The following is a 245,276-nucleotide window of genomic DNA, read 5'->3' as shown; positions in this document are numbered from 1 at the left end:
AATTATGAGGGATGGCAAGGTTGGGGGCGGACATGCCCGAGCTGGAGGGGGGGTTCACACCGTTCCTCAGCTGGTCCTCCCAGTCTGGAGGACCAGTTGCTTCTCTTGGCCGGCTCGGGACGCGTCTTTCTCCCGGCCGTCCCTTGCAGAGAACGTGAACGCGGGCCTTGCCTCGGCTTGTTCTTCCGCCATTCTCATTATCACACCTTTTTCGGTCTATTCCAGCTCCGGGGATGTTCTCTCCCCACTGGCGAGCAGAGGACAGATGAGATGAGTTATCGGGCAGAGAAGCCAAGATACAATTCTTCTCCCGGAAAAGAGGGGCAGCGGGAGTTGTCGCAAAAACAATCCATTCGAACACCTTGGTAGGCCAGTTCCAGTGATCTGGAAGGTGGGAGGAAAAGGGAGCACACCCGCCCACCCCTTAGAAGGACTTTTTAAATTACTGTATTTATTTGTTCTGCAGAAGAAGGAGCACACATGGGTTAAGGCCCGAACAAGGTCTCTTGGAGTTTAAAGACGTGTGTTCACATTTATATATACCCTGCTAGTCACATATCACTGACCTTATCGGCGGGATTTCCATAGGGAAGGGGTGACGCATTGCTTCCCCCATTAGGATTTCAGCCCTCGGAAGAGGGATTCAGTCAGAAAGTGCGGAAAAGAGAAAGGATGCACTTCCTGATGAAAGTGGCATGCTTTCCTTTTTAAATGCAGGGATTTTTCAAGGGCTCCCCCCCGCCCCATGCTTCGTTGAGGCCAGTGCCTCGGCAGGACACCAAGATTTAGACAGCATTAAAAACTAGAACTGAGTCTGTTGGTGAATGTTAGGAAAATGAATGTCAACCTTTCTTAGCTCAACTTCCTTCCTTCCTTCATTCCATTTTCCATCTTCCTTCCTCCTTCCTTCCATCCATCACCAGCTCCTTCCTTCCTTCCTTCCTTCCTTCCTTCCTTCCTTCCTTCCTTCCTTCCTTCCTTCCTTCCTTCCTTCCTTCCTTCCTTCCTTCCCTGCTTGCTTGCTTGCTTGCTTGCTTGCTTGCTTGCTTGCTTGCTTGCTTGCTTGCTTGCTTGCTTGCTTGCTTGCAAAGATAAACTTTCTTTCTTTGGGAAGTTGGGAGGGGAACACCCCATTCACCTCCTTCGTTTCCTTGTCAGGGGGTGTTCATGCACATGGTTCACGGTGGAGTTGAATTGGGGGGGGGGCAGTGCTGCTTGTCCTGGGTACCAAAATGGCCAGTTTTGGTATCGAGTGCCATTCTGGGTTTCTTTAGAGAGATGGAAGACAGGCAGACAGAGCAAATTCACCCAAGAATTCGTGCAACAGCAGTGAGATAATGAAATAAACAAGGGCGCTTCTGAGCATGTCTAAATGGCCTGTCCTGAAGCCATGAGAATCAGACCCAGAAACCAAGCTTGCATCATCCTATCTCTTGAGAGGCCCAATCCTCTGAACCAGTTACCTTGCCCAGTCTCCATCGTACCTGTTTGTAAGCTTGGAAATGCAGGGTGATAGTTACCCTGGAATACTTAGACCAGTGTAAGGCCTTGGAGGTTCTCAAGCAGATTCGGCACAGGGATAAGAGACCCCAATTTTTTATGGAGAGACTGTGTGGAGTCAACTTAATCTCGTGAGGTTGCAAAACGTTTTTATGACATTTGCTCCTTCCAAAAACTGAGCTTTCCTTCATCCAAGGGAGCAAGAGAAGTAAATATCCTACCACGCTTTGAGGGGATGATGATGGATTACATGTATTGGTTGCTACGAGAGAAAAAAACCCACTATAGACTTCTTTTGAATAAGATACACTGAACAAAAATAATATAAATCCCTTAGCAAACAGCTAGTTTCAGTAGGAAAAACAATATACAATATAAAGCAACATAGTATTTTCTTCTGAGAACAAATTATATGGTCAGTCACTTAGCCTGGGGCCAGTATTAAAAACGCTGTACTAAAAATACAGTTTGAAATGTGTGGGCTCAGGAAAAACTTACTCGTAACCACCAGAGCGAGTTCGGGATTCATCACCTGGGAGGTGATGCAAACGGGCAGTTTTCCAGATGTTCCTGGACTGCATTTCCCAGCATGCCTGGCTCTTTGCACTCTGGCCACATCTGGAGGCCCTCTGCTTAAAACCCTCCCTTCCAGAAAGAATATGGTCGGGGGGTCAGCAACAAAGCATGGATGTGTAAATTCTCTTTTGGAAGTGTGTTTAAAGATATTTAAAATATTTTCACCCCGCCTTTCTCCTGAAAAAGGATCCAAGGCAGCTTACACGATTCAAAACAAGACTATTAAAAGCAAATCAACGATTAACGAAGAACGGATCACATTATATTAAAAATGCTCGGTCAAAGACAGATGCAGAAGCCGCAAAATATAAGCCATCTTGTTTATGGTCTCCTAGGCAGTCGGTCACTCAGCCTGCCTGAAGAGGAAGGACTTGGTTTGCTTGCAGAAGGACAGGAAAGATATCCAGTGGCAGGGAGTTCCAAAGTCTGGGAGCAGCAAAGTTGGGTGCAGGGTTAACGATGGGTTATTTCCCACCCTGCCAGCCCTGGCATATGTTAGGAGAGCTGCCCCAACCATCCCCAGAGAGGCACAGAGGTGGTGATTCGGACATAGAGCGGTTTCTGCGGCACCTCTCCCTGTTACTTCGGTCCTTTGTGTGGGACGCTATCTTGAACCAGGAACGGCCCTTTGACCCTCTTCAGCCAGACCGGTCGCCTTCCGACTGGCATCTCCCTCTCCCTCTCCCTCCGTCCGGAACGTCTTTTCGCCAGCTGAACCTGCATCTCTGCATGCAAAGTGCATGCCCAAGCCCGGTGCGCATCCTGCTCTTGATTTTCGGCTCCCCCTCTGTGCTCTTTTCTGCTTACGCTTCACTAGGTGCCACGATGGGTGGGTTGCTATTTGTTGCCAGCGTGTCTGGTGGGAGCCCAGTGGCGGCTAATCTTTTATTTTGATGGCTGCTCAAGTAAGCTCAGCTGGGCCCACCTCATTTGTAAGCAGGGGAGAATACTGGTTTGGAATGAAGAAGGGCAAGTGGGATTGGAGACGGCCGTTGTCGTGCTTTGAGTAGACCCATTGCAACCCAAAGGGCCTCAGCCAGCGGTGGTTAACTAATTGTACTGATTCAGTAGGCCTTCTCTAAGCAGAGTCTTGATTCACCGGTGAATGGGGCAGGTTTAAAATGTGGCAAGCCCGCATCTGGTCCTCAATTGCGGTTGTAGATATGAGGACTGTCCGACTGAATCTATGTTGTTTATGTAAACGACACAAAAGTGCATAAATGATCACTTTTCTTTTTAAAAGTGCATCTTGTAAGAATACGCGTACAAGTCTTGTACGGAGATGCAAACGCTGATAGGTGCAAGCCCATGCTTATATGGACGGAGAGAAGGCAGGAAGAAAGGAGGAGGTCCATAGGCAAGATGGACAGACTCCCTAAGGAAACCACAACTTTTGAGTTTGCAAGAGCTGAGCACAGCTGTCGAGGACGGGACCTTTTGGAGGTTGGTTGTCCGTAGGGTCGCCATACGTCAGAGGTGATAGGAAGGCTCGCAAGAGCAGCAACACATCTTGTGATATAAATCGCTGGAAGGATTTGTGTGGGTTAACAACTGGGAGAGCAGGAAAACGGGGGGGAATCATTTAACAGAGGAAGGTGGGGAGAATCTGCTTAGATCCATCTACTTCCCAGCCTCCCCGTGTACAAAAAGCGTAAGGGTGGTGGTGGTCTTCTCCAATGGCCTACCTCGCTGGGTTGTTGTTGATGTTGTTTGGGGGGTAATCTGGTGTTCCTCGGTGCAGCAAAAATGGGTCTGTGTACAGCTGTTGTCGGAAAGCAAAACCAGGAGCGATGGTATGTGAAGGGGGGGCGTGTATTTTAAAGGTCTTCCCCTTTAACTATCCCCCCCCCAGTCCCCAAATTTTAAGTTGTTTCAAGGTGGAGAATTCTTTGGCGATGAAGGGAACTCACTTCTGGTGGTTGTCAGTTCTGTGGAACACACGGCTGTCGCTCCCCAGTCCTGCTGCTTGGCATAATCAGACATGCATTAAACATGGACGACCCCCCTCCTTTTTTTCCTCCTTCCTCCTCCACTGTCAGCAAAGAAGGGGGGGGGGAGAGAGAGAAAGAGGGCCTGGAGGGGGCCTTGTCTCTCCCAGTGGGGGTCACAGGTTTTATGCTGCCACGGCAGGGGGAGGACCAGCGGGGAGCCTGTGCCAGGCAGCCTCTTCCGAGCATATTCATCGCCCATTTGCATCCAAATGGCCAGGCTTCCTAAGGTGAGCTCGGAGAGAACAAGAGAACGGACAGAGCCAGGATGGGAGGAGGCAGCCAGCGGTTCCTGGCCCTCTTGGCTTAAAGGAAGCAGCGTTCAATGGTTAGAACCCGCCCGGCCTGAGCTGAGAGTTGAAATTCCTGTTTCTGAATGTAACTGGGGTGGGTGGGTGTTGTAGTAGTTATGGGCGACCCTATGGATGAGTGACCTTCAAAATGTCTCGTCCTCAACAGCCCTGCTCAACGCTTGCAAACTGAAGTCTGTGGCTTCCTTTAGAGAGACCGTCCATCTCTTATCGGGTCTTTCCTCTCTTCCTGCTGCCTTCCCCAGCATGATGGTCTTTTGCAGGGAAATCTGCCTTCTCAGGATGTGCCCAAAGCAGGACAGCCTCAATTTCAAACCTTTTTTTTTTTTTGCTTCCAGAGAGAGTTTGGGCTTGATTTGATCCAGGATCCACTTGTCTGTCTCCCAGGCCGTCCCGGATTATCTGCAAAGCTCTATTCCGAACCCATTCCCCCCCCCCGCTGCCAACTTTCTTAATTGTCTAGTTTTTTAAGCAGCAGGGGTAGGGGAGAATTCCTGGGTTTGCAGGCTTGCAGACGCCACTCCGAGGACCATGAACCTTTTAGAGGTAGGCGGGACGCTCCCGGTGGCCTCTTCCACGGTGATCAAACTGTCTATGGGGGGAGGCACTGATGACTTACTCACAGTTCCCAGAGGGTGAACCCCGGTGAAAAAAAAACCACAAGGCAGTTTCCCCTGCCAGATGTGTTTGACTACAACCCCCATGGTAGCTGGGGCAGATGGGTGTTGGAGTCTAACACATTGGGAGGAGGCCGTTTGAGGACAGATGCTAAAGTCTCTCTGTCTGTCTTTTTTTTTAATGGGTTTACTTTCTCCATGCCCAAAATTTCACTTGGTATCTCACCCACCACCAATAGGCTAATAGTTTGCGCCCCCTTTTCACCTCCCCCCATTTAATGGGCTGATAAACCAGAGGGGTCTCCCTGCTTCGCCTTCAGACAGACCCTTTCTCGCTGGGTTACGCTTTCCTGCTTCTTCCCACCCCGTGCATTTTTCTTTCTTTCTCTCTTTTTTTAAATAATTTTTTATTTTTTAACAAGAGGGGTGACAAAAAGGAAAAGGGGAATTGAGGTTCATGGGGAAAAGGAGAAACAATCACATACTAACATCCATTCTGTACCTATTGCCATATCAAAATTCCACGTTACTCTATTTACTCTTTTCTGCCTTCCAGGTTTAAGTACTCATTTCAATATATGCTATTCATAACGTTGCCTGTTGATTCAGTCCACTTGTAGAATAAGTCCCATCTTTCTGTTGCCTTTTGTAAAAGACAGCCCTTCATTACTTCTGATAAAATGGCCATTTCCGCTGTTTCCCGTATCTTCTCAATAAGATCTTCTTGTTTCGGTATCGTCAGACTTTTCCAATTTTTGGCATAGACAATTCTTGCTGCAGTGACCATATATATAACTATATATTCCTTTGATTTACAGTATCTATATTATCAGGTATCATACTCAGTAAGAACAGTTCTGGGGCTTTTTTTTCAGGGGGCAAAAAGGTGCATTTTGCAAGGGGAACCCAATCTTTTTCTCCTGCCCATCATCATATATATGTGATTGTGGTGTGTGTTTTTCACCCCCTACAAAGAGGGGTGCTGGGTTTTGAATTGCCTTGTACTCTGCCCAAGGCTGAATAAATAGGAAGGGCCGTTTATAAATGTCTCAGAATAAGAAAATAGGTCTTCAACACTGCTTTTCTCCCGGCCAGTGTAAAGGATTATCATCCCTACCATCGGCGTCCTAAAGTGGCGTGGGGCTACGAATCTATCGGTGCAGGCTCTGAGGGGCACACGGTGCCAAATTGTACACAGAGTCCTCTCTCATTTATTTCCACCTCGCAAGGCCGATTGGTGTCTTCCAAACTCAGTTTAGGAGCTCAGCTTTTGCTTTTGGGGGGGAAAAAAAGGATGATTCCAATTCTCTGGATTCCATTTCATACCTTTGCTTTGGCTGGGTGTCTTTCCCACCCTTGGCCTCTAGATGGTGCTCTTTTCCCTTCTCAACCTGCCTCACCTTGATTTTTCACCCAAATATTAAAAACTTTGCTATGAGTGTCTGGTGGGGGGCCGTATCCCCCCCTCCCGCTCCAGCTAATACATCTCTTAAAAAACGTCTCCCATTTCATTAGGCCTTCCTAAAACAGCCAAGAAAAGATACCCCAAACCATAATCCTAAAAGACACCCTATTCTTTTCCGTTAATTACGGGGAACTTTAAAAATAAAAAAGCTTAACCATCTCATCCTTGACAAAGAACTTGAGATGGGTTTACTCTGATCCGCCCTCACTTCCTTGCTCCTCTTTTCTCCTTTGATATGCCCCAGTGTCTCAAAAACCATGAGGTCCAGAAACTTACTTGAAACCAAAACTGTGGGAACGTAACGTACACAAACTATCATTCCGCGATTATTTGTAGGCCTCAGTCCTTCTGGAATCGAAATAAACTGTGGGAAAAGACACTCACCCATTTTACAGACAACAGACAGTGCCTTTTGCAAGCGATAAACTAGGTATTCTTGGACTCACTGACCTAGCCCGGTGTCTGAGCTTTTTCTTTAAAAGGTTAACTTTTTGGAAATCAACAGTACGGGCAATTGGTCTGTGGAAGATCCTCCCTTGCAATGGAAAGGGTCTCTTGGCACTTTTTAAGGTACCTGCCCAGGTCACAGGACATAAAATCCAGGCTCACCTTTGTGAAAAGAACGTGGGTGAACCGCAGAACAAACAAGAGCAGAAAAAAAACATTTTAGAACTCTTAACTTCCAGCCACCATAGGAGGATTCCAGGAATTTTGACAACCCCCCATCTCTCCCCCCTCAAAACCTTGGAATAAAAGTTCTTTTTCCAGCTGCTGAATCTGGTGGAACCATCTGCAGACCAGCAGTCTTTAAGGGGAAATGATCTTCTGTGACTGGGTTTCATATTGAGATAAACCCTACATAGCAGGCTGGATAACACAGAGGTTGATGTCTCTGGCTGCAGAGCCGAAGTTCGATTCCCCCACGGGGCCTCCTCGAGAGAAAAGCCAGCCTAGGTAGCCTTGGGCAAGCTGCAACAATCCCAGGGCACCCCGGAAGAAGAGAACAGGAAACCATTTCTGAATGCTCTCTATTTCAAACTCTCCCCCAAACGGTTGCCATTAGTCAGAATTGACTTGACCGCACATGGTTATTATTCAAATAACTTCCTCCAAACTTGAGCTCCTCGAAATAACAAGGTGCCTGAGCTTTGATACCTGCAAGATTCAGCATCCTGAAAACACCTCACCCCATCAAACCTGCTACTAGTCCTCATGGTGGTGAAGACAAGGGTTGAAAATGTGCTCAACTGGGTTAGGCTAAGGTGGAGAAGGTAACGTGGAAGCACATGGAGTTCAGCTGGTCTGTAAGTGCCCCCTTCCAGATGATTTCCAGAAAGGCGATAGTGATTGTTGAGAATTTATGTACTCGAACCTGTCCTTGATTTAGTTGTTCTGATAATGGAGACGGACTTTATAGAACTTTGCTTTTGAGAGCCACCACGTCCATCAGGGGAGAAAGGCAAGACAGAGGCGACTGGAATATTATGAGTTATGAATGGACTTTGATTTGTAAAACTGAAAAGAAAAGAAAAAGTATTTGCGAAGGCTTTCATGGCCGGGATCTAATGGTTGTTGTGGGTTTTTCAGGCTCTTTGGCCATGTTCTGAAGGTTGTTCTTCCTAATGTTTCCTAACGTGAAAAAAAAAGTAGTTGATTGAAACCTCTTACAATTTTTAAGAAAACTGTTTTAAATTTTAAAAAAAAGAAAGAAAGATCTGACAGCTGCCAGGTGAAGACTCAAAGGTTCATATATTGCCCTCCCCGCCATCTTCCTCCTGATGACCTCAAGCTAATCAAATGGTGCAGAAGGAGGGAATAATTTATGCAGATGCTAGATTTCAATAATTTGTTGCTTAGTATATCGGTCCAGGGTCTTGGCACCAAAGACATCAAATATCTGTTTTTACCCACCAAAAAGCTTTTCATTCATTGCTTTCGGCCCGCTAGAACTCCCAGGATGAGTTGCAGTCGAATAATAGGAAATAAGGATTAAAGAATGGATTGAAAAATATTCAGAACAGATTTTAAAAACATGGAAAACCAGATCCAGAACAAGTCAGCTTTAAATATATATATCAGTTATCAGCTTTAAATTATATATATCAATTATTTTAAAGGGTTTTTTTTTAAAAAAAATGTTATGCTGAAAATGTAAGAAAGGAGGAAAAAATAAAAATAGCTGGCAAAGGTCACACCATAGAAATAGAGGCACCATAAGATGATCTATATATAAGCTTCTAAAAAGGCTTTTTAATGGCCAAGAATATATACATACAAACTGGTTCTCTGGATACTTCATGTTCCAATCTTGACGGAGCTGCAAACTCCTCGGTGCACCGAATGACCCATGTTGTTGGGGAAGTCTTTCGGCCATAGGAAGGGCACGGAGAATCCGTTTTCATTGGCCAGTTGCTATCCTTCAAGAACTGGGCAAATAATGTGAAGGCACACGGACCATCGCTTCCGGGGATGCTAATAATACAGATTATAGCAAATGCGCCTTTCAGTAGTGAATGCTATCCATTGCATGGTCTCTGGCTCCCTCTACTGGCCAGTTTGGGTAACCTCACCTTTAGAAATATATATGTATATTTCTAGAGTTTTTCTTTTAATATTTTAAGTCTGCAGATAACTGAATCAGCGGATACCAATCCCGCAGGTAAGGGGGTCCTACTGTATCTACAGAAGTCAGAAAATGATGCAGAACGAAGGTCATGCAAGTAATAACCTCCCCCCCCCCGTTCCCTCCCAAAAAAAGATCTTTATGCCTGAACCTGTCCACAGCTTCGGTTTAAAGGACCCATTAGAGGAGCTGATGGACCAGACGTACGACGGTTTATTCAGACCTTTACTAAAAAAAAGGCGTTGTATGCTAAACATGGTGTTCACCCCCCCAAGTAAGTCACCGCTTAAGATCTTCAGACACAGCAGGTATGAAGGCGAAGCAAATCCTTATTTCACAAATGCCTGAAACCTCGCATCTCATATCTATTCACCGGCACCAAAGATGTGGAAACGAATCGTGCGGGTTCCCTTCCCTCTCCTGATCTCGTGCGCATTTCCAAGAACGAAGGAGAGCCTGAGGCGCTCAGCTCTGCAGGGCGGGATTTCGATCCTGGCACCCACAGGCCACTTGCCATACGGGTGCCTTCACGTTTTTGGAGAGGCCCGTCTGTCTTGGTTACACGGCACCCTAATGAGGTCAAACCAATCCAGGTTTACCTTGCCCGCAGAAGCCGAGCAGCGACGGAGCCCAGGTGATTTCTCTTGGGAGAGAATGCCCTACATGAGGACCACCAAAGAAATTCAGAAAAAGCACATGCACTCTCCTATATATTCTCTTTTTTCCAGACAGGCTTGAATATCCAGCAGTCTATGCATGTTCAAAGGCACATGAGCTGTGCATCATATATTCTAGGGTTGGACTGCCCTGTATTCAAAAGGTCTTCCGGGGCTTATATCGTTTCCAAAGGTAAAGGTTCCCCTTGACATTTAGTCCAGTTGTGTCCGACTCTAGGGGGCAGTGCTCATCCCCGTTTCCAAGCCGTAGAGCCAGGATTTGTCCGAAGACAATCTTCCGTGGTCACGTGGCCAGCGCGACTAGACACGGAATGCCATGACCTTCCCACCAAGGTGGTACCTATTTATCAACTCGCATTTTTACACGCTTTCAAACAGTTAGGTTGGCAGGAGCTGGGACGAGCGACGGGGGCTCACTCCGTCGCATGGATTCGATCTTACGACTGCAGGTATTCTGACCTTGCAGCACGGAGGCTTCTGCGGCTTAACCTGCAGCGCCACACACGTCCCTATATCGTTTCCTTAATTCCCCACTCATTGTATGTCGGAGGCAGCTTGGCAGCCAGTAACCACAATAGTTCTCTTTGCCGTGTAGGGACAACACAGAGAAATAGAGAATAGCACAATACATTTCTTCCCGAAAAAAACAAGAAATTAAAGGAAATTTAAATCTAGATTAGGAAAGTTGAATAACCAATAGGAAAGCGCATCATCTGAGAAATAGAAGGTGGAAAGAGGACCTATACAGAAGCCATAAAAGGATGAGAGACTCCTTTGAAGATGAATCCTGTGTGATTCACTTTCTCTTTCTAGAACCTACAGTTCTAGAAAGTGAAAGGAAAGCTGCTCTCAAAGCACTAGGAAGAAATAAATCACCAGGGGTAGAAAGAATAGCAACAGAACTACTTTAAGTCACAGAGACTGAATCTATTAATTTCCTAACAAGAATATGGCAACAAATAAGAAACATACATTACTTAACATATGCCATTTTACTAGCAGAAGGCAGCAATGATGTGAAATGACTTTCAGTGAAAGAAGAAAGTGCCCAAAGCAGGACTGCAGCTGAACATGAGGAAGATCAAATTCATGATGAATTAAAGAAGAACTATGTAACTTTGACATTGGCAATGAAGAAATGGAAATATTTTTTTTAATCCAGGTACAATCGTCAATCCAATCTTCAGCCAAGAAAATCAGAAGAAGACGGAGGCTCAGAAGGGTAGCAATGAAGGAATTAGAAAAGATCATCAAGTGTAAGGTTGTGTCACTGGAAGTGAAGGCAAAGATCATTCACACTGTATTCTCGAAGACTTTCATGGCCAGGAGGCGAGATCCAATGGTTGTAGTAGGTTTTTCGGGATGTTTGGCCGTGTTCTGGAGGTTTTTCTTCCTAACGATGCCGGCCACAGAAGCTGGCGAAACGTTAGGAAGAAAAACCTTAAGAACACGGCCAATCAGCCCGAAAAACCTAAAACAACCATCGTTCACACTCTTATGTTCCCAGTCACCACGTATAGGTACGAAAGCTGGACAGTTAAGAAAGCCGAAAGGAAGAAAAATGATTAATCTGAAAGGTGGTGCTGGAGGAGAGCTTTGCAGAGGACCTGGGACGGCCAGGAAGACAAACAAGTGGATCCTGCGTCAGATCAAGCCTGAACTCTCTCTGGAGCCAAAAAGGTTGAACCGGAGGCTCTCCTACTTTGGGCACATCCTGAGAAAGCAGGTTTCTCTTGAATAGAGAGTAAAGCTGGGAAAGGTAGCAGGAAAAGAGGAAGACCCAATACGAGATGGACTGACACTCTAAAAGAAGCCACAACTTTTGAGTTTGCAAGAGCTGACCGGCGCTGTCAAGGCCCAGACCTTTCAGAGATGCCTCATCCCTACGGTCACCCTAAGTGAGTAAGAAGAACAGCAACCACAATTTCTGGCCAAGATCTTTGGGAGCCACCCCTCTCTCCGTGAAACGATGCCCGCGCTTCTGGGCTCCAGAGCTGCTCTCCTCCAAAGCCGCACACGCCAGGCCCGGATTCCCAAACCGTGGGCCCATCTCTGCCCCTTTCCTCCTCTCTCTCCCCTTCACCCCCTGCCATGCCTGCTATATATAATTATGCTGACTCCATGAAAAGGAGCGTGCCCATTAATCTACCTGCGTTACCTCCACCTGGGGGGAGGCGGCGGCGTGGTGCGTGCCTTTGTGTGTGTGTCCATAACCTTAAAAAGAAAAAAGCAAGCCAAGAAACGGGTCCTCTCTTTCCATGCCCATAGCAGAACGGCCCAGCTGTGCCCAGAGGTTTGGCCCACAGTCCAGCCAGAGAGAGCTGGTACAGAGTATAAGCACTGGGTCCATCATTCCCTTTTATTTTCATTTATTTTCCCCTTTTTTCCCTTTTTTTCCCTTTTTTGCAGGCAAGCCCTGGTGGCATGCAGCTAGCATCCTTCTTCTCCCTCTTTCCCCTCTTCTCTTCCCCAGAAAGCTGCCTTTTCCTTGGCTTGCTTCCTCCTCCTCCTCTTCCTCCTCCTGCTCTTTCTCTTTTTGGATTTCGTGCGCGTCTGCCGGTCCTGAGTCCGTATCTTCTTTCAACTCGCGTGACTCCGGCTCCCGGAGAAAAAAAAAAAAGCTTTTTGAATGTTTCTTCATTCCGGCTTTTCACAGTCACCAGTTCTTTTCTCCTCCCTTCTCTCTCTCTCTCTCTCCTAAAAAAAAAAAAAGGAAAGAAAGAGGGGGGTGAAAAAGGGGAGGGGAAAAAATCCACCCTCTCTCTCTCTCTCTCTCTCCCCTTATTGCCATTATTTCAGCTTCATCGCTGGAGTTATTCATTGCTGCGCTTTTAGCAAAAAAAGAAAGAAAGAAAAAGGAGGGGAGGAGTGGGAAGGAAGGGCAGCAAAGCACAAAATCTAGACCGAGGGGAGGACGGAGAAGAAAGGGGGGGGCGGCGAGTGGTTGCAAATGCCTGTTTCCTTGGGCCCCCCCTTTCCTTCTCTCTGGCACACTTTTTTCCCCACCTCCTTTCTGCACACCCACCCGCCCCAAGGAGCCGCGAACAGAAGGATCTGGACCCCGAGGAGCCCCCGTGGAAGCAGCACCACCAGCTCCGCCGGCTCGCCCTGATTCTCGGCGGCTGCCTCGCTGTTGTTGTCGCTGCGCGCGCGCGCGCGCCTGTGTGTGTGTGTGAGTCTGTGTGTGTGTCTTTTTTTCTCTCCAAAAAAAAAAACCTTTTCCTCTCTCTTCTCCCCTCGTCTTTCTTCCTTTGTGAGCTCAAAACCCCAAGCGTGCCTTTCCCCCCCCCAAACCCAAGGAAAAAAAAACCCAGAAAGAAAAGCAAGCAAGGAAAAAAAAGATGCGGGTCTTGCGCTCCAGATTTTGGTCTCCATCTTCGGCGGATTTTCGCGAGCCCTCCAAACTTTCCGGATCTGGGCGACCGCTTGGGCAAAGCCGAGGATTCGTCAAACTTTACTGACCTGGGGGGGGAGGAGGAGGAAAGCCAGCGATCTAGGAAAGACTCTTTAGAGATATTTTTTTTTAAAAAAAGTCTTTTCTTTCCTTTTTCTTTTTTTCTTCTTTTTTTGGCATGTCGGTGCGTCTCTCCTCCTGTTGCCCTCGGTTTGCAAAGGAGTGACTATAGTTTCTCCGCCTTGGAATTCGTGTGTGTGTGTGTGTGCGTGTGTGTGTGATTGTCAAAGAAGGAAAACAAAGAGGGAAAGAAGAAAGGAAGAGAGGAGAGAGAAGAGAAGAGAGAGAGAAAAAAGACTTGAAGGGGGAGAGATGGTGGAACCCCCCCAGTCCTCTTTCAAGGAGTAATTCTCCCCCCCTCCTGCATGCAGTCATGGCCCCAGGATGCTCGCTGGCTGGATTTTACCGAGGTCTCCTCTTTTCTCTACTGGAACTGTGGTTCATACAAGGTCTGAGCTTGGAGCCGATCTACTGGAACACCTCGAACAAAAAGTAAGTCTTTGGGAAGTCGGAAAAGGCGGCGGCGGCGGCGGCGGCGGCGGCCGGGGGGGGGGGCTGTCTTTCCAGGCACACACACACACAAAAACCCACACACGGAGAGAGACACCCACACGCACACCCACTGGGTCCGGCGTCTGCTGCCTGGAAGCAGGGCGCACAAGTTCTCCCAGCTGTTTTGCCTTTCTTTTTTGGGGGGGGGGGAATTGTTTGAAAGAAAAAAAGATGGGGGGGGTTGGAGGTGATGGGTTGAGATTTGGTCAGCCGGAATGTCAATGTCGGCCTGGGGATGGTGGTCATTTTTTTAAAAAATAAATGTTTAGCCATAATAACCAAGAACTCCTTTGGCGTCCCTTCTTGCAAATCCTGGAAGCCCACAGACCTTGGGGGGGGGGGAGAGGGTTTTGTTGGGACTGCCAGCTTTTTTGTGTGTTAGTGTGTGTGTGTGTCTATGGGGGGGTGGCTATGCTCACAACAGACCAAGAAGAAAGCTGGTTCCAAACCAGCTGCTGAAATTTTTAATTCATTTCCCCTTTTGGAAACTTTTTTCTTTGGGGGGGGTGTCTCGCTTTTCCTGCTGACGCTCTTCTCCAGGGGCGAAAGGAAAACTTGGAAGGAGCCGATGTGGCTACAGGGACGTGTTGCGTTTTCAGGGACGGTTTTGCCCGTGTGTAAATTGGGACTTCTTTTTAATTCTTCAAAGGCATTAACTCTTCCTCCCTTTAAAGAAAAAAGGGAGGCGTTGTGGTGACTTGACTGCAGCGAGTTAGAGAGTCTACTCCTGGCCTTCCAGGAAGAAAAGGTTACCCATTTGAAGTGTGTTCATACGTGTATGTGTGTGTGTGTGTGTGAACACCTAACTTGGACAATATCTTAAAGTTAGTGAGTTGTCAAGTCTGTCTCTCTCTGTGTCTATTCCCAGCCCTGGCATGAGAGCCATTCGCCTGGAAGATGATTGGGTGGGGGGGAGACTCTTAATTAAAGATGGGATACGGTCTGTCCCAAGGGGAATCTGCTTTCTCCTGGGGGGGGGGTTGTAGGCGCCTGGTAGATAATTAAAAAATAACCATAGACCCAAAGTACAAGCTTAATCGGTTCTTTTCCAGAGTAGCACACTGCCACCCGTGCATATATTGTGTTTTAATGTGTGCTCCTGAAAAGGCAAACGGGGGGGGGGGGGGCTGCGTGGAGTCCAGCCAGATGCCTTCAATTTCCACTTTGTAATTTGGGGTGGGTCCCCTTAGATGGCAATTCCTGCCATTATCTGTACATCTTGTACATTTCTCTAATGTGCCACTCCCCCGCCCCAGCCCTGGCTCCGGCTCTTTTCTCCTGTAAATGTGGATCACGTTTTGGGGGGGGTTAGTTTGGGTCTCTCTCTCTCTCTCTCTTTTTGGTTTTAAAGGACATGGATCCTTTTGGGGCACAAGCCCAGGATAAGTTCTCTGGCCGGGGGCTCCAGAAGAATGAATGAGAGATGCCTTAGAAGCAGGATATGTATAGAAACTTCTTGGCGGCTTCTTCCTCTTCTGCGTGCACACACACACACACACACACACACGCACAGAGATTTTTTTCCAGATCAGAGCTTTAATAGGTCAAACTAAGAGCAATTTTTTTTTGCTTCTTCTTTTCTTCCATGGGAATTCCCATCATGGACAGTTCCCCTTGAGCTGGTAGCAAAGATGTTTTGCAGATGGCATAAACACACACACACACACACACACACACACACAAAAACACACTTTTCCTCTCTCAGTTCCTTTTCTGTCTGTCTGTCTGTCTCTCTCAGACACGCCAGCCTCCCTTTGCTTCTAGAACTGATTCCCATCTGTTCGCAATTGTGGCTTAAGCTCCCAGTAACTTCTGAAACCTGAAGTCTGTCTTTGCACACGATATTTTAATTTATTTATTTTTTTAAAGAAAAGGGGGGGGGATCCGAGGAGGGCTTGGAGGTTCTTTTGCCAATCATTTTATAGAGAAGCTGGGGATTGGGGTCGATACCAGTTTTTCAAAAAAACCTGGCAGTGTCAAGAGGTTGGTGGTGGGGGTGGGGGGTGCTTTTTGGGGGGTGAGGTGGGGGGGCAGAAAGAGGAGAGCGTGGTGGGGGGGCTTTGTCAGAAAATGCCTCTTTGCACACATTAAGGGGAAAATTCCTGTGATTCATAAGTGCTACAATTTGTCCTCTGTCGCCATGTGAGGAAACGCTTCCTAGCAACAGAAATATATATTAGAGCTTAATAGGGGGCCTATTTGCTTAAATCAGTGTGTGTGTGTGTGTGTGTGTGTTCCTTGTCCCCCCCCATCTCCAGACCTTGATTTTCTTTCTCTCCCGTTGACAAGAGTTGGGGATCATCTTTTCCGACCTCACGTCCCCTTCTCTCTCTCTCTCTCTCTCTCTCTCTCTCTCTCTCTCGGACGGATACAGACACCTTAAGCTTTAGAGACAGAAACAGCCCTACGACGGGAAGCAATCTAAGAGAGAAAGATTATTCCTCTTAAATCATAAAGCCCCCAGATGAGAACCAGGGTTTGGTCCCTTAGTCCCTTGGCACGGCCGGGAAGACCTCCCGGGAGACTCTGCCTCTTCCACGCTTTGCCATGCCTATAAACGTTGCTTTCCTTCCTGGGCTTCAAGGTCCACCTCCTGAGCTTCTGGCCAAGGCTGCCTTCTTTCTGTAGGGTATTTCCAGAGGTGCGAGTGTTGGAGCTTCCCACCTTCCTTCGGAGGGGATTCTCAAATCAAGGGACAGATCTGGGAGGGAGGCAAGCATGAAGAACATCAACTAGAGAAGGCGGCACGCAACCCGTCCTCTTGCTCACCCCAATCCCAGCCAGGCTCTTGAAAATTGAGGCGTTTCACCCCGTCCTGAGAAGGACCCCCTGTCCAAGAACCCAGGATGGATGGAAACCCAAGCAGGGAAAGTTTGTCCCCGAAAAGTTACTTTGAGACATTTATTTTAACAAAGACTGCCTTTAAACCATTGTGCTACCCAACTCAAGCCAATGATGGTTGGTTGACCTGAGGTTCTGGGGAGAAAGGATGATCTTTTTTTTTCCCCTCTCTAACCATGTGGTTGCACTTCCCTCTCTTCCTACCTTCTCTGCTCATCAGCACGTCCATTGGGAAGAGAGAGAGAGGTGGTGGGTTGGAAAGAGGGGACTTGCTGACCCATGTCATCCTCAGGCTGGATGTGTGGGTCGTTGGGGGTGAAAGAGGAAGCACCGATCTGAATTGGCCTCAGTGAGTGAGAGAGAGAGAGAATTTGTGCCTCTTCCTTTTCCATCCTCGAAGAAGGATTTCTTCATCAACTTTGAATGACTTTTCCCTGAGCAGTTGGTAGCCTCGAATTTTTAAAGCACACGTTAATTTTAAAGGCTGTAATGATTTCACCATGTTATTGTAACAGGGAGGGGAGCTTGACGAAACACTGCGTTCCCTTCCAAAAGTAGCTTTTTAATATTAAATTGCAAGTTACCTCATACTTTCTTTGGCATCTAAATGGGCTGAGGGGTTGGGATGTGCATCCGTGCCTTGCTTCGTGTTGTTTTCCTTTGCCCTATGCACGTGCGTTAAAATGCAAAAAAAAACCCGTTAACGAGTCCATTAATTGGTGGACCACCCTACGCAAACAGATAAAGCGTTCTTCGGAAGTTTGTTCCCCTTTTTACGTTCTGTCATATCCAAGATGGTGGAGGGCGAAGGAAAGAGAAAAGGAGGAACGGAACGGTTATGATGTGGCACCCTTTATGTGTGGAAGGATGGGCGAGTTTGCTGGTGTGAGGCTTTCCGATGGCCAGCCTCTTCCTCGTCCATTTCACTTTCACAAAAAGAGTGTTTCTTACGCTTTATGTGCACGACTTTTTACGCACATCTACGTCTTCCTGATGTACTTCCTCTTGTGTAGGGGATTTTTTCCCCCCCTCAGGCCCAGCCAAAGAGAAATATCGTTAATCTCGTGCATGACAAAGCATGACTATTTTTGCACAGAGAATTCTTTCTGTCGCCGCTGCTCGAAAAGTTCGTTAACAGCGCCGTCCCCAACCCAAGCCTTCACCTTTCAAAGCTGGATTGATTCTTTATAAAATAACTTCCGTCCTCTAGTTCTGAGCTCACGTGTGAACGTTCACCCTCTATTCTGAAAGATTAATTATTTGAGCATCAATGGGAAAGCTATAATTCTACGCCTGCCCCTGTTTATATATTTATATGCCACTTTTGCCGCAAGGAGTTCAAGACGGCACTTTATCCTCACAGGATTCCTGTCAGCCAGGTCAGACGAAAGAGAGTGTCACTGGTCGCTTAATGAGTTTAGTGGCTGAATGGAGACTTGAACTCGGACCTCCAGAGTCCTGATCCAACCCTTTAAACCAGTACACCAGACTGGGTGATGTGAATCGCCAGCTGTGGCAAAATATGTAAAGTGGCAAAGCTGAGGCACCGGTGAGCAGGATGCGGCCACGGATTTGGCCGACATAAAACGATGAGGTAGCCCTGTCGGGGTGATGTCTTAATCACCTTGCCAGAAGCACCAGCGGGCAACACCGTCTGTGTTTAACCCACTCCATCTGAGGACGGCCAGGGTGTGGCAACCTCTCGGTTGATGTTTGGTTAGAAGGAAGATTCTAGCCCTCATTGCTGCAGAGACCGCTTTGAAAGAGGGAGGGGAACTCTGTGACCGAGTCACACTTTGGATACAAAAGGCAGTCAGGTTCCTGATAACTCCAGGTAAATGGCCAGGTAACAGGTGATGTGAATGATATCTCTATGCCAGAGAACCTGCCCCCTGGAAAGTAGACAATCCTGGGTCAGATTGAACAAATAATAACGGTGTATCTGGGAGTTCTCTCCTGTCTTAAAGGGACCACATGTAGTCCAGGGCATATAGCCCTCAAAATTGCCGAATGTGTATTAAGTTACATTTTGTGTTTACATTCAGGCCATCCCACTTCCTGGCACTTGTATTAGAAAAGCTTCTTAGATGATTTTGCAAAAGTCCCTCTGGCAAGAAATCCCAACGTAAGTAAAAAAAGGCCCATTGACTCAGTTGGGAATCCACTCCTCGGTAAGTTCCCTTGATTCAATGGGCCTGCTTGGATCGTGACTTCTGACTGGTTTTCTGAGATTGTGGTTTTAAGTACTGGGTATTTCACCCTCTAACTTGTGATGAAAAGCTTTCCCTGAATATTCCCAGAGTTTTCGCTCTGCTGCTCCGTGGGAGTTATCTGAAGGATCGCTCAGCTAAAAATCCACTTTTGGCCCACACTCCAGAAGCACATATATGGCCCTGTGCCAAGAAATCAGCCCGCCAGCTCAGCTCGGTTGGGTGCGGGCCACCCCACTCTTCTGAAATGGAAAAACGATGGCCTTTTGCCTTGCAGCCAACTTCCCTCTTTGCTACTCTCACTTTTGGGGAGCACCTTCAGATGATCCGTCCGAGCTTCAAATGTGTGTCTGGTTTACAACTGGCCCGGTTCCCACCACCAAACAATCTTGGGAAGTGTCAAGACGTTGAAAATCTGCCTCTTCCCTACCCATGGTTGCCTGGAAAAAGTGAATGGCTGAAATCTGTGGTTCGGATCTCTGGGGTACAAACGCCAGACGGTTCAGTTTGCTGTCTAAGTGTGTTGATGGTTCGTCTGATGCTTAGCAGGTATAAGAGGTGGTTGGAAAAATTCGGGAGCACCAGGGTGGCTTGAGACACCTTTATCCATCCATATTACCACGAAACACTTTCCAGAAGGTCCAACGTGTTAAGGCCGCTGCAGTAAACCCATAAGGAAGCCCCTGTGGGCTTTTGAGGACCTCAACGCCCGCAAAAACTTTTGTCTCCATGGAAAAGCCATTGGTTTTTATTTCGAAATCTTGCAGAGGCAATTGACTCCCAAAGTTTGCCACGGAGGGCTGGGTAAACAGAAAACAGATGCTCTTTTGAACCGGCGTGGCCCCACGGAGAGATACGGGGCTCCTGTCTTCGAGCCCTACCACCTGCTGTGGACTTCATACGTGGGGCCTTGAGGTGTGTTGTTCTTTCGTGAACGATAGGAGAACATAGCTGCTTTTTAAGCCGACAGCTGTTAAAATCCCGAAATTCTTTTGGGGATAACTACTGCCTGCATCTCAAAAGTGCTGGGCGAGGGTGAAGCAGCTGTAGATCCTTGGTCCTCAGAAGCAGTGCTTGCTATCATAGAACAACCTCTTAAAAGCTGGGGGGGGGAAGCAGGTTGGCAATTTCCGTGGGGGCTCTGTCTCTGAAATAGGGCCTTTTTGGGTCCCACACTTCACGTCGAGTTCTGAGCAGCGAGCAAGCTCTCTCGCTCGCTCGCTCTCCCCTGGTCCCACCTTTGCTGAAGCTGGTCCAGGAAAAGCAGCCTTTTGACACATTTTGGGGTTGGCAGTTGGCAGAGCTGCAAGCCAGAAGCCAAGCAGGGTAGAAAGCCGTGGTTTGGCTGCTTGTAAAATATTTTTCTTCCTCTTGACACCTGGAGGGTCACCGTGGCAGACGGATACCAACGTGTTTACGGTGTCTGCCTTTATCGCTGGCAGGTTCGTTTGAGCTTTCATTCCCCACTGAAAACATTCATTCAACAGGTGAGTCGAGTGGCTTGGCGCCAACCTAAAGGGCACAGTTCCATAAAGACTGTGTTCCCCCTCCCAAAAAAATTTGCAGAATCGTACTTCTCAGGGATGGGACATTTCAAGAAAGGCGGCTCAAGCCACTGAACTCACTTGACTTTCTACCTTACAGCAACCACAGTCCGCGGCAAACCTTTATTTTTCTTTGCTGCTGCTTGTGGGGAAGAATAATTTAATGGTTTTATCCTTATAGTAGCCTCATATTCCTCTTTTCCGCCCACTAGTGTCATAGAGATGATCTGGGTGTGATCCACTCTGCCCCAGCATCGGTAAGGGGTCAGGTTAGATTACCTTTATGGTCGTTCGTAGACCTATAATTGCTGAATCCTGTAATCTTTCTTCAAATGCCACTTAAAATCAGTAGCTCTGAGGTGGCTTTAAATGCCAGCTATTCTCTGTTGTTTCGTGTTGTAAAATCTTCATGATAAAAGAAGGAGAGAGAGTCTTCCTCAGATTTCTTAAATAACACCCTTCTATTGAGTTCTAGATGCTAACGATACTCCATCATGCTTTCTTCTTATTTCCTCCACTCTTAAGAATGACAGATTCTGGTTTGGTTGATCTGCTCCACCTCCTCCATTAGCAGTTTTTAATTAGGGTGGCCATATGAAATGAAGCCTCTTGTACAAAGCAAATTAATCAATTAATTAATTCTTCCATCTATCCATCCATTCATTCCATTTTTATACTGGACCCATCTGGCTACCAAGGCCACATTGGGCGGTTGACAGCAAAACAGGTAGCAATAACCCGTTGAATAATAATAACCACAAAAACATAGTAACAATAGAGAAATTAAGTAAACATATCAGTCCATTCAATTAAAGAAAGGAGGAGAAGCCCAGTCCTTTGGTTCACCATTGACACAACCCTTACTTTGCATGCAAAAAACTTCGATTCCTAGCCATCTCTTGCTAAACAAGATGATACAGGTGGACAACAGCCTGATGCAGAATAAAATAATGTTCATCATCGTTTCCTTCGATAAAGCTTTGGGTGTAGGAACATCAGCACATGGTGCCTCTTTAGCTCATCCTTTTTAAGGCCAGGCTCTGAAAACTGATTTCTTGAATGCAAGAAGCAATTAGAAAGAGTTCCTCAGAGCATATATAAAGGGTTTCCCCCTTGCCCGTTAGCAGTGGCCACTTGCGAATTCTTGCACTGGGGGTTGCAGGGTTAAGGGACGCCAGACGGGAAGACCTGGCTTTCCTCCCTCAGAAATGCACACGACTACTCAAATAAGCGAAGCGGTGGGACTGGCCACAATTCCCTTTTTTAATCGCGTTTTTAGAAGCCTCTCGAGGCACGATTTGGCAAAAACTGGGTTGGAGGGCGTTCTCAAGTGGTTCTGGGTTTCGTCATTGGTTCCCGTCTTCTCCTAATTTAAGTCCAGATTGGTATCTTCCACGAAGAAAGCATTTTAGTTTTTATGAACACCTACATGTTCCACTCCCCCCTCCTCCCCTATACACACCCCTTCATTTCCCGAGGCTGCTGGGATAAATGAGATATCTGGTAATTACAGTGGTATCTAATTTTGTTGTGTTTCTCCCTCCTCCTCTCTCCGTCTCTCTCTCTCTCTCTTTCTCCTTGTGGAGCCATTGAGCCAAACTGGTATTTTTTGTGCCTCCCAGTTTTAAGTAAATAAATAAACCCATCTTCCAACTTTCAACATCCACAACATTGACTCTCTCTCTCTCTCTTCAGCCCAACCCACAGAGGCTGAGGCAAGCAATAAGTTTATCACGGGCCTTAAAAGTAGTTTTCCACGCAGGCTACATCCCTCCTGGGCGTTGGGAAATGTCGTCTTTAAAAATTCATACTTCCACATTAGTTATGGCGGTTGCAACATTTAGGGACCGACGAGCCTCTCATCTCCATATACGATTGCAAAATGTGAACAGGAAGCTGAATGTCAGATGCTGAATGCAGGCTGACCTGGAGGGGAGGGAAAAAAACACTCTGTCCCTTCCCGGACGCCGTACAAAACCGGACAGCGTGTGAGGCCACGCTGCCACACAAGCCGTAAGGAACCCGTGGGATTAATCAACCGACGTTTTTAATCACCGGTTAAAATTTGCAGCCTGTTCGTCTACTAGCTGATGGATGGAAGGCTCGATGATCAAGAGATTTGAAAACAAAGCATACTTGGCTTTGGTGTGTCTTGAGATGTGAACGATTCACAAGACTTGACTAGGGAGAGAGAGAGAGAGAGGACCACCAAAGGACGAGAGCCTGCCTAAGCAAGGCCTCTGATCATTTTTGGGGTCTCTGTTGATGGACACCCCACCAAAATGTTGACCTACAGGGTCGCTCCAGGTGGCATGCTTCTACCCAGTCCTCCTGATTATATCCACTCTTGTCAACTGGACCCTCAAGGACACCAGCAGAATTGGAGTCTGGAGTAGGAAGATCTCCCTGCAGTAGCATGCTCTGAGCAGGATCAGGTCCGTTTGCGTGTGTCTGTGTCTCCCAGGGCAAGATGTTTGGCTGCTCGAATTGGAACAGCAAATCGCCATTAACACCAAGTCAAGCATCTTGACATGGAGGCATCTCTCCCCTCCATTCCGTATGTGGGTTTCGGTTGGGTGCTCTCCAGTTTCCATCATCTGCATACCACCTCAAGTGATTTTGGCACCTGAGGCCAAAAACTTCCACACGCACCTCTTCCTTCTCTTCTGCCTGGGTGGTTCAAAATAAAAGCAAAAAACGAGAGCCGTGAAGGGGACAAACTCTTGGCTTCCTTTTGAGGGACGATGACTCCAAAAATCTGCTGCCTCCCATGGATGCTTCGGTCTGCCCAATGGTGGGGCCGGCCCTCACCGCTATGGAGATTCAGCCCTAACGAGATGACATCATCTGTTGTTCTGCCCGTAGAGAAGCAAACGGGCAACCCATCAGCTAGGAAATTCTTGGGGCGTTGATCTGACGTCTGAGATTTAATTTTCTCTCTCTTTTTCGGAGGCTGACGTTTGATGTCCTGGTAGATTTGGAGACCACCCCATTTCCATCTTTGGCAAGGCCGCCCTTTGCGTTTTCTAGGAATTGCTACCCAGTTTCCTCTTCACCTTCTTTTCCCTCAGCCATACACACACATACACACGCTCCGCTCCTTCTGTTTTTTCCCCCCTTGTAGGTTCTCTCTCTTCTCCCGTCTTCTGAGTCTTTTAGTTGCGTCTGGTGCTCTTTTTGAATTCTTCCCTGGTGTTATTTCCCAGGGGGAAATGGTAAACAAGCTCCTTATCTGGATGTTTGTGGGTTGAGGCAACTCCTTCTGGCAGATGTTTTCACCAGGGCTAGAAGCATGACATCCTTTTCTTCTCCCGTGGAAAAAGAGGAAGGACTGTTCCAAATCAGCAAGGTTTTGTCTTCAGGCGAATGTTCGCTTTCGGTCATCGTCACCCCTCTGACGGGTCTGAATTAATTTCGGTCCCAAGTGCGTCTTTCTCCTGCTGTAAAAGGTTGCTCCACATCTTTCCCCTTGCATGGGAAAGGACGCTGTGAACGGGATCTTCCCTGATTTCTAAGGGCACTTGCAAACTCAGAAAATTGGGCCTGATCCGTCCAGGTCAGAGAGAAGCAGCCAGAAAAGGGAATCTTTCCAAACACTTATGAATAAATCATTCCAGGTTCTCCCCCCCCCTTTAATTGCGCTTCCCCCTAAGCGAAAGCTTTTAAAAGCTCGTGAGACAATGAGCTCTAAGGTAGCCGTGGCGTCTTGAGAACCTCTAATGCGCTTCAGGTGGAGCACATCTGCGCACAGGTGTCGCAGAACGCACATGTGAAGGTTCGACATGTGACCGTAAATCCACCTTCCTGTTCAGCCCACAACAGCTTTTAAAAACTGGTTTCCTGCCCATTGAAAAACCACATTACATTAATTCTCTCCCATGCGCACAAGTGTTGCGAAGGGTAGGTGGGGGAAAAAAGGGAGAAAAGGTAGCGTCTCTTCCAAAAATCTCTTTTAAAGGCTCTTTTTTGGGCAGGTTTGGGTTCTCTTTGGGATTTTTGGCCTGAGATCTTGTGGAAATTATAACAACTGTGACTGGTGATTTTCGGCAAAATGTTCCTTCCTTCGTTCCTTCGTTCCTTCGTTCCTTCGTACCTACCTACCTACCTACCTACCTACCTACCTACCTACCTACCTTCCTTCCTTCCTACCTACCTACCTACCTACCTTCCTACCTACCTTCCTTCCTTCCTTCCTTCCTTCCTTCCTTCTTTCTTTCTTTCTTTCTTTCTTTTTCTTTCTTTCTTTCTTTCTTTCTTTCTTTCTTTCTTTCTTTCTTTCTTTCTTTCTTTCTTTCTGCCTTCCTTCCTTCCTTCCTTCCTTCCTTCCTTCCTTCCTTCCTTCCTTCCTTCCTTCTTTCTTTCTTTCTTTCTTTCTTTCTTTCTTTCTTTCTTTCTTTCTTTCTTTCTTTCTTTCTTTCTTTCTTTCTCCCTCCCTCCCTCCCTCCCTCCCTCCCTCCCTCCCTCCCTCCCTCCCTCCCTTCCTTCCTTCCTTCCTTCCTTCCTTCCTTCCTTTTGTGTTCTTCTCTTTTTCTTCCCCTTGTTTGGGATTAAATATAACTGCTGATGTGCCTGGTAAATCTCAGCTTTCTCCTTTTATTAAAATCGACAGTTCCGTGTCCTGGAGCCAGAAAAAGGCTCAGCTGTCTTTGCCGAGCCGTCTCTGAAGAATTCTCTGCTTACGACGTTGAAATTCCCGATAAAAATTATAGTAGCAAATAATGGAACGCTCCTAATCAGACTTGGCAAAGATGTTGCCGGTGTGACCTTCGCCGGCCCATCCGTGGGAACGCTCACACTCTGCTCGTCCTTTCTCCCGTTGGGGGGGGGGGCTGCCGGTGGCAGTTGAGTGCCCGAGGGGCACCCTGTCCTGTGGGCACCTCCCCCTCCTCATAATTAACATGTGGCAATGCTTGATTGCACCGCCGTTGCTCATTTCGGCGGGACTTCGGCAGGAAAAACTTGTTGCTTGTTATGGGCCAGCATAGATGGTGCCCTCTTTGTTAATTGGCGCCTCGGTGTGTGGCATTTTTGGATTTATGTCTTTGGCTGGTGTAGAAAGGAGAGGCCGAAAAGACGAGAGATGTGCTCGCAGGTTGGTCGGTCAGGTGAGCGTGCTCAGCCGTGCGCCGGAGGGGAGAAGGCGGCCCAACGGCTGAACGACCACCGTTGGCGTCCAAGGATCCTCTTCCTTCTTAAGAGTTGACTGGTGGCGGTCCTTGGTCTAAGGCGGCCAGTTAAATGGCGGCTGAACCGCATGGGCAGGCAGTAAAGAATGGAACCTATGCCTCTCCAGGTTTGTTATTCTCTCTGATCTCCAGATGCTGTTGGAGCCAATGGGTCAGCTGTTTCTACCGTGCCCTCTCCGTCACATCCAGATATCCTTGAAACATCTGGCCAGCAGTGGCAGGACCAGAAGCCAGATTGTACAGCCCTTCCCTTTTAACCCAACCAAGAGACGTTTCTCTCTTTTTTCATGGTCCAATTCGGTTTTCAACAGAGGCATTTCTGCTCACCTGAGGAATCTGTGAGCCCCTTTTGGTCCTGCTGATTTATTTCCAGTTCTCCCCCCCCCCCCATGAAGGTACGAATCCAGAAACCTCATGCAGCCCATGTCACGTTGAGGGAAAGCACCATTTTGGAGCAAAGTCGGGCGGATTTCAACATACGCTTTCCCTTTTCTTCAGTGCAAAACGGTGGCGGCTTCAGCCTCCATGTTATTTTATTTATTCGCAAACTGCCTACCAACTATTCCGGAGTAGATGTCGTACCCGGAATAAAAATTTAAAAAAAAAGAGCGCCATTTACATAAAATTATTTTTAAAAGAACGTTGCGATACAATCGTATCAATTTAAGCCAGCAGCCAGGCCTTTGCTGGAAAGCTGAAATATATTTTATCTAAAAGCATGTTGAGAAAGGATTAGCTAAACTCATCCGCCAATCCCTCCAGAGGGAAATTTAATTGGGTGCAACTCCACCCCACCCAGTGCCCTAGTTGTGTGCCCAGGGAATGGAGGCCCAAGAATGCACAAAAAAAAAAATATCTCCATTTTCATGCACACCCGTCAATCGTGCGGGCTCCGTTGAAACCCCATTTTAACTGCCCAGTCCACTGGGCATTCTTTCACCCCACACTGAGCAAGAATGGCAGTTTTGCCTTTCCTGTTTTTTTTTTTTTTAATGTTTTTTCATTTCTTTGGAGGGCGAGGCAAATCATCTCAGCATTTCTCCCGAATTGGTCAATCATCACCTATTGTGTGGAAAGCACGGTGGAAAGGAAAAAAGGACCTTTATTTGTGCTCTACATTTTCCTCCCAGCGTTTCTTCGGCTCTTGGTGTGGTTTCCCCCCCCCCCGCGCATGTGTGCGTGTGTGCACGCGCCCTCTCCCTGCTCTCTCTCTCTCTCTTTGCAACCTTTGTGTGATTCAAGAGCCCCCTTGGAAACCAGAGCAGGAAGGGGGCTTGGTGAAGTGCCATCTTGTCACCTGTGCGAGGCACGCATCTCGCCAAAGAGCGAGAAGGCCCAGCCGCCCGATCGATGTTTCCCGAGCCACTCAAAAAATCAGTCCCCTCTTGTTAAATCAACAGGCAACTGTTCGTGGGGAAACGAGTGCTTTGCCACATAAATCTGTACGGGTTTGTGTGAGGTTCGGCAACAGACGTACAGAGGGCTGTGTGCAACCGGAGGGGAGGAAGCTGGAAGGGCCGAGGTTTGGAGAGAGGCGCTGGGAGATGCTGGACCCTTTTCCCGAATGAAGGGAAGCCGCTACCCCTGACCAGTGCTTCTCTGGGTACCCTTGATGTGGCCCAGAAAACCGAAGACAGGGACTCTGCAATCTGAGCGATGCTTTTTTTTGCCCATGTGAGCTCTGACATTCAAGCGGTATATATACACGGTGAAATTCACATCCCTCCCTCCCCAAAAAGCAAATGTCACTAGTGAAAATTATCTTCCGCTGAACGGTCAACCAACAGGCTTCGGTCGTCCCAGTCTGGACTCTCCAAATCTTCTCGTTCGAGAAACATTTGCTTTCTGCCTGCTAGTACAGTATATACAGTATATTGCAATTTGATGCATTCTGATTATAATTCGTGATTTCCGGTTTTTGGTAGAAGCCCTTGCAATATAGTAAGCAAAGTGAGAGTCTACCGCTCAGGCAACCTGGGTTCAAATCCCTGCTCAGCCATGGAAACTCACTTGCGGGAGGACAAGCAACACTTCCTTCACTGGCTGTAGAGCCAGGGGTTGAGCGTTCGATTCCCTCGTGGTGCTTCCTGGACAGGGGCTGGACTGGATGACCTGCGGGGTCCCTTCCAGCTCCGCCGTTCCGAGATTATTATTATATTACATACCTTGAAAACTCTGTTAAGGCCACTATCCGTTCTTGCAAGTTGATGGTACACAACAACACCACGAGTTCTGATTGTGCATTTTCAGGGGCATATTATTTTGGAGCGCCCTGTGCATAAATGCATCTTTGTTAGGCAGGGAAAACTGATTGATTTGGGATGCCACTGAAAAGGGGGGGGGGGGAAATGGTCCATTATTTCATGTGTGGTTCTGGCGTCACACAGCCAGGGCGGAAAATGCGACATTTGGGTTTTCTGCGCGGAAGGAACGCGGTGTTGCTAGAGAGAAGGCCGGAGAGCTCAGCCCTTACATGGTAGGCCAGAGACGAAGGTAATTTTGCTGACGAGCAGACAAGAGAGAGCTGGTCATGCACTTGTTAATTAGGTCGTGAACAATTTGGAACCGTGCAACGTTCAGAATGTGAGGGAGTGTTGGGCTGGAATTTCAAGGCTAAATGAGGAGGACCGTTTATGAAAAATTGGATACAGTACAAGTCTTCTCTGTGTCTCCTCCCCAACCCGTACGGGCGCAGCGAGACAAATGCCCAAATATCCCTTTGTTTTAGATGCCGCTTTGGACACAAATCTTACGTCGTCTTCTCACATCCTCGGCGGCCTGCCTTGCACACAGAAGTTAAACCCTTGATCGGAGGGAAATTAATCTGAGATATTTTATAGCACAGGGTGCGAATTCCCCGCAACGCCCTCCCTTTAAGGTTGACGGGTCTCTAGACTTGACCCAGGATTTTGAGCTGGGCTGGTTCGATGCTTTCTCGGGGGCTCTGGGGAAGGAATAACGTTTCGGAGGCCGCGGCTAAGTGTTTTTTAATTCCATTTTAGGCTTTGTATTGCCTTTTTGGCTCAGGGAGATCTTTTGCTCTCAGCTCCTCCAGGTTATAACGGGCTGCTCTCCCTGCTAGGCCTCGCTGCTTATCTTTCAGTCTCGAAGGCTTCAAGGAACAGGTCACGCTGTTCCCTTCAGTTTATCAATATGGCCACAAGGTTCTCGAAAGTTCTTTTGTGCACATCTCGGCAAAGAAATGAGTTTTTGACTTAAAAACGAAATGTACCCGAGGCAGCTTTACTTGTGTTGCAGAGCCCACGTTGTACAAAAAAACCTTGTGTTCTCATGTTTTCGTGCCGTTCCCATGTGTTTATTCAGCTTTTCTTCCACCCGAGGAGTCCAGCTGGCTAGCAGAATTAAAACAAGCAGGACCATATCAAAATAATGAAAAGAAAATAACAACAGCAACAAGCAATCAGAAGATGCCATAGGAGTCGAAAAAAATCCAGTAGTAGTAATCAATGCTGAGTGTCTGTTTAAATCAACCAATTTGTCGGTTCTTCCTTTAAGGTCTCCTTGGAGGAACTTACTTTATCTGGCAGTGGAAGAGCCATTCCAGGCCTTCCTAACAATGATTTTCCACAAACATCAGTGCCACTACCGAAAAGGCCCTGTTCCTTGTATCCACCCACCCAGTTTCAGCCAGGGAAGGAATCTGAAGCAACTTCTGAACAGAAAGTGTACAGATATGAAAACAAGAGAGCACGAAGGTAGGGTTGAGCAAAACGTGGATTGGAATATAATATGTGATCTCACAACTGCGGAACTAGAAGGGACCCAATAGATCATCAAGTCTAAAAGGTAAAGGTAAAGGTTCCCCTTGACATTTTTTGTCTAGTCGTGTCTGACTCTAGGGCACAGTGCTCATCCCCGTTTCCAAGCCATAGAGCCAGCGTTTGTCCGAAGACAATCTTCCGTGGTCACATGGCCAGTGCGACTTAGACATGGAATGCCCTTACCTTCCCACTGAGGTGGTCCCTATTTATCTACTTGCATTTGCATGCTTTCGAACTGCTAGGTTGGCGGGAGCTGGGACAAGCGATGGGCACTCACTCCGCCGCGTGGATTCAATCTTACGACTGCGGGTCTTCTTACCCTGCAGCACAGGCTTCTGCAGTTTAGCCCGCAGCGCCACCACGTCCCTTTCATCAAGTCTAGCCCCTGCCAAGAAGGTACCGCAAGGGAATTGAACTCCCAACTTCTGGCTGACTTGCTGAGCTATCAAGCAGTTCTTCTACATGCTGTGGATCAGCAATGCTTGCTCTACAACAATGGCAAGAACATAGTCCCCTGCTTCTAGATCATTTTGTTAGAACCCTCCATATATTTTTATATATCTAGGCGAGCCATTCCAGTAGATGTATAATGGGATGACTCCACCATCCCCTTTAGCTAACATCACTGCATGCACCTCCATCTGCGTTTACCATTTTGCACCATCTGGCTTTCACTGATAGATCTCACCGCTCCAAAAGTAGGTTTCAGAAGCCTGGAAATATACTGTACCTGCTTTACCTAGGGCTGAAGGCATGCAGACTTTATGTAAGTAACAACCTTGTGCTGAGTCTGGAAATAAAACAGGTAACGAATGTAAATCAGCTGGGACCTAGCTCATTGTCTAATATCATCCCAGAGGCTGCAGGCACGACACACTGTCGTTTCCGGCCAACTAAAGATTCCTTGAACCTATCCAGGGCAGCCCCACAGAGAATGCCGCGCAGTAGTCTAGTCCTGAGGCTGCTACAGTTATGATTGGCCGTGGCTCGGTCTTCGTTTGCCAAGAAAGCATAGCTGGCATATCAGTTAGGGCTCATTAAAAAAAACACTTTAATTCTTGTTGCCAGTGGGTCATCGAAAAGAGGAGTGTAGCCCACAGGGGATACATACCTCCAAGCCCGCCCCCCCCCCTTTGAAAACACTACCACTACTTTGGTGGCCCCAAAGTCTGGCAAATGACTCTCGGATGCCCTTGGCAGGCAATTAGACATTTTTATGTAGGGGAGGAGCAGAGCCTGCTTTAGGGTAGAAAAGGCCTGTGCCTTACTTGTTCGCCAGATGCAGCCGATGGGTGTCGGTCCTCCCACGGAACAGCTGGATCTTCCTGTTACCGTTTATTAGGGGCCTGTTGGGTGGCCCACAATTAACACCGAAGGGGTGAACGCTGGGCATGGGGTGGCAGAGTAGCAAGCCAGAGGGTGCTGTACTGACCGTGGTCCCAACATAACCAGCTCATGTCTGTTCACGATGGAAATCGGGGAAGAGAAGAAGGGGATCGGGGTGCCCATTGGAAAGAAATCCTCTACCCATTGACTTAAACAGAGCCCTGAATTCGGATTACTGGCTTGAAAATGGCCCATTTATTTCCACTCTGCAACGGTAGCCGTTCCCCTCCTATCTTAAAACGGGCAGGTGGTGGCCAGGCAAACCAATAATTTGCTTCCAGAATCGATACGGATCTGTGTGCTCGGGTACTTTCAGATCTCGGGACATGGCAGTAAATGTCTTCGCAGAAAGGGTGGTGTAGAGAGTGAAATTACTTTTCCGAGGGGCCAGAAGGGAGGCAGAGCAGAGATGTGGGTCCCCCCCCCTTTTGGGCCAGACTCTTAGCCGGCTTTCCTTCACCCGAGAACTTGGCAGGGTCGGAGCAGTTCACAAAAAGTGACCCTCGTGTTTCTGGGAGCGTGGGCGCCGTAGTCCCAAGGCATCGGAAAGAGCACCAGGTGAAGGAAGGACAACGGTTCAGTGGCTCTCAGGGGGAAGAAAAATGAATAGCATTTGGATCAAGAACTCATGAGGAAAGAGCGCCCCTGTTTTGCCCTACATATATTTTGCAGACATTCAAGGCTTCCAATGAATTAGTAATTCAGGAAAACCATAGAAAACACCATAAACTTCACCAAGAATGCAGTTTTAAAAGGCATGGAAGACCTTTCCAGCAAGCAGGAAGGAAACACAACATTTAAACTTCCTTGGCCGTCTTCATTTTGTGCAACAAAAATAAAAGTTGCCGGGTTCCGAGTTCCGAGAAGATTAGTCTTTGCAGTTCTGGTGACTAGCCCCCCTCTCTCACCAGTCCTGAAGAAGGGCTGCCTAGAACTACATGTGTTCCTGTTGTGCTAGTAGGTGATGAAGATGATGATGGTTTGCATGGTATCCAGGACTCGCTGGGTGTGCCCGTATCCCATGCTCCCCTGACTTTAATAATTATGTAATATGCGAGCTTTTGCAAAGGACAGAGAACTTGGAGTTTGACTCAGATAATGTATCCCCCACCCCACCCGCCACCTCTACTCCCACTTTCTTTTTAAAAGGAAGTCTCACCTTTTTTTAAAAACTGTGGAGATAAGCTTTAGGACATGCAAATTTATGCAAAAAAGTAATTAACTTACACCGTGAAACACAGGTTATGGAGTCTGCTGCTTCTTTGCACAGAAGCTGGCTGTCATAATAAGAGAATTTACACCTCCCTGGTGTCATGTCTGGGGGCAAAACCTGCCTGCTGAGTCTTGTGCGGAAGAGGGTCAGCAGCTGGTGTTTTTTCTAACAAATCCGGCCTTCCGAAGAAGGGGGAGGGGCAGTTGGCCCAATGGCCCAGGGATGCCCCTTGCTTGAATGGAAAGTGCTTGCTTGACCGAGGGCAGTTGGCACTTCACTAAGACAGAGGGGAGGGGAAGGAAGGAAGGAACAGAAAGAAGGAAGGAAGGAAGGAATAGAAGAGAAGGAATAGAAAGAAGGAAGGAATAGAAAAGAAGGAAGGAATAGAAAAAAACAAGGAAGGAAGGAATAGAAAGAAATAAGGACATAAGGAAGTAATTGAAGGAAGGAAAAGAAGTAAAGAAGGAAGGAAGGAATAGAAGAGAAGGAATAGAAAGAAATAAGGAAGGAATAGAAGGAAGGAAAGAAGTAATAGAAAGAAATAAGGAAGGAAGAAATAGAAAGAAAGAAAGAAAGAAAGAAAGAAAGAAAGAAAGAAAGAAAGAAAGAAAGAAAGAAAACATCCCCTATTTTGTGCTTTGTGTTTCTCAGAGGAGTGTTTGGGTCTAGTCCATGTGTTCACTTTCTGATCAGCCAAGGGAGTTTGCCCCTCCGACGTGCTACCTCTTTGCACCTCTTCTATAATGGCAAAGGAAAAAAGGAGACTTCTTTTCTTTTCTTTCCTCCCCACCTCTCCCCAACGGCATGCATTTTCGTTTTGCAAAGTGCTATCATCCCATCCACACCCCTGAGATCATCCTCGCCTCTCAAGATCTGACATGTCCCCCCCCTTCCCACCCCCAGTCCTGCTCCCTGGAGGGCCTTCATCATCAATTTAACCTCTTAAGGACTTAAAACTGCACGGGAAAGGAAAGGAGGGCGCGTCTGAGCCTCGCCACCCAGGCGGCTGACTCCGGCCTTCCCTGAAGACCAGAAAGAAAGGGGCTGTGGAGCTTTGCGGGGCTTGGAATCGCCAAAGGAGAGTCTCCCGGCAATTGGTCCAGTTCACAGTGTTCCTCTTTGGTTACTTCTCTTGGCTTTTTCTCATCTACATCCTTCTCCCCCTTGTGCTGGTCCTTGTTGGGATGACTGTTAGGCTTGTTTGGCATTTAGCCTTGCGTCGAGGGCAGTGGCATAGCTCGGCCTTCTGTCTATTGAGAGGTGAGAAGGAGAAAGCCAACTTGTGGCTCAACGTGGTTCAGTCTATTTAAGGATAGTGCAGGAGGATAACGGACCCTAAACTCAGATAGGAATACCTCTACTGCTTACTTTTTGTGCGTGCCGGTCTGTTGCAGCCATTATGGGACAGAAAGAAGAAGAAGAAGAAGAAGAAGAAGCAGGAAATAGTGGGGAAAAGAGTAACAGGAGGGAAACTGAACCATCTGCCCCGCTATGATCTCTGCTGGTTCAGATCACACACTGTGTACATCACCGCTGGTCCAAACACCGATGAGGGTTCAGGATGCAACTCCTGGTCATTTCAGTGGGGCTTTGTGGATTGCACCCAAAAAAATAAGATCGATTTCACGTTCTCGTTGCTAAATCTGCTCTTGATCTTAAGCGCTCTGGGGTAGGGACTATAATGTCTGGGCTTGGGCATAACTCTCTCTGGCCTCTGGTGGCTTTAAATCCATTTTAACCTGCGTGGAAAAATACAGGCGCTCTAGATTAGGGAAGGAGCGAGGTGAAGCTGGAGGTGCCGAGCGTTTTTGTACGGATCCAGACACATTCCGACACATATCATGACTGCTGGGAAGAGAGAAGATGTTGAGCCGAAGGAGGTGGTAGGGTTAAGGTTGTTTTTTTTTTTTTAGCTTTGGGCTGCCGTGCATGCGTCGGGGGCCCAGCCCTCCCGAAGCCCCACCTTGGCCCATCTGTGTTTTCCATCTGAAGGCTCCGTGGAGTAAGGAAGCGCAACGCAGAGAAATGTTGGGAATGTGGCCGCTGGGAGCTGGGAAGGGAGGCGGGGGAGGTGGTGGTGAGGAGGCAAGTTCGGGCTAGGAAAATCCCCGGAATTTTTGCTCAGGTGTGCGAGAAAAAGGGAGTAGAGAGGGAGGGAGAGAGAAACAGCAAAATAAAGCAAATTTTCGGCTCTTCCCCATTCCTGGCGAAGTGCTGAAACGGTGTTGTGGTCTTGAAATGGTGGGTCAAATTATCCCGGAAGGAGCCAAAACTGACCTTGGGGAGGGGGAAGAGAGGCAGCCTCGTGCAGCCCTCCAGATGTGCTGGACTTTTAACTCCCATCATCCTTAGTCATGTGTCTGGGGAATGATGGGACATGGGGCTGAGCACATCTCGAAAAATAGCCTCGTGTGGTCGTTCCAGACCTTGGGTCTCCAGATGTTCGTGGACGGCAACTCCCAGAAACCTTGGCCAGCACATCTGGTGGTAAAGGCTTCTGGGAGCTGTAGTTCAAGAACATCTGGGTGTCCAAGGCTCTGCTAACCGCTGCTCTGGTGGGTTAGCTGTGTTAGAGTCAGAGTTGCGGGGGCAGGAAACAGATGCTACGGTCCATCGTGAGCACCTCACAGGTGTGTGTGTGTGTGGAGAAACTAGGGTTACTCTGAATCAGGAGATTTGGTTCAGTGAAACAGATTTGTTTTTTGTAGTGGTTCCTTCCCGTATTTTGTATCCTCTGAGGAACTCCATAGTTGTTGTTTTTCCTGCCACTCTACGCACTTATATTCTCATGGTGCCTCCTTGAAGTAGGTTGTACGAAGAGGTGTTTGCAGGCCTCGCCATCACTGGAGTATTGGATTTGAACTCAGGCCTCCCTACTCTAGACTGGACACTATAAACACCGCACCGCATAGAATTTGGGAAGGAGATCGCCAGAAGAGCATTTGGAAAGGATGAGGAGCAGGGCTCGCTTGCTTATGGATTAAATGTATTTATCCCATTTTTACCCCACCTTTCCTCCCATTAGCTCAAAGGCATGCACGCCTGGCTCTCCTCTTCCCTGCTTGGTTGTCGCAACCGTCTTGCGAGGTCGGACGGGCTGGCTAGGACTGGCGCGGAGTCTGAGGCGTGGGGTTGGGGAGCTGGGCGAAGGACTGCACCGCCCTGCTTTTGTGCAGACAGAAAAACAGACCCCCCCCCCAAAAAAAAGCTGCCTTTTGGAAGCAGCTTGTAATGTAGGGTTTGTTTGAGACTCCGGCTTTGGCCCTGTTGGGTGGGTGGGGGCTATAAATGCTTCCCTTGCCCCAGCCAGCGAAAGAGACAACCCTTTCCCCCCCTTCACCTTCCCCCCCCCTCCCAATCGAGACCCTTCTGGGTGCCAGATCCAGGAAAAGCAGGCCAGTGACCTCGTCCCACCCCCTTCCCCCTCTGGTGTTAATCATTGCCAGGAGATGTAAACCTCATGGAGACCCCAAGGCAGGAGCTCAAGAAAAAGAAAAAAAACAACAACTTTAAAAGCTACTCCAGAGCAGCTGAGAGAAAACTGCACTTCTGAGAACCCAGGAGTCCTAGTCCGCCCGCCTCCCCCGCCCCGTACGAGCTTTCTTATTTTCAAACACTTAACGTGCTCCTCTCCAGACTGAGCCCCAGGCGAGCCATCTGAACATCCACAGTAGCCTGGATGTGAGAGGAAGGACTCCACTTACGTGTGTTTGTGCACCCCGGCCCCACAGAATAAATAATAATGGTCTTGGAACCGCCGAGCTGGAAGGGACCCTGTGGGGTCATCCAGTCCAGCCCCTGTCCAGGAAGCACAGTGGGGGAATCAAACTCCCAACTGCTAAGCCAGAACCACCTAAACCACAGAGCTGCCTTGTCGTTCTTAATGATAATCCTAGAATGGCGGAGCTGGGAGGGACCCTGTGGGATCATCTAGTCCAGCCCCTGTCAAGAAAGCACTGTAGGGGAAATCAAACTCCCAACTTCTGGCTGGTCAGCAGCCGGAGACCTAAACCACTAAGCTATTTCCTACTTTAGATGGCAAGCAGCTTGAGGGCAGGGACCGGCTTGTTTCAGCGCATAACACTCTTGATGACAGGGCTGCAGAAATTAAAAGAAATGTCAGCACGGTGTCATGGATGGTTGGCCTTGGACTCGGAAGCAGGAATCTGGTTCTAGTTCTCACTCAACCCCGAAACTCCCTGGGTGGCCCTGGGCTACTCAATACGTTCAACCTGACCTACCTTGCAGGGGGCTTGTGGTGAAGATAATGGAGAGGAACTCCCATAAGTGCTACCTTGAACGCAGAAGATAAATGTTACAGATGACTGGCCTATGCATGTATGAAAGCCACGTCGTCCCCGGTTTTGGTGCTTGAGTTTATTTTAGATGCCAGTGCTTAGTCCATGAAGCATTAACGGCGTCTCTGAGGATGCACAGAATATATATATTTTCTTCCCCAGGAAGTCATTGCAAATAGCTGCACATACCTTCGATCAATGTGCAGGTAAGAGAGAGTATTCCTGGAGAGAAGCCACAGATGTACTGTAGTACTTTTTAAATTATTATTAAGGACAAGAATCATCTCTCTCCACCACAGAAGCTGGCATCTTTGGCAGATTGGAGCCTGTTGCTGCACCCCAAATGCATCTGGATCCCTTCGGGGCCAACCTGGTATGAAAAGCACTGGTCCCTCCCGCCAATGGCAGCTGCATCGCTGCTTGAAATGAGGAAACACCATAGGAAGGAGTCCTCCCCCTTCATCTGTCCTGGGGGGGGGAGGAGTTAATTATTTAATTAAGAGGAGGGTGCTGAGGCAATCACGTTTGTTCTCCCCTGCCTCCCTAGGTGATAGTAATCAGAAAGTGTCTCAGTCCAGCGAGCTGGAACGGGACACAGAGCAAGGCACGGGGTCAACGCAGGTGGAGAGGGGTTTGGGAATCTGTAATCTTTAACTGGCAGAAGAACAATTAAATGTCTGCTCGACCCAGGAACAAGCAAGGGGAAGCGAGAAAGGGACAGGGCGGGTTAATGAATGGGTCATCTGAACAAACAAATGAAATTCTGGAGTTCCCACGCACACAGATGCAGGCGTCCTAGTGCTTTGTTGCTGTTATTTTGCTACGTGCTGTCAAGTCACCTCCGACGGATGGTGGCCCTATGAATGAGGGACCTCCAAAATGTCCCGTTCTCAACGGCCTTGCTCAGCTCTTGCAAACTCAAAAGTTATGGCTTCTTTTAGGGACTCAGTCCATCTCGTATTGGGCCTTCCTCTTTTCCTGCTACCTTTCCCAGCTTTACTCTCTATTCCAGAGAAACCTGCCTTCTCAGGATGTGCCCAAAGTAGGAGAGCCTCAGCTTCAACCTTTTTGCCTCCAGAGAGAGTTCAGGCTTGATCTGACGCAGGATCCACTTGTTCGTCTTCCTGGCCGTCCTGGGTTATCTGCAAAGCTCTCCTCCAGCACCACCTTTCAGATTAATCATTTTTCTTCCTTTCAGCTTTCTTAACTGTCCAGCTTTCACACCCATACGTGGTGACTGGAAACACAAGAGTGTGAATGATCTTCCAGCGACACAACCTTACACTTGATGATCTTTTCTAATTCCTTCGTAGCTGCCCTTCCAAGTCTCCGTCTTCTTCCGATTTCCTTGGGTCTAGTCTCAGTTTGGCTTGATGAATGGAACTTCTACAAAATCTCTTAACTCTTTCAACTGATTCATTCTCAACTCCGAAAGTTGTGTAGTTCTTCTGTAGTCGTTAATATTTTCGTCTTCTCAACATTAATGGTGGTTAGGAGCTAGGCTTCCGGGGTTCTCCAAAGAATACGATCTAGTAAGTAAAGGATTAGAGCATGACGGAGGAGAGGAAGAGCAGCCGGACTGCAACACGTAGATCTGGGGGGGGGGGGGGAAATGGGGTAGGGAATTTGGCATTAAAGCCGAAACGCCAGCCCTTTGCTCTGAGATGGGAGGTGAATGGGCAGAGCTTGGGGGAAAAGGGAGACAGCACTTCCCAGAATCCCCCGGGAACTTGTGGGCATGCTAGCAAAGGGATTATGGGAGCTGCCCCCCCCAAGGAACTTTCTTGAGCTCTGCTCCTGGGCCCCCATGAAGGAGGGGGTGGAGAAGGGTCTCCTGCTTTCTCTCTCTCCCCCCACCTTCCCCGCTTTAGCTCGTTAGCTCCTTTCCTGAGCTGTCACTTTCTATTCCATCTTTTCTCCCCTCTTTCCCCAATTCCAGCTGAGCCCATGACCCCGTTACAAGGCGAGGTGGGGGGGGGAGAGAGTGTGCTATGGAAGAGGAGAGGCAGAAACGGAGGGGCAGGGGGGGTCCTGGGATGGACAAGAAAGAAGAGGAGGGGGGGTCCTTTCTGCTGCAGGGCGAGAAGCCACAGGTCTCGTTTCTAAATGCAAGGGCCCGTTTTCATGGGGGGGGGAGAGAGAAAGGCTCTCCCTCAAGATGCAATTGCATCTGGTTTGAAAGAACGACACCCCCCCCAAGAAACGAGCCCACCATCCCAGGTCCCCCCCCCGCCTGTGCTCATTCAGACTAGAAGGGCCTAGGTGGCCTCCTCCATCACCAGGTGGCGTGCGTTTCCATAGCAACGGTAGGCCTTCTGCCCTGCCTGCCGGAGAGACTTTCTAGGCCTAGTTTGGTTCCAGGCCTAGTTCACTCAAAGTCTCTAGGGCGAGTCCTACTGTCTGAGTACACACACCTTCCATGGGGCCGGGCATGCACATTTGGCTCTTCGTTGGGGTTTTGGGGCTGAATTTGTTTCTATGTGCATCTCTTCTCTCTCTCTCTCTCTCTCTCTCTCTCTCTCTCCTCCCCCCCCCCCAATATTATGATGATTGCCAGCTGCCTGGCGTATTTACTCTGTAGGGGAGGAAATGCAATAAAGGAACCAAATGCATGAAGCTAATGCCAAGGGGGTTGCGTTGGGTAGAAAATAGGGAGTTCGTGCCTAAACGTGCATGTGGTTGTATTTTCTGGGCAAGGAGTTTGTGATCATCAGATTTGTTTTCTACATCATAATATTGCTGTAACTTTATATACGCTTCTCACTCCCTGCTTCTTAAACAAACGTAAATGGGGGTTGGAGGTGGGCGGTTTCTGTGATTGTTTGGCTGATCCAGGTGGCCAGCTCTCTTAAGATAAGGAAGTAAGAAAATATGGGTAAACAGGAAAAAACGCTTAACGAATATAAGCTGGCTCCCAAAGACATTTAGTTAAACTCCAAAGACCTCTCCAGCCTCCTCTAATCTTATTTAATGATTTGTTGGCTACATGTCTTTCTGGACGGATTTCTAACTTGGATGTTAACTATGCTCTGGAGAAAGCTTTTTCCCAATGTGATGGCTGGAAGACGGGCGTGCTTGTGGGATATGAAGGATCAATGGAGAATGAGCTCACATGCATTTTAGTTTTTGCTTTTTTCTTTGCTTTTTTAAACCCTCTGTACCACCTTGTTCATGTGCTAACTTTTCTGTCTTGCCAGGTTTGAACACGTGCATAGACACCCTTGCATTTGGCAACCGTCTTTCCGATTCCCACTGTTGGGCCACGGGCTAAGGTGGTTGTGAGAATCCACCACAGAGATATGGGAAGCAGCTCGTCACTTGGATGTTATTTATTTTTAACGGCGGAAGGAAAGTAAGATTTAGGATAGTTTACTTTTGGGCTGTGTTCCACAGAATCCTCCAGCCGGCTTGGCCAGGGGCTGGTGGATTCTGGGAGGCGTAGTCCAAAAAAAAAAAGGCAAGTTTTCTTACCTTTGTTTGCAATAGAGTAGGAAAGATGTAGCTGCAGGATTTTCTGTTTGGGATGGGGGTGGGGGTCTCCTGATTGCCAGGACACCATGAGAAGGAAAGGCTGTGTCCTGTTTTCTTGGCAAGGGAAGCCGGATTCCTGTATTATCTCAGTTGGCCTGTTTGGGAAAGCAGCAGAGATCCTCAGAAAGGGGGAGACAAGCCTTTAAGATCCAGAACAGAAAGGGCTCCATGTTGCCCCCCCCCCCCGATGGATATAGTACAGGGGTGGGCAATTAATTTCTATAGGGGGGGCCACATTAAAAATCTGAACTGTGTTTGGGGGCTGAAACAACTTTACTTAAAAATACAGTAAAATGAAACAGTGATGTTATAATTGTTTTTATTTTAAACTTGTTAATCTTCACAAATACTAAAGAGGTTTTTTTGCGGTAAAGATAAGCAACTTTAGACAAAAAGCTATAAATGGTTTTGATGTTCAAAACTGTCCACGGGCCGGACAGGAGTGGCTCGCGGGCCGTATGTGGCCCTCAGGCCGCACTTTGCCCAGGTCTGATATAGTACATAGATGGTTAATCATATGTATACTGTACGTGGTTCTAGATTCTCAGGAAGGCAAACCAGAGTATAATGGCCTTTAGCCAGAACAAGGAAAAGCTATATTCTTTTTTTTCCTTCCCCCCCCCCCAATCAGGTTTGAAAAACAGGATTTTTTTGTTACTTCTCGGGATGTTAAAAAGTTTCTTTTGTCATTTCTTTTGGTGGAAGCACTTTGATCATCCTGGTGGGCAGAAAAGCAATACACAAGGCTATAAGTAAATAAGCAAACAAAAGGACATAACCCCTATGAAAATGCTTTTAAAATGCTCTTTAAAAGTAACTTTTAAAAAGTAACCAGAGGGTTATGTGTTGCTTTGAAAAAGGAACTTTATCTCCCAAGCTGCAGCAATAGAATTTTGTATACTGTATATGTGTGTGTGTGTGTGTGTGTGTGTGTGAGAGAGAGAGAGAGAGAGAGAAAGGGGGGGGGGTCTCTGGTATGCAAGCCTTGCTCAATCAACTGTTTTAGGAGTCCTTCTGCTGCTTAAGCTGCTGCAGGAGCTGTGTATTTAGAGCCAGGGCTGGTCAAAGGTCCTGTTTTGGGGTGGGGGCAGAGAGGGGAAGATAATTCCCATGTTTGCATCATGGGAGGAGGGGAGAGGGAGGGAGGAGGTATCCATGTCTTTGTGATATTGCTCTGTGCAACCTGGTCAGTGTGTGTGTTGTGTGTGCCTTATGAGTGTGTGGCTTTGCCAAGTCTCCAGTCTTTGTGGCTGGGAAAAAGTTGTCAAGTTAGACAAGTTTGGGTTCGGCGGGTAAGGCAGGGGCTTCTTATTTTGTCCAGAGCCAATATTTCTTAAGGCTTTGGACGGGGATATTCTGGACGAGAAAATGAAATGGATTTTATTTTTAGCTCTTTACCCAGAACCAACCAGATCCAGGCCAGTGATGTAGGAAGTAAGGAATATTGATGAGCTGATTTTGAAAAAAAGTTTGTCTTTTTCTTTTTCTAGAAAAGTAGGTGGATTGCTGATGAACGAGGAAGGGTAGAATCATTGAACTGGAGAGCTGGAAGGGGACCCCCGAGGTCATTTAGTCCAACCCTGTTTTGCTGAGGCAGCAAATCCACAGCTATAGCACCTCCAAAGGATGGGCGTGCAACCTCTGTTTGGAAATGTCTAACGATGAAGAGGCCACCAGCTTCCAAACTGTCTGTTTCACTGTCAAAGGGTGTTCCCCCTAATGTAAGGGGGGGGCGGATCTACTATTAAACTAATTAAACGTAAGCTTCAAGGGCCCTAATTGTGGATGGGCCCTAGAAGTGATTCTGCTCCACATTGCTTAAAAATGTCAGGTCTGCTGTATAAAGTTTTAAAAATAATATTAATATACTGTAATTCAATGCAAAATAGCATGATGTGCTATTGTCAGATCTTTGGCATGTCATGGCCAACATCCAGTAGATCGGATCTGTACAAATGACCACACGAGTTATTAGCCTAAGTTTCAAGGAAACCGCACAACTGTGTTTTGAAATCTGGTCTAATTAGGTTTTTAATTGGGATGGGAGCTAGCTTGGAAAGTACAGAGTTGCGTTCCTGGGGGTAGAAAAATAAGTCAGCTTCCTGTTTTCTGTGGTTTCAGGTGTCAGCCTGGACCATTGTGGACAAACACACACACACCAGCCAGCTGGGTGTACATGAGGATGGGTTCCCTGGCTTTGCAAACAAAAAACAAAAAAACCAAGTTTCTCCTCCTGCTTGGAGCAGAGTAAACCTTTGAGGCAAGAACTCGCATTCCGGAACCTGGTGACCTATAACAGCAAGGACTTTTTTCCAGATGTTCAGCCGAAATCTGGCTTCCTGTAACTTTCACACTGAAACAGGCTGAAAGGCACCCTCTGCTATTACTCTTCCCAGTCCTTCCTTGCCCGTTTCCCTGAGAGTACAGCAAAAAAAGAGATAATATTTGGATTTTGCAGGCAGTGGAAGGGACAGTGGATTTTGCAGGCAGTGGATGAATTTCTCTCTAAGATTAAGGTGCAATTTGACCCAAGTCATCCTCCGGTAATACAGAGAGATTACCACTCTGGATGGAGCTTGGAAGTTCCCAGTTACTACGGTAATAACTAGTTACTTTGCAGAACTTGAAAAACTTGTCTAGTTGGGCTGTGGCTCTCAGAATCCACCCGTCAGCGTGGACACTTTTCCTGCAGATTAGGGAGGATTCAGAGAATTGTACCCTGTTTCCCTGAAAATAAGACCTAACCTGAAAATGAGCCCTAGTATGATTTTTCAAGATGCTCGTAATGTAAGCCCTATCCCCAAAATAAGCCTGATTTAAGTGAAACCCCGCCCTCCACCATAGCAACCAGAAGATGACATGACTGTATTTGAATAAATGTAGATTGTCGTATATGGAAAAAAATAAAACATCCCCTGAAAATAAGCCCCACTGCGTTTTTGGGAGCAAAAATTAATATAAGACCCTGTCTTATTTTTGGGGAAACACGGTAGGTAGTGTGGGGGGGGAGAGAAACTTTCCAGGCTCTAAGTTATTTGCAATTGGTGTCTCCACCACCAATAACTAAGGTATAAGCACATTTCATTAAAGCCATCATATTTTGGGACCCCAATACCTGTAGGAACATCTCTCGCTAAGGTTGTCTACTTGTGCCAGCCGTTTCCCCGGGCTTTGATGCTGCAGGTAACCACCCTGAGCGAGGCCCAGAAAACTGTAACTGGGAATGGGGCCTTCTCGGTGGTGGCTACAACCCTTTGGAACGTTTTGCCTGTGGATGTACGCCAGGCCTTCTCTTTATAATCTTTCAAAAGCTTGTGAAAACTGGAGCATTTTAAAGAGGGCTTTGAGAACACATTCCCCTCACAGTAGATTTTTAAAATGTTATCATGTTTTGTTGTTGCTGCTGTTGTTTAGTTGTTAAGTTGTGTGTGACTCTTCGTGTCCCCCATGGACCAGAGCACGCCAGGCTCTCCTGTCCCACTGCCTCCCGGTGTTGCATCAAAGTCATCTTGGTCGCTTTGATGACCCTGTCCAGCCATCTCCTCCTCTGTCATCCCCTTCTCTCCTCTTGCCTTCGCACTTTCCCAACATCAGGGTCTTTTCCAGGGAGTCTTCTCTTCTCATCAGATGGCCACAGGATTGGAGCCTCCGCTTCAGGATCTGTCCTTCCAGTGAGCACTCAGGGTTGATTTCCTTCAGAACTGATAGGTTTGTTCTCCTTGCAGTCCAGGGAACTCTCAAGAGTCTCCTCCAGCACCACAATTCAAAAGCATCAATTCTTTGGTGGTCAGCCTTCTTTATGGTCCAGCTCTCACGTCCCTACATCACTACAGGAAAAACCATAGCTTTGACTATGGTTTCATGTTTAATACTGTTATCATGTTTAATTCTTTCATTGACTTGGTAAATAAAGGGAAAATGTCCCTCCCTTTGAGACATAATTTTCAGTTAAGAGTTAGAGATGTGCAGCCTCACCAAACAGTGGAGAAGAAATAGCACACGGTTCAAGTGCAAACATGTGCAGGCTGCTTTGAGCTGCGGGGTGCCATTCTGTGCATGTCGGGGCCATGGAACAGTGGCTGAGAGAAGGAGGTGTTTTGCACCACAAGCCAATAGTCTCAGTGGGGTTTTTGTTGTTGTTGTTGTTCTTAACGATGTCACCAGAAGTAATTGTTTTAGTTAATTTTCAGATATGGAAAATGGAGGGGATGGAATTCGGTTTTCAAAGTTCCATTGAAATAAAGGGGATCCGTGTGGTCATTAGAAAATACAAATGCCAGAGTAGGCAGTACCTTTATAGACTACTAAAAAAAGAAAATCATCTTACAGTACAATATGCAAGCTTTCGTAGATCAGAAAGAACCACTTCGTCAGGCTTGTACCAGTGTGAAGAGCTTAAAAGTCTGAAAGTTTATGGTATGATGGCTTTTGCCAGGAATGTTCCTCTTAGAGGTAGAGTCCAAAAGTTCACGACAGGATGGATGGGGCCAAACGCCCCGTAATTTCTGAGATGTAAGTCAAGAAAGAGGCAGGCTGCTGTTGTATTCAAGCTGTGGCAGCTGTGGGTTGGATCTCACACTCTTCAAACAAAGAGGCACAGGCTGTGTGTACGTTAGAATGGTAGCTAATGATTTGGGATGGAATCATAACCCTGCTAACTTGCTAAAAGAGCAAACCAACCACTTTCCAAAGCTCTGGTGCCACTTATTTAGGACAGGAGATAGCAATGCACGAAATCCTGCTCCATCTTTTTTCTCCTTGATTCCGAAAATGGCGCAGTCTCAGCTAGTCCTTGTTCAAAGCTAAGAGTGGAACCCAGGCGGTATCCTGGCTGCTATCCACGGCTCTGCTGACCCCCAGGCCTCAACCATGCCCCTTCTTCTCCCTGCTATTATCTCATTTGGCAGCCTGATCGGGTCCCAGCTCCTCCCCCCCCCCGCAGCTTTGGGGTTAAATGTCAACAGGTTTGAATATAGGGCTGGACTCTTTTGTGGGTCGGTCCTCTAGCGCTAGCCGGCTCTGGGAGGGCGGTGCGCCGAGGCTGCAACAACGGCATGTGCAAACCAATGGACGGAGGCCCTTCTGCTTTTCTGGAGAAGAGAAGGGAGAGGGGAGGAATTAAATTGAAGACAGATGCCAAAAATTAGTCTCCAGAGGGGAGCATTCTCAGGCTGCGTAGGCACTGGGATTTCTTGGCTTTGTTGTTTCGTTCCGTTTGAATCTGTTACTCTTCGATAGAATCTCATTTTATCTGAGTTGTGTGTGTGTTGAAAAATGGGCTAAACACCGCAATACACACAGCAGGACGGTTAAACTGGGGTTTTCTCCCAATTGAAGAAATCCTAGTGGTTTGTCCAGCAGTTAAGCCCATCACTCCTCTATCCATTATACCACACTGCGTACCTCGTAATTCGTTTACTTGGGCCTCCATCAAGTTGCAACTCAACCAGAGTTGACCCATTGACTCATCTGCGAAATAGTAAATGAGCGCATGTGTAAATCTAATTGTGATGACATGGGTCTACTCCGGTTGGGTCTAGCCATTGGATCCAGGCTTCGTATTACGACTTTTCAGTTGTTTTAAGTATTTGGCCGGGGAGCCGGAAGTTGGGAGTTCAATTCCCCGCTGTGCCTCCTTGTGAGTAGAGCCAGCCTCCGTAGCCTTGGGCAAGTTGCACCGTCCCAGGGTGACCCAAGAAGAAGGGAGCAGGAAACCACTCCTGAGTCTTCTCTACCTGGAAAACCCCTGAAAGGGTCACCAGAATTGACTTGATGGCACATAATTAGGGATTATAATCATTTTTAAAAAACACTGTCGTTCAGCTTTCTCCCCATGTGGTAGCTCTCCAGGATGGAGATAAAACTCAAGCGCCCAGGTCCTAAGCCCAGATAAGCACTCCCATAGGGCTGTGAGAACGTGTTTGCACGAGGGGCTCCGAGCCCCGAGGAGATGGTGCTCACCTGGCGGCTGCCTCGGCCGAACAGGTTGGGCAGGTTTGCTTGTGTTTCAGACACACCGCAACACCTTCTCTCTGGAGCGGAGGCGAGGGGAGCACAAAGGAACCATGTCTGCACGTACTGTGGGAAGTAAACCTCTCCCAATACATGGCCAAGTCTCTCTCTCTCTCTCTCTCTCTCTCTCCCTTTTTTGAAAAGAAGATATTTCGCATTCCCCAGTCTAAACAGAAAAGGGGTTGGCAGGAATTTGGTCCGACTCTGCACCGCCAAAGAAGGGCATACCCAGTGATTGTTGTCGTGGGTCTTGTTCCGTGTCGTCAAGTTGCTTCCAACTTATGCCAGCTCTGTGAGTTAAGTACGCCACGCTCCCACCCCAAAGGTCTGGTCATTCGTTGCTCATCCTTCGATCCTGCAAACACAAGGCTGTAGTGGCTTCTCTCACTGGCCAGGATTCCTTTTGGTGAATTATGTGTGCATAAGCAAAATTGCATAACTCGCTGTGACAAACGGATAGATACCTCCTATCAGAACTGGGGCTTTGTTAGTGAGTTAATCCATCTCATGTCCAGTCTTCCTCTTTTCCTACTGCCTTCAACTTTGCTAGCGCTATTGTCTTATCCGGTTACCTCTTTATCATCTCACGATATGCCCCGAACGTGATGACCATTCTTGGCTGCCGGTTATAACTCTGGAATGACTGGAGAAGTTTTATTCCCCGGCTTCTGGAGTTCTCATTTCTAATATTTGCTTTTGAAAACAAAGTAGGGGTGTTTCTGAATAAAAAATACATTTCTGCAGCCTTCCTCAGGTTAAAGCAACCCTAAGCCTTCCTAATTTTTCCATGCTCTGCATAAGCACTAGAACTTCTTTCAATGACTGAGCTAAATTTGGTGCATTAATATTAGCAATTCCCCCCCCAAAAAAACACCAGTGTTTCTGGGCATGTGCAGAGAATATGACCCCACAGACCAGGCCAAGCAAGAGCAGGCTTGGAGCTTGGCATAGCTTGTTTTGTTGTCCTAATTAAGCATTGCATTAATTAATTGAGCAATTGAGCAATTAAGCATGGCATGCTCTCCTCCTCTCCAGGAACCAAGGGGTTCTGGTTCCCACTATTCTGTCTGGCTCCCTTCCTAGAGAATCCTAGCATCCGAGGGGCTGATTTCTGGCCCCTTGACCTTGAACCCAAAATGTCCTGGAAGTGGACAAAAGAGAGAAGGGGGGGGGACTTTTGCTGCTCCTCTGACCCGCCCACTTGCTTCCTTTGGCTGACCCTCCCATTCCACCCCTACAGGTTCCAGAACGAGGGCGGCTACGTCTTGTACCCCCAAATCGGCGACCGCTTGGACCTCATCTGCCCACGCTCGGTGCCCTTGGGGCCGTTCTCCACCGAGGACTATGAATATTACAAACTCTACCTGGTTCAGACAGAGCAGGCCGAGCGCTGCGAGATCCTACGGACCCCCAACCTGCTGCTGACCTGCGACCGGCCCGAGCACGACATGCGCTTCACCATCAAGTTCCAGGAGTACAGCCCAAACCTCTGGGGCCATGAGTTCAAGACCAACCAGGATTATTACATCATCAGTAAGTTGTGTGTGTGTGAGTTGATGTTGTTGTTGTTTTCCCTCCCCCTCACCTCTTTTTCTTTCTGAACGCTGAGATCTAAAAGGGTGCACCCTGTACCCAATCCCGCACAGGACTGGAAGAGAGAGAGGGGGATTAACACACCCAGCCCTGGGGATCTCTGTAGGCGTTCGGCTCTTATTTTTATAGGCATCACAACAGCCGTCTCCCGGGTGCAAGACCTGATGGAAGGCAGATTCAGAAGAACAGGAAGACGGGGTAAAAGTGTTGGAAAAGACAGAATGAAAGGAAAGTTGAAAACAGGAGGAGGAGAGAGATTGAGCTTGATTTGGGTCATGCGCTCGGGCCCTGTGGGTGCTTTGATTTTCATTTATTACTAATTCACCTTTAGTCCACCAAGCTAAATTGCAAGGTGGCTGGCCAAACTAGAAAACCAGGGCAAAGAAAATGATGAAACCCAAATACAAATAGAGCCCCAAAAAAAAACAAACTTAAAAAAAAAAAACCACACAAGTGTCTATAACTGAATATGCAACCAGAACTAAAAGCAAAGCATGGAAATGTTATTTTTCTGGACTTAGCAATGTAAAGGTGTTCTTACCTGGTTCTTTTTTTCCCCCTGACCTGGTCACAGGTCAAAGGGCTTTACATGATTGTTTGTGGATTGTTTGCAAAGAGCATTTTAGAATACCAACTCGGCCCTGGTGTTCAGCTACATCCAAAGCAACGGGACGCCCAGAATTGGACTTAAGAGCATGTCTCTGTGGTTGTCAGGATCACAAAAAAAGGGGGGGTTCTTCAGATGTCTTCTCTCTGGACATTTTAGGGCTAATTTTAGATGAGAACGGGCTGAAGTTGGTTGTTCCGGAGGCAGAGGAACACCCTTTGTTTGCCTCCCCAATTATTCAAACCTTGGTGGGTGCTTTTAGCTTTCGTGCCCGATCCAGGTGAGCGTGTGTGGAATACAGGTGAGCACAAATGTCAGCCCCTGCCTAACTTGAGGCCTTCCCACTTCTCTTGCCTTCCCCCCCCCCAGTGTCCCTCAACATATGTAGGGCAGGAGAAAGCAAAGAGGCCAGCAAAGATGGGACCCCCAGTTCCTTGGTAGAACCCTCTTCCCTTTCGGGGGGGGGGGGCAGGGGCACGCCTTGCATGGGACGAAGGATGAAGACACAGCTCCCTTCGCGAAAATGCGCTGTCTCTTACCATAATCCGTTTAGTAATCCACACTCGGTTAGCCAGTCATGAAGGGAAAGCCTGCCTGAAGAGAAAGGTATTTTGCCCGCTTGTGGAAGGAGAGCCAAGACGGGGCCAGGCTGGCCTCCAGTGGGAGGGAGTTCCAGAGTCTAAAGGAGCAGCCACAGAGAAGGCTCTCTTTCCTGTGTCCCCACCAGACGCACCTGTGAAGGTGGCAGGACCAAGAGAAAGGCCTCTCTTGATGATCTTAACAACCAAGCCAGCTCATAATGGGAGACATCATCTTAGAGATATTCTTCCTTCTCCTTATCCAAGGTAAATGTGTGGGTCTAGGAGCAGGAAGGCGGGAGAAAGCAGGTGTGAACAAAGCAGAGCCTTGCTCAGCCAAATCTCAACTATTTACATACATATATATATATATTCCTGGAACGTCTTGCTGAATTCTCCCACCTCAAGCCCAAAACAGGAGAAGCACCATGTATATTATACCAGAATAGGTTATGAATAACAGGAGGTCAGGCCTCTGCCCCATGCCAGTCTACAGTCTAGCTAAGCAAGGCAGGTGGAAGGGTAAACAAAGAGTAAACAGGACAACCTCTCTGTTTGCAAGGGTAAATAGATATCCTATTCCTGCTGTTCTACATGCTTGTCCCTCCAGACGCTTTGGACTACATCTCCCAGCAGCCCCACCGGCCAAGGCCAATAGAATAATGACGTTCACAGGGGCCCATAAGGCTAGGCCAATATAGCCTAGGTCGTTGCCCCATTTCCTCTTGAATGCCTCAAGTTTTGGAGGGCTCATCCCCTTCCGAGGTCGTGGGTTCCCTTGTCGTACTGCTCTAACAGTTGAGATGTTTTTCACAGAACAACTGAGTTGGAAGGGGCCTCAAAGGCCATCTAGTCCAACCCTCTTCCTGCTCAAGGCAGGAACACAAAGCCAAGGAGATCTGCCAGGGGGTTGTCTAAGTTTCTCTTGCGTGCCTCCAGGGCTGGAGTCATGGGATCCCTTGTCGTACTGCTCTAACAGTTGAGAAGTTTTTTCCCCCTGATGTTCATCCTAAATCTGGCTTCCTGTCGCTTGATCCCATTATGATGCATCCTGCACCCTTGGAGGACGGGGGAACCGATCCTGCCCCTCCTCGGTAGGACAGTCTTCCAAGTCTTTGAAATGGGTTCTCCGGTCAACCCTTTTTTGCTCTAGGCTAAACCAGCCCAGTTCTTTTTCCATCTTTCCCTGATCCTCCTCGTTGTCCTCCCCCCCATGAACGTGCTCCAATCGGTCAGCCTCCTTCTTGAGGCGTGGGGTCCGCAACCATGAGAGGTCTCGTCACCCTGGAGGTAGGACGCGTGGCTGGAAACAGTGGCTTTCCTGGGACAGGGTTGGTTTCAAAGATGTCCAAGCCTGATAAAGTTTGGTGGCCCCCCCAGGGCCGCGCCCTGGGCTACCATGTTCTGATCCGGCTGTGTTTTTGCAAACCCCCCATGATACGGGCTGCAGCCAGCCAGATCTTCGGAAGAAGACGGGGTTGGCCTTCAAGGAGAGCCCAAGGAGAGCCAACCGGCTATTCTTATGAAGCCCTTTTGACCTGCAAGGCACGAGGAGAGGAGGGGGCGTCCGAGGCAGGGCTAGTCACCCCCTTTTCGAAGGGGTGGAGAAAGGGAGTCCATTAGGGACCCCCCCTCCTCTCCTCTCCCCTTTCCTCTCCCCACCCCACAGCATCCCCGTCGTCGCTGCATCAGCTCCGGCTGCCTAGGGTGGCCCTTCAGCCATCGCCATGGCAACTGTCTCCCAGCAAACCTGTACGAGCCAGAGACTTGGCAACCAGGGGCTGGTTTGCCGCCAGCCCCACCCACCCGTCCCCCCCCCCGGCTCCCTTCCCGCCATGGGGGGGCCCATCAAATCCAGACCCCCTTCTTGGCTCCAGGGCTCTTTGGAAAAAGGGCCCCTCGTGGCCCATGGACCACGATGGAGATGCCACTATTTCTGGGCCTGGAAAGAGGGGGGGGGGCGCCACTCTCTTTTTCCCCACATTGGAGGGGGGGGGAAAGCTTCTTCAATAGGTGGGGGGCTGGAGGTTAAGGCTGTCAAGGCCTGGATTTATGAATGTCACAGCCCCACGGGTTTGGAGGGGGGGGGAGAGTGCTCCCTTTCCCTCACTCACAATCTCTCTTTTTTTTTTTGCCTCTCTCACACACACATGGTTGTGAGCATGCGTGCAACGTCTCCCCCCCCACACACACACACACACAATTTCTATATAAATAATCTCTCTCTTTCTGCCCTTCTTCCATCTTCAGTTCTCGCTGCTTTGTAGCCTGGTATAAGCCCCTGGGCAAGGAGAGACGGTTGAAAGAAAACCCACTCTTTGCCTTCGTCCCCGTCTGCCGTGTCTCCGGTGGGGCTGGCAAACGGGAAGCGGGGGGGGACTCCTGTTATTGCCATTTATATATTTATATATTCCAAGTGGATGCAATTCAAGGTCATGGGCTCTGCTCCCCGGGCAAGGCAACGGCTGGCTTTTCTGCGCGAGGTGTCCCTCTGTAACCCTCCCTTCAAAGATGACACTTCCTCCCTCGGAGCTGGCTGATGATGGAAGCAGCCCCTTGAGGAGGATCGAGATGGACGTGGTGGTGGGTTTTTTGTTTTTTTTTTAGGGTGGCAAGGCGTCGTTGACCCAGATTTTTTCCCCCCCGTCAGATGATTTTATGCCCAGCCAAGCATGAGGGAAGAGCACAAGACAGCTGAGAGGAAGGAAGGAACTGGGGATGGATAGAAGGAAGGAAGGAAGGAAGGAAGGAAGGAAGGAAGGAAGGAAGGAAGGAAGGAAGGAAGGAAGGAAGGAAGGAAGGAAGGAAGGAAGGAAGGAAGGAAGGAAGGAAGGAAGGAAGGAAGGAAGGAAGGAAGGAAGGAAGGAAGGAAGGAAAAGAAAGGGAGGGAGGGAGAGAAGGAAGGAAGGAAGGAAGGAAGGAAGGAAGGAAGGAAGGAAGGAAGGAAGGAAGGAAGGAAGGAAGGAAGGAAGGAAGGAAGGAAGGAAGGAAGGAAGGAAGGAACTGGCCATGGATCAATAGAAAGAAGGAGGGAGGGAAGGGTGGGTAAGTAGGTAGGTAGGTAGAGGGGAAGGGGAAAATATTCAAAAAAGGTCCATGCATTTTTCTCAAGGGGAGAAAAGATGGAGGGCCAGGCAGGTAGGCGGCAGCGCCTGCTCTTTTGTCCAATAAACTCATTCCTCCCTCGCTCATTTCCTGATGGCTTTGCTAGAAAAAGCATATTTTAGTGTCTTCCTGTCTGGAGCCCAGAAAATTTCCCCTTTTCGGACTGTAGCTCCCAGAATCCAGCAACCATCATTGACAGAGGTATCCTGGGAGTTGTAGTACCAAAAAAAAAAAAATTGGGTGCTTTCTAAGGTCTTGCCCTTGGCTAAATATCGGGAAAAACGTCTCAACTGTTAGAGCGGTACGACAGTGGAGCCCGTGGCCTCGGGAGGCGGTGAGCGCTCCAACCCCAGGGAAACCTAGGCAAACCCCCTGGCAGATCTGCTTTTTCTATTCCTGCCTTGTGCAGCGGGGGTTGGACTGGATGGCCTTTTAGAGGCCCCCTTCCCATTCCATGATTTTGTGATTCTGTGTTCCTTTATCCTTAAAGGGACTGTGATATCCAGGAAGGCCTTAAGTTCCAGCCTGTCTTTAAAAAACAAGGGAGGAGGGTGGGAAAAAAAAGAAAAGAATAGAAAGCAGATTAAATTAGATAGTAGGTGCCCACCACCATGCATGGTGTGTTGAGTAGTGTGGTGCACACAACATCTTTCTGGGTAGCAGCTCAGCGGCACGCACTCCACTCATTTTGGGATCCACTGAGCAGTGGCTTCCTCCCTCTCTGTCTGTCTCTCTCTCTCAGGCCTGTCCTGTCTACCATCTCTTTTAATCGTGCGCCCACCACCCACCCCACCCTCGGCCAGGCGTGTTCTTTGTGAGGGCTCAGCCGAGCGCATCTAAACTGAACCGACGGGCCCGGCTTCCCAGCGCCCCCGGCAGCTGCCGGCAAGAGAGTCCCGGCGCTCCATGCACGCGACCCCCCTCTTTTTTTCTTTTTCAAACCATTAGGGCCAATGTTTCTCTGCAAAGCAAACGGGGATCCCCGGGACCCCCCGTTTCTGATGGAGGCTGTAGCACACAGGCTGGCGTGTCATCCTCTTCGTCTTCCATTGAAAGGCAGCCTGGAGCAGCTGCCTTCTTCCCTCCTCGTCGCCTCAAACGGAACTCGAGTCCCTGTTTCTCCTGGTCCGGGTGCTGTGAAAACGTGTGTGTGTGTGGGGGGAACAACCCTCCCTCCCAGCCTGGGAGAGCCTTCGGTGGATGCTTGGGAGCCACCCGTTTGCAAGAAGGAGCTAGGGGCTGTGGTGCGGAAGGGTGGCTGGCCCCTTCCTTCTCACCGAAAAGTGGTTGAAAGTGGACGCTGGCTTGCATCAGGTTGGCATAGACAAGGCAGATGCAAAATCAGAAATGATTGGTGTCGTTTAAACAGGTCTACGTATAGGGGCCATCTCGCTCTAGTGAAGGAGCGAGCAAGCAAGCCACGGGGGGGTTTGCATTGACTCTGTTGCCCAAATACGGCACCTGGTGAAGGATGAACTGCTTAAAAGCGACGGGATCTCTCTCCTTATGACTCTTGGTCTTTCGATATCAACCGGACAGCCTGTCAGATGAAGGATGCTTTGAGAAAGGGGGACTTGTTCTCCAGCACACTGTAGGGCAGAGGACTGTCCTACCCAAAAGAGGCCACACGGAAATAGGCGTTGGGGTGGACATTTTTGCCTTCTCGGATCATGGCCTGCATTGCTTGGGGTCCCGATGGTGTTCACCCATCCTTGCTGGGAATGTCCGGTCGGCACTGGGTCGCCAGATATGGGATTATCCAGAACCTGGCCTCCGTTTTAATTTCCCACAAAGCCCTGGGGAATGCTACAAGGAGGGGCATTGTGGGATATTAAACGTGCAACTTCCCTTCCTCTAGAGGGCGCCCCGGGACGACAGTGCAGCTTTTGCCCAAGGCCACCCAGGCTGGCTCTTCTCCTTGAAGGCACCGTGGGGGGGGGAATCGAACTCCCAACCTCTACCTAAACCAGGGAGCAATCCAACCAGTTGCAAAGCCCATCATCTGGCTCGGCCCGCTGACGTGAGCGGCCCACGGTTCCTGCTTTATCTCCGAAGTGGACAAGGTGCCATGTCACGGTTCGATGGGAGCCTTCTGAGAACATTTCCCTGGATTTCTGCTCTCCCCCCCCCCCATTTAACAAATCTGCAAAAAAAATATTATTTCCTCTTTGTAAAAGTCTTCAGAAGTATGCCCCCCCCTCCGCTGCCGCCTCTGTGATTCTGTAGGCTCTGTTTCTCGAATTCTGGAAGGCTGTGAAAATCGGCCCCGAAAGGAGCTCCGTGATGGCAACAGGATTTAACCTCCTAAAAGAATCATCACGCGAAGGGGTCAGCTTCTGCATCGTGGTGATCACACTCCTGAGGATGGCTGCCCCTCCCTTGGGGAGGGGAGATGGCAGCGGAGGGAGAGGGGTCCTCCTTCCGTGGCTGGGCTAAGATCCAACGGAGGCCTTCATAGCTAATTCTGCTCAACGCCGCGCGACGCGAGTCTGCATGCGGACAGATCTGGGTCAATGGTGACTTTGCCGAAAGAGTGCCTCTTGTCTTTTTTTCCCTCTCTCTCTCCTGGTTTGGCTTTAGCCCAGACTCTCCCCCAGATCTCAGCTGTTTACGGGAGTATCCCCATAATCGGGGGTTCTCCTTCTGGGCAAGAATGGGCCTGCGGGGTTGGACTGCTCCCCATGTGCCTGGTGGTGAGAAGCGGGCGCTGGCAGACCAGGGAGGCTGTCGGCTTGCCAGGACACCTGGGTTCTCTCCGCAGCCCTCTTTGGCTGGGGCAGGACCGGTTGCCTTCCGACCGTCTCCTTGCTCATCTCTGCGGTGGCTGGCTGATGAACAGATCAGGAGAGGGACTTTGTCTATGCAAATATTTCAACATCTTGTTTAAATATTCAGTGGCCCTGCAGAGCATCCTGCGGCGGCCGGAGGTGGGGTGGGTGGGCAGTGCAGGGAGCATGGAGGGGCTTCGGAGGGGACCCCATGTTGCCCGGCAGGTTGGGATCAGGGACAGACACCTTTGCACCGCCTCTACCCCAAGGCCTAATCTCCCTCAATCCTCTTAATAACAAGGTCTGCCTTCTCCTATCTGGAGCGATTAAGGAAATCTCCTCTGGCCTTCTGCGATGGCCTGAGAGCCTGGCCTTCTTCTTCCTAGTTCACAGCGCCCACCTTTGCAGGACGACCGAGCGCCACCTGCTTCCCGGACTCTTTCATTGCCTCGCCTTAATCTTCCCTTCATATCTTCAGAGCTCTCCGATAGTCGGTCGACCCCCACCTATTTATTTTTGGGTCGTTGTGTTATTTTTAAAAATTAAATAAATATATATATATTCTCAGGGCGACTGACACAATAGATTCATGTCGGATGAACTTGTCCACAAAAGCCCACATTAAACAGAGATAAAAATTAATCTTGAAGGTGCCACCACCTTTTTGTCTTCTTTTTTTACTTTTGGCTTTTTATTTTGTTTTTACCTATAATGCGTACACAATAAAAGTAAAGTTATAATTACATTTATAATACCCATATGATTGTTGTTGTCATTTAGTCTTTAAGTCTTGTCCGACTCTTCGTGACCCCCATGGACCAGAGCACGCCAGGCCCCCTGTCTCCCACTGCCTCCCACTGGAGTTGAGTCAGATTCCTGTTGGTCGCTTTGATGACCCTGTCCATCCATCTCCTCCTCTGTCGTCCCCTTTCTCCTCTTGCCTTCACACTTTCCTAACATCAGGATCTTTTCCAGGGAGCCTTCACTTCTCATGAGATGGCCAAAGTATTGGAGCCCCAGTTTCAGGATCTGTCCTTCCAGGGAGCATTCAGGGTTGATTTCCTTTAGAATGGATAGGTTTGTTCTCCTTGCAGTCCAGGGGACTCTCAAGAGTCTCCTCCAGAACCACAGTTAGAGAGCATCCATTCTTCGGCGGTCAGCCTTCTTTATGGTCCAGCTCTCACTTCTATACAACTATATGATAGCACTGAGCAAACAAGTTTAAAAGAGCAGATGAACACACGAGCCATTGAACATATTATTGGTTGGGTGTCTTTATCTAACGTGAAAATATTAGCAAATTAAGAAGGACTTCACATGAAAGATTGGACGCTTGCACTGAAAAGCAGGTTTCTGCCCACTTTTCCTGCTTTCGATGTCAGGGACGCTCAGAGGAAAGCATTAAATAATAATTTCTGTACAGAGATAGGCTTCCTTTCAGGGCCCCTGATCCCAAACCCATCCAGGTTGGTGTTCAGAAATGGACTGGTAGCTGTAAGAATGGCTGGACATTGTTTTGGGTTTCTGGTGCTGGCCAAAGCTCTTCCGAACTCATTTTTGAAGTAGTTGGAGTCTCCCGCCTTCGAGAGCATCCCCAGGTACAACGTGTTGTAGTCCTCTAGCTGCAGGGGTGCTCACTCTTTTGTGTTTTATGCTCTACCCATCACTGTATTGAGAACCTGGATTCCCCCCCCCCAGGAGAGAATCATTTTATCTAAGAAAGATGTTTTTGTACTTACGAGCGTGCTGTGGTTATATTTATGACTCGTAACAAATTCAAAGAACATTAAAAATTGCAGTAGTAATGCTGGGAGGGAGCACGGACAAAGAGAATTCACACTTGCATTAGGAGTTGAAATGTGTAAATAGCGCTGGGGGTTCTTTTATTCCTGTGGAAAGTGATAAAGAGCAAAAGATAATCATTTTTAAGTACAGTGGTGCCTCGCTTAACGAGCGCACCGTATAACGACGAAATCGCATAGCGATCCGTTTTTTTTGATTGCTAATGCGATCGCTCAACGTCGTTTAGATAGGGCGAAAATCGCTTTACGAAGATCGGTAAGCGTTTCGCTTACCGATCTTCGCAAAACGAAGCCCGACGATCAGCTGTTCGGCGGACAAAATGGCCAGCGGAAGCTCCGTAATGGCCGCACGCAGCATTTTCGTGCCCTCCCCTCGCTTAACGAGGGCGCGAAAATGGCTGCCGGCCATAGGAAACCTCGCTGAACGGTGAGTAAAGGAGCCTTTTGGAACGCATTAAACAATGTTTAATGCGTTCCAATGGCTTTCCCTGTCCCGTTCAGCGATGTTTCGCTATAGCGAAGGTTAATCTGGAACGGATTAACCTCGCTATGCGAGGCACCACTGTACTTGTTATGAGAACCTTGCGTCCCACCTCGGTGACTTCTGTGTCCTACAAGTCCGTAGGTCTTCCACGGGTTGAGCGCTGGTCTTGGACCATGACAAAAGCTAATCCCTCTTTTTCTCTCTCTCTCTCTCTCTCATTTCTGCCCCACAGCAACCTCCGATGGCACCAAGGAAGGGCTCGAGAACATGAAGGGGGGTGCCTGCCTGTCCCGGGGCATGAAAGTCGTCTTGAAAGTCGGACAGCGTAAGTCCCCAGGGGTGGAGAGGGCGGTCAAGATGAACCCACAGATCAGAGCTCTGAAACCTAGGGAAAGGGGGGGGTCATCCTTTGGGTGGCGTTTTTGGGGAGCCAGAACATCCTAGGGAAAGAGCGGAGTTGTGTGGTTAGAAGAAAAGGGGGTCCCTTGGGAGGGGGAAGGTGGGGAGCATGGACATGGGGGAGGGCCTCGGGGTCGGGCTTGAGCCTGGCCATAGGACAAGCAGCCAGAATTCTGGGTCCTTTGTGCTTTCCCTCTGCAGCCCCCCCTCCGCCCCCCCAGAACTGGAAAGCCCACACCCGCCAGGCCCTACACACGTGTTAGGAGATGGAGCTAAGGTAGTGGGTGGGTCCCCTGGAATGAAGACGATGCCTTGAGAAAGCAGACTGCTATGATGGTCAAGCATGGGACAAAGGGGTGGGTGGGTAATATTCTAGAGAGCCGTTGACTTCCCCAGATGGCCGTTGACCCCCCCTTTCTTCCCTGCCTGCCCCCCTGCTTTGCTTCCAACATCATTATTCCTCCTCATCCTCACCCATTGCCACCCTTTTCCAGGGGTGCTCCAGCTGCCTCTCATGGATCTTGCACCCCCCCCATTCCTAAACAACATCCGGCCTCCAAGCACCACTCAGACCAACCATTCCCCCCCCCAAAAAAAACTTTTATCTCAAAAGAGACTTTTCCAGGCCCTTCTCAAGCTAGAATAAACCGAAAGGGAAATTTGGAGGCAAAATACCTCTCTGTGAACTTTCCTGCCTAGAACTTATTTCCTGACCTTGGGAGATTTTTATTTAAAAGATATATATATTTAAAAGTTGCCCAAGACTTTGGCTCAAGTAAGGGGAAAGAATGCTTCCGGGGGGGGGGGCGTCCTCAGCTCAGCGGTCAGTGCGAACCGGAAAATAATTTTATTCGGTTTTAAAAGAAATTAATTGTCGGGAGTGGAATGCTGCCCGTTAGCAGAACGCGCCGCCCTTCTCCTGAGAAGGGGACTCAAGGCAGTTCACAATATTAAAACGAGTAGAATTAAAAATAAGTTAAAATGAAAAAGCCATCAAATGATAGGCTCATTAAACTATGCAATCGAATAATTAAAACGACTGCACATTAAAAACGGTCTTAAGTTTTAAGAAGGCATCCTGGGAGTGATTCGACCAAACCTTGGTGGTAATTTTTTAAAGAATGGCATTGCCTTTAAGGTCACGGACGGGCGTGCAAGGCCGGAGGCGTGGGGCAGGGCTGGGCGTCTCCCTGTGTCCGTGGCCCTTTGGGGGTCCCTCCCCCCTCCCTGCCCGTATGCCACCCCCCCCTTCCCGTTTGCCCACTGCTTTCTTTTTGACCTTGCCCCCCAGATCCCAACACGGGCACCAAATCCCAGATGTTCATCCCAGACACACCTGCCGAGAAGGAGCGAGGTGCCTCTGGCGCGGTGGAGCCCAACAAGGAGATCAACCCAGGTATGGCCTTCCTGCCGTTCTCCACCCACCCTCCCACGCACCCACCCTCCCTGTTCTCGTGGCCGGTGCCCGGCTCGGTTTATCTCGATGGCCTTTTCCCCGGCTCAGGACCTCCACTCGAGCCCCACGCTTTCCACGCCATGTTCCCTACATCCACGCTGCTTTTCCTTTTTCATCCGCTCCACGCTCCTGCACTGTGCTTCCGGAAGAACCGGCCACGAAACCATCCCGCGCCCAGAAAGGATTCCCTCTTTCAGTCTTAAGTGGAGCACCCTGAGGCTTAAAGAAGGGGCCGTAGGCAGTCTGGGGTCCCTGCCAATATTGGGGGCAGACGATAGGGAGATAGACGCCAGTCACCATGCAGAGAATCAAGGTGGGAGCGTTCACACCTTTCCTGGGGAGTCCCCTTGTTCTGCCCGGCTGAGAAAACCCAGGCGCCCAGGGCTGTCCTCTCCCTCCTTCTTCCGCTGACCTCCCTCTTTCCAGAGAACCCAGGCGTCCCGACTCCCTGCTTTGCCTGGGCCCGTAGCCCATTCCTCTCTGCTCCCGAGACAGAAGGTTTGAAAGCCCTCTCCGCTGGAAGACGGGCACCGACGACGGCTACTGAGTCAGCACGGCTGGGACTCTCGGTCTCTGGCCACCCGCCCAGCCAGGAGCCCTCCAGCTGGGCTCAGGCCTGGCAAGATGGTCAGGCCTGGCAGGACGGTCAGGTTCTCTTCTCCAGCTTCTCTTCCGCCGCTCGGGGAAGGCGAGGGAGCCGAGAGGAGGGACCCCAATGCGGTTGAGCTTTATTGAGAGTGATGCTCGAGATGAACCTTGCCAAGCTGGGCCAGGGGAGGTGTCGGGAAGGCAATTAGCTCCATTAACCAGAGTCGACAGCCACTAACACGCACCTTGCCCATCTCAGTGGGGGCCGCTCTGCTCCTTGGATGTGTCTTCACCCACCGGTTGTCACTCACCCCTTCTTTTTAAATTCACTCTATACAGATCAGAGACTGGGGGGGGGGGAATAGAAGGAGCCACTTAGACCAGGCCTGCCTCTTCCTCCCTGGGAATGGCAATGACAAGCCCCCCCCTCCCTGCCCAGCAACCGGAGCAAGCAGGGTGTCATGGGGGGGGGTTGTGGTTGGGCCGTCCTGTGTGCAAGACCACGAGAGCCACCAAGAGATGGAGGACCCACATCTTTCGGGGGAACGATGGCTCCCAAAATATCCGAGCCGGCGAGGAACGCTTGGTGTCGTCCAAAAAAACCAAAAAACGAAACCAAAACAAAAGGAAATTCTCACGTCTCTGGTTTTGCCCCAGAGGGAAGGGCTGATCTTTCAAAGCTGCCCTGCTTGCCCTCAAATCTGTGGAAGAAAGCAGCAAAGGGAGCTTCCCGAAGCAGGACACCGGAAAGGTCCCTGTGATTTCTAGTAAAACGGATGGCAGGAAAAGCAAACAGCTCGATTGCAGGGAGTGAATGAGAGGAGACCTTGCAGGTCAAGGTGAGGGCCAGGGGACAGGACAGAAGCCAGGTCTCAACTGAGGTTGCCTGTCTGGCTGCTCTCTCAAGGTGAACAGGGCCCTCCTCACAAGGAGAACTGGACGTGCGAGGAAAAGCATGCCGCTGAGACCTCTCCTTGCCTTGAAAAACGGAGAGGGCTTTTTGTGAGAGACCCATCAATGTGTAAACTTGACCTGAAGCCTGAAGTGATCTCAAGACAGACAGAGAGTGTGACTAGATGGGGGGGGAGCTGTCTCTGTTTGATTCGGGAGGGGCTGTCCCTGTTTGATTCGGGGGGGCTTTCCCTGTTTAATTCAGGGAGAGCTGTCCCTGTTTGATTCAAAGTTATGGCAGTTGAATCGCTGTTGTCGTCAATGCAGAATGTTTAATTATCCTGAGCAATAGGGAGGGGCATTAATCCCCCCCACCAAGATCACAGGTCACCTCTCCTCTTATCACCCCCTCTTTCTTCCCTGCCTCTTTTTTAAAAAATGTAACAATTGACATGATGCCGAATTGATAGAACAGCTTTTGAAACCGTAGTGCTGATCTGATCTAGTGCTGAAGTGGAGAAGCATAATTTAAAAATATTGTATGGAGGAAAGGCAAGAAGTGCTCACTTTGAGGATGATGTTCCTGCTGGACTGGCACGCCCTTCAGTACAGCATCGCGTGCTGGTGCATCCTCCTCAAGTGACCACCTCTTCTCTTTCCTCTGGACAGTTTTTAACCATGCCTTTGCAATTTAGCGCTATGTCACATAAGCACTCTAGTTTAACAAGTTATAGCAATGCAGTGCTATGTCACTTCCAAGTTTTCTTTTTTCAAAAAGAGGTTCAGTCATCAAACATCACCCTAGAACACCACCTGCCCCTGGTGGATGCACTCACACATATGCCAGAAACAAACACAACACAAAAGGCATGTGAGTGAAACCGCTACTCCATGCAGACTCCATCACAAACTATGGGGTGAATTGCCATGTAGTTACACCCTTCCCTTTTCCCCCCAACATTTTATCTGCCTTGAAGACCTTGTTTGTCTAACGGGGGAAGCAGGGAGATGGCATGCCTGGGGTGTGTGTGGTCTCTCCTAAACTCTCTTTTCCTCTCCCCTGAAAACCAGGACCTCCGACTGGGAACACCACTGGGAAGGTGGGAGGCGAGAACGGACCCCTCCCGCAGTCCAATGTGCCAATCATCGCGGGGGCCGCTGGGGGGGCCGCCTTTGTCCTGCTGGCGGCCGCAGCCGTGACGGGGGCCTTGTGTTACCGCCACCGCCGGGCCAAGCACAGCGAGTCTCACCACCCGCCTTTATCGCTCAGCACCCTCACCAGCCCCAAGCGGGGCGGAGGCAGCGGGGGCGGCAACAACAATGGCTCCGAGCCCAGCGACATCATCATTCCACTCAGGACTTCGGACAGCGCTTTCTGTCCCCACTACGAGAAAGTGAGCGGGGACTACGGCCACCCCGTCTACATTGTCCAGGAGATGCCCCCGCAGAGCCCCGCCAACATCTACTACAAAGTATGAGGAGGGGGCGAGGTGCCCGCTGGTTGCATCTTTGACCTCCATGGCCGGGAGGGGAGACACTCGGCCCAGGCGGGGTGGACGGGACGACGCCACCCTGCACACCCCTCTCGTTCACCCCCGAGGCTGCACAAAGGGGAAGGGGGTCAACGCACAGCTACTGGTGCCACCCTCTGGCAATCAGTGGGGGGGGTGTCAGTGAAACTTGGACCTTCTCCCACCCGCAGTGAAGGCACAGACTCTTGATGGCCTTCCCCTTCCAGAGGATTCCAGCTCGGCAAGGATTAACTGAGGGAGGGCCGTGACCCCCCCCCTTCCCGTCCGATGTGAGCGATGCAAACCGTCTTTCCCCTCCTTCACATCCCGTACTCTGCTGGAAAAAAGGGCGGAGACTTACACTACCACCTCACAACAGAACACACAGGTGTACACACTTTTCCCCCCCTTCATCCTAAGCCGGTGGTCTTTTCTGGATGTCCGCCCGGCTGCAACCCTCCTGTTATCTCCTTGTGACTTTGGCGCTCGAGAGTGTTGCAGCGCAGATTCCCGTAGCTCTGATCCAACACGCAAAGGTGGCTTGTTAATGTGCACTGTTGGCCGAAATGAATTTCGGAAAAGAGAGAAAGAAAAGAAATTGAAAAGTGGCTGAAAGAAGAAAAAAATGGAAAAAAGAAAAAGGAAAATCCGAGCACATTCTTCATATACACATTTCCTGGCAATAAGTCAAATGTATTTTTTTTTGTTGGTTGGTTTTTGTTTTTTCATACCATACCGAAGATCCATGCTATAGCGGCTAGACTTGCTTTTGTGAGGACAAAGCACCACCTCCTGAATCTGTAGAGGTTGGAACTTAATGTGACTGTCTTAAAAAGAAATCTACTGAGACTTAAGATTTGCCTTTCCTTCTCACACCGATGTGCCCCTCAAATTTCGAAACGTTCGTGATTTCAGCATTCTGCTAAGTTTGATTTCAGCTCTGCAATATTGCTTTTCCTTATTCCCGTTGACTCCTTTGGATTCCTGATGGGAGAGGGTGACACAGACCAGCTCTCTTTTGCCCTGCACTCACCCACCAGACATCTTTCCAGTCAACAGAGGACACACCTCCAGGGCCGGTGTTGACCAATTGGCGTGCAGAGCTTCGAACCTTTTTTTTTTTGGTGGGTGGGGCTCCAGCTCCCCCCCAAAAAAAACCCTTCAGGTTCTGGGAACTGGTGCCTTCCCCCCCCCCCCCGGAAAATATAATGCTCCGATCTTTCAGCTTGGTTTCTGTGCCTGCCCTGGTACCTTTGCCCCCCACTTTTTATATATTTTTTTAAATTTTCACTAGGGAAGGGATGAAGGAGGCAGACGTGTCCCCCCCCCTCTACCCCCCACTGTTGACATACTGCTGTTTGAACAGCGTTTGCATCCGGGAAACGTTTTGGGTGACGGGAGCCTCCGCTGCCCAAGACTGGACTCCGCGACCCATTTCTTTCGTCCAGGGGCAACCATTTTGGAAGGCCTTTCCCTTGTTTCCGTTGCTTAGGGAGTTTGATTCCCCCGCAGTGCCTCCTTGACTTGATGATCCATAAGGGTCCCTTCCAGCTCTGCAGTTCTAAGATGATAATGATGATGATGAAGAAGAAGAAAAGGAGAGAAAGAAAAGCCAAACAAAATAGGGGGTGGGGTGTCTTCCCCTTCTGACCATGCTGGAGAAGATGGGGCGAGGGGGTGTGTTTCCCCCCGATGTTGGGTCGTTTTGGGGTTGTTCGTTTGTTTGTTCGGTCATCCTGGCGTGGGGGGGGAGAAGCTTGTGGCTGTGCGTTGCCCAGTGGCCTCAGTCTGGTGGATATTAAGAAGCCGTGTGTCGTGTGTGAGCCGTAGTGGAACGCGCAAAGAGGCCGGACGTTTGTGTGTTTAGGCGGGTGGAAATGTGGTCAGACTTCCCTGTTTTGATAAAGGGAAACAGAAACGGGGAGGGGGTTGGAAATTTGGTCTTTTTTCAGCTTTAACAGAAGTTTCTTGGGGGGGGGTTGTTTTGTTTTGCTTTGTGTTTTTTTTTTAAATCTGAGAGTTTCTTAGCTTTGTCGGTGGAATTTTACTGTTGGACATTGTTGATTATAGAAGTTCTTGTGAAGCTTGGTTTCGACTCTTTCTTTCTTTCTCCCCTGCCTCGGCTTTGAAGGTCAAAAGGGTCTTGCCAGGGCCAGACCCACAAGGGGTTTTCCCCCCTGTGCTCCTTCATCTCTATGGCCGTTTGGTGTAGGTGTTAGCTACCAGCCGGCAAGCAGAAAACCACTCTGCCCATGCTCAGGAGCAGCAGATGGGCTGTGAGAAATCAGAGTTCAAGTTCAGAAATGCTTGAGGGTGGCGGGGGGGAATAAATTAGCGAGAAATTCTCTCCCTCCCTTACCCCAAACACCAGTCCTGCGGAAACGGGTGCCAGCCATGCCAGGGCTGTGCCCGGGGGGGGGGGAGCCAAGGGTCTGGGATTCCTTTCCTGCGCGGTCTCCTCCCTCTGCCCCAAGATGGCCATCCGCGCCTGCTCCTCTACGCCCTTCCTGACCTTGCATGGCCGCCCCCCCTCCTCCTCCACCGTCTCCTCTCCCAGCCCTCGGATCAGCAAACCTCCTTTTTCTACGTGATGGAGTCTGACAGCGTGTGGCGCTGCGGCCCCCCCCCAGGGCCGTGTCTGTCCCATGTACAGAGATCTAATTGAAGACTCATTCCCCCCCCATGTGCCTCCATGCACACATGTGCCCAGAGGGAACTGGTGGGGTGTCAGCCTTTGGGGGGGCAAGAGGGTCTGTCCTGCCAGCCGACTTGGGGGGGCTCATTTCCAAGCGGGACCCTCTCTTGACACTCCCCTTCGTTCAGATCTTGGCAGGCGTGCCCACCCACACACACACACACCGATGACGAGTACTCCCTCCCGCACTCTGGTAGTGCCAGGCATCTGCCACAATCTCTCTGCCCGACACACACACACCCCATCCAGCTCCCCAACCTAGGCGTTCCGGGCCCGACTCCTGCCATATCCAGATACCTTGTCAGGGCTACAGACGAGGAAAGGACTTGAGAAGTTATTTTAGGAACAGGAGCCAGAGAGCACAAATCAGCAAAGCAAGAAGGGGGGGGAGAGGGAAGGCGGGAGAAAGAGCGAGCAAAGAGCGAGCATGCCAAGCGCCTTACATGCCCCAACGGAGATGGGGGGGGCAGAGCCTGGCAGCTGGGGTGGGGCTGGGGGGGTGGCAAGGGCGGGGAAGGGATGGATTGGCGCATGGAGTCCATCTCAAAGCAGAACAGCCTGGTAACGAATTTGGATGATCAAGGTGTGCCCAGAACACAAGCTGAACTTCGGTGGCTTCTTTATTATTATTTTTTTAACACATTAGAACCGTCCCAGTGTTGCAAACGGTGAAGGGAGCTGCTCAAAATCTGGCATGGACATTGCTGCAAAACCAGACACATACACACACATTCGTACTCACACACACACATATATATATGTTTGTGTGTATGTGCAAACAACTAGCAGAACTAAACAACTAAACTCTGGTTTTTACCAGAGCTACTGAAGGAGCAGAAAGCAAGAACATGCTGTCGAAATATTTCTGCTCGTTACACTTAGAAGGGTATGTGTGTATTTCTTTTGTGTGGTTCTTTTGCAAAGTTACCGCACCCTTCGGATTCGGGCAAGAAATCCCACTGGGATGAAGATTATCTGACCTCGCCTGCAGACGATCTGCTTATTTATGATACACTCTCGGTTCTACCTAGCGCCAAATTTAGGAAAGGCTGCTCCATCGCCATATTGTTTCAGTAACATGACATTAAGATTTCAATGTTTCCAAACAAAAGGCAAGGTTTAGTGCGTGTTTGTGCGTATGTGTTTATGGTGCCTCTTGAAATTCAATGCCTCTGTTTAAACATCTGCACACGCTCGTCCTCCAAACAGAGGCTCACACATAACTTTGGAGACACAACCGAATGTTAAAATGTATGTGAAATTAGGGTTGTTCCTTCCCCCCATTGCATTAAACTTTGCGTAGCCCAATAGGGCAGGGAGGGGAAGCGAAGCCTCCCCAAGACCCTGGGAGCCGAGGAGGGCCTGCACCCCAGGGCCCCCCCATGCGGTGTGCATGACGTAGCCCCAAAACCCACAACATCCCAAATCAAGCTGTCGCCCTCCCGAGGGTGGAACCCCCTGCTTCGTCCTCCCTCCCCCTCCCCGGTGGCGGCTGAATACCAGGATGGGTGCAAAGCCCACAGTGTACAACGGGGGGGGGGGGGTTGCCCATTAGCTCAGCCAGCTTAGCCGCTTGGATGGGAGCCAGGGGTCAGCTGGGGTCACTCCCCAATTAGGTCACATTTTCTCCTCCTGTCTCCCATAGAGGAGGAGAAGCGCCGGCTAATGAGCGGGCGTTTGGGGTTCCTGTCCATCGCCTGGGTGGGATGAGGCTGGCTTGAGAGTAAGAAAGCGGGGCGGGGGGGGGGGAGAAGAAGCCTCTTCTTGTTAGCCCACTTTTCTTGCAAGCAAGGGGGGGCAGTGCTGCCTATTGGGTTGTGCAGGGGGGGGAGAGGAGAAAGAGGGACAGCTTTTCTCTCTTTTTCCCTCCGAGGTGAGTTTGGCTTGAAGGGGCCCAGGAGAAGGGCTGCAAAGGAGGGGGGGGGAGTGATGGTTTACATAGGACCAAGGGAATTAATCAAAGAGGCCCCATAACCAGTCTTCTCTGTGTGTGTGTATATATGCCTGTGTGTATAGGGAGTTTTAAAAGTATTGCCAAGCTCTACGAAATGCAAAAAAAAAAAAGCCCCCGAACTCTCAAGGTATGGATTCAGGCGTTCATGTCCTGAGCAAAGGCAAATATAATAATAATAAGGCCAATGTGATTTTAGGCTGCAGGAGCGTCGTCTCCAGATCCCACCAGGTACTGGTTCCCCTCTATTCAGCGCTGGTTAGATCTCCTCTTGAGTCTTGTGTCCAGTTCTGGATGCCACACTTTAAGAAGGATGCTGACAAATTGGAACAGGTTAAGAGGAGGGCGACCAGGAGGATCAGGGGGCTGGAAACCAAGCCCTAGGAGGAAAGACGGAAAGAACTGGGCAGGTTTAGCTTGGAGAAAAGGTGACGGAGGAGAGAAAAAACATCACTCTCCAAATACTTTAAAGGCTGCCCTACAGAGGAGGGGCAGGATCTGTTCTTGACCGTCCCAGAGCACAAGACATGTCATAATGTGACAGGAAGACAGATCTAGGCTGAAGATCAGAGGGGAAAAAACTTCCTAACCGTTCGAGCAGTACGACAACGAAACCCATGACCTCGGGAGGGGGCGAGCACTCCAGCACTGGAGGCCTTCAAGAGAAGATTGGGCAACCATCTATCGGATCTGCTTTGACTGGGATTCCTGCCTTGATTGGACTCAATGGCCTTATAGGCCTCTTCCAACTCCATGATTCAGTGATTATATGAAATAAAAGGGCAAAGTCTGGGACGCATCTCTGGAAGGCTGCTTCTGAGGGGACCTCCAACTGGCCCACCCGGCACAGCCCCGCCAGCGGGTGCATTTCAGGGCCATCGTTGCTGAAAGTATCTGTTCCAAATTTCAGGCTACGGGCAGGCCTTCACTCGAGCATGGCTTTGGAGCCCGTTTCCACCGCTAGGATTTAGATCTGTGGTACGAGAGGAAGCCCTGCTGTGGCCCTGTGCATAAGCAAAGTGCTCTCAGCTTCAGGTAACAGAAGGTCACCCCCAGGTAGTGTGAATTAGGCGATCAAAGGGGCCGTCTAGGGCCAGTTCCCCATCGCTGAGACCCAAGATCTTGGTGTTGTGCGTTGTCTGCACAACACCACCCAGGGGTGTGTGTTCTTCCCCTGCTGTGGTGCACATACCGGAGATGTTCACACAGGGCGAGAGTCCTCTCCAGGAAGACATGCAGGTGTGACAGAAGAGAGAGGACACCAACCCAGACCACCACAACTGTCGGTTTTCCATCCACCACTGGGACCGGCTGAGTTTGGGGTGTGGTTCTCGGCGCCTTCTGTTCTCCTCTCTCCTCTTCCTAGCAGCGGGCCCGGGGGACGAGAAGGTACGAGCGACAGCAGGAACCAAAGTTCAGGCTGATCCACCAATCCGGGTTGCATCCTGAACTCTTGGTGCAAGGCTGGAACCAGGAAGGGCGGAAGGATGCTCACCAGCGGCAATTTAAAAAATCAATAAATCTATTTCCTGGTGCTCTCGTCAGAAATGGAGATGCTGGTTATGGGATTCTGGGAATCTAGTCCCCCCCCCCAAAAAAGTTACATCTACAAGCTCCATCCTGGAGTTATAGGCCAAACCTCTCTCCCCACCCCTCCCAATGATCCCCATATCTCTGCCTCTCGTCGATCCTTTTCTCTGCCGGTCCCTACCTCACAAGATTGTGGGGAGGGTAATGGGGACAGCAGAAGAAACACGGACGTAGCCCTGAGCTCCGGGAAGAAAAGATGGGAGATAAATGTACCGTATTTTTTCCGTGTATAAGATGCCCCCATGTATAAGATACCCCCCACTTTTCTAGTCCAAAATTAAGAAATCTAAGTGGGACTTAGCAAGTGTAGGGGGAAAGGGGTCAAAGCCCTGCAGGATCGCTTCGATCCCTGCTTTCCCCTCCACTTGGGTTTTTCTCATCAGCTTACTTCCATGTATAAGACGACCCTCAATTTTTAGTCTAAAGATTTTAGACAAAAGTATAGTCTTATTCATGGAAAAAATACGGTACATAAAAATTAAAAATACAATTTGGCCATTGGTCTTTGACTCAGAAAAGTGGTGGCTGGCCAAATTCCCTTGGGGCTTCTGGGCGCTTGGGTGTCGTGAAGAGAGAGAAAGGGAAAGAGAGACGGGACATTTTGAGAAATCAACCAGGAAGTAAGGACCCCCCTCGATCCCGTTGCAGAGTTTTGGATTGTTGGTCCTTTAGCTGAGGAGCAGAAGTGCAGGGGATTCACAGAGCAGAATCGCTTCAGGTGGCGGAGACCAATCCACCCCTTTCTCTCATTAACCGGCACTTCCAGTCTCAATCACTCACTCTGAGACATTAGTAGGAGAAAGAATAAAAGGTTTCATTGACTTATAATGGAAGAGATCGAGCAGCAAACTGACAAAACATGACTGCTTTCAACCAACAAACCTCAATACAGAGGGGGAAAAGACACTGAGCGGAGAGGCGGGGCTCTCTTTGAACTCAGAGGCAGGGAAGGAACGATTGGTTAGTGCTGGAGAGATGGACAGCCAACCCAGCCCAGAAAGGTCCCACCCAGCAAGACCTACTAAAGGCAGGATGCCGGGTTGTAAAAATCGCAATAGGTCCCCCCCGGCAGTTTACCTTAGGAAGTCCGAGAAAGAGTAGGGACCACCGACAGACACACCCTCCACCCTTCTAAACAGCCAGGCAGCCCAGGAGCTTAGTTTTGCCGTGGTGGACATGTCTGTGACGGAGACCCAGAAGTTCTGGATATTTTGCAAGGGTCTCGTGGCTTAGTGGGGTTTAGCGTGGAAGCAGAATCTCCGGGTTCTTTCCAACACTCTCTCTGAGATTTCCGGGCGATGGGGATGGGGGTATAAGATTGCAGCTACAGAGACGGGTACGGGTCACGGCGCCCGACCCAGTCTTTGTGGCAGCCACGTGGCGCTGCCCTGACGTGGCCAGCAGACCGGCTTGCCCTTTGCTCCCGACAAGATGCAAAGTCCTGTTGGAGCAACGAGGCAGACAAGGAGGGCGAGACGGGCCGGAGCGAGTCCCTGTCACTCTCCTCCTACGCAGGTCTGGCGGGATAATGGGGTGGCGAAGTGGCTTTTGCTTACGCGGCCGTGGCCGCTGTCACTCTCCGCGGCCCCTCCGCCCACGGGCTCGCCTGCCCGTATCATTATCATTGGGTTAATGTAAACGCTTATTTAGTGCAAACAACGGGCCAGGTGTCGCCCGACAGAGGAGGTGGCGGAGATCACAAACAGGAGAGTGTGTGGCATGTTGCAATCACTCGCGAGGGTTTCCCCGACTCTCGGCTGCGTATCGATGTGTATTGTTACTTTTTCTGAAAATATTTACACCTGCTCTCCTATCAAAAAGATCTCCGGGCGGGTTAAAGATCATAATCACATAAATTATGATGGGCCATACACACTGTGTGAGAAGTCCACACCCTCGTTGAGCCACAATTTGCCTGCAAGTTGCCACCTCCCGTGCACGGCTTGTTTCTCCAGCAGGAAAAAAAAGAATATCCCCGACAGACCTACACTGGGAATTAGGTGGTCACAGCCCAGTGTAGCCATCAGCATCCCAGTTTGCATTTCAGCTGGTCATCTCTCTCTGGGCTACCATCCGGGCCACAGCCTTGCTGCCCTCCTTTCGCATCTGGTGCCACGTCTCCGAAGCCACTGGTTTGCACCGGGCACCGGTTGGCGGGCCCAGCCTGGCCCCTGGACCCTGGACCACTGCTTCTATAGGACATGGAAGTGATCCTCACCCCATCCAGAGGCTGGAGGGCTGCAAAACCGGTGTGGGTGGCCTCCCATTGAAACACTGCGTTCTTTAAGACAGCGTACGTACTCCGTAGAAAAATCTAGGGATTTTTTTCTAAAATAAACTTCCCCGAACACAGAGATAAGAACACTCCTTGGGGAAACAGGGTAACAACGGAGAGGAAATAGGCCTACACGTCCTCACTTTCCTTACCTGAAGCTCCCTATCTGTCTGTCCCCTTCCCTCTGCCTCTACCTTTCTCTTGATTCTTCCTGTCTCCAGGCATTTCCAGATGGAAGCTTTTGCTGCTAACAGGTGGAAACCACTGCGGAGGTTGGCTCCCTTTCCCTCCTTAATGGAGATTTTAATTTTTATTAATTTTTTTAAGACTGGGAAAAGATGCAGGAAAGCACGGAAAAGCTGCAAGTAGAAAGCCCTGCCATCTGGACACGAGTTCAAACCTCGTGAACAGGACCAGGCCACAGCATGCCAAAACACTTCCCCTGAAAACACCCTTCGCCTCCGTCTTGTCTTCCTCCGAATAAAAGGCTCTTCATATAGCAGTGTAATTAGTTCTTTAGTTAGCCGTAGATAGCCCTTCATCAGAAATTGATCGCAGTGTCATTCACCAGAATGCAGCAATTAAAAATGCAGGCCCCGTTCAGTTTCTCTTTCTTTCTTTCTTTCTTTCTTTCTTTCTTTCTTTCTTTCTTTCTTTCTTTCTTTCTTTCTTTCTTTCTTTCTTTCTTTCTTTCTTTCTATTCCTTCCTTACTTTTTCTTTCTTTCTTTCTTTTCCTTCCTTCCTTTTTATTTATTTCTTATTTATGGTACATAGATACTACTCCATCAGTGCACGACCGTCATCTGGGCCGTTTACATTAAAAACAATGAAAAATAAAACCTCCAACATCGCTTAAAACAATGCCTGGGCCCTAATTCAGAGGGTTTCGCCCGGGCCTAATCCAGTCTAATCCAGTGGGTTTCAAAAAGCTTAGCTGGAATTCCTTCCCCGACAAGGGGGGGATCAGTCATGGCAGATTGAATTTTCCAAAAGGCAGCCAGCGAACACACCATGATGTCCCAGCCCCTCCTTCTAGCAGGGCGGTTGTGGGAAGGAGGTTTAAAATATACTTTGTGGATCGTGTCCTGCACCGACACGGGGCCTAGTTTAGCATCCTGGTGTTGAATCCTTGAATCGCCAGAACCCCTGACCACCGGCTGCCTCGGTGGGGGCACATGGGAAGTGATGTCCTGCCCCAGGGGGGCACCCCCAGTTTGGGACCCTCAGCTGTCTCCCCCAAATCCTTTGCTGTTTGTAGGCTCCTTGGGAGACCCATATTAAGGTGCAGCCGGTTATGAACAGACACGTCCTGCTGGATTGAATCCGAAATCTCGACGTCCTGTTTCTCGCGGAAACCAACAAGATGCTTTTGAGGCACCCAGAAAGCCCCCCCTTTTCCCATTGTTTCTCCCCAGCATCTTCTATGCAGAGATACACTGCTCCTGGACAGGGAGGCTTGCCAGAGCAAGGTTGGTCTTTGTCGCTTTTGGCCACGTCTTCCTCCGCGTCTTGGTCCATTGCCCCCTCGAAACCAGCGGCTTGTCATCATCCTACCCTGAGTCAGGATATCCCACGGAGGGAATCCCACTACGTACGTGTCAGGCCTCGGCTTCGTACCTTCCCTCCTGCTGATCCGTTCGGTGGCCCTTTTCGGGAATTCATGAGAGAGGAACAGGGGAAGGCCTCTCCCTGCCCGCTTCGCATCCATCTTGGGGTTTGGAAGAAGGGGCTCTTTTTCCACGAGGACCCCCAGAACCCCCAGCAGGGGGATTCTGGGTGTCGTAGTACCAAAGAACAAGAAGAACACCCCGTGCGGCACAATTCTGCCGGCCATGCACCCCGGCCCGGCGGTCCTCCCACTTCTCATGCGCTTATCCTTCCGCCTGGACCACCCCACACACACACACACACACTCCCTCCTTGTTCTTTGGGACTGGGGGGTGTTTCGGAGTGAGGGGGGAGCCTCTCCTCCTGACAGACAGGTACTCTCCAAAGGAACATGGGCCAGCTGCCGGGCCAGGCCTGTCAGGGTTAGAAAGGGACCTTCATCAATCATCATCTCTCTCTTCCCCCCCCCCTTGCTCCTGTCTCCCCTTCCAGCTGGGCTAGGTCAGGCTTGCTTTTCAGGGACAGAAACAATGCAGCCAGAGAATAGGGGCAGAGCATGCCAAAGGAGAGCAGGCTGGGCCTATTTTTTTTGGGGGGGTGCAATCTCAGCCTCCCCCAATTGCTCCATGTACTCCAAAGCGGACCCCCGGCTCTAAACCACTGGAGGGGCGCCGACATCCCCCTCTGGCGCCCGCTGCGGGCATTGCAGGCCCCGAGCCGCGCCGCCGCAGCGACCCCTGGTGGGTCTGGGCGGGGCTGCCGCGCGGCTCCTTCAGACGGGGTGGGGGCGGGAGGGCTGGCTGGCTGTGAGGCTCAAGGGTTAGAGCTCCCTACGCTTGACCCGGGTTTTCTGGGATGGGTGGGATGTGGAAGGAGGCCAAGCTCCTGGGGAGCCTCGGTGCACGGTGAAAGGGGGGGGGGGGAGAAAGATACCAGGACCTTTTGGAGAGGTGTGGAGGGGTTTGCATGCAAAGCGCTCCTTTCCCTTTTCCCGGGGGTTCCCCGCAGGGAGCATCCCTATTCACAAGTGACACGAGGCCGGAGGGATCCCAAGAAGGATCAAGGGGTTTTAAAGGTTGCATGCCCCCTCCCCGAATTCTCCTCTGCGCCCCCCCCTCCAGTCCCAGGAGAAACACAGATTTCCACCCAGACCCCCGCCGGCTGGAGAGGCAGATTTGGAAAGGGGGGGGTTGTGTGTATTTTTTTCCTTTTTTTGGGGGGGAGGGACAGGTATCTCCCCCAACCCTGCCCCTCGCACGGACCAAATCCTTGCCCCCCCCCGGTCCCTTTTTGCAAACACGCGAGAATGTCAAGATGGAGTCATTTTCGATATTATTTCTGAGCCGAGAAGATCGCACCGGGGGGGGGGGGCTTTGAGGTGGGATCGGAAAGGCAACAGACGTCAAATATTTAATTTTTTCCAGCCGTGATTTCCTCCTCGCAGACACTTCCCCCCCCTCAAAAAAAAAAAAAGCAGGGAAAGTGTGTATTTTGGAGAGGGGGTGGGAAGAGAGAGAGAAGAATAGAGAGACCACGGGATTGGGGGGGGGGGAAGAGTATTTTCCACGTGCATTTAATTTTCTTTCTCTTTTTAAAAAAAAAAATCTTTTCTTCCTCCCTCCTCCTCCCCAGCCCAGAAATTTTACATCTCTATTCACGACCACTACACCCCACGGGGAGGTGTTCCTATCGCTGGCCATCGCCCTGGGCAACAGCAACGGTAACCATGACAACCTGTTGCCCAGCGACAGGAAGCGCACAGTGCCAGGGAAGATGCCCTGACCCCCGTCTCCCTCTTGGAGAGGAGTACGCTTTGGGGGGGGGGCTGCCTTTTCTTCCTCTCCTTGCCCACCGCCCCTCTTTTCACACACACACACACACACACACACACACACACACACACACACACTCGCCCTTGGCACACAACTGGACCTTCCACCGCTAACCCAGAGGGGCTGCAGGGCAGGAGGGGGGGGAAGGTTGGCTCGGACGCCTGGGTCCCCTAGGTGGGAGGGTAAGAAATGGGGGGTGTTTACAAGGGGCATCAGCGGATCGTGCTGCCATCAAAAATCATCCCACCCTTGGGGGGTCTGGGTCCTCAAAGGTCTTAGCCCCAAATCGAGGAAGGATGATGCCCCTCCTTCAGAAACTCAGCCCTTTTTTGGCGGGGGGGGGAGGAATGCCCAGCAGTGTGCATCAAACAAAAGGGAGAAAAATCTTACACAGACTAAGACACCCAGGACAGAAACCGGACTCTCTGTTTCCTTCAAACAAACATCAGAGATTTGGAAATTTGACTTAAAACGCCCAGAATTCCCCCAGCTGGCTTTCCGGTACTGGAGGTACGGTGCCTGTAGGAGCTGTGACTTCAAAAAATGTTAACATTCTGCATCCCACACCACCATATCAGACAATCCGATTTGCAGAGGGCTACGAAGAATTACTATAGGTCACTCGAGCAAGTGAGCCAGGCTGCATTTGGGAAGGAAGGGACTAAAATATAAAACTAGGAAATGTCCAGGCCCCTGAAGAAGGGGTTCTTTCCAAAGCACACACATAGGGTCACTCTCCATCCTACAACGTGCTGTCCCCTTTGTGCTTTATGATGCCCCAAAATCCTATGTTTGTTTGAAAGGATGATTAAAGAAACCCTCCAGATCAAATTTCCACAAGGACCCAAAGAGAGCGAGAGAGACAGCTGGACAAAAATCATCATAAATGCTTTTATTTACAGCATTTATTAGTCACTTTTTTCCATACGTATGTCACCAACAGCAGCAAACATTTTCAGCATCGAAGAGTGAGCAGATTTAAATATATATAAGTGTGTGGACCCAAAATAAGTGGTGGTTAAATTATGTAAGCAATATAAAACCCAACTGCCTTTTAACAAATGAAGCTGGACAGAATCCATCTATCCGTCAAAGTTTGTGGCAAAAAAATATCAGTCAGGATTGTGGCTTGCAGATCTGTTTGAGCAGACAGTTGTTCCAGAAAAGGGTTTACAAATGGGGGAACAGTGCTGGTCTTTTTTCAGCATCTATAATACACAGATGGACGGACAGATGGACAGATGGACAGACAGATGGATGGAAGGAAGGAAGGAAGATAAATAAACAGGAAGAAACATGGATGGATGGATGGATGGATGGATGGAGGGAGGGAGGGAGGGAGGGAGGGAGGGAGGGAGGGACGGACGGACGGACGGACGGACGGACGGACAGGCAATGTCTTGTGGCACATCTAAGACTCAAGAATGTCAAAGCCTGATTGCCATCCACAAAAGTTCATGCTAAAAGAAGTGGTGAATTCTGCTGGACGTGGAGGGCACAGGAGCCACCACAGAGAAGGTCCCGTCTCTGCTATTGCACCCACTCTGTCGGCCTCCTTTGACCCAGTCTTGGCACATGGAAAAACGCTGCTCTTCCGTGCTGGAGGCTTCACGCCACCTTTGGCAACCTGCTTCTCTTTGGCCCTCAGCACCTTCTCTTACAAAAGACATTCTGGCCCCCCGGGGTGGGGGAGGGACACACACACACACACACACACACACGCACGCACGCACACACACACACACACACACACACACACACACACACACACACACACACACACACAGAGAGAGTCTGAAGCCTGGAAAGGGGTCAGGAAGCTGAGCAAGAGGTGTGTGTGTGTGTTTCTGAGGGCTGTGCTTTTGAGCTGGCCGTTAAGCGCCATTAGCCTGACAAAAGACCAGCTCTTCATTTGTTATTTTTGGGCTGATCCCGAATCTGCAGTTTTGGATGCTCCTTGTTTTGAGAAAGGGGAATGAATGGTCTTAAAGAGCACCGGTCCTTCTCTTTTCTCCACTATACCCATTGCATACTGCCCCGAAAATAATACCTAGTTTTATTTTCAGGGGATGTTTTATTTGGTTCATGTGCAACCATCTACATTGATTCAAATACAATCACATCATTTTCTTCTGGTTGCTGCACAAGGGTGGAGGGCGGGGGTTTCACTTCACTGGGGCTTATTTTTGGGGTAGGGGTTATATCACGAGCCTCCTAAAAATCTTATTAGGGCTTATTTTCAGGTGAGGCCTTTTTTTCGGGAAAACAGGGTAGTTAACCTATTGGCTTTTATCTCTCAGCCCATCATTTTAGGAAGTGAAGCCCCAAAACATAAATTTCCCAGACTCTCTATCACAGGCTTGGAGTAAGGCCACAGACATTCGACATGGTCCCAGGTAACCGCATTGATTCTGATCCACAAGCCACTCTAAGCGGGTGGGACCTCCCCCAGGAGCGGGTCTTGTGCAGAGCTAATGGGTCTTGATGGCCTCTTGGTGACAGAAGCACAACAGGACAAGTTTGGGACAATATATCACTGCGGAGAAAATGCGACCACCCTTTTCCCCTTCCACAACGGCGAGGAGAGCAGAGGGAAACCTTGGGCCTGGTGCTTTGGTGGGAGGTGGGAACTGATGTCCTCTACCTTGAGGATCAAAGCAAGGTGTGCCGAGACGAGCCAGGTGGGGGGAACTCTCCACCACCTTGCCCAGGTATGTCGTAGGAAATGAAAAATCATGAAGCCGGGCATCCAAACCGCCGAGCTGTTTTCTTTCCTATCAGATTCAGAGTTTGCCATTCTCCACCCCCCGCTCCGTGGGGGAGTCAGTCTTTGGGTCTGAGTCCCGAGTTTGGGTCTGGGGCTATGGGGCCAGATCCTGAGTCCCAAGCCTTGCATCGGAGTCCCTATGGAAAAACAAGCATTTTTCCCCCCAGGAAAAAAGAAGGGAGGGGTGGGTGGCTTCCGAGCCGCGAGCATCCTGCGGCTCGGGTTCCCATCCGTGGCGTGTGTGTGTGTCCATGGGTGTGGCAACGGAGCCATTTCTTGGCGTTCTCCTTCCTCAGCAGGCCTTGCGTAGCGTCTGTCACTGTGTGTCTTCATTGCTGACAGTTATCTCTTTCCCACCACCCGATTCTGGAAAAAAAAAAGGAAGGGGGGGAAAACACACACACACACACACACATATACACACGCACACCATAAAGATTCTTGACAAATTTCTGTCAGCGGAAAGCAAGGCAGTTCCTCCCCCCCCCCCCACAAAAGGTCAGGCAGCTGCTTGTCAGACAGATCAGAAATAACCATCTCTTATTTGGATTTTTTTTTTTTGCTACGTTGAAGAGGAATCGCTCCAAAATACCGCAGAGACTCAAAATTAGTCAAGCAAATTGCTTTGAAAGGGGCCTCGCCTCGCTCAGGAGACGTTTGTACACAATGGCGGCGTTTATCTATTGGAGGGGGACGGCGTTTTGCTGGGCTAGAAACGACTCAGCCCGAAAGCTGAGGTTCGCTCGGTTTTAGGAGGTCCAGAGGTTGAGAGTTCGAATCCACACACACACACACGGTGCCTCCTTCGTAAGGGCTGGACCGGATGGTCCCGAGGGTCCCTCCCAGCTCTGCAGTTCTAAGATGGTGGTTGCATCGTGCCACATCGATGCCTGCCTTGCAGGCTCGTCGCGTGCCTCTTGCCACTCGGCTGGGCCTCTGGATGGGACTCAACCCTCTCTATATATTGGCCTCTGGTTCTCCATCCGGCTGCTTGGCTCCGTGAGGATCTTTCAACACCGAACAGGAGTTGATCCTATGAAGATTTCCCGGATCTTAAGGACAGAGGACACTGGGGTGAAGGGGTTACATTTGTGTGTGGGGGGGGGGTTGCTGCCCTGGGTTTAATTGCAGCTTTTACCTCATCAGGGTGCTGTGAGGGACCTTAGGCGTGTCCAGAAAACCAAATGGCCCGTCCGCCGAGTTTCAAATGGTTATATCTTCTGGGGACTACAGCTCCCACTGTCCCCCAACCAGGTGATGGATTTTGGAAGTTTTCATCCTGCAAAATAAATCTCCTGGGATCTGGTCGCTCGGGAAATCCTTCCGAGTGTGGAGATGGGGAAGGAACACCGTGCATGCTCAGAGAGCCTTTGGTACTCCTGAGCATCCCTCCACCTATCTAGGCCCTGTAAAAACAGACCCGAGGGGGGGGGAACAGCATTTCGAACGCAGACCCGCTGGTGAACCTGCTGGTGGCGGAGGCTTCTAACAAATAAAACAACCCTCAAGTTGGGTGTGCTTTTGAGGAGGCCGAAAGATAGGCACATACCCCTCCCCTCCATTACATGTCTCTCTCCAGTGGCATGTCAGCAGATTCTGTTCTTGCCACTTTTTTCTTTAAGGTGTTAATTGGGAAGGAGTGTGTATGTGTGTGTGAGTGTGTGTGTGTGTGTGTGTGTGTGTGAGAGAGAGAGAGAGAGAGAGAGTGCACATCTGCGTGATATATGTAAGAGGGAAGCAGCTGTCAAAGGAATGGAAGCGTGAAGTTACATCAGCCTCTGTAAGGAAGGGGTAGATGATGAGGGGTGATGGTGGAGGAAATACAGACCTCATCAGGATCCAGCACAGAGGTGGAGGGGACCAAAATTGCTGTCTAAGCAAAACCTGGTGGAACCCGGTCAAGCCACTAGTCCTCAGCTGTCCGGACGGCGAATGCGGGCGGCTGGTGGAGGCGCTGGGAGCCGAGCGGGCAGGTGGGCGGCTGTGTCGGAGCAGGGTGGCCAGCGGTCCTGGGCTCACCCCCCAGGATGAGTTGAAGTGAGATGGGAACGGGCAAATCCGTGCAAATTTGCTGGGTGTGCATACTCAGTGGAGGTGGTGCGGTTTGTTCGTTTTTCTTTGGCATGGCCCGGGGAAGGATCGATGCTCAGAAGGATCTTTCAAGTCGGTCAATGGCGCTCTTCCTCAAATTCATCCCGCTTAAGGCCCAAGTGGGGGGGGGTGCAGGACGAACTTGCAGCGGTGACCCCCTCCCCACGTAACTATCAAATAAAACCCTTTTATTGCATCTGTGGCTATAGGCATGGCAACAGTTTGTGTTCAATCTAAACATTTACCGAGAAACCTGACTGCTATGGACTTCCGCTCCCAGACAAATTCCAAAGTTATAGCAAGGTGCTCTGAGCCTTCCTTAGGGCCCCAACCAACGTTTTAAGCAAGTTTGGGGGTTTCTAGATAACACAGAATCTTGTGCAATGTTTTGTGATCTTTGGAATTATTCTTCTGATTCTCTGTCTCTCTCTCTCTGGCTCACATCTGGGGGGTGTGTGTGGATGATGGTTGGAACTAGGTAATCTAACCATCTTTTTCAATCCCTATAAAAATGTCTACTTGCACATTTGGCACAAGAGAGCACGGATCTGCCTAAAATGCAAAATTAGAAAACGTTGTTTTAATTGGGAAAGAATTACAACAATTCCCATTTGAATGGAAAAGGCGGGCCAGGTGATGGTTGGAGTTTTTCAGCTTCGCATGCTGCCTCTAGTAGGTGTGTCTGGGCTGACTGTCAATCGCCAATAGCACTAACCAATAGTTCTCTCTTGCCTTTGAAGTGAGAGCCCCGCCTCTCTGCTACGACTTTTTCCTTCTCTCAGCAGTCTATTGAAAGTCAATGAGTCTGTTGAGGCCTGTTGCTCAAAGCAGTCAGCCGTGCTTTTAGCTTGCTGTTACGTGTTCACTGTAAGTAAATGAAACGTTTTAATTCTTTCTCCAACTAACGAGACTGTAAGTGCCAACTGATGAGAAAAGCGGGTGGACTATCCTGGGGAAGCTAATTCTGCTGTGTCACTCTACCACCCATTCTCTCCCACTTTCCATCCACTCCAAAGATGTTCCATATTCTGCAACCACCAGCTACAGCCAAAGCAGCTATTCCTCAGTTACAGCGCTCTGTTTCCTCCCCAAATCCTGCAAAGCCAAAGAATCTTCAGACGGCAGCATGTTTCTTAATTTAAAAGCAAACAGCAAGAAGCATTTTCACACGTGCGGACAAAGCGGGTGTTGATTGTTAGCAGGTGATTAAAATAATATTTCTTATTTCTGTAGCTAAACTTGCCCTGCTGACCTGAGCATGTTGAAAACAAACACGGTCTCCCTTCTCTCGGATTCTGCCTCCTGCTAATCTGGCTTCTTCTCCTATTGTACTAAACCAGAGCTAGGAAAAGCTGGCTGTCGGGGACAAGGTGCTGGCTGGAGGATTCTGGGATTTGTAGTCTATGCAGAGACCCATCCCAATGGAGAGATGCTCCTGGACCAGCCAACTTTGGTCATAACAGCATCCCAACCTGCTCTTCCGATTGGCTCGCTTTCTGATTGGCTAAGAGCCTATATATATATACTTGAGAATGATTCAGGAGCTTGGAGGTCAGTTCTGGATTTCTTGAGAGCAGAGGCAACCCGGGTTTTGTCACTTGGCTACCCAGATTTGGAAGGCGCTGAAATTGAGAGGCGAATCTCTGTGTTAGGAAAATTAAAGAGTATCATCTCTGGGCTTTTTATTTATTTCTTTTATTTCTTTTTTTCTTTTTGGAAGCATAGACTTCACATTCCTTTTTGGAGGGAGGCAATACCCCTTTCTCTTCCTCCTTTCTCACTCTGTGTGTGTGTGTGTGTGTGTGTGTGTGTGTGTCTGTATCTGTGTCTGTGTCTGTGTCTGTGTCTGTGTGTGATGCCAAGGCCTCAGGGCAGAGAGTGTAGGAGGCAGAGCTTCCTGCCCCAGGTGCCAAAACGGCTAATTCGGAAGTCGTCCATATCTGTGCCAAGGAAGTATCAGCGTCCATAGTTCTATCACCCCCCTCCTCAAATTTGGCCCATGCCTGTGGCTCATCTCTCTCTTACACTCAGCAGAGGGGTTGGTTTGGATGACCTCCGGGTGGCCCGCCAGCTCTACGGGTCTATGATTCTGCCATTCCCCCCCCCCAGCGCTTGGAAAAGTCACATTTCCTCCACCACCCCCCAGTCTACAGCTCTCAGAATCCTCACTCCCCTACTCTAGCAAAGACCACCGGCCACCGACCACAACACAGTGTCTCAAACTTTGTCTCTTCCCTGCTGCCTCCCAAACGCCAGCTCTCCATCCCGGCCAGCATCCCCGGGCATTTCAGCTGATCTGAAAAGCAGGCGCTGCTTCTCCCTCCCACCCTCCGGTAGTGACAGATTGTAGAGGGGCATTGTGGATTGGGGGGGGAGGGAGGGCATGCAGAAAACAATCATCCTACCCTGCTGCTGGAAACCGGTGTGCTCAGCAAACCTGGGAACAAAGAAGACGTCCATCAACGGCTCTGGCAGTGGAGGTGGTGGGATGGAGAGAAGAAGAAGGGGGGGGGTGTTCCTAGAAACCAACTTTTATTAACAGGGAAGAAAATATATAGGATTTTAATTTAAAACCACCATCCATCACGCTGCAGGAGAAAGAGCTGAAAATGTCTTCACATTCTCACAGACGGCTTCTGGAACAGCTGCCGTGGCGGAGGATGGGGGTAGATAAGTGGGGGGGGGTCAGAGGCTGGGAGACCCCCCACACACACACACATACAAACTCTTTGCTCCGTCTAAATAAACCTCTCTCTCACCGCCTCCCCCCCCTCCGACCCCCCCGAACAACCCTCTGGGAAAGAAGGCCTGCCACGGACGCTGGACATTTGTCCAGAGTTTTGGGGAAGTTGCTGGTTTTGGACGGCACTCCGGTGGTGGATTTCCTGCCATGCGCCAAGCCCACAACTTAGACTGATGTGAGGCTTTGCTGACTGGATGTGGGGATGAGAGATTGTCCTCTGAAGTGTTCAGCTGAGAAAGTGGAGCAGCCTGGAAAGGAGGGATATTTGGGGACCTCTCTCATTCAGTTTCCTCCAGCTAAAAAGCCCACATCTAAAAGGAAAACTTTGTCTAAGGATGGACGGTCATTTGCTCTCGCACACCCGGTCATCAGTTGTGTCTCCCCCCCCCTCAGTGTACTGGGATCTGTTGTCTATCTGAGGGTGAGGATGGGCCTCCTGTTTTTGACTCTGGCGCACGGCGCATGTTCGCTTGCCTTTTGTTGTGCCCAAGCAAGGACGGAGCTTCTGGTCCTTCCCCAGGGATGCTCAGGCATGTGCACAATTAGCAGCCCTTCTCTGTGGCGTTTCAACGCCCTGTCAGGACTGGTTTTCATTCCTGCCCCAGGGCAGGCCTGCGGCTCAGGGGAGGACACCGGCCGGCCCTTGCGTGTCGGGGAGCGCAGACCTCAGGGTAGGCCGATGCCTCTTCTGCGCAACTTAACAAGGAGGGCAAAGGTGCGATCTTGCTGCGCATGGCTTGCATGCACCGTCCTGTACGATTACGTCAGTGTCTCTCTGTTTTGGCCAGGGGACCTCTGCCCGGGTGCATATTTCTTTATGGCAATGGGGTGTGAGACTGGGCCGGCTTCCTTCTTGACACATGACACTGTATGCGCTAATAGGCGCGCTCCCGATTCTGGATTCTGCACACCTGCGTGACGGTGATGGCTTTTTCACACCTTGTCCTGCTTCCCTTGGCTGTCTGTCTGCCCCACCCATCCGGAGGACCGCTTCTCCCTCGCCACGGATGCAGCGCCTTGCTTCCCTCTGTGCGCGAGCGCCTGTTTATGCGCTAGAGAGATGTGGGAAGGGTTGTCACCCCTTTTGGTGGCAGCTTCTTTGCTTATAGTTATGCTGTTTCACAGTTCCATGTTGGGAGGTGTTGTCCCTCTGTCTGAGCACGCACACACACACAAACACACACACACACACATACACACACCGGTCTCGCTTGAGAGAACTTGGGGACATGCGGGAGGGGGGCAGAGATGGAGAAGAGATACCTAGAAAATCTTGAATCTTATATGGGAGACACACACACACACACACACACACACACACACACTCGGTGGTGGGTGGGTGGCGGTGGCGAGATGCTCTTCTGATGAACTTTATTAATCCCCAGACACTGTTCCAGACTACTTTGGAGAGGAAGAAACACATATCAATAGTTCCTAATTAAGACAAAAGGAGCGGGAAGAACCTTTGATTGCATTTCCATTTAAAGTAACACTAATGACATTTCCCTTTTATGTATAAACTCTGAGCTCACCTTGTTTGTACAGAGACTGCACCCCGTCGCCCCTCCTCGTTCGTTTCCCCCCCCACTGTGGGACTGTGTGCAGCAGGCGAGAGGGGAGTGGGGTGGTGTACTCCCCAAGATCTCATACACAGATACTCACACGCACACGCACACGCACACACACACACGCACGCACGCACACACACACACACACACACACACACAAGACCAGGAGAACTAGCTCTGCGGGCACTATCTTGCAATAGGTTGGCCCATCTGGTGCAAAAGATCATCATTTCAGAGCGGGTGGAGGGCAGGAAATGAAGAATTTCCAGATCGGCTCACCCACTAGGCCATACTGTTGTTATTGCAATGAATCGTCTATATTTCGGCTGCTCTGGGTGCTTGGCTGGGTTGTTTTTATTTGCCTCCTGCACACACGATAATGTTTTTGCCTCCTGCACACATGTCGGAGGTTCCAAAATAAGGGGAGAGGGGGACACACACATACACCCCGGTAGAACAAAGGGGGTGGGAATGGGTTTGTGCAGGCTTTTGAACGGCCGAGAAGAAGACGCATCAGCTGAGTTCTACCGAGGAATGGCGAAATCGACGTTTTTTGTCCCCCATCCCTGCTCTAAGAGGGCCCGAGAGCCGAGCCGATTTGGCCCCGTGTCCTGCTAGAAGCCTGTTCCGTTTCTGCTCATCTTTCCCAAAGAGAGATCTTCCGCCTGCTTGCCAGGGGGTCCCAACCACCTCTCCTCTCCACCTCCACTTCTTTACTTCCTCCCCGGCCAACCACGTAGGGTGTGATCCCATGGGGAAATAGATCACATTTTGGGCTGCTTGCAACACGCCCGATCGCGATCTGTTTCGAGGGTGATCTGCTTCTCGGCAATCCCATGCTGGGAATTACGCTCCAGTCCGACCCCAGCCTGTGCCTAAGCTGTACCTTTTTGGCGGGGCCGGCTGGATAGCTCAGGGCTTTAGGTATCCGGTTAGGAGTTCAGATCCGACGGGGCCTCCCAGGAGGAGAGAGCCAACCTGGGTCGCCTTGGGCGAGCTGCACTGTCGTCCCAGGGCACCCCCGGAAGAAGGGAAGATGGGAAACCCCTTTGGAGTCTTCTCCACCTAGGGAACCCTGGAAAGGGTCGCCAGAAGTCAGAATCGACTTGACAGCACATGGTAATAGAGCTTTTACTTTTGGGGGGGGGTGTTTCTGGCTGGAGCGATTCCCCAACAGGCACAAAAGTTGCTTTCAGAGAACTCTTTGCCTGCAACAGCAGCCTTTCTGGTGCAACCGGACATGCGTCCTTCCCACCATCTGACCCCCTACCCTCAGAGGGCTTCAAAAAGCGATCAGGCATGCCCCAAAAATCAGATGGCTGTGAATGGCTACCAGCCGCGAGGGCTGTACGTGTCTTGTGACTTCCCAGAAGTGTCCGAGACCACTTGCCCTTTTCATGCCAGTTGCCGGCGGGCTCGGCCGGGAAGGAACGATTGCCCTCCTGCCCAGCTGGTTAGGATTCTCATTGGGGCATCCAGCAGAACCAGGCGGGAAGAGGATGCTAGGACTAGCGAGGCGCTTCCTCTGACCCAGCTTTGGGCCCCTGTTTCACTCTTATGAATGCCCTTCTTTCCTCAATTCCCCCCCCCATCCCACCCCCCAAGCGATAGCTCTATGTCGTGCAATGGCTCTGGAGGTCTTCATACTCCGGAGATCTTGGTGGGGGTCGCTTTTCCCAGCTTGGGTTCTGCACAAAATGGGCCGAGAGAACAGGAGCCGGCATTTCAATGTGGCTGCCCCCCAATTATGAGGTTTGGGGATGTTAGACAAGGGACTCAAGATATCACTTAGTGGGGGCCTTCTGTTGCAGCTCGGTTTTGCCTACAAAGCTCCTGGGAGCTCAAGTGTCCTGGAATCCATTTTCACCTGCTCTAACACATAAAGCCATACTTGCTGGCCAAACGATGCAGGGGTCCCCCTGCAGTGGCTGTGGGGTGGGGGGTCCCGGGTGCTGAGCCCAAAAACCACCAGGTCTCCAACGTCTTCCATGCCCTTGCCCGCTCTTCCTTCCCCTCGGATGCATTTTCCCAAACGGGAGGGAAGATTTTGTAAGCTTCGGGCCGGGCAGGGGGGGTCCTGCGGCCAAGAGCCCCCTCGAGTATTTCGACGAAGTTCGCTTGACCTTGCTTTTCACAGAAAGGCCCCTGCGTTTGGCGAGCGGGTTACTATGGCACTCTGCCACATTCCAGTCACCGATACCGTGGTGCCGGCGGGGCGAAGGCGCAGTGGGATCCGGGGGGATATCTGGCCCGCCGGGAGAAAAATGGAGCCGGAGCAAAGCTTTGCCCCCGCGGAGAAGTTAAATATTGACGGACTGAAAAGTTCACTCTTCAGAGGCGAGAATCCGTCATGCCTCCTGGAGCCTGGAGGGAGAAAAGAGGTTCTGGTGGGAACCTGTCTGGGCGGCCAGAGAAGTGAAAGGCCGCCCGGACATAAAGCCGAGAGGACAAAAGAGCCGAGGTTGGCTGATGAGCCGAGAAAAGGTTTTTATTTTATTGTTTTCCAAAAAAATATAATACTATATATCTAAGTGTCTCTCCCTCTCTCCCTACAATTGATTTAGCATCAGAAAGGTGTGCCAAGTCTGAGCGGCTCATGTAAAGGTCAGTTCCCCCCCCCTCCCGCCACCCGCCCGCCCTCCATTCTCCCTCTGGCCTGGGTTATTCAAGCCGGCTGCTTTTATCCCTTTCTGTGCTTTCCTGCTGGAAGCGTTCCTATCGCTGTGGGTTGCTGGTTCGGATCCAGATCCATTCCCACCAGAGGTCCGGAGGAGGGGTGGAGGTCAGGGTGGGCCCCGCGGATCAAGGAAGCTGCCCATGGAAAGGTATTGTCTACTCAGTGACTCATTTTTTTTATTATTCTAAAGGCCGCCTGCCTGGCTTTGGGAATGATAGGATTTATAGTCCCCAAACACAGAGAGGATGTTGAGGCTGATATCTAAGAGCATCGTCAGTCCAAAATGTTTCTCCAGCTGCAGCACGAGATCCCTTCGTGACAATTCAGGGGGGAACCAGCACAGAAGTATTACAAAACACGTGTCGCGCCCTAAACGGTTCCACACTCCTACCAGTTGATTTCGCTTCCTAGCTCCAGGTCCTTGGTCTCGGACGGCGCTTTTATACTGGTTTGCCAGGAAGTCCCCCCCCCTCCATGATCAGGGTCCCCCTTTCTGCTTCCCCTTGGAGATTCTCGGCTGTTTCTCTTCTGACACACTTGCAGCTGGTGGGGTTCCCCCCCCCAGCGCCAGGGTTTGGACCCCTCCCCGAGCAAATTGAAAAAAAAAAAAGGCCGGGCCAAGTCAGATTTCAAGGTAACAGACCCTAAGGAGCCTTCTTGCTCTTTCCAATCCCCGACCTGGACATTGGGCAGGGCAGGCGGGCGGCTCACTTGGCCGCATCCTTCTCTGCTATGCCGAGAGGTACCGAGATGACCTACATTGCTTCTCGTTTTGCATCTTTACCTGTCCACTACTAGGGCCGTTTATGCAGCTTTCCTGGAAGCCTTCCTTCTCAAGTGCTCCATAGAAGGGGCCCAGGTGGGGACGATACGGTTTCTTGTGCGCTCCGCAGCTGCTCCCCAATCCCTTTGCTTTGAAGCCGGATCCATTGCAAGGATGGACCTCAGGCACAGTCTCCTGAACCCGAGGTGCAGAATTTGAGTTCCGAGCATCCTTCCCGGACAGAACCACAGCATTCATCAGACACGTTGATCGTAGAGGACCCAAACAGCATCATGCACAGGATGTATCCCAGTTTTCCAGCTGTGGCTGGGATTCTGGCCCCTCTGAGTGAGCTCCAGAGAGGAGGTGGAAAGGAGGAGAGACCATTGACCCCCCCCACACACACACGCCCTCTCCGCTCGCTGGCTCCTTCCCTGGCAGGGAGTCTGTCCTTGGGGCACTCGGTTTTTCTGTCTCTCATCCCATCTGGATGCCAAATGCCTCTTCTCCCGGCTTCTCCCCTGCAGGCCCAGCCCTCCCCACCCCCAGAATGCCACCCCAGCTGCACCTGGCGGCACCCGCACTCGCCACCCTTGGCCTCCCATCCCCCTTTTCTCCATCTTTGCCGTTCACACTTCTTCCTCTCCTCATTCCTCACACCTTCTCTTTTCTCCCTCCTTTCTTCACACCCCAACCTCCCACCCCTCCTTCCTACCATCATCATCCCCCCTCCCTCCTCCCAGCCTGGTCTCACTCCCACCATTTCTTCTCTCCCCCCCACCCCCCACCGCTGATCTATCTTTAGCTCCCCATGGAAACACAGACACCATTTTATGCCTCTCCCCCCCTCCCCGCACTGATTGGAAAATTGGCATTTGCAAAGAAATTAGACAGGAGAAAAAATGTTTTCGGATATGGTGGAGGGTGCGCACGACTGTGTTTATTAGTTACAGTAAAGTTGTTGTGTGTGTGTTTTTTTTTACCCCTTTCTTGCATGAAACAAAATTCTGCACCAACGTTAACACGTCTCTGGCTTTGTAATTGCCCTTCTGCCCGGGACTCGCTTTGTGAATAACGTGTTTCCCACTTCTCACAAATTCAGATGGGGGTGGGCTAAGGGAAGGGCCATATATGAACTTTAAAAAAAAAACAAAACTGATATCCATGTGTCCTCAAAGGCTTTCACCGCCGGGATTGGAGGGTTGTTGTAGGGGCTGAACATGGCCAAACAGCCCAAAAAACCTACGTACAACCACCAAAACTTATATCGCCCATCAAACGTATTTCACCCAGCAACTCTTTTTCAAGATAGGGACTCAAACAGATGCTATAGAGGAGTGGGGACTTTTAGGCAGGAAGCATCAACTGTGAGATGATACTGCACAGCGATACTGGAAAGATGAGGAGGGGGCGGAAGGGGGTATAGAGGGACGGCAGCAGTGGGGAGGAGTGTGACTCTCCAGCTGTGCATGGACACTAGCCTAGGTAGGAGATCGGAGCTGCTTTGTCTCCCCGCCTGGCCCACACCGACCTAGCATAAATCAATTCAAATGACAGCCGTGCTGCTAGTCCTGATGAAGGCAGGAACGCTGGACGGCTGCCCCCCTTTCATCTAACAACATAGGAGAAAGAGACCTTTTGACCCACACTTTCTGAAAAACGACACCTCTGAGTGGAGTCTGCAGTGTCCATTCTGAAACTTAGTTTTAATAAAAAATAATAATAACCTGACAAACACTTGTTGGCCATGATTTTCAGAAATTCTGTGGTTTTTCTTTTTCTTGTCTCCCTGCACTGGCCGTGGCTCTGTAGGACCCAGCCTGATGAAGGCCTGTCCGGGGTTGAAAACAAGCTTAGGTTTGTGATTTTTTTAAAAAAGCGTTACAACGCTGAGGTCACCCAGCCCGGCCTTCTTCCATCTGAATTCCTATCTCTGTGATGGAAATGCCCCCGGAAGGGTCAAGGCAGGGGATTTGGGAGGTGTGTCTGTGTGACTGTGTTCTTCCTTTACTCTGTTTTATTTTACTTTTCTGAGTTGGACTCAAGAAACAGCCCCCAAAGTCAAGATGGCTCGCCTGGGAGCGAAGGGGAGATGCACCGAAGCAACGGCAATCAGGGTCTGGCGCACGCTTTCTCTTTCTCCAGCCTGCCACCGCGCTGGTCTTAGGGATGTCCCACGTCATCCCTGGAGGTTAGGTGGTGCCTTTTCCAGGTCGGTATCCAAAGGGAACCGCTCTCCACCTCTCTTTGACAGGGCGGGGGCTTCTTTCTCATCCCAATGCGACTCCACGCCTGGAAATTGACACGGGTTAATAGAATTGACTACGGAGGGCCACGGAGAGCTGGGCCCTCTTTGGGGGCCATTTAGTTAACTATGCCTGGATGGGGGAAAGCGGGCCGGCTAATTGGCGCTCTTGGCCGCCGGCTCTGCACGGCCGCAGGTGCAGCCTGATCCTGGTGCCGTCCTCGTGCAAGGAAATGGTGGGAAAGGTGAAGCCACGAGCCCCCAGCAGCCTTGCCGTTTCTCACTCCCGGAAAAGCGTGTGTGGAGGGAAGCAGGTCTGGCGCGCCTCTTTCCAGCAGGGCGTAAGCCTCTTAAAAATCACACTGGCTACCACTCCGTTTCCGGACCCAGTTCAAAGTGTGGGTCGTTACCTATAAAACCTTTATATACTTTGGGTCCACCATGCCTGGCTCTCCCCCTATGAGCCTTCTTGGCGCTTCGGATCGCCGGAGGAGGCCCTCCTCTCAGCCCCATCGCCAGCGCAGGTGCAGCCGATGGGGACACGAGACGGGGCCTTCTCGGTGGCGGCTCCCAGTTCCCTTCCTAGCACTCAGGAGATCAGGCTGGCTCCCCCCCTTCCGTCCTTCCGCCTTCAGATGGCTTTTCGCAATCAGTCCCTGAATGCCAGTTTTGAATTAAGATTGTTTTTAACATTTCACTTGATTTTTATTATTCAACTGTATTTTAATTAGCATATATCTTAATTGTTTTTTAAATGTTTAACTTATTATGTTTTTAATTCCATATCGTGAGCCGCCTTGGGTCTCCTTATTGGTGAAAAGACAGTCTGTGGATAGAACACATATATGAATAAATAATAATAATGATACTATTTCTGGTTGCCACAAGCGTGGAGGGTGCAAAGCCTGGCCCTCTAAATAATGTTGGACTACAAATCCCAGTTTCCTGCACCATTGGCTGTGTTGGCAGGGGCTGGTGGGAGCTGTAGGCCATCTGGAAGGGTGAACAGTGAGTGCCCAGCCTGGTCAGAGATTTTAGCTGTGCCTTTCCATGTATTTGGGAGGAACCAGAAGTAAGGAAACGGTTAATATGAGGAGATGATGGCACAACTTAGTAAAGGTGGAATAACTTCCTCAGATGACACCCTTAGCTCTTGAGAGGAAAAGTAAAACACAAGAACAGGATGCTAAATAATAATAGCCCCAGTTCTGTTTGATCATAAACGTGGGCTGCAGTGCATCATATTATATGTTTTAGACCTGTTTCCATGAATGCATGTAATTCTAGTTCATTTGCATAAAGTACTGATTGATTAAACTCTTAAGTAGAATTTTTCCTTCGCTGAGAATCTTTGTTTCTAACAGAGTTTTTACAACCTTGAAATGCTGTCTAGAGGTGTGGCTGAGCGGGACCTTTCTAGTGTGGGGTGAGTGACTGTCCATCTCTCCAGCCCTAACCCATCGTTCCCTTCTGCCTCCGAATTCAGAGAGAGGCCCGCCTCTCTGCTCAGTGTTTTCCCCCTCTCTAAAGTCAGTTGAAGTCTGTTGTTGGAAGCCATCCCTCCGTTTGTTAGTTTGCTGTGGATCTGTAAGTAATTAATCCTTTTAATTCTTTCTTCTGCTGATGTCTCGGAAGGCGTTCTTGAATGCCAGTTAATGAAAAAAAAGGGGTGGTTTATTGTGGGGATCTGGAAACTATTCTGCTCTGTGAATCCCTGCGCTTTGGCTGCACGGCTCATGGAATCTAACCAAAAATTAAAAAAAAATACTAGTATTAACATAGAACACTCCTGGCCTTTGGGAGAGTAGCAACTACACCCCAGCAATCTGGAATGGGAGGTCTGGAACAAGCAAGCAAGAAAGGGAGACTTTTCCATGGTAACCTTCATACTTTATTTTATAGGACGGTCCCGGCCATCGTTTGGGGAAGATTCCCCCAGTCTTAATCCAACATGTCTGGTTCTTGATCCCAGTTAGGATTTTCCTTGTTGAATTTAGGTCCCCCGCTCTTCTTGGCCAGCATGACTTCGCTGACCCCCAGCAGGGTGACTGCCATCTGGGTGGCCAAAACGATGCCTCGGTACTTGGACACAAAGGGGTCCAGCAGGCCTTCCTTGACCGCGTCGACGGTGCCGGCTTCCTCCGCTGCCGTCTGGATCCCCGTGTTCTGCCGGCCCAGCTGATGTTGCGCCTCGACCTTCGCCATCACCTCGTTGACGGGAAGGCCTGCGTTTTCCGCCAAGATGGCCGGGAGGGTTTTCAACGCCTGGGAGAACTCCAGGACGCCGTACTGCTCCGAGCCCGGGTAGTACCTCCCCAGAGTATTGAGTCGCACCGATAAGGCCATCTCGGTGGCTCCGGCTCCGGGCAGGAGCCGTGCGTCGCCGCCCAGAGCCTTGTAGACGTTGACGCCGTCGTGAATGGCTTCCTCCAGGCAGTCCAGCAGCGGCTGGGTGGCCCCTCGCAGCACGATGGTGGCCACCGGGCTCGTGGTGCCGTCTTGGCTGAAGACGACCACGTTGGTGCTGCCGATCTCGGTCGTGTAGACCCGGAGGCAGTGCCCGATCTCTTTGGTCGACGGAGCCGCCACCTGGAGCAGGAGAGTGGCTCCGACGGCTCGGCATAAGCACTGCAGCTCCTGGCGGGAAGACAGACGGACCACCATCATCCTGTACCTGTTGGCGTAGAAGAGGGCCTGATCGTCCACCTTGCCTCCCACCACCACCGTGTTGATGCCGGCCTTGGCGATGTCCAGAATGTGCTGCTCCACCAGGGTTTCCTTGCCTTTCTCATAGCTCTTCAGCTCCGAGGCGCTGTTGAACACGGCCGTGTTGGTGGTTTCCATTCCCGACGGGCCAAACGGGCAACAGTAGGCTGCGATGCGGGCTCTTTCCACCCTCCGGATGACCCCTTCGGCTTCTGTGCAGAGGACCACCCCGTCCAGGATGCAGGAGTCCGCGATGCCACCGCCGGGGACTTTGCAAATCCGGAGGAGACTGGGGTCGAATGGGCTGCCGTCCGCAGGCAGCACCATGATGCACCCTTTAGCCACCAGTTTGGACAAGAACTCCTGGTAACCGAAGACCTTGCTGCCCACTGTGCTTCGCAGGGCCCACGCCACCTCGTCCACGTCGCGTGGGTTTTTCAACACGTGGCAGGCCAGGCCAGGCAGAAGCCGCAGAGCCTCCTTGCAAGCCATCTCGTAGCCCGCACGGAGCTGGACCACGGGGAGCCCCGATCTCAGCAGCTTCTCAGCGTTCTCCAGCAGCGCCCCGGCCAGGAGGATCACAAAATTGGTGCCGTCTCCCGTCTCCTCCTCTTGCGTTTCGGCGGCCGTGCGCAGCAGGCAGGCGACGGGGTTCTCCAGCTCCAGTTCACGCAAGATGGTGGCCGCGTGGGCGGTGTGGAACATCTTCCCATAGTGATTGACCACCAGCTTGTTGTGGCCCAGTGGGCCGTAGCAGGTGCGCAAGGAGTGGACCAACACTTTGCAGGCGGTGAGGTTGCCGAAGAGGGTCTCCTGGAGGCCGCTGAAGTACTTCAGGCCAGGCTTGAGCATCTGAGGAAGGCCTGGGGCCACGGGGACGTGGGCGGCCATCTCCTGTGGAGGTAGAGCACAGGAGCATTGGGAAATGGAAAGGTCCCATCCCCGGATCACGCCGAGATTTAAGGATGCCGGAGCAGACCCCAAGCAAAATGTTGCATGGCTCAGTGGTTTGGGTGGCTGGACTCCATGATCCATAGCATCCCTTCCAGCTCTGCTGTTCTAAGATGACTATTATTATACAGTACGACCCCCGTATCTGCAGGATCGGTATCCGCTGTTTCAATTTGCCATGGTTTTCCATAGCCTTATATACAACATGCAAGGCGCCCTCTTAAAGATTCCTATATCCGCAGTTTCGGTCCTACTATAAATCCACACGCTAATTTCAGGAATGAATGACATCCCTTTTGTGATCCTCTTTGGTCCTCCAACTCCTCCGCCCGCCAGGCTCCCTCTCCACCCCCCCTTCTCGGTTTCCTCTTGCTGCCCCTTCTGATGCCTGAAATTGCTTTCCGGGACACCAACTGTTGATGGGCTCTTTTAAGGTTTTACCTGCGACTTTTAGATTCTCTTGGTAGTTTTGGCCTTTTTTTTTTTTTTTAAATTTTCGTACACCTTCCCTAAAATCTAATAACAAAGAAGCAGGGAGCGGCTACCCTGGCTGATATCTTTGGCTCCTTCACCGCATTGCAAGGATCATGACTAAGGATATCACACACACGTGGGTGTGTGTTAAATTTTCTCATCCCCAAGGGGGGGGATGGGAAAAGGGTGTCTCAATAGGAAAGCTGCTGCCCTGGCATACCTTGACACACAAGACACCACGTGTGTGTGTGTGCAGGGGGGGGGGAATGGCCCATGGATTGAAGATTTCAAAAGACCAGCCTGTTTTCCTGATTATCAGTATTTGCAGAAAACGGTGGGGGCAGGGGCCTTGCTCAAAAGTCTTGTACACTCAATGTTAAATGCTTTGCAGCTTGTGCACAATATAAGGCAAAAGTTTTCTGGGGAAAGCCCAAAGCAAAACAAAACATACACACTCAAAAAAACCACACACATTTCTGCCACATGTTCACAAATATAGATAGATAGATAGATAGATAGATAGATAGATAGATAGATAGATAGATAGATAGATAGATAGATAGATAGATAGATAGATAGATAGATAGATAGATAGATAGATAGATAGATAGAGAGACAGACAGACAGACAGACAGACAGACAGACAGACAGACAGATAGACAGACAGATAGATAGATAGATAGATAGATAGATAGATAGATAGATAGATAGATAGATAGATAGATAGATAGATAGATAGATAGATAGATAGATAGATGATAGATAGATAGATAGATAGATAGATAGATAGATAAGAAAGAAAGAAAGAAAGAAAGAAAGAAAGAAAGAAAGAAAGAAAGAAAGAAAGAAAGAAAGAAAGAAAGAAAGAAAGAAAGAAAGAATAAATGAATGCATGGATGAATGAAACTCTAATATTTCCCATAAAAAATTCTGAAGTGTTTCATTCTTGCTCATGGGAACGAATCCAGCAAAGATTTTGATTCCTAGACGTAACTGACTAAAGGATGTGTGGCTGCGGGAACCAAGCCGCCTGTGTAAGGTCCTTTAGGATTAGCTCCACAGCTGGTCTCCAGTACCCCACCACCAAAGGATCAGTAAAGGTCAGAATTAGTACCAGCGGTGGTTTTTGGAAGAATTGGGGGGGGGGTCTCATGGGGCCGCCCCTTCGGCCCCTGCTCAGTACATGAAGGGATAACCTACCGAGACCTGGGGAGGAAGTACTGGCTCCCTACGTCCCGCCGGGAGCCTCGAGATGCAAGAATAGGGATGCTCGGAAACAACCGTTAAACAGCTGGGCCAGGGGAGGGGTCCCGGGGGAGATGATGTCACAGTGATGTCACAGTAGTCCATTCCGGCAGCTGGCGAGGGCCCTGGCGGTGGAGAGCCGTCCAGCCGTGGTCTTTTTCTCCCACACAGTGCTCAGAGCAAACGCAGTGGAAAGAAGCTCTTGGTCTCTGCTCCTTTTGGTGCCTGTGCGTTTGCCGAGACAACGTCCTTCGTGGCCTGGGGGGCAAAATTCAAGGAGAAATGGAAATGCAAGGAGAAATCATCGTGGCACGTGGACAACGTGGGGATTTAATGCAGCGAGAGCTTTTTGTGGCTCAAAACCCACTTCCTCAGACACAAGGGGCCCAAATCCTGTTGCTTAGCATAGTAAATTGCGCTAGAGTAGGCCCATTAATTCAATGGAGATTTAGGGAGCCAACTCTTCCGTAAGGTCGTTTGATTTGTTGCTGCACGAAAGTAGAGAAGGCCCATTTAAACCAGTGGAACTCACAGGGGAGGGGACGCAACAAATCCCCATGGATCCAGCGAGCCTCCAATGTGTGCCGTTTGCTACACCAAAGCAACAGGATTTGGGCCGAGGAACGGCCACCCCTTCCAGCAGTGGTTGGAAGAAAATAGAGATAACAGAAAAAGTTGGTCATTAACCCAGGAACTGGACTGAGATCGAGCTGTTAATTGCTTAAGAGGCCCTACTTAAAGTGATAAATTTTCGAGGCTTGCATGTCAGATGAATGGTAAGAGATGACTCGTTTGTGGGAAAGAGGTTGGATCAAGGGCAGCCACACATAAGATATTAAAAGAAGTTGGGTGATTGATATATGTACATCTTTAGAGATTCATGTAGCCAATTTTTGTGGCTTATTCTCTTGTCTGTCTTGTTCATTTTTCTGTACAGCAGCCACTGGGAGATCTGTAAGCAAGTAACGACCCTTTGTTCCTTTGCACGGAGCAGATCCTGTTTGTCTGACTACAAAGCAGAGGTGCGCTGCTGGCAGAAGGTGGCAAAAAATGTTTGCACTGGAAAAATTTTCACTGGGTGACACACACGAGATTTCTGTGACTGAATGGGTGACAGTGTTAATTTGTGTGGATTCCAGCAGGGCAGGTGTCAAATCAGCACCAACGGAGTTGAGCAAGTAGCATCAATGCGCAGGGAGGGGCTACCTATATAAGCTGAGAGATCAACTTTCTGTTTTCTTATCTTTTCTAGATTCACATGCGGATTGGAACTCCGGCGCTCCCCTCCTCTTCCTCTGATGATCACTTCTTCCCCAGTTCTCCTCCTTTCAGGCAAAGAAGTGGCTGCTGTCCAGACTTTCATGTGAAGAGGCTAACCCTGGGGGGGGGGGCTTCTTCATCTAAACACAGCCGTTTGGGACCCGTTCGTGGCGGGTGGGGGCTGATTCCGCTTTGGAGACTGCTTCTCCATTTTAAAAAAATCATGACTGTCTTCTCTTTCCAGGACCTCTGTTAACGGCTGTTCTGCATTTCTTACTTCTTGCATCGAGTGGGTGTCTAGATAGCCGGCCCAAGCAGGCCTTGAGGTTTATCCTATCCACTGGCATGCTGGTGGGAAAGGATTCCCACCCACCCCCTGTAATGGGATACTTAGAAAGTCATCACTGGGTAATTGGCTTAATGACTGCCCCTTGCAAGAAGACTTTAATGGCTTTGGTAAACTATCCTTAATTTATCCAGCTCATGTGGCTTTCTCAACAGCAGCTGCTGCCAGCTGTGGTCTGTCGAGGGCCTGGGGGTCCACAGCAAGGTGAACCAAAACTAACCATTTATGGCTGATATGGATCTTTCTCTGCACATAAACAAAACGAATATTCTCAGCTCCTTCCACAAAAGCACAGATAGATCTGGCTTTTAAGGACGACGAGTCATCGCAGAGCTTTTTAAACCGTTCATGTTTTGGATCACAGCTCCTGGGACTCCACAGCCCCGCTGATTGCAGGATGCTGGGAATCGTAGTCCTCCTTCAAGGTGTGCCAGCTCAGCAGAAGAATATGGAGGGTCACGTTCCACCTTGCTATCGGCCAGACTTGAATAAATCACCTTGGCAGCCCTAGCTAGGCAGAAAGGTGAGGAATGGATGCTTTAAATAAATAATAATCATTTTAAAATGAATGAATGAATGAGTGGTAAATATAAATATGTAGTGGCAGAGAATCGAGGAAGAATTTCCAAGGCTGTGCTGTTTAGGCGAGTGCATTCGGTAGGCATTGTCAGAATGTAGATTCTACTCTTAAAAAAAAAATCAACCCGGTTTATGAATGTGGGATATTGTGCCCCTCTGTATCCACCACTCAAAATGCCAGGAAATGGCCCAATATTGCTGTACAATGTTGAATGTTGACAAGACCAGTGGCAGCAGTGAAGATGGTCTACACGCAGTGTTTCCCAACCTTGGGCCTCCATATGTTCTTGGACTTCAACTCCCAGAAATCCTCGCCAGCAGAGGTGGTGGTGAAAAGGCTTCTGGGAGTTGTAGTCCAAGAACACCTGGAGACCCAAGGTTGGGGACCAGTGGTCTCTGCTTCCTCCCACTGACAGAGTGACACCACAGAAGGAAAAAACCCAGAAACTGACTCCTTTTCTTCACACACCCTCCAACAGAAAGCAGGGCTGTTTTTTTGGCAACTGTGATAATGAGGAAGGGGAGGCAGCCAGAAGAGAAAACAGCCTGAAATGATGTTGATTTGCAAGATCTGAGCAGAGCTGTTGATGAGAAGACATTTTCGAGATCATAAACTCATATAGTTCCCACATATCGGAAGTGACTTGATGGCACATAACATCTCTGGACATCTTTCCTTAATTACCGAACAATTGTATAGTGACAAGAATGGTTGAGACTGTGACAGGATATAGGCACCTAAGCCCTGACAACACCGAGTAAGACCCTCCTCAGCTACAGAGCAAAAAGCAGTAATTGAGTGAGTTTCTGAACATTTGTTCTCTATTCGTTTTTACAATGTTTTCTAAAATATTTTTGCAACCAGACACAGAATCCCTTTTTCTGCACGGATCCCTGATTAACATTTCTTCACACCATGGATCATTAAACATATGGTTTTGGCTGCCACCGGGATGGCCATGAACTCCGGCGGCCTTAAAAACTTGAGAGTCATCAAAGACCAGTGAGCCAAAGCTGCTGTATGGAACCTCCATGTGCTGAAGCAGCCTATCTTTGACTATGTTGGGGAAGGAGCCGGGGGGGGGGAACAAACCAGAGAAGATTTTACTCTGATATCAGTTTTAGGGATCTTCCCAGGTTCTAATCAGAGGCTGGAAGTCATGAGTCTCCAAGTAATAAAGCTATCATGAATTACTTACTAAAGAAAGGAGCAAAATTTCAGATGTAATAAAATTCTATTTCCAAAGCAATATAATGAGTGGGAACACAGCTTTCTGTTTCTGCAAGCCTTGCACCGACTCCTTCCCCCCCCACAAAAAAAACCCCACCACTGTCAGCCTTGCACTGTGCAGTATAAGTAAGGAGTAAGATTTTCTAGTTACTTCTTCTGAAGAGTATTTTGTTGTATTTTTCAGAAACAATTTCCAACCCCAATGGCTCATGTTTTATGTCTAAAACCAGTCTTAAACCCACCCACCCCCAAGCTGTGTAATTCGTTAAGAAAACAAATAAGGGGGGACATTAAGGACCATCAATTGGTGGTGTTTGTTTTGATGGTGGGGCTTTGTAGTGGGAACCCATGACTTTCAAAATTCTGGCCGCATTCTGAGGTTGAACGCTGTGGCTCAGATTGAGGCGTTGTGAATCTGCATTTGTGCTGGGACTTCCCCCCCCCAAGGCCATTTCCCCCCCCCCCCATTATCGTAAACTCCAGGGATACAGGCTTGTGTGGCGGGACTACTCAAAGCTCAAAACCTGGACATCTGTGCCGGACACAAAGGAGAAGCCTCCCTGTTCCATCTGGCTTCCCGTCCTGGATTGAGGGGGGCCTCTCAGAAACCACGTTTGGAATCCGTGGACCCCGTGCCCCGTTTCTGTCCCATCAGCCCCTCTCGCCTTGGCCTCTGCCGCCTGTCAAAGCTGACCCCCTGACCCGCCAGCCCTCTCTTCTGGACAGACACCGCCGGGGTCACCCGACCTTTGCCTGTTCTTTCATGCCCCGGCTGTCCCTCCAGCTGCTGACCTGATGCATTCCTGATCTCTTGCCTTTCTGTTCACTTGGCCTCCCCTCCTGCCCTCTTTCACATGATAATGTCTGTGCCTGAAGCATTTGGTCCCGGGGTTATAACTAAAGGCTCGTGGGGTGTTTTTTGAGGCTATGGGTGCGAAAAGCGAGGCAAAGAGCAGGGGGACGCTTAGAAGAGCAAGAGAAACTGCTCTTCCCAGGGGATGGCACACACGCTGGCCTAGTCATGGTAACATCAAGGTGACCTTGGCAAAACAAGTCAGACAGCTGGGAATTCTTGCTGGGTCCCTCATGGAGGCATCATCTTCCCTTGGGACTCATTCTGTCATCCTCTCTCTTTTTAAAAAAAAGACAACTCATTTCATGCCCCCCCATTCCATTAAATTTTTTTGGTGAGTCTTGCCTGTTGTCGTCATCGTCCGATGCCATCGCGGCACAAAACCTCATCATCTTAGAACTGTGGGACTGGAAGGGACCCCGTGGGATCATCCAGTCCAACCCCTGTCTTGGAGGAACCATTGGATGGGGGAAATCGAACTCTCAACCTCGGGCTCCACAGCTCCAGAGACCTAAAGCATTGTGAGCTAGCTATCCGTGACTTATGGCAACACTCATAGGGATTATCCGGTATGTGAGATATTCAAGAGATGATTCGTTGTCGCCTGGGTGAGTTGGCGTGGCTGAGCAAGGATTTGAACCCAGGTCTCTTGTGTTTGACTGCATAATTCTATCCGCTACAATGCACAGAGGTGGAGCCTTGCCTGCCAGGTTCTCCAAAGACTGGTGAAAGTGGTGGTAGAGGAACTGTGTCTGGGATGGAATTAGGGTCGCGCAGGTGAAGAGCACCACAGTCTGGGAGATTTTACCCAACTAATTTCTCCAAGAAACTACTGTGCTGCTATGGCCGGTAGGCCTTAAAAACACAAGCAAACTGGGAGGAGATGCTGGCCCCTGGTGGGCAGAGGCAGACCGGGCTTGAGATCCGGGACACGGCTGTAGAAATGGTAAAAACCAGCTAATGCGGCAACCCACGGAGTGGGGAGAGCAGAGCCCATTGTTCGGAGGCCATCCGTTCCGCTCCCCGCCTTGCGCCAAAGGGCACGGGAGCTGTCTCCTCGGTCTTCTTGCCTGCCTTCACGCCTGGCTTTCTAGGATGGTGAAATGGCTCGGGGGCAACGCACATAGACATGCCTCTGTTCTAAGCCAGTAAACTCTGGTGCCAGCTGAGAAACAGCAAAGATGAATGAATGCCCAAGCTTTAGAGCTACCTCGTGAGCAAAAGAAGAAGATTTCCCTTCCTTCCTGAGATTGATCCCTTGGCTTGGAGAGCCACAGAAGGTGGTCAATCCTATCCAGCTGCTGGGAGGGTTCACTCAGGGGCTCATGCCCTGTGCTGCCTTATGTACAGCGCATGCGAGCATGCATGCATGCGCGCGCGCACACACACACACACACACCATGGTTGGAGTTTATGCTGGCCTCATGTTGGTGCCAGGGTTTATATACCGTATTTTCCATGTATAAGATGCCCCCATGTATAAGACACTCCCCACTTTTCTAATCCAAAATTAAGAAATCTAAGTGGGGCTTAGCAAGTGCAGGGGAAAAGGGATCAAAGTGCTGCAGGATCGCTTTGATCCCTGCTTTCCCTTCCACTTGTTTTTCTTCTCTCCTCAGCTTACTTCTGTGTATAAGACAACCCTTAATTTTTATTCTAAAGATTTTACCCAAAAGTATAGTCTTATACATGGAAAAATATGGTAAGATTCACACAAGGAATGGCAGCTGTTGAGAACTGGTAGCGATAATAACCTTTTTACTGCAGAGTTGGAGGGCACCCTGTAGGATCATCAAGTCCAGCGACTCTCAGGGAGACACCATGGGGGAATTTGAACTCCCAACCTCTGGCCTAAGCCACTGAGCTATCCAGCAGGTAAAGCTAGCTCGCACCCCTAAACCAAACATCGGATCAGAAATTGATAAGCTGGGTCCCAGGCAGAGCTGCCAGCTGCTGGTCTGGAGATGGATGGTGGGCATGATCAACCCTGAATAAAGAAAAGAAAAAAGCGTCAGGGAAGTGGCAAAGACTTTTTGCGCAATGCACGCTGGTTGGTGGCTGGAAAGTACGTTTAGGGGAATGGACACAGAGAGGCCAAAAACTGGATGTATTTATTTATTTAGAAACACTGGTGGTCCCTCGTTCGGCGCGATAACCGCTCTTAGAGTTAAGATGCGCAGCTTCAGTGGCATCAGATAGAAGGACATGTCTGAGAAGAGGAGCAAAGTCTGTACAGTAAATGAACTGGTGCAAGGTGGGAGGAAAAGAAGAGTTGCTCATGGTTGCTCGGTGGGCTTTCCCGATCATCGTTTTCTGAGCAAAGAGGTGCCCCGATTGTGGGCGAAGCCAGACACGTTCGAGGCACAGAATCGGCAACATTCTGTTTTGCAGCATGATTTCCCAACAAGACAAGCCTCTTGATCCAGACAGAAATAGCTGCATATATGTGGGTGATGCTGCGGGCCTGAGAATGAAAAGCCGCCCTCCTCATTGCTTTGAGGTCTTGGGGAAAGGAGCTACATGCAGCTGCTCCAGGGTCCACCCTGGCAGTACTGTGTGTGTAAGGGACCCCCTCGCCTCCCTCTCCCCCTCTCTCACGACCCTCCGCCTGGGAGAAAAATCCATCTGGAGCTTCATTATTAGCAACAGGCCTGGCCGTCCAGGTAGCAGAACATCTTCCATCCACTGCCAGGAAGGTAGATTAGCTGGCGGTTTTGCACCGTCTTATCAGCCCAGGAGGAGCCGCCAGTGGCCTGGATTATTAGCGAGCTCCCAGCGAGCCCTGTCATTAAATCCCTATCTTCTGGTTGCCACCACCCACGACTCAGGCGGTGGCGCAGCTTTGATAGCCATGAGTTGGCAACGGAGGGTACCGCGGCATAGGGAAGGAGCCTGGGGCTTGGTCGAGGAGAAATGGCAACGTACAGCTGGGAAAAGGAAAGGAAACTTAACCTTGAGGGATACAGTGGTTCCCCCCCCCGCCTTGTATCGGTCGCTCATCGGAATAGGGCACTACGCAGGATGGGGTGCTTCACTCGGAATCTAACAGATTATACTGCTCCTACGGAGCGTTCCTTAAGGGTCGTGATTTGTACTTTTTCCAACCCTGGACTGCAAGGAGAACAAACCTATCCGTTCTGAAGGAAATCAGCCCTGAGTTCTCACTGGAAGGATCAGAGCCACCCAGAGTGGTAGAATATACCAGATGGGTGGGATATATATAAATAAATAAATAAATAAACAAACGAACGAACGAACGAACGAACGAACGAACAAACGAACAAACAAACAAACAAACAAACAAATAAATAAATAAATAAATAAATAAATCCTGAAGCTGAGGCTCCAATCCTTTGGCCATCTCAAGAGAAGAGAAGACTCCTTGGAAAAGACTCCGGTGTTGGGAAAGTGTGATGGCAAGAGGAGAAGGGGACCACGGAGGATGAGATGGACAAGGTCATCGAAGGGACCAACGTGACTTTGACCCAACTCCGGGAGGCCGTGGAAGACAGGAGGGCCTGGTGTGCTCTGGTCCATGGGGGTCACAAAGAGTCGGACACGACTTAACGACTAAACAACAACTTGTAGGATTTCTTATTTATGGGAAGAAAGTTTGAAGTTTTTGGGTTTAAAAAAAAGAAAAAAAAGAAATCAGAGTGTTTACAATCCTAGACAAGGACTGCACGTGTACACACACATAGAGAAGCACATAGGTTGTTTCAGAGCCACTAATCCCTTTGTCCAGGTCCTGCAGGGTTAGCGGCCTGATGAAAATAAAGGGTCCCGCTTAGGCTTGTCGCTAGACTAAACCACTGCTTTTTCTCTCTTCTTTCATCCTCTTTCTCTTGGGTCCCTTCCTATAAAAATGGCCAACCGTGACATGGATTCCAAATATTTCCCTATCTGGTGTTCGAGATAAAGTGCACCCTAATCAACCATTAGTGCCAAATGTCTCCCATCTGTGATTGGGACAACCGCAGCCACTTTGCACGACACGTAGCTTATACGAAGAGTATCGGGCAGTGGCTGAGAGAACATAGTCACAGAACCAAGGTCTTCCTAATAAGGTCTTCTCAGATATGGCAACGAATGCATGATGCTGTCACCCAAGGGAGGTCAGTGGCTCTGTTTCCCTTAATCACTATGGCTCGTATCAAAACCACATTCCTGCGCCGGAAGGCTCTCCCTTGGTTTCCAGGAAGGTTAATAGCTATGCATTTCTGTAGCCTGGAAATATAGAGCTTTTGTCCGGCTTGGCCTTCGCCAATCCTACGAGCTACAAGTTGGCCGCTCGGATTTACCCAAGTGAGAAAAGCCTTTAATTTCATACACCAACGGTGTCAAACGAAGCTATGCAGCGGTCAGTCCATTGGGTCGCCTTGTCTGTGCAAAACCAGGGCAACTGGGAGCCCATGTCATGGTGATTTCCATGGTGGCATCTCTACCTCCCCCCTAAAAAAAGCTGCCGTCTGCATCCCATAAAAGTAGGGCTGCTCTCCGGCAGGGAATACGGCTCTATCGCTGTCTGGGACTAGTCACCCCCATCTTACACGCTGAACTGCAAACCTACACCCTGATTAGGAAAATATGCCACAGTGGATTAAAATGGCCTTGCATGTTTTAAATACAGGTTTCAGTGAACAAAACTAAGCCATGCATATTAAAAAGCAAATGACGCCAAGCTATACATCCCGAGGGTTCCAGTAAAAAAGTACTGTACATATAGAATTGGACACAAGACAGTGGTACCTCGCAAGACGATTATCCCGCAAAACGGTTTTTTTCGCTAGATGTTGACTTTTTGCTATAGCGATTTGCAAAACGGTTTTTCCTATGGGGGATTTCACTGGACGATGATTTGGTCCGTGCTTGGCAGACCGTTTTTTCGCAAGATGACGATTTTTACAGCTGATTGGCGACTTTGCAAAATGGCTTCCCTATGGGCAATTTTCACAAAATGGGTGTTTTCGGGACTGATGCTTCGTAAGACAGCGATTTAAACAGCTGATCGGTGTTTCGCAAAATGGCTTCCCTATGGGCGATTTTCGCTGGACGATGACTATTTCCCCCCACTGGAACGCATTAAACGGGTTTCAGTGCATTCCAATGGGGAAACGCTTTTTGCTAGACGATGTTTTCACAAGACAGTGATTTCAATGGAACGGATTAACATCGTCTAGCAAAGCACCATTTAATATTTACAATGAATGTAAATATTCAAGTAGAATTAACCCTATTACAATATCAAGATACAATCGAAACACTATTAAAATATTAAAAATATTGTATTTTCAAAATATAACGCATAGGGCATACTCAGTCCTATATGAGTGATTAGAAAAGATCATCAAGTGTAAGGTTGTGTCGCTGGAAGTGAAGACGAAGATCATTCACACCATATTCTCAAAAGACTTTCATGGCCGGGAGGCGGGATCCGATGCTTATTGTAGGTTTTTCGGGATGTTTGGCCGTCTTTTGGAGGTTTTTCTTCCTAACGCTGCCGGCCACAGAGGCTGGCGAAACGTTAGGAAGAAAAACCTTAAGAACACAGCCAATCAGCCCAAAAAACCTACAACAACCATCGTTCACACTCTTGTGTTCCCAGTCACCATGTACAGGTGCGAAAGCTGGACAGTTAAGAAAGCCGAAAGGAAGAAAAATGATTAATCTGAAAGGTGGTGCTGGAGGAGAGCTTTGCAGATAACCCAGGACGGCCAGGAAGATGAACAAGTGGATCCTGCGTCAGATCAAGCCTGAACTCTCTCTGTAGGCAAAAAGGTTGAAGCTGAGGCTCTCCTACTTTGGGCACATCCTGAGAAAGCAGGTTTCTCTGGAATAGAGAATAAAGCTGGGAAAGGTAGCAGGAAAAGAGGAAGGCCCAATACGAGATGGACTGAGTCCCTAAAGGGAGCCACTGGTTTCAGTTTGCAAGAGCTGAGCAGCGCTGTTGAGAACAGGACATTTTTGAGGTCACTGATTCATAGGGCCACCATCCAGCACATAACAAAATAACAGCAACAAAGCCCCAGGATACAATGTGTATGTGTGAGAGTATAAGTTTAAAGTTTAAGGACAAGAGGAAGACCCAGTGTGAGATGGCCTGACTGCCTAAAGGAAACCACAGGCTTGAGTTTGCAAGAGCAGTGCTGTTGAGGACAGGACGTTTTGGAAATGGCTCATTCATAGGGTCACCATAAGTCAGAGGCCACTTTATGACACATATTAATAGCTTTGTCGTTGTTTAGTTATTAAGTCGTGTCTGACTCTTCGTGACCCCATGGGACCAGAGCACGCCAGGCCCTCCTGTCTTCCACTGCCTCCTGGAGTTGGGTCAAAGTCATGTTGGTCTCTTCGAGCCATCTGTCCAACCATCTCATCCTCTGTCGTCCCCTTCTCCTCCTGCCTTCACACTTTCCCAACATCAGGGTCTTTTTCCAGGGAGTCTTCTCTTCTCATGAGATGGCCAAAGTACTGGAGCCTCAGCTTCAGGATCTGTCCTTCCAGTGAGCATGTTAAAAGCATGTTAGTAGGTATTAATACCCCTTCACGGATTGCTGCTTGTCATGGCGAAGGGGCTTGAGTAATTCAGAGAAGCTATGGGCTAGGCTGTGCAGGAACATTCAAGATGGACAGGAACTATTTATTTGTTCAGGGAAATCAACCCTGAGTGGACGACAAAGGATGAGATGGCTGGACAGGGTCATCGAAGCGACCAACATGAATTTGACCCAACTCCGGGAGGCCGTGGAAGACAGGAGGGCCTGGCGTGCTCTGGTCCATGGGGTCACGAAGAGTCGGACACGACTAAACAACAACAACATGCTTTTAAGCTCCATGCATTGATTTGTTCCCTTTTAAAGCAGCCCGGATGGGTAACGGTCTGACCCTTGCTCTTGTGGCAGTGAGTTCCACAGTTCAACTGTGCACTGTGGGGAAGAGCGTCTTCTCGTGTGTCCTGAATCTGCCCCCCCCCTGCCCAGTCAGCTTTCATTGATAATCTGGCTGGATTCCAAATATTAGGGGGGGAAATGGTATTTTTTCCCCTCTCATGCTCCACACCCTCCATTAATTATATGCACTTCTACCATAGCTCTTCTGTGGCCTTTTTCTGAGATAAAAATACCCCAAAAGTGTAGATTTCTCTCACAGAGGAGCTGCTTATTTTGCTTGCCTTTTTGTTTCTGAGTTATATGGAGAGAACTTGAAAAAATTTATTTTTTTCCCAGAGAATCCTAGAATAATGGATTTTTTTTTGAACTACAACCTCAGGATTCCCTAGTTCTGGAAGTCATAGTAAAGCAACAACAAAAACTAAAAAGCACTTTTTCAAGGTAATCCTTGAATTGAAGGGGAAATTGTAATTTCATTCCGTTCCTTCTGAAGTTCTTTCTTTAAAAGGGCCTCTCATGTTCCCCGCCCTTGAGTCAAAATTATCCAATGAGGTGATGCTGTGACTATGATTGACAGGTCGGTAGGCCTCCCGCTCAGGTACCTTTCTCTTCCCCTCACAGCCTTGAGGTTGCGGAGTGATTGACAGCTCGCGCCTTTTCATCATCCCGCCCACACTTCCTACTAACTGCCGGCCCGTTTCTTCTCGCGAGCTTGGTTCCCAACCGTCGTTTCCCTCCATTCCCCCCCTCCCCTTCTCCTCCTGTATCTGTCACTCAAAGGGCGCGGCCTCCTACCATTGGTCAGCCCCGCCCACTCCTGTGTAAATAGCGGGGCCAGGCGCTCCTCCACAGGCACCGTCTCGTTACGGGCTCCGCCTCCCCACGGGCTCCACCCACCCCGCCCGATTGCTCGCTCTCCCATTGGTAGACTCGCGGCGCTCGCGCTCCTCCCCCTACAGTTCACCGTTTGATCCGTTGCCCGGGGAAACGTTGATAAGTGGGAGGAGTCTTGGGCAGGACCATTTGCAAGGGGGGGGAGAAAGAGGTGCGAAGTTGGGATCCTGGAAAGGTGTGTGTGTGTTGTTGTGGGGGGGGGAGAAAATGGGAAGGGGGGTATTTGGTGGGGGGACGACGATTTATGGGGGTGGGCGGGGGTCCGAGTGGGCTTTTGCAAACTGCGTTTTTTTGGGGGGGGACTACAACTCCCAGAATCCACCCAGCCAGCCGTTGCCTGCTTGGGACGACAATGCCCATCGTTCCCAAGTGGCCAAAAAATATATAACTTTTCCAAGGCCTGGGTGGTGTGTGAAGCCTAATTAATAATAATAATAATAATAATAATAATAATAATAATAATAATAATAATAATAATAATAATAATAATAATAATAATAATAATAATAAAAAGAGATTCTTGGAAGAGGTAGCCATCTTCATCTGTGCGTGCATATCAGGCAAAACCCAAAGAAACAAGGACAGAAACAGGTGGCACCTTAAAGAATAACCATTATATTTAAATAAGCTCACGTTAAAATATACAGTAATAGTCTTTACGGTTGCCACCTGTTTTTGTCTATTTTTTATTTTCTCTCGTTTCACTGGGTTACACCCTCCCCCCCATAAGAGAGACTTTTGTTAGCTGCTTTCATTACTAGAGTAGGATGAGGGCTGGAGGATGATTAAGGATATTTGCTTGGACTCCACAGATGGGTTACGGGAGGGGGGTCATAAGTAAAAGGCAGGGGTGTACCAGGAAGAGGATGAGCAGCGTGGGGAAGAGGGTGTAAGCAGGCTCCGCTGGGTGAGGGAAAGGGGTATGTAGATCAAGGTGTGGCTAGCTAGCAGTAGACTTTTGGTTGATCCTGCTTACGTTTTATTTATTTATTTATTTGGTATGTCATCTTTGGTGGCCTGCGATGCTTCCTTTCAGTCCTGAGGGTGGAAATTTGCCTTGGACCGGTCGAAGTTGCCCACCCCTGGTTTAGATCCAGTTTCTAACCGGATACTCTCATCCGTTATTTTATTATTTAGTTATTTATTTATTGAGCTTCTATGCCACCCATTTAGACATAGTCTAAATTTAGAGCCTAGGGAGGAAGTCCCAACAGGAGCGAGAACTCCTGGGGGGGGGGTAGGTGGCAGGGGTTTTTTTTTGGTGGTGTGTGGGTGGGAGAGAGCGCTCGGGGCCACAAAACTATGGCGTTGTCTCTTATTCCTGCCCGCTGTGTGCCTTGTATCTCTTAAAAGCTGTACAACTCCTTGCAGGATCCTGTGCTGAAGGATGAGCGCCCGGAGGCGCGGAACGCCTGGCGAGAAGAAAGGACGGAAGAGTGCTGGCCGGGGCGCAGCTGCTGCGTCTCTGCAGAGGACCGAGACTCCCCTGCCGCCCATCGTCCCCGAGAAACCACCCGGTATTTCCACTGCCGTGTTTTTTTAATCGGGCTTACGGTTCCTTTGCTGCTCCTGAGTTCGGTGGCTTTGATCCCTCACCTCGGGGGGTGTTTGGCGCTTTTGACGTGGCTCTTGAAGCTGGACTGAACTCTTTCGGGCACAGTGGGCCTATTGGCTTTTGTGCTTCTCTGATCCATCCAGATTCTGCACCGCGCCGGGGCCTTCTTTGACCCCAAGGGACCGGGGGGGGGGGGGCGGTATGGCCAACCGAGTGAGCCCCATAGATCTGTCCTTTGGGTCTGTTTGGGGAGTCTTAGGGAGGTGCCAGGCAGGCATGGCCGGAGCCTCGTCTTCCCTCCCTCCCAAGACCACTGCAAAGTTCAGTTCAGCCCCAAACGGTCTCCTGACATTTCTCATGCCTTCAATCAAGCCTTTTATTTTTTGCAGACAGAAAGGCTAAGGTGTGCTTTAGAAAGAAAGAATAAAGAAAGCATGCACTCCGTGCTCCTTAGAACACGGCATTTTGTCTCCCTTGTTAGAACTTCTCCTTTTGTGGTCTCAGCCTTGAAAGGCCAGGCGATGCGCTGCCCATTTTCGGGGAGGGTCAGGGAGCCGATACGTGGTCCTGGAAAGATTCCGGAAACTTCCATCCAGGGGTCGCCCTCCCACCCTGCCACCTGCCTCGGTCCCTCCGGTCACCCGATTTCCCTCTTTGCTGCCGGTGGGTGCAGGGGGGGCCCTGGTTCGGCTCTCTTCCACCCACACTTGGAGGAAGAACCTCTGGCCACGTTTTTACCTCTGTTCACGGTTATCCACGGCCATTTGGAAACCTTTCCGGAAAAAACTAGAGTTTGCATGACGCCAGCGCTGGGACCCATGTGAGGTTTGTGTGTGACTGGCTGCACGGAATGTGGGAGTTGTAGGTGGGAACCCAAGACTCGTTGGGAGTCCTGCCCTGCTGAGAACGGGTGCCATCTGATATGCGCCCTGGGTTGCATTCCAGATGTCTATGTTGACGTCCTCTTTCATGGGCAGATCCGAGGGACTGTCTTAGAACCAGCATCGGGCAAATGAATTGGACAGGTGGGGTTTTCCCCATCCTCGCCAACATTCTGACTTAAGCGTTTGGGCCTTTAAAAGATACTGCACCTCGTAAAGAGATGTTCATCTGGATGACCAAGGGCTTTCCAGAAAAAAAAATGTCATAATTCCTTGTAATTTTAGAAGAGGTAGCCATGTTCCTCTGTGCAAGCCTACCAGGCAAAATCCAAAGGGGAAAAAGGAACTAAAGTTAAAAAATAAAAAAAGACAAATACCCTCTGGCATCTTAAAGACGAACAATTAGATTTTAACGTAAACCTCACATGAGAATATAGTAGTTGTTTTTTGGTGCCACAAGGTTTCTGTCCTTTAAATTTATTTTTAATGTTAGGGTTTTGTTTTTTTTGGCCTGATTTTCTTATCCCCGTTCTTGCTGGACTCCGGGTCAGGAAGTGTCTTTTGCTCCTTCTACAAATCTGGATGCTGAGACCATCCAGTCACTCTGCTGGTGTGCGTCCTCCTACCCCAGATTTGTACCTTAACCGGTGCCACAAGGCTCCTGTGTTTGTGTTCCTCTTTTAACACGTTACCCCAGTAACCCTGTGGGTATTTCCAGCGGGCAAACTAGTGCTTCCCTCCCAGCCGAATGGGAAGCTCCTTCACTCCAGTCCCATCTGCCACAACAGGCGGGGAAATGACATCCCCCCCCTTCCCCGGCCAGGCAGCCAAATGCTGTCAGAATTGGGATGTACAGGCGTGGTGTGCGCTCCAGGAATGGAAGCCACAGGAGGGTTGTATTCAGTGAGCACAAGAAGTTTGATTAGGGAACAGGGAAGTGGAGAGGGGAGAGGAGATGAAAGGAGACGAGTGCGAGAGAACAAAGAATGAGAGGGACCAACTTGAATGCTGGTGCCATCGTGGAAGGAGACCCTCTTAAACCATTACAGGAGGGTGGAAGTGGCAATCCTGTCCAGTCTGTTTCCCTTCTGCCTGCTCCACCAGATGATTTTTTTTGCCCCTCTGTGACTTACTTATCAATATGGAAACAGATCGGTCGTTTTGGGTGGGCGATGGAGAGGGGGACAGAGTTTCTCTGGTGAACAGCACCACACTTCAAATTGTTGTTGTTGTTGTTGTTTAGTCATTAAGTTGTGTCCGACTCTTCGTGACCCCATCGACCAGAGCACGCCAGGCCCTCCTGTCTTACACTGCCTCCCGGAGTTGTGTCAAATTCATGTTTGTAGCTTCGGTGACCCTGTCCAACCATCTCATCCTCTGTCGTCCCCTTCTCCTCTTGTCTTCCCATTTTCCCCAAATCATGGTCTCTTCCAGGGAGTCTTCTCTTCTCATGAGATGACCAAAGTCTTAGCGCTTCAGCTTCAGGATCCGTCCTTCCAGGGAGCACTCAGGGTTGATTTCCTTCAGAACAGATAGGTTTGTTCTCCTTGCAGTCCAGGGGACTCTCAAGAGCCTCCTCCAGCACCAGAATTCAAAAGCATCAATTCTTTGGCGGTCAGCCTTCTTTATGGTCCAGCTCTCACTTCCATACATCACGACAGGAAAAAACCACAGCTTCAAATACTGGTGATAATCCTCACAAACGCTAATTGGATGGACAAGGGGAGGGGAAGTCCAGAAGGAATGTGCCACCGTATAAGGGAATATGTCTACATTTTTAAGTGGGTTTTTAAGGAGAGGAGAGGATGAAGAGAATGCCATGTTGCCTCTTTCTGTCTGCTTTGGGGAGGATGATCAGGGATGAAAGGGGGGTTGGGGGTCCAGCTACCGAAGAATACTCGTCTGGGGGTGGGAAGGAGGGAAGAGGAAGCCGATCTGACCCAGGTGCAAAAACAATCCTTCCTTCTCCTCCCTCCCTCCCTCCCTCCCTCTCCTTCCTTCCTTCCTTCCTTCCTTCCTTCCTTCCTTCCTTTCCTTCCTTTCCTTCCTTCCTTCCTTCCTTCCTTCCTTCCTCCTCCCTCCCTCCCTCCCTCCCTCCTCTCTCCTTCCTTCCTCCCTCCCTCCCTCCCTCCCTCTCCTTCCTTCCTCCCTCCCTCCCTTCCTTCCTTCCTTCCTTCCTCCCTCCCTCCCTCCCTCCCTCTCTCTCCTTCCTTCCTCCCTCCCTCCCTCCCTCCCTCTCCTTCCTTCCTCCCTCCCTCCCTCCCTCCCTTCCTTCCTTCCTTCCTTCCTTCCTCCCTCCCTTCCTTCCTTCCTTCCTTCCTTCCTTCCTTCCTTCCTTCCTTCCTTCCTTCCTTCCTCCCTCCCTCCCTCCCTCTCTCTCCTTCCTTCCTCCCTCCCTCCCTCCCACCCTCTCCTTCCTTCCTCCCTCCCTCCCTTCCTTCCTTCCTTCCTTCCTTCCTTCCTTCCTCCCTCCCTCCCTCCCTCTCTCTCCTTCCTTCCTCCCTCCCTCCCTCTCTCTCCTTCCTTCCTCCCTCCCTCCCTCCCTCTCCTTCCTTCCTCCCTCCCTCCCTCCCTCCCTCCCTCCCTCTCCTCCTTCCTTCCTTCCTTCCCTCCCTCCCTCCTCCCTCCCTCTTCCTTCCTTCCTTCCTTTCCTTCCTCCCTCCCTCCCTCCCCCCTTCCTTCCTTCCTCCTCCCTCCTACCTCCCTCCCTTCCTTCCTCCCTTCCTCCCTCCCTCCCTCCCTCCCTCCCCACTTCCTCCCTTCCTCCCTCCCTCCCTCCCTCCCCCCCTCCCTCCTCCCTCCCTCCCTCCCTCCCCCCTCCCTCCCTCCCTTCCTTCCCTTCTCCCTCCCCGTCCCTCCCTCCCCCTTCCTCCCTCCTTCCCTTCCTCCCTCCCTCCCTCCCTTCCTTCCTTCCTTCCTTCCTCCCTTCCTCCGTCCCTCCCTCCCCCTCCTCCCTCCCTCCCCCTTCCTCCCTTCCTCCCTCCCCTCCCCACTTCCTCCCTTCCTCCCTCCCTCCCTCCCTCCCTCCCTCCCTTCCTTCCTTCCTCCCTTCCTCCGTCCCCTCCCTCCCCCTTCCTCCCTCCTTCCCTTCCTCCCCTCCCTCCCCCCTTCCTTCCTTCCTTCCTTCCTCCCTCCCTCCCTCCCTCCTCCCTCCCCTCTCCTTCCTTCCTTCCTTCCTCCCTCCCTCCCTCTCCCCTCCTTCCTTCCTTCCTTCCTTCCTTCCTCCCTCCCTCCCTCCCTCCCTCCCTCTCCTCTCCTTCCTTCCTTCCTTCCTTCCTTCCTTCCTTCCTTCCTTCCTTCCTCCTTCCCTCCCTCCCTCCCTCCCTCCCTCTCCTTCCTTCCTTCCTTCCTTCCTCCCTCCCTCCCTCCCCCCTTCCTTCCTTCCTCCCTCCCTCCCACCTCCCTCCCTCCCTCCCTTTCCTTCCTCCCTTCCTCCCTCCCTCCCTCCCTCCCTCCCCACTTCCTCCCTTCCTCCCTCCCTCCCTCCCTCCCTCCCTCCCTCCCTCCCTTCCTCCCTTCCTCCGTCCCTCCCTCCCCCTTCCTCCCTCCTTCCCTTCCTCCCTCCCTCCCCCCTTCCTTCCTCCCCTCCCTCCCTCCCTTCCTTCCTTCCTTCCTCCCTTCCTCCGTCCCTCCCTCCCCCTCCCTCCCTCCCCCTCTCTCCCCCCTCCCCCCTTCCTTCCTCCCTCCCTCCCCCCTTCCCTTCCTCCCTCCCTCCCCCCCTTCCTTCCTTCCTTCCTTCCTTCCTCCCTCCCCCCTTCCTTCCTTCCTTCCTTCCTTCCTTCCTTCCTTCCTCCCTCCATTCCTCCGTCCTTCCCTCCCCCTTCCTCCCTCCCTTCCCTTCCTCCCTCCCTCCCCCCTTCCTTCCTTCCTCCCTCCCTCCCTCCCCCCTTCCTTCCTTCCTTCCTTCCTCCCTCCCTCCCTTCCTTCCTTCCTTCCTCCCTCCCTCCCTCCCTCCCCCCTTCCTTCCTCCCTTCCTCCGTCCCTTCCTCCCCCCCTCCCTCCCTCCCTCCCTCCCTCCCTTCCTTCATCCTTTCCCTCCCTCCCTCCCTCCCTCTCCTTCCTTCCTTCCTTCCTTCCTTCCTTCCTTCCTCCCTCTCCTTCCTTCCTTCCTTCCTTCCTTCCTTCCTTCCTTCCCTTCCTCCCTCCCTCCCTCCCTCCCTCCCTCTCCTTCCTTCCTTCCTTCCTCTCTCTCCTTCCTTTCCTTCCTTCCTCCCTCCCTCCCTCCCTCCCTCCCTCCTCTCCTTCCTTCCTTCCTTCCTTCCTTCCTTCCTTCCTTCCTTCCTTCCTTCCTTCCTCCCTCCCTCCCTCCCTCCCTCCCTCCCTCCCTCTCCTTCCTTCCTTCCTTCCTTCCTTCCTTCATCCTTCCCTCCCTCCCTCCCTCTCCTTCCTTCCTTCCTTCCTTCCTTCCTTCCTCCCTCCCTCCCTCCCTCCCTCTCCTTCCTTCCTTCCTTCCTCCCTCCCTCCCTCTCCTTCTTCCTTCCTTCCTTCCTTCCTTCCTTCCTTCCTTCCTTCCTTCCTTCCTTCCCTTTCTCTCCTACTTTTCCTTCCTTCCTTCCTTCCTTTCCTTCCTTCCTTCCCTTTCTCTCCTACTTTTCCTTCCTTCCTTCCTTCCTTCCTTCCTTCCTTCCTTCCTTCCTTCCTTCCTTCCTTCCTTCCTTCCTTCCTTCATCCCTCCCTCCCTCCCTCCCTCCCTCTCCTTCCTTCCTTCCTTCCTTCCTTCCTTCCTCCCTCCCTCCCTCCCTCCCTCTCCTTCCTTCCTTCCTCCCTCCCTCCCTCTCCTTCCTTCCTTCCTTCCTTCCTTCCTTCCTTCCTTCCTTCCTTCCTTCCTTCCTTCCTTCCTTCCTTCCTTCCTTCCTTCCTTCCTTCCCTTTCTCTCCTACTTTTCCTTCCTTCCTTCCTTCCTTCCTTCCTTCCTTCCTTCCTTCCTTCCTTCCCTTCCTTCCTTCCTTCCTTCCTTCCTTCCTTCCTTCCTTCCTCCTTCCCTCCCTCCCTCCCTCCCTCCCTCTCCTTCCTTCCTTCCTTCCTTCCTTCCTTCCTTCCTTCCTTCCTTCCTTCCTTCCTTCCTTCCTTCCTTCCTTCCTTCCTTCCTTCCTTCCTTCCTTCCTTCCTTCCTTCCTTCGAGACTGATGTATGCCTTCATTTCTCTCTTGCATTTCCCCTAAAAAGTACCGCTCAAGGCAGCTAACAACATTACTACAAGCAAATAAACCCATGAAGCCATTAAAATGGTAATTAGAAACAAATTGAACATTAAAACCTTTAAAATCACAAACTGGTTATTCATCTCCAGTGTCATCCCGTATTTCCGCAATGTGAAGTGGGTTTGCCAGCCGACGGAACCGGCGCGGCCTCATCTCAGTTTTCCGGGTGTCGATTTCCACACCCCAAGACGAGGGCTGGGAAGGAAGCCATGGAGGAGTCCTGGGGGAGATCAGGGGGAGCTGAGCCCCTGTCCCACCACATGTCACAGGGCTGGGGGTCCTGCCCCCCCCACCCCCATGCTTCTTCCTTAGAAGAGGGTGGGAAGCCTCGAGCTAGCCAAAGTAATGACTAATCATTTCATTAAGAGCCTCCTGTCTTTTCTCCTAATGCTTCTAGCAAAACCTTCCTGCTGGGGTTCGGCATAGGATGATGCTTTTCCTACTCTCCTCCTCTTCCTCCTCTTCTTACTATTACTATTATTACTATTTTATTTTTTGTTATGAAGGCTGAAGGCGGGTAAAGAAGGTGGATCTTTTTTTTTCTCCTTCTGGTTCCTTCCAAGAGTTCCCACCAGGTTCATTGTCCAGGAGCCAAAACCCAGATTTCCAAAGCTTCTCAGGGCTTATGGGGGTTGTAGAGCAGCAGGTGAACAGTCAGGGAGGGCCGGTGGGTGGGGAACGCAAGGGAACGTTCTGCTGGTTTGTGCCCTCTTTGGATATTTTTTGCTTCAGGGCCTGCCATGTTTTTTTTTTCCAGGCTGGCCACTCCCTTCCCTTTTTTCCTCTTGCTTTCTACAAGCTTTTCTCTGATGTCTCAGTAGGAGGAAAGAAAAAGGAAAAAAAAAAGGGTAGAAATCCTGCCCCCCCCCCGCTGACGCTTTCAGTAAGTATTAAACGTGCCTGACAACGTCTGATGCACGAGCAGGTTTACGGGGAAATTAATTGTAATTCGGTTTGACAACTCCAAATGTTCAGAAGATCTCCTGAAATCCATAAGATTAAAAAATAATAATAATAAATACCTTTTGGGCTCGTTTGATTTGCCAGTTAGGATCCCTGATGTACTCACGCTTTCAAACACCATCACCAGCCGAAAAGACATGTGTCGTTTCCCCCCCCCCCAAAAAAAGTCACTTCATCCTTCCCTTCATCCTGATGGGGTTCTATGCAAACGACCAAGTGGTTGCACACCCAGAACTTTTCTCAGTCATAAGGTTCGTTCAGGGACACCAAAGGGTGTAGGATTTCCTTACTTCCATTGCATCATGTCAGTCACAAGGTGTGGCATTTGGAAGTTAAACGTCAGATCCAGGGGGAAGAAAAAGGAGAGGAAAGATGCCGTGAGGCCCTTGTACACAATCTGAAGACAAGAGTGGGCGATGCCTTCATTAAATTGCAAAAATAAGTTAGCTTTCGGCTTGTGGAGCTCTTCCTCTGGCTGGGCGCTGGAGAAGCAACCTTCTGCTTGTGATATTTTAGTCATTTGATAAAAGTTGTCGCGTACCTTGGTCTTCAGATTCGATCCAGAGGACGTCTGTTGCATGGAAGTCTCACTGAAATCAATGGGAAGAGTTCACCGTGCCCTAATTTCTGTGGGTGCCGAGCGCAACTAAATGTAGCCCGGATTTCCTCTCACCCATGGAATGGCGCAACTGGAGCGCCTTCTGTCCCTGTCTTGGTGGAACAAGGCAGAAGGCAGGTTGATGCCTTCTTGGTGGACCAACTTGAGCAAACATCTCCTGGGCTCTTGAAAGCAAGGGAGGAGGATGTGTGGCTCTTGAGGCCATGTGCAGCCCCTCGCTCTCCTCTTTTTTTCTGGCCAAACAAAGCAAAGACGTGTAGCTCTTGACCAACATATCTCTCACGAAGGGCCCGGTGCGTTTCCTAGCATCCCAAAATACCAGTTCTTCAAAAGTGGAAGTGGGGTACCGCTCACTGTCTTTCGGATATAGCAGTCACAGCCTAGGAAGAGACCCCTGATGAGCTGCCCTCATGCTTCCAGAAATGCCGCACCTGAGAGGGATCAGCCAGAATTACCGCATATTTCCGTGTATAAGACGCCCCCATGTATAAGACACCCCCCACTTTTCTAATCCAAAATTAAGAAATCTAAGTGGGGCTTAGCAAGTGTAGGGTGAAAGGGATCAAAGCGCTGCAGGATCGCTTTGATCCCTGCTTTCCCCTCCACTCGTTTTTTCCTCTCCTCAGCTTACTTCTGTGTATAAGGCAACCCTCGATATTTAGTCTAAAGGTTTTAGACAAAAGTAAAGTCCTATACATGGAAAAATACGGTAGTGGGCTTCTCTAGGGTTCAAGGGGTTCGTGCTGGGCACCCAAGCTGTACCTTAAAGCAGGGCTCCCAGCCGCTTGAGGATGGGGTTGCCCGGACTCAGCTCACACTGTGGAATGGGAGGCTGTGGCCAGGGTGTTAATACCAGGGCGGTGGGCTGTTGCCTGGGGAAGCAAGGAAGGACCCTGGCCGGGATGGCGCCCTGCCCTTGAGCAGAAGCACAGCCGATTTCCTGCTTTCCCCTCAAAGCTCCACATTGCAAGTTGAGGGGGGTTATTTGAAGAATGAATGTGTGCTTCTGTTTGAAAGGGAGAAAACTCCAATTACTGATTTGATTTGTGTGGAACCAAGGTGCCAACCCGCCGACACCTCTGTGGCTGTCTGGGGAGGAAAGGCCTTGTAGTCGTAGCCCTAGGATGCAGAAAGCTGGTTCTGCATGGTCTGGAGGGACCTGCCAAGGTTTCATCTTCACCCCCAACTGCCAAAGTCTGAGACCCAATGGGATGAGCAGTCGTGCTTGTGGTTTGGGGTGGGAGAGAGGGAGGGCTTTCCCCATGGCAGTGGAGGAAAAATGTTGCATGCGTCTCCTTGCACATGGAGCATGGTGCATTTGGTTTCTCCCTATTCATAATGGCACCCGTAGGTAGGCATTTTGGCGCCGGAAACGTGGAGGCGGTGGGAATAGGTGAAATCTTGGGGTGAAGCTGCACAGACCGACCGAGGGAGGGGTGACTGTGTATGTGTGTGCATGCATGTGCGTGTGCGCTCGAGCTTGGGTATTTGTGCTGAATGCAGACCTCCCACCCCCAAACACCTGCAAATGTTGCTCAGAGCCCATCTGGCTTCTGCCCAGATTCTTTGAGCAGCACTTTTTTTTCAGAGGAAAGCTTTCCCAGAATTCTGGGGCAGCTGCCGTGATGCGCGGCAGAGAACAAAGGCCCACCCAGAGACTCCCCTGGCAAGGTAATTGGGAGGGAGAAGAGTGCTTCCAGACCGAGGGGGCTCCTTCGCACCTCCAGCGGAAAAGACGTCCTGCGGCGCTCGTTCCAACCCTTCTCCCTCAACAGGGAGAGAAAAAGGTGGACGGAGCTGTGTGTGGGGGAAACATGGCAGGGGTGCGCGCGCGCAAGTGGAAGGTCGTCTTCTTGGGATACCCTGCAAAATGCTGCGAAACCAGGGAGGTGCCGTTGCACGGTAAAAGCCCCATCGGGTTGCACTCTTGTTCCATCCAGATGGTCCGACCGAGCCAGCTACAAGATGTGCGTGTGCAAGCGAAGCAGGGTGTAGTCTGATGGTTTTGCACTTGACACCTTTGTGTGCCCTTCGAAAGCCTTCTTGGGATGTGGTCCCCGGCTTGGCCTCTCCCGGGGAGGCTGGGGCTGCCCCGTGGGTATTCGCAGGGCCTGGATGTGATGCTGAGAGTCTACCGGAGCTATAAACATATAAAAAGGGTCCAGAGCAGGCTAACTGTTCCGGGAACGATGACAGAATTCTTGGTCCACCTTAGGCCGTGGTCACACTTGCGAAATGTTTCCCAATGATCGCTCATGGGTTTCGGGTTTTTTTATTTTTTATTTTTATTTTTTGCTTCCAGATGACGCACAGCCATTGCTCTGCCTTGGGGCTAACTCTGCTACATCCCGCCTGCTGTAAGGCTATGACTTTTTTTGGTTCCAGGTTTTACCGCACAACAATTTTGACAGTGTCGATGTGTGAACGACTGTCACGAGACGTTTTTGGGCAAGATACCGTGTGTGGTCCCCGTCACTGATGTCGCTCGGCTGCCTGTCCCTTATTTTTTTATTTTCAGGGGTGCGCCGTATCGGTGCGTTGGTAAACTTCTGTCCTTGTCCGCTGTGCTTCGACACATCGATATAACAGGATCATTAAAAAAAAAAAAGAAGTGGTGGAATTGTAAAGAAACCAGGAAGGGATTTGTTTTGCTGCAGAGGTGCAGCTGCATAGAATGCATCTTTTTCTTAAAACTGTTGCAGCACTTAAAAAAAATGAGAACGCACATTGTGGGGTATACATTCCCGTGACCGCAATGCGCTAGTGCTCAGCAAGCAAAAGGCGCAAAAACCCAGGGAGACATTTTGCTGCTGTGAACGTCGCTTTAGTTAGTGCCTGTCCTTGTTATGCTCCAGATGGCGGTCTGGTTTCTTTACGACCCCTTTGGTTTTCCTTCCATGTATCAGAGCATGGGGACGCTGGGTGCGGAGTGCGAATGACTTTTATCATTGCCCTTGAAAGTCATTGGGCCTCTTTTGCTGGTGACCAAGGGCTTGTTGCCTGAAAGAGCAGAGTGAGAACATAAGAGGAGCTAAGCTGAATCCGACCAAATGCTCCTCCATCGTCCAGGTTGCCTTTTTTTCTGGCTGCAGCGTTCCTGGCCTTGGGGGGGTCTGTGAAATCCTTCAGACTCCTGCTTCATCCACTCCTTGCTCGCAGGCCATGCAGTTTGAGTCAGGGTAGCTGGGTCTCCCTTGGGCTGAGACAGAAAACCCTTCTTTTGGAAGAGATGCCACGTCCGGGTCCTTGGACCCTACGGACGCTGCCCTGAAAAAGCCAGCGAGAATTCAGGAGTGTGTGTGGGCCAGGGTCTATGTGTACCTACCCGGAGACCGCTTTTGACTGACTGGCTTCTACCGGGCCTGTGCCAGTTTTAGGAAAAGCTTGGGAAGGGTTGTCGTTTGGACGACAGCACCCAGATCCTACTCCGGCCGGTGTGAAAGATCAGAGCCGATGTAGTTCAAAAGAACAAAACAAAACTCCCAAACATGTCAAAGCTCTTGTTTTAGGAGCATCAGCCTTCACCTCGGTGGAGGGGCCATGCCTCTGCTTGAAAATGCACAACTCGGAGGGAAGTGTCTGATTTCTGTCCCTTTTGCCTTTTATTGGTTTTGAATTTTTTTTTTTTTGCTCTGTTTTAGAAGATGTTCCTCCAGAACCTCCAGAAGAAAAGGAGGAGAGCAAGGTGGAGCTGATCATCCCTCCCAGCCCTGTGGAGCTGGAGGTGGACTTGGTAAGTCGTTGGAAGGCTCTTGCCATGAGACGGATCTGGCATGGGAGGGTGGGAAGAGCCGATCTGGCCAGCCGCTGGCTCCGTTCTTTAAGGGAGGCGAGGCAAAAAGCCCTCTCTGTGTGAGCCTCGGCCTTTTCGTGGAAACTTGCAAATTCCTCTCGAATAGAATGCAGCGCCAGTCTGCACCGGCTCAAGCAGGTAAGGGATGGGAGAGGATGATAGCTAAGCCTCCTGAGTCTGTCTCTTTTCCTCCCTCTCCTGCTGTCTTGGCATTGACTTTGTGGGTGCTGTTCATTAGTCAAGGGTGAGTCTCTCTCTCTCTCTCTCTCTTTTCCCTCCCCTCTCGCCTTGCTCTTAAAGTTCTGTCTTGGAATTTGACTCTGTCCGCTGGAAACCTGCCATGTCCTATTACCGAGGCAGCAGCTGCATCCACACAGCGAATGAAATCTTCCATTAGAAACGTGCGGCTTTCAGGCTGCGGGGTCTTGGTGCCTCTGCGAGGGTGCTGAAAGAGGTTCTGACGCTGGGTTCAGGCATTGAAGGTGGATCCAATCCTCCTCTTCCCCGAGTGGGTTGTGGCGGCCGGGGAGGGAGGGGCGGCCCATTCCAGGAGGAGCACATGTTCCCGTCCCAACCCCCTGCCAGCCGCAGAAGGTCTGAGCATCTCTTCCAACCAAAATGGGAGGAGGTTCGCCCGCCTGGAGTGTTACACCGGCAAAAGCTCACATTAAAACATAATATAACATTCTTTAAGGTGGCACATGATTTTGTCTTTTTAGTTTGGTTTGTTTCAGAGTAGACCAAGTCTAAATGGGCGGCATATAAGTCAAATAAATAAATAAATAAATTCTTTGAATTGGGGCGGATCTGTTTTCTTCATTTTCATTTACTGCTCCTGCTTTTTTAAAAAATGTCTTTTCCATGTTTACCTCCACTTCAGCCAGGCCCTGCGGTAGCTGTTAACAGCTCGGGTGGCACAATCTGCGGAAGCTCTCCAGAGCGACTGTCTTTCAATCATCTTGGCAAATTAGCCCTCTTCCAGCTCTCTTGGAGGACCCCCAGGAGGGTCGGGCGGAACAAGGGAGATGTGAGGAGAGAGCCAGAGGCATGTCGTTCCCAGTTTCTGTTCACCGCCCTGTGATGCATTCAGAGGGTTTGCCTTGAGCGGACCAGGCACTTATAGGGCATAGCAGAAGCTGGGTGTTTGTCTTTGCATCTTGCCAAAACCGAGGGTTAAACGGGTTGCCTTCAATGGGCTTCCGTGTTGTGACTTAAATAGCAACACCAGAGTAGCTGGGTGGATAATTGAACAAGGTGATGTTCTGCAAAATGGATCTCTCTCTCTCTCTCTCTCTCTTTCATTCATTTTATTCTATATTTCTGAAGAAGAGGACTTGATCCACAAAAGCTCACATTAAAATAGAATACAGTGGTGCCCCACATAGCGATGTTAATCCATTCCGGATTAATCGTCGCTATGAGGAAACATTGCTAAACGGAACGGAAAAAGCCATAGGAACACATTAAACTTTGGAGCCCAAACTCATCGTTCAGCGAAGTTCCTCCATAGCACCACCATAGCGAGGGCAGGGCGCGAAAATTGTTGCGGCGGCCATTTTGGAACCGCCGATCAGCTGTTCAAAAAACATCGCAATGCAAAGATCGGTAGGCGAAACGCTTACCGATCATCGCAATGCGATGTTTTACCCATTAAAACATCGCAATGCGATCACATTAGCGATCTAAAAAAATAGATTGCTTTGCGGATTCGTTGTTAAACGGTGCGCTCATTATGCAAGGCATCACTGTAGTTAGCCTTTCTATTCGTTCATGGATTGCTGCGTTGTTGTGGCAAAGGGGCTTGAGTCCTTCAGAGAAGCTATGGGCTATACCGTGCAGGGACACGCAAGACGGACAGGTCCTAGTGGAGAGTTCTGACTCAATGCGATCCACCAGGAGCAGGAACTGGCAAGCCACTCCAGTATCTTTGTCAGGAATACCCCATGAACAGAAACAAAAGGCTAAAAGATATGATGCTGGAAGATGGGGCCCTCAAGCTGGAAGGTGTTCAACATGCTACTGAAGAGGAGTGGAGGACAAGTGCAAGTAGTCCAGAACTAATGAAGTGGTTGGGCCAAAGCCGAAAGGACGCTCAGCTGTGGACATGCCTGGAAGTGAAAGGAAAGTCTGATGCTGCAAAGAAAAATACTGCATAGGAACCTGGAATGTGAGATCTATGAACCTTGGTCAGCTGGATGTGGTCGAACAGGAAATGGCAAGAATAAACATTGACATCCTGGGCTTCAGTGAACTAAAATGGACAGGAATGGGTGAATTCAATGCAGACGATTATCATATCTACTATTGTGGGCAAGAATCCTGTAGAAGAAATGGAGTAGCCCTCATAGTCAACAATGAGGGACATGGTGGCACTGCAGGTTAAACCGCAGAAGCCTCTGTGCTGCGAGGTCAGAAGACCAGCCATCATAAGATTGAATCCACGCGACGGAGGGAGCTCCTGTCGCTTGTCCCAGCTCCTGCCAACCTAGCAGTTCGAAAGCATGCAAAGATGCGATAAACAGTACCACCTCAGTGGGAAGGTCATGTGACCACCGAAGATTGTCTTCGGACAAACGCTGGCTCTACAGCTTGGTGACGGGGATGAGCACTGCGTCTTAGAGTCAGACATGACTGGAGTAAATGTCAGGGGGAACCTTTCCCTTTACCATAGTCAACAAAAGAGGGGGCAAAGTTGTACTGGGATAGAATCTCAAAAATGATAGAATGATTTTAATACGAGTCAAAGGCAGACCTTTCAACATCACAGTAATCCAAGTTTATGCACCAACCACCAATGCTGAAGAGGCTGAAACTGACCAATTCTATGACTTACATCACCTTCTAGAACTGACACCAAAGAAAGATGTTCTTCTCATTATAGGAGACTGGAATGCTAAAGTAGGGAGTCAAGAGATAAAAGGAACAACAGGTAAGTTTGGCCTTGGAGTTCAAAACGAAGCAGGGCAAAGGCTAAAAGCCTTTGACTGTATGAACCAAAGCAAAGTACGGCAAGTCCTTAAAGAAATGGGAGTGCCTAACCACCTTATCTATCTCCTGAGAAACCTATATGTGGGACAGGAAGCCACAGTTAGAACTGGATATGGAACAACTGGTTGGTTCAGAATTGGGAAAGGAATACGACAAGGCTGTATATTGTCTCCCTGCTTATTTAACTTAAATGCAGACTACATCATGCAAAAGACTGGACTGGATGAAGCCCAAACCGGAATTAAGATTGCCGGAAGAAAGATCAACAACCTCTGATATGCAGATGATACCACTCTGATGGCAGAAAGTGAAGAAGAATTAAAAAGAACCTCTTAATGAGGGTGAAAGAGGAGAATGCAAAAAATGGTCTGAAGGTCAACGTCCAAAAAACTAAGATCATGGCCACTGGCCCCATCCTCTCCTAGCAAATAGAAGGGGAAGTGACAGATTTTACTTTCTTGGGCTCCATGATCACTGCAGATGGGGACAGCAGCCCCAAAATTGAAACAAAAAGCCTGCTTCTTGGGAGGAAAGCGATGACAAACCTCGACAGCATATTAAAAAGCAGAGACATCACCTTGCCGACAAAGGTCAGCATAATCAAAGCTATGGTTTTTCCAGTAGCGCTGTACGGAAGTGAGAGCTGGATGCTTTTGAATTGTGGTGCTGGAGGAGACTCTTGAGAGTTCCCTGGACTGCAAAGAGAACAAACCTATCCGTTCTGAAGGAAATCCACCCTGAGTGCTCCCTGGAAGGACAGATCCTGAGGCTGAGGCTCCAATCCTTTGGCCATCTCATGAGAAGAGAAGACTCCCTGGAAACGACCCTGATGTTGGCAAAGAGTGAAGGCAGGAGGAGAAGGGGACGACAGAGGATGAGATGGATGGACAGGGTCATTGAAGCGACCAACCTGAATTTGACCCAACTCCGGGAGGCAGTGGAAGACAGGAGGGCCTGGTGTGCTCTCTGGTCCCTGGGGTCACGAAGAGTCGGACACGACTTAATGAATAAACAACAAAAGTTAGCCTGTAAGGTGTCACAGGTTTTTCTCTTATTATGTTTTGGTTTTTTTGGATTTTGCCTGACGCATATATATGTGGCTCTGCTCCTGCAGATGTTTTTTTTTTAAATTAAATTTATACCCCGCCCCTCTAGACCATGTCTACTGGTTTACACCCTCGGGACTTTTAGAGGTTGCCTACCCACCCACCCCCAAAGTATGAAAAGGACTAAAATGCCATTTCCCTGTGTGCTTTGGCTTGTAGGCTCCTTCCTTCCTTCCTTCCCTCCCTAACCACTGTATTTGGATAAGAAAAACCAGCCTCATTCAGTGGGACTGATCAACTAGCATTTCCTTTTGCTTGGCTCTGGGGAGCTGCCGGGCATCAAGGAAAGGGCACTTTCCCATCCTGGTGCTTCAGCCTTCGGCCTCCAGGAGAATCAGCCTTCTGGGTTGCATGTGTGTCCATCTTACTACTGGATTCTGCCGAAAGGGCCACTCAGGAGCCGAGTCTAAAAACTGAAGAGGAGCTGACCTGGTTTGGACCGAAGGTGCATTCCGTGCCATGGCGCACCGGGTGCCCCTCGAAGGAACGCCTTCTCTCCCATTGTTCCCCAACGACTGGCGGTGAGAGGCATAAGGGTGGGATGATGCACAGTCTGCACTACTAGTGACCTCGGATCATGAGTTCATCTTAATTCCCTCTGGGAAGGTGGAGAACGTCCCCTCCGTTTTCAGCCCCTGGTGCCTCCATAAAAGTTCTCCAATTGGAGTCTCTTCTGCCGTCAATTGGGCTTGTGCTGTACAGTCGCTAAGCAGAAGGACACGAGAACATCAGGAGAGCCAGCCTGGGACTCCATCGGACAAAGACCTCTTTAGTCCAGCAGCTGGTTCACCTTTGTAGCTGGACACCTGCAGCTTTGAAAAGTTAATATTCTTGGGTTCTAGCTCCCAGAATTACCCTGGGGATGATGGACGCTCTGGTACATACTGTGGAATGATGGGGGAACATTGTACATGGGCACCTAGTATCTTGTGCGTCTGTTCCCATAGCTATGGGAACCTGGGAGGCGATGCACCCAAGCATGGCCTGCAACTAAGGATTGCATATCCTCTCTCTCTTTCTCCACTCCGCAGCCCATCTTCCTTGTCTGGGTTTTACTAAAACTTTTTCCGCCTTTTCCCCCCCTTTGGCCAGAAACCCTGCATCCGAAGCCGCCTGTCCCTCTCCGGCCTGAGAGAGGAGATGTGGACCGAAGAGCACGAGGCCACGATGGAGCTCTTCCTCAAGGATGTCACCAAACCGTTGCTGGTGTTTTACATCGACGACTTTGCCGGGCTGAAGGTGGAGCTGCTCATGCCGCACCAGGTCAGTCCGAGAGCCGCTTCCTCTAGAGGCCGCCCGAGAGCTCCTTGGCTCCTCCGCGTTCCCCCGAGGGCTGACGTCAGCAGATGTCATCTCGTTCCAGAGACCCGTGTGTTGGACGAGAAATTTGCTCAATGAAACACATTTAGATTCTGTTCTGTGAGTGCCACACGATCGGATCACTAGGAGTTGTGGGCGTAAACAGAAACCGCGCCTTGCAGCCTCAACTTATGCATCTGTTGTTCTAAAACCAGCTTCCATTGCCAAGGTCAATAAAACGCCAAAGGAGTTTGGACTACTCGGGGTGTAAACAACAGTGTCCCCCCCCCCTCCCTGCAGGGGACACATGGCCATTATCTTCTGTTCCTCCCTCCCAGTTTCAACCTTGGGAGGATACGCTATAAACACCTTTTGGATGTCCAGATTGTGGTAGCATCTGCGCCGCAGCTGGCTTCGCAAAGGGACAGGACCCGCTGGATTCCAGCAAGGTGGGGGTGGGGGTGGGGGGTGGCTCCCCAGTGTTTCAACACTTATTTTGTTTGTTTCCTTTTGCTACATTGCCTCCTGCTGCCACTCTGTCCATTACCGGCACAGAAAACTTTCTATATAAGGTACCCGTGGTTTTTCCGTCTCCATCAGGACTCAGACCATGTAAGCTCACAGGGATTCTGGATCGTCCAAACCTACCCATTAGCACAACAAGAAATATTTGGGGATTTTTATTTATTTATTTATTTTGGATTGGGAGCACCTGGCGTCCCATGGCCAGTATGGCCACTGGCCATTCCCGACGGTGGGATTCTGAGAGTGGCATTCCCGAGCACAAAGGTTTCACTTTGTGGGTACGGCTCACATTAAAAAAAAAGGGGGCGAAGACTTCTGCGGGATCCTAGCAAAGGCCCATCTACCCATCATGGCACAACCAGGGAAGAGGGTCTCCCACTTAAGTTACCCCAGCAATTGGCAGTAAGAGATGCCTCCCCGTCGTGATAAGTAGCTGGCGATCGGGTGGCCTTCCAAGGAGGTTATCCCTTTTCGGCATTGAGAAGGGCACGTGAGGTCCCAAAGTGAGCGTGGGACCCCACGCCACATGTTCTCAGGTGCCAGGCTGATGCGTGGCGGTTCATGGATGCTTTGTTACCTGCCCAATCGGACTTTTGCTGGCCAAGCGTCTTTCCCCTTCTCATTTGGCGTTGCCTCCGCAGGAGCAGAAACAGCTGGCGTATTTCCTCCGCCAAGAAAACAAGGAGATCACAGAGGAGAATTTCCACGAGGTCGTGCAGTTTGGCACCGTCCGCAAGCCCTACCTAGATTCTCTCATGCACATGCTCAACGCGATCTATCTGCCCCGGCTCTTCCGCAAGGAGTCCTGGCCGGAGAGCATAAAAAATGAGTTTTTCTCCGAGATCTACCACTTCATGACTTCCCTCACAGGTAGGCCCTCCGCCCTCCTTCCTTCGTGGTAGAACCTGGCACAGGGTCCCCCTTTTGTTGAGGGCCGCGGCCACCCTCCGAAGGTTTGCTCGCGCGGTTCAGATCCGTCTGGGAAAGGCAAGAGCCCGTGCACGCGCTGGCTTTCTGTGTTGGGGAGGTGGAGTGGAGGCTTCCTTCCCGCTTTCCTCTGTCATCTCAGGAGGCATCATCTCCTCCTTCCCTTTTCTCCCTTCGAGATCCCTGTAGAGGACAAGTCAGCAGGCAGAGGTCTTCCTGCCCTGTCGGTGTTTATTTACCAGGATCTCCTCCGTGTTTTCTCCGTCTCCAGATACTCATTCCAAAGCGAGGGGCCGCACTGTCCTCTACATCCCGATAGAGTCCCTGACGATAAAGACCGAGGTGGCCTTAAAGGACAAAGCCCTGGTGCAGCGTCTGGAGAGTGAGTGATGGATCTCCTGGGATCTAGCATTGGGTTGTGTGTATTTGCGCACAGGAGTGGGTAACAGGATCAGCCGAACCAGGGAAGGGGCTGAGCGGGAGAAGGATTAAGTTTGACTGAGCGGTTTGTGAGAGGAGCTGCACTCGGGCTGTAAGTGAATTAACCTCCAGTGGCATATGAGCTGCATCCATCATTCCCAATCATGGAAAGCAGGTTTGTCAGGCTGCGAGAGAGCGTGTGCGGGGCCCCCGCCATGGGATTATTAGTTCTGCTGCAGGCGTTCTGTCAGGAAAGAGGACGTGGGGGCAGCCGAGGCCCCTCTTCCCCAGCCCCTCCTCTGCTTTACCTTTGTTCGGGCGGTGCCCCACCAGCGAAACTTCGCTCCTTTCTGTCCTCCATCAAAATTCTGCACCACACACCGGATGCATTGTTCAAATGAAGCAAACAAGGTCACAGGAGTGATTTCTCTCCACTTTTTTCTTCTTCTTCTTCTTCCAAACCCTGCTGCAGCATTCCAGTACTGTATTCACATCTTCTGAAATACGTTGCCAAGGGCAAGACCCGGGGGGAGTGCCCTGGCTGAGACTCTCAGGAGGCCTGGGATGAGGTTGGGCAGCGTAGATGGGGGAAAAGGCCTGGCAGTGCCAGGCATTCTGTCCCCCCCCCCTCCTTCATTTCAGGCTCCTGCAGATCCTTGCATTCCTATGGCATGGAAAGCTTCCACCTCTCCCAGGGCTGATCCCTTTAAAACTCTACTGTTTTGGGGGTCTGCCACGGAGGGAGAGAGCCTGAGGGATCTAGATCTAGGCTGAGGATCAGGAAAAACGTCTCAACTTTTAGAGCAATACGACGACAGAACCCATGACCTCAGGAGGTGGTGGTGAGCCCTTCAACCCTGGAGGCATTCAAGAGAAATTTAGCCAACCACCCGGCAGATCTCCTTTGACTTGGATTCTTGTCTTGAGCAGGGGGTTGGACTCGATGGCCTGATGGGCTTCTTCCGACGCCACTATTTTGTGATTCCATATTATAACCTTGTTCCCTGTTCTCAGCCAGGTTCCGATGAGTTAGAAGAAGGGCCCACTTTTTCCTCCATTGTACTGTTTTGGAGAGTGGTTGGCCACAGCCTTACAGGAACCCAATAAGACTCAGAGGTGAATGTGTTTGCTCTCCAGGGACCTCCTGAAATGAACCCATCACTCTCATTCACAGATTTTTGTAGTCCCTTTGAAAGGGGACGTGGTGGCGCTGCGGGTTAAACCGCAGAAGCCTCTGTGCTGGAAGGTCAGAAGACCAGCCGTCATAAGATCGAATCCACGTGACGGAGGGAGCTCCTGTTGCTTGTCCCAGCTTCTGCCAACCTAGTCGTCTGAGAGCATGCAAAAATGCGAGTTGATAAATAGGTACCACCACAGTGGGAAGGTCACGGCGTTCCGTGTCTAGTCGCGCTGGCCACGTGACCACGGAAGATTGTCTTCGGACAAAACGCTGGCTGTACGGCTTGGAGATGGGGATGAGCACCGTGCCCTCGAGTCGGATACGACTGGACTAAAATATCAAGGGGAAGCGTTACCATTACCTTAGACCCATGGCCGCGATCACGTTTTGTGCCAGAAGGTTCTCTCAACTCGTCTTAAGGGGTACTTTATCCTGTCTTTCCTGAGTCTCTTTCCAATCTGTTTAATGGCATTCATGAGGGGGAGGGGGGAAGACCACCTTCCTCTCTTTCTGCACTTTGTGCGTGTGTTTATAAGCCTTGATTATGTGTCATCTTCCCGGCTCCATCCCAGCAGCCCCGTCCCGCCTTATCCCTGGCCCTCTGCCTTGTGACCAGCGGCTCAGTAATCAGATGATGGAAGTGAGTCATTCCTCAGCTTGGTCTCCAGCGCTTCCTCTCCTCAGGTCTATTATAAATCCTGCTGTCCTTGTTTTTTGGAGTGGGGAGAAATGAGGTGGGTTGTGTCCGTGGTGGTGAAGTGGGTGTAGGGGAAGAGAGAATCTCCAAAATAGAAATAGGGAGGAAGGGAGGGAAGCCAAGCCTTGGCACAATGCATGGTGGATCCATGGAGTCCCCTGCGGCCATTGCAGGGCTCAATTCGAGCCTGTCCATGCTTGCTTTCCAGTGTTTAGTCCAGAACGCCGGGCAGGAGGGCCAAGAGCCTTTTACGTTGCCCCTAGACCTCTAGCTGGAAAGATTTGAAAAAGCCCCCATCTTTTTCAAACTCTGTTCGCCCACTGATTATCCCTCGGTGGATGGTGGTGGCCGTTTTAATGACTTTACGCTTCAGTTTGGTTTTGGTGAGGTTTATAAGTGGCCTTTTCTCCTCCGGAGGGAAGATGGGATGAAAAGGTAATAATAGGTAGAGGAACCGATCTAGAAACCTCTCGTCTAGCAAGGCCTGGTAACAATGCAGAGGTTGTGACCTCTTTAGCCCACACACACACCACCAAAGCTTATGCCTTCCTCCGTATGTTACACGGCTTCCCCTTTGGCCCATCACAATCCTGATCCGAGCCAATGTATGTAAGGCACACAGAGAGCCATGCCCGCTGACATCAACAGAAGGACCCCGTTTCCCGGGAGAGGAGACCAGCACACGAGCCCTGTCCGTCTGTCTCTCTCTCTGTTTACGTTGCGTTTTGGGATCTCCCGGGTGAAGACTGGCTGTTCTAATAAGCGTCAGATGGACGGGGAACGTTAAAAATGCACCGGATCTTATTTTGGTAGTCTTACCGTTTTTAATGGCTTGCGTTGCCCATCCTGAACTCCAGCCCCGTGCGGTCTCCGTTTGAAGGCCCTGCTCTGCCCTGTGGCATCCTTATTTTGCAGGCCGTCTCGCTCGGTGCCCACGGGGAAGGGCATGACCTTCCTGCTCCCGTCGATTCATCCTGCCTCCAGGCAAGAGTCCAGCAAAAAGAGACGCCTGTCTCTGTTTTTCTCGCCCATCCGGTCCCGAATTCTTTTAACCTTAAAGTGTATTTCAGGTCCATGGAACAGGGTGAAATCCTTCATGGGTGGATGGGTGGTTGATGCCAGGTCCTTACACACCTGCAGAGCATCAGGTGAGCTACTCCTTGGTCCGGTCAGGTTTTTTTTACATCGACCACTCCCAGAATCTGTGGGATTTCTGGGAGTTGTTGTTTCCCCTTAGAAACAACTCCCCCCCCACATTGTGGTCACATGGGGGGGTCGCACATGCTTTTCACCCTTGGTCTGTGCCTGCCTGTGTTGTATAAAATGGGGGTGAAAGGGGGTGCAAACCTCTCTCTGACTCCTCCTTGGCCCTGACACCCCCCCCAGGCCATTCCCTCCCACTGCCCGATCCAGGAGGTGGATTTTTTCAGTGTTGCTATCCAGCTGGAAAAAATTCATCTTGGGGGTTCATAGGAGCTACACGGGAGGACAGTGGCAGAAGGAATCTGCCCTCCCCTCGCCTTCACCCCCTTTTTCCTGCCATGAATCCCTCCCTTCCCTCTAGCTTCAAGCTCCAGACCTCCTGGACTGTTTTGTCTGGGTTGGCCAGGGGTGGGTGGGGGAGGCTCAGCCCGGGGGTGGGGGGAACATCTCCTTGCTTCTCTCCCAAGGCCCACCACCACCTCCCCACATCCATAACTGCCCTGCAGGGAAAAAAATCCAGCAAAAAACAGAGAGGGGCAAATCAGAAAGAAATCGCCCTGAGATCTGGAGCAGCCGCCGCTCATTTGTTCCGACTGGTGCAAATTCAATTGAGCCCCTCGCGTACGGACAAGGGGGGGGGAAGAGATGTTGACTGCATGATGCTGCACATTGTCTCTCTATTAGGCATAATGAAGCGAAGCCTGGGAGGGAGGTGTGGCTCGGTGGGGTGTGTGTGATGCTCTGTCCTTTTCATCCTCCTGGAAATGGTATCTGGGACCCAAGGTGAGAGAGAGCCTGATGGGGACAGCCTTGCCGTCCTGCCCCCCCCCCCCGATCCCCTGCTTTAAAACCCAGGCAGACCCGATGCTGCAAAATTGAACCCTGAGAATGTTTCATGTCCCTCCCACGGGGTCAAAGGTGGGGGAAAGGCTGCTCTCCATCCCGTTTCTCTCGCCTGGGCTCGGTTGTCCTTCCCCACCACGTTGCCCATGGGCTGCAGCCTCGCCTTTGCCGCCCTCTGGCCCTGGAAGCCGCCTGAGTCGACGTGGGGGGTGTGTGTCTCGCCTTGGCTTTTCTGCCCGGCCCGGCAGAGGGAACCCCTTGTTCCTTCTACCTGGCCCGTGGCCTGTGCACTAATGGCTGTTAACTCCGGGCTTGTACAATAGCGGGGAGAAATAAAAAGGCTCTTAGTAGCAACAGGTATTAATTGACCCGTTTTTCCTGGATTGAATGCAGCAGCTCTTCGGTGTGGCCGGGCTTTGTTCTAAGATGGAGGAGAGAGCGGGGAAAACAGGCACCAGCTGGTTTGGCTCTCCACTTTTGCTGGTTTCCGTACCGCCTCCTCTGGGTTAGCCATCGCGCTTGCTTGGCCTGCTTCTTGTTTGGTGCCCAGATTGGAGGAGAGGAATTTAAGAAACCCGAAAAGTGCACACACTCACTCACTCACTCACACAAAGAAGTGGTAAAGAGCTTCTTGCTTGAAAGTTTAGATTCGCTTGGAAGAAATCTCCCACTGCTGAATCCAGATGGAGGATTTGAAATGCACATGATTGTCCCATAATGAGAGCCCTGTGCGGTTGGCGGCGCCCAGCCTGCCATGTGCCGGGGCGCATTAAACTCTTCCCATGGCTGGGTATTTTGCATGGCAATGCATGCTTGGGTTAAGCATCCAATTGGCTACCTCGGGGGGTTGTCTCTTGTGTGACTAAAACCTCAGCTGTTATCAAGCACTTAGAGATCCTTGGCTATTCTAATCCCCGGGCTGCGTGATTGTCTTACCCCTGTAATTTGGCACAGGGACTGCAGGCGCCACGCTGTGATACTAACTCTTCCTAGGTGGCTGCTCCGTAGCTACTAGCTTCTTCCATTCCAAGAACCGGTGTGTGTGTGTGTGTGTGTGTGTGTGTGTGTGTGTTTGTGTGTGTGTGAGAGAGAGACAGCTCACTTTGTCATGACAGATCCTGCAGCAGGGGTGGGGGTGGAGGGCACACTGCAGCCTAAGGAGCCCCCCCCCACACTTGGTGCTTCAGGCCTGCTGAGCCTCCTCCTCCTTATGGCTTCCCCTCGCCGTGTGCTCGGAGGGGGAGGCGTTCCGGCCCCATCCGACAACAGGCTACAAAGCAGAAGGCAATTTCTGCGCCCGCCCCAGACACCTCTGCTGAAGTCCCCTATTCAAAAGCAAGGATGACGACGCAGTGCCTTGAATATAGAATCACCAAAGAAGGGGTTGCGTTCCACGCCGAGGTACAGGAGAGCCAGATGGGGTTCTGGCCTGAAAGCCTCGGGAGCGCTGCGATGCTCCAAACGGGCATGTATTCATGTGGGGCAAAGGCGGGTGGCATCGCCCAGTCCTGAAGGGATTTTCCCCCTCCTCTCCCAAAGGACAATCAATCATCTTAGAACCGCGGAGATGGAAGGGACCCTGTGGGGTCATCCAGTCCAGCCCCTGCCCAGGAGCCCCCCCCCCCGTTGGGGGATTCGAACTCCCAACCTCTCAGGCTCCGCAGCCAGAGACCTCTTCCACCCCTGAGCTATCCAGCATGCCTTACTTCAGTACGGGTCATGCTAACTCTTTGCGAAGGCTTATATTTCCCCATTTTTTTTCTCTGCCCGGTGCAGCTTGTCTTCAGCAAAGCCAGGTGATGACAGAGCCAGAATCCTTTCATACCTTCCAGAGAAGGAAAAAGACCGATGCTGCCGGGAAGGTGGCTCTGTTAGCAGTGACATGGGTCAATAGTCCGTCCAGGACAGGGGTGGACGTGGCCTCGGTCCCGACTCACTTTGTCTCTTTTCTGCGCCTTACAGGAATTGAGACATATCAGGGGTTTGTGCAACATCTCAGCGTGTGAACCCAGCCGGAGGAGCCGTCTTCTGAACGATGCTCCTTGCTCTCTCTCTTGGTTGACGGTGCAACACAGTGATGTACCGGAACTAGCTGTAACTGCCCCTTTCCTTTATTATATGGTGTCACGTTGTCTCTGACAGACGGCAACCCTGTGAGTTTATGATTTCCAAGAAGTGGCTCTCATTAACAGCCCAGCACAAATCTTGCAAACCGAAGGCGGCTGTGGCTTCCTTGAGGCGCTCAGTCCATCTCACCCGAAAGCTTCCTCTTTTCCTACCCTTGTCTTCTCTGAATATCCCCCGAAAAGTCTCTTGCCTCAATTTAGTTCTGTTAATTATTCTGGGATATATATATATATATATATATTCTCCACACACACACCTTGGGTGAGGGTCAGCTGCGAGACAGGGCATGGAAGGGGATGAGTTAGCTTTTCTCGGAGCTTCTCCGAATGAATGCATGGCCCTCCAGAGGTGGGGAGAGCTGCCCGTCCCGTCAGCCTCGTAATCGGCGCCGTGGGACGAAGGCAGAGAAGGAGACCGTCTTGATTGTCGTTGCAGCTTCCATGATCCACTGGACCCGGCAGATCAAAGAAGTGCTGAGGGCTCAAGAGGCCGTCGAGAGCAGAGAGAGCTCGGGTCCACTGGAGGAGATCCAGTTCTGGAGGAACCGCTGCACGGACCTCTCTGAAATCAGCAAGCAGCTGTGCCAGCCGGGGGTCAAACACATCGAGGCCATCCTGGCCCTCTCCAAGTCCTCCTACGTCGCCCCGTTCCAGCGGCTCGCCAAACAGATCCAGGTGGGCGCAGGGAGGGAACTGACCCTGGAAGATGGGTCTCAGATTCTCTCTGAAACAGAACCTTCCGGGGTGTTGTTGGGTCAAGGGGTTGATGGGATTTGCGGCTTTGGTTAGAAAAGCCCCACCGTCTACGTTGGCTGGGGCATGTCGTGAGAACGGCTGACGGTCGGATTCCGAAAGATCTCCTGGGTGGAGAATGAGTGCAGGGAAATCGCCCCAGAGGGAGATCACAGGTGCGATCCAAAGAGATCTACAAGTGGGATCTGAAGGCCTTAGGAATGGATCTCAACAGATGGGAAACCCTGACCTCTGAGTGTTCAGCCTGGAGGCAGGTGGTGCATCACGGCCTCTCCCAATTTGAAGAGACCCTTGTCCAGCAGGCCGAGGCAAAGAGGCAGTCCCGGAAGTAGCAAAACCAGGGAGCTGGACACGGGAGAGATTGTATTTGTCCTAAGTCTGGAAGGGATTGTGTCACTCTCGAATTGGCCTCCTCAGCCACACTAGACGCTGTTCCAAGGCCTCCACACAGAGCACGTTACCATAGTCTCTCGAGACTGAAGGAGGCCTAATCTAAGACGCATGGATCTCTCCCTGGGGGTTGGGGTGTCCCACCTCAAATCCACAATGTCTTCATTAGTTTAACGGGCTACAGCATGGGTTGGGAAAAGGGTGTCAGCCGCTTTGGCCCTCCCTCTGGGAAAAGCCCCGCCGGCGCTCTGGGTCGGATCGTTTTACTCTCGGCCCTTTGCCTCCCCGTGTGTTGCAGGACGGCTCGGAGCAGGCGCAGTCCAACCTCCGGTTCCTCTCCATCCTGAAGGAGCCATTCCAAGAGCTGGCCACCCTGCGGCCCAAGGACATCCCCGAAAAGCTGCCGCACCTCATCAGCCTCGTCCGCATCGTGTGGGTCAACTCCCCGTACTACAACAGCAGGGAGAGGATCACAGCCCTCTTTCGGAAGGTGAGGCCTGCGCGTGGGTGTCCATTCCCCCCCCCCCCGGGGGTTGCATGATGCGTTCCTTCCTTTCCTTGAACACGTTGCCCAACTGCCCTTTCTGGTCGAAAGCAGCACCCCATGTCTTTTGAAACAACGGGCTTGGATTACCGATCAGAGCGTAAAAGATCAAAAAACCCATATTGTCAAAAGCAGTCTTGAATGTATTTCAGATCAGCCAATGGCATTAAGGAAGGCGGCGGCCCCCCTTCCATTAAAAGCCTTGGAAAATTAAATGTCTGCCTGTTAATCAAGTGATAAGGGTCCGGTAAGTCTGTTTGTGGGGGGTGGGAAGGCGTTTTCAGAACTGGGGTGCCACCACTCAAAAGACCCTTTCCATAATCCACTCCCCCCCCCCCCCCGTCTTTTGAAGGTGGAAGACTTCTGGAAGGGCTTCCCTTGTAGTTTCTGGGAGGATCTAGATGGGGAAATCGGGGAGGACTGGCCGCCTCCAGAGAGTGTCGGGACTGCTGGGGGCAGCTTTATTTTAGGAGTCGTGAAAATGGACCCCGTGGCGAGCGGTTTAATCTTATTGTCCTTTTTAACTCAATGGCCTGGAGAATTTTCAGCCTCTGCTGCCAAAAGACCTGGGTGCTGGAGGGTGGCCCAGGCAGGGTTTGGGGGGGGGGGGGAGAAAAAGAGCAAAAGGTTTTGCTGCGGGCAGGAAAACGTAATGGGTCGGACCTACTTTTGGCCTTTTTTGGGGGCAAGATCGCTCTGTGGGCAATGTCGTTTTGGCCTCCCAAAACTAAAAGAAGGGGGTGACTGGGACGGCCTCTTTTACCGTCTGTGCAGATGAGCAACAAAATCATCCAGATGTGTTGCAAGGACATCTCGCTGGACCGGCTGTTTGAGGGTTACGTCAATGCCTCCCGGCAGACGCTCCATGGCTGCATCTCTTGCATGTCGTCTTGGAAGGACTGCTACCAGCATGCCGCCTACATGCACAACAAGTAAGGGGCCTACGGGTGGGGCCAACAGATGGGGGGGCGCACGTGTGCGCACACATGTACATGCAGGCAAAAGCCAAGAGCGCACACCCCGGGAAACATAAGCCAGTCCCCAGCCGCCTCCAACTTGGCCCTCCCAGGCAGTTTTGCTCTTGTTCCGGCCCTCGGTTTTTCCCCTCATGGAGCTCCCGGGCCCTGCCTTCGGAGCCCTCCTGCCTGCCCTTTGTCCAGCTCCTGATTTCAGCTGATCCTTGCCAGCCCCGGCCCTTTCTTCTGTTTCCCCCCCCCCCCGATTCTCCAAGCCCTACTCCAGAAATAATGCATCATAATCCATCATTATGATTAGGGATGTCACGTTTTAAGTGGGTGCTGGGTCCTTGACAATTAGGTCTAAGTGTTCCTTGTCTGCTTCAAATTCAAATTAGCAGGGCTGGATCAATATCATAAAAAAAAATACATAAAGACTTCAGAGGCAGGCAGCTCTGATGGAAGGCAGCCTCCGCCTGGCCAGGATTAGGCACTCAAGCCCTGCTCCCGGGGCGAGGCGGCCTCGCTCCTTGATTAGGTGGTTTCTTCAGAGCCCCCTTGTGCCCATGTGGGATGGGGTGGGGGCCGGGGAGAGCGAAGGATGCAGACACAGGGGGGCCGGTCCGTGTCCTTCCCCCCCCCCCAAATGTTTGCTGGCTTTTTCAAGGATCGGATGCCCGTTGGGTCATTGGTATCTGTTTTTTTCTGACAGTGGGTTGTCCCCGGATATTGTCTACCCCTCAGGTTGAGCTAGGGTGAGGACCCCCCTGCCCAGCATGCGGTGTGGGTGTGGGTCCTAGCCTTCTTAGCGGTTGGGAACCAAATAACAGAAGACTCCTATGGTGCCTGAAAGATTGATGCCTTTTCTTGGCCGTCGGGGCTTTGTGGACGTTCTGTGGAAGCCTGGGCCGAAATAAGACCTGTGAGTCTTTCGGGCACCACTAAGACCCTTTGCTTTTTTTTTTTTTTTTTTTTTTTTTGTATTTTTATTTTTTATAAGGGATAACAAAAGGGAAAAGGGAATTGGGATTGATGAGGAAGAGGGGAGACAATAACATACTTTCATCCATTCTGTACCTATTGCCATATCAAGATTTTAAATTATTCTATTTACTCTTTTCTGCCTTCTAGATTCAGTTCTCCTTTCAATATGTACTGTTCACAAGCTGCCTGTTGATTCAGTCCACTTGTTAAATAGATCCCATCTTTCTGTTGCCTTTTGCAAGGGATAGTCCTTCATAACTTCTGATAAAATGTCCATTTCGGCTATTTCCCGTATCTTTTCAATAAGATCTTCTTGTTTCGGTACCGTTGATCTTTTCCAATTTTTAGCATATAAAATTCTAGCTGCCGTAACTATGTATATAACTATATAATTCTTTGACTTATCTATATTTTCAGGTATCATACTCAATAAAAACAGTTCTGGGGTTAATGGCACTTTACAGAGCAATATTTGTTCCAACATTACATGTACTCTTTTCCAATATTGTTTCGCTACTCCACATGACCACCACATATGATAATAGCTTCCCACTTGTGATTCACATTTCCAACACTTATTTGATACATCTGTATACATCTTTGACAATTTTTCTGGGGTCATGTGCCATCTATAAAACATCTTATATATATTCTCTTTAAAGTTCACCGATCTTGTAAGCTTTATATTATTTTGCCATATTTTCAGCCATTGATCAATATCAATGCTATGCCCTATATTTTGTGCCCACTTAATCATACATTCCTTAACCATTTCATCTTGCATCTTAATTTCCAACATATAATTATACATTTTCTTAACAGTTTGTTCTTTTGAACCTAATAAAAGTTTGTCAAAAATCGTTTGCTCTAAGTAGAAGCCTTCTATTTTATCTTTTGTATATCTAGATTCTAGCTGTGCTCTAGGCCACCACTCTATATATATATTCTGTGACTCTAGCTCTTCTTTAGACTTTAGTTCACCATCCTTTTTTAATAGATCTTGATATTTTAAAAAGTTTGTTTTTGTCATAAGACTGGGTTGAATAAAGGCCTCTAACGGTGACACCCATACAGGTATTTTGTAATAAATTTGTTGTACAATTTTTCTCCACATTCCCAGTAAAGCTCTTCTTATCATATGTGAATTAAAAATTTTTTGTTCTTTGTCCTTTTTATACCATAAATAGGCATGCCAGCCTAATTGCAAATCATGTCCCTCCAAGCTAAGTAATCTATCATTTTCTAGAGTTATCCATTCTTTTATCCAATCTAGAATACAAGCTCTATAATACAGAACCCAGTCAGGAAGACCAAAGCCACCCCTCTGCTTAGCATCTTGCATTGCCTTAATTTTAATTCTTGGTTTTTTACCTTGCCATATAAATCTCATGATTATCTTATTAAATTCTTTGAAAAATGACTGTTTTAATATTATAGGGATTGACTGAAATAAGAATAGGATTTTTGGTAAAATAGTCATTTTAATTGCTGCAATTCTTCCCAACAACGATAGTTGTAATTTGTCCCATTTCTCCAAATTGTTCTGTATCTCCTTCATTAGTTTCATGTAGTTATCTTTGAATAATGTACTTGTCTTTTTTGTAATTTGTATTCCTAAATATCGAATTTTCTTCTCCTCATGAAAGTTCGTCTTCTCTATTAGCTCTTGTCTTTCATGTTCTCTCATGTTTTTGGTAAGTAATTTAGTCTTCTTTTGGTTTATTCTCATTCCTGCCATGTCACCAAAAATTCTTAACGTTGTCATCAGGTCCTCTATTGAATCCAATGGTTCTTCCAATATGATAACTAAATCATCCGCAAAGGCCTGGAGTTTGTAGACTTGACCTTTCACTTTTAATCCTTTCAATTCTTTTTTGTTTCTAATTTGACTAAGACCCTTTGCTGTTGGGAAAGTGTGAAGGCAAGAGGAGAAGGGGGCAACAGAGGACAAGATGGCTGGACAGTGTCTGCGAAGCGACCAACATGAATTTGACCCAACTCCGGGAGGCAGTGGGAGACAGGAGGGCCTGGCGTGCTCTCTGGTCCATGGGGTCACGAAGAGCCGGACACGACTAAACAGCAACAAAAGACCCTTCGGCGTGTTTGTGGCAAGAGGCTATGGGCCCGCCCGTGGCGGCCTGGCTGGAAAGCTCTTTTAACGGTGTGCCTCCCCAACAGGCTCTCTGGGAAGGGCTGGGTCCTGGACCAGACCAGCATCTTTGCACAAGTGGATGCTTTTGTCCAGCGCTGCAAGGATCTCCTGGAGGTAGGTGGCCTGAAGGCCTGGCCCCGCAGATCTCTTCTCTGGTTGGGCTCGGGTTGATTTCCAAAGGTCCACATGGGGGGGATACGTGCACAGCTGGGGTGAGGCCCGCCTTGAGCCTCATGGCAGAGGAGGGACCTGCCTCATCCGGGAGAGAGAGAGAGAGAGAGAGAGAGAGAGAGAGAGAGCACTCTGAAGTGACCTTGAAAACTAAGAAGGATCTTCAGGGGCCACACAACAGCTCAGGTCCCCTCATCCGTTTTTTGCTCCACAGGTCTGTGACAGCCAGCAGCACTTTGCGGGCTGGGAAGACGGCAAGAAGACGGCCCTGCCCTGCTTCTTTGGCCAGCGGGGGCCTGAGATGGCCAGGAGCTTGCTGGAAATCAAGGAGACCTTTAACAAGTATCTCAAGAACCTCTGGAACGTCAAGGGCGGGATCCTGGATGTGAAGAACACCTCCTGGCACGAGGACTTCAACCGGTAAGAGAGCCGGTTTGGGAGAGCAGGAGGCAGAGAAGCGAGGCGAGCCTTCCCTTAGGTTCTCGCTTCAGCCCATGGAAAGGAGGGCCGTTTTGGCTGAGAGCATTCCTGGGGAACTCCCTGTCTGCTTGCTCCGTTTCATCTGGCTTGTTTCCCCCTCCCTTTTTTTTTGCTGCCAATCCCTGTGGGGGGCACCAGCTTCCGGGCTGGCGTCAAAGACCTGGAGGTGATGACCCAGAACTTGATGTCTTCCGCCTTCGAGACCGTCAAGGACGTGGAGCACGGGGTGGAGATCCAGGACATCTTCCACCATTTGTCGTCCCGAGAGGTAGGAACGAGCCGGTGGACGCCCCTCGGCAGCATCCAAGGCAGCCCTCGGTCCCAGGGCCGGCGGAGAAGGGGAGGGGAGGGCGACCCTCTTGAGGGCGACCCCCGTGTTTGCGGCACTGCCGCCACGGGGTGACATTCTCCGCCACCTGGAAGCGGAGTTTTGCGTTCACGGAGCGTGGCATGAACTCCGTTGCTTGAGCCAGGAGTTTACCCTGCGAAGGCCACCAACGTCTTGAGCCCTGCCGGCACCAGCCCCAGAGGTCTGCCCGATCCTGCCCGTGGGAGTGTTCAGAAGAAGACCCTGTGGCAGAGGGGGAAGGAGCTGTGCGGAGATCTGGGCATTCGGGGTTGGGGGGTCAGGCTTTATTCCAGTGGGGGCAAAAAGACCCGGCAGTTCCGTGTTCCTTAGCGCAGAGGGCTCTTCCCACCAGGCCTCCCTTCCTCTCCCGCAGGCCATTAAACGCACCTACGATAAGAAGACGGTCGACATCTACATGCTGTTCAACAGGGAGCTCTCCCTGGTCAATAAGGAGCTGAGCAAGAAGGTCCCTTTCCTGCCACCACACATGTGCCATTACTCAGGGATGGCGCACTGGTTGCGTGCTCTGCGGCGGCGGGTGGACAAGCCCATGGAGGTAAGGGCTCCTACTCCTGGCTGCCCTCTTCTTGAGTCGGGTGTCCTCGGCTGGCATCCATCTCACACTCTCCCGGCTTAGAGAGCTGCTGCCTCGGGAAGCCCCCCACGAGAGTTCTGGCCCTCGGGGAGTGCGTGGGGCGCGTGGGGCCCTCCTGCAGCTTCTTTGATCCTGGCCTCACTCTAGAAAAACAGCCAGTCTCCTCATCTTTGCCTACACATTTTCACCGTTTGCAACTTCCGGTGCGTGCGTGTGTGTCCATAATGCAGCAGAGAGCAGGCGGGGGGCGGTATTCATGCTGTGCCAAGAGTTCTGTGGTTTAGAGGGAGGCCGACTCCACAGGCATGCACCCGTCCATCCCATGCGTTGGTGGGCAGGTGGGGCATCTCCTGTCGGGGGTGGAGGGCTGACCCCTCTCACCTCTTCCGCAGCTTGTGGGCCCGTTGACTGCCCAGCGCATCCGGCTGCTTGTGGCGGCCGCGCTCACTGTTCTTTATGCGCCAAGCAACCTCGTCCATTTTTTTTTTGGTCCGTTTCTCCGCTATTTACCTCAATAACATCGTCTGTTGCTGAGTTCTTTTTGACAGGTTTAATTATACACTGGGTAGAAAGAAAACAGCAGTTCTAGCATCCATCAGACCTGGCCTCCACTTCCCTCCACAAGCCTGCCTGAAAACTGAAGTCGCCCAATCGGTCTTTGGGTGTAAAGCAAACCGTCTGCAAAAGGGCCTGTTCTTGAACGTGCAAACCTCTCCCCCCCCCCCCGGGGGAGTCTTGTTTTTTTCTGTGGATCTTAGCTGGCAAATTCCTGGCCCCGACACCCCTCTGTCCTGCTTTGGATGTTTATCGTGTCACGGCGAGGTGTGCCAGTCCCCAAACACGGCGGGTTGGCAAGCGAAGCGAACATGTGCTTTCATACTCCCTGCTTCTCTCGCCCAGAGTTTATCAGCTCTGGAGAGGTGGGACCAACACTGCGCCAAGGGGCCTTACGCCAAGAAGCTGATGGAGAGTGCAGGATTTCGCACTGGGATTGCTAGACGTTCCAGGTGCTGGGAACCAAAGGTGCCCGTTGAAACAGCATGGGGGGGGGCGAAGGAGAGCGTGAGAGACTGAGTTGTAGGCGCGAGAGGGGGAAGTGGCATTTGGGAGTGGGTGTTAGGCAGCCTTGGGTGAGGTTGAAAAAGCGTGCGAGGAAGTAACAATCGGAGCTTAGAAACCTTGCTTTTTTGGAGTAGAGTTCCTGCTGTCTTTCAGACTGCTGTGCTACAGGGGGGCCTTTGGGGAAAGGCCATAACCTTTGAGGGCCTTTCCTGAAGGCCAAAGTATACGTGGCAGGTTAGAAGGAGGAAATATATGGATTTTCAAGGGACACCATTCAGGAGATCCTGGGCATCACTGCATTAATCCATTGCAGGGGAAAAAAGAGATCAACACAGCTTTGAAGTTGTTTAGTCGTTTAGTCGTGTCTGACTCTTTGTGACCCCGTCGACCAGAGCACACCAGGCCCTCCTATCTTCCACTGCCTCCCAGAGTTGGGTCAAATTCATGTTGGTTGCTTCGATGACCCTGTCCAACCATCTCTTCCTGACGTCCCCTTCTCCTCTTGCCTTCACACTTTCCCAACATCAGGGTCTTTTCCAGGGAGTCTTCTCTTCTCATGAGATGGCCAAAGTACTGGAGCCTCAGCTTCAGGATCTGTCCTTCCAATGAGCACTCGGGGTTGATTTCCTTTAGAATTGATAGGTTTGTTCTCTTTGCAGTCCAGGGAACTCTCAAGAGTCTCCTCCAGCACCAAAATTCAAAAGCATCATTTTCTCTGCGGTCAGCCTTCTTTATGGTCCAGTTCTCACTTCCATACATCACTACTGGAAAAACCATAGCTTTGACTATGTGGACCTTTGTCGGCAAGGTGCTTTTTAAGATGCTGTCTAGGTTTCTCGTCAATCTCCTCCCAAGAAACAGGCGTCTTTTAATTTAGTGGCTGCTGTCATCATCTGCAGTGATCATGGAGGCCAAGAAAATAAACTCTGTCACTACCTCCATATCTTCCCCTTCTATTTGCCAGGAGGTGATGGGACCAGTGGCCATTATCTTAGTTTTTTATATATATATATTGAGCTTCAGACCATTTTTTGTGCTCTCCTCTTTTACCCTCATTAAGAAGTTCTTTAATTCCTCCTCACTCTGCCATCAGAGTGGTATCATCTGCATATCGGAAGTTGTTGATATTTCTTCTGGGAATTTTAATTCCGGCTTGGAATTCCTCCAGTCCAGCCTTTTGCATGATGTATTCTGCATATAAGTTAAATAAGCAGGGAGACAGTGTACAGCCTTGTCTTTGAACCAATCAGTTGTTCCATATCCAGTTCTAACTGTTGCTTCCTGTCCCACATTTCTCAGGAGATAGATAAGGTGGTCAGGCACTCCCATTTCTTTAAGAACTTGCCATAGTTTGTTGTGATCCACACAGTCAAAAGCTTTTGTGTAGTCAATGAAGCAGAAGTAGATGTTTTACTGGAACTCTCTGGCTTTCTCCATAATCCAGTACATGTTAGCAATTTGGTCTCTAGTTCTTCTGCCCCTTCAAAATCCAGCTTTTACTTCTGGGAGTTCTCGGTCCACATACTGCTGAAGCCTACCTTGGAGTATTTTGAGCATAACTTTGCTAGCGTGGGAAATGAGTAGAGTTCCTGCCACACAGCTGAGTGGCACCTCAAAGTGAACATGTTTTCTTTGACACCAGCTGATGGGGACTTTAGCCCAATTGCATTTGAAGCCCCCAAAAGCCTGATGCCAGGTAAAACTTGTTATCCTTTAAGGAGTTGTGAGAGTCTGTCTTGTTCATGGCTCGGGCATCCCTTTGCGATTGGGCTGAGAACGAAGCCCGCTTTGGCATATAAAAGATCCACTACAAAACAAAACGGCAGGCGACGTGAAAAGTTCCCGCTGGGACCGTGTAATGTTCTCAGCATGCAAGGGGAGCGTGGACTGTCTGCAGCGATTTGGGCTTCCTTTTCTTCTCCCTTTCTAAGGAGGTTTCCAACTCTCTTGGCAGCATCGTGCTTAGAACTCGGCACCCTGCGGCCAGGCGTCCGAGCCATCAAACAGCTGGAATGCCTTCTTCCTACCCCTTGAAGTCGGCCCCTGGTTAGCTCTTGGTGTGGTTCCCTGCTTGGGGGTGAGACGTGTGTGCATAATCCCCCCTGGGTCGTATCTGCCATATCCGAGTTATTTATGTCTTATACATGTTGCTAGTCCCTTTGGCTCTTTGCAAGGGGGGGAATGGATCAATCACTCAATCAGTTTACTTCCCGGAGACCTTGGCTAATCCGTCCAATCACTCCTCTCCTTCCTTCCTTGATGTCAGTCCCAACCGGCAGGTCTTGTTTGGCTGATGCTTGCCTTCCCTCTGAATTGCCAGTTTCAAAGGTTCCCCCCCCCCCCCCGGTCTGCTGTCTCGGCCACCCTGAGAAACGAATGAACTTCTTATTAATCTCAAATTGGGTTTCCCCCGTCGCTGGCGTCGGACAGCTGGGCAACCGTAGCCCGGCTCGTGTAGTCGCGGAAAAGAGACAGAGAGGCTCAAAAGGAGTGTTTTCGGGGTATTCCGATAATGAACCATCTCCATGCCTCCAAGCGGTCCAGAAGGTGCCTGATTCCCAGTGTAGAAATTCACTTTGAGGCTGAACCAGGAAAGGCCCCTTGTAGCGTCAACGAGGGCAGCTTCCGGTGGGTGGAGGAGGAAGGACTGGCCTTCTGCCCCTGGGCTTCGCCGGAAAGTTTGTCCTGCATGTCCAGCAACCACCACCCCCTTGAGCACTGGGACTGTGGCCCAAAGGAGATCTGGAAAGGGAACCAGCGAGCGGGGGGGTTGCTTGCAGGGCGTTTGCATCATCCTAACCCCTTCCGGCCAGCAGATCTCAACTGCAGGGGCCCGTACCATCACCCCCGTTATCATATTGTTTAACCTGGGATTGGTGAAGGGTGTTTAGATCAGGCTACAAACATGGCTGACTTGATGGTGAGGTGGGCCAAGCCTTGGCAGAATGTTCTGGTGCAGAGCTTGGTCCATTTTGGGTCCAGAAGGGGTGCCACTGCTCCTGGTTGAGGGAGAGAGAGGGCAGTGTCCGGGGGTCACCTTGGCCAAGGGGAGAGCCTGGAGAGAAGAGAGCCACCGCCTTCCATGCCATGGGGTTCCTTCCTTCACTGGGTGCCAGGCGAGTGAACGTGCCCTGTCTTCAGGGGCCATCCTCGTTTGAATTCTCCAAACCTTTCATGGGCTCGTCGTTGGTGCACTAAACTGCTCCTTCTCGCTGGTACGCAAGGGGGGGGGGATGGATCTCGAAGACGTTTGGCACTGGGCTTGTCCGGGACGCAAACTTTATCCCGACTCAAACAAGAAACAGGAAACAGGCTTTTCCAGATGATGGCTCAAGGCGTATAATCCAGTCCCGGTCTAGAAAAAGGCAAGCACATGATGGGTGGCTTGAGAAGGAGGGTGGGCTACTGGCTCTCTCCGGTGGCTTTTGAAGCCGATCGGTATCAAAGCTTGAGGGGGAAGGACTATGACTCCCACAATCCCCAGCCAAGGATTTTCCCCGAGTTCTCCCGGGTACTGGTGCTGCTGTGCGCTGTGAGCGTTTTTCGCACACCGACAGAGAGGCCTTCAGGCTGGGAGAAGAACCGACCTGTCATGGCTGACTCAGCTTTGCTAATAACGAAAGCTTTTAAAAAAAAGCCTTTTAATAATTCCCCCCCACCCCACCGTCCCTATTATTTTGGCACAAATAATTGGCCTGGTTTTTCGAAATGGCATATGTTGTTTTCTTCATTTACACCCACCCGAAAGAGTTTAATGGGCAACGGGGATTTTATTTTCCCACTTTGTTCATTCCTCCTGTTGCCCGAGCAATGAACTAATGTTCTAGCTTTGCTCAAGACTGGGTGGGAGGGAGTCCAGGAAACCGTGAGGGTTCGGGCGCGAGGGATGGCGTCAGGAGAAGCAGGTGAGTGCCAAACCTGTCACTGCTCTGCTCGCCTCTCTTCCGCCCGATTTGAACGCGTGAAGCCCTCCGCTCAAGAGTCTAAACCTTGCATGGGTTCGGTTGGGTGGTCGGGAATCACCCCCTGTCTGGTTATAAGCATTTCACTTGTGCTTTCAGGGCAAGAGGAGGCCATGCTCAGACCAGGCCACCTGGGCTCTGCAGTTTTTCCGTGGCAGATATGGCCACGGTTGCCAAAAAAGACGTGGTTTCAATCTGTCTTGTTGAGCATAAGGTTGGGGAACCTACATCTGCGGCGTCAGTGGTTCCCCACCTTGGGCCACCCAGGTATTCTTGGACTGTAATTCCCAGATGCTCTCACCACCAGCCGTGCTGGCCGGGAGTGGCAGTCCCAAGAACACCTTTGGGCCGTTTGGGAGCCCCTGTGTTTGATGGTTGGAAGTGACGTGGAGGGATCATGGCTCAGTCCTGGAGCATCTCTTTCACCTCCGGAAGATGCTCCAGTTCAGTGGTCCCCAACCTTGGGCCTCCAGATGTTCTTGGACTACAACTCCCAGAAGCCTTCACCACCACCTCTGCTGGCCAGGATTTCTGGGAGCTGAAGTCTAAGAACATCTGGAGGCCCAAGGTTGTGGAAACCACTGCTCTAGTTCAACCCCTGATATATCTCTGTCCGGCACCTTGGCATGCCCTTGCAGGGCTGGTGGAGCCTGATGGATGGGCAGTGGGGTGAGCTCTCCGTTGCACGCCATGCCCCACTGGGTGACCAGGAGGGAGACCAAGGTGTCCCTTACCCGGCACAGCGTCCAAGGGCCACGACCCTCTTCTTTTCTCTCCCGGGCAGTGCCTGAAGAAAGCCCACTTCATCCCTCACATCGGGACCGGAGAAGAGAGCTTCCAGACCTACCAGCTGCTGGTCCAGGCGATGGACGAGATTGAGCGGAGGACCTTTCAGGAGTGGGCCCAGACCTTGGACAAGGACAGCCTCAAGCGCCTCGACACCCCCCTCCTCGTCCTGAGCAGCGAGAAGCCCGGCATGCTGGACATCAACTTTGACAAGTGAGCGAGGAGCCCCGGAGGAGGGGTGTGTGTGACCGTGCCGAGCGTCCGCCCGCCGGAACAAGGAAGGGCAGTGGCCTCGTATCCCCCCCACCCACTGCCCGCCTGACGGGGCTTCCTCTCTGTCTCCCCCACAGGCACTTGCTGAAGCTGTTTGTGGAAATCCACTACTGGGAGAGGGTGCTCTTTGAAATCCCCCACTACGTGGTCGAAGTTTACGAAAGGAAAGAGGACCTGCGCTGCCTCCGGGAGAACCTGCTGCTGGTGGCTCGAGACTATAATAGGTGGGCCGGCCGGCTCGACAGCAGGCAGATGACCTTACAGTGGCGCCTCGCTAGACAGTTACCCCGCATGACAGTTTTTTCGCTAGACATTGACGTTTTGTGATTGCTATAGCGATTTGCAAAACAGTGATTCCTGTGGGGGAATTTTGCTGGACAATGTTTGGTCCCTGCTTCGCAAACCAATTTTTGCTAGACGGCGATTTTGACAGCTCCCTCTGTGCTCGCAAAACGGGTGTTTTTGGGACCTAAGCTTCGCAAGACAGCTATTTAAACAGCTGATCAGTGGTTCGCAAAGCAGCTTTCCTATGGCCCATCTTCACTAGACAATGATGATTCTTCCCCATTGGAACACATTAAACAGGTTTCAGTGCATTCAAATGGGGAAAATGCTTTTCGCTAGACAATGATTTCGCTAAACAGCGATTTCAGTGGAATGGATTATCATCGTCTAGCGAGGCACCACTGTACTTGGCACAAGAGGCATCTCACCCTCCAGGGCTGGGCCAGGGGTGGGTGGGGGGATGAGACACGGGGCCGTCTTGATCCTGTTGAACTGCCACCTGTCCTGCTCAACGGCATGGGTTGTGAGCCATCAACTCTTGGGGCATGTGTCTGTGTCTGTGTGTGTCACATGCTCCCCACAGCTTATAGCCAGGATCATAAGGAATTGTGTTTCTTCCCCCCCCCCCCCCGCCATGCTGTGAGCAGTCTGGATGAACGTCCCTAACACCAGGGAGCAGTTGCGGCTGAACGGATCCCCTTTGCATCTATAATGCGCTTTTGAATAATGTCATGCAATCAGAGTCACTCCTTTTTCGTGCTCTGCCTCCGCTCGTTTTAAGGCTGGGGTGCTCTGTCCTTTTCAACAGGATTCAGACGGGGTGATTTAGTGCCAAGGTTGAATTGCTGGTGTCTGGGCATAAGAACCCCCTCCCCACCAGCTACGTTGGCGTGGGGTGCTGGCTGTTGTAGGCTAAGATGTCCATAGGGTGCAAGTCACCCACCCCTTGTGCATGAGCGCGTTGGCCGTGGGTCCGGCATTCAGTAGAGGCGGGGAGCCGTTCTTCATCTCTTGTAAGCCCTACTGAGTGTGGACTCTGCTGAGTGTGTGAAGGGGCGATGGGCTTGTATGGCATTGAGGAGGAAGTGCAGAGTCTGGCCCTGGACAGAATGGCCCTGGTGGAAGGCCATTGCGGGGGGGGGGGGGGCTCACCTTCCCAAAGCACCTCGCCCTCTTTCAGAGAAGGCTGGCATGCTCGGAGGAGCGGCAGCCCCCTCTCACGCCAGTAACGCTGTGTAGATTAGAGAATTTCCCCTCTACCCAATAAGAGACCCATTCCAAAATGGTTTTTTTTTTTTTTTGGAAGATCTAGCAGGTGGGGGAAGACCCGCACCAAAACAGGTCACTTGGGAGGTCCAGAGTATGCTGGGCTTTCCAGTCGGTGGAAGACACCAGTTTTGCCAGCCTTGGTTTCCTCGGGTGAAATGACATCCTGTTGGTGATGGAGTGAGGGATGGCTCTTCTCTCTTGTCTGTCTCAAGGGGGGTTGGTGGTCAGAGCCTCTGGTCAGAGGACATGGGCTGCCCGCACTCACTGCTGTCAGGATAGGGTCGCTGTTTGCTTCGGTTTGCTTTTTCAACAGGAGTTTTGAAAAACGAGCAGAATTCTGTGTATTCAGAATCCAAGGAGGTCCAGCGGAAGGGTCACCTAGTTTAACCCCTTGCCAGGGCAGGTGTCCTTAAGCTAAGGCATCTCCAGCAGGCGGCCATCCGATTTCCGTTCAGATCCGTCTCTGACAAAGGCGACCCCACTCACTGCCTTCTGAGATGGTCCGTTCTCCTGCTGAACAGCTCTTACTGCCGGGAGGTTCTGATGTAAGACTTGGACGGACTCCCCTTTCTTGCAGCTGGAACCCGTTGGTCGGGTCCACCAGTTGCACGTCAGGGGGAAAAAAAGTCTTCCCTGTTTAGAGCAGGACGACAAGGGGACCCATGACCTCGGGAGGTTTTGAGCGCTCCCAACTCTGGAGGCCTTTAAGATAACTTTGGTCCACCCTCTTGTCTGATCTGCTTGGATTGGGATTCCTGCCTCGAACCGGGTGTGTGTGTGTGTGTGTTGGATCCGTGGGCTTTGAGGCTTCCGCCAACTCCACAATTCTGTGATTCTGTGGCTCTCTTCCTGATTGGAAAGGCGATCCGAGGAGCCGTCGGCTTCCTGACTAAAATTTCCGAAGGTGTGCTTGGCAGGGAAGGGGACTCTCTCTCTCTCTCTCTGCTTCGCCATGGACCTTTTTCAAAGTGTGACATGGAGGCGTCTCTCCGCTGAGAATGTGTTGTTTGAAAGGCGCTTTTGTCTTGGCAGCTGCGTTTTTCTCATGACAGGACTGTAAGCATTTCTTTTGCGCTGCTGGCTTGTTTCCACTCGGGAATTAATTGGAGACCAAACCAGTGCTGCGGGAGAGAAATGGGCAGGCGCCGGGCTCCCACTTCCGTCAGTTCCGCACCCCACCCTCCGGTTCGCTCAGGGAAGGCGAGCCGAAGGGGACCGGCCGGCCGAGCGTGCGTGCGTTTGTTCCGGCCGTCCTTGGGATGCCAAGGGTTCGGAGCTCTGCGCTCCGGAGCATCACACCCTGATGCTTCCCAGCTGGACCGATTCCGGAATGAAGATTACTTTGGTCTTCAGCCTCCCTAACAACTCACACCAACTAGGAAAAGCTCCCTCTTGACTGTGTACTACATGTTTCTATGTCTTGAAAGCTAGGGGATAAATCGGGGGGGGGGGAAATCCGTGGCTCTCCAGATCTTGTTGGACTGTCGTTCCCAGCCCCCCTAGCCACTGGAGCAGGATCATGGGCTATGTAATCCGGCAAAATCGGGAGGGCCCCGTCTCCAATCCTGAGTCAAAATTGGTTGTGCCACCTCCACTGGAGTGGAGCCACTGAAGGAGCAGGGCTGGTCCAGTTAAACCTTGTGGAGGTTCTCCCGATTCGGTGCGGCCGATAACCAACTGGTCCTTCTCTCTCTTTCTCTCGCTCGCTGGCTGCCTTCCTTCTGCTCCTGCTCAGGATCATCAGCATGCTGTCCTCAGAGGAGAGGGGCCTGTTTAAAGAGCGCATCCGCTTCCTAGACAGGAAGATCCATCCGGGCCTGAAGAAGCTCCACTGGTCCCTCAAAGGGGCGAGTGCTGCCTTCATCTCGGAGTGCCGGCTGCACGCGAGCAAGGTCGGGTTCTCCTCGTCTGGGGTGGGTTGGAGAGAGAAGGGCTATGGCCGGTCTCCTGCTCCCCAAGGCCGGTCGAGATCTCCAGTGCCTTGGAGGGAGACGGGGGAACAGGAAGCACACCCAACTCCCACGGCCTTCAGGAGGGCGGATGCGTTCCCTCTGCTCCTTTTTGTCAGCCGGTAGAGCTCGCTCCCTGCCCCTCCTTCTGGTTTTAATTGAGAAGACTCTGTGGTCCCATCATGCTGGGCTTCCTGGGTGGTTGCATTCAGAGGATCTCTTAGCAGGCTGTTCTTGGGGGGGCTTTTCTTCCTCCCCCAAAGGTTCCAGTCAGGAGTTGGGGATCCTGAACCTCGTCACGGACTCTGCTAGGCTGGCAGTGCTTTTAAACCCGGTTGGGTTAGCCGCTTTTGTAATTCCCTGTGCTTGGAACTTGGAAAAAAGAGCCAGTGGATGAGGCCAGCCTCTTCGCTCAGCATCGCCTTCTCCATTTTGCCCGAGGTGGCCTCCCATCTCTTAGATTGTCCTCTAGCTTCTGCTCCAGCTTCTCCTCCTCTTGGGCAAAAGTGGGTTGCTTTGGTACGGCCCGTGGGGCTGACTGGTTCTTCCTTGCTTTCTCTCCCCCATAGGACCAGAGTGCTTCCTTCCCAGGGTTTATAGTCCCAGATCCCCTCTTTTAATGGAAAGTCTGGCTTCCTCCAGCTCTGGAGGCTTTCACACCTGCTCCATACTGTGATTATGGGTATCAGTTGGGTGTCCCTCCCACTGCTGCTATGTTTGTTCTGTTTCCTTCTCCTTCCTGTCCAAGCACCTGTCCATCCATTCATTCCTCCATGATGATCCTCCATCCATCCCTCCTTCCACCATCCCCATCCACCCAATCACTTGCCTATCCATCCATTCTTCTTTTCTTCCATCCTTCCTTTTCTTTCTCTCCTACTTTTCCTTCCTTCCATCCATCTATACTTCCTTCCTTCCTTCCTTCCTTCCTTCCTTCCTTCCTTCCTTCCTTCCTTCCTTCCTTCCTTCCTTCCTTCCTTCCTTCCTTCCTTCCTTCCTTCCATCCATCCATCCATCCATCCATCCTATCCTCCCTTCCATCCATCCATCCATCCATCCATCCATCCTTCTTCTTCTTTTTTCCCCCTTCGCCTGCAGGTCCAGAACATTGTGAACGAGTACAAGGCGGCCACTTTGGCCATTGCTCGCCGAGCCCAGCAGATGAGCGAAGCCTTGCTGGTGCGCCTCACCGGCAAGAGAGTCTACAATGACTTGGAGTTTGAGGAGGACCAGAAGGAGCACCGGGCTTCTGTGCAGCAGACGTTGGTCAGCCTCCACGAAGGCAGCCTTGCCATCATGCGCCAGACCTACGAAGTCTTCAAGCTGGACGGGCCAGAGGTCAGGAGAGGGGAGGGCGTTGTCGCGGGCGGCTTCGGAACGGGCCCACTTGATCCTAAGTGTCTTCCGAGTGAAGCAAGCCGCCGTGAAAGCCCCCCCCCGGGTCTTTTTCTGTAATGGTCCCTGGGCGGTGCTCTTGGGCGGCCTGGGACCAATCTGGGACGGGAGCGTAGTGGGGCGCTCTTGACTTCCGGATGTGCCTTTGGAGATGAGGATACCTGGCCAGTGGGCTTGGTTTCTCTGGTTCATCTGACGACGGCCAGCGTTGGTCCTTAGGATCCCTGAGCGAAGGGCTTGGAAGAGGAATTCAAGGCCAGCTGGAGCCTGAACAAATTCAGCAGAAGCCGCCCCTGCGCCCCCCCCCCCCAGCCTACCTGATAGAGTTTGGCATTTGCGGTATCAGACAGAACTGACCCGAAGGATTCTCCGTTTGCGTAGGATCAAGGTTGTCCTGATAGGATCTGTGCCCTGGGGCTTCTCTCCCATCAGGTTCAGCAGCACTGGTTCAACTACACCATCAAGATGGACCGGATGATGGAGGACGCTCTGCGGCTGAACGTCAAGTGGTCCCTGATGGAGCTTTCCAAAGCCATCAACGGGGACGGCAAGACCAGCCCCAACCCCCTCTTCCGCGTCAAAGTGATTCTGCAGGACAACTACCCAGGCCAGACCCCACAGGTCAGCCCCTGCAGCCTCTCCCCCCCTGCTTTGGGTCCTTCGGGAGGGCCCCTGGGGGGGGGTGGATGGCCCCTCTGGAGGTGCAGCTGAGGCAGGCCACCTCTCCTGACCCACTCCTTCCCTTTGGAAATACGGAAACCCCCTCCCTGAGCTGGGAAGGAATGGATGGCGGGATGGATGCGTTTGGCGGGTGGAGCCTCGTTGTATTTCTTCGTGGTCTCTGTTTGGCCCTGAGTTCAAACAGGCAGAGGGCCACTTGAAGAAGGCACGCGACAGGTGAGCAGCATGTTTCGGCTCAAAATTCTGGAATTCCGTGCTGGTGGAGCCACCGTGGCAAGAGAAAGTAGCAGATGCTGGTTTTAAACAAAGCATCACGCAGGGTTTCCTTTCTGTCCTGGCCTTGTTCTTTCCTTGGTTGCTTCCTGCTTCTCCTCCTGAGGCTTTTTTTGGTGGCAGGCTGGCCCCTTCTCCTTGACCCCGGGCTGCTTCTCTTTCAGGTGGAGTTCTCCCCGACTCTTGCCCAGCTGGCCAGCATGGTGAACGACATCAGCACCCACCTGATCGCCAGCATCACCGTCTTCCGCCACCTGCCGGAGATCCTGGTCCGGCGCAAGTTTGTCCGTGACCCCATCGCTGTCCTAGTGGGTAAGGAAGCCCCCTCGTGGGTCCGCCCTGAGGTCTGCCGGCCACTGCTGGAGGTGGACCTCTCTGTTTTGCTTACCAGTCCCCCCCCACCTAATTATCTGGAGCACCTTGGAACGCTCCCCTTACCCACCTTGCGAAGAGCATCCAGCCGTTTCTGGGATTGGGTGCTTCAAGGCTAGAGCAGAAATGACCTTCTTCCCTAGTAATTTCTTTACTTATTTAACCTTGCTTTGCAAGGAGGCTCCCGAGCCAGCATAGCAGCTGGAAGCAGAATAAAGAACTTAAAAGTGGTGGGGGTGGGAAATCTGAAAGACTGCTGTAAAGCCAGAGGCAGGGAAGAAATATGAAGAGAAAAAAATAAAATAAAATCTTAGAGTGCTGTTCTAAGCTCCACCGAGCCATGACGCTGACCTTGGGGCCCTCCCGTTTTCCTCAGCCTGATCTCACCCCCCCCCCGGCTCGCTGAGAAGCCAGGGCAAGAGTAGAAGGGAAGGAGCGGTGGGATAGAAATATGGGTAATCTTCATCGTAATGCTCGTTGTGAGAACTTGGGAGGATCAGAGCCTCTTGGAGGACTTGAAGTGGCCTCAGAAGAGGCATCTGGCCGATTTGGTTGGGCTATGTGATGGAAAGCACACCGAAGGCTCTTTAGCGGGTCACGCAGGGAAAGGAGACCAGACTTCAGGGTCTCCCTGTAATTCAAGAGTGAGTTGCATGCAGCCTGGGGCCCTGTGCGCCCCCCCCCCGAGGGCCAAAATACAGCACCCCGGGGACCTGCGAGCACCTCCACCAGCCCAGGTTCTTTCAAATCAGAAGCCCCTCTTTGTGCCCTCTATACTACAGAGCGTGGGGGCACTTTTGACATGTTTTTGAGGCATCCAGCCACCCCTTGGGCTTCCTTGTGTACTGCACTAAGAAAAAGATTTTTTAAAATTAATATTTTGCCAGTTGAGGACAGAAGGAGTCCATTAAAACCAAACACACCCATTTTTGTAAGGAAAAAAAAATCCTGGGGTGGAAATCCTGGGAGTGGATAGGCCCATGGAGCCCTATTACCTCTGGGAGCTGCCCACCTCTGTCTTAGGTAAAGGTAAAGGTTCCCCTTGACAATTTTTGTCCAGTCGTGTTCGACTCTAGGGGGCGGTGCTCATCCCCGTTTCCAAGCCATAGAGCCAGCATTTTGTCCAAAGACAATCTTCCGTGGTCACGTGGCCGGCGCGACTAGACACGGAATGTCGTGACCTTCCCACCGAGGTGGTACCTATTTATTGACTTGCATTTTTACATGCTTTCGAACGGCTAGGTTGGCAGGAGCCGGGATGAGCAACGGTCGTGGTTGGTCTTCCAACCTTGGAGCACAGAGGCTTCTGTGGTTTAACCCGCAGCGCCACCATGTCCCTGACCCCTGTCTTAATGGCCTGCTTTTGAGCTTTAGTCTCTCTGTTGCATTTTTACTCTCCTTTTTCCGTCTGTGGAGCTGTGGTGGGCGCCAGCGGTGGCAACCTGCGCACCCCGAGCTCCCCTTCTGTGAACAGAGGTAGCGGTCAGTGGCCGTCCACCTGGGTCCCCGCACCAGGCCCCAAATCCACAGTGTGCCTGGTCAATCTGGATCATGCCAGGGTGGTGGTGGTGGTGACAGAGCGGTGTGTGTGTGTGTCCCTTGCGCAGCCAGCTACAGTTTTGCCCCTTTTGAAAAGCTGGTAGAACCTCGTTGCCCAAGAGGTGGCCGGTCTGCAGTGGCCGGGTGGGTGGGCGGCTGTGCCCTGGTCTTTGGCCACTCCCAGCAAACCCTCCTAACCTCTTGAGCTCTGGGCAAGAAGGGTGGGAGCAGCTGCCAGCTGGTGAGGAGTGACTGGTGGGGGGGGGAGGTGTGAGACCGAAGGGAACAGGGCGTGCTGGCAAGCCTTCCCAACGCCATTAAATGGAGCGATAATTTATGGAGTGCCTTTCAGGGTGGGAAACGGGGCCAGCGCTAGCTGACTAAAGGTTTCGGGTGAGAACGGCCGCTGAGCCAGGTTGCCTCTTCTGCTATCCTGGGGAGTCCTGATCGCCCTCTTCAGCAGGTCTCCTGTCCCATCGCTGGCCACTCTAGGAGACCCAGGTGAGAACCGGTGATGGTGCCGGAGTTGCGAAGGACCTCTTCTCACCGTGAAGGAGAGAGGCCTGCTCTGAACTCCAGACCCGGAGGAACGGCAGGCACAAACATCCGGCGGTCTCCTGGTTTTTGTCTCCTTGCGTTCCCCCCCCCCCCCTGCTGCTGCATTCCCTCCCCTTTGGCTTCACGGATGCTAGTGCGCGAGGTGTGTTTGTGCCATCCGCGTGATTCACGGGCACTGGCTTCGTAGCTCCTGGAAGCTCTGCGGGGAATCGTGAGAAATGAGGCTTGATTAATGGGGAGCATCTCCCGGTCGTTTCGGGCTGAGGTGTAGTGCCTGCCTGTAGTGCCTGCCTCCGTATGCGTGAAACAGGGAAGGAAATTTGGCTTGCGCTTCCTCGTTCCCTTTCAAAGTGAAGAACCGTAGGCTTAATTTCCGCTTGGGGGGGCTTTCAGAGGGCTGGGATCGGAGGGGCGAGAAGAGAGCAGCATTGGTGCCTGACGTAAGAGGGGGAGAATCACATGGAAAAACTCCCCGCACTTTGTTGAACGACCGTCCTGATTCATGGCTGCAAATGGTAGATGCCCTTCTTTGGGGAAGGTGGGGCGGGCCCACCTGAAGAGGGAAAGGGCATCATCCTCATCCACCTTTGCTATGACGTTCAAATGCAAAATAGATTCCTTCCATAGCGTCTTTAGAAATAAAGGCAACAAACATATAAATGCAAACCACACATGGGAAGAAACACCCAACTTTGTTAGTCCTGAATTTGATAGTGACCCGTTTTGATTTTTTTCCACTACTGTACCAGGATCAGGAAGGTGTGGGTGGATTGTCTTTATCCAGTTTCTCTATATCATGCATTATCTTTTTCGGTTGCCCCCTTTTTCTGCTTCCTGCGCTGGCTATACAATGTGGGATTGAGCAGAACTGTACCCATGACACACACGCCTTCTGTAGCCCATTGAGTGCAAAGGCATTTCCACGCGAGCGGTCCGTTTTCCATCCCTTTCTCTGTTGACTGCGGTTTTGGAAATCGCCTCTTTTTTCACAGCTGCCGTCGAGTGGAAGATCTGTCCACAGGAGGGTCATGGTCAGTCCAAATCCCCCCACCCCGTAGACGTTCGTAGTTGAGAAGTTTGGCCCATAATTGTCTGCTTTAGCATGCTGGGCTCTTTGTTTTCCTAAATAATTCGGTGTCGCGACAAAGGTGGCCACCTTGCTAACTCCAGAGCATTTATGGACAGATGGATCAGGGCCAGCCCGCTGGACACGTTGCGAAGATCCTCCCCGTCTTACTTCCCTTCTTTATGGAGCTGCTCGTTGGTCTAAAATCTCTCTGCTTCCTGTTGTTTAACCAGTGAATAAGCCGTATAGGGCTTTTTCCCCATGTCCATAAAAGAACCTTTGGTGAGGGACGTTGTCAGAAAGATTTTGGAAGGTCCAAGCACGTAACGCCTCCCACAAGGAGGGACCCATCGTGGTCTCTTCTGATCCCTTTGTTGCTGCTCTCCCGAGTCTCCGTCGTCTTCTGATTTATAGTGATTTTAGCTTTAATGGTCCTTTAACCTAGAAATTTGCTTGCAGTTTTGTAGATTGATCTCAGCGCACTCTCTTTTTTAAAATGCCCCTTACATTGGGGACCTTCCAGTCCCTTTTAGAGGCTGACTGTAGTGGGCAGTTACACGTCTTCAGTAGAAGGCGAGCCATGCCACGTAGGCTGCTCCGGGCATCTCTGGAGGAACTGAGTTAAAGGACAATTGCCTTCTGCCGTTCTATGTGTGTGAAACATTTCTGCGAGGTCCTTGGCTGTCTGAAAACTTGCTTGAGGCCATGGGCTTGCCAGGAGCTTGAAAACATAACAGTAGCACCTCGGCTTCCGAAATGAATTTGTTTTCCGAGACGTTACATAAAGCGAAAAATTCATAAACGGGAACGCAGATGGCCGTACAAACGCTATAAACTTGCAGATACAATGCATCCTGGAGAAACTTTCTCCATAAACCGAAAAACCCCAGAAAAAAAACCATAAACCGAGGTATTATTTTCAATAGATTTCTGTTCATAAAACCAAAAATTACATTAACCGAGATGTTCGTAAACCGAGGTCCTACTGTACTGTTTTGGACTACAGTTTCCTAAGGCCCTGATCCAGCATGGGTGGCAGGGAGTGAAGGAGTTGCCCTCCTGTCGCTGGCTACTAGGCAACCAAGGATAGCTTCAGGCCATCATGTTTCCCGGTCCTTTTGCAGAACGGGATGAAGATATAAAGAAAATCCAGGCGCAGATCAGCAGCGGCATGCAGGCCAACGCCACCCACCTTCAGGCGTACCTGAAGACCTGGGATGTGTATCGAGAGATCTGGGAGGTCAACAAGGACGCTTTCATCAACCGCTACCGCCACCTGAACCCTCTGGTCTCATCCTTTGATGCCGACACTGCCCGGTAAGAACGGTCACAAGGGTAAATGTGGCTGACCCCCCCACTTTGCGAGCTTCCCTTTGGTTGGTTGGCCTTCTGTTGGTCATGGTTGGGTTGACGAGATGCTGAACTGAGTAGGCCAAACTGTTTTGATGGAACGGATCTTTTCTGGTTTGTTTGTTTGTCTGTCTTTGGTGATCAGCTAGATACTCAGAGCTACTCCCTGACCGAGCGGTGGCATCTCGGCATGTAGGGGTGGGGTAGCAGGAACCCCTTGATTTCTCCAAGTCCCTGAAACCACCAATTTGGTGGGCTCTCAGGTCCCTTGTCTTGGATTTTGAGGGACCCAGATTCTCTTTTGCCCACGTCCTGCCCTGAGGAGAGCGTGCGACTCGCCCTTGAGGTGGTCCTCGGTGGCAGAAAGGTTAAACCCGAGAATCATCAAGGTGGATTGAATTTAGATCCAATGGATCTCAGTCGTGATGTCATTTTTTGAAAAATGGATTTATTATTATTTTTTGACCCTCTAAATGAAAAAAAACACCAGTTCTTAAGATCTGAATGGTGATTGAAATGAATTTGATTTTAAGGAAACCAGTGATTTCTCTCTAGCCTAGAAGCAGCCGTTCTTTGCTTATAGGAGAGATCTCAAGGGAGGAAGCAGAAGGTGGGCAGAGGAGGAAAAAGGATCTTCCCTGGCCGGGCTCGAGAGCTAAGGGGAGCCGGTCCTTGGCTGCTGAAAACTGCCATGCAGGCCAAGGCGGGGACAGCTTCCAAAGAACGGCATGCTTTGGAAGCTAAAGTTCCCGGCTGATGTCTTCATCTTTAACCCCCAACGGTTGTCTCTGGCAGAACGCATCTTGCATCTTGACCTGTGCAGAGGATGTACAGTCAAGTTGCGTGGTCACATCAGCTGGTTCCAATCCACGGCATGGACGTTGGTGCCGTTGGCACCGTCGGTTTGTGATGTTGCCCCAAGGGAGGTTCCCGGCCGGTGTGACCCGGGTGCTGTCGAGTCGGCTCCTTCGGGGCTTGGTGCATGCGGTCCCTTCTCCACCATTGCAGATTCTAGAGCGTGTTCTTTCTGTGTCCTACCTGAAGCAAAGCTTTCTGGGAGAATCGGGGGGGCAGGTGGAGGGCCAGGAACTTCTCCCCTCCCCACGGTTCCTGCTGGCGAGGGCATTTTGCTTTCCCTTCGTGCCGCAAACCCTCCCGGCACACCGCTGGGCCCTGCTCCGCAGCTGCCCGGCCCATTCCCTGGAGGAGGCTGGAACGCGGTGCCTTTTGAGCGATGGGCCTGGGAGAAAGAGCAGCGGGAAGAAGAAAACCTGTTTCCATGCAAATGTCAAAAGTGATTGTAAAAACCCGAACCAGGGAGAGGAAAACTCAGAGCCCGAGTGCAAGACGGATGTTTGTACAGCTCTCCCCTGGAGACGTCACATTAAGAGCTTTGTAAACAAGATCCAGCTGCTGCCGTAGACTAAGCAAATAGGCTCGGAAAGCCGTGTCGTCCCCCTCCCATCACCCTGGCGATGCTGCCCGGCAGGACCGGCCTGGGTGGAAGAGGTACAGTGCAGGGCGTTGAGTGCCCGGCGAGGCCCTGGTCCCGCTTCTGCGGTGCTTGGTGGGCATACCCGTCCTGGGGGGCAAGGGGGCCAGCCCAGCTGCTGTATGGTGCCCTTATAGAGAAGGAGGAGGTGGTGCCTCCTAATTCTCCACACCAGAGTCTTTTTTTAATTATTTATTTAAAATATTTTTATCCCGCCTTTCTTTCTCCTTTAAAAGGACCCTAGGTAGCGTGAATCATTAAAAAGACAATATTTGCAAGCGGAAAGCAGGAAGTATTCGAAGATTTTTTAAAAAAAGAATTGGACATGCATTCTATTAAAAACGGTAAATAAAACCAATGGCGAAGCACATTTAAAACCACAGAGTGCAACCCTTCGTTTAAAAAACACCCGTCATTGAGGAAAAGCCTGCCCAAAGGGAGAAGAATTTGCCCGCTCGCCGACGTTAAAAGTAATGTTAAAAGAAGCATTTTGGCCAGGCAGCGCCGTAGTGTTTGAAATAACTCTTTGGCGTAACATTTTAAAGATTCGTGTAATGATCAGTTACGGCACCGCAGGAGATGGAGAGGAGAGGACTGGCGTGAAATCAAGGGCGACCAAAGGGGGGGGGGGCATTGCCATGGTCTGCGCAGGAGGTGGCCGAGGCACGAAAGCAAGGAAGTGGGACAGGAGGAAGGACGGGCGGTGCATCTCAGCTGAAGCCACCGCTGGGTACCCATGCCTGCTGGTTGGCGAGAGCCTCGTCTGTGAATCGGGGCCGGGGTGTGGGAGAGCAGGGCTCAGGAGTTGCCCTATATAGCGTTTGGATCTTGGCCGTGGGAAGCCGTTCTGGGGCCTGCCACGTCTCCACCCTGAAGGATCTGGAAGAAGAGGCTGGTGCTTTTCATCTTTCGGTCCTTTTCCCGTCCGTGGCTTCCCGCCCTTCGTCCATCGGACCGGCTGATCGCCTCGGGTCCCCCTGGATCCTGGGACGGTTTGGTCCGACAAGCCGGCCGGGTGGGTGCTTCTTCCTGTCCACGCCTTTCCCTCGCCAGCCACCGAGGCGAAGGCCTCCGTGGCCATGAGCACTTCTGGTCTACGAGGGCCGAGGGATTGACGGAAGGATTCCTTCCCTGATCCCTTAAGCTTTTAATAATTTATTTGAACAAGCATATGTTGAGTGCTCAAGAGAGAGAAAGGGGGGAGCGCGAGAGGGAGAGCAGGAAAGAGTCTCCCGCCACCCCCCTTTGCCTCCCACGTGTCACTCCGGTGGGTGGACGCCAGCCTCTGCTGGGTGCTTCGAAGTCTGTGGCCCTCGAGAAGCAAGGAAGTGGAGGATAAAAGCCACGGCCTCCCAAGCCCGGGTGTCACCGTCAGGTCAAGACTATCCCGGGGGCCGGCGCGGCTCTGGCAAGGGCCTGTTCAGCAGCTGCTGCTTGCCTTTTGATCTTTCCCCGTTTACAGCATGTTTTACAAGCTTCTGATTCCTCCCGCCTTCAAGTGCAAGCCGGTGGCGCGCACCGTTAAATTCCTAGACTCAAAGCAAGAACTGGGGGGGGGGAGCAGCAAAAAACAGACCTTATAACATGAGGCTAGTCGAACAGGCCACACGTTCGGGTTGCAAAGGGCTTTCCCACCATGTTTTGTCCCTCGTCCCCCCCCCCCCATAAGCGAACCCATCAAGAGCAGGGACTGGAGGGAGGAGAAGGGGTTGCAGAGCGACCTAAACCCTGCATTTTCCCGAGCATCATTCCAGCCGGCCTCCCTGCCTTTGCTGATTCAGCGTTCCCAACACACGTAATGTACAGGGTCTGGCATCGGAGGGCAAATCGGGCTTCCTAGGATGCCACGCAGCCTTAAACAGTCTTTGCCTGCGCCCAAATGCTGCCGCCATCGTCCCCGTTAGTCTCTGCTGGGGCTGTGCTTTTTTGGAAGAGGGAAAGAAGCTTGGATTTGTCTTTCCCGTGACCCCACTGACGGGGAATTAATTAATGGAACAGTAAAATTTAATAAGGTCCCTTGGGGCTGGAACAGCCCTCCACCTGCTGGCCTCCTTTGCTTCCGTGAGTCGGGGAGAGAAAAAAATAAAGCTACGTTTCAATTAGCACATTGCTTAGCGGGGATTTGCATGTCCTCTCAAACTCTTCTCCTTGTGCATGGTTTGAGGGCAGACCGTCTACCTGTATCATCCTTTCGTCGTAGGTGAATCATCTCCCTGTGCATGAGAAATAAGCAGCTTTCTTTTTTTGCGTTTAAAAGCAGACGCACGGACATGCACCCACCCACACATCCCCTTTCGCACACACAGATGGGCAAAACACACCAAAAAAAATCTATATCCACCTTTCTGCCCTGCCCTCCCAGCACAGTTGTTACGGCCCTAGGATTTCCTCACCAACACCGCAGCCGAGGACTCAGGGTTTAAAAACTAGGTCAAGTGCAACCTTATTTAGAATCTCGGAAAGTTGGGATCGAGGATTAAATGGATGGGATTCCTTGGAGAATTTGACTGATCTATGTAGGTTGCACTCAGGTGTGTTAGATTCATTATGGTGGAAACACCGGAGCGTCGGCTGAGCCCGGAGTTTAGCAAACTTCAGCAGGAGGTCATCGAGACCTTTCCTGGCTCTGTGTGTGTGCGTGTGTGAGAGAGAGAGAGAGGTTCAGAGGAAGCAGAGTTTGGAAAGCGACCTTTTGGGGCTACGTCTCCCCAAATTTGCAGTCAGCATCAGGGGCTGTAGGAGTTACAGTTTTTGGACGAAGACCGTACCTCCCATGGGAACCAGAACCCCACGGTTTTGGGACTAAGAGAGAATGGCTGATGGAAGTGTTGATGGAATTTGCACTTTTGGTTAGAAAACCCCACTGTCTACATTGGCTCGGGCATGTTTTGAGAACGGCTGATGGTCGGATTCTGAAAGATCTCCTGGATGGAGAATGAGTGCAGGGAAATCACCCCAGAGGGAGACCCCAGCTGCGATACAAGGAGATCTGCAAGCGGGATCTGAAGGCCTTAGGAATGGACCTCAAGAGATGGGAAACCCGGACCTCTGAGCATTCAGCCTGGAGGCAGGCGCTGCATCGTGGCCTCTCCCAATTTGAAGAGACCCTTGTCCAGCAGGCCGAGGCAGTCCCGAAAGCAGCAAAATCAGGGAGATGGATAGGGGACAGATTGTATTTGTCTTCAGTGTGGAAGAGATTGTGTCACTCTTGAAATGGCCTCTTCGGCCACACTAGACGCTGTTCCAAGTCCTCCATACAGAGCACGTGACCCTCGCATCTCAAGACTGAAGGAGGCCTAGTGTGGGGTTCTGCTTACCATAGGAGGACGAGCCCAGGGAGGCCACTGGCGCCAGCCCTCAGGCTCTGTGTGGGCTTCATGGAGAGATCTGGGTGGCCCCCCTGGGCAGCAGCATTATTTACCCCCTTTGAGGGTCTAATCCAGCGTCAGGACTCTGCTTTAGGTGGGTTGAAGGCTGTCTCGGAAGGCCACTCTCCACAAGGTGGGCAAATCCCAGCATCTTTCTGGCCTGATACCAGAGGTGAGCAAAGAGATTTTTTATTTTGGACGCCTGACCCTATAGGGTGGGAGGTCAATTTCTGCTCCTAGAACCCTCCACCCCCGGAGCAGTGAATCATATACCTTAAAGCAAGGCCCAGGAAAGTTTGGGGAGCCTTGACATGTCCTGTGATGGTCTTGAGGGACAGAAAGTTGGTCTCCTGAGGGACCGAGGCTGCCGGCTGTTTGCCTCCTTCAACAAGGCTCTTCCTTCGGCTTATTTATTCCTTTTTGTTGGTTTAAAATGTTTCCACGCCACCTTTCTCCTAGAGGAGCCAAGGCGGCTTATCATATTGAAATAAATAAATAAGAAATCTTTGCAATGTTTAAAAAGCATTGAGGCAACATTATATTAAAACTCCTAATGAAAGCGAGATTAAAACCACCAGTAAAACACAAAATAAATCCCTTTTTAAATATCCCACTCAAGCAGCCGGTCACTCGGGGAAAGCCTGCCTGAAGAGAAAGGAATTTGGCCTGCTGGCGGAAGGACAGTCAAGACGGGGCCAGGCTGGCCTCCAGTGGGAGGGAGTTCCAGAGTCTAAAAGAGCAGCCACAGAGAAGGCCCTCTCTCCTGTGTCCCCACCAGACGCACCTGTGAAGGTGGTGGAACCGAGAGAAAGGCCTCCTCTGAGGATCTTAACACCCAGGCAGACTCATGAAGCTCCTGCCGGTCACTAAAAATTCAAATTATCTTTGTCTCACGGCCTGGCTTCGCGGCAGGTCTCTGGTCGTGAATCTGTAAGCCACTCAGTCATAGGGTCTCTGTAGGTCAGAAGCAACTGAACAACCCGTCAGAACCGCTGCGGTGGTTCTTCCTTCAGAAGCCCGGCAGAGGAGCAGAGGCTTTGGTGGGGTGGAGCGAGGCGGCGCAGAGCTGTGTCGGCACCCCCCTCCCCTGGAAACGTGTCCTTCCGAGGATTCTGGGTTCCCCTTTTGCCAGGCTGAGGGTCTTTGTGGAGGCAAAAAGCCACGTTTTGTGATGATTAACCGTGGCTGACCCCCGTTTTGGAGGGCAGCTTCTGGCTCGAAGCAAGGAAAGAGGCCTGGGAGCTGAAGCTTTCTGGCCATTGCTTGTAGAGGTTTGGTGACCGCGAAGCTGTCAAAGGATTGGGGCTGTCGTTTAGCTGTGTTACTAAGAGGGTCGGAAAAGGGGAAAAGGGGGTGCGCACAGGCCGAGGAGGACCTCCCGAGTGTCTCACGCCGGCCTGTCTTGTGAGAGCCCATGAAATCACCTTTCCGGCCACCCCTTTGGACCCCTTTTTCTTTTGCTCTTCTACTTGTGTGCCAGGTACATGGAGGTGGCCAACAATGTCCAGAAGGAGGAGACAGTGCTCAGCATCCAGTTTGTGCTCCTGGACTGCTCCCACCTGAAGGCGGCCGTCGTCCAGCACTGCAGCGAGTGGCAACACAAGCTCACCAATCTGCTGAACGAGATGGCCAGCGGCCGCCTGCGGGAGCTCTGGGCCTACCTCCGGGACAACGCGGCCGAGTGGGTACCTCCTGAGCCCTTGGCCCACCCACCCCACCCCACCCACCCACCTGATTGGAAAGCTTCCTGGCCCTTTGCCCCCTCTTCTCCCCCCACCCTCAGCGCACACCTCGAAAAAAACCCACCTCCTCTCTCCCCACAGCGTCAGCCGCCCTCCTCAGACGCTGGAGGAGCTGAGCCGAAGCCTGGCGCTCCACGAGACCCTCCAGAATGACCTGCCGAAGACGGAGGCCCAGATTCCCCCCATCCACGAGCAGTTTGCCATCCTGGAGAAGTATGAGGTGGCTGTGGACGAAGAGGTACGCCCTTGGCGAGGGCTGACGGTGCCGCAGACGGCACGCTCCCCCCCTCCCGCTGAGAAGCAACCTTTCTGTCTCCTCCTGCTTTCTTCCCCCCTCTAAAGTAATTCCCGGTGGATTCCCTTCCTCTCCTGCTTAGGTAGATGGTCTCGGTATTAGGTTATGTCCCTCTCGGAGGGCAAGTGCTGAGCACAAATGGGATAGATCCCCTGGGGCTTGCACCAAATCCGGGCAGGCGGAGGGGGGAAAAGGACTCACTGGCTCCACATCCACTCATTGGACAAGGTGCTTTTGAGTTCCCGACATGATCGCTCGTCCTCTTCTCCCAGGAAATGTCCCCTTGTGAGGTCTGTCATTCCCAGGGTGCCCGAGCCAGCTTTGCCAGCAAGCGTGGCTAATGGGATTCCGGGCATGATCACTAACAAGGTCAATTCTCCAAGCTCGGCTTTCTCCCTGCGGTTTTCCTTTCTCGGCTTCCTGGCTCGAAGGGTTAAATCACTATCCGTAGAGAGAAATGGATAGTTAAGGGTGTGATGAACCTTTACAAGGATTTCCAGTCCCCGCAGAAAAGGAGTCCGTACCTGAAAAGCCCTCCAGAGAGATGCAAAAAGGCCCCACGGTGTTTTCAGCCGGAGCGGCTGCACAGACTAACTCGCTTTCTCTTCTAAATACGCTCGTGTTGTGTGCAAAAACTCTAGGTTCTTATCTTTTACAAAATCCTTGACTTTTCCACAAAAAGGCTCTGAAATGTGCAAAATGCCTACAAAATTTTGGAATCCTGGTCCATGAGGAGAAAAATGTACATAACTGTTCTTTCCCTCGTGCAAGAATAAGATGAGGAGATATACCTTCTTGTGTAGTTCTTGCCGTTATAACCGTTTCTCTCCAGGCGCGTGGCTTCTTTAGGAGTCCGCGCTTGGGCCCTTATCTGTCTTCCCAAGACCAGTCACGAAACAAGAGCAAGTTCATTTGCAGCCTGTGATGGTCATGCTAGGATCAACAGGTAGTCTGTTATCCCCTGGGGGATCTTGATCTCACAGAATCATAGAATAAGGGAGTCGGAAGGGGCCAAGAATTCTGGCCATCGAGTCCAACGCCCCCCCCCTGCACAGTGCAAGAATCCAAATCAAAGGAGATCAGCTAGACGGTGGTCCAGTCTTCTCTTGAAGGCCTGGGTTCTGTTGTCGTACTGCTCGAACGGTTAGGAAGTTTTTGCCGATATTCAGCTTACACCTGGCTTCCTGTCGCTTGATCCCATGATTACGTTCCTTGCACTCTGGGATGATGGAGAACAGATCCTGCCCTTCCTCCTCTGTAGGGCTGCCTTGCAAGTGTTTGAGAAGTGCTGTCCTCCCTTCCCGTCTTCTTTTCTCCAGGCTAAACAGGCTTGGTTTCCTGCCCTGTGATCATCCTTCGTTGCTCTTCTTCTCTGAGCTTGCTGAACCTCTGCTTCTAGGGACACACTCATCGTGTGGTCTTGTTCGTTGCTGGAGGCCACGATCCTTCCCTGGTCTCTCTCTCTCTCCTAGTGCCCTCTCTCCCTCTCTTTCTCCTTTCCAGGTGCTGCAGCTGTTGGGAGACCTCAACTCGGAGTGGCTGTCCTTCCAGCAGTGCCTCCTGGACAGCGAAGTCATGCTGAAGAAGCACAAGGAGAAATTCAAGACGGGCCTCATCCACTCTGCAGACGACTTCAAGAAAAAGGCCCAGAATCTTCTACAGGACTTTGGCTCCAACGGTGAGCGGGCTTTTCTGCTTTGTGGGGCGGAAGTGCCCCCCTGTCACCCCATGGGCAGGCCATACCGCCACTTCCTTCTTGTAAATGACCCATGGCTTCTTCTTTGCTGTAAAGTGCATGAAGAAGTCTGTAAAGAAAGCCACCTGGGTTATAGGTAGGAATCCGCTTCTGTGGCTTCACCACAATTTTAAACTTGAAATGTTAAAATGAACTGGGGGGGGGGGGACCTTCGGTCGTGGGTTGGGCCGGTCCACGTCCCTCCGGTTTCTCTTGCCTGAGGGGCTACCAAGGGAGCATCTACCGTGCGATGTTCTGTATCTTTCCTTCTGAGTCAGCCTTATAGAGCTCAATGGGGCTTAATCCTATGTCACTGCACAAGAGGAACGTGGTTTCCTCGCTCACACACTTGTGCGTGAAGCGGCCACTGCCTCCGGCCCATCTCCCACCTGATCTTTTGGCTGCCTCTTATTGTAAGTGCCGGTAGTTGCCATCTTGAGGACAAAGGTAGCCACAGCGGGCGAGGACCCAAAAAGCTTATGTGTATTCATATGTGTGTGTGTTGTGTGTATGTTTGTCCATAGGTCCCTTCACAAGCGCCATATCTGCTGAGGCCGCTCTGGATCAGATCGCCGCCATGAGACAGCTTTTGACCCGCCTAAAGGAAGAGGAGAATACCCTTCGCTCCAACCTGGGCATCTTCAAGATCGACCAGCCGGCATCCAAAGACCTTCAAAAGCTGGAGAGGGTAAGGTTGGTCGCTATAGCGATCGCAAAAAAGTCACCGTGCAGTGACTTCGTCGTGCAGCAGGGGCGTCGTAATGCGGGGCACCACTGTATTTCTAGTTTTTTCTTTTTCATATTTTTAATATTTTCAGTCTGCAGAAATTGTGGGTACTGATCCTGTGGAAACAGAAGTTCTACTGTATTGGGACCCAATCCTAGATTTATCTGTGTCCTTGAAAGCCCATGTGAGCCAAGAGGCTCAGAGTGTTTAGTCCACCAGCTACAACAATTCCTGGACAGGGATCACCTGGTGGTAGTAGCCCATGCTCTGGTAACCTCCCAGCTAGAGTACTACAATGCACTTTACATGGGGCCACCCTTGACGAGGGTACGGATTTTGCAGCCAGTACAGTGTGCAGCAGCTAGACTGCTTGTGTGTGGGGGTACCCTCCTTCAGAACCCACATGACGCCAGTTTGCACTGGCTGCCAAGATGTTTCCAACCTGCGCTCCGGGTGTTGACGAAGACATATATGAAGCCTTAAACTATACAAACCTGCCCAGTCACTAAGATCTGCTGGTGAGGTCCTCCTCCACAAGACAGGGGACGGGTTTTTTTTCTACCCAAGAACCTCAACGGCGGAATGCCCTCCTCTTCAAGGTTTGATTGATGCTGATGTTGCTATCCTTCCATTGCCAAGTCAAGACGGACTTATTTATTAGAACCAGGGGTGGCTGAGGATCCTAGCCGGCATAGGCTTTAGTGCAATGGCTTTCATGTATTTCGTCTTTAGATGTTTCAATGTTGTGCTCTTTGATTTTAAACGGTTCGAATTGTCTTAACATTTTTACGCCACTGTCTGTGTTCCCTGCCCGGAGATCCTGTGATGGAGAGTGGGTGATAAAGGTTTAGATATTTTGGAGGAAATAAACCAACTCCCAGTGCGGGACCGGAGGGTGATCTTGTCCCCAACTTGTCTTGCAGGAGCTGGACTACATCCAGCAGGTGTGGGAGATCACGAAGGAATGGGAGGACCACTGGAACGAGTGGAAGACGGGAAGCTTTAAGACGCTGAAGACCGAAGTGATGGAGAACACAGCCTTTGGCCTTTTCCGGAAGCTGAATAAGCTGAGCAAGGAGCTGAAGGTCAGCGGGACTGGTAGAATGGGACAGAAGGATCCCCGGGCAGGGTGTCTCCGGGGAGGGGGGGGGCTGGAATTGGATATTAATCAGAGAGCAAACCCCACATCAGGGAGTGAAAAGGGAGAATGAGAAAGCTTTCCTTCTTTCTGAGCTTCCTGTCGAAATGAAGGAAACCCCCCCCCCAAGAAATCTGGCCATCTGCCTCTGTGCCCACCTTGGGAAGGGAAGCAGGTGCAGGCGCTTTGGCGAGGAAGACTCCGGTGAGCAGTTATCCGGCAACTGGCCCGAAGGTGAGAGGGCCTCGTTGCTTCTCACCGCTTCAACCTTTTTCGCTTTCTGTTTTCTAACCCAAGGATCGGAACTGGGAAATAATTGAGACTTCCAAATCGAAAATTGAGCAATTTAAGAGGACAATGCCCTTGATTACTGACCTCAGGAACCCGGCCTTGCGGGAGAGGTAGGCCCCTTGAGTCCCCTCCCGCCTCTCTCTCTCTCTTTTTGTGGAGAGAGAAATGCTTGAGCGGGGAAGCCTCCCGGGGGCGGGGGCCAAGGCTGCGGGAGAGAAGGGTCAGGGGCTCCCCTGCCTGGCAGTGGAAGAGGTTTACTGAGGTGCGATGGGAAGGGGGGGGGAAACCCCTAGGGAGGCTGACGGTGGAGGGCATTTTGCGGTCCTGCCCTCCGCGTTGCCTTGGAAGGCTGTGCCGGCGACAGGAGCCCCCGGGGCTGGGCCAGTGGCCTCTCTCCTCTCCTTGCCGGCCAAGGGACGGGTGTGTGGCAGAGGCCAAGGTGGGCTCTTGGGCTGTGAGAGGGGTCCCCTGGGGGGTCCCCATGAAGGCAGAGGTGCCGTGGGCAGCCCTGGGGAGGGCGCTGGAGGGCGCTCGGGCGCCACTCCTTTGACTGAGCCGCTCCGCCGGCCCGCAGGCACTGGGATCAGGTGAAGGACCTGGTCCTTCGGACGTTCGATCAGGATGCCGAAGACTTCCGGCTGGAGAATATCGTCGAGCTGGGCCTGGATAAGCACGTGGAGAAGATTAGCGAGATCTCTGCCTCGGCCACCAAAGAGCTGGCCATTGAAGTGGTAGGGTTTTGCTGCTCTGCTGCTTTCGGGGGGGTGGGGGGTGGCTGCTGACTGAAGGCTTCCAGGGTGGGAATGCACCGCCCAGGAACCTAGAGGGGGGGTCCCAGTCATCTCTCCCTCCCCGCGCCCATGGAGCCGGCCTGGCTTTTGTTCACGGGTGCCCGGAATCTCGCCATGCGAGCCGTTAGCACCCCTCCTGCTCTGCTGACCCCCCCCCATTTCCGCTCTGCTCTCCTCCTCCACGCAGGCTCTCAAAAACATCGCGAAGACCTGGGAGTCCACAACCTTGGACGTTGCACCCTATAAGGACAAGGGGCACCACCGCATCAGGTAGGCCTGCCAGGAGGTGAGACCCACTGCCCATGGGAGTTCCCCCCCCCCCCCATGCCTCCGTTGGCAGCCCGATTTCATCCTTGCAATCCAGGGAGCCGTGCAGGGTTAAACTGCAGCACTGCAGTCAAAACTCCGCTCACGACCTGCGTTTGATCCCAATGGATTCAGGGAGCTGGCCGCAGGTTGACTCAGCCCTCTGTGGTTTGTGGATTGTTTCTTTAATATTTAACTTATGTCATTCTTTTAACATTGTGAGCCATCTCGGGTCCCCTTATTGGGACGAAGGTGGCCTTTCAGCGAAACAAACGGACAAATCCATTAAGTGACAATTCCGCTAGAATTTGTGGGTGGTTGGAGAACAGCCGGGATCCCTTCACCTGGATCAGGGGACCTTTGCCACCGAGTTGTGTGTGTTCGGTTCCCTCCAAGCCTTGCCCCAGCCATCAGCCTTCCCTAGGGAAGTCCTGATTCCATCTGGGTTATTGTTCTTCACCAAAAGTGCCAGCCAGAGGCAGCAGGTTGGCCGGAGATGGAGGCCCACTGGCTGTGGCATGCCGGACCCGTTGCTTGGGTTTGCTAACATTTGGAGAGACAAACGCCTCCACAAAGCCCCTGCTGTCGGTCGTGGTGGACTCTGGATAGGTTTCCCAGCTGTTGGTCTTGGGGGGGGGGGCTTTCAAAGGAGCAGGAAAAAAGGGAAGGAGGGACAAAACGCATCCTGGTTTTTCATGCCTGCAAGCCATCTTGGGATAGGATCTCCAGCGCTTAGGGAGCCTGGCTCCATTTCTCCCGAAAGGACTGTCTGAGCCCATGGGGCACCTTGTGGGCTCAGACTTTCTTTTCGGGAGAAATGTGTCTGTGTGTGACTGTGATTTCTGGATCCGGTGTTCCTGACGCCTGCTCCCCTGTCTTCAGAGGCACAGAAGACGTTTTCCAAGCCCTGGAGGACAACCAGGTGGCTCTCTCCACCATGAAGGCCTCGCGTTTCGTGAAGCCCTTTGAGAAGGATGTGGACCGCTGGGAGCGTTGCCTGTCCCTCATCCTGGAGGTGATCGAGATGGCCCTGACGGTGCAGAGGCAGTGGATGTACATGGAGGTGAGGCGTCCCTCAGGGGAACGTCCGGGGCGAGTGGCTTCCTTCCTTTTTTGGGGGGGGGGTGGAAATCACTGCCCGAGGAGGGAAAACAGAGAAACACGGAGGCTGAGAAAAGCCACATGGTGTGGGGAGCTGAGTAATTCCATCCTTGGGGAACGAACAGGTATCTTTCTTCTGGTGCTAACACACATGCCCCTGAGCGAGCCTCCCATCCACGGATGACATTTTTAGTGTGCCTGTAGGATGACCCTCGATCACTTTCTGAGGAAAGCGAAAGATCAGCCCAGGAAATGTCAAGCCCTTCTTTCTTGCTTCTGTGGACAAATCTGCCGTTCTTGACGGAAAACAGGAACATTTTTATTGGGATCCCCTTAGATCCGAGGGAGAGGAAGGCGTCACCCCCAAACCCTCGGGGAACTTGTCGGAGTGCCTCTCCTCAACGTCAGCTGCCCAGCCCGACGGATCCTCCCAGGCGATCCTCCTCCGTGTTGCCGAGGCACCAAGCTGGCTTCGTGGTGGCACCGACCCTATGGAGCCGGCTCCCGGTGGAGCTTACGCCTGTCCCACGCCCTGCCAACCTTCAAAAGGCAGCTTCAAACGCTGCTCTTCACGGAGGCCTTCCGTAACGACCCTCGTACTATTGCTTTCTGAGGGTTTTATTTATTTTTTAGTTGTTTTACACAGTTTTGTTCTCCTTCTTGTTCTGCGGCTGGTTGTGAACCACCCAGCGTTGGGCGTCGCACGGATGAGGTGTTCCCTAAAGCTGAGTGAAATAAATAAATGAAACAGATAAATCAGGGAACGTTGTGGATGTGGCCCAGAGAATCCTGCCTGTCCGGAGAACATGGCAGTCTCTCTCCAAAGTGAGAGAGGTTGCCATGGAAAATGCCATCCAAGAGTCTGGAGGATCAAATTTGGGGGGAGTGGAGGTGAGAATCAAATCTTCCCGGCGGTTCCAGTGGGGAAGCAGAAGTGTGGGGCTTGGTGGCTGTCATACCAATGGTGCAGGAACTTTTTACCTTGCAATCGGACATGTTCTCACGCCTTACTCTCCTCCTTTCCATTTTTCTTCCCAGAACATCTTCCTGGGCGAAGATATCCGCAAGCAGCTGCCCAGCGAGTCGGCTTCCTTTGACCAAATCAACAGCAGCTGGAAGACCATCATGGACCGCTTTGTCAAGGACAACAATGCCCTGAGGGCCACCCATCACCCAGGTGCCTGCAGTGGTTGCCCTTCTGCTGTGTCGGAGGGTCTCCCTTTCTCTCTCTCTTTCTCTAGTTTTGTGGAGAAGTGGAGAGATGGGCACAAACTGCCAGTCCATCCTTTGGACGAACAGGTGCTTGGCGGTCCCCTGCCCTGCCTCCTCTGTCAGGCACCCCCTCGGTGCACCGGCTTCCTTTCTTGCCTCCTCCAGCTGTTGCCTCTGCGTGGGCGCCTGTCAGGGGAGGCAGGGCAGGAGACCACCAAACACCTGTTCGTCCAAAAAACAGATCGGCGGTTTGTGCCCATCTCTCTTCTCCTCCAGGAAGAGGAGAGCCTGGTTTTGCACCCGGGAGGCACTGGGATCAATGCCCAGCATCTCCTGAGACTGAGGATCTCAAGAACACAGGGAAAAGCCCCACCTCTGGCCAAGGCGCTGGAGAGCTACAGCCCTTCCAGAGTGGACGGCACCGCTGGGCAAGTCCAGGGCCTGTTGAAGTAATGCATTTTAGTTATTTCATTACAGTGTTTGAAATGTAAACATATTGCTATTGAAAAAGTAACTTTATTACATTATTTATTGCACTGTTTGTGTTTTCTACTGTGACATTCTTGCTGGATGGGAGGAACGCTTAGGATGGGCATCAGATTTGAAAAATCCCTGTCAAAGAAAGAGCTTCTAAAAGGCCTTCAAAAAGCAACTTTTGAAAGTAACTAGAAAATGTTGCTCACCTCACTAAGAGTGTCACTTTCTTCCTCGTATTGTGTTTCTTCTGAGTTGTGACGTCATTACACCTTCTTCACCTAACAAATGAGGTGCTGGTTGCTAATTGACGTGTAACTTTTGTACTGCCGAGCGCACTGGGAGGAGCTCCCTCTTGAGAGGAGGTGGCTTTGCACATGAGTAGCGGGCGAAGTGGTTTGGTTGTTGAGTGGCCCCCCCACCTCCCGGTGATCCGTGCGGTGGCCCTTCCTCCCCGGCAGGGTTATTGGACAAGCTGGTGGAGATGAACGCTTCTCTGGACGAGATCCAGAAGTCCCTCGACATGTACCTGGAGACCAAACGCCACATCTTCCCCCGCTTCTATTTCTTGTCCAACGATGACCTGCTGGAGATCTTGGGCCAGTCCCGCAACCCGGATGCTGTCCAGCCCCACCTCAAGAAGTGCTTTGACAACATCAAGGCTCTGAAGATGCAAAAGGTCAGGGCCTTTTGCTGCCACCCTGGGCTGTTCCTCCCTTGACCCCCTTCTTCTGGGCTTCATTTCTTTCTGCTCAAAGTTGTGGGTGCATCGGCGGCCCAAGCGCTCCCGCTCCTCCCATCGGATCCTTTTCCGGGTGGGGAAAGCTGGCAGGAGCGCTTCCTGTTCCACTGGTGGTTGGGAGGGGGGGGGAAAATACCTGTTGGGGGAACCATCCTTGTTCTCTCTTTTTGTCCCAGATTGGAATGACCAGCCGATCCGAAGCCTTGGGCATGTTTTCCTTGGATGGGGAATATGTGGATTTCACGCACTCGGTGCTCCTGGAAGGACCCGTGGAGGTGATTTCTGAGCCCTTTCGCTCTCCTGTCACACATGGTTCAGGCTCTCTCGGGGTGTGAGAAGCTCCAAGGCGTGGGCCAGGAGCGCCAGAACCTGCTAAGAACCCACCTTTGAGTGGAGTCGGATGCTGTCTCTGGATTGCTTGGGAGTCATCCGTTTCGCAGAGCGGCCAAAGTCTAGTTCAGGGTAACACCTTTGGGTCCGTCGGTGTCCCCTTCCCCCTGCCCTGGTCCTCAGTAGCAGACATTTCCCTCCAAGCATGCAAAGTACAACCCAGCTCTGCACAAGTCTACATGAATGTAAACTTCAGTGCCATAGCCTTCTAGATTACTAATCACGCTTCAGTTCCCTCTCTGTTTTTAAAGCTTAAATGCCTTTACATTCCTGCTCTTGTCTCCAGTCACTGATCGGAGAGGAGGCCATCTGGAGCCTAGTTCACCTACCTAACCATGGAAGGAGGAGGAAGGCTTAGGGCCTTCCAAAGCCACATGTCCAGGCTGTGTAGGAAATCTTCATGGGCCAGAGAGGTTCAACGTGAGCCTTCTCACAGTTTCTGTTCTCCATGTGAGGAGTCGCTTTGTGTAACCTTGAAAGCTTTCCTCTGCCTTGAGCGTTTATTTCATCTTCTTCAGTCCCTCTTTCAAAGGGGTTTCCAGGCACTCACGCCTGCGATGCTGACTGTGTTTCAGGAGTGGCTCTGCGACGTGGAGCGGGCCATGCGCTGGACCTTAAGGGAGGTGCTGAGGAACTGCCGGCTGGCCTTGAAGAAGATGCTGACCAAAAGGGACAAATGGGTGAAAGAGTGGCCGGGGCAGGTGAGGACCCCGAGGCCGGAGAGAGGGCGGGAGGTGTGTGTGTGTGTGGGGGGGGAATCCTGGTGGGGACGCTTAGCTGTGCTCTGAGAGAGGCCGGCCAAGGTGCCTTTGTGGGCGACGTGCGTGGAGATTCTAGCCGCTCGTGGCCGTTGAGGGGAGAAATCCGGAGGAACGGGCAAATCCATCGTGTCTGGTGAGCTCCAGAGCCTTCCGGTGGATCCGTGCGGAGCTACTCCGGCTGAGGGCTGGTTCGGAGGGGCTTGCTCGTTCTGAACCCCCATGACCTTTCTTCCCAGATGGTGATCACGGCCAGCCAGATCCAGTGGACGGCCGACGTGAGCAAGTGCCTGGCCACTTGCAAAGAACGGGGAGACAAGAAATACCTCAAAGTCATGAAGAAGAAGCAGGTGAGGGCCGGCAGCTCCCCGAGGGAGCCCAGTCGCCTCTCAAGGAGTGGGCAGAACCGTCTTTCTTCCTGGGCGCCGGTGCCGTCCTTCTGGCGCAAGCCCCTCCCTCCCATTGCAGAAACTGGAGCTATTGCTTTTTTATGCTTCGGTTCTGTGACGTCCAGGATCCCGAGACGGTGCCTCTTCTCTGCCCATTTTCCGAGCCAATCCTGTGGGCTCTGGTGTCTGTGGGAGGGGTGGTGGGAATCTCCCCAGCCCCCACGGTACTCGGAAACACTGGAACTGAAGCAGGGCCAGGATGGATTAGACCCGAGGGAGATCCATCGGGTGCAGAATTAGTCCTACAGAAGTCTATGGAAAACTAAGAGCCGTTTCCCCCTCCCATTGGTTTCCACCCATCCAACCTCAAGGTGGCCTGCGACTCGCATTTCAGAAAAGACCGCCCTGAAATTCCCGAGCTTCATTTTTTGCTATCATTAGGTGTAGCATCTATTTTATTTACTGTTTACACCATGGAATCCTAGAATCATTGAGTTGGAAAGGGGTGTCCTGTAAGGCCATCGGGTTCAGCCCTGTCGCTCGCTGTACGTCGAATTTTTATCCTGCCTTTCCCCCAAAACGGGTCCTCCGGGTGGTGTGCAAGATTTAACCAGGTCCAGATTTAAAGCCAAAGGGCAGGTGGAGAAAACCCAAAAGATGTGTCGTCGTTCAGAGGAACGTGGCCGTGGATTGTCTTCTTTACAAGCAGGCCTCTTTCTTCTCTGTGTGTGTGTGTGTGTGTGTGTGTGTGTGTCGGTGGGGAACAGGTGTCCATGCTGAACAAATACTCGGAGGCCATCCGAGGCAACCTGACCAAAATCATGCGCCTGAAAATCGTGGCCTTGGTGACAGTGGAGGTCCACGCCAGGGACGTCATCGAGCGGCTTTACAAGAGCGGCCTGATCGACGTGACCTCCTTTGAGTGGCTGAGCCAGCTTCGCCTCTACTGGGAGAAGGTGGGGGAACCTGGGGGGGTCGGGAAGGACGATCTGGGTGAAAAAGGGGAGCAGGTGTCTGTAGGGGAGGGTTTAGGGGTTCTGGCTCCGGAGATGGAGGTTCGGAGTTCGATTCCCCCACTGGGCCTCCTTCACGGGGGCTAGACTCAAGGATCCACAGGGTCCCTTCCAGCTCTGCGGTTCTGAGATGATGATTATGATATGATGGCAATGATGGAAAAACTCTGCCAGGAGCAGTGGTGAGCCTCTCCTGCTGCCCCCTGCTGGACAGGACAGGTCTCGCTCTCGCTGCTTCTGCCACCATCTTTGAGCGTTGCTTCCCTCTGCTGTTCAAGGTACCGAAGCTCAGGCGACTGCAGAGGTGGGGAAGGGGCGAGCCTCGTCTCCTGCCCCATTTTTTCTCCCAGGCAGCCCTTCTTAGGAACCCCGGCCAGCAGCTGCCGGGGGATGGTGGGTAGGCAAGGCTTTGGGTTTGAGTCTTCAATACCAGGTCCCAAGCTGCAAACCTCTTATTAAAAACAAACTCTTCCCACCACCCAAAAAAGGATTTGTGAGTTGAGTCTGAGTCATTGGGGGGGGGAACCTCAGTCCTGAGTCCTAGGAGAGTCACTGGTGCGACTGAGGTCCGACTTCATAGGGGGTCCCGCGACTTGAGTCCTCATCCGTGATAGCAGATGGCTTGACGGAGGGAGGGGTCCAGAGAGGCAGCCGGGCGGCACGCCCACCGCCTGCTTTTGGCCAGGGATGTCCCCAGCGCCGAGTCCTCTTTGCCACCGCATGGCATAGGTTTTTTGGGAGAGGGCTCTCTGTGTTCTCTCCTGCTCTTCCCGCTGGCTCCCTGCCCTTGCCCAGGACGCCTTTACAGCTACACCTCGGGAGCAGGCAGACAAGGGCGGGAGGGATCAGGGCGCAACACCTCTGGCCCCCACCTGCCTCCATGTATAGCATGTGAAGCCTCCTTTCAGCAGAGCTACAGAAAGAAGCCTGTGCACCATCAAAAAACAACAGCAGGACTTTCACTGAAAAAAAAACCCTGTTAAGCTTCAAGGCATTTCAGTACGTTTTTGGGTTTGGGGGTACATGCTAAAAAAAAAAAAAAGAATTAACACTGTTTCTTCTTTGAAAACCGGGGCAAACCTCTGTGTGTAGCTGTGTGTGCTTGCGTGTGCGTGGAGCACCCCAAAATCAAACTGGCGGAGCTGCAGAGAGGACGTTGTTGGCCCCGTGAGATGGTTGACGAGGCGTGGGCTGTGCCTCCCTTGGTGCCAGCCGGGGCTTAAGGACAAGATCTGACTTGTGGCTCTTCTAGTTGCGCAGATGCTATAACCACAGGCAGCCCCTGGGAGCATCCTGGTAAAAAAGGGACTCCTCGCTGATCTCTCTCTCCCCCGCTCTTTGCGGAAACTCATTTCAGGACCTGGACGACTGCGTCATCCGACAGACCAACACGCAGTTTGCCTATGGCTACGAGTACCTGGGAAACTCTGGACGGCTGGTCATCACGCCACTCACCGACAGGTACCCCACGGCAAGGGGAGAGGCAGGAGGGCTGCAGAGGCTGGCTATTTTTTTTTATTTTTTTACAATTTTTAATTATTATTTTAAATTTTGGGGTCCTGGATGGGCCTAGGAAGGAGAGCCGGGGGCGGGGGGGGGGGACGGATTGCAGCCCGGATTTGCGCAGGAGTCTCTCGGGAGGAGCACGAGGGTGGGGTTGGGAGAACAGAAGAGGACCCTGTTCTCAAGAGGGGGGGAGGCAGGGAAGCCTAACCAGGAAGAGGCTAACTGGGAGTGGGAGAGTGTCTGGGTGGCCAGCGGGAGTGAGAAGCCAGTCCTGGATGGGTGTCCCAAGTCTCCCAGGAAGAGAGCTTGGGCGGTGGGCTGAAGTTTGGGGGTGGGCTTCTTCGGCAGGTGCTACATGACGCTGACGACAGCCCTCCACCTCCACCGGGGAGGGTCCCCCAAAGGGCCCGCCGGCACGGGCAAGACCGAGACGGTGAAGGACCTGGGGAAGGCGCTGGGCATGTACGTGATTGTGGTGAACTGCTCCGAGGGCTTGGACTACAAGTCCATGGGCCGCATGTACTCCGGCCTGGCACAGGTAAGGAAGGGGCTTTCCGCTCGGGCACCCGGCGTGTCGGGTGGGCCAACCTAGTGGTCCCTGGCCCCTGAGGCATAGAATCCTAGCGTGATGGAGCCGGAAGGGGGCTTTACAAGGCCATGGAGTCCAATCCCCCCCCCCCAGCTCAAGGCAGGAATACCAATGAGAGCAGATCGGACAGAGGGTGGTCTTAAGTTTCTCTTGAAGGCCTCCCTAGCGTTGGAGGGCTTGAGGGCTCGCCATCTCTCCCCAAGGTCATGGATCCCGTTGTCGTACTGCTCTAACAGTTAGGAAGTTTTTTTCCTGACGTTCAGCCCTGATCCGACTTCCTGTCACTTGATCCCATTACTATACGTCCTGCCCTTGGGGATGATGGAGAACGGATCCTGCCCCCTCCTGAGTAGGATCGTCCCCTGATCATCTTCGTTGCCTTCCTCTGGGCTTATTTGTCCGAGTTGTCCGCGCCCTCCTTGAACTCACTCGTGCGCCTCCCCTGCCCTCCACAGACCGGGGCCTGGGGCTGCTTTGACGAGTTCAACCGCATCAACATCGAGGTGCTGTCGGTGGTGGCCCAGCAGATCCTCTCCATCCTCTCGGCCTTGGCAGCCAACATGACTCGCTTCACCTTTGAGGGCCACGAGATCAACCTGGTGTGGTCGTGTGGCATCTTCATCACCATGAACCCAGGTAGGGGATGATGGGGTGGTGGTGGTGGTGGAGAAGACTCAAGATCAGAGGCTTTGCAAGACTGGGGCAAGGGAGAAAAAGGAGACCAGGCGTCCTTTTTTTTTCCGCACGCTCCCCAGTGCTGATGCTTTGTCCGTGTGTGATGCCCGGCAGGTTACGCTGGGCGGACGGAGCTGCCGGACAACCTCAAGTCCATGTTCCGCCCCATCTCCATGGTGGTGCCCGACTCCACCCTCATCGCTGAGATCATCCTCTTTGGCGAAGGGTTCAACAACTGCAAGGTAGGGGCCACCGGCCTCTGGCCTCCGCGGGGGGCCCGGTCGGGGCTGTGGTGCTCAGTCGGGGCTGGGAGGAGCCTCCCTGAACCCTTCTCTCCCCTCCCCAGATCCTGGCAAAGAAGGTCTACACGCTCTACTCCTTGGCCGTGCAACAGCTGTCCAAGCAGGACCACTACGACTTTGGCCTCCGGGCTCTCACCTCGCTGCTCCGCTATGCTGGGAAGAAGCGCCGGGTGCGCCCGGACCTGGCGGACGAGGAGGTGCGGCCAGCGCCACCACCACCCAGCCTTTTGAAATCACACCACCAGTGATGTGGTCAACACAGAGGGCTCTCTAGCTGGAAACCCATCCACCCTTCCCAAAGCTCAGGAAGCAGCCCACGGCCCCCTCGCGGGGGTGACAGAGTCACAGTTGTGGGCTCGAGACTGTTGGCAAAGAAAGAGGACCTCCCGCTGTAGAGGGCAGGCCCCGTTGTCCCTGGCGGGGAGAGGGGGCTTCCTGAAATGGGTGGGGGCTCCTTTGCACTAGAGGGATCTCCTGGTCTCCCTCGTGGCTGCTTTTTTTGGGGGGGGGGTAGGGGGTGAGGCTGACTCCCACTTGGCTTTCGTCTCCCCCCCCCCCCCGCCTTCGCCTCCAAACTCTTCCTCCGACTCCTCTGCTCCTGACTAGGTACTCCTCATGGCCATGAAGGACATGAACATCGCCAAGCTGACTTCCAGCGATGTGCCCCTCTTCAACGCCATCACCCAGGACCTGTTCCCGGGCATTGAGTGCCCCGTCATTGACTACGGAAAGGTCCGCCTGGGGCTTGCCCAGCCCTCTTTCCCTCCGGCCCAAGAAACTGGAACAGTGGGGATGGGGAGCAGGGGCATCCGTTCCTGGGGGAGGGGTCTGCCCTCTGCCCTTTGAGCTCAAGGGGCACCTCTCCTCCCTCCCTCCCTCCCTCCCTCCCTCTTCCTGCAGCTCAAGGAAGTGCTGGAGGTGGAGCTGAGGGCCATGGGGCTGCAGGCGATCCCCTTCACCATCACCAAGGTCATCCAGCTCTACGAGACCAAGAATTCCCGCCACTCCTCCATGATCGTGGGCAACACGGGCAGCGGCAAGACTGTCACCTGGCGGGCCCTCCAGGCCACCCTCTGCAGCCTGCACAAGAGCGGAGACTCCGCCTACAACATGGTCCGGGTCAGTGGGGTGTGGCCGAGTCTTCCCGGCCCTGACGTCGGGCAGGGAAGGACAGGGAAGGGCAAAGAGATGCGCCAGCCACCGCCACCGCCACCTCCCTTCCTCCTTCCCTTGCCTGCCTCCGTCCACCCCCTCGTGGCCTCCTCCCCAGCCTCCTGCCCCTGCCCCTTGACTTCCTGCGGTCTTCTGGGCCTGGGTGACGTGGCACCTCTGCCCTCATTCTCCTTGCTTCTGCTATGCCAAATGGTTTCTGCTGGCTGGGCTTGATCCTGCGTTTCCTCCTCGGGATGGGAGGCAGAGAGAGGGAAGAAGCGCCCACTACCCCTCTCTTTCGGGCTGGTCTCCCAGGCCCCCCACAGACTGGTGGGGCCCAGAAAGAGAGGGGGGAAGCCCAGAGGTTGGTTGCTTCTTACCCAGCGAGCTGCAGGCCTCTCACTTCCTTCTGACGTTGGCTGTTGCTCTCTCCTCTTCCTGCTGTCCTTTCCTCTTCCTTTGCCCGGCTGGCCTCCTTCCAGGAGTACCCCCTGAACCCGAAGGCAGTTTCTCTGGGCGAGCTTTACGGAGAGTATGACCTCAACACCAACGAGTGGACAGACGGCATTCTGTCCAGCGTCATGAGAATAGCCTGCGCAGGTACTTGAGACTGGCCGGGTTGAGTGGCTGGCTTCTAAGAGAGAAAGGAAGCAGGCTTCAGAGTAACATCTCACTGGGGGGGGGGGAGGGGAGGCAGGCCCAGGAACTGAAATGGATCCATGATTTGTTGATTACAGTAGGACTCCCTTAGCTGAAGGATATACTGTATCTCTACAATTTATCTATGGTCTGAAAATATTAAAACGAAAAATCGTAGAGATACAGTATGTGTTTCCAAAGGTGAAGTTACCAGAACTAGCCATGAGAGGGAGCCAGAGACCATGTTGCCATATTTTTCCATGGTATAAGACACCCCAATGTACAAGACACCCGCCTTTTCTAACCCAAAATTTCTTTCATTGCAAGAAAGGGGGGAGGGGTAAGGCAGGAATCAAAGCACTTTGATCCCACCTTCCTTACTTCCATGTATAAAACGGCCCTCAATTTTTCCTCAAATTATTTTAGAAAAAAGGGTCTTTTTATACACAAAATACGGTGTATATAGCATTTGCTGTTAAAATAGCGTTTGCTACAATCTATATTTTTTAGCCTCTTTAGGGGGGCTTAGAACCAATCTCCTCTGGATGGGGGGGGGATCCTGCTGTACTTGTCACTTATGCAAATATCTCGCCTTTCTTGCATGAAGCTCAAGGCTGTGTGCAGGGCTTGTCTTCCCTAATTTTGCAAGAGACCTGTGAAGTAAATGAAGCTAAGAGAGTGTGTGTGTGTGTGTGTGTGTGTGTGTGTTATTGGCCTACGGTCCCGCTGTGGGGTTCATGCATGAGTGCGGTGGGCAACCTTGATCTCCCAAGCCCTGGTCCGGTACTCTAACCACTTCACCCCACTGCCTCCTGGCATCCCGGACTGCTCCAGCACGGCTCTGAGTCAACCGCTCAGGAAGGGCCTCGGGTGGAAACTTCATGAAGGCAGGCACCCCGGCTGGGCTAGGCTCCCGTGTTGACCTTCTGCTTTCCAAGCCGCCTGACTCCTGCTCCCCCCCCCATTCCTTTCCTCTCCCTTCCCCTGCCCGCTCACTTCTCTAAGCTGGCTTCCCCTCCTTGGGCCGAGAAGCAGTGTGCATGCGCCGCGCAGCCCCTGGGCATGGCTGGTTGGCGTTTGTAAGCTCCAGGGCATCAGCTGCTCTGTGGGGACGTGCCCTTGGGGGGTGGAGGGTGGGTGTCCCTGTGCCATGAGCGCACGGGGATGCGTGTGCCACCCCTGCGGGACGCCGGCAGACCCTGCTGCCGGCCGCTGCTCCTTGGCTCACGCCGTTCCCTTGATTGTTCTCGCTCCAAGAGAGCAAAGGCGATTATCTTTGCACATCGGCCCATGAGGGCCTCCTGTGGGCCCTTGTTTTTCTCTCTGATGGTGGGGGGCCGGGCAGTGGAATTGGTGTCTCTGGGGAGGGAGCAGTGGAAGGGGGGAGACCTTTCTTTGACCCCAATTTCTATGATAATTCAAAAGGAGAGCCTGGCGACTTGCATGTTGATTATTGGGCTGTGGGTGCGTATGAGATGCACCAGCCTTTCCTCTCCAGAGCCTTCTTCCGGTCTGGAAGCCCATCATCCTGTCCTGGGGCTTTGACTCCTGTGCCAGCCTGGCTTCTATCCGTCCTGTGTGGAAAAGATCCCTGCCCGAAGCCTTCGCTGCCTCCCGTCCTGGACGAGGTGGATCGAGGCCCTTTGGCCCTCTGCGGTGGCCTCCGTCCCCCTGAGGCCAGTTTGAAGCAGCCCAGAGGATGGTGCTGAGCTGCCGAAAGGTCATAGCATCAGGAGCTATTGCTGGGTGAAGGACTCCCGGTTGCATTCGCTGCCCGTCTGCCACCCCGACCCCTCTGGAAGCGTCTGCCTTGCACCCGGGACCCGGTGCTGATCTAATCCGGGACCCCTGTGCCCGTCTGCCCTCCCTGCAGGTCTTTCCCCTGAACCCCAAAGCCCTCAGCCTTGGGGAGCTGTTTGGCCGTTACAACCTCGCCACCAGCGAGTGGTGCGATGGCATTCTGGCTTCCATCATGCGCGAAGCCTGCACAGGTATTTGGGTCCCTCGCCAGTCAGCCTCGGCGGCCCATCCTGCCTCTTCGCTCCGAGCGCTGGCCCTTCTTTCTCACTTTTCTCTCTGAGCCAATCAGCCTCTTGCAAACAAAACCCCGGGAAGAAATGAATGGCTTCTCTTCCAAAATTTATCTCTCTCTCTCTCTGCCTTGGAATCCATGTAGTTCATATCTACCGCGGCTGCTACGGTGGGGGGTGTTTGCCAAGCTTGGGTGTGAGGCAGATGGTTGTGGGGAATCTCGGGCCCAGCCTGGTCTCAAATCAATCCTTGTTTCCCCATGTCTCGTTTGCTGGTCCTCGTTTCCATGCCAAACCACGGTTCTCTTCCTTTGAGAGACCCAAAATGGCAGCTATGAGAGATCTTGCGGAACTCGCAGCACACCAGCTTCCTCATTTAAGAAGGCGTGTTTCTAGCTTTCATGAGGCAGAGGGACTGAAACGATTGGCCAAAGAGCCAAATCAAAGATTTTTGCACAAAATCTTCTACACGTGAAGGAACTGGATTTGGGGGCGGGGGACTGAATTGGTTCACCTCCTTTATGTTTACTAGCCATGGCTCGTCCTGCCTGGAGGATTCTGGGAGCTGTCCTCTGGAAAAGGGATTTTCCCCAGTGCTGATCTTTCTCAGCCCACTCACCAACCAAGTTAGATGTCCTCTCTCATGGCTTCTCTTTGGGCTGCGCAAAAGAGTCCTCCCCAGACCCCAGCTTTGCCCTGCCTCAGTCCACGAAGCAAGATCCGGTCTTCTGGGCCTGCTTGCTTTGCCAGAGATCTTGACCTCTCCTTCGTCTTCTTCTTCTTTGCCCAGATGAGAACCCCAATGAGAAATGGATCCTCTTTGATGGCCCCGTGGACACGTTGTGGATTGAGAGCATGAACTCTGTCATGGATGATAACAAAGTGCTCACTCTGATCAATGGTGAGAGGATAGCCATGCCTGAGCAGGTAAGACACGAATAGTTCCTTCCTTCCTTCGTTCCTTTTCCTTCCTTCCTTCCTTCCTTCCTTCCTTCCTTCCTTCCTTCCTTCCTTCCCTCCCTCCCTCCCTCCCTCCCTCCCTCCCTCCTTCCTTCCTTCCTTCCTTCCTTCCTTCCTTCCTTCCTTCCTTCCTTCCTCCCTCCCTCCCTTCCCTCCCTCCCTCCCTCCCTCCCTCCCTCCCTTCCTTCCTTCCTTCCTTCCTTCCTTCCTTCCTTCCTTCCTTCCTTCCTTCCTTCCATCCATCCATCCATCCATCCATCCATCCATCCATCCATCCATCCATCCATCCATCCATCATCAGCTCCTTCCTTCCTTGGCCTTTTGCTCTCTCCTCCTCAGGTTTCCCTGTTGTTTGAGGTGGAAAATCTCGCCGTGGCGTCCCCTGCCACCGTCTCCCGCTGCGGGATGGTTTACACCGACTACAGCGACCTGGGCTGGAGGCCCTACGTCCTTTCCTGGATTGAGAAGCGCCCAAAGGTACCGGAGGAGAGGAGCCAAAATCCGTGGCAGCCCTCCTGGATGTTGTTGGGGGGTATGGAAAGACCCCGAGGGGCTGCTGCAGAAAAGACCTCGGGGGGGGTGTGCTCTGAGGCGAGAGGCAGGGCAGGAGAGGCGATAAGGTGGAAGCAGGAAAGCTCCTGTTGGGAGTGGGTTGGAGTCCTGAGAGCCAGGTGGGAGGAAACGAGGCGGAGAGCAAACGCACCTCCCCCCCCCCGCCCGCCCGCCAGGATGGGATTGGGAGGAAATCAAATTAAAGAGGTGGCATTCAATTACCCACCCTTCGTTGGCGTCTGTCTCTTCTCAGGCTGACACGGAAACCCTGCAGCGCATGTTTGACAAATTCACCAATAAGATCCTGACCTTCAAGAAGGAGAACTGCCAGGAGCTGGTCCCCATCTCTGAGTACAGCGGGATCGTGGCCCTCTGCAAGCTCTTCTCGTCCTTAGCCTCTTCGGAGGAAGCGGTGGGTGGCCCAGGAGGAGACACACACCCCCCGGCCTCTGGGCCCGACCTCGTCTCGACTCGGGGATGATCCAGCCTTGCTTGTACAGATCAGGACTGGGGAACATGGGTGCGGCTTGGTCTGGCGTGGGAAGGGCTCCTCTCAGTGTCCTGCCCAGTCTTGAGAGCAGAACGTTTTCCTGCTGTGCTGCCCCACGCCCTTGAGATGCAAAACTGGAGAGCGCGGGGCTTTCTCGTTGGGTCTGTGACAGAGACACAAAGGCACAAAAGCAGACGCACACACAGTGCTTTCTCAGCACCCCTCCTGAACGGATCAAAACACAGTGGTGTAACAGCAGTTGTGTGCCTTTTGTGTGTGTCCCAGGTGGTATTCCATCCCTTAAATGTTATTGGAAGCTTTGGGCTCTATCGCTGCAGAATGGGGCGATAGATGTGGGGGGGCTACAGCTGCCAAAACCATTCCCGTCGGCTGAGCAGAAGCTGCCGCAGGACCCTGAGGGTCCAGCAGAGAGTCATAGAATGGTGGAGTGGGAAGGAGGGGCCCTCATAAGGCCATCGAGTCCACCCCCCCCGGGGCTCAAAGCGGGGATCCCGATCCAAGCAGATGAGGCAGAGGGTTGCCCAGTTTCCTCTTGCGTAGGAGCAGCTTTCCTCGGCCCTGTTTGGGACTCGGGGGTCAGGGGCTTCTGGGGGAGCTGCTGGGTACCAACCTCGGCATCCTTTCCCCCTCAGCTGAATCCGGCTGACAGCGAGAACTACACAGCGGTGGTGGAGATGTACTTCGTCTTCAGCATGATCTGGTCCCTGTGCGCTGCGGTGGACGAAGAAGGCCGGAAGAAAATCGACAGCTACCTTCGGGAGATGGAAGGCTCCTTCCCCAACAAGGTCCCCCAGATCCCTTCCCCGTGGTGGTGGCGGTGGGCAGGACGCGTGAGGTGGGCTGGGCAAGGGACTGCTGGCTCCAGTGGTGGGAATGTCAGTGCTTGGAGAGGAGATGGCGCCAGAGGGGATAAGAGGGCACCGTCATCTGAAGTCTAAAAGGCGGGAGGGAAGATGAGAACCACTTATCTCCAAGAGACGAGACCCCATGAGATCCTCAGGGGAGGCCTTTCTCTCAGTCCTATCATCCTCACAGGTACATTTTGTGGGGAGACACAGGAGAGGGGTCCTTCTTCTTCGTGGCCTCTGTGAATGCAGACAAATAGGTTTTACTGTGCCTGCGCAGGACTTCTTGGAATATTCTAGAGCTTAAAAGGACGTGATTAGTAGGATGTTGCCCCATGGAGTATATACTCCGCCTGCCTGTAATACCTCAGTTCCTTTTAGCTGCCACTGAAATCGGACTTCTGCAGTGATTACTAGAGTGATTTTCTCAATCTTACAGTTTTTTGATTTTATGGGCTGCCTTACATTTTCGATTCCTGGATTACGGACTTGATCAGTTTTTCATTTACAGATGTTTCCCTGTGAGTTATTTTTCTTCCATCTTCTCCCACCTTCCCGCCCTTTTTTATGGCCTCTTCAGGTCCATTTAAGCGCAGACCCTTCGTTTTTCAACAATCATATCAGCAACCTTATCGTTCTTACAAGCCTTTCACTCTGGCTCCAGAGAGGTCCAATCTTCCATCTTCCTCAGTTGCTCCTTCATTCTGCTCTCAGGCACTCGCTCAGCAACATAGGCAACCTTTCCGTCTACCTGCAAGAAAGAATAAACAATATTTTTGACTTGATCCTTCCAAATCTGTTCCCTTGCTGTCCCCATCATCCCCATCTGGCTCCCTTTCTCGACAAGCGGTCCATTATCACCAAGGACTCTTGGGTGCTCTCTATCATACAGCACGGTTACCGATTAGAATTCACTGACCGACCTCCACTTGGCTATCTCCGACATACGACTTACTCACCTGCCCTAGAGAACGAAGTTTCTCTTCTCATCCAGAAATACACTATCCAACGAGTACCTTCCCAAGATGTTCTAAACTGTTTCTGTTCTCAGTACTTTACCATCCCCAAACGTGATGGATGCCTTCGCCCCGTCCTGGACCTGCGACTTCTCAACACCTACACCCATCCAAAGCGCTTTCGCATGGTCACCCTGGAATTCGTTATCCCACTGCTTTCTCCAGATGATTGGTTTGTAGTCGTAGACCTACAAGATTCGTATTTCCATATCTCCATTCATGAACATCACTTTGAATACCTTCATTTCCTCTTCATGGACAGGGCTTACCAATTCTGTGCCCTCCCCTTCGGGCTGTCCACCACTCCAAGAACTTTCCCTCTCCTGATGCCAAGTGTATGGCTCCTGTGGCTGCCTATCTTTGTCTGCACAACATCACAATCTTTCCATATATAGATGATTGGCTGATAGTAGCAGGGTCATACTCCACAGCCCGAAGGGACTCTGCCTTTGTTTTTCTGACTCTGGCAGGACTCGGTTTGCAAGTCAATTTCAAGAAGTCCCATCTCGAACCATCGCAGACCATAGACTACATCAGGGCGCATCTCGATTCGATCAAGGCCAGAGTTTTTCTCCCTCACGAACGGATATCCGAATTGACAATAGCTATTCGCCATTTCCAACCTCATGCCACGGTTTCTGCTTAGCACGCCCAACATCTCCTAGGCTTGATGGCGATCATGAAATTCATGCTCTGTGGTTCAACTCGGAAAAGCTACTGCATGTCAACCACCTAGAGATGCTAGCAGTCATCAAGGCTTTCCAAGCTTCTCACCTCCTCATAGCTGGTCGCAGAGTCCAGGTTACCACGGACAATATGGCCACTCTGTATTATATAAACAAACAAGGGGGGGTACTCACTCACTGGCTCTTCTATACCTTGCAATCCAGCTATGGGAATGGTGCTACGACCACCACATCTTCCCTGTGGTCATTCATATATCTGCAGAGGACAACAAAGTTGCCAACCATTTGAGCCGTCTGACCACCCAAACCCACGAGCGGGTTCTCGACAACTCTGCCTTCCACCATCTCTGCAACTGATGGGGAACACCAGGTCTCAACATTTTTGCCACCCAGACCAACTCGAAATGCAGCAACTACTGCTCTCGAGCAGGATGCGGCGTGAATTCCCTAGGCGATGCCTTCATGGTAGACTGGGGCGATATGTCCTCCTCTACCTTCCCCCCCCTTTCCCATCCCGCTTATCCAGCAGACAATAGTCAAGCTCCTCCAGCTGCGAGCCAATGCCATCTTAATAGCACCATGGTGGCCTCAACAACCCTGGTTGACTCCTCTCAGGGCCATGGCGGCCAAAGTCCTGAGACTGGCTCTTCGGCCACACCAGCTGACTCCGAACGATGGCCGTGTTTGCCACCCTGACCTGGAATCTTTACACCTCACGCCATGGAGAATCCCCCCATCATAGCGGAGGTATTCCATCCCTTATATTCGGTTTTATCCAGACAAAGTTGTCTTATACCCGACGTCATCTTCCTCCCTAAGGTGATTTCAAATTTCCATGTTAATCAGCCTTTGATTCTTCTGACGTTGTTTCCATCTCCCTCTTTGGATGTTGAGTGCATGCTCCACTTCCTCGATGTTTGTCGCGCTTTAGCATTTTATGTTTCCAGGACTAAGGAATTCTGCACCTGCCCCAGACTTTTTGTGTGCTTTCATGGCCCACGAAAGGGTTCTCCTGCCTCTTTGCAGACAGTCTTGAGGTGGATTGTCTCTGCTATTACTTTAGCCTATGATTTGGCAGGCAAGGCTCCGCCAGAGGTGCTAAAGGCGCATTCCACAAGAGCGGTGGCAACGTCTACAGCTTGGTTGCCTGGCGTTGAAGTCCCTGACATCTGTCGAGCGGCCACTTGGCCAACTCCCTCGACTTTTGTGATTGCATTATCGTCTTGACCCAAGAAGGAAGCAAGTTTCGGAAGGGCGGTGCTGGCTTCATCGTTGGCGTGACGGCCCTCCTTCCGGTAAGTGAGCTTGCTAGTCACCCATCTGTGTGCATTCACAGAGGCCGCGAAGAAGAAAGAGAGGTTACTTACCTGTAACCATGGTTCTTGGAGCGGCCCCTCTGTGAATCCACACCTCCCGCCCAGCCTCCTCGCTGTCCGTCCCTTGGTGTCTTGAGCTTTGTGGGAGTCAGAGCCTTGACAGCCACGGACATTTTCGGAACTGAGGTATTACGGGCGGGCGGAGCACACGCGTCATGGGGCAACGTCCTACGGATCATGTCTTTTAAAGCTCTAGAATATTCCAAAGAGCCTCCTGTGAGGTTGGTGAATCTTGTCTGGGCAGGGAAACCCCCCCCCTTTGTGACCTCGCCCTCTTCCCTCTCAGGACACAGTCTACGAGTATTACGTCGACCCGAAGCGGAAGCAGTGGGCCTCCTTTGAAGACCGGCTCCCGAAGATGTGGAGATACCCCTCCAAGTGAGTCCCCCAGCCAGGGTGGTGCCCGAGGGCCCTTCGCCTCCATCCCTACCTTGAAGCGGGTGCAGAAGTATGGGGTTTTTTGGCCCACCTGCCCCACAGGTGTTCTATCCTCAGCTTGGAAAAGTTACTCGTTTGGACCGTGATCAGGCCTCGAGCCTCCCAGTCCACGGGGCCGGTGTTTATGCTGGACCCGGACGGGGTGTAGGATGGGCTTCAGGCTTTGCCCTGAAACAGTAATGGCTCCACTTTCTGAGTTCTGTCCCCGAGGGTCCTGGAAGGTAGCAGGTGGACCACAGATTTAGAGCAAAGAGAAGGGGCACCCTCCCAGATCGCATCCTCCGAACTGGCAGGTGGACCAGAAGGGGGGGCAGTTTCTGTTCGTGGTTCTCAGCATCGGGAGGCAGCCATGGGAGGGAAGCGATAACCTTGGAGGCACCCCGGAGGAGGTCAAGGTGGGCTTCTTGGAAGAAGGGCCGGCCGGAAGCTCAGTATGATCCTGCAGGTCTCTGCTTGGTTGCTTGTGTCAAAGGCGTTTGAGAGACGCGGAAAGAGAGGCTGCCCTTCCCGTCTTCCGGCCTTGCAAATCAGGAGCCAAGCCCCTGCGCTCCTCTCTTGCAGCCGTGACTGTCAGCCGGCCGTCAGAAGGGTATCGCGCCGGCGGTCTCCTTCCCACGGCTATGCCCACCCCGTTTGGCTTATCTGTTGCCCGTGTCCGATGCCACTGCTTTGCGCGGCCGGTCTGGTCGCCTGAGCCTGTGGCTCGGATCCGTTTCCCACCCCTTGCTCCCTAATCTGATCCGGGGCCTGAAATTCCCGGAATGTGGTCCCAGCATCTGCCACGGGCTGCCGGCTGCCCATGGCCGAGAGCCGGGTGGAGGGATGAGCCGTCATTAACTTTGGGGGGGGGGGGAAGAGCTTCCTTCCAAGCTGTCAGGCTCCCCGGCGGGGGGATGGGGGGGGCAACGGACAACTGCACAAATGGCGTCTTTTGTCGCATGTCTTCATGCATTTGGGCCCAAGTCCTTTGCGGTGCTGTGACAACCGCGTCCAAAAAGGGCCGTCACTGTGCCGGGGGGGGGGGGCATCACGCCATGTTGTTTTCTTCTTCCTGCCAGGAAGCTGTTGGCGGTGGACAGGGAGAGAGAGAGGGAAGTTCTGGGGTCTCGTGGGCCTGGGGCAACCCCAATCATGGGGCGAAGGCTGCTCCCCCCTCCTCAGTTGAGCCCTGGGTCTTCCCCTTCCCTTTCTCCCCCCACAGTGCCCCCTTCTATAAGATCATCGTCCCCACCGTAGACACCGTGCGCTACAACTACCTCGTGAACGCCCTCGTCTCTAACCAGAACCCGGTGCTGCTGGTCGGCCCAGTGGGGACCGGCAAGACCTCCGTCGCGCAGGGCTTGCTGCAGACGCTGGACAGCACCAAGTGGGCCGTGCTGGTCATCAACATGTCCGCCCAGGTAACTGGCGGGCGAACGGGTCCCCATCTGGGTCTTATTGGCCCAGGCTCTCCTCCCATGGGCCGGTCCGTGGGCCAGTCAGCGGTCTTCTGAAGAGAGGCTGCCCACCTGCTTCTGTAGAGGAAGGCCCGCTCCTCATTTCTGCTCCCCCCCGTTCCCCTTGCCAAATGGCCCCCCGCCCTTCCCCGCAGACGACCTCCAACAATGTGCAGAGCATCATCGAGAGCCGGGTGGAGAAGCGCACCAAGGGCGTCTACGTGCCGCTGGGGGGGAAGAGCATGGTCACCTTCATGGATGACCTCAACATGCCGGCCAAGGACCTGTTTGGCTCCCAGCCGCCGCTGGAGCTGCTGCGTCTGTGGCTGGACTACGGGTTCTGGTACGACCGAGCCAAGCAGACCATCAAGTACGTCAAGGTGAGTCCAGCTGCTCCTCCGGCGCCGTCTCCTGCTTTGCGCTGGAGGGCGGTTCGGAAAAGAGGAGGATCCGCTCGCCCAAACCGTGGGCGGCTTCCGCGGACGCCATTTGAGGGTCCCAGGTGGGAGGGCAGGCAAAGAGGGAAAACAGAAGGCTTTGGAAGTCCGTTTCTAGGTTTGACAAATGGGCGTTTTTCACCGTGAAAAGTTGCAGAGCCTTGGAAGGTCACCAAGACCTCTTTAGAAGAGGGCTGTGGCCCCTCCAGGCAACCGGGGACAAGCCGGGGAGACGACAGCAGGGGTCCTGGGACCGGGCCATCGCCCATCGTTGCCGGGACCCCCGGGGATCGCTGACCAGTGCCCCCCCAGTGTCTCCCAGCGCCGCTACCCTGAGCTCGCTGCAGCTGTGTGACTGGTATTGCAACGAGGCCGTCTAGACACCCATTAAATGCAATCACCCTTTTGCCCGCATTGTCTCGTTGGCCTCCCTCCCCTCCACCTGCCTTGTTTGAAAACTCAGCCGCCGGTGGTGAGCGGAGAGAGGCTTGTGCTGGAATAATTGTCCTCTCTCACTGCTTGCTTTCAGAGAGGCTGTGTCTCTGAATTTCAAGAGCATTGGCGCAGGCTGGGGGGGGGGTCGGGGTGGTGGTGGATGGGCACGAAGAGCATCGGGCTCCGAGCCGGAGGGTGGCACGTGCGCCTCTCCGGCGATGGCAGCCTCGGCTTCCGCTTCCACCACCGCAGGGCCCCGATTTGTATGCTGCCTGTCTCCCCGTCTTCTGTGGGCTCCCTCCAGACCGCTTTAGTGTCGGGCTACTAAGCCACTTTTATGGAAAAGAGGAAAGTGCGTTGTGTGTGTGTATGTGTGTGAGAGAGACCAGTGAGCGCGCACTTCCTTTGTTTTCCTTTGGTTTTGATCCTCGGCTGCGCCTGTTTGTCATCCCCCCCCCAGGACATGTTCTTGATGGCAGCCATGGGGCCCCCCGGAGGAGGGCGCACGGTGATCTCCAGCCGACTTCAGAGCCGCTTCAATCTCATCAACATGACTTTCCCCACAGTAAGGGCTGGGGAGACATCCAGGCGGTGCGGGGGTGTGGGGTGTGTGTGTGTGTGCATGCTCAGGGGCCAGGAGTCAATCTGGGAGCTGGAGAAGCCCCTGGCTCCTTCCCCTCTCTCTTTCTCGGAGTCGGGGGAGCCCCGCCGGGCGCATCCAGCTGGCCTTCCGGCTTCCACTGCCTTCCCAAGCTTGAGGGGGCGGGGAGCCTCCCCCCCCTTGCGCAGACCCAGGCTCCAGGCAGCCTCTTCCGCCTGGCGGCCACTGAGCCACCACCCCGGGCCAGCCACAGGATCCACATGGCTGGGGCTGGTGGAGGGGCTGGAGAGAGGGATGGAGGCCGAGTGTCCAGGTGGCCCAGGCCGGTGGCAGGGACAGGTGGAGGCCGGCGGCCGGTAGCCCAAAGTGGTGCCTCGCCCCTGCCCAGTTCCCCCTCCCTGGGCTTGGTCCAGCCGCAAACCTGCTGGCAAGCCCCCTTGACCTGAGCAGGAGGCTTTCCATGGGGCCGGGCCAGGCCGGGCCGGGCGGCCCACCCCCCTCCACGGCCCGGGTCCGCAGCCTCAGTTTCCCCCCAGACTGGGCCAGCGAGAGGGACGCTTGGGCCTTTCCCTCGTCCCCAGAACAACTTGCTCCTGCGGGCTCCTATTCCTGATGGGGCCCCAGAGATTCTGCAGTAGCAGGTGAGACTTTATCTGTCGCCTCCGAAGTTCACAGTGTTTCATCAGCCGCCCCACGGCCGTGGGACACACCACCCCCTTGTTGGCTTGGGTTGCGTCTCAGCTGGTTTTTAATCCCCCTGAGCTGGAATTCACCGATAATAATAGTCGTCGTAGAACGGCAGAACTGGAAGGGACCCCATGGGATCATCCAGTCCAGCCCCAGTCAAGAAGGCACACTGTGGGGCGGGATTCGAACTCCCAACCTTTGGCTCCGCAGCCAGAGACCCTCCTACACCCCTAAGCTCTCCAGCAGTTCTTCTGAAGAAGGAAGCCTCCCGTGGCCCCGGGAAGACCCACAGGTTGCCTCGGGACGAGCTCTGAAGACGTGGCCCAGAGTTCACGAAAGCGGAGCCCAAAGAAACCTTGTTCGTTTTTAAAGGCGTTCCGAGACACGCTTGGGTGGTTTTCGTTGCGACCGACTGCCAGCGGACGAGGCTGCCTCCCTCTCGAAAATTTATTCAAAGCCTTTGTTCTCCCCGGCCCCGGTAGTCACGTCTTTGCTTTAACACTGCGTGTTGATTAATGTTTTATTGGGCATTGTTTTACTGTCATTCAAACGTTTTTGTGCGGAAGGTGCCTCGAGAGGGATTTGCATATAAAACTTCCAAGTGAATAAAATGATCGGTGTTCGGGAGGGTACGATAATTAAGAGTGCAGGGGAGGCGGCCGCCATGGACAGGGCTGGGCGGGTGGAGCCGGGAGCAGCTGGAGGAAGGTCGGATCCTGCTGAGGGCTTCCTCTCCAGCCCCATTGGAGGTATTCTCCATTCGGGCTGTGTCCTCCTTGCCCCTGAGCGGAGAAGGGAGGCTTAAGCAAGTCCCTTGTGACTCCTGACAGCATGGCCTCTGGGCTCCCGGCCTTCCTGTGGGTGATGGGTGACCCTTTTGGGGGAGGGAGGCCTGCCTGGCACTGATCCTGACCCTCGGCAGAAGCCACACAAGTGCCACTGAGCCCTCGGGGGGGGGAGCCAGGACAGAAAGATGTGCCAGCCACCTTGCCTTTATTATTTTATTTTTTATTTATTTATTCAATTTATATGCCGCCCAAACTACCCAGAGGTCTCTGGGCGGCTTACAATAATTAAAATTCAATATAGCAAAAGATAAAATAATTAAAATACAATTAAAATACAATTAAAATTGCCATCAGACCCACAGCTAATATAATTTCAATTAAAAGCCTTCTGGAACAGGAAGGTTTTGACCTGGCGCCGAAATGTCATCAATGTCGGCGCCAGACGAATCTCAGTCGGGAGGGCATTCCATAGTCTGGGGGCAGCTGCCGAAAAGGCCCTTTGTCTACAAGCCGTCCCTCTTACCTCCTTAAGGGACGGCTCTTTCAAAAGGGCCCCCTGGCTAGATCTTAACTGCCGGGTAGGTTCATATGGAAGGAGGCGGTCCTTATCTCCCAACCTTTGGGCTTAGGTGGGCCCGAGTCGTCCTCGCTTTGGCACCGCCGGCCCCTTGGAAGCCACCCCCCTGCTTCGTCTTTTCCCCACGCTTCACAGGACTCCCAAATCCGGCGGATCTTTGGGACCATGATCAACCAGAAGCTGCAGAATTTCGACGAGGCGGTGAAGCCCCTCGGCAACATCATCACGGAGGCCACGGTGGAGCTCTACAACAGCGTGGTCCAGAGGTTCTTGCCCACCCCAGCCAAGATCCACTACCTCTTCAACCTGCGGGACATTTCTAAGGTAGAAGGAGGCCAGTTTTGGGGCTGAGGAAGGAGAAGGGCAGGGAAGGGCCACCTTTGGGAGAAGATGCTGGCCCTCTGAGCCAGGAAGGCCGGGTGGTGTTGGTGTGTGTGTGGGAGAAGGTGTGGAAGGGGACAGACACCATGTCAGGATGGCTCCATTCTCGCCCACCTCATGGTTCTCTCTTTCCTTCCTCCCTCCCTCCCTCTTTTCCTGTCTTCCTTCCTTCCTTCCTTCCTTCCTTCCTTTGCTTCTCAGGTGCAAAGGGGCAACAGGTACTCTTTGATGCCCTTCAGAGTACCCTCTCTGTTGTGGGCTCAATTCTGCCTCAAGCAAGGAAGTGAGGCCTTGTTCACGCTTCTGCGGCTTTTCTGCCCCTCCTCGCCTTCCTGATATCTTGATCTCTCTTTTCTACTTTTCTACTGTGTCCTTTCTCAGGATCCTTTTCTTCCCCTTCCACCTGAACACCTGAGCCAACGGCGGGGGGGGCAACCCTTTGCAGGAGCCTCCCAAACCAGAGGGACATGCTTCGCGAGCCCCCCCCCCCCGAATATCACAGCTTGGAAATTGGCCCTTGGCCATGGTGGCTGGGGCTGATGGGAGTTGTAGTCCAATTGAGATGACGTCAGGATGGGAAGGCTAGTCTGAAGTGCCTGCCACACGCCTGCCAGGGTGTTGTTCAGAATGCGCCTCGGTCCTGGAACTCCAATGCCAACGGAGGAAGGTTAATGCGGGGTGTTTGTGCTCCTCATTAATTATAATGATATAATAAGAATAATATTTATTTATATTGCGCTCTCTACCGGAGCGCATTCCAACAGTCAGAAACAGTTAAAATGCAACCCTAACATAATTACAATGCTGAAACACACTGTGAGTGATCGCAAGGGCCGAGAGGAGCGATTAGGATTCCGGGCGAGTGCCTCTCCTTCCCGCCCGCCCGCCCGCCCGTGCTGCAGAGCTCCCTCCAAATGGGCCCCGGCAACTTTGGAGGGAGTTTGAAGATATCAAACGCCACTGAACGCTGGTCCCCAACGTGAGCACGGCAGCTTTGCTTCTGCACATCAAATGCAAGCCGGCTGCGCACGAGCCGGCTCGGTTCTCCTGCCAGCCCTGCTGGGTTTTTTTTTTTCCTTCCAAAGCCGCGGTTGCCTTCAGCCGGCCTCTGATCCTCCGAGCCAGGATCGTCCTGGCCAATGCTTTCTCCAGGGCGTGGGAAAAGTCCCTTTTCTAACGTGCTGCTCACTTTGGCACACCCTCGTCCCTGACACTGCAACACAGCAGATGGCCTGCAATGGGGCAGGGTTGTCCCCTGACTCAAGAGGAGGAGGAGGAGGAGGAGGAAGAGGAGGAGGAGGGCCCCGCTGGCCACAGGGCAGCGGGGAGAGGGATTTCACATGGAATGGGCCGGGTGAGACCAGCTGGTACCTCCTCGGTGTCTTTGAAGAAGCAGCCCTTAGAAACCTAATGTTGGGGATCCGGCTCCTGGCATCTCCCGGCCAGGATGGGCCATGAGGGATCGGGTTTGAAGGGAGGAGGCCAAGCACTCCGGTCCTTGAAGTGCCCTTGCCTCGAGAGTCTTGTAGCCAGGGCTGTGTCCGGAGGGAGACCCCCCTGGGCCCACTCTGGCTCCCTCACCCGTCTTCCTCTAGGTCTTCCAAGGCATGCTGCGAGCCCACAGGGACTTCCACGACACCAAAGCCAGCTTGACGCGCCTGTGGATCCACGAGTGCTTCAGGTAGAGCCGACCATCTTACTAGCTTTCTTTCTGCCCATCCCAATCTGTGGCTCTCGGAGGGCTCCCACTCCCTCCACCCCTGGTTGTCTCCCCAAAGAGGCGACCTTTCGGCTCTCCCATTGGACTGTTCCCTGCGAGGTGGCCCCATAGGCATCATCCTTCCCAGCCAGCACCATGTTTCCTCAGGAGTCTTCCAGAACTTGGGGACAGCTGCCTTGTGGGAGGTGGGGTGGGTGGGTCATGATCCCTGAAATTCCAGGATGGCAGCGGGTGGGAGGGTCTGGAAAGGGTGGGCCCAGAGATGTCCACCTGCCAAGCTCCAAGAAAACTCTGAACGAGCAGCCCAGAAACTGCAGAAATGGGTTTGCAGAAGCTGCTGTGGGGAACAGCCAGACGGAGCCCCACGGCTGTTCTGGGTCAAGAGGAGAAGGCGAGAGGGAAGGCGAACCCCTAGCGGGTGGCGATGTAGACACGGATCCTGCTTCTTCCAACCCCCGTCTCCGGGTTTCTGGGCAGTTGGTTTGCCCCTCTCAAGACTGGGCCACACGGAGACCCCAGGTGAGAGGGGCCTCTTTCTCTTCTCCTCTTCTTCTCCTCCTTGTGCTGCTGCTTCAGGGTCTTCTCCGACCGCCTGGTGGACTCGGCAGACATGGAGACCTTTGTGGTCCTCTTGAGCGAGAAGCTGGGCACCTTCTTTGACCTGACCTTACACAACCTCTGCCCCAACAAGCGTTCCCCCGTCTTTGGTAAGAAGTCCTTTCCCCAGGCCCACCGCCGGAGAGGAGGGAGGGCCAGAAGGCCAGTGGGACAGCCGGGAAAAGCGGAGAACCCGCTGCCTTCGTCGGTTGGCCTTGGTGCCGTTAAAACGGCTACCCAGTTAAAAGAATGAGTTTGGGTTGATGGGTCGCTTAAGTCTCAAGAGATCAGACTCGGAAAAAGAACACAGTAAGAACCAAGTATCCATGGAGAATGGGTTCCAAGCCTCCTGCAGATACTGAAAAACGTGGATTATAGTGAACTCTGTTTGAACAACCAACACTATCCCGTAGTGTGGTCTCTGGATCCCTCTAGTGGCCGGTTCTGGTAACTTCATTGTTAAAAAATTATACCCGTATTTTTCCATGTATAGGACGCCCCCATGTATAAGACGCTCCCCCCCCACTTTTCTAATCCAAAATTAAGAAATCTACGTGGGGCTTGGCAAGTGCAGGGGGAAAGGGGTCAAAGCGCTGCAGGATCGCTTTGATCCCTGCTTTCCCTTCCACTTGTTTTTCTTCTCTCCTCAGCTTACTTCCGTGTATAAGACGACCCTCAATTTTTAGTCTAAAGATTTTAGACAAAAGTATAGTCTTATACACAGAAGAAACACGGTATTTCCAGGATTTTTTCCTTTTAATATTTTTAGTATTTTCAGACTGTGAATAAGTGAATCGGTGGATACCAGTCCCATAAATATGGGGGTTCCTACTTTAGTTCTAAAGATTGGGGGAGGGGGAAGCATCCTCATCCTTCGTCTTCAGATGTTTCGGGGCCCTTTCCCCCTCTCCCCCATCATTCTGGGCTTGGAGTTCCCCTGATGTTTGATTTCCACCTCTCTGATCCTCCCTGTCGCCCTTCTCTGGACTTGCTCCTGATGGTCAGCCTCCTTCTTTAGAATGCGGTGTCCAGAACTGGACGCAGGACTCAAGAGGAGGCCTAACCAGTCCCGAATAGAAGGGAACCTAGCGTCCCACGGGATGTGGAGATTAGGCGTTGCCCGCCTGTCCGGCCCGTGGCCCTTTCTGCATCTAGTTCGGGAGAGCACTGTGGGTGAGGAGCTTCAGCAGCCGGGGTGTGTGTGCAGAGGCTGGAATGGGGGCCCCCAAGGAGACACCCACATGCACACACCCTGGCAGAGAGGCCTTGTGTTTTCTCCAGGGGACTTCATGCGCAACGTCTACGAAGACATGACGGACATGGGCGTCCTGAAGGCAGAGATGGAGCGAGCGTTGGCCGACTACAACCGGACCCCCGGGGTGGTGGCCATGGGGCTAGTCCTATTCCGGGATGCCATTGAGCACAGTGAGTGTGTGGGGAAGGGCAGGGGGGCGGCGGCTAGGGGCTGGATATTGGCTTCTCCCTCTCCCCCCAAAACACACAGTGGCAGCATTGGGGGGGGGAGCAGGCAGGCGGGAATGGGTTCTGTCTGGATGATGTGGGAGAGGGCGAGCTTTAGCTCTGGGGGGGGCGTCCCGCACGCCCACGGGCTGCTACCCAGTGGAGCAAAACCTTGCACAGCTGGGGCTGCGCCCCTCTCTTGAGAGTTTTGTGTGCGTGAGTGTGATAAGGAAAAAAGGGGAAAGAAGCCGTGGGAAAAACACAGGGTGGGTTTGCAAACGGAACACATTTTACAGTGTCCTTATTTAAAAATTGCTTGGATCTGGCCTGGCCGATCCAGAAGCGTTTATTTGTTTCAAATATTTTTGCCTCGCCCTTCTCCTGAAAAAGGACCCAAGGCGGCTTCCGTTGGTAAAGAACGCAATATTTAAAAGCTAAAACCGGTCAATTGTTCCAATGTTTTAAAGGAGTTAAATAAGACATCCTATGATTTACTGTGTTTCCCGGCAGTAACCCGCATCGTCCGGGTGATCAGCCAGCCTCGAGGGAATATGCTGCTGGTGGGCATCGGAGGCAGCGGGCGCCAGAGCCTGGCACGGCTGTCTTCCTCCATCTGCGAGTATTACACCTTCCAGATCGAGGTCTCCAGGCAGTACCGCAAGCAAGAGTTCCGGGAAGGTGAGGAGGCCTCCCGGTCGGCCACTAGAAACCGGGCGGAAGGACTCCACCCCGCCACCCACCCCCCTTTCCTCGGACCCTTTACCGGCCGTCCTTCCTCTCCCGTAGACATCAAGAAGCTGTACCGCCAGACGGGGGTTGACCAGAAGCCCACCACGTTCCTCTTTGTGGACACCCAGATTGCTGACGAATGCTTCCTGGAGGACATCAACAACGTCCTCAGCTCTGGGGAAGTGCCCAACCTCTACAAGCCGGAGGAGTTTGAGGAGGTGGGGATGCCCCCCCTTTGGTTTTGGGAAAGGCAGACCCCAGCCAAGCAGCCAGCGAGGGAGGGGGGATGCTAACCACCGAGGCTGGGGCTCAAGTCCATCTCCGGATTGCCCTGTGGTTGTTTTTTTCTTGCTGGAACCAAATCGTGTCTCTTCCTTCGGATAACGCCGAACCTCAAAGGAGAAGCATTTGAGTTCTTGGTTTTTCTTGGGGTCTAAATATTCCTTTTGCATTTAAGCTGTAATCAAGCTTTCTGGGCATTTTTTTTCCCTCCAAGAAAAGGGGAGCTTTGTATTTTAAGTAGTGATGGGCGCGAACGGTCGGTTCGTCGGTTCGTGCCACTTTGTTCTGCGGACGAATGGGCTTCACCGATTCCCAGCCCTTCCTCCTCCAATGGGCACCCGCTTGGAGGCAGCACCCGGAGGAGATGGGGCAGGGAAACCGGGGGTTTGCTGCCTCCCGAGGGGGCGCCTGCTGGAGGAGGAGGCAGGGCTGGGAATTGATGGACCCCTGTCCGTCCGAAGGACGAACCAACATGAACCAACGAACTGGCGCTTTGTGCCTCTCTTTCATTTTAAGTCATAGTTAGGACTATTCATATTTGCTAGCTAGTGGGCAGGTTTGTTTATTTTATTTATATCCTACCTATCTGGTCGGTTAAGACCACTCTTAGGTTTCATAGCTGTTTTGAACTTGGTCTTTGGATGGATTCTGTGTGTTCCCCGTTCGAATGATATTGCTTTACTTCCGATCTCCCTGGCCATCAGAGATTAGGCGTCAAAGGTTTCCCAAAAAGCTTTCCCCCCACCCCCACCCCGGCTGGTCTGATGTATTTCTCATCTTAAGAAGTCAGACGGAGCTGCTTTGCCTCGGCCCTGGCAGCTGGTCCTTCCTCGGGGCCAGGGCAGGCCACCTCCAGCTGGCAGCTGCTTCCCAGCAGCCCTTCTGGCCTGAGGAGGCTTCTGTTCAAACTGGAGATCCCCCCCCCCCGTCCCAGACTAGCCCTGAGATTGTGTGCCTGCAAAGGAAGTCTCGTTCCCCCGCTTGCCAGTCCCCGGTGCACAACTGGCCGGAGGTCTCGCACCCCCCACTGTGGCCCCGGCACCCCTTCCAGCCCCCAGCAAGGAACCAGGCAGTACTTTGGCCAGTCGAGGGAAGGATTTGAACCCCCATGTCTTTGGTTCCTCCCCCCTGGGGACGGGCCACTAACCCCCACCTCCCACCCCATGGGCATCAGCCACCGCTGCTCCTGGGCAGATGCCAGCCGGAAGATTTCAGGGGCATATTATGAGCCCCCAGGCCCGGGGGGGCTGGCAAAGCAGGGCTCCCTGGCCTCTGGCGGGGTCCTGCCTCCTCGTGGCTTCTGTGAGAACATTTTAAGAGGAAAATTGAACACCCGCCCCATCCTCTGCCTCTTGGCGCTCTTCCTCTCTCTCCTCTCCCTCCTGCTGCAGATCCAGAGCAACATCATCGAGGCAGCGCGGGCAGAGGGCATCCAGGAGAGCCCAGACAGCCTCTTTGCCTACCTCATCGAGCGGGTGCGGAACAACCTGCACGTGGTGCTCTGCCTGAGTCCCGTGGGCGATCCCTTCAGGTGAGGGAGGCGGGGAGCCTCTGGCCCGACGGGTGAAGGGGTGGCACCTTCTGAGTGGAGCGACGGTGGCCTCCCGTGGGCCAGCGTGGCCGGGACCAGGGGGAAGGATGCTGATGGGGACGATCCTTTGGTGGACCGAGGAGAGGAAAGGCAGGGAGGGAGGGAGGGAGGGAAAGCCCTCCCCTCGGGGGGTGGGGGACAAGGGCCGGGCACAGAGGGCATCACAGCCCCCCCTCCCTTTTGACTCAGGAACCGGATCCGCCAGTACCCGGCCCTGGTGAATTGCACCACCATCGACTGGTTCTCCGAGTGGCCCAAAGATGCCCTCCTGGAGGTGGCCGAGAAGTACTTGGAAGGCGTGGACCTGGGCAGCGTGGAGAAAGGCAGCCTCGATACGGTGACCGGGGGGGGGGGGGGGACTCAGAGCGAAGTGTGTGGGGGGGGCGGCTCCTCGGGGAAGGCTGGAGAGCTCAGGGGTTTAAGATCGCTGGCAGCAGAGTCAGAGGTTCGAATCCCCCAACGGGGCCTCCTGGAGAGGGGCTGGACTCGAGGATCCAGGCGGTCCCTTCCAGCTCTGCAGTGCCGAGATGATGATGATGATGATGATTGTGGGGAGGACTGAAGCAGACAGTCTGATCTTTCTCCTTCTCTTCTTTCTCTCGCTCTCTCTCTTCTCCCCCCCCCCACACCCCTTCCCTCCCCCCCCCCAGATGCACAAGCGGGTGGCCAAGATTTTTGTGACGATGCACTGGTCGGTGGCCAGGTACTCCCAGAAGATGTGGCTGGAGCTTCGGCGCCACAATTACGTCACGCCCACCAACTACTTGGAGCTGGTCTCTGGCTACAAAAAGTAAGGAGGGGCCTTTGGGCGCAGCCGCCGGGACAGGGAGGTGGGGGGAATGGGGGAGGAACACGCAGGTGAGGGAGCCCAGAGAGGCTTCAGGAATGCCGGGGGGAGAGAGAGAGAGAAGCAGCAGAGCAGCTTCAGAAGTGCTGTGGGCTGCCTCCGTGGGTGCCACGCAAGACACGGGGCAGGGAGACCATGACCGCCCGCCCCCAATTAACCCTCCTTGGCCTCTTGTCCGCCTTCAGTGTCATTGCTTGTGGTTTCTCTCTGAATCAACTTGTTGAGTTGGGTCTTAGATGCCCAGGGATGCCCTGGAGCCACTCCTTATCTGCCGGGACCCTTGTCAGGGTCAAGGATTCGGTTAAATCTTCTGCGCTTCTTAACCCAGGTCTCGGCCAAGAGTCTTGTGGAACTCATTGCACCTCGTGGCACTCTGGGTTAAACTGCAGTACTGCAGCCAAACCTCTGCTCAGGACCCAGATTCGATCCCAGCTACTTAGCTGGCTCGAGGTGCACTGAACCTTCCTTCCTTCCGAGGTTGGTAAACTGAGTGCCCAGCTGGTTGGGTTTTTTCCTTTTATTGTTATTATTATGCTTTTGTAAAAGGCCAACACGTTTGGTCCTGTGACATGCACAGATCGCAAATGGTGGCCGCCATGAAAGGTCCTTGGTCGATAACAAGAACCCCCCAAACATAGATGAACTGATTAACACTTATCAGGTTGGAGAAGAATCTGTGTCTGAACCCAGGATAGGAGAAGGCAGGCATCTGTGTGTGAGGTCACGAGAGGGTGGGGAGTGAATACCTCCATCAATACCTTGGAAGTTGCCAAGACAATTTCTCCTCCTCATCTGGAGGCTGTGCGGGCTCAAGCAGTATCTGGAACTGGCCGTGAGCTGGTTGAAGCCAAATCCTGACGAAATGGAGGTGGTTTTCATTGCCTCTAGAGACTGGGCATGCCTCGTGTCCTGCCTGAGGTTGCCTTCCCCTGAAAACCAGGCATAGGGCTGCGGGGGGGGGGGCACGGCGGCTAGGAGCAGCTTTCAGCTGGTTCACCAGTCCGGAACATTCCCGAGAAGCCAAAAGTTCTGCTCCAAAAAAATGCCCAGATGGACTACTGTAATGGGATTGTACGTGGCCCTGCCCTAGAAGATGACTGGGCCGTTTCAGTTGCTGAAGAATAGGGTAGCCGGAATGGTGAGCCGTGAGTCGTTCTACTGATTCTGAAAGAGCTGCCATCAGCTGCCTGGGTTTTTTTTCTGAGCTCGATTCAAAGCAGGGTTAAAGCCATAAATGGCTCGGGACTTCGAAATCTGCCAGAATCCCTCTCCCTGTATCAGCCCCCCCCCCCAATAACTCAGGATCATCAGAGGAGGTTCTTTGCCCAAGTGCCAGAGGGGAGGGAGCTGCCTTGAGATCATTGCCATAGAGAGTGACTGGTGCCGACGTGACGGTCATTTTGGAAACGGCTCAAACTTTTTCGGCCATCCAAATCAGCCAAGTTTCATTGTTTGTGCTGCTTTTGTTCATTTTCAGTACACGTTTTGGAGTGTTGATTATTTACATCGGAGTGCATTGCATTGTTTCAGCTAGCTTTCTGTACCAGAATCATACAGAAAAATCTCCCATGTAAAAACAAAGCACATAGAGGCAAAAAACTCAGCTTTTCATGCAGGGCGGCTCTCTGCTTGAAAAGGATATCTTGAGGTGGTGACGGAGAGCTTGATGGACATATAGAAGCCATGTGTGGCAGCTGCGGAGATCAGATCAGGCCTCCTTCAGTCTCGAGAGACGAGGATCACGTGCTCTGGATGGAGGACATGGAACAGCGTCTAGTGTGGCTGAGGAGGCCAATTCGAGAGTGACCATCCCTTCCACACTGAAGACAAATACAATCTCTCCCCTCTATACACCTGAATCTTGGTATATGTTGTCAGTTTATTGAGCCATACTCTCTTTGTGAGTCTAGAGAACATGGTAGCTGCTTTGCCAATGCATTTATCCAGCTCGACATCCAGAGAGAGGGTGTCAGGAATGGTTGAGCCAAGGTACACAAAGTCATGAACAACCTCCAGTTATTGCATGGAGATGATAATAGAGGAAGATGAGCCCACACCCTGGCCCATGACTTGTGTTTTCTTCAGGCTGATTGTTAGTCCAAAGTCTTGGCAGGCCTTGCTAAAACAATTCATGAGTTGTTGGACGTCTTCAGCAGAGTGGGCAACAATGGCTGCATCATCGGCGAAGAGGAAGCCCCGCATGCATTTCAGCTGGACTTTGGTCTTTGCTTTCAATCTAGAGAGATTAAAGAGCTCTCCGTCTGATCTGGTCCGGAGATAGACACCTTCTGTTGCAGTTCCAAAGGCGTGCTTCAGCATGATAGCAAAAAAGATCCCGAAAAGGGCTGGTGCAAGGACACAGCCCTCTTTCACTCCGCTTCGGATGTCAAAGGGATCTGATGTTGAGCCATCAAAAACTACAGTGCCCTTCATTCCCTCATGAAAGGACCCGATGATGTTAAGGAGTGGACATCCAATCTTGGGAAGTATTTTAAAAAGGCCCTCCCTGCTAACCAAATCAAAGGCCTTTGTGAGATCTATGAAGGTCACAAAGAGTTGTTGTTCCCTGCATTTCTCCTGCAACTGTCTGAGGGAGAATACCATGTCAGTAGTGGATCTATTAGCTCAAAATCTGCACTGTGATTCTGGATAACTCTGTCTGCAAGCACCTGGAGCCTCTTCAGCACAACTCGGGCAAGCAGCTTCCCTACAACGCTAAGAAGAGAGATGCCACGGTAGTTATTGCAGTTGCCCCTGTTTCCTTTGTTCTTGTACAATGTGGCAACGTTTGCATCCTTCATGTCCTGCAGTACTCCACCTTCCCTCCAGCAAAGACGAAAGATTTCATACAGCTCGGTGGTGATGATCTCTTTTCAGCACTTCAACAGGGATGTTATCCTTTCCAGGAGGCTTGCCAGACGTGAGGGAATCCAAAACAGGATTCTTTCGCTCCCCACAGTACGTGGAACAATGGATCTCAGCAGAATATTTTTGACCGCAAAGCCAACGCCATGTTCCCTGGTCTCATTCAATGGTTTTCCCTGCTAGAAGAATGAGAAGTTTTTTTTCTTTGACAGATACCATGTCTGGCAATCTCGTCTCTTGCAGGGCAACAATGTCCATCTGCAGTCTACTCAATTCCATGTCAATGACAGCTGTCTTGCGCATGTCGTCTATTTCCTGCAGGTCGTCAGAAAAGCCAGGGGTCATTGTCCGAACATTCCAGGTGCCCAACTTTAGGGCAGAAGTTTTCTTATGATTGTTGCATGGTACAGGGTTATCCATCTGCTTGTCAGAGAAGACAGTTAAAAAAATTAAAGACCCTTAGCCAAAGACTTGGAAATAAAAGCTCGGGCACTGTCAGGCTGCCCTTTCATGAACCTGCAGTGCCACTGGACTTGGAAAGGCAGGGATGTGAGCAAGCTTTTGGGTCCACGTCCTGAGTTCTATGTAGGCACAGGGAGTGCGGGATTCTGCGCAGGCGCCAGCCTGTCCGCTCAAGGCAGAAATCTGAGCCCACCTGTCTCTGACATAGGGTTGTCTGCTTTTCTTTTGAATGCCTCCAGCGATTCTTAACCACCTCCCCCTGAGGTTATGGGTTCCATTTGTCGTACTCCTCTAACAGTTAGGGAGCTGGCGTCCTGTCACTTGAGCCCCACTGGACAGTGAGTTGCGACTCGTGAGTCCCCATCGGCGGGAAAGGGGTAACCAAAGTAAATTCCGGGGCTGGAGCCCCTCCTCTAGGAGGAAAGGGGAGAATGTCTGGGACTGCTTAGCCCAGGAGAGGGCAAGAGAGAGGATAAATGGGTATTTAGCTCGGCATGATGTGGGCAAGGTGGATGGAGAGACACCTCCCAGAACACTAGACCTTGAAACTTGGTGGTGGGGGAACTCCCAACGGGGGAAATGAAGGATTTTTCCACGGAGCACACAATTCAGCTGCAACATTCGCTACCCCAAGAGGGATTGAAGGCTACCCGCTTGGCTGCCGTGGGAGCGGTGAGCGCGTGAGGCTCTGCCTAGGGTTTGATCCAGTGTCGGGGAGGGGGGCTTGGATGAAGTTGACCCACCGGGGATGACAGGGCGCCCTTCCTTCCTTCCCGCTAGGCTCCTGGCGGAGAAGCGGAAGGAGCTGTCGGACCAAGTGAACAAGCTGCACAACGGCCTTTTCAAAATCGACGAGACCCGGGAGAAAGTGGAGGTGATGACGCTGGAGCTGGAGGAGGCCCGGAAGAAGGTGGCGGAATTCCAGAAGCAATGCGAGGAGTACCTGGTCATCATCGTCCAGCAGAAGCGGGAGGCTGACGAGCAGCAGAAGGTGAGTGGCCCCCAGCCGGGTTTCCCGTGGGCCGCCAGACCAGGGCACCCCCCCTCGCCCCGGCCGGACCCTGCCTCCTGATCTCCCTCTTCCCTCCCCCCCAGACGGTGACCGCCAACAGCGAGAAGATCGCGGCTGAGGAGATCAAGTGCAAAGCCTTGGCCGACAACGCCCAGAAGGACCTGGAGGAGGCCTTGCCGGCCTTGGAAGAGGCCATGAAGGTAGGAGGGCTTGGGGGGGGGTCTCCTCCCCCTAAGTGGTCCTCTGGCGGACTCTGGGGGGTGGAGCCCCGAAGCATCTCTTCCTGCATCTCTTGTTTCGGGCAAAATCCAGAGCAACAAAGCAAAACTAAAAGGAAAAAAATGAAAGACAAAAACAGGGGGCACCTTGAAGACTAACTATTATATTTTAACGTGAGCTTTCGTGGATGAAGTCCATTTCGTCAGACCCATGGAAGCAGAATGAGACATTGGAGGAAAGATCAGTTTCACAAATAGAATATTCTCAATATTCCCTGGCTAGGTCCTTTTAATTGTTTGGGGACCAACATGTGGGAACCAGTGTGGAATGAGTGGGGGATAGTGCCCGTGGCCCAGTGGTTGAGATCGCTGGTTGTGGTTCTGAGCCACTCGCTATGCGCTTTCCCCGAAGAAGGCCTCCCTGTCGGTCCGCCATCTAGCACTCACCTTCAGGGAAACCTTCCCTGAATCTCCCCCTGGCGCTCTCTCTGTCCCCAGGCTTTGGAATCGCTCAACAAGAAAGACTTGACTGAGATCAAGTCTTACGGTCGGCCGCCCACCCTGGTGGAGACCGTCATGCAGGCCGTCATGATCCTGCGCGGCAACGAGCCCACGTGGGCGGAAGCCAAGAAGCAGCTGGGTAAGGCCAGCCGAGGAGCCCCAGTGGAGGGCCCGACTCGGGGAGATGTTCCATCAGGGCTGTGCCTGTCACGGGACTCGGATTTTCCTTTGACAGCTCTGGAGGGGCTGGGATGGAGATCTGGTTTATTGCCCATGGGGAGCAGTAGAACTGGGAGGTCCTAGTTTCCACTTGCATACAGGTTCTGTTGGTAGACACACACACACACTCCGGTTGCCCTCTCATCAAGCCCGTTACCCCAAGGAGAGAAACCACCAGGTTCAGAGGCTGTGTTCGGGGACACACTGGGCAGCTGCCCTCCTCCTCTCCTTGTGGCCTTTCCGGAGGCAGACGGTCCATTGGTCATTCTGGGAAGAGGTGGAAGCAGCTTCACCGCCAAGTTTGATCTGTCCCAGGATGGCCGCCGTCCGGCGCAGCCCTTGCTCCTCTCTCTGACCCCCTTGCCTGGTTCCTCCAGGCGAGCCCAACTTCATCAAGCAGCTGGTCTACTTCGACAAGGACAACATCTCCGACAAGGTGCTCAAGAAGATCAGCGCCTACTGCTCGCAGCCGGACTTCCAGCCGGACATCATCGGGCGGGTCTCGGTGGCCGCCAAGTCCCTCTGCATGTGGGTGCGCGCCATGGAGGTGAGCTGGGAGGCCGGCCGGCGGGAGGCAGGAGAACGCGGAACAGGCTGGGGCTGGGCTGGGCCGTGTGTGAGAACATGGAGGGTCAGGAAAGAGACTGCTTTGCGCCCCCCCCCCCGTGCTTCGCTGGCTTCATGCCTCTTTTATTTCTCCCGCTCCCCTTTTCCAGATGTACGGCCGTATTTACCGCGTGGTAGAACCCAAGCGCGCTCGGATGAACGCGGCCTTGGCCCAGCTGGCAGAGAAACAGGCCGCCCAAGCCGAGGCCCAGGAGAGGCTCCGGGAGGTCAGTCTGCTTTGAGGGACGGTCTGGGGACAGGGAAGGGTCACGGGCACCCTGGCGCTCCTTTCCAAACCGGGAAGGTTCCAGGATCTCTCTTTCTGGCAGCTGCGGTCGCTCGTCCTGTCCAACCCTCCGGAGAGAAGTTCTTGGAGGATGAAAAGGGACCCTGTTTTCACCCCTTCTGTCTCTCCCCCCCCCCCCCGTCTCAGGTGGCAGAAAAGCTGGAGATGCTGAAGAAGGAGTACGAGGAGAAGCTGGCCCAAAAGGAGGAGCTGCGGAAGAAGTCGGAGGAGATGGAAATCAAGCTGGACCGAGCCGACAAGCTGGTCTCCGGGCTGGCCGGAGAGAGAGTCCGGTGGGAGGAGACCGTCAAGGTAGGGGGCCCTGATCTCCAGCCCCAGGCCTGATTGCCCAGGAGGTCCCAAGAGGTGAGGAATAAACGGCCCTTCCCAGCGCCAGCCTCCCCTCCCGCTGGTCTCCTTTGGAAGGGTGGCTCTCCTTTTGACGGCCGAAACCCGTTGCACCTGCGGGGACGGCCAAAGGCTCGGGATGCGCAAGGGTTGGAGCCTGAGAGAAAAGAACCGCAAGCAAGGCCTACGACAGGGGTCGGCGACTCCAGAGAGTGTCCCACTTCAGAGCCTGTGGGAAAGGTTTCCGTCGAGACCTGGGGGGTGGTGGCTGTAGGTGGAGTGCGGACTCTTATTTCCGACCTCCTGCCTCCCTTTAGGGCCTCGAGGAGGACCTGGGCTACCTGGTGGGGGACTGCCTGATGGCTGCCGCGTTTGTCTCCTACATGGGGCCCTTCCTGTCGAATTACCGGGAGGAGATTGTCTCGCACATCTGGATCAAGCAGGTGAGCCTGGTGCCCCCTTGGCTGAGCCGGCGGCCTGACTCTTCCTTCTTGCCAAGAGGATCCAGAGCCTGGCTTTTCTCCCTCGGCCAGCCGGCCGGCCGGCCAACCACCCTCTGGGGTCCCCGCTTGACGCTCGAGGCTTCCTTCGGGGTTTGGTTGAGAGAGGTGCCCTTGGTCCCGGGCCCCTATGCGTTGGCGCTGCCAGGGGGATCCCATTCAAGCTCCCCCAAGGCGGGGGGGGGCTAGTGCCTGGAGAAGGGAGGGTCCCGCCAGTCACAGGGGCAGCGGCTGATCCCTTTCCCCCGCCGCTCTCTGGCTGCAGATCCGTGAGCTCCACGTGCCTTGCTCCCCGCACTTCACCTGTGACAGCTTCCTCTCCAACCCGACCGCCGTGCGCACCTGGAACATCCAGGGGCTGCCCTCCGATAACTTCTCGACAGAGAACGGAATTATTGTCACACGAGGCAACCGGTGAGCAACCTTTAGAAAACGAAGCCGAGGAAAAAAGACCGTTAGAGGTCCAGTGGGGGGTTCTGTGGACTTGTGCACCTTCATCAGGCTGAGCGGTGGATCCGGCCCACTCCCCAAACACCCCTGTGGCCGCTGGGTTCAGCCCCCAGGGCCCCTCTCTTTCATGCATGGATGGGCTTCTTGGGGGGGTTCTGTCCACAAAGCCCCTGCAAATGGCAAACGTCGCTCTTCCTTTTTTCCCCATCTCTCCAAGGTGGCCGCTGATGATTGATCCCCAGTGCCAGGCCACGAAATGGATCAAGAACATGGAGCTGAAGAGAGTAAGGATTTTGGAAAGAGGCAGCCACGCCGGCCTGTGGCAGGGTAGCAAAAAAGGGAGAAGCCAACTCTTGTGGATCCCTTTCAGGTTTACTTAAAAAGCTTTCCGGGATTACAAGCCCGTCTCCTCCTCAGGCGCATGGATTCAGATGGGGTTGACTACGAAATGAAGGGCGCTTAAAGCTTCTGGGCCCCTAACCTTGCAGGGGCCCCAGAAATTATTTTAGTCCCCCATTTTTTTAAAAAAATGGTGGTGATCTGTCATGGAACAGCCCCACTGAAGAAGACAAAACAGGGGTTGCCCAGCCCTCGTGGCCGATTGCGAAGGGGCCCTCGTGACAGTTCAAACTCCACTCCCCCCCCCCAAATGAAGGTCCACCACTGAATTCAGAACTCAAGGAGAGATCTCTGGTGGTCGTAGTTGTGAGAATTCAGATCATAATTAATTGGGAATTTTTTTTTTAAAGGCAATAGTGTCTTAACAAGCTGGTTAGCTTAAGCATCTTGGCAGTAAGAAAAGGACTCAAGGACGTGAATGCCTGTTAGCTAATACACAAATGGGGTTGTTATTTGCGCAATAAATTCGGCAAGAAGAGCTTGTCTGTCCCTCTCGGGGGGTGTTCTAGGGACACCTTCTCCCCCACATCGGCTGGACTCCTCTCTTTGGCCCTGACTTCTGTCTGTCTGTCTGTCCGTCTGCCTCTCCCTCCCTCCCTCCCTCCCTCCCTCATTCCTTCCTTCCTTGCCCAGTCCGCTCCTCGGGCAGAGGCTGGCCCACCATGGGGGTGGCTTCTCTCTTCCCCTTTCGCCGGCCAGGCAGGGCTTGTGCCAATGTCTTCTTCACCGCCTGGAGGGGCTTTCCCAGCCCTGGCCCTGCATCGGTCCGATCCGGCATGCCTCCCTCCTGGACCTTCAAGGGGGGTTTTGTGATCCAGGCACGGCACTCCTAGGAGAGCTGGCACCACCCCCCCTTTGCGTGCCTCCTGCCGAAGGTGCTCTCTCTCTCTCTCTCTCTCTCTCTCTCTCTCTCTCTCTCTCTCTCTCTCTCTCTCTCTCTCTCTGTGCTCCCTGGCAGGGCCTGAAGATCATCGACTTGCAGATGCCGGACTACCTGCGGGTGCTGGAGGCGGCCCTCCAGCTGGGCTCGCCTGTGCTGCTCCAAAACGTGCAGGAGGAGCTGGACCCGACCTTGGCCCCCATCCTCAACAAGTCCGTCACCAAAGTGGGTGAGCAGCCAGTGGCCGGCTGGCGGCGACTCAGAGAGAAGGGCTGGAGATCTTGGTTGGGGTTTTTTTTCCCCAAGAGGAAGGGAGGGAGGGAGTGTGTGGGTCAGCCAGGGAGGAAAAAGGGACCCCAGGGCCCAGCTGAGACAGCTCCGTCCTTGGGCCGGCCCGTGACTCGCGTTCCTGTCTGTGCGGCAGGCGGGCGCCTGTTGATCCGGCTGGGAGACAAAGAAGTGGAGTACCACCCGGAATTCCGCTTCTACCTCACCACCAAGCTGCCCAACCCGCACTACACTCCGGAGACCTCCTCCCAGACCACCATCGTCAACTTTGCCGTCAAAGAGCAGGTAAGGGGCTCCCCTCTCGGAAACATCCAAGCCACTCCCTTGCAGGTAGAAAAGGCAGCTGCCCCTTGTGGCTCCAGAGCCCTCGGCGAAGGGGAAAGATCCGCCTGGCTTGGCGGGAAGGACCAAGCACAGAGATGGACTCGGAGGGCGAAGGAAGGCTCTCGACGCCGAGGACCTTGATGGGGAGGGAGAGGGGAGTGGGGGTGGGTGGTTAGGAAGGGCTGATCCTGAATTGAAATCAACCCCCCCCTGCCCGCGCGCCTTTTCAGGGACTGGAGGCCCAGCTCCTGGGCATTGTGGTCCGGAGGGAGAGGCCGGAGCTGGAGGAGCAGAAGGACCACCTGGTGCTCAACATTGCAGCCGGCAAGAGGAAGCTGAAGGACCTGGAGGATGAGATCTTGAGGTGAGCTGGAGTACAGGGAGGGGAGGAATCGCAGGGTGGTCCCCCGGCACACGAGAGGAAAGGAAAGGAGAGGGCTTCCTTTGACGGAGTTGCCGGGAGCCTCGGACCGAGTAGGTGGAAAGCTGTGCCGGGTCAGCTGGGCATCTGCTGCGTGAAAGAGCAGCAGAGGTGAAGAAGGAGGCCGGTGGCCATCCATCCCAGGGTGGGAGCCCCTCTTTGGTGGTCCCAGGTGGTCCAGAGAAGGCAGGAGGGGCCGTGCTTCGGACTGGTTTCCAATTCAGAAAGAGTCCGGTCTGCCCGGGACTAAAAATAAGACAGGAAGGTTGGGTGAAGTGCAGTGGAGGACCCGTCCAGAGGTGGCCACCGTTTTTCGTGGAGGCTTGGCATAAACGGACAGATCGGCCCATCTCCTTTCCTTCTTCGCCTCCCTTTTGTGGGTCGCGCCGCCCGTCTGGTGGGTCTCCCCAAGCACGGAGGACAGAGGGCCTGCGTGCCTTCCCGCCCCTCTGAGAACCGTCAAGAGGGGTGCAGGAAGCATCCTCAGGGTTATAACCAGGGAGACCTCTGACGCGCAGTGCGGCTTTTCCCGGATGCAGGCAGGGTTCTTGATCCCACCAGGCAGGACCCAAATCAGACGAGATCAGCCGTGTTTGGGGTGAGACAGCAGGGCAGTGAGCCGGTCTTGCTTCCCCCCACAGCGGCTTGGCTCAGCCGCCCTGCTTTCTGCTATAACCCCAGGCTGCTGAACGAGACCACAGGCTCCCTCCTGGACGACGTGCAGCTGGTGAACACCCTGCAGACCTCCAAGGTCATTGCCACCGACGTCACGGAGCAACTGGAGACCAGCGAGACCACGGAGATCAAAATCGACACTGCCCGGGAGGTGAGGCTGTGTGGGATGGGGAGGGGACGCGTCCCCCCAAGCTAGTTCTATGGCACAAGCCCCAACGTGGCTGCAGCCCAGGGGGGCCCGAGAGCTGCGGGTACTCTTTGGGGGGTTCAGAAACAGTACGCGGCTCCCTCCGTGGATTCTCCACCACGAGAAAGGGCCTGTGCAAAACAGAAACGGCCATTCCGGAGGTTCTTTGCGAAAGGCACTTTTTCAGAGGCACGCAGGCTTCAGAGAGGCTTTGCAGGACAGCTTGTGCACGTTCCCAGTGTCTACTGCCCCCCCCATGTCCTCTCAGAGCTTTGGAAGGTTATTATTATTATTTGCTTTATTTATTAGGCCGCCTTTCTCCTGATAAGGGGACCCAAGATGGCTCGCGATACTAAAAAGGATAGCATTAAAAACCTACGTTAAACATGGAAAAAAACACAAGTGAACTATACACTAATTAAAAATGATCTTAACTTTAAAAACACATTCAGGGACTCAGTCATGATGGTTAAACACCTGCTGGAAGAGAGATGGGCTTTTAGCTGTGTGTGGTGGGTGAGAAGGGAGGGGCCCCAGCCTGATCTCCCGGGGGGGGGGAGAGCGTCCCGTCACCTGGGAGCTGCCACCGAGAAGGCCCTCTCCCTTGTCCCCCATCAGCCGTGAAAAAGGTAACTTTTTAAGACCCTGAGAATCACACACACACACCCTGTACTGGCCATGCTGACTGGAAGCTGTCATCCAGGAACGTAACTTTTCCTCTCTCGGCGTCTCCCCGCTTGCTGACTCACCCGGCGCGCATTTGTGTTCTATGCCAGGCTTACCGGCCCTGCGCTCAGAGGGCCTCCCTCCTCTTCTTTGTCCTCAACGACATGGGCCGGATCGACCCCATGTACCAGTTCTCCCTGGATGCCTACATCGACCTCTTCAACCTCAGCATCACCAAGAGCCACCGGAGCGCCAAGCTGGAAGAGAGGATTCGCTTCCTGAATGAGTACCACACCTACGCGGTCTACAGGTAAGGCCCCCCCCGTCCCTCGCCCCTTGACGGATTGGGGCCTCGCTACCTGTCAGAGCATCTCTCCCTCCTTCTCCACCCCCCCCCAGATCATCTCCTTCTCCCACCCAGTCTTCCCAAGCCGCCTTCTGGAAGGTGGTGACGCCGAGAGAAAGGCTCGGAAGGCTGTTTCCGGAAATCGGGCCTCCTTGGCTGGGGCCCCATCTTTATGGAACAGGCTCCTGGTGGGGGTCGGTCCGGCCCCTTCTTTGCCCACATTTCAGAGGATGCTGAAGGCAGGAGGTTTTTTCAGGAGGCCGGTGGCAAGAGGCCTCCTTCCCCGAGGTGGCTTTCTTTCGCCTCTCTTGCCATCAGTAGTGTTTTTTAGATATTTTCTAGGTTATGATTTTCAGATTTCCAACTTACCCGTTATTTTGTGATTGAGGAATTTGTGGTTGGGGGTGGGATGGGGTGGGTGACATTTAATGTGGGCCTCCCAGAGGAGTAGTGCCTGTCATTAAGTCGGGTGGTCTGCAAATGTTTGCGATGGATGGATGGATGGATGGATGGATGGATGGATGGATGGATGGATGGATGGATGGATGGATGGATGGATGGAAGCAAGGAAGCAAGGAAGCAAGGAAGCAAGGATGGATGGATGGATGGATGGATGGATGGATGGATGGATGGATGGATGGATGGATGGATGGAAGCAAGGAAGCAAGGAAGCAAGGATGGATGGAAGTGTGACAAACCCAGACCTACTGGGATATGTCACACAGTTACACTAAGCTGCCACCAACCATTCCCTTTAAGAAGTCACACAGACCAGGGATGGATTTTTAAACAATAAAAAGAATAAGGTTTATTTAAATACACACAGGGAAAAATAAACAATCAGGTGAATAGGATAAAGTAACGTGGCTTATTCTCACTCATACAAGCATACAGTTTGGTTCACCCAGAACCCTTAACTTGAAGCACAGACCCTGAACCTATCAGTTCTGGCTAACCAACAGACACCTGAACCTATCAGGTTGGTACTCTGACACACAGTAGTACCCTGTCTGACACACAGACTCCCACAACAGCTTCTTCTTCCCAGCTGCTGCTTTGTCTCCTCAGCGTCTCTCAGTGTCTCTCTCTCACCACACAGGCATCACATATTTATACAGTACAGCCCCTCCTCCTGATGTCCCGCCTTCCACTCCCCATAGGATGGAACTTTCCCTCCAAACCCATGACAGACAGGTAACATCAGTGCTGTATGTAACACCTCCCCTCTTTATAAGTTGTTTTGTAGGGGGAAAGCTAAGGTGCTTTTCACCAAAAAACAACCTGGATAAAACACACAAAAACAGTTATACATACCATACTATACTTACTCATACTTACATTCTAAGTTAAACCATAGCAAATAGGCATTTAAACATTTACCATATACATTACATCAATTTACCTTTATTCATACAAACCAAATTCAAAAAAAAACACAGGTACATTTTACTTTTTGTCATCATTATATACACATAGTCCATGTTTCTTTCGCCGTCTTCATTCTTCAGGTCTTCTTGATAAGGCGTCAGCAACACAGTTCACTGACCCTCTGACCACCTTCACTTCAAAGTCATAGTCCTGTAGGTTTAAAGCCCACCTCATAAGTTTGCTATTGTGGGTTTTCATTGTCTTTAACCATTGTAATGGTGAATGGTCAGTACACAGAATAAAATGTCTTCCCCAGATGTAAGGCTTGGCCTTCCGGATCGCGTAGACTATGGCCAAACACTCCTTCTCCACGGTTGCCAAATGTCTCTCACCTTTTTGAAGTTTCCTACTCAGGTAGGACACTGGATGCTGGTCACCATTCTCATCCTCCTGGCACAGAACTGCTCCTACCCCGCTGTTAGACGCATCTGTGTAGATGATGAACTCCCGGTCGAAGTCTGGAGCCCGCAGGACTGGATAGTTGATTAACGCCTCCTTCAACCTCTGGAACGCCGCCTCACAGTCGCTGGTCCACGGGATGCGGTCATCAGCCTTCTTCCTCGTCAGATCGGTCAGCGGAGCCGCCATCTCGCTAAACCTCGGGATGAACTTTCTGTAGTAGCCCACTAACCCAAGAAATGATTTGACTTTTTTCTTGGTGTTAGGTCTAGGCCAATCACGAACAGCTTCTATTTTGGCCTCCAGGGGTTTTATCATTCCTCCCCCTACCATGTGACCCAAGTATTTTATTTCTGGGCTACCCAGCTGACACTTGCTGGCCTTTACTGTTAGCCCTGCTGCACTTAACCTCTGCAGCACTAACTCCAGGTGTAACAGGTGATCTTCCCAGGTATTACTGAAGATCCCTATGTCGTCAATGTAGGCCACTGTAAAGTCACTAAGCCCTGCCAAGGTCTGGTCCATCAGCCTTTGGAATGTGGCTGGTGCATTTCTGAGACCAAAGCTCAGGACTCGAAACTCATAGAGACCAAAAGGGCTGCAAAAGGCAGTTTTTTCTTGATCCCTGGGATCAATTCTTAATTGCCAATATCCCTTTACCAGGTCCAATGATGAGATGAACCGACAACCCCCTATGGTTTCAATCAGGTTGTCTAGCCTGGGCATTGGGTAGGCATCAGGAGTGGTTACACGGTTTAATTTCCTGTAATCGACACAAAACCTAATGCTCCCATCAGGCTTGTCCACAAGGACTATCGGAGAGGACCAAGGACTAGAAGAGGGGACGATTATGTTCTCCCTCAGCATCTCGTCCAGCTCCTTCCGCACCTTGTCCCTATAGGGTCCCGTTACTCGGTATGGGGATACTGCCTGCGGGGGTGCATCCCCTGTGTGGATCCGATGCATCACTCCCTTCACTATCCCCGGCTTGTTGGAAAACACCTGTTGATATTTACTAAGCAGCATTTTTAGTTCTTGCTGCTGGTCTTGGGTGAGTGCAGGACTGATCTTTACCTCCTCTGGGTTGTATTTTACTTCCCCTCTACCCTCCCAGAAGGGTAATTCCGCTTCCTCACTCTCAGCTGCTTTTATCGCGAATAAAACCCTCTGTTCCCCTCTGTAGTAGGGTTTTAGGGCATTCACATGAACCACCCTCCTGGCCTGGTTCTCCTCCTGCTCTATAAGGTAGTTCAGGTCTGACATCTTGGAAATGACCCTATATGGTCCTGCCCATTTGAGCTGCAGTTTGTTCTCTCTGCAGGGCCTAAGCCAAAGCACTTCCTCCCCTGGGTCAAAGTGCCTCTCTCTAGCTTTGTGGTCATACCATGTTTTCTGTCTGACCTTCTGAGCTTGCAGGTTCTTCTTCGTGGACTCTGTGAAATCACACTAATGGGTTAATCTGCGCTTGCGCAGAAGGTCTCGGAACATTCTAGAGCTTAAAGTAACACTTTTGGCTCCGCCCCCCCAGGACCTCATGGTCCGCCCGCCCTAACAGCCATTCAGTTCCATTTTTTCCGCTGCTGCAGTTAGGTCTCCTAGCTAGAGCTCCGTGAAAGATTGGAAAGATCTGAAGATTCCTGAGTTTTGGACTCCGCATTCTTGCTTCAAGGGAAGTACTTACTTCATTTTATTATTAGGGGAGTTTTTGGACTGTTTTTGAGGGCTCCCCTCGCTCCCCTACCCCTTTTTTCCCCCCTTATTTCTTGGACTGTTTTCCCGCCTTTTTCTCTTTTATGGCCTCCAAGGCACCATCTTCACCTAAAGTTACTTTTAAAAGCTGTGCCGCCTGTTCTAAAAAGATCCCTTCCACAGACGGCCATCGTTACTGTTTATTTTGTCTTGGGGAGTCCCATATCCCCCAGACTTGTCGCCATTGTGAACGTTTTACCCGGCAAGGCTTAAGGCTTCGAGAGCAACGTCTCAGGGCAGCGCTCTGGGAGAAATCCCTCACCGCACCTGCTATGGCAGCGTCCTCTGCGCCTGCAGATTCAGCTCCTGCACCTGGCCCTAAAACTAGGGCTAATGGCAAGTCAGCTACGTCTACCCAGAAGGTTTCTAAAAAATCTAAGCCTCCTAAGAGCCAGGCCACGGCCGCCATTCCTCCCCCGCCGTCTCCGGCGGCCACGCCTCAGCTCCAACCGTCGCCTTCCTTGCCTGCTCTTACTCCGCAATCTCCTATTGAGATTCACTCCCAAGCGTCGTCGGTAGCTTCTTCTCCACCATCCTTGCCACTACCGACCGATACGCCGGATACACCCTTCTTCCCATCCCCTAGGAAGAAGAGAGCCAAGACGAAGCATTTGGAAACAGCCTCTAGAGATTCCCGGTCTCCGAGCCCCTCGGGACCGAAGGTCTCCCCCCACGGGGCTCGACATTCTCGCCCCAAGAAACGTAAGAGGCAGGAGGCTATGGAAGACAAAACCGCTCCGCTCAAGCTTTCCAAGAGCTATTTGAGAAAATGGCGGAAACAGATGCAAAAGCTCTATGACCCGCGGCTCCTTTACAGCCTCGCTACGCGGAGTTCCTCATCCGACTCCTCATCCTCCTCGTCGGTCTCCTCCGTCTCTTCGGTACCGTCGGTACCGTCGGCCCGCGATACCGATAGGGGTAGACGACGACACGCCCACTCGGTACCGTCCCCTCACGATATCGGAGTCAAGGGTTCTAAGCCGATACCGGGAGGACCCTCCTCACGGAAGGCAGAGCAACAGACCATACCGACCGGTATACCACGTCGTACCACCACCGATACCGGAACCGGTACCGCGCCTCTCGGTACCAACGCACCGCCACCTAAACCGAAGCGGCATCGCGACACGGTACCGCCGAAACCGCGAAAGAAGAAGCGCCGCCACGTTTCCTCTGACTCGGACTCTTTTCAATTGGATCTCCCCGATACCGATACCGATCCCGATACCGGGCACGGTACAGGACACGGTACCGAGCACGGTACCGACACCGGACCGAGGGGCAAGAAGCGCTCTAAACGCAGAGACAAGTCGATACCGGCCCCCGTTTTTCCCATGCCGGAACTCCCGCTCCCCCCGCCCCTCCCTTCTGATTATCCCGAGGACTCCTCCTCCGAATGCTCTTTTTCGGATACTTCGGCTCCTAACGATAACACTCCGGACTCTGCCATCATTGATAAGAACCCGGTTTCTCCTGCGGCCGACTTCCCTAGCTATTCCCAACTGATACATAGAATAGCCTCCGCTTTGGAACTCCCTGTCGAACGCCCGCCTGAAGCGGTCCCCGACAAGGTATACGGCGATATTGATGAGGATCAGAACCTACCCATGCGTCTAGCATTCATCCCTTCACTGTTGCGCACCCTAAAGCAACCTTGGGACAAACCTTGTTCTACCCCTCAAATGTCCAGACGGGTCGAGAACTTATACCGGATTCAGGGATCTGAACTGGATTTCCTGGTAAAACACCCTGCTCCCAATTCCCTTATTGTCGACGTCGCCCAGTCTAAGTTTCGGCCTGCATCAGCCGCATCCCCCAATAATAAGGATGGGAGGAAAATGGACATATTTGGTCGCCGTTCATATGCCTTCTCGTCTCTAATCGTGCGAGCTGCCAACTATGTTGCCGCTATGGCGGCGTACCACCAACACTTATGGGATTTAGCTCTACCATCCCTACAGGCTGCACCTGATGAGCTGCAACCGAGAGGCCTCTCTCTTCACCAGGAGGCATCACAGCTCATTCGTCAGGAACGGGTCACGGTTCGTCACATCTTGGATGCTGCATCCCGTAATTTAATGACGGGTATTGCCATGAGGCGACAGGCGTGGCTCAAGTCCGCAGCTATTCCTGAGGACTCCAAGGCCCGTATCCTTGACCTTCCCTTTGACGGCTCGGGTCTTTTTGATCCCAAGACGGACGAGATCCTGAAGGGCCTCCATGAAGCTAAAAAGGCTGCCAGATCCTATGCTGCTCAACCGTTCTACAAACAACGCTACCCTTGGAAGCGCCCATCCTTTCCCCCGGCTATGCAGCCAGGGAAATCCTATCCCTACAAGCAAAGGTATTCTCCTTCTTCCGGCTACACCACTAGACATGACCAACGACACAGGACACGTGCCACCTTCAAAAAGGTCGACCGTAAGAATAAACAGGGCCTTTGACTGCTCTACGGCCATTTTCTCTCCTTCCTACGCCACCCGCTTGTCCCCTTTCCTCTCCAGTTGGCTTACCATCACTTCAGACAAATGGGTCCTTTCTATCATCGCTCGCGGTTACGCGATAGAATTTTTGGAGACGCCTCCTCCCCGTCTAGTTCTTACCCCCCCATCCGACCCTCTAAAGCAAGAAGTAGCCACCCTGTTACACAAGCATGCAATAACCAGGGTGTTTCCAAATCCTGCCGATCCTGGTTTTTTCTCCAGATATTTTCTGGTGACGAAGCGGGACGACTCTTTCCGTCCTATTTTGGACCTCAGGCGTCTCAACAAATTCATTGCCTATCGTCGTTTCCGGATGGTGACCTTGGAAAGGATTCTGCCTCTCTTGCGACAGGGCGACTGGTTCGTCGTCATAGACCTCAGCGACGCCTACTTCCACATAAATATCAGGCACGACCATCGTCGCTTCCTGCGCTTCTCGCTGGGGTCAAGATGTTACGAATTCTCCGCTCTGCCTTTTGGACTTTCCACCGCGCCCAGAGTCTTTACGAAGTGTATGGCCCCGGTGGCGGCCTTCCTGAGAACAGGGGGCATAGCCGTCTTCCCATACATCGACGACTGGCTACTGGTTGCTCACTCCAGGCTTCAGGCCGAGCGTCACACCCTTACAGTGCTCCGCCTCCTCAAAACTCTCGGACTGCAGGTGAACTACAAGAAGTCCGTCCTTGTTCCCTCGCCTGTTGCTTCCTACATAGGCGCCACCCTCGATGCTCGGACCGGCCGAGCACTCCTCCCTTTAGAAAGAGCGCAGAAGATGGCTGTTCTCATCGAGAAATTCCGCCCTCTCCATCATGTCACCGCTCACACTGCTCAGAGGCTACTGGGCCTTATGGCCTCCACCACTTCGGTCATCCCTCACGCGAGACTGAAGCTTCGTTCGCTGCAGGTGTGGCTCCTGTCACTCTTCAACCCCCTCTGGGACTTCCCCAAAAAGAGACTCTTGGTGTCCAGGGAATTGTCAGAGCAGTTGAAGTGGTGGATCAACCCGGACAATCTGTTCATGGGACGCCCTTTCGCCCCCATTGCCCTACAAACTCGCATCACGACGGATGCCAGCGACATCGGCTGGGGTGCCCATTGTTGCGGCCTGCAAGTCCACGACCGGTGGTCTCCAAAGGAGCTTGCTCTCCACATCAACAATCGGGAGCTTCTCGCCATCTTCAAGGCCTGCCGGGCGTTCTTACCCATCATCAGGGGCACAGCCCTTCAAGTTGTTTCGGACAACACGACGGCTGTCGCGTATGTCAACAAGCAGGGCGGTACCCACTCCTTCTCCCTCCTGTATCTTGCTGTCCAGCTATGGGAGTGGTGTCTCCAACATCATGTCTTTCCATCCGCTGTATACATTTCCACTCACGACAACATACTTGCGGATCGGCTCAGCAGGACTGCTGTTACCATGCACGAATGGGTGCTGGACCATGCGGTGTTCCTAACACTCTGCCAGCGATGGGGAACCCCTGTGGTGGATGTTTTCGCCACTCACCTCAACTCCAAATGCCCCATCTTCTTCTCCAGGGGCGGTCACGGCCTGAATTCGCAGGGCGATGCTCTGATGGTGACGTGGAGCCACCATCTTCTCTACATGTTTCCACCGTTTCCCCTCCTACTGAGGACACTGGTGAAAGTCTGCGACGACAATGCGAATGCCATTCTGATTGCTCCGTTTTGGCCGCGCCAACCGTGGTTCGCGAGGCTCATCTCGAGGGCGACGGAGTACGTCAGGCTACCTTACCTTCCGCATCTGCTGACCCAGAACGAAGGGACAACTTACCACCCGGACGTGCAATCACTCCACCTCACCGCCTGGAGGATAGTCCCACGGTAGCCCACGTCCTCTCCCATTGTCGTAAGCCGTCCACTGACACCCTGTACGGGAGCAAGTGGAAGGCTTTCCTGAAGTTCACCTCTTCTCATCAACTGCCCGCGTCGCCCACTACGCTCCATACTGTGTTACAGTTTCTGGCTTACCTTTTCCAGATGAACCTGTCTCATTCCACCTTGAAGGTGTACCTCTCCGCCATCATAGCCCATCAACCGCCAGAGGCGGACAGTGCTCTGTTATTTAGACACGCGAAGATCAAACGTTTTCTTCGAGGGGTTGTACGCCTTCGTCCACCTACAATTAATCCTATTCCTCAGTGGTCCCTCCATACAGTCTTAAACTGTCTTTCAAAACCACCCTTTGAGCCGCTTGCTACGGTTTCGGAGCGCCTCCTTACCCTCAAAGTGGTTTTCTTGGTAGCTATTACGTCAGCCAGAAGGGCCTCTGAATTGGCTGCCCTGAGGACCGACCCACCTTTCTTGCAATTTTTCCGCGACAAGGTGGTCTTGTACCCTGACGTGTCCTTTCTGCCCAAAGTCACCACAGACTTTCATGTCAAGCAGCCCATAGTCCTGCCAACCTTCTTTCCCCAACCTACCTCTCCGGTTGAGAAATCCCTCCATCTTCTCGACGTTCGTCGGGCGTTAGCCTTCTACGTTCAAAGGACTTCCTCGTTCCGTCTCTCCAAGCGCCTGTTTGTCTCTTATCAGCAACCCCATAGGGGTCGGGAAGTGTCTCCGCAATCTGTCTCCAGATGGATAGTTCAGGTCATCCGTCTGGCCTATGAACTGGCTAAGAAGCCTCTACCGGCATCTGTTCATGCCCATTCTACTAGGGCTGTTGCGGCCTCTACGGCCTTTCTCCGTGGAGTCCCACTACAGGACGTTTGTAAAGCCGCCACGTGGTCCACGCCCTCCACGTTTGCATCCCACTACAGACTCGACCTGCGAGCCAAGGAGGATGCGAGGTTTGGCCGGGCTGTCCTGTCGGCTGTGCTGCCGTGACGTTTCCCTCCTCCTTTCAGAGGTAAGCTTGCTAGTCACCCATTAGTGTGATTTCACAGAGTCCACGAAGAAGAAAAAGAGGTTACTTACCTGTAACTTTGGTTCTTCGAGTGGTACTCTGTGAATTCACACGGCCCGCCCGTCCTCCCCACTTTCCGTCACGGCTGTCTCGCCTTTAGAGCAGCAGCGGAATTTGGGGAACTGAATGGCTGTTAGGGCGGGCGGACCATGAGGTCCTGGGGGGGCGGAGCCAAAAGTGTTACTTTAAGCTCTAGAATGTTCCGAGACCTTCTGCGCAAGCGCAGATTAACCCATTAGTGTGAATTCACAGAGTACCACTCGAAGAACCAAAGTTACAGGTAAGTAACCTCTTTTTTTCTGCTGCCAGCTCTAGATTTCTCCTTAGGTCATTCATCAAGGTGTCTATGTAAGTCACAACGTCTTGTGGGTCATCCTGGGTGATCTGCTCCCAATTTTGTTTGATCAAATCAAGGGGCCCTTTCACCCTTCTCCCAAATAGAAGTTCAAATGGACTGAACCCGGTACTGGCTTGTGGCACTGATCGATAAGCAAACAAAAGGGATTGCAGCTTCTGGTCCCAATTGTTTGGATTCTCTGCCAAGTAAGCCCTAATCATGCGCATTAGAGTCCCATTGAACTTCTCAGTTAACCCATTACTTTCCGGATGATAAGCAGTGGTTTCCTTGTGCTTAATTCCACAGATTTGCCATAAGCGTTTCATGAGCTTTGATGTGAACGATGCTCCCAAATCTGTGATTATCTCTGAGGCAAATCCCATCCTGGACATATACCCCACCAAAGCATCGGCCACTGTGTTAGTTTCAATATTAGTCAAGGGTATGGCTTCAGGATACCTTGTGGCATGGTCCACAATGGTTAGAATGAACCTATTCCCCCTCTTTGTGGCCTTGGGCAAAGGTCCCACAATATCCACCCCTATGCATTTGAACGGAGTGTCAATCACAGGCAAAGGGCACAACTTTGCTTTGGTCCTGTCGCGGTTATTCCCCTGCCTTTGACACACATCACATTGTTTGCAGAACTCCCTGATCTGCTTCCCTATGTCAGGCCAGTAGAAATTCTGTGTGATTCTCTGCTGTGTTTTGTTCACCCCTAAGTGTGCAGCAAACATGTCAGAGTGCCCCCTTTGTAAGATCATGGGGCGATACTTTTCAGGTACCACCAGCTGACTTCTGATCCCATCTCCCCCTTTTGAGATATTCCTCAGGGTCTCTCTATATAAAATCCCCTTTTTCTCCAGAAATCTCACTGGGGTTTCAGGTGTTAGCTGGGCGTCAGTCACCTGTTCAAAACACTTTTGGAGAGTGGCGTCTGCCTTTTGCTCCTGTCCAAATCTGCTGTCTGTGGTTAAGGTTTCCACCACAGCTTCTGAACTCCCCTCTGCTTCCGTCTCTGGCTCATCATTACCCCCCTGAACTGTCCCTGTGGTGGCTTGTGAGCGTGTAATCACTAGCACCCGTTTCACATGTTCAGCCAGGTCATTTCCCACGAGCACGGCTGCTGGCAGAGTCGATGAAATCGCTAGCCGCCAATCTCCCCTCCAGCCTTGAAAGTTGACAGGTACCTCTGCTACTGGCAGAGAGATTACCTGCCCCTCAATCCCTGCCACCTTCATGCTCTCATTTGGGATTATAAACTCCCTAGGGATGATATCTGGATGGCACAGGGTTACCTGGGAACAAGTGTCCCGCAGCCCCCTATACTGACGGTCAAGTATTCCTACGTCCACCCCGGCTGTCTCAAACAACTGAGAATCTGTTTTCACCAGCAAGCAGCGTTTTACCTCTACCAGAGGACCATTTTCCTCAGCCTGATCAGCAGAGGTAGCTGTTCCAGACTGAGTAGCCATGGCAACAGGCTCCCTCAGTGAGACTGAGCCTTGCTCTTTCTGGACACAGAACACAGCTTTTGGCTTGGTTCCACTAGAATTCTGAGGCACCATTCCTTTTAGCTGCTTTAATTTCTCACACTCTGAGATTAGATGACCCTTTCCCTGACAAAAATAACATTTTCTGGTGTATTTTGATTCTCTCTCATCTTGTTTTGGTTTTCCCTCCACAATCTGAGGTCTTAGTTTCATGTCTGAGGGCTTCCCTTCACCATGGGCCCCTCCCCCTTGCTGGTTTTTCCCTGGTCCCTGAGAGTACTTGCTGTAGGTTTCTTTGGGTTTACCCACAGACTTCCCCTCACCCAAGGGCTTTCTTATTTGGGAAATAAAATCCGCGATCTCTGCGGCCGCTGCCACAGATTTCGGTTTCCTTTCCCTCACCTGGAATTTCAATTCCCCATGCAGGACTGAATAGAACTGTTCCAGTGCTATCAAATCTTTAAGCTGCTCATAGGTCTCTGTCCCCTCCTGCGATAGCCATTTCTCAAGCAGCCTCACCAGTTGGGCCCCCACTTGGGTAAAAGTCTGTTCTGGTTTCTTAGTGAGGGACCTGAATCGTTGTCTCAGCTGTTCTGCATTTATCCCATGTCTGGCAAACACCAGTTTTTTAAACTCTGCAAAATCTTTCATCAGTTCCTCAGGCATCTCGGCATAAACCTCAGCCAGGCTACCACTGATTAAAGATCGCATGATGGTCATCTTCTCAGTTTCCCTCACTGAGAAGTCCACAAACGCTCTTTCCACTAAGGAAAAGAACACCTCAGGACAATCTCCCTTGTGGTACACAGGGAATTTCTTCAGGTCAGCCTTAGACAATTGGCCTCCCTCAGAATCCCTATTGTTATTATTATTCTGGTTCATCAGTTCCAGTTTTCTTAATTCAAACGCCATTCTTTCTTTTTCCAGAGCAATTTTCTCTCTCTCTCTCTCTAATTCAAATTGCCGCTGTTTCTCCCTTTCCCTTTCCTCCATTTTTTCTCTCTCTAATCTTTCCTCCACTTCAAATTGCCTCATCCTCAGTTCATGCTGTTGGGCTATGAGCAATTTTCTAAGTTCTGGGTTCTGCTCTCCTGTGCTGTCACCTTGCACTGAGCCAAATTCATCCTCAGAACCTTGGTCAATCTGGGGGTCTTTCACTTCACTCATTTCGGCCATCTGGCTTCGAGTCAAGGGCATAATCCCCCCTCAGAACAGGCTGCTTTAAAAGTCAAGCCTCAAAATAAAACGACCACTTTTTTCCCTCTTGCCTCAGAACCAGCTTTCCTATAGAGATTGCTGCTGTTCTTCAGCACTACTTGCAACAGTATCGAGTCAGAGCCTACCCCCCTCTGCTGGGCCTCTCAGCTGGCAAGCTAGATCACTGTTGCTACGCAGTTTTGCCTCAGCGTTTTCCCGCCAAAACTAGGCTACCTCAGAGCACCTTAATCTAAGTCTCCCCAGTTGGCACGTTCTTCTACTAGCGCACCTCCCCGTGAGGTACACCTAGAAGATTACCTACGCGCCTCAGACTGTCCCTGACTAGACCCCCCTTGCTCTGGGCACACCTGCCAAGGCTTTGCTGGGCCGCTGGACAACTGGACCAGTCGTATCCCACACGCTGGACACCAATCAATGTGACAAACCCAGACCTACTGGGATATGTCACACAGTTACACTAAGCTGCCACCAACCATTCCCTTTAAGAAGTCACACAGACCAGGGATGGATTTTTAAACAATAAAAAGAATAAGGTTTATTTAAATACACACAGGGAAAAATAAACAATCAGGTGAATAGGATAAAGTAACGTGGCTTATTCTCACTCATACAAGCATACAGTTTGGTTCACCCAGAACCCTTAACTTGAAGCACAGACCCTGAACCTATCAGTTCTGGCTAACCAACAGACACCTGAACCTATCAGGTTGGTACTCTGACACACAGTAGTACCCTGTCTGACACACAGACTCCCACAACAGCTTCTTCTTCCCAGCTGCTGCTTTGTCTCCTCAGCGTCTCTCAGTGTCTCTCTCTCACCACACAGGCATCACATATTTATACAGTACAGCCCCTCCTCCTGATGTCCCGCCTTCCACTCCCCATAGGATGGAACTTTCCCTCCAAACCCATGACAGACAGGTAACATCAGTGCTGTATGTAACAGGAAGGAAGGAAGGAAGGAAGGAAGGAAGGAAGGAAGGAAAGAAGGAAGGAAGGAAGGAAATGGAAGGAAGGAAGGAAGGAAGGAAGGAAGGAAGGAAGGAAGGAAGGAAGGAAGGAAGGAAGGAAGGAAGGAAGGAAGGAAGGAAGGAAGGAAGGAAGGAAGGAAGGACTGATGATGGAAGGAAGGAAGGAAGGAAGGACATGATGGATGGATGGATGGATGGATGGATGGATGGATGGATGGATGGATGGATGGATGGAAGCAAGGAAGCAAGGATGGATGGATGGATGGATGGATGGATGGATGGATGGATGGATGGAAGGAAGGAAGGAAGGAAGGAAGGAAGGAAGGAAGGAAGGAAGGAAGGAAGGAAGGAAGGAAGGAAGGAAGGAAGGAAGGAAGGAAGGAAGGATGGATGGATGGATGGATGGATGGATGGATGGAGAGGCCACACCTAGAAGCTTCCTGTGGTTCCCTTTTCTGCCAAGTCTGGCAGTCAGCGCACTGGGTCCTCTTCATGTGAATGAATGGGGGAGGAGCACAGGCTACCCAGAACGGTTGGATGCACTCCTGGTTTCCAACTGACAGACAGAAGACAGACTAAAAGTCTTGTAGAACTTTTGAAACTAATTAGTTTTTATTTTTCGTAAGCTTCTGTGTGTTCTGGTCTGGCGTGCTTGGGCAGACGAAAGCTGTTGAAAATCAAAAACGGTGCTGTAAGGCTTCTGGCTTCCCATGAGTGACTGCAGACCAACACAGCGACCAGAGGCAGGCAGAAAAAGACCCCAGAAGGGGCGAGACTCCTGTCTGGAAAGTCACCTGGTCTCCATTACCGATCCATCATCCGCTCTTTTTGACTTCTCTCTTTCCTTCGCCAAGGTACACCTGCCGGGGCCTCTTTGAGAGACATAAGCTGCTCTTCAGCTTCCAGATGTGCGCCAAGATCCTGGAAGTCTCTGGGAACCTCAAGATGGACGAGTACAGCTTCTTCCTGCGTGGAGGAGTGGTAAGCCCAAGGAGGCGTCCAGGGGATCTGGAGGCTGCAGCCTGGCCAGGCTGAGGATGGGGTCCCCATCTGTGGTTCTCCCCTGCGGCCTGTCGTGGGGGCTGGGTGGCCGCTCTCCGGGGCTCCGGGGAAGAATTTCCCCTGCCTGGAGACGCTCTCACAACCGGCAGCTTTGTCCAGCTAGGGAACGGCCTTCCGTGCCTATTGCAAAATAATCTCTCCTGAGGAAGGCCTTCCCCCCCCCCCCCCATTTTTGCACAAGGTGACGTGGTCCTCAAGGCATTTCTAATTAAATTTATTGTCATTATAAGTATATACATAGTATACACATACCACTAAATTCACACAGACACCCAGAGACCAGACCCACGTGCACACACAGGCACAATCAAAATATTAATTAAAAGACACCGCTCTCTGGAGTGCCAAGCCGCCGCGAAGGCTTCTCCGCTTCAGTTCTTGCCTGGAATAGGCTTGCTTTGCATTCACGGGGAAAAATATACTGGCCCGCTCACCCGCCCGCGCACCTCCTCTCTCTCACCTCTTTTCCCTCCACCCTTGGGGGGCACATGTTAGGGTCTGACTTTGCCTTCTGACCTCTCTGGGAGAGGCTTGTGCCCTGATTCAGTTTGCAGTCCATCCATAGCACTCCGTGGGGGGGGGGAACCCATTTGGGGCAGGGCACCAACAGTGACTTGGGGGGGGGCAAACTGCCAGAGGCTTGCTCCACTGGTTGAGGAGCGACCTGGGAGGTGGCCAGGATGAAGCAGGTCCTGCCCGTCCCCTCGCTGGCGCTTGAGAGGCGAATCTCTTCCGTGACCGACGTGCCACCTGCTCATGGCTTCTCAGGCTTCCCCCCCCCCCCCATGCTGCTCACTCTATGTGACCACTTTTCCTCCTGCGGGGCGTGGGGGGGGGGAGAGAGTCTCTCCTTAAAGAGGTGGCCCCTTCTCTTCGCAAGAGAGTCAGGCAGAAACCGGACTGGATTTCTGGTCCCGTGTCAAGTGCGCTGGATCCTCTCGGCCATTCTGGGCTTAAGAGTCCACCGTGGAGGAAACGGCCGAGGAGTAACCACCGAGGTGGGTGGCCTGAGACCCACGGGCAGCCAGACGATGGGGGGGTATGCGGCCGGCTGCCAAATCCAGCCCTCTCAGTGCTGCTGGGCCCCTCTGGTTCCCCAGCCGACCTTTGGGAACGGCTTCCCTGACCTCTGCGGGGTGTGTGTGTGTGTGCGCGCACGTGGGCGTGTTGTCTGAGGTGGCAAAGTTTGGGCACGAGGATGGAGCGAAGGAGCTGTGCCGTCCCACGGTGCTGCCAGTGGTGCCCTCTTGATTTGGCCCTGCCCCTGCCCTCTGTGTGGGTTGCGGCCTCTGAAGGGCCGTTCTGTTGGGTTTGGTGGGGGAGGCGTTCCCCAGCCCCTGGTCTGGATCCACTGTGGCGAGGCTAGGCTGCTGGTCCTCACTTTAGGAGAAGCCCCCAAAGGCCTTCTCCTGGCTCTGCCTTCCCTCCCGGGCTTGGGAATCATCCCCTTTGTGGACGGCGTGGGGTGTTACATGCAGCACTGATGTTACCTGTCTGTCATGGGTTTGGAGGGAAAGTTCCATCCTATGGGGAGTGGAAGGCGGGACATCAGGAGGAGGGGCTGTACTGTATAAATATGTGATGCCTGTGTGGAGAGTTTAGGAGATGCTGAGAGATGCTGAGAGACTCTGGGTTGTGACGAAGCAGCAGCTGGGAAGAAGAAGCTGTTGTGGGAGTCTGTGTGTCAGACAGGGTACTACTGTGTGTCAGAGTACCAACCTGATAGGTTCAGGTGTCTGTTGGTTAGCCAGAACTGATAGGTTCAGGGTCTGTGCTTCAAGTTAAGGTTCTGTGTGAACCAAACAGTATGCTTGTATGAGTGAGAATAAGCCACGTTACTTTATCTTATTCACCTGATTGTTTTATTTTCCCTGTGTGTATCTAAATAAACCTTATTCTTTTTATTGTTTAAAAATCCATCCCTGGTCTGTGTGACTTCTTAAAGGGAATGGTTGGTGGCAGCTTAGTGTAACTGTGTGACATATCCCAGTAGGTCTGGGTTTGTCACATTGATTGGTGTCCAGCGTGTGGGATACGACTGGTCCAGTTGTCCAGCGGTCCAGCAAAGCCTTGGCAAGTGTGCCCAGAGCAAGGGGGGTCTAGTCAGGGACAGTCTGAGGCGCGTAGGTAATCTTCTAGGTGTACCTCACGGGGAGGTGCGCTAGTAGAAGAACGTGCCAACTGGGGAGACTTAGATTAAGGTGCTCTGAGGCAGCCTAGTTTTGGCGGGAAAAAGCTGAGGCAAAACTGCGTAGTAACAGTGAACTAGCTTGCCAGCTGAGAGGCCCAGCAGAGGGGGGTAGGCTCTGACTCGATACTGTTGCAAGTTAGTGCTGAAGAACAGCAGCAATCTCTAGGGAGAGCTGGTTCTGAGGCAAAAAGGAAAAAAGTGGTCGTTTTATTTTGAGGCTTGACTTTTAAAGCAGCCTGTTCTGAGGGGGGATTATGCCCTTGACTCGAAGCCAGATGGCAGAAATGAGTGATGTGAAAGACCCCCAGATTGACCAAGGTTCTGAGGATGAATTTGGCTCAGTGCAAGGTGACAGCACAGGAGAGCAGAACCCAGAACTCAGAAAATTGCTCATAGCCCAACAGCATGAACTGAGGATGAGGCAATTTGAGGTGGAGGAAAGGTTAGAGAGAGAAAAAATGGAGGAAAGGGAAAGAGAGAAACAGCGGCAATTTGAATTAGAGAGAGAGAGAGATAAAATTGCTCTGGAAAAAGAGAGAATGGCGTTTGAATTAAGAAAACTGGAACTGATGAACCAGAACAATAATAACAATAGGGATTCTGAGGGAGGCCAATTGTCTAAGGCTGATCTGAAGAAATTCCCTGTGTACCACAAGGGAGATTGTCCTGAGGTGTTCTTTTCCTTAGTGGAAAGAGCGTTTGTGGACTTCTCAGTGAGGGAAACTGAGAAGATGACCATCATGCGATCTTTAATCAGTGGTAGCCTGGCTGAGGTTTATGCCGAGATGCCTGAGGAACTGATGAAAGATTTTGCAGAGTTTAAAAAACTGGTGTTTGCCAGACATGGGATAAATGCGGAGCAGCTGAGACAAAGATTCAGGTCCCTCACCAAAAAACCAGAACAGACTTTTACCCAAGTGGGGGCCCAATTGGTGAGGCTGCTTGAGAAATGGCTATCGCAGGAGGGAACAGAGACCTATGAGCAGCTTAAAGACTTGATAGCGCTGGAACAGTTCTATTCAGTCCTGCATGGGGAATTGAAATTCCAGGTGAGGGAAAGGAAACCGAAATCTGTGGCAGCAGCCGCAGAGATCGCAGATTTTATTTCCCAAATAAGAAAGCCCTTGGGTGAGGGGAAATCTGTAGGTAAACCCAAAGAAACCTACAGCAAGTACTCTCAGGGACCAGGGAAAAGCCAGCAAGGGGGAGGGGCCCATGGTGAAGGGAAGCCCTCAGACATGAAACTAAGACCTCAGATTTTGGAGGGAAAGCCAGGACAAGATGAGAGAGAATCAAAATACACCAGAAAATGTTATTTCTGTCAGGGAAAGGGTCATCTAATCTCAGAGTGTGAGAAATTAAAGCAGCTAAAAGGAATGGTGCCTCAGAATTCTAGTGGGACCAAGCCAAAAGCTGTGTTCTGTGTCCAGAAAGAGCAAGGCTCAGTGTCACTGAGGGAGCCTGTTGCCATGGCTACTCAGTCTGGAACAGCTACCTCTGCTGATCAGGCTGAGGAAAATGGTCCTCTGGTGGAGGTAAAGCGCTGCTTGCTGGTGAAAACAGATTCTCAATTGTTTGAGACAGCCGGGGTGGACGTAGGAATACTTGACCGTCAGTATAGGGGGCTGCGGGACACTTGTTCCCAGGTAACCCTGTGCCATCCAGATATTATTCCTAGGGAGTTTATAATCCCAAATGAGAGCATGAAGGTGGCAGGGATTGAGGGGCAGGTAATCTCTCTGCCAGTAGCAGAGGTACCTGTCAACTTTCAAGACTGGACGGGAGTTTGGCGGCTAGCAATTTCATCGACTCTGCCAGCAGCCGTGCTCGTGGGAAATGACCTGGCTGAACATGTGAAACGGGTGCTAGTGATTACACGCTCACAAGCCACCACAGAGACAGTTCAGGGGGGTAATGATGAGCCAGAGACGGAAGCAGAGGGGAGTTCAGAAGCTGTGGTGGAAACCTTAACCACAGACAGCAGATTTGGACAGGAGCAAAAGGCAGACGCCACTCTCCAAAAGTGTTTTGAACAGGTGACTGACGCCCAGCTAACACCTGAAACCCCAGTGAGATTTCTGGAGAAAAAGGGGATTTTATATAGAGAGACCCTGAGGAATATCTCAAAAGGGGGAGATGGGATCAGAAGTCAGCTGGTGGTACCTGAAAAGTATCGCCCCATGATCTTACAAAGGGGTCACTCTGACATGTCTGCTGCACACTTAAGGGTGAAAGGGCCCCTTGATTTGATCAAACAAAATTGGGAGCAGATCACCCAGGATGACCCACAAGACGTTGTGACTTACATAGACACCTTGATGAATGACCTAAGGAGAAATCTAGAGCTGGCAGCAGAAAACCTGCAAGCTCAGAAGGTCAGACAGAAAACATGGTATGACCACAAAGCTAGAGAGAGACACTTTGACCCAGGGGAGGAAGTGCTTTGGCTTAGGCCTTGCAGAGAGAATAAACTGCAGCTCAAATGGGCAGGACCATATAGGGTCATTTCCAAGATGTCAGACCTGAACTACCTAATAGAGCAGGAGGAGAACCAAGCAAGGAGGGTGGTTCATGTGAATGCCCTAAAACCCTACTACAGAGGGGAACAGAGGGTTTTATTCGCGATAAAAGCAGCTGAGAGTGAGGAAGCTGAATTACCCTTCTGGGAGGGTAGAGGGGAAGTAAAATACAACCCAGAGGAGGTAAAGATCAGTCCTGCACTCACCCAAGACCAGCAGCAAGAACTAAAAATGCTGCTTAGTAAATATCAACAGGTGTTTTCCAACAAGCCGGGGATAGTGAAGGGAGTGATGCATCGGATCCACACAGGGGATGCACCCCCGCAGGCAGTATCCCCATACCGAGTAACGGGACCCTATAGGGACAAGGTGCGGAAGGAGCTGGACGAGATGCTGAGGGAGAACATAATCGTCCCCTCTTCTAGTCCTTGGTCCTCTCCGATAGTCCTTGTGGACAAGCCTGATGGGAGCATTAGGTTTTGTGTTGATTACAGGAAATTAAACCGTGTAACCACTCCTGATGCCTACCCAATGCCCAGGCTAGACAACCTGATTGAAACCATAGGGGGTTGTCGGTTCATCTCATCATTGGACCTGGTAAAGGGATATTGGCAATTAAGAATTGATCCCAGGGATCAAGAAAAGACTGCCTTTTGCAGCCCTTTTGGTCTCTATGAGTTTCGAGTCCTGAGCTTTGGTCTCAGAAATGCACCAGCCACATTCCAAAGGCTGATGGACCAGACCTTGGCAGGGCTCAGTGACTTTACAGTGGCCTACATTGACGACATAGGGATCTTCAGTAATACCTGGGAAGATCACCTGATACACCTGGAGTTGGTGCTGCAGAGGTTAAGTGCAGCAGGGCTAACAGTAAAGGCCAGCAAGTGTCAGCTGGGTAGCCCAGAAATAAAATACTTGGGTCACATGGTAGGGGGAGGAGTGATAAAACCCCTGGAGGCCAAAATAGAAGCTGTTCGTGATTGGCCTAGACCCAACACCAAGAAAAAAGTCAAATCATTTCTTGGGTTGGTGGGCTACTACAGAAAGTTCATCCCGAGGTTTAGCGAGATTGCGGCTCCGCTGACCGATCTGACGAGGAAGAAGGCTGATGACCGCATCCCGTGGACCAGCGACTGTGAGGCGGCGTTCCAGAGGTTGAAGGAGGCGTTAATCAACTATCCTGTCCTGCGTGCTCCAGACTTCGACCGGGAGTTCATCATCTACACAGATGCGTCTAACAGCGGGGTAGGAGCAGTTCTGTGCCAGGAGGATGAGAATGGTGACCAGCATCCAGTGTCCTACCTGAGTAGGAAACTTCAAAAAGGTGAGAGACATTTGGCAACCGTGGAGAAGGAGTGTTTGGCCATAGTCTACGCGATCCAGAAGGCCAAGCCTTACATCTGGGGAAGACATTTTGTTCTGTGCACTGACCATTCACCATTGCAATGGTTAAAGACAATGAAAACCCACAATAGCAAACTTATGAGGTGGGCTTTAAACCTACAGGACTATGACTTTGAAGTGAAAGTGGTCAGAGGGTCAGTGAACTGTGTTGCTGACGCCTTATCAAGAAGACCTGAAGAATGAAGACGGCGAAAGGACATGGACTATGTGTATATAATGATGACAAAAAGTAAAATGTACCTGTTTTTGAATTGGTTTGTATGAATAAAGGTAAATTGATGTAATGTTAATGGTAAATGTTTAAATGCCTATTTGCTATGGTTAACTTAGAATGTAAGTATGAGTAAGTATAATATGGTATGTATAACTGTTGTTGTGTATTTTATTCAGGTTGTTTTTTGGTGAAAAGCACGTTAGCTTTCCCCCTACAAAACAACTTATAAAGAGGGGAGGTGTTACATGCAGCACTGATGTTACCTGTCTGTCATGGGTTTGGAGGGAAAGTTCCATCCTATGGGGAGTGGAAGGCGGGACATCAGGAGGAGGGGCTGTACTGTATAAATATGTGATGCCTGTGTGGAGAGTTTAGGAGATGCTGAGAGATGCTGAGAGACTCTGGGTTGTGACGAAGCAGCAGCTGGGAAGAAGAAGCTGTTGTGGGAGTCTGTGTGTCAGACAGGGTACTACTGTGTGTCAGAGTACCAACCTGATAGGTTCAGGTGTCTGTTGGTTAGCCAGAACTGATAGGTTCAGGGTCTGTGCTTCAAGTTAAGGTTCTGTGTGAACCAAACAGTATGCTTGTATGAGTGAGAATAAGCCACGTTACTTTATCTTATTCACCTGATTGTTTTATTTTCCCTGTGTGTATTTAAATAAACCTTATTCTTTTTATTGTTTAAAAATCCATCCCTGGTCTGTGTGACTTCTTAAAGGGAATGGTTGGTGGCAGCTTAGTGTAACTGTGTGACATATCCCAGTAGGTCTGGGTTTGTCACAGGGGGCAGTTCTGAAGGTCAGAGTCCCAAAGGAAGTCATGCCTCCAAGCCGTTGCCCTCTGGGCCGTTCAAGCCTCGAGACTCCCTTCTCCCCCCCACCATCCGTTGTCCTTCCTGCCTGCAGGTGCTGGACCGGGAAGGGCAGATGGACAACCCCTGCACCAGCTGGCTGGCCGACATCTACTGGGACAACATCACCGAGCTGGACAAGCTCACCAACTTCCACGGCATCATGAACTCCTTTGAGCAATACCCTCGCGACTGGAACCTCTGGTACACCAGCTCTAAGCCGGAGAAGGCCATGCTGCCAGGTCAGGGGATCGGGCCGGGGCCGGGGAGGGGGTTGGGGGTGGGGTGGGGATGGGGGGGTACGACACCAGGCTTTGGGTGCAGTGTGTACGGGGAGGGAGAACTAATTAATTTCGGGGCCACAGAAATGGAATGGTGCAGTTACGTTAAAGCAGTAGCAGCCAAATCACCTTTACTGGTCTAACGGGCTATCAGGCCAAATCAAAACAAAAATGAAAAAATAAAGGAGACCAAAAAGATTGTGGTACCTTAAAGATGAACGGCTATGTTTTTTTTTTATGTGTTCGATTCCTCAGACGTTAAAACATAGAAATAGTAGCAGTTCGTCTTCAAGCTTCCATGACGTTTTTGTCTTCGTTTTGTTCAATTTTCCTTTCGCTTTTGGCCCGATAGGCTGGCACAGACCAACACGGCGCCCTCTCCTAAAAATGGGGGGGGGGGTGTCGTGGGGCAATGCTTTCTAGTGACCGTCTGCAATTACTCCCTAAGAGGTATCATTTTTATCAGAGCTGTTTCAGCAGGACTTTTATGGGTTTCGTGCTTTTCTCTTGGCGACCCTAAATCCCTCCCTTAAAAAAAAAGGAGTTGGAAAGTAACCCCCCCCCCAAAAAAAAGCAAAAGAAGAAGAAGAAGAAGAAGAAGAAGAAGAAGAAGAAGAAGAAGAAGAAGAAGAAGAAGAAGAAGAAGAAGAAGAAGAAGAAGAAGAAGAAGAAGAAGAAGAAGGAAACAGGCAGTGGAAATAGTTATGTCATGACTTGTTTGTGAAACCCTTCAAGGAGTGACCGGAAAGAACAGCTTCTTAGACAGTAACTTTCTCAGCCATGCCGGCTGGATGATGCGGGAGCAGGTGGGCCCCGACGGCCGGGCATCTGTCCTGATCACGCCTACGGGAGGTTTGTCCTCCCTCGTCTAGGGTTCCACGGATCGGCAGAAAGGGAGATGTTCTAGACCCGGCCCCGTAGCTTTCATGCCCTGCGGCTGTTCGGGGAGCGAAGTCAGGCTGGTGCTTAAGGATCCTTGGGGTGGCCACCGGTGGCTCCATGGGGGCAACTGCTGGCCCCTTCCCTGCACAACAGCCAGGCAAGGCGGCTCTCCCATCTCTGCGCGCTGTCTCCCCCTGCAGGCGAGTGGGAGAACTCCTGCAACCAGATGCAGCGGATGCTGGTCGTCCGGTCGCTGAGGCCCGACCGCGTGGCCTTCTGCGTGACCGCCTTCATCGTCTCCAACCTGGGCTCCCAGTTCATTGAGCCGCCGGTGCTCAACATGAAGTCGGTGAGCGGGGCTTGCGGGCGGCCCCGTTTCCACCTGGGTCCTTTTCCCGCGGCCTCTGCTGTGGGATGGAGGCAGGAGGGGGGCGGTCGGTGAGCCTCTGCACGGTCCCTGTGGATAGGACCCTACGCCTCCCCCCCCCCCGGCGTGTCCTGCCCGAGCCGAGAGAGTCAGGGGCTCAGCCGTTGCCCTCGGTGGAAGAGGAGGAGGAGGAGGGCAGGAAGAGAGTGTCTTCATCTCACCTCCTTCCTTCCCACGCTTCTCTCTCCGGGTCCAGGTGGTGGACGACTCGACGACCAAGACCCCGCTGATCTTTGTGCTCTCTCCGGGGGTCGACCCGACCTCCTCGCTGCTCCAGCTGGCCGAGCAGTCGGGCATGTCCCAGCGCTTCCACGCCCTCTCGCTGGGCCAAGGCCAGGCGCCCATCGCCACCCGCATGATCAAAGATGGCGTCCAACAGGGTGAGCCTGGCGGGGAAGGGACCCCCGAGGGTGTCCCTGTCTGTCTAGTGGGCCAGCCTTGGCCACGCTGTCCCTGTGAGCCTCTCCCACCCGCAGGTCCTTCTGGGGGGTCCCTCTTTGGCTCCCCGCCTCTTGGTGCCCCCTTTTCTTCCTGCCGAGGCTGCTGCTGCGGGCATCTGCCTCACCCACCCACCCCCGGTCCCCCCTCTCCGTCTCTTCCCCATCAGGCAACTGGGTCTTCCTGGCCAACTGCCACCTCTCCCTCTCCTGGATGCCCCAGCTGGACAAACTGGTGGAACAGCTGCAGGTGGAGGAGCCGCATCCTTCCTTCCGGTTGTGGCTCAGCTCCAGCCCCCACCCGGACTTCCCCATCTCCATCCTGCAGGCGGGCATCAAGATGACCACCGAGCCCCCCACGGTGAGCGCCGGGAACTGGCGGGGCAGGGAGGAAGGGGGCTGCGGGGGGGGGGGAGAGAGAGGGGGGGGGACAAGACCTTATTCTGGTTCAAAGGCCTTTTGAAAAATAAGGATAATTTGTCATGTTTGCTTGTTTTTTTCCTTATTTGATGGGGTTTTAATTAGCGTATCTTTTAATGGGTTTTTTTAAAGGTTTAATTTACTCTGTTTTTAATGCAGTTCTTTTTTAATATCGTGAGCTTCCTTGGGTCCTCTTACGGCGAGAAAGGCAGGCTATCAAGGACTAAAATAAATTCATGCCTGCTTCTACCCCGCCTGCCATTTCTCGTCTCTGGGGTCTTCCCGGCCAGGCCCTCACCTGGGTAGGGTCCCAAGTACACGGCTCGGCCTTCTTCTCTGCTCTGCCCTGAGGGCTGGCCTCCCCTTTTCCATAGGAGCAGGGGAAGGTTTTTCTGGGGGGGGCAGCCACGGATGGTTGAGCCCCACATCTCTTTAGAGGAACAGGCTTGAGGAAGGGAGTGAGCGGGAGATGCTCTGCTGAGGGTGTCCTTGGAGCCAAGATGGCCGTCTCCTCAGCTGCAGAGATTCGAGCTGCTTCGAGAGGGAGCACACAAGCCTGGGAAGAAGGGCCAGGCTGGGGTCCCCCTCTTGAAGCCCCTTTGGCACCCCCTGCCTCGCCCCAGCTGCCCCCTACCACACTCCCCCCCTTTCCTCTCTCGGCTTGGCCCTCCGGAGCATCGCCAAGAAAGCCGGGCATCCCAGGAAGCCGGGCGACCAACCGACGCCAGGGACAGGACGACGGGCTCCGCGCTTTCCCTTTCACGGGGGCCAGGCAGCCGAGGGATGCTCAGGCAGGGAAGAAGAAGGCCGTGCCTGCCGGTGGCCCTTGTAGCCGCTGTGGGCTAAGGCCAGGCAAAGGCTTCCCCCTCCTTTCCCCCCCCTTGACACCCCCTTCAGCCTCCAGCCCGCCTTGCCCGTGTTTGGGGTCAGCCTCATGTCTCTCTCTGGCTCCTTCCTTCAAACAGGGCTTGAAGGCCAACATGAAGCGCCTCTACCAGCTCATCACGGAGCCCCAGTTCAACCGCTGCACGAAGGCCAGCAAGTACAAGAAGCTCCTCTTCGCCCTCTGCTTCTTCCACAGCATCCTGCTGGAGCGGAAAAAGTTCCTGCAGCTGGGCTGGAACATCATCTACGGCTTCAACGACTCTGACTTTGAGGTGAGGCGGAGGGGAGGGAGGAGGGAAGCACCCAGCCAGGACGCTGGGGGGGGGGCTGGAGTGTGTGTGGGATGGAACAGCCAGGGCTGTGGGTCTCCTTCCTCCCTCCCACCCTCCCTCACTCGGTCTGACTGAGCCTGGGCAGCTCCAGGGTGCCCAGAAACGTCACAGCCATTTCCCTCCCTCCGATGACCGCTGTCACATTAGTTGTTGGAGCATAGAAATCATAGAAAAGTAAAGTCAGAAGGGGGGGCCAACGAGGCCATCCAGTCCAACCCTCCCAGCTCAAGGCAGGAATCCAAATCAAAGCAGATCTGCCAGGGGGATGATCTAAGTTTTTCTTGAAGGCCTCCAGTGTCAGAGCACTCACCCACTCCCGAGGTCCACTGGTTCCACCGTCACACTGATCTAACAGTTAGGAGGTTTTTTCCCGATGTTTAGCCGAAATCTGGCTTCCTTTAACTTGAGCCCATGGTTGCATGTCCTGCGTTCTGGGATGATGGAGAACAGATCCTGCCCCTCCTCGGTAGGACAGCCTTTCAAAGATTTGAAAAGTGTCATCCTATCTCGCCCCAATGCCTGACCCACCAGGTCTCACCACAGACGAGGCTCCTGCAGGTAAGCTGCCCTGAGGGAGGCCCGTAAGTACAGTGGGGTCTTGACTTGAGAACTTAACCCGTATTGGAAGGCGGTTCTCAAGTCAAAAAGTTCTCAGGTCAAATCTGCATTTCCCATGAAAACCATTTGATCCGTATCTGCTCTTTTCCGTCCATAGAAACTAATGGGAAGCTGCTATTCCGCCTTCGACCACTAGAGGGGGATATTTTGTTTCTTTTTTTCTTAGGTCAAGAAAGGTTCAGGGAAGGCAGGGAAAATACAGTCCAGGCACTACAGTACCAGGCAGTCTGAAGACTGTCTCCCAATCCACTCTCTAAACGCTGGGAGGAGTGAGGAAGCAGACAGGCACCCTTTTCACTGGCCAACAGTTAACCGAAAGTTCACATTTTGCACTTTCCCTGCCTCCCACGTAGGTTTTTTTTCAGTTCTTAACTCGGCAATGAGTGCGGCTAAAAAATATTGTAAATAAATAAATAAAATAAAATCTAAGTACTTAAGTCAAGTCAATATTTTCCTATGAGAGCGGTTCTTAAGTCAAAATGTTCTTAACTCAAGCCGTTCTTAAGTCAAGACCCCACTGTAAGTCTTCTGCAAGAGGCGGGGCCTCCTTCGTGGTGGCTCTGTCTTCGTGGAACCGGCTCCCGGAGGAGCTTCGCCTGGCCTTTAAGAGGCGACGGAAAACGTGGCTTTTTTTTCAGAGAGGCCTTCCACTCCAACCCCAGCTGAGTCGAGGTAGATTGTACGTCCCCGTCCCAGTCACTGCTATTTTTATTCTTATTTTTACCTTACGCTTAGTTATATCATTGCTCTGGTGCCTTCTGTTTTCATGTGGTCGTTTGCAATATGGTTTCATTATACTATTTTATTTTGATGGTGTATTTTTACTGTGAACTGCTCAGAGTAGTGCTGTGGCACTAATGGGGGCAGTATATAAATTCAAAGAATGAATGAATGAATGAATGAATGAATGAATGAATGAATGAATGAATGAATGAATGAATGAATGTTGTCCGGCCCACGGTACTCGTCGCTCACAGAAGCGTCTTCCCTTCGAATATGGTGCAGACATTATAAAGCTGCAGACAGATAATAGTGACCAGGGAACTCTCTAGGGAATGGGGGAGGGTGGCGGGGGCAGGAACCTCTGCAGGTGGATGGCCAGCCGGTAGGTTCTCGGTGGGTGAGCACAGAGGAACAGCCCCCGGGATCAGATGCACTAAACACCAATCCACCGAATGTGATCCTGATTCTGCTTTTATTGGTGTTTTATGCATCTGATCTCACCTGGCGTTCTATATGGACTTTCTCTTTTCTAATCCGAGGGGACCCCTTGGTTTTGTGTGCCTGCTGGGGTGCATGATGAGAGAGGAGGCCCCGGAGGTGTCCGTACCAGCCTCTGGGCTGTGCGGCTGCCCGCCTGCTTCTTGCCAGCAACCTTAGGATCCTTATTCTCAGGGGAAGCTTGTGTAGCAGAGCCTCCTTTCCACCCACTGCAGACCTGCAAGCCGATTTGCCCTCCTCTGAGGCCGTTCCCTGCCTCCTTTTCTCCCGCCGCCCCCCCAGGTGTCCGAGAACCTCCTCAGCTTGTACCTGGATGAGTACGAGGAGACGCCCTGGGACGCGCTCAAGTATCTGATCGCAGGCGTCAACTACGGAGGCCACGTGACCGACGACTGGGACCGGCGCCTCCTGACCACGTACATCAACGACTACTTCTGCGAGCAGAGCATCGCTGCTCCCTTGTACAGGTGAGTCTGCAGGAGGAACCCGGGCGTGAGCCACCAGGGCTCGAAGGCGGCATCGCTCCTTGGAGGCGGAAATTCGGGGTGCGGAAGGGAAGAGCCGGGAGGCAGCTTGTTCTGCCACATCTGGCCGTCTTTATGGAAAGGTGGGTGCAGGGTTCTCCCCTGGCACCGACCCACTGACACGTGCAGCCCACGGAAACACCTGGCTCGCCTGTTGGCTGTTTTGCCCTGCAGTGGAGGAAGGCGGGAGGAGCTGCTTCGGCAGACTCCAAGATAGCCTTAAGGCCTGGCTGTCTTCCCTGAGGCTTAAGGACACCCTGAGAGTTTTCCATCCCCACCTTCCGTCTCTAGGAATGTCAGAAGTGGATTTCTGCCGAGCCACGCACTGGGTCCATTTGGGCCCGTGGCTCCCAACCGTGGGCCACCTGGGTGTTCTTGGACTGCAATGCCCAGAAGCCACGGTTGGGGACCACCGGCCTAGGCCAGCATTGATGAGGAGAACGTACAGCCACAGTTGTAGACGTGATTCTTTCCAAGCCTTCCCTGGACATCCCTGAGGGCGACCCATCCAGGCACCGGCCAGGCTCGACTCTGCTTAGCAGCCCAAACGAGCCGAGACTGAGCCTACCCGGGTGGAAGGGTGGTTTCAGAACTCGGACAGCCATGAGGAGAGGCAAAGCAAACCTCCCTTGCTGGTGGCTGGGCAGAAGAAACGCTTTCCTGGGATTGTGCCGGTCCTGGAAGGCTCGGCTTCTGTACGCCCTGCAAGAGGAGAGCAAAGTCTCAGGGCCACACGTCTCCACGGCTCGACATCCTGCCGCCGGAGAGAGGAGAAGTGTCTGGAAAGCTGGGGGTGTGGGGTGGGTGTGCATATCGGGGGGGGGCAGCAAAAACCCTCTTGCCAGTGCTTTGGTCAGCCAGCTGGGACCCCTTTCTCTCCCCCCAGGCTCTCTGCGCTGGACACCTACTACATCCCCAAGGACGGCAACCTGGCCTCTTACAAAGAGTACATCAGCCTCCTGCCTGGCATGGACCCCCCCGAGGCCTTTGGCCAGCACCCCAACGCCGACGTGGCCTCCCAGATCACCGAGGCCCGGACCCTCTTCGAGACCCTGCTCTCCCTCCAGCCTCAGACAACACCCTCCGGGGCAGCTGGCCAGAGCCGGGAGGACAAGGTAGCCAAAACCGGGGGGGGAGGAGGAGGAGGGAGGGGTTTGCGGGGTGGGGTGGGGTCTTCTCGAAGGCCAGCAGAGGCCCCCCTGAGATGGCTTGTTTGGGAAGGCCGCCGAGGCTGGTGCCCCTGGGCGGGATTCCTCCTTCCTCGGGTGGCGCTCGGACTGTCCTGGGAGCCAGCCAGAGGCCCTCCGACCCTCCAAAGAGCACTCTTAGAGGCTCAGGACACACACACACACACACACACACACCCCTGCCTCAAACGTGTGGGTGAGGGGTCTTGCCTCTCCCCTTGGTCAGGGGGCTGGGCTGGCACGTGTTTGACACACTGGACTTTCCCGTGGATTCACGCCATTCTTTCAAGGCACGGCACCGGTACTGGACCGCGGGGTGCCCAAAAACCTGTCGCAGCACCTAAACTCAGCCGGGATGGTCCTTCTGGGGGCACGACTCCACCCCCCCTATGTTTTTTTTGTGGGGGGCCAGAGAGGGCCTTTGCCCATCCGCTGAGTTTGGGGGCTTTGGCTTCGGAGAACGGGAACCCCAGAGGCGTTGGCCGGTTTAGGAGTCCCAGGCAGAGAGGGGACCCGAGGGAGACAGGTCCACTTCCTGGGGGTCCCTGGAAGCCCACCTCTCTCTCTCTTGCCCTCCCTCCCAGGTGCTGGAACTTTCCGCCGACGTGCTCAGCAAGATCCCGGAGGAGATCGACTACGAGGGCACCTGCAAGGTGCTCTCCACGGACCCCTCCCCACTCAACGTGGTCTTGCTGCAGGAGATCCAGCGGTACAACTCCTTGCTGCAGGTCATCAGGTGAGGAGAGGGCCTCCGCTCTGTTAGATTTTAAAAATGCCGCACATGGGTCAGGTGAGATACTAGCGGGAGGCCCATCACCTAGACCCATTCCGGATAGATTTGATTGCTTCGCTTATCCGAACGGCGAAGTGAGCTCAACAGGCAGCCCACACCTTAGGTAGTGGTTAGTCGCGATCCCAACAGCTTTCGGATTATATTCTGCCAGGTTCCGTCTCCGCTTGCACTCTTAGCTTGCTCCGGTCCTGCTTCGTAACTCGCAGCTGCGGGTTCAACCAGGGCCAGGCCTACTTTCCTGGCTAGAAAGCTGGGGAGGAACCTAGATCGCTCTGTGTATGCTCAAGGAGCAGTCTTGCTCTCCCCCCAGCTGGCCTCAGTGCAGGAAGCACCGGTTTCAGACGGCTCCCCCCTCCCTTTCTAAGCCGGACTCCTCTTGGCGCGGCTCTTGCCCGCCGCTCCCTCTCGCAGGTCCTCGCTGGTGGAGCTGGAGAAGGGCATCCAAGGCCTCGTGGTCATGTCAACGGACCTGGAGGAGATCTTCAACTGCATTTTCGACGCCCGCGTGCCCCCCATGTGGGAGAGGGTGAGGCCAGAGGGAATGGGGTTGTGCCTCCTGTCGGGACCCACCTTCCCCGCGGGGCGCTGGCATCCCTGCCGTGTGAAGCTGGGCAGAAACTGCCTTCCTGGGCCCAGGAAGGAGGAGGGACTGCTCTTGTGGCTTCTGTTTTTTTTGGGGGGGCAGAGAAAGAGAGAGAAAGAGAGGGAGGGAGGGTGACGTTGCTTGGCCAGCTTTTCAGCACAGCCGAGAGCATGGCAGTGCCAGTTCCTTCTGTTTTCCTCGGACACCTTTTTCTTCTTCTCAGCCCTGCGGGGGGGCAAACCTCTCTTTAAATGGAATGCGTTTGCAGGATCCCTTCTGGGACCCCCCCACCACCAGGTTTCCTTTTTCTTCTTCTGAACAAGCCCCCCCCCCTCCTTGCTGATGTATCCAAGGCACTGATTTCCCACTCGGGAGGACCTCGATGGGGCGCAAAGGCAAACGTCTTCCCATGTGGGGGGGTGGGGGAACGAAACCACCAGAGAGCGGCTCTTCTGAGGAACCAGATTCTCCCCCACGAGACACCAAACTTTTCCGCCTCTTTCTTTGAATCACGGGAGGGAGACCAAGAAGCCCTTCTTGTCTGGCAATCGATACACAGAGGCGAGGTCTGGCGAGAGGCACCTTTTCCAGCTGCCCAGCGGGTACTTTTGCCCTCGCGGGTTTTCCGGGCGCCTCCGGCTGACATCGCCTCCGGCGGCTTCCCTTCTCCGCAGGCGTACCCGTCCCAGAAGCCCCTCGCGGCCTGGACCCGGGACCTGGCCCAGCGCGTGGAGCAGTTTGCCCGCTGGGCCAACACAGCTCACCCTCCGGTGCTCTTCTGGCTCTCGGGCTTCACCTTCCCGACCGGGTTCCTGACGGCGGTCTTGCAGGCGGCCGCCCGCATGAACAATGTACGTGCGGAACAGGCTGAGAAAAAGGGGGCAAGATGCAGGAGGGCCGGGAGGGGCCCTGGGCATGTCCTCCGGGCCATGACCCAAGGAAGATCTCTTTGGGGGGGTGCGCACTATGGGGCCAAGCAGAGAAAAGGAAGTGGGGTTTAGGGGTCAAGAAGAGGTGGACGAAGGCTGCAGGCCGGTGGTGGGAATGACTAGGAGGAGGGCCTGGGAGAGTTTTGCATCCTGGGGGAGCAGAGTGGAGCTTAGCAGCCCCCCCCCTTTAGGGTAGTGGTGAGGACACCGGGATGATGGAGACCTCTCCCTTCGCTCCCTCCTCTCTCTTCCTTCCAGATCTCGGTGGACACCCTCTCTTGGGAGTTCATCGTCTCCACCGTGGATGACAACAACCTCGTCTACCCTCCAAAGGTAGGGGCCTCCTTGTGCCGGGGGTGTGTGTGTGTGGGTGCTGGCATATTACCCCTCCGGAACCCCTCGGCAGGAATGTTAGCATTTAAAACCACAGCAGAAGATGTTCTCCTGACAAAGGTTTGGACCAGAAGCTCCAGCATAGTAAAGGCACACAGGAAGACACCAGGAAGAAGTGCAGAGAATATTTACTTGCTGTACATATTTCCCTAGTGCTCATAGAAACATAAACATGGTGCATTCGGCAGTCAAACGGACAGAACGTCAGCATGACAGTCAAAATAGAACTGCGAAGGGCACACGCACCGGCGTCTTAGTTTAAACTACCCCCAACCCATCAAATTCGTGGTTCAACTCACGGTACCGTGTTTCCCCAAAAATAAGGCAGGGTCTTTTATTAATTTTTGCTCCAAAAATGCATTAGGGCTTATTTTCAGGGAATGTTTTATTTTTTTTTTCATGTACAACCATCTACATTTATTCACATGCAGTCCTGTCCTCTTCTTCTGGTTGCTGCACAAGGGCGGAGGGCGGGGGTTTCTCTTATTTTGGGGGTAGGGCTTCTATGACGAGCCTCCTGAAAAATCCTACTAGGGCTTATGTTCAGGTGAAGTCTTATTTTCAGGGAAACAGAGTCATTCATCCCCCACGGCTGTGTCCTTCTTGTCGTGACTCAGTAACTCCACCTGCGCTCACCCGTTGTGAATGACATTTTTCTTCTTAAAGACCTAAGGAGGAAACCCCGCAATCTCCCCGAGGCAGGGTGTGTGGGTGTAAGAGGGGAACCTGCCAAGGCCAAGCCTTAGGGGGCCCACGGTCACCCGTTCTGCCTGGCATCCTTCCCCCTCTCCTTTAGGAAGGCGTCTGGGTCCGAGGTCTCTACCTGGAGGGCGCCGGGTGGGATAAGAAGAACTCGTGCCTGGTGGAGGCTGAGCCCATGGAGCTGGTCTGCCCCATCCCCACCATCCATTTCAAGCCGGTGGAGAACAAGAAGAAGAGCGGAAAAGGTGGGGCTCGGCCAAGGGTGAGGGTGGGGGCTGGCCCCGGTGGTGGGGGGCAGGAAGGACAGAGGGCCAAGTCTGTCAAAGCCCTCCACCCACCCTGCCTCTTCCGGCTGGCAGCAGGGCAGGGATCCTGCTCAGAGCCGCCTGGAGAAGCGGCTTCTTTATTTTCACTCCGAATCCAGGCCCCCGGGGGGGACTACACAAGCCATCGTCCACAAACAGGATGAGGCCCGGGCCTTTCCCCGCCGCTGGGGGCCTTCCCCCCTCCCTCCCTCCTCCCGCGCCATTCTCCTGAGCAGGCGGGGAGAGTCTCTCTCCCCATCCCAAAAAGGAGGGAGGTTTCTGTGCCAAGGTGCCATTGCGTGGACCAAGGTTGTGTGATGTGCCCCCCCCACCCCACGGGCCCTGCCTGGCTGGCTGGCACCACCCTCTGAGCCCTCCTCCTTCTCTCTGTGTCTCTCCCCCCCCCCCCGACCAGGGATGTACTCCTGCCCTTGCTACTACTACCCCAACCGGGCGGGCACCTCCGGGCGGCCCTCATTCGTCATTGGCGTCGACCTGAAGTCCGGAGCCATGCCGCCCGACCACTGGATCAAGCGAGGGACGGCCCTCCTGATGAGCCTGGATACTTAAAGGCAGCAAAGACCCTCTTCTTCCTCCCCCCCCCCCCCGTGCAACGCGCGTTACCTTTCTCTTCTGACTTCCATGGATTCCCCCCCCCCCCCCCGTTGTGGTTAAAAATTAAATACAGTGATTTGGTTTTACTGCCTTGGCGCTCCTTGTCCCTGCAGAGCTGGGGGCTTGTGGGGGGGAGGAGGAGGTGGGCAGAAAATCTGCCCCACAAGAGCTGGGCTGGGAGCCCTCCGACCCTGCGGGGGGGGGCAGACGTCCCAAAGTCAGCAGCGGGCACGCTTGTGAGGCCCTTGGCAGAGGAGGGATGCCAGAGACACACACCCCACCACCGGGAAAGGCCCCTTTCCAGATGTCGTCGTTCTTATCGGGGATGGCACCTGCGCAGTTTTGCACCCTGCAAAAAAAAGGGGGGGCAAATTCAGGCTCCTCAATGTCAGGCTGTCACCGGGGGGGTTGCTTGGCATGTTCTTCTCAGGGCCACTCCCTTGGCCCTTGCCCAGTTCCACCAGTTGCCTGCTGCAAACTGGGGTGGGGGGGCTGGAAACGGGTCCTTCTCTCCCTCCATCTGTGCTGGTGCCCCATGGAAGGATGTGAGGATGGACGGCCCCGGGGGGGGGGGTGAAGGAGAGAAACGTACGTTCTGGATGCGGCCCTTGTGGCCCCATCTTCCCCTTCCTACCTGTGCTAGAAAGGGGGGAGCTTGGGAGTTGCCCCCCATTTACCCTCAGGACGGCTGTGGGGGGGGAAGCAGCCCTTGGTAATGGGGGGAAGAGATGC

At 52.1% G+C, this 245,276-nt stretch overlaps 2 protein-coding genes, 2 long non-coding RNA genes and 1 pseudogene across 8 annotated transcripts; 3 read left to right on the top strand and 2 right to left on the bottom strand.

Moving 5' to 3' along the window:
- Positions 1-12,095: 12,095 nt before the first annotated feature.
- LOC140701390 (uncharacterized) lies at positions 12,096-12,907 on the bottom strand. The gene is made up of 2 exons (XR_013537714.1): positions 12,783-12,907; positions 12,096-12,454 (listed from the first exon to the last, which is right to left on the bottom strand). It is a non-coding gene; the product is annotated as an uncharacterized LOC140701390 (long non-coding RNA).
- On the top strand, positions 12,454-63,631 carry EFNB3 (ephrin B3). Of its 3 annotated transcripts, XM_072977164.2 has the most exons (6): positions 38,688-39,084; positions 39,421-39,575; positions 47,007-47,299; positions 56,936-57,028; positions 58,394-58,498; positions 61,109-63,631. In XM_072977164.2, the coding sequence occupies exons 2-6, from the start codon at positions 39,523-39,525 to the stop codon at positions 61,513-61,515; spliced, it is 951 nt and encodes a 316-aa protein (XP_072833265.1). In that variant the 5' UTR covers positions 38,688-39,084; positions 39,421-39,522; the 3' UTR covers positions 61,516-63,631. The 3 variants fall into 3 exon arrangements, with proteins under 3 accessions (XP_020665280.1, XP_020665283.1, XP_072833265.1); XM_020809621.3 differs by lacking the exons at positions 38,688-39,084; positions 39,421-39,575 and adding an exon at positions 12,454-13,703; XM_020809624.3 differs by lacking the exons at positions 38,688-39,084; positions 39,421-39,575; positions 58,394-58,498 and adding an exon at positions 13,573-13,703.
- Positions 63,632-88,921: 25,290 nt separating this feature from the next.
- On the top strand, positions 88,922-97,165 carry LOC110087751 (uncharacterized). The gene is made up of 3 exons (XR_012080324.2): positions 88,922-89,941; positions 94,983-95,859; positions 96,395-97,165. It is a non-coding gene; the product is annotated as an uncharacterized LOC110087751 (long non-coding RNA).
- Positions 89,805-93,368, bottom strand: LOC110087750 (T-complex protein 1 subunit theta pseudogene; annotated as a pseudogene). Its single transcript, XR_013537501.1, has one exon. The product of XR_013537501.1 is annotated as a T-complex protein 1 subunit theta pseudogene (transcript).
- An 8,676-nt stretch (positions 97,166-105,841) lies between the features above and the next one.
- On the top strand, positions 105,842-244,635 carry DNAH2 (dynein axonemal heavy chain 2). Of its 2 annotated transcripts, none has more exons than XM_072977163.2 (88): positions 105,842-105,958; positions 107,155-107,300; positions 118,644-118,735; positions 123,982-124,152; positions 125,355-125,583; positions 125,912-126,022; positions 132,546-132,784; positions 133,551-133,742; positions 134,571-134,728; positions 137,915-138,002; positions 138,274-138,479; positions 138,678-138,807; positions 139,262-139,444; positions 145,292-145,506; positions 145,644-145,790; positions 148,856-149,012; positions 150,168-150,407; positions 150,897-151,085; positions 151,583-151,730; positions 156,078-156,270; positions 162,644-162,844; positions 162,987-163,143; positions 164,704-164,878; positions 165,460-165,623; positions 166,586-166,747; positions 167,098-167,201; positions 167,666-167,822; positions 168,070-168,152; positions 169,071-169,251; positions 170,328-170,466; positions 171,437-171,654; positions 171,894-171,992; positions 172,683-172,808; positions 173,105-173,215; positions 174,022-174,210; positions 175,625-175,728; positions 176,122-176,311; positions 176,818-176,998; positions 177,152-177,279; positions 177,384-177,536; positions 177,946-178,071; positions 178,240-178,458; positions 181,004-181,121; positions 181,951-182,087; positions 182,460-182,597; positions 182,926-183,084; positions 183,816-183,968; positions 187,393-187,484; positions 188,746-188,944; positions 189,136-189,360; positions 190,313-190,417; positions 192,641-192,829; positions 194,482-194,567; positions 195,183-195,313; positions 196,485-196,628; positions 197,175-197,342; positions 197,451-197,611; positions 199,067-199,206; positions 199,456-199,603; positions 199,917-200,056; positions 204,221-204,431; positions 204,536-204,652; positions 205,169-205,310; positions 205,768-205,937; positions 206,107-206,223; positions 206,430-206,594; positions 206,948-207,073; positions 207,396-207,544; positions 207,798-207,864; positions 208,938-209,088; positions 209,284-209,432; positions 209,702-209,835; positions 210,574-210,718; positions 211,531-211,730; positions 225,625-225,751; positions 233,066-233,252; positions 234,374-234,522; positions 234,797-234,980; positions 235,208-235,398; positions 236,423-236,614; positions 238,796-238,980; positions 239,924-240,152; positions 240,809-240,960; positions 241,429-241,543; positions 242,275-242,451; positions 242,788-242,862; positions 243,719-243,869; positions 244,345-244,635. In XM_072977163.2, the coding sequence occupies exons 2-88, from the start codon at positions 107,171-107,173 to the stop codon at positions 244,497-244,499; spliced, it is 13,530 nt and encodes a 4,509-aa protein (XP_072833264.2). In that variant the 5' UTR covers positions 105,842-105,958; positions 107,155-107,170; the 3' UTR covers positions 244,500-244,635. The 2 variants fall into 2 exon arrangements, with proteins under 2 accessions (XP_072833264.2, XP_072833263.2); XM_072977162.2 differs by lacking the exon at positions 181,004-181,121 and adding an exon at positions 178,974-179,091.
- Positions 244,636-245,276: the final 641 nt, after the last annotated feature.

The sequence above is a fragment of the Pogona vitticeps genome, chromosome 6 (genome assembly GCF_051106095.1).
Source record: "Pogona vitticeps strain Pit_001003342236 chromosome 6, PviZW2.1, whole genome shotgun sequence".
Taxonomy (NCBI): Eukaryota; Metazoa; Chordata; class Lepidosauria; order Squamata; family Agamidae; genus Pogona; species Pogona vitticeps.
This window is presented reverse-complemented; position numbering and strand designations above follow the sequence as displayed.

Excerpts from the sequence above, each read along its gene's own strand:
- DNAH2 (XM_072977163.2), top strand. The coding sequence starts at position 107,171 with ATGAGCGCCCGGAGGCGCGGAACGCCTGGCGAGAAGAAAGGACGGAAG. Across the intron at positions 145,507-145,643 it reads CTGGACATCAACTTTGACAA|GCACTTGCTGAAGCTGTTTG; the intron begins GTGAGCGAGGAG and ends TCTCCCCCACAG. Across the intron at positions 206,595-206,947 it reads GGTGGGAGGAGACCGTCAAG|GGCCTCGAGGAGGACCTGGG; the intron begins GTAGGGGGCCCT and ends GCCTCCCTTTAG.
- EFNB3 (XM_020809621.3), top strand. The coding sequence starts at position 13,585 with ATGGCCCCAGGATGCTCGCTGGCTGGATTTTACCGAGGTCTCCTCTTT. Across the intron at positions 47,300-56,935 it reads CCAGGATTATTACATCATCA|CAACCTCCGATGGCACCAAG; the intron begins GTAAGTTGTGTG and ends TCTGCCCCACAG. Across the intron at positions 57,029-58,393 it reads CGTCTTGAAAGTCGGACAGC|ATCCCAACACGGGCACCAAA; the intron begins GTAAGTCCCCAG and ends CTTGCCCCCCAG.